Consider the following 288,358-nt stretch of genomic DNA (forward strand, 5'->3'; position numbering starts at 1 on the left):
TCATAAATTTCCCATAAATTTTGATATATTGTGTTTTTATTTTTATTTATTTCAAATATTTCTACTTTCCCTTTGATTTCTTCTGTGATCCATAGGTTATTTAGAAGTGTGTTATTTAGTTTCCAAGTATTTGAAGAGTTTCCAGATCTCTTTCTTATTGATTTCTAATTTAACTCCATCGTAGTAAGAAAACATACGACTTGAATCCTTTTAAGTTTATTGAGCTTTTCTTTAATGCTCAGAATATAGTCTATCTTGGTAAATGATGATATGCACTTGAAAAGAGTGCACAGTCTATTTTTGTTGGATAGAATGTTCTCTAAATGCCAATTAGATTAATTTGGTTGATAGAGCTTTTCAAGCTTTCTATGTCCTCTATATTTAAAATTCATTTTTATAGGCAGCATGTAGTTTGTTTGCTTTTTTAATCCAATCTGAAAATCTCTGCCATTTAATTGGGGTATTTAGACCATTCTCATTTAATGCAGTTATTGGTATGGTTAGGTTCAAAGCAACAGTCTTGATTATCTGTTTTCTATTTGTCTCATCTATTCTTCATTCATCTTTTTCCTCTTTTTGTGACTTCTATATTACAGTTGACATTTAAACAATACAGGGGTTAGGAATACGACCTCCTCAATAGTAAAAAAAAAAACCCACATATAACTTTTGACCCCCTTCCAAAAACTTAACTACTAATAGCCTCCTGTTGACCAAAAGCCTTACCAATAAACATAAACAGTTGATTAACACATTACTTTGTATGTTATATGTATTATATACTGTATTCTTATGACAAAGTACATATGAAAAAGAAAATATTATTAAGAAAATCACAAGTAAAAGAAAATGCATTTACAGGACTATACTGTATTTATATATTTTTAAAAATCTGCATATAAACAAACCATGTAGTTCAAACCCATGTTGTTCAAGAGCCAACTATACATTTGTATATTTTATGACTCTTTTTTATCTTTATTGTTGGATTAGTAGTTATAAGTGTGCTGTGTTATTTTAGTGGTTGCTTAGAGTTTATAATAAACATCTTTAACCTATCACAGTCTACACTTAAATGATATACTACTACTTTGGTATAGTATAAGAACCTTAAAACAGTGTACTTCCATTTCTGCCCTTCTGGCTTTTGTGCTCTGGGTTTTATTTATTTTATACATTGTTATTAATTTTTCCTTCAATAAGGAATTCTCCTTGCTATGTCCTTTAATAAAGCCAATTCTTATTTTCAGAGATTTAAGTAGCAATAATAAGCGTCTTCATGTTTATCTCTGTAGTTAATATTTCCAGAACACTTCAATACTTTTGTAGAGCCAGGCTTCTATCTAATACCATCATTCTTGAGCTAAAAGGACTTTCTTAAACTTTTTTTTTTTTTTTTTTTTTAGAACAGGTCTGCTGGTGATGAATTCCTCCAGCTTTTATGTATCAGAAAAAGTCTCTTTCTGCCTTCATTTTTGAGAGCTATTTTCTCTGGGTAAAAAATTTTAAGGTTTAGTTGGCTATATATTTCTCTCAGTAATTTAAAGATACTGCTTTACTATTTTCTCAGTTACATTGTTTCCAAAGAAATAATCTAGTGTCATATTTGTCTTGGTCCCTGTGTTATTTGTTAATTTTCTCTGATTGTTTTAAGATTTTCTTTATCACTAGTTTTAAACAATATTCCTTCGAGTAGTTTTTGTTTGTTTTTATGTGTCTTGTAGTAGGAGACTGCTTAGCATCTTGAATATGTGTAATTATAGTTTTTACCAATGTGGACAAAAATGACTAATATTTCTTTAAATACTTTTTCTGTGCCCTCTCACCCACCCATTTTCAAGTTCTTCAATCACTTGCAAATTATCCCACATTTCACTGATATGTTTATTTCAGTCTTTTCTCTGAGTTTCATTTTGGATAGTTTCTTTTGCTATGTCTTCAAAGTCATTAATCTTTGTTTCTAAAATGTTTATCTGCCAGTAACCTAAGATAGATATTTTTTAATCTCAGACAATTTAGTTTTTATCTCTGTAAATTCAGTTTGAGTTTTTTTTTCTCATTTTTCACATCTCTATCAAACATGATTAACCTTTCTTCTCACTTCCTGGATGTATTGAATGCAGCTATAACAACTGTTTTAATGTTTTTATCTACTAATTCTATCATCTCTGTCATTCTGAGTTTCAACTGACTGATTTTCCTCATTATGGATTGTATTTTCCTACTTTTAAAAATTCCTAGTGATTTTTTACTGGGAGAAGATATTCTGAATTTTATTCTGTTTGGAGATTCATATTTTATAATCCCATATATACTCTTAAGCTTTGTTCTGGAAAGTGGTCATGTTACTTGGATACAAGCTGATCCTTTAGAGTCTTGCTTTTGAACTTTTTAGACAGGGGGCATCTGGGTGGCTCAGTTGGTTAAGCATCTGACTATTGATTTGCGCTAAGGTCGTGATCTCACAGTTCGTGAGGTAGAGTTCCACGTTGGGCTCTGTGCTGACAGTGGAAAGCCTGCTTGAGATTCTCTCTCCTTCTCGCTCTACCTTTCCCCTGCTTTCTTTCTCTAACTCAAAATAAATAAACAAACTTTAAACTAACTAACTTTGTTAGATAGGACCAGAGCAGGGTCTTGCCTCAGTAGTAGACTAACTTTAACTTAGATTAAAAGCTACTCTGGCCCTCAGGAATTTTGAGGTGTTCAACTCTGGCTATTGAAAATAGGTACTCTGCCCAGTCTCTTGTGAGCCCTGGGCACTGTTTTCTCTAATCTTTTTTAGGTGGGTCTTTCCCCCAGGCTTTTGGTAGCTTCCTTACATGCATGCACTAATCCATATTCAGCTGAATACTCAAAGGGGACTCTGCATATTTTCAGAACCCTGTGTACAGTTCTCTCACCTCCAGTATTGCCACTTCTTGGCTTCTCTTGACATGAAGCTTCATCTTCTAAGTTCTGGCGATCAATGGAATATCTACATGGAATATCTACATGGAATATCAAGATGTAATTTCATCTTGACCAGAAGCAAAACTCCAAGGACCTCATATCACTTTAGTGTAATTCTACAATATATTTTTAGTGGGGATTTAGTGTATTCTATAACCTAACCTGTAGTCTTTTAAATGTTAATTAGTAAGTTATGAATTACTGATCATTATGCAATTATTAAGGGAACATATATGTTTTACCTGTGGCAGTTCTCAGGGCTTATATCCCAGGGGAGTCTCATTATAAGCTTTCACATTTCAACTAAAAAAAAAAGATGTACAGATGGAAATAAAGAGAAAATTTGTGACTAGAAAACAGATGAATTCCAAACTCTTGAGATTTTCACTGAGAATGTTAAAGCTTGAACAAGTTTAATTCGAATCTCAAGAAAAAGAGCAATAACTCATTTCCCTTTGGTATTAAAGGGCTTATTTCTGACAAAGTAAAGGTAGGGTGAATAGTTTTAAAATATGCTCTAAATCTCCTTTGAGGTTTTGTCTTCACTTGATTAACAGAACAGACAATTTATATTAAGACACTAAAACCAGGAAAAATCAAAATTTAGAGAAGGGAACAAGAAAGAATACAAAGCCAAGAGAGGTACTCTCTTCATGCTGCTTGTTGTTCCTTTAACCTGTTCTGTGGGAAAACACCCTAAACTACCTTCCACTACCTACGAAATCATGGCTGCCTGGATCAAAGGCAGATAACTGAATTAAGACAGCTAACTCATCTTCTGAAACAATCAGTATGCAACAGATTGAACAGTGATCACAGAAGGCAGAGCCATAAGGGTGTCATAAGGTAGAAATGGGGCATAATTACAGAGGACAGAAACCAAGAGTAAGCACAAGATGATAATTTCTAAAGAGTGAAGTTTAAGACTTCAGAACTGATCAGACTAACCAGAGAACCTTCATAACAGCAACTAATATTTATTAAAAATTTGCTATGTGAAATACACTGGGCTAATAAGTGCACTTAATTTAATCACATACAACCCTAAAAGATTGATGTTATTAAAATCTCAATGCTACATATGGGAAAACCGAGATTGATGAAGATTAATTTGACTAATACTACACAAATAAATTGTAGATTCAAGATTTGAACAGATAGTCTAAGTCCAAAGCTGGCTCTGTAGAGTAGTGATCTCTTAGTGATCTCTTCAGTTGGTTCTAAGTATTTTGAGCCCTATTTTGGGGTTGGTCTTATGCTCTACCTATTTGGTCATAATAATCTCTACTTCAAATAGACTAGGTGTCCATTATTTAAAATAAAAAGACCATGACTGGGTTTCTATAACTTAAAATCAAAACTATTACTAAGACAAATTAAAAAAAATATTTCTTTAAAATGTTGAAAAATAATGACAATTTACAGTAGCTTTCACACACAATGAGCCTCTCTAGTTCAGGATGAATCCAAATAGAAGTCAACTTAAATGACAGTCTGTTGCTCTCAATAAACACTAAGATATCTACCACAAAATGTTCATATTAAAGTGTTTTTCCAGGAAAGTATTTTTATTAATGTCACTTGCTTTTAAATGACTTAAAAGATAGAAGTCATTGCTTCGATGATATTGGATACAAAGGTCACGCTCATACCTCATAAAAGACTAAACTTAGAACTTAAAAAAAAAAATCAGCATTAAGGCTAAAACCTAATTTTGTGCTCAATTTTGTCTAATTTTATCTGTGGGGGGTTAAAGTTATCTCATTTAAAATTAGAGAATTCTTTGTTGTTGAATCCAAAATGAATAGCAAATGGAGTGTTTCTTATTTATTTATTTAATCTATTATTTTTTTAATTTTATTTAAATCCAAGTTAGTTAACATATAGTATAATAATGATTCAGGAGTAAAATTTAGTGATTCATTACTTACATATAACACCCAGTGGGAGTAAGTGTTTCAATCAGTAATATCCTTGGCCACCTCTGACGCAATGGAAAACTTCTCTTAACATGTCAGTATCCATCATAAAACATGACAGTTACTAGGGCTTTTATTTCATTCTGTTTTCATACCGATTGATTGAAACAGTAATTAGTAGATTAATTTTTAAAATTGATCCAAGTACTGAATAATGAAAATGTACCATAAACATTTTAACTTCAAATGTAATAAGCTTTTCTTGGTTAGCCTTTTGACATAGGGCCAAAGCTTTTGCTTGAGTATGTCTGTGATGGGAATTTCATGCCATCTTTTTTTGTATAAATCTCACTGACTGTTAAACGCTCTCTATAACCCCAGTTTAAGTTTCCTTAAAGCAGAATAAAACTTTAAAACATTTGTGATGAAATCTAGGTGCAGAATGTCTCCAGATTTTTGGTCTTTCTTCCAAGACTTTTATAAGTATTGCTACCATCTAAATTGACTGTGATTTTTAAGCCATCATGTTTACTGATTCTTTACAAAGCCTGACCTTAATTATCATAGAAAATGCTCTATCCACCTCCATATTTCATTAGAATTTGTAACAATTAATTACAATAACAAGCATAGCTAGGACAATCAGCTTTAGAGAGGAACACCACTGACTCCTGGAAAGCATACCATGCTGAGGCTGGAAGAAATTCAGCAGGTTATAAGAGAGTATCTACTGGTCTGAGCATTTTTCATGCTGTGGTCAAAAGTCAGTCTGTCGATAGAAGGAAGAGAGAGTGGCTCATGTAAGAGGAGGTCACTTAACAAATGTTTTACTACAAATCCAAGTCAACTTTACAGAAAGAATTTTTAGAACACTGAAAGGGTCTCCCACACCCACAAAATCTTTACCATACAAATCATAATAGCACATGAAATTCCACAAATAAGATTAGTTATTGAATTAAATATGATTGTGTTTTTGTAGTCTTTCTTCAAAAAACTGAAAGAGAAAAAATTATTAAGCCAACTGGTGCAGATTGCGAGTTGTCCTCCAATGTCCATTCTCCCATTCATCCTTAGTACAGAATCTTGAGTTTACTGGGTCACCAGGGCACCTTAAATGTGCTTGGCTTGACAAACTTTAGCCAGATTTCTTCCTCACTATAGGCCCCTGAACCCCCTTTTCTTAGAGTATTTCCTTTAAAACACTTGTAATTGCAGATTATTCCTCTGCCTCCTTTGAAATGTATGCAAGTTCTTTAAAAGCCTCTTGGGCGTTTGATGACCCAATGTCTTTCTTTCTCAAGGACCTGGGAACCATCTCTTTGCAATGTGAACATTAAAGGAAGATAGGGCCACGAATTCCCAGTATCCATGGGAGAGTAGAGGCCTAATTTCAGTGGTTACCTTGCTCCAATTTGTAAAACTACCTCCTGTCATAAAGACAGGAGGTCTACTTTTACCTCTGGGTAAGGTCAATTAGTAAACATAAGTGGCCTAAGATTACCTCCACCCAGCTTTTCAAATCTCTCCACATTTTTGGTTCAGTAAACTTCAGTTTCCCTTCTCTACTCTTATAGTCTCGAATAAAGTCTTCCTTACCTGTTTAATTTTGTCTCATGCAATTGACACTGAATATATAGCTGCAGGAACAATGTTCCCCTTGTAGCTCCATGTGGCCTTCTTTGGCCCTCATTTCCTCTAGCTGGAAGAAAGATATGGAGGCTGAATTTACGCAGCCATATTAGATCACAGGAAAGAAGCCATGGGCTGAGGATGGCAGAGAAACAAGATAAGAAGAACCTAACTCCCTCACACATGAAACACACTCCAACCCTGGACCAAGGATCTCCTGCTTCTACCACGTGAGAGAGAAGTTTGTTTGATTTAAGCCGTTGTTATTTGTGTTTTCTGTTACTTGTGCATGGACCTAATTTAACTAATTTTCTTACAAATACCTTGGTTTCATTTTTTTAGTTAACCTTTTTCCAAAGGGTAATAAGGAATGTTAAGATGGTGCCATTTGGGGTGAGGTGGGGTTGGCAGAATGAGATCCACAGTATTTTCTTACAGACTAAATCTACTGCCCACCACTCAGAATATTCTTAGAGGTTTTGTAAAAGCTAGTTTTCAGGAAGGTGAATAATGAAATTCCTTATGAATGCATAAACTTATTCCCCTCCATTAAAATTTACAATACTTGGGGCGCCTGGGTGGCGCAGTCGGTTAAGCATCTGACTTCAGCCAGGTCACGATCTCGCGGTCCGTGGGTTCGAGCCCCGCGTCGGGCTCTGGGCTGATGGCTCAGAGCCTGGAGCCTGTTTCCGATTCTGTGTCTCCCTCTCTCTCTGCCCCTCCCCCGTTCATGCTCTGTCTCTCTCTGTCCCAAAAATAAATAAACGAAAAAAAAAATTTACAATACTTTATATATGACTTTGGAAACTAAATTTGCATAGTTATAATTATTATATTCACAAATTCAGAGGAAACACAACCAAAAGAATAAAATGGTGCCTTTAGGAGATCACTTAAAAGAAAATATTCAGCAAGACTTAGAGATATCTTAAGTGAATATTAAACAACCTATTTTTAAGAAACTAACAATGAATCCCTTGGTTATTTATGCTTCATTCACTCTCTAAATCTATCAAATTGTTAAGGACAACATCTCTTGCCGTATTTTCAATTAGGCAGTTGATTTTAGTCTGACCTAATTCATTCAACCTAGCAGGCCCTGGAAGATAAGGTTCCAGCCGAGATATAAATTAAGTAGCCTGCCAAGTTCACCTCTGCTACAGGTTGGAGGAAAGGAATGGAGAAGTGGGACAGTTAGATCCTAACCAAGAGACCGGTCTGCAGTCTCTTGTTGTAGGGGACTTTGGTGGGCAATGAAACTTGCCTTTCTCACCAAGAGTGCTGCAGTGCCCGCTGCTCTCTACGTTTTAAACTTTGATTACCTTAAGAAGAAAATACCATTGTCTGTCCATTCTGCCATTCTTGCATTCACTGCGTTCAGTGAAGAATAACACATTCCTCATTTGCAAAATCAGAATGTGGGGGGATAATGCTATATGCACCTTCTTTCACTGTTAATAAATAAAATCCTATTCATCCTTTATTCCACTTCTACAAATAAAAATGAGATCTTGGGCCTGGTTTTTTCTTTCTATGCTGAGTAAGTAATGAAGTTAACAGAGCCTCACCTTAAAAAGAGTAGAAGTCTTTACAATGAACAAAAAAAGTCTAAAAGAGACAAAGAGATATCCCCTCTCCTGAAGCTACAGAGAGAAAGAGCTTTCTGCATCATAAAACATGTTCAAATAGTCTGATTTGATAAGGTATTAAATTGAGAACATTCACAAGAATATCAATCTTGTTTCCTTTGTAATAAGGAGACTTGTGTGAATATTCATAACTGTTACCAACTTGTACTGTTCTTTCTATTAACATAAATTTGTCCTTGGAAGTATCAGAAAAGGTTCTGTAACACTCTGAAGACTCTAGAGATTGTTGCCAGGCCCTGTAACAATACCAAAAGAAACTTGCAATTCTGATTGGTTATCTTGCTTGACCTGGTAATATTATTACAACTGATAACTCAGTGTTTCTAAACAACGTAAATACTTGGAAGATCATCATGTCATATCAGAAAAGAATCACTGGCATGATAGAAGTTACAGCATATGACTGCACTTTTTCTTGTTTTAACAAGATACCGAGTCTACTAACTTATCAGGAACAACATGTCACAAATATTATGAAAATGGAGGAATAATCCACCTCCGTGCTGCCTACCAGTAATATATCTAAAACATAAGGATACAAAAATTGAAAATAAGAAGATGAAAAAATACAATAAGCAAATAACGTACAAGAAAGTTGGCATAGCTATATCAACGTTAGTCAAATGGACATGAAAACAGAAAGCAATACTACATTAAAAGGGTCACTGTAATTAATGAAGCTGACATTTACTAGAAATATGTAAGAATTCTGATTTGTATGTACCTAATACCATATAAAGCAAAAATTTATAGAACTACGAGGAGAAAGTATAAAAATAATAGACTTACACAAAACTTTCTCTGTAATTATAGATTAATAGACAAAAGAATCAGTAAGGATTTGGAAGATTTGGAAAACATAGTTGACATTGACCTAATGCAAAACTTATAAGCTGCTGTGCTGTGGCAAACTGTTATAGTGTGAAAGGGTTACAAGTCAGACTAGACCTTAATTGCCTCTGTACTTGGGATAGCTGGCAGTGACCTTCACCCTCACAGATCTGTCTCATCTGTCCTCAACCAATCTCATTCATTTGCCCCAATAAGACATGATCAGAAAAGTTTGAGAAGAATGGGGATAAAGGACTTGTACAGAAGACTATATTCAGCAACTGGATGTCATTTTCAACAACACTTGGAACATTTATGGAAATTATTGACCACATTCTAAGCCATAAGTAAATCTCAATATACTCCAAAGCATCAGAATTACACAGACATATTCCTTGACAATTAAACGGAGTTAGAAATTAATTGTTAAAAAATAAGTTTAAAAATCCATAAATTTGCAAAGTATAAAAACATTTTTAAATAACCCATGGATACAAGAGGAGATCATTAAAGTCAAAACTGAAAGCTAAAACCGTACTATAATTCCACTTACTCGTGGGTTGTAGGTAAATGTAGAGCCTAGAATGCTTATGTTAGGGGAAAGATAGGATGAAAACTAAAGGGTTCAATACTAATCATAAAAAGTTGTAAAGTAAACATCAATAAGTCTAAACAGAAGGAAAACACACAAAGGTAAGTAGAGCAGCCAAAAGGAAAAATAGAATTAACAAAACCAAAGTTCATTCTTCAAAAAGGCTCAATACTGCAAAACTTCTAGATCAGTGGTTTGCATCTAAGAGTTCTGCTCCCCTCTCCCCAATCTTTCTTTCCCAGGGGACATTTGACAGTGTGCAGACTTACTGCGATTGGAAATACAACCTGGGGTGGGCAGTGTCACTGGCACATAGTGGGTGGAGGCCAGAGATGCTACCAACCATCCTACAGTGCACAGGACAAGCCCCAAAGCAAAGAGTCATCTGACCCAAAATGTCAAGGTTGAGAAGCCCTGTCTAGCTGGATAGATTAAGAATAGAGAGAAGCCTTTGATTTCCTTTTGTTGTCTGATTGCTGATGGTAGAACTTCCAACACTATGTTAAACAACAGCAGTGAGAGTGGACATCCCTGTCATGTTCCTGATCTCAGGGGGAAAGCTCTCAGTTTTTCCCCATTGAGGATGATATTAGCTGTGGGCTTTTCACAAATGGCTTTTATGATGTTTAAGTATGTTCCTTCTATCCCGACTTTCTCGAGGGTTTTTATTAAGAAAGGCTGCTGAATTTTGTCAAATGCTTTTTCTGCATCGATTGACAGGATCATACAGTTCTTATCTTTTCTTTTATTAATGTGATGTATCACATTGATTGATTTGTGAATGTTGAACCAGCCCTGCAACCCAGGAATGAATCCCATTTGATCGTGGTGAATAATTCTTTTTATAGGCTGTTGAATTTGATTTGAGAATTTTTGCATCCATATTCATCAGGGATATTGGCCTATAGTCTCTGTCTGGTTTGGGAATCAAAGTAATGCTGGCTTCATAGAATGAGTCTGGAAGATGAAGTCAAGCTTTCACTTTTTGCAGATGACATGATATTACACGTGGAAAACCCGATAGACTCCACCAAAAGTCTGCTAGAACTGATACATGAATTCAGCAAAGTTGCAGGATACAAAATCAATGTACAGAAATCAGTTGCATTCTTATACACTAACAATGAAGCAACAGAAAGACAAATAAAGAAACTGATCCCATTCACAATTGCACCAAGAATCATAAAATACCTAGGAATAAACCTAACCAAAGATGTGAAAGATCTGTATGCTGAAAACTATAGAAAGCTTATGAAGGAAATTGAAAAACATATAAAGAAATGGAAAAACATTCCATGCTCATGGATTGGAAGAATAAATATTGTTAAAATGTCAATACTACCCAAAGCAATCTACACATTCAATGCAATCCCAATCAAAATTGCCCCAGTATTCTTCTCGAAGCTAGAACAAGCAATCCTAAAATTTGTATGGAACCACAAAAGACCCCAAATAGCCAAAGTAATATTGAAGAAGAAGACCAAAGTGGAAGGCACCACAATCCCAGACTTTAGCCTCTACTATAAAGATGTAATCATCAAGACAGCATGGTATTGGCACAAAAACAGACACATAGACCAATGGAATAGAATAGAAACCCCAGAACTAGACCCACAAACGTATGGCCAACTCATCTTTGACAAAGCAGGAAAGAACATCCAATGGAAAAAAGACAGTCTCTTTAGCAAATGGTGCTGGGAGAACTAGACAGCACATGCAGAAGAATGAAACTAGACCACTTTCTTACACCATTCACAAAAATAAACTCAAAATGGATAAAGGACCTGAATGTGAGACAGGAAACCATCAAAACCCTAGAGAAGAAAGCAGGAAAAAAACCTCTCTTAGCCGCAGCAATTTACCTGCCCCTCCCCAACTTGTGCTCTGTCTCTCTCTCTCAAAAATAAATAAACATTTTAAAAAATTTAAAAACAAAGAAAAAACAGAAAAGTAAAAGATTTCATGTAACTGTTAAAGAAATTGACTCAATAGTTTACAATCTTCCTGTTGAAAGCAGGCATTCTTCCACGCTGCTGCTAAAGAGTGTGATTTGGTACACACCGGAGGGAATTTGGCAATGCTTTCAAAAATTACAAATTCCTTTGCTCTTTGACACAGTACTCTGATATTTTAGGGTTTATTCTGTGGATATGTTGGTACATACAAAATGATATTTCCACACAGCATATATATTGATTGCAGCATTATTTGTAATAGTGAAAGTTTGAAAACAATAGGAATCTTGTTAAATGAACTCAGGTACTACCACTAAATGGAACACCATGAAGGTTCCGGAGAGACACAAAGACATGTTCTGTACATTGACGTGGAAACATCTCAGGACATATGTTAGAAATTTTTAAAAAGCACTGTGTGTAAGAATGCATAACGTATACCCCTTTTTGTGTAAGAAAGTCAGGGCGAAGAAATACGAACATACATACATTTGCATTCACTTATATTTGCAGGAATATGAATATGAAAGACTCCCTCTAGGGAGGCGGAGGATCCTCCAAAAACAGAGTCAGAATTGAATTTCACACAGCCTTGACAAGCAAAGGCATAGAGCCAGGATTAATTTGATTTACACGAATAAAGCAATACACCTTTTCTTGTCCCAGAGTGTTGTAGAACACATCCATACCTTCCGTACTACAACGGCACATTAACGTCTTCAATAATTGATTGATTTTACATTATTTTATTTCAAAACCAGCCCTCCTATGGACTATGCCAATAAAAAACTTAAGAGTGAAGAGGTTCATATTTTATCCAAGATCATGTAGTTATTACCACTGCCTGCAAAGACCCATATTAAGACCATCTGATCTACTCAGAAATATTAACCCAAATGAATAGGGCTCTCATAGAAATAAATCACACCATGCACTTTCTTACAACTATTAGCCAGCAGTTCCCTATTTTCCAGCAGTGCAATTTTATACTAGAGAGTTGACATTAAGTAAGCCTTTCTTGATGGAGGAAAGCTGTCAAAAGAGAGGGCTGTGTATTATAATATGGAATGAGAAAGAGAATTTGTTCCTATGTATTCGCTTTAGCCCAAACTGAAGCACTTGCCTACAATGTGACAGGCACAGTTCTAGACACTAGGGTCACTAAGAATGAATCTCACATTCTCTGCCCTCAAGAAGCTCCAGTTCAATGCAGTACCGTCCATGGGGCGTGGCTGAATTACCTCTAAGCCTCAGATGCTTCATTAGCAGAAGTGGGAAGAGTTCCATTCTTCTGTCTGTCTTCTGGGCAACTTGGTGTGTCATTTCTCAGGAATTTATAGCCTTGAGGTATTATCAGAGCCAGAAGGAAGGAGGAGAGGCAAAAGTATGGAGCACGAACTCTGTTAAGGCTTTTGTTTAACGATTGCCCCAGATTCACCATCCCTCAGATGGCTCTGACAGCATGCTAAATAGTAACAAAGCAATATAATAAACCTGACTTTCTCAGTGTTGACATTGTTGTGGCCTGATTATTTTATTTGGCTGCTGTTTATCAGTATAAGCTATACTAAAATGATACAAATTTCTGTCTTGAAAATTTTATTGGCCTCATTTTCTATCCAGGATAATTAAAGAAATAAAGATAATTGGGCAAATAAAGATAAAAAAAAATGGTAATCACTTGTCATTCTATTCTCATCTGCAGATAATTCACCTAGCTCAGACATGCTACTATTTAATCTCCCTCCTTTCAATTTGGGTAATGTTGCACTCTAATCAGGGGAATTAAAAGCATACTCAATTATAAAGGAATGTTCCATAAGGTAGAGCAGAAAAGGCTGATCTATCTGTATGTGCATTTTGCATAACAGCACCTGCTTTCGTGTCACCAACAAAAGGCAAACTCTTCAGCTCTGCTTTTGGTGGTGTTCAGTGAAAAGTGAATAAACGTTTGTTTAATAATCGATACCTTGTGTTCAATAAGGAAAAGGACAAGATTCTGATGAAAAGTGAAAACAAAGGCTTCTGCTGAAATTTGAAATTGGTCCCATTTCTCCAAAAGTAAATGTACTTATATAAAGGCATTCCACTGGTTCTTTGGGTTTTAGTAATTGTATCACAGTTTATCCATAATAGCTTTTTCCTTTCATCTCTAGATATGGGGGAAGAAAAACCCACCAAACAACATAATAACAAACGGCTGTTAGGTGTGATAGGAATTTTCTAGGGAAGAAAATCTGCTTAATATTATTTTCTTCATCTTTTTGTTATTGTGTTTTGAAAGCTGCTTGTCACAGAACAGTTTCTTTATAACGTATTTATCATGTCATATAAAAAGTGAGAGATTATACAGTAAGCCTAATTATGCCCTGTATGTTAGAAACAGATTTTTCCCGAGTAGGGCCAGAAAAGAATTCTCACAAAAAATCTAAATCCACACCAATTCCAAACTGCCATTCCTTACCTGTCATGCTGCGCAGGAGTTGATTCTGATGTTTCTCTTTGTTTTTGTACTTTTCGAAGGGCCATAATATGTGAGCCATAGCACCCATGAACTTGCAAGGATTTCGTGGGTCCTCTCCAGGATATGCTGCAAAGCAAAGGTGTATTTTTTTTTGTCTTTTTTTCTGACAATGTATAAACCTAAAAGGAAAGCATCTCAGTCTGTCTGTGTTGAAATTCAATTTCAATTCAAAAATAAAAGTTGACTTAAATCAAACTATTTGATATTTATTGCATAGATTCTTAAGTTCTTCAAGGAGCTCAGTCCTCTACTGGACAGAAAGTCAAAAATGCCAGGGATACCTTTGATAAATGGTGAGTCATGATTTTGTTTCCATTTTTCTAAGGTGTAGGCTGAGTAGCTCGTATACGGATATAATAGTCAAAAAAACAATGGGAGGATTTTATTTTTAAATCTATAAAAATTTTGCAAATCTACAGAGTTGCCTAGCATATTAGAGAAGAATCTACTCTCTGGGCCTCTACCTGATCCATTTGCTGCTTTTTTGCTTGTTTGTGTTTGTTGTTTTTTTTTATTTTTATCGGTTTGAAGAGTAGAACTTAGTGATTCATCACTTACATGTAACACCCAGTGCTGATCACAAGTGCCCTCCTTTAATTCCCATCACCCATTTAGCCCATCCCTTGGCCTCCCCTCCCCTCCAGCAACCCTCAGATTGTTCTCCATAGTTAAGAGTCTCTTATGGTTAGCCTCCTTCTCTGTTTTTATCTTATTTTATTTTTCCTTCCCTTCCCCTATGTTCACCTGTTTTGTTTCTTAAATTCCACATATGAGTGAAATCATATGGTATTTGTCTTTCTTGAACTGACTTATTTCACTTAGCATAATACACTCTAATTCCATCCATGTTGCTGCAAATGGCAAGATTTCATTCTTAATGTCTGGGTAATATTCCATTGTGTGTGTGTGTGTGTGTGTGTGTGTGTGTGTATACTTCTTCTTTATTCATTCATTCATCAGTCTCTGGACAGTTGGGCTCTTTCCATAATTTGATTATTGTTTATAGTGCCACTATAAACATTAAGATGCATGTGCTCCTTTGAATCAGCACTCCTGTATCCTTTGGATAAATACCTAGAAGTGCAATTGCTGGGTTGTAGGGTAGTTCTGTTTTTAACCTTTTGAGGAAACTCCATACTGTTTTCCAGAGTGGCTGCACCAGTTTGCAGTCCCACCAACAGTGTAAGACGGTTCCCCTTTCTCTGCATCCTCACAACATCTGTTGTTTCCTGAGTTGTTAATTTTAGCCACTCTGACAGGTGTGAGGTGGTATCTCATCTCCACTTGTTGCTTTTGAGAAAGCTTCCCTGGGCGACTTATCCAGCAGAGGTAATCATACACTGTTCCCTGTGACCCATGGCTGACCTAAAGGTACTCCACAACTGTTGGCCTATAATGTGATCCATTATAATGTGATTTTGCCAAGACAGGATAACAATTCAATGGAGCAATCAGATTTGATCTTGTTATTTTTAAAGAAATGTTGAGAAAACCATGTAATTGGTAGTGAGTCTAGAATGAGAAAGGCAGAAAGAAGCAGAAGGGCAAAGAATATTAAAGAAATACAGTGACACAACAGAACAGAGATGGGTGTATAAATGCACCTGAAGGAACATGGGCTAGAATTTATCTTGTATCACCAGAGCTGCTGACAATCAGACCATCCAAGCTATTGCTGTGTCATGAAGCTGTTTCTGTCTCAATAAAGTCCAGATATATATGTCAGTTATTCATTCAACAAATATTTATTGAGTACTTAGTGTATGCCAGGCACTGTTCATGATATAGAAAAGAAATAGCAAACAAGACGCCATGTCCCACATGGGGCTTATATTTTAATAAAGACAGGCAAAAAATAAACAAAATAAATGAGTAAATTGTAATGGTAGAAAGAAAATCACTATAGAGAAAATAAAGCAGGAGATGATGGTATGTGGGGTTAAGGAAGTGACGGATAGTTGCACTTTTATTATCTTTTTTTGAGTATGGTTGACATGCATTGTTACATTAATTTCAGGTGTAAAACTAAGTGATTCAACAAATTTAAACATTATGCTATGTTCACAAGTATAGCTACTACCTATCCCATTATATCACTATTATAATGTCATTGACTGTATTCCTTATGCTGTGCTTTTAATTCCCGTGACTTATTCATCTCAGAATTGAAAGCCTGTATCCCCCACTCCCCTTCACCTATTTTGCCCAACCCCTCCTCCCCTCTGGAAACCATCAGTTTGTTCTCTGTATTTATAGGTCTGATTCTGGTTTTTGTTTGTTTCTTCATTTGGTGTGTTGTTGTTGTAAGATTCCATTTATGAATGAAATCGTCTGATATTTGCCTTTCTCAGCCTTACTTATTTCACGTAGCATAATACCCTCTAGTTCCATCCATGTTGGAATGATCTCGCCCCTTTTATGGCTATATTATATTCCATCATTTATATGCCACATTTCCTTATCCGTTCATCTACTGATGAACACTTAGGTTGCTTCCATAACTTGACCATTATAAATAATGCTGCAATATATATAGAGGTTCTATATCTATTAGAATTAATGTTTTCATTCTCTTTGGGTAAAGACCCAGTAGTGCAATTATTGGATCATGTGGCATTTCTATTTTTAATTTTTTGAAGAACCTCCATACTGTTTTCCACAGTAGCTGTACCAATTTATATTCCCACCAGCAGTGCATGAGGATTCCTCTTCTCCATATCCTCACCAACATGTTATTTCTTGTAATTTTGATTTTAGCTACTCTAACTTGTGTAAGGTGATATCTCATTGTGGTTTTTATTTGCATTTCTCTGTTGATTAGTGATGTTAAGAATCTTGCCATGTGTCCGTTGACCACCTGTATGCCTTCATTGGAAAAATGTCTATTCGCGTCCTCTGACCATTTTTTAATTGGATTGGTTTTTGGTATTGAGTTGTGTAGGTTATTTATATATTTTGGATATTAACTATTCATTGGATATGTCATTTTCAAATATCTTCTCCCATTCAGTAGGCTTTTTGTTCTGTTGGTGGTTTCCTTTGCTATGCAAAGCTTTTTATCTTGATGTAGTCCCAACAGTTTACTTATGCTTCTGTTTCCTTTGCCTCAGGAGACACAGCTAAAAAAAAAAAAGTGTTGCTATGGCTGATGTCCAAGAAATTACTGCCTCTGCTCTCCTCAAGGGTTTTTATGGTTTCAGTCTCACATTTAGGTCTTTAATCCATTTTCAGTTTATCTTTGCATATGATGTTACAAAGTGGTCCAATTTCATTCTCTGACATGTAGCTGTCCAGTTTTTCCAGCACCATTTATCGAAGAAACTGTCTTTTCCCCACAGTTGCAGTTTTAAATATGGTAATAAGGGAAGACCTGAGGAGGTAACATTTGAGAAAAGATTTACAGGAGGTGTAAAAGCTATCCATGAGGTTATCTTGGGCAAAAATGTTCCAGATGAAAGAAACAGCAACTGCAATAGTCCCAAGATGGGAATAGTCCTGAGATGAGAATATGCCTAGATGAGACTAGGTGAGACTAGGTGAGAACAGCACAGAGGCCACCATGGCTCCACCAGAGTGAGTGAGGGGAGAATAGGAGAAAATGAGTCAAAGAGATAAAGGGGATGTAGAATGTATAAGGTTTCGTAGGCCACTGTATGGATTTTGGTTCTAGTGATACAGAGCCCTTGAAAGATTTTGAGCACAGTAATTAACCTATAGTTTTAATAGAGCTTCTCTGGATACTGTAATTAATATAAATCGTGGGGGACCAAGGGGAGAAGCAATTATAATATTATTGCAATAATTCATATGGGAGATGGTGATAGTTTGGGCCATAATGGTAGCAGTGATGAAGATGAGAAGTGTTTGGATTCTGGGTATATATTTTGAGTGTGCCCATGTTCCTTTCTGAGTTAGTCTCTTATTTATGGAAATCAATAAGAGAGAATTTGTTAAATAAAAATGTACTAATCAAAACAATTGATTGACTTATGCTTCCAGGAAGATGGAATAGACATACTTTTCCCTATTCCTCCACTAAGTACAGTTAACCTCTGGGCCTTATACATAAAACAACCATAAGAATCTTTGAAAGGTGAAGAGAAGAAGCAGACCTGCTAGGGACTGAGAGTCCCAAGAAACAACCAAGTAGTGAGTCTTCTGGGTTTTCTTTTTACCTCATATATCCCATACTGGGAACTGAAGAAGCCAGCAACCTATAAATATCAGCAAACACACACACACACACACACACACACACACACACACACACACACACATCTGCTTTCTTTAGCCAAAAGAGCAGGAAAGGGGCACCCTTGGGGCAGAGAAAATTTTTAGACACTAACTGCTCAACTCCAGTGTAACCATAGAGAAAACTGTGGCCCATCTCCATTCATGCAATCAAACGCTGAGTGAGAGGTCTATACTTGTATACTCATGAGGCTATAAGAGATATCCTCAAATCCCCATCAAAGTGGTATCCAAAAAAAAGCCAAGTAGGGTGCTTTTGTCTCCCTACCATTCCAGATGATAATGATGTACACCCCCCCAACCCATTGTGTCAGTGAAGATTACATGGGGAACCTGGACTTCCATTTCTCACCCAGCCATCATGGGGCATTCCTTCCCCTCACCACCTGGAGGTGGCTGGGTTTCTGAAGAGGCCTGTCAGAGACTCAAGACATTCAATATCACCCTGCAATAATGAGACTAATCTCACCCTACTTTCAGTGGAGACCCCAAGGGGAGCCAAACTCTCACCTAATCCAGCAGCGACAAGGGCTCTCCACCCACTCTCAGGTGTTAATGAAGGCCAAGTTAGAACCTAGACTTCTACCTCCAGCTAGTGGTAACCAGACAATGCCCCCAATCCGCCAGAGCATGGAGAGAGAAAAACAGCTAATCTTCAGAAGGTTGAAATGAGATCCAGAGTCTCACAACATAATACAAAAATATCCAGGTTTCGTTAAAAAATCACCATCACACCAAGAGCCAGGATGATTTCAACTGAATGAAGTAAGACAAACAATAGATGCCAACACTGAGATGACAGAGATGTTACAATGATCTGAAAAAGATTTTAAAGCAATCATGATTAAAAAAAGCTTCAGTGAGCAATTATGAACATGCTTAAGGCAAATGAAAAAACAGAAATCCTCAGCAAAGAAATAAAAGATATGAAGAATCAAAGGGAAATTTTATGACTGAAAAAATACAAACCTCAAAATGAAATCCCAGTGGATGGGCTCAACAGCAGAATAGAGAGGACAGGAAAAATAATCAACAAATTGGAAGGCTGAACAATAGAAATTACCCAGATTGAAAATAAGAGAGAAGAATAGACTGAAAAAAAAATACTGAACAGATCCTCAGAGATCTATGGTATCATAACAGAAGATACAACATTAATGTCATTGGCGTCTCCAAAGGAGAGGAGGAAAAGGCTGGGGCTGAAAAAATACTTGGAAAAAATAATGCCCAGAAACTTCCCAAATTTGGTAAAAGACAGAAACCTACACATTTAAGAAGCTGGTTGAACTCCAAACAGGATAAACCCAAAGACATACGTACCATGAATGTATACTGAATTTTGTCAAATGCCTTCTCTGAATTGATTGATATGACCATATGACTTTTCTTTTGTCTGTTAATATGGTGGATTACATTGGACATTAATTTTTTTTTAATATTGGACTTTGTATATCCTTGGAATAAACCACATTTGGTCATGACTTCTAATTCCTTTAATATATTGCTGAATTCTATTTGCTAATTTTTTACTGAGTTTTTTGCATGCATAGTCATGAGGGAAATCCAGATCCCTGAAACATCTTTTTTAGATATAAACACAATTATTCTAAAATTTATGTGGAAACACATAACTAAAATAATTTTGAAAAGAGATGAATAAAATGTAATCAGGCTGCCAAAAGTAATGAAAGTTGTGTGGTTATTGTTGTGTGATGGGCACATAGCAGTGGAGCAGAATGGGGAGCCCAGAAATAGATTCACACAAATATGCCTGGCTGATTTTTGACAAAGTTGCAAAAGCAACTAAAAGGAAAGTTAGTCTTTTCAACTAAAGGTGCTGGAGCAAATAAACATCCAGAGGCAAATAAACAAACAAACCTTGACCTAAGTCTTATATCCACTATAAAAAAATAACTCCAAATAGATCACAGACTTAAATGTAACATATAAAATTATAAAACATTTAGGAAAAAAGCAGAAAATCTTTGGGATCTAAGGTTAGTCAAAGAGTTCTTAGATGACACCAAAAGCACCATTAATAAAGGAAAAATTGATAACTTAGATTTCAGCAAATTAAAAATGTAGGTTTTTGAAAGCTCCTGATAAGATGGGGAAAAATAAACTACAGACAGGGAGAAAATATTTACAAAACACATACCTGACAAAAAAAAAAAGAATTCTCAGAAGTCAACTGTTAAAATTCAGTTGGAAAATGGACTAAAGACATTTCACAAACAAGATCTACAACTAGCAAGTAAGCACATGAAAAGATATCCAATCATTAGTCATTAGGGAAATGCAAATTAAAACCATAATGAGATACTGCTACATACCTATCAGAATGGCTAAAATAAAAAAAATAGCGTCAACACCAAATGCTGATGAGGATGTGGAAAAACTGGATTGCTTACACATGGCTGTTGGCAATGTAAACTGGTACAGCTACTCTGGAAAATAGTTTTTTAAGTTCTTTAAAAATTAAATGTGTAGTTACCATATAACCCATCAATCGCTCCTGGGCATTTATCCCAGACTTATACAGGAATGTTTATAGCTAGCATCTTTATTAATAAACACCCCAGACTGGGAATAACCCAGATGCCCTTCAATGAGTGAATAGGCAAACAAACCAGGGTGTATCCATACTACTATGGAATACTACTCTGCAATAAAAAGGAACCAACTGGGGCGCCTGGGTGGCTCAGTCGGTTAAGCGTCCAACTTCGGCTCAGGTCATGATCTCACAGTCTGTGGGTTCCAGCCCCGCGTCAGGCTCTGTGCTGACAGCTCAGAGCCTGGAGCCTGTTTCGGAGTCTGTGTCTCCCTCTCTCTCTGCCCCTCCCCTGTTCACGCTCTGTCTCTCTCTGTCTCAAAAATAAATAAACGTTAAAAAAAAAAATGTTTAAAAAGGAACCAACTACTGATACACACAGCAACCTAAATGAATCTCCAGAGAATTCTGCTGAGTTTAAAAAGCCAGTTCCCAAAGGTTACATATTGAATGATTCCATTTACATAACATTTTTGTAATGGCAAAATTATAGGAATGAAAAACAGGTTAGTGGTTGCCAAGGGTTAAGGAATAGGTGGAAGCAGGTGAAAAGTGGGTGGGGCTTAAATGTGCATGATGAGAGAGCCTATGGTGGCATAAATATGCTGTAGCATAACTGTATCAATGTCAGTGTCCTGGCTGTAACATTGTATTATAGGTTTGTAAGATGTTACCATTAGGGAAACTGGCTAAAGGGTACCCAAGACCTCTATTTTTCATACAGTTGCATGTGAATCTATCATGATCTTGAAATAAAATGGTTTAATTAATAAAAAAAGCAAATACTATGTGAATATCAATATTGAAAGAGAAATGAAGTGGTGGTGGGTGGTATTCAATTTGATTGCAAGGTTTGAAAAGTTGTACTGTGGCCAACATAAGTACTCGTAATCAAGTAAAAATAAAATGTAAATATTTTCTTTCTGAAACATTTTATTTTGTTCCAGACAGTGTCAAACTTACAGAATTCCACTTCCTTTTGCACCAATCCAACCACACGGCCTTTAGATAAACAAGAAAGACAATGACATATTCCTTTCCCAAGGTCTCAAAATTATATTCTGAAAATGGACAATGTTCTTCATGTCCAGCAAACAAGTAACTAAATTACCATTGTTAATAAAACCCTGAGCTGAACTGGCCTTCCTCTCTTTCATATTCTTTGTTAAGAGTTATAGTTATATACTTGTAATTTACTTGCTTAATAACTCCCACTGGCTTGTAAACCCCAAGAGGGCATGGTCCATGTCTGTCTTACTAACTTTGACACCTTACTGTATGTCTCTGAGTCTGACAGATAATAGGTCAACAATAGATACTTAATGAATTAAAAAACAAATTAATGGATGACTCTTTCTGTCTCTGCCCACTTTATTAGTTCCACTTTTCCAACGACACAGAGCCTCATCGACTCATCTTTCTGTCCAGAGAATTCTCTGGACAGTAGGGAATGGGTATAGGGGGGACTGTGGTTAGAGAAAGGCGGATTCATCTTTCTCATTTTGTTTCATTTCATAAGTGTAAAGGATATCCATCTCTCCCTGGGGTACTGGCTGATGCCCATTCCTGCTATAACTGGTTTTAAAAAAATGAAACGAAGGGAAAAAAAATCGTATCTACTCAGTTGGAAATAATGCAATCGTGCAAAATAATTTTGTGCCCATGTAATTTAGATTTGGTTAGAGATTTCCTTTTCTTTGAGGCTACGAGGCCATTAGTCTGGTTTTCCTTAGGACTTCTTCAGTCAAAAGGTCAGCCTAACCAATCACAGAGAAAATAATTGATCTTCTACAATAGTACTTGCATTTTAATGTTTCACGATCCCAAATAAGTCACACATTCTGTTTTTCTCACTTGATATGACCTTAGCATTTTAAATTGCTATTCATTCAGTCAGTATATAAGATACTCTAGCTGTGACCAGGCCAGCTTTGTGGAAACGTGTTTCTTCCTTAAAAAATATAGTCGAAAATACTAAATAATTTTCAAAAATAGAAATCAAGCAGAGTACGTGTTTTAATGGGCAGTCTTGACCTATACAGAAAAAATGATACATTTCCTAACTTTATTCAGAACAGAGGGCAGTGCAGAGAGTTACTTCTTTTCATTTGTGTGAACACCAATTATTTTACAGAGAGGTCATTGAACTGTGATATGTTAATTATGTTAGATATTCACTGCTAATGTAAAGCTTCACTTTTTTTTTTTTCAAAACAGGAAAGGTGGGAGCAAACAACAGGAAGAAACAATAGCAATTTAGTTTTTAATGTAGGAATTGCATTTCTTTTTCTTTTATTACTTTTTTAATGTTTTTTTTTTTCAATTTTGAGAGAGAGAAACCGAGCAGGAGTGTGGAAGTGGCAGGAGACACAGAGGGAGACACAGAATCTGAAGCAGGCTCCAGGCTCTGAGCCGTCAGCACAGACCCCAATGCGGGGCTCGAACCCATGAACTGCAAGATCATGACCTGAGCCAAAGTCAGCTGCTTAGCCAATTGAGCCACTCAGGAGCTCCCAGGAATTGTATTTCTTATGCAACTGTCTTGATTATCGGTGTTTCCTCCCATCTTTCCACTGTCCTTGCCTCTAAAAGCCCACTCTCCTACCTCTGGTCTTAACCTTGATCACCTGTCCTAACTCACCTCATAATGAACTAGAGGACAGATTTTTTTTTTAAGAGGAACAGTGCATTTAGGTCCTTAGAATTCATGATTGGATCACAAACTGTCTTTACAGATTACCTCAGGAAAAACCCACATAATGGAAACAATATTTCAAAGTCAAAGTGTTTTGCTTTCAACAGTGTCCTTCTCGAATTATCACTGAACAAAATGCCATTGCTTCTTTATGTTTCATATTTTTTTTGCTTAACAAAAATAGAAACCCATCAAAACAGACTTTCCTCCAAATAAACAGTACCGGAAAAAGATTAAAGTGCCCAATTCTTCAGATGGTGATTTTATGCCTTTTCAATTTGCTTTGTGTAATTGAATTATTAGCGGACAGTTTTCCATATCCATACTTGTATGTGGGTTCTTGGTAATACAGATTGGGCTATCATAAACAACATGTCTGCATCATTAGTCTCTGCCTCATTTTTGTTTTTAAATAAACCTGTCTTTTAAACTTAAAGTCATCTTCCTGTAAACGTTTCTTACTTCTTACCTTTATCACCTTTAATTATAGCAAACAGTTCATATTCAAATTGCCACCATTTTTCAAGCTTAAATTTGTTTTCTTGTTTCATTTTTGTGACCAATATAACAAGATTAGCATTTAAAATTGTGCCAGGTGAATATCAAATCATACCTTTCTAAAGACGCAACTGATCAGAAAAAATATTTCCTGGATATTAGTTCTTAGTAGGGTTTCTAAGTGTGTGGTAAAAACAAAATTATACTGAGAAAATATCACCACTTATAAAAATACAATCAAGAATCAGTTTAAGCCTACCTTCGATGTTCAAATTACCGTATCTGATTTCCATGAAAAACAAAGATGTATTTCAGCGAGGTTTTATGTAATCTAGGGGGCTGTATCTGAAGGGAAGTTGTAAATTAAGGGATTTGAAATGACATCTAATCTGAAGTATGAACAAGAGCAGAGTTTGTTATTATAAACTTTTTGAGAACATCCTGCCATTTCCTCCCTTAATTGGTGGAATTAATGACAAGATATATTGTAAATATTGCAAAGCAATATAAATGACATTTGGAGAAAAATTGTCACTGGATTTCTTTCTTTTCCACCCCACCCCATCTTTTTTTCTGTAATGCCTCTGCTCCAACCATTGATTCAAACCCTGGGAAACAGCATTGCTCCATAGATTCCTGTTGCTCATCAGATAAGGTCTGGGTGATGTCATAGAATCATCATCACCACAGCCTGTAACTGACCTTAAGGAAAAAATACACACATTTAACCATTTATTTGATTCCAGTGCTTGCTAGAAGCAGGCACTGCAATTAAAGAGGAAAAGGAAACATGGAGATGAAAAGAGGCAGGAGAGAGTAGAGAAAGACATACCCAGTACATGGGCCCAGGTCTAACTTTACATACAGGTATGGACTTATTCATTCATTCATTCATTCATTCAAAAACTATCTGCGCAGTGACTACCATGTTCCAGCTGGATGATAGACCATAAGGAGAGGGTAGGGGTGCTTGGGTGGCTCAAATGATTAAGCGTCCAACTCTTGATTTTGGCTCAGGTCATGATCTCACAGTTTGTGAGTTCAAGCCTGGCATCAGGCTCTGTGCTGACAGTGTAGAGCCTGCTTGGGACTCTCTCTCTCCCTCTCTCTCTCTGCCCCTCCCTCTCCCACTCTCAAAATACATAAATAAACTTTAAAAAAAATAGGGAGAGAATAAAGAAGTAAATAATCATACAAAGAAGTGTAAATCAGTGACTGTAAAAAGAAAACAAACAAACAAACAAAGGATTTCATCAAAGAACTTGGGGAAGTTTTCCAAGGACATATCATAAGGACATATCATTTAAGCTAAAATCTGAAGGAGGGTAATACTGGGTATATAGGAGAAGAAAAATCTTTTCTAGGAGTGCATTCAGCAGAGCAAAGGCCTATGTCCCAAGGAAGCATGGTGGGTGAAGAGAAATTGAAAAGACAAAGTGTCCAATATGGTGAAAGCACAGGGGAAGTACAGTGTGAAAGAGGCTTGAGCCTTGGACAGAGCAGGACAACATACAGCTCACAGAGCCTTATGTTAATGACCTGGGGAGGGTCTCCAATCCCAATGACCAATGTATTACCTCTCTCCAACATGTGCCACTGGGCTTGAAATCCTTTCCCTGGAAAATAAAGCATACTGATCAAAAGCTAGTTGCCCAGACTGCTAATCAGGAATTTTAGCAGGAATTTGAATGGCAGAACAGTTACACAAAAGACTGTGTTTCCAAAAAACCAACTTTCCATTCTACATACTGGTGTGTGCTCTTGCCTTTGGGATATAAGATGATGAACAAAACACAATATCTGAAGCAAGGCCTGGAGAGAAGTGATAATACAGAAGTGACTGGTTGTTTTCCATTCTCTTTAATATTCTTAGGTAAGTTACACAGAGACAAATTTCAGACCATTATAACAAATAATTTCCTAATACTGTGATCCAAAGACTGGGTGGGCTTTCAAGAAGAAATATTGTTCTTGTGCTTGAGATGTCCATGTATAGACTTGACCGACAGATCAGATGTCTGAAGCATATATGGTGGGTAGTTAAATACACAGTAGCCAGTATGTTTGCCATTCTCGATATATAGATACAGATATATATCTATCGATCTTAACCAGAACATTTATTGTGCGACTAATCGCTGAAATCCTTAAGATGAACTCGATGCCTCAACTGCTGCCATCTTGGATTGATGTGTTGTTCCTTCATGGAGTCCAGGCCTGAATCTGCAGTGCACAACTTTTAGATGCCTCATTCAACCAGTCCCAGTGCTATTTCGTCTTTCAGCCTTGGTGCTCTGGTTACACTTTCTCTTCCACTTGATAGGACAGCCACATTTTCCACAGGCCTGCTTCTGAAGGTGGTGGGCCTTAGAGTCACAGCAGAAGCACAATGTGTGTGTCTTACTGTGACACTTTCCAAATGATGACGTCCCCTTTGTCATCTTGTTTCTGTGGCTGAGACCAAAGAGGCGAGAAGACAAGGCACCTATTCCTAATATTCTTCATTATGCTGTGAACATTCTCCTGTTTAATGGGCAACATGTGTTGTCTCAGTGGGTACAAAATGACAAAACAGTAGTAGAAAAGTGACCCCTGATTGTCAAAAACCAAGACAAAGATGCTTGAAGGACTCAGACCATAAAAATTTTGTCCTAAACAAAATTCGGGGAATATTTGGGAATGCATACGAAAAGCCAGGCTACCGTGCCCCCTATTAAATATTCTTTAGATCTTTGGTGAGGAGAAAATTTAATTTAATATAAAATAATAAAGCTGAAAGATAAAATTTCTGAAAATTATCTATTTTTCTGACCATTTCAGGTACCTGATCCCTACCCTAACCTGGTCCAAACACAACTTAAACCTTTATAATAAGTGGAAATCACGAGGAGTGCAACCCTCTGACATCAATCCCCACCCCACATCCAGCTCTGGAGTAGAATCCAGGAAGATACAAAGTTCATACTTTCCCCCATGTCCTAAGGAGCAGTAGAGAAAACATAGTTTCTGTGGGCAAAAGTGGGATGAAAATAGTATAATATATTTAACGCTCCTAGGAAGCACTTGGATGTGGCATAGAAACTTGAAGATGCCTTTCTATAGGGATAAAAAGACATAGCTGTGACTTGAGTGAACCAACAGTTGAAGACCAGAAAGACAAGGTCAACAGCATGGACTGTTCACTTGTACTAATTACCGTAGACATCCATTTTGATTGTTTGTGCCTGTGCCATTTTGATTTTTAGATATTTTTAATGTATTTTGGTGATTATCCCTGATCACTACAAAAGTAAAGTTGATATATGCCAATACACACCGGATTCCATCCTCTTCTACATTGGCACCCATTAAGTTTCTAGACAGGTGAAAAAGAGCTCATACATTGAGATTACATTTCTATGACCAGAAGAATGGCAATCTCAAATGGAATTCAAGTTCAGTTACAGAAAAATGATGTTACATTCCCTACACACCTGACAGTGTGGACCAAGAGTCATATATATGTACACACATTTTATATACACGTGTACGCACTCCCTAGAGTTTGCAGCAACATGTAGTAGTGGCCCTCTATGTAGGTTCACTTTTTGTGATACCAGTCAATATGAGACAGGAAGTACTAACTCAGAACTTTCACATCTAAAACAAGAATCTCTTGGGGCAACTGGGTGGCTCAATCGGTTGAGTGTCCATCTTCGCTTCAGGTCACGATCTCAAGGTTCATGAGGTCAAGCCCCACATTGGGCTCACTGCTGTCAGCGTGGAGCCTGCTTCAGATCCTGTGTCCCCCTCTCTCTGCCCCTCCCCTGCTTGTGCTCTCCCAAAAATAAATATTAAAAAAAATCTCTTCCCCTTGGGAGAGGAAAAATTACTTAAGTCACTTAACTGGAAGCAAAAGAAATTCAAAATATAAACCTGTAGAAGTGACAACAAAAACATACAGCCCAATCAACTTAAGAATTCTCCTGGTAAACATCATCTAGGTGTCAGGATTCAGCAAGGATGTTGTTGATTTTATACAAAGTTTCCACCAAGTCATAGCCCAATTCTCACAGGCAGCTCAAGTCTGATGAACTGCTCACTGGAGCAGAACAGCCTAAATGCACTCCTTGTAAAAATCACCTGTAGTCACTTGAAGTCACCGCACATTGGCGAGTAGTGTCCTGCCTCAGAGCCTGGCTGTTTCAACTAAAACACATCACCAAAACGGGTATACACACCTCTTTGTCCACACCTGGTTGGTCCCTGATGCATACTTCTACTGTACTTAATATTTATTCTCTTACAGTTAAGGGCTAGGGAAAGAAGTATGGGAATAAGCTGCAAAAGCTAAAATAGGAGGATATTTGGTGAGGTTGGTATTTCGGGAGTACAGGCATGTCCAGGGGGCCACAGAAAGTTGCATTCATCGGTTTTGCTAATTTCATATTTGTTATTTACTTTGCCCTTTTGAGGCCACGTGGTAGGGGGCAGGGCTAGGAATAAAACTGAAGTCTTTTGACTTCAAATCAAGGTAATTTCTACTACACCATATTGCCTTTAATCATGTTGTGGAATGTGGGATGCTGGAGCTATTTGGGAAAGCCAAATAAAATGGAACCCTCACTCTACCTGGTAGTAAGTTTTTCACCAAATGGACTGAGAATACAAGAACAATAGGTAAGACTAACTTAGAAGATGGCAGAACCATAAACCTACAAATAACTAAATGGACAGAGAGAACAATTTTAATTACAGGGATTAGTGTCCAAAGAAGGGCAGGAACTTGAAAAAAAAAATGTGCTATAACTATTATTCCAAGTTTATACCAAAGTATCGTTCTTATGCTTAGTTTCCCTTTTCTCAGCATTCCTCCTTCATATAGATGCATTTTAAAATTCAACTCAATTCTGATGCTATCTAGCTAAAGATAGCATCAGATTCCACAGGTTTCCTCCTACAAGGCCACCCCGCCCCCATTTAGATCCCAGTTGCAAGCCACCCCAGCTTTTTACTTGACTGACAACAAGTGGGACATTTCAACAATCACTCCAGAACTCAGGAAAAAACTTACATTTACCAGTTTCAACTGCCAGATGAAGAGATACACAGGGTAAACATTCGAACAAAGGAAGCTCTGTCCTCGTGGAACTTAGGGCCCAGCTTGGTGGCACGTGGGAGAATTATGGTTCCTCAAGCATGAAGGTCTCCTTAAAAGGGCCTAAACTTTGCCTTCTTGTTTTTTTATGGAGGCTTCCTTAAATAGTCATGATTGACTAAGGCACTGGCTATTGGCTGATTCAATCTCCAGCCCCTCCCCTCCCGGATGTGTGTGGGGGGAGGGACTAAAATCATATGGTTTAATCATATGGTTAATGCCCCTGGCAATGAGCTCCCCACCCCCTTGTGTGGGATCTAAAAGTTGCCTTTATTAATAGAAAGACCTCCATTTCACCTTTGTGGCTCTGAAGCATTTTCAGGAACTGTGAATGAAGACCAAATATATCTGAGAAGTATATTTGGGTCATCTGAATGGCTAAATATTTATTTTTTATAAGTCATTCTATCACAAGTCATAATAAAGTCTTCTTTACATAGCTTCTATGATAATCAAATAGCTGATAAGTGTAGAGGTTTTTTTTGTAATTGGAATGTCCTATACAAGTGCCATTACTTGTTGTTGCAGAATTACAGTGAATTGAATCAATTCGCCTTCAAGGTATTAATTTTTCCTTGGTGGAGAAGAGAAACCCTGAAATCTGTGTGTGCCCCTTTTATGGCCCTTTGATAGTCATGGGAAGACTTCTTAAAGGGGCGATGTATCTGTATCTACATCTACAAGTATATATGCATCAGCATATCTGTATCTATATGGAACCTAGCATTTCTCTGACCTATTCTGACACTCACTTGAAAGATTTCCGTGCAGGGGAAAAGCTCAGGATAGTAAACACCTTGTCAATTTGTTAATGAGTTGTTAATACTTTTTTTTTTTTTTTTACTGCAAAAGCCTTTATCCCAATGGAGACCCAATTTAATGAATTAGGCTATATTCGAAAGAGGCTTATTTTTGCCCAGGTTGCAGGGATGTTTAGCACCTAGAAGTGGCTGTAAACTCAAATGCCCAGAAAGGCTAGACAGATTGTTTCGATTAGTGAAACTGCACATATTCACCGAGTGGTGAAAACCAGGACAAACCAAAAATTGCATTTCTTGCCTAGAGGGGGCAGCTGCTATTCAACAGCAGCTGACCGAATGTTGCCTAATATTTCCCCAATGTTCCAACCTTTCAAGAGAAGATAAAAACCTAGATTTTTATAATTTTTTTCTATTTTTAAAATATACCATGAATACCATAAATAATTCAATCTAGTCCATGAACTTCTTTGGAATTCATGCCCTACAGCCAACACAGGCAGAGCTACCTTCTTGTCCGTTTTCTGTAAGGTCATGATTAAATCTTAGTTCTTTCTGTTTCAAGACCCCAGTGGTGAAGCAAGGCCTGTGTAGGAGTCAGCATGCAGCCCGTCCATCCCCTGAATCAGCTAACCTTGGCTGCACATTGGAATCACCTGGAGAGCTTTAAAAATACTGAAGCCTGTGTCCCAGTCCCAGAGATTTTAATTCACCTGGCCTTGGTTGGAGCCTGGGCGTGGGAATTTTAAACAGCTTCCCAGGAGATTCTAATTTGCAACCTGGTTGTGGTTACCAAAGTGATGAAAGGAAATTGAGGGTCTGCCCAGTGCCTAGAGCAGTGGTTATTGGTAACCCACTAGGAGTACATTCTTCAGCCAGCAATGGGAAAGTGCGTGCTGAAGTCTTATGGGGATCACATCTGCAACGGAAGTGGTCCTAAACAGTTACAGATTAAAATCCTAAATAGCAAAGAATTTCTACAGTGTTTTTAGACTATATTTAAACTTTTCTTATTTTTCAGACTGCTTAAAGTTTGCATAAATCCTGCAATTTTTTGTTTCTATAATACTAAATAAAAGGTGTTTTATCTTTTTTTAAATTTTTTTAATGTTTATTTATTTCTATGAGAGAGACAGAGACAGAGCATGAGCAGGGAAGGGGCAGAGACAGATGGAGACACAGAATCCGAAACAGGCTCCAGACTCAGCTGTCAGCACAAAGCCTGATGCGGGGCTCGAACCCTCAAGCCATGAGCTCATGACCTGAGCCGAAGTCAGATGCTTAACCGACTGAGCCACCCCGGTGCCCCAAAAGGTGTTTTATCTTACTTTGTCACTTAGGTGTCTAAAGGACAAACAGTTGGACACTGCTACAGGTGGATGAAATAAGGCCCAGTACTTTTGTAACTTCAGTGACATGTTATTCTTGTCTATCCAGCTTTTCTTCCCTACTGGAAACAGAACTCCTCTCTGCTAAGTGGAACCCATTCTTTTTTTTTTTTTTTTCAGTGCAGTTAACATACAGTGTTATATTAGTTTTAGATGTACAATATAGTGATGCAACAACTCCATATATTATTCAGTGCTCACAATAAGTGTACTCTTAATTCCCTTCACCTATTCATCCATCCCCCACCCACCTCACCTCTGGTAACCATCTGTTTTTTCTCTATAGGGAAGGATCTGTTTCTAGGTTTGTCTCTCTCTCTCTCTTTTTTTTACTTTGTTCATTTCTTTTGTTTCTTAAAGTCCACATATGAGTTAAATGACATGGTAACTGTCTTTCTCCAAGTGGCATAATTTTGCTTAACATTATACTTTCTAGATCCATCCATGTTATTACAAATGGCAAGTTTTCATTCTTTCTTATGGCTGAATTACATATATATATATATATATATATGCACACACACACCTATACCACATCTTCTTTATCCATTCATCTATCGATAGACACTTGGGCTGCTTCCATAATTTGACCATTGTAAACAACGGTGCAATAAACATAGGGATGAGTGTATCCCTTCAAATTAGTGTTTTCATATTCTCTGGGTAAATATCCAGCCAACAGACACATGAAAAGATGTTCAACATCACCCATAATTCGGGAAATGCAAATCACAACCACAGTGAGATACCACCTTATACCTGTCAGAATGGCTAAAATCAAAAACTCAAGAAACAACGTGTTGGCTAGGATGTAGAGAAAAAGGAATACTTGTGTACTATTGGTTGGAATGCAAACTGGTGCAGCCACTGTGGAAGACCATATGGCGGTTCCTCAAAAAAATAAAAATAGAACTACCCTATGACCCAGTAATCACACTGTAGGGAACCCATTCTCAAGACTCAGATGACACTGACGATGGTCCCCCCACCAACCCCACACTGCCTGTCCCTTAATATACACCAATTGAAAAAGGGTTAGCCAAGCCCTGCCATCCACCTGGCCATAGTGACTGATTCAGGAAATGACCCAAGGAAGAAAGTCAATCTTCCCTTAGATTTGATATATGGGTGCTAGGGGGGAGAAGGGGTGGGGGGAGAGAAAGACCCTCTTTCTTTGGAATGGAGAATCGGAAGAATAATTTAGCAGAGATTAATTTGTGGCCATCTATCCCAGCCTCAGGGAAAGTATGGGGGATGTACAGAGACAAGCAGAGATAAGAGATCCAGGGAGCTGATAACATCCTTTGAGCCCTGTATTTAGCTGCCTGCATGTTTATGTGAAGAGTAGATTGCCTTTTCAGCTTAAGCTATTTTGAGCTAGGTTTCTGCTATTTACTACATTGGTATTAACCCACATCCTCTACTCCTAAACTGGTATAAGCAGAGTCATCAATTTACTCTAAACCCTGATACACACACCTGCTAAAATGGGACTTGGTTTAGAAGACAGGAAGATAAGCTTTATTTTCCACACCAGATTAAAATTTTATCAGAAGGGAATACTCCAAGTGGGAAAATAGTGTGCATGCCCATCAGACAAGACAATAAATCTGGAGGGATCCAAGCTCTGATCAGGCCCAGCTTTGCCTGATATACGGGACCTGGGAGAGTTGCTGGGGGAGCATTAACGGAGGAAGATATATACACAATATGTTATTGGTACAGACCCTATTTTTCATGGTTAATTCTCCCCCAAACTGGCCTATAAATTCATTGTAATTCTAGTGGAAAATCCAAGCAGTGATTTTGCAGAAATTAACAAGCTGTTTTTACATTTCGTATGGGAATGTCGAGGGTCAGGAATAGCTGAGACAATTGCAAAGAAGGCAGATACCAATTATCAAGACTATTGTAATGCTGTAATAATGACGGGAATATGGAATCCATGCAGAAACAAACAGAGCAATTAAACACAACAAAGCATCTATTCTTTTTTTTTTAATCTTTTAAACTAATTTTAAATGTGCAGAAAAGTTACAAAAATAAAAGTTGTCTTGTATCTGTTATTCCACTTCCCCTAATATTACCATCTTATGACTGAGTTTTGAAAGAAAATTTAAATTTGATATATGGAACTGTTTCTCGGTTTTGTTTTAATTTGTGGGTTTTTTTTTTCTTTTTTTTTTTTTTTTTTCCTGTTAGCTGTGACTGAAAATTCTTTCTGGTGTTTGTTAATCAGTAATCAGTTGTACTTGAAGCTTTGCAAATTTTCTATCCTGATAACTTCCCCATCTTTGGAGTCTTAGTGTTTTTCTTGTAAATTCATCTGAACTTTTATATTTTAGAGTGTTAGTCCTTTGGCACACTTGTACAAATAAATTCAACTTATTGTTTGCCTTTAAGTTTTGATACAATAGTTTAGGGGTTTTTTTTGTTAGTTCATTTTTATTACTTGTTTTTAGATTTTTAAGTATTTATTCGTATGTTGAGAACCATTTTGCTCTCAGTGATGGCATATCATTCTACTCTTTGAGAATATATTTTGAATTCTGAAAAGAACCAGAAACCATTTGTAGTCAAGTCAAGTAACCACGGTATAGATAAACAAATATCGTTTAGGTTAAAAAAATGGACAAACCAAAAAACAAAACCATCAGCCAGCTGTGATGATAATATGATGATAACATTATGATTTTCTCGTGTGATCAAGAAACTGCTTAAAAGCCAATTTCAAAAGCATTTTTTAAATGGCAGCATCAGTTGGATTATATGAGTTCCTGTGGAAACTAATTTGAAGGATAATAACAAAAAAGATTTTCCCATTATGACTTTTATGACATAATGAAGGGATACATGGGCTGGAAGAAAGACTTGCAAAAAAGTAAGAAGAGCTCTGTTGACTCCATTACTATTGAGATGTATAATCATTGGCAAGTTTTGTAATTCTGTTCATTCAGCAAATATTTGTTGAGTTCTTGCTGTGTGCCAAGCTCTGTCTTACGTGCTGGAGATATGTTAATAAACCAAGCAGCCAAAAATCTTTGCCCTGTGGAATTTGTGTTCTAATGAAGAGAGGCAAAGCATACACAAATAAGCAATAACATAGCAGGTTAGAAGATTCTAGCATGATGGGATAAATTTAAGCAGAAAAGGAGCCTAGGGAGTGTGGGGGTGGAGGGAAGGGACATTTGCAATGTTAAATAGGTGGTGGGGAAGACCTCACTGAGAAGGTGACAATTGAGCAACAGATCCCAGGCAGTCAGAACAGCAAGAAAGTGGCAGCAGATGAAGTGAGAAAGATAAAGGGAGAGGAGAGGGACAGATTATGTAAGAATCTGAAGACCACTCCACATGGGGTTTGGAATGACATCATGCCCTCATGTGTTAGTTGGATCCCTCTGGCTGCTCTACGGAGAACAGATTGCAGAGGGACAAGTGTGGAGGCAGGGAGACTAGTGAGGAGGTTGTTGTAATCATCCAGGTGAGAGACAATGGAACCTAGAGCAGCCTGGTGGTGTGGGGGTGGTAAATTGGTAGAGAAGGAAGTCAAGTTCTGGATATGTGTGTGTGTGTGTGTGTGTGTGTATAAAATATATATATATATATATATACTTATAAAATAAGTAAACCTTAAATTGTGTATATATATATACACACTATATATATATATATATATATATATATATATATATATATATACACACACACACAATTTAAGGTTTACTTATTTTTGAGAGAGAGAGCACATGCACAAGTGGAGGAAGGGCAGAGAGAGGGGGGACAGAAAATCCAAAGCCGGCTTCCAGCTGACAGTAGTAAGCCCAATGTGGGGCCCAAATCCATGAACCGGGAAATCATGACTTGAGCCGCAGTTGGGTGTTCAACCAACTGAGCCACCCAGGTGCCCATGGATATATTTTTACTTGATATTCTCATATATATATTCTAAATACTATATATTAAATGATGATCATAATCTCTAGATTACATTAATGACTTATATTATCTATATTATATTATAGTTTTTACATTGTATTTCTTAAAATGCTCATTAAAAGTGTAAACGTTATAGAAATGTAAAGATTCTGAGCAGAAAGAATGAACATATGTGCTGGAGCAGAGACCAAGGGTACAGTCTAATTATAGGATTTTTGCCTGAAAATGGATAAGGGCTCATTGTCATGTTAAGAGCATGGGGAAAATCTTAAAGGTCTGTATAACTGACAGTTTGAGAGTCCATTCCCTGTGGGCACTTTAACGATTTCACCCATTCAGAGATAATAGTTTAGATGATTGTTTTCTCAGACCTCATTAGAAGGGCCAACTAAACGTGACTTGAGCACCGAGAGAGTGAAGTGTCTGGGATAAGAATGTAGCCTTCCTCTATGTCAGAATGGAAACTAGGCCCTAAGGAGTAACCTTAGCTCCATGTATCTAAACCTTTAAGAATTTTAAAGGTTAGAGGAACAAACACGTACTAAGTATGTAACATGCCAGGCACTGTGCTGGGTGCTCACGTGTGTTATCTCATGTCATGTCGTGTGGAAACTCAGACTTACTCGAGTAAATGATTTATCAAGGGTAGCACCGTGAGTGAGTGTTGGAGGCAGGATTTAAATTAGTGTGCAGGCATGCAAGTCTGTGATCTTTTTGCTATATCTTACAAACGAATCATGCCTGACTGTGTAACTGTAAGGAACTCAAAATGTCAATGCTAGGACAAAGGATATAGATGGACACTGGCCTTTCAGAGTGATCATGGAGAGGGGTCTCTCACAGAGGAGATGACAACAGCTATGGTTTTCATACTGGGTCATGCATTAGAATCACCAGGGGCATCAGGAATATACATTTTTTTTTTATTTTGAAAAAGACCTTCAGGTGACTTCTAGGTAGGCAGCCTATCACTAGCCTACCTAGAATAAGGTAGAACCACTCAGAATAAGGGGTAGGGACAACAAGTAACAACAGGAGACAACATAGAGCCTATAGGTAGCAACCTGAAACTCACTGGCCATGAGTAGAAAAAAAAAAAAAATCTGAGCTTCATTCAACTTGTATCAAATACAAGCAATACAAACAATTTTTTCCTTTGTTTCTAACTAGCTAATAATCTTGTTTGAGGTACTGAGGTGTTATTCCCCACATTGTGAAGGTTTTGTGGAATCATTAAAAAAACAGAGGTGGAAGGGACCTCAGAGATTGGTCCCCTCCTTGGAGAGCTGTGGAGGCCAAGACCTAGAGAGGTACATGGCTTGTTGGAGGTCCCAGGAATCCACATGTGGTCTCAGTTCATGGTCTCTCCATCAAGCAATTCTGCTTCCCTGAATATTTTTCTCAGTGTCAGTCATCCTGCTGATAAAACTTGGTATTCCCAGGTTTAATTTGAATGCCCAGTTTTGCTTACCTACAGCTGTCCCCAGAAACAAACTCTAAGTATTAAAAAAGCTATTCCCTGTCCACACAGTTCTAATGATTTTACATTTCTTCAGCCAGAATAAGGCCCTAGCTTGGTTTTAAATGTCAGGACTCTTCTGTATTTCATTTTCATGTTTAAAGGTTATTCTAATATAAATGGGGGTGGGGGGTAGGCAGAGCGGGCTGGCTATCTCCAGCACTCCTGTTGTTTCTTTAATGCACGAACCCTTCCTTTAGGCCTCTTCATTTGCCTCTCAGTCATATATTTAATTTTAAACAACACATTTTTCTCATTTATTTCCCCATTACCTTTGGGCCAACCCATTTTGGAAAGAAAAATGAAAGAAGTATTTGCCCCACTTAAACCATTCTCCTGCCCCCTCTACCTACCCTTGTGATCTACATGCAGTTCTGTGTCAGCAGACATTTCTCTAGGTGGAATATGCTGTGTCCCTGCCAGAAAGAGCCAAGGCTTAATTGAAGCAGCAGCTGGTCACCAGCCACTGACATGAGGAGAAGGGAGAGAAATCACACTAGAGCTTGTTCTTATCTTGGACCAGCTGCCATTCATCTCTTTTCGACTTTCTCTTCCTTTTTTGTCTCAAGATTTTGGACCAAAGAAGCAGGCCATCTTCCTGATGTATCTTCAAATCTACAGAGAGATGTAATATGATTTTAGTCGCTTTTTAAGGGGGGGGGGGGGAGGAATCTTTTTCATAAGGTTAAGATTATCAAATATTTTAATACCTTCCATCTTTGTCTCTTTTTAAAATAGTGCCTTTCCTTCAAAGCATCAAGGCATTGTAGGAGCAGTAGATGGTTATAATTCTGATTGGACCACTGCCCTTTGGTAAATGGGAGTGAGAGTCTCAGACATTAACTAAAGTTGTTGAGGTTCTTCACACACTAGGCCCTACTTGTCATAAAATCCCTTACTTGAAATTTTACTGTAAAATCACTGGGGAGAAACACATGGAATTCTAATTAAATACAAAAAAAAAAGTATCTGCACAATTAAAAAAAAAATCATGGGGCAGTAGGCTCTGCTTAAAGCTTATCATCTGAAGGAAGAAGAAATTTAGTTTAAAATATTCAGTTCGTTAAAATAACATGACTTCGTATGTAGATTAGGACTATTTCCTGGACCAGGCTCATGACGATAAGCTGCAGAGGAAAGCATGGAGAAGGAACATGACTTTGGGGAGACTGACCTTGAGAGATGGAGACTTGAAGGAAAGGAAGTGGTTCTGTTTTTTTGAGCTCTTTTCTTTTTTCCTATCTCACCTAACCTTGAATTAACCTAAATTCCTTTGTACCTGAAATTCAGGCTTTCCCCCTTCTTAGCACAGCCCTCAGCAAAACTATAAAGTAGATACTATTTTATCATCTGTTTTCTTATGACAAGCAACTATTATCTTCACATTCTCTGTACCCACTAACCCTTTTTCCTAAGAAGCTGACAAAGGTGTGCTATGTGGGCCGGCCTGCCCTTCTTACAGATAAAGCTATGCCTTGGAAAGGGAAGGGGGTACCACTGTCATCTCTCCACCTAAGCCCTGGGGTCCACTTGGGAGGACATAGCATGAGCATCGGGTAAAGTGCATGGAACAGAGATTCAAAATCTGAGAGGCAGCATCCAGGGAAACACTGAACCCTAACCTGGGTAAACTAGACAGACCAGTCATGATTCCAAAGGGGGTGACAGGTGGAGGAGGATCCAGGTAAGAGGCAACAGGGTGACTGGAGTCTGGGGAAGCCAGATGAGGATCACAGGGTTCAAAGCATAAAGTGCAAGGTGGGACCTGTGATGGAGCAGAGCTTGGATGCCCTGAGTATGGGACCTGTGGCTGGTGAGAAGTTCTTAAAGTGTCTACTTGGCTCTCATACCACCTATCGCAAATGTGCTGACAATTAAGCTATACACGCTTGGCTCCAACTTCATTCTTCCATATTTCACTCTGTATTCTAGGCTGGTGTCCTGCTCACTACATTGCTGGCCGTTTCCCTGTTAAGTTCAGTCCATTGGTGGCGCTAGAGGGACACTACCAGGCAGTAACTCTGGGCAAGCTAAACCCCTTCTTTGAGTCTCAGCTGCCAGACATGAAGTGGGGATAACAGCCCCAATTGCTGCCTTTTAGGATTAAATAAGCCCACGCAGCACAGTTGTAGAGCAAGTATCAGTGCCTGCAAAGAAAGGAGGGGGTGGGTTGTCCACCTGAATGAACACTGACCCTTCAGTCAGTCAGGGTGCAGAACCAGGCAAGATCCATCCAGTCAGGGAAACAGAAATCACACTGATTATTTTAACAGCATTAATACAAGGGATTAGTGGAAAAGACACTGGAGGACTGAAAAAGTGAAGTAGTAACACAGAAATGACAGGAAGCAGCCACCCTTCTAGGTTGGAAGAATAAAGGGAAGAGGCTGGAGTCATCAGAACGTAGAAGGTTGGAAGGGAAAGCTGGGGCCCAGTTTTCTGTGGAAAGGACACTAGGTAGGGGGAAGGAAGATAAAGGGAAATGCAATCAATTGCCACTGTTAGGGTAGGACTGTTGCTGGGGCAAGACTGTAATGATGCTTCCCTTTTCACTTCTATTGCCAGGAAGCTCAGAGTCCAACGGCTACCCCACTTTTGGCACATGAGTAGAACTTTGTGTCATTATGGCTAATTCCTCTTACTTTATCGACAATAATTTTATTTCAACATATTTTATATTATAGTGTGCACTTCTTTGTGAATCTCTTCAAAATCTTTTCGAAAACCACAGAATATTTCTATGTCCATCTATACCATCTTCATCTACCTGTTTGTCTGTACATTCATCTATAAATTCTCTACCTCCATTTCTTTTTCATCTCTACTGTCTCATCTATACCTCTATTGATACTTTTATCCACATCTGTAACATTGAGACAGGGACATCCAAGTCTGTCCTTGTTTTAGATGTGTGTTTTTAACTCAAATCCGAATACGAAAGCATCATTAAGAAGGTCTTGAAAAAAAGACAGCTCACATCTGGTCTTCAGCCTCCACTGTGGTTCCATGAGAAAGTCTTGCACTGACAGATGTACCAATGGGCCTGTGATATAGAACCCAAAACTTAAAAAGTTCTAATCCATCAAGAAATCTCATTCATCATTTCATTTTTTGGAAAGGATATAAAAAATGAAATGTCAGAGCTATAATGTCAGGACCGTTTAAAATGTCAAGTGCTTGTTGTTGCATAGCCTGGCTGTCTGCTGTTCTGATCAAACCCCCAACTGGCATAATAATTACAGATGATGCATTGCATTTTCATGCACAACTGGACCCAGATTTATAGCAAATCAGTGGAAACGTTCTCAATGCCCAGTCTGAAATTTTCTCCTTTTGCTACATAGCTTAAGACTTTTCTTTTGGAACAGAGCATTATTACGGATTCAAGATAGGATTCAGGGTAAGGAATAAGAAAAAAAGGCAGAAGAAAAGTTTCTCCATAGACCAGAACTTGGTCATTTATAATACACAAGTCCAACAGGAGCCAAGAGGCAGCAAACACATTTGCCAAAAGTCTGTTTAAGAAGAATGTTAAACTATGGAGACACTGCCCAAATAATCCAGTTCTATTTCAAGAAGCAGATTAATTTAGGTGTGGAAGGAAATGTACACAAGTTCTATTTTGAACTGATATGGAGACCATCCTTCAGTCTAATCATCATGTTCTAACCTTCAGAGAGAGTACTAATGTATAAACAGAAAAGCAACAATTCTTCATCTACAATCTTTATGGACATCTCCAAGGGACTTAAGTGATATATTCACAGGCTGATACCAATTATAGTATATAATTGAATATATATTCAAATATAATGAAATCAATAGCATGTACATGGGAGAATTTCATTTCTTCTCCACTGGAAGTTTTGCCTCCACTGAAAGTCAGAAAAGGCATTCTCCCAGCCACTTTATTCCCACCTTCCCTAGATCAGCCTTGTCACAAGGTTTGAAGGAAACCTCCCTTCTGTGTCTGGCTGATTCCCATTATAGATTATTTTCAGTACACTGGAAAAATCAAAGCTCTTGGAAACAATCTCCAGAAGATCCTGATCTTCTTCCGTGCCATTGATAAATTCTTCTAAAGTCAGTTCTCCTAGAAAACAATAAATGAACAATTAACAAGAGGCTTTGTCCATACCAATCACCGGTATATACAATATATTCCCTGATATTTTTATTGATATTCTTCTGATATCCTTTCACCTTGACCAGACTCTAAAGTCTTCGAATATCCTTATATAGCAAAGCATTCAATGGTAGGATTGCCATTGAAAATCAAGATGACAAATACAATCTATTTTTATTTTAAGTTGAGAATCATCAGCAATGCACCTATGTTCACATACATGCGTATGTCTCTACACGGTATTGATTATTTGACCTTTAATCGTGAAGATATGACCAAGTGATAGGAGTATGGATACTGCAGATTTCTAAGATCAGGAGGAAATGACTGTGTGCAAGGCTGTTTTCAACATTCTTCTCTCTGAGGAAATAATTGCAGGGACCGTCCACAGCTGTGAGGAAGGGTAAACATTTATTCATTCCACATACAATTATTGGTCAGCAGGTTTCTTTTCAGATTTTTGGTTCCTAATTTCATCACTTCGGCATAAGCCAAAGTCTCATGCTGGTCAGTCCAGTGTTATCAAACCATCACCATAGAACTGTGTGCCCTGGCCACCCTGTTTTGCCCCTATCCTCATCCTACAAGACAACTTTTCAACATTTTGGGGGAGATGGGAGGGGTTCTCTGTTGACTCATTTGGACTATAATTATAAATGTAATGTTACACGCTGGATAGCTAATTTATGCAAGCATAACCCTCATGCCCCTGTTAATCACTATCTTGAAATATAGAGATCCTGTCCTCCCTCTGCATTCCCATCAAGCAGAACGTGCAGTGAAAAGTGTTGTTTGGTGTTCAAGGTCAGGGGCTCTGAGGCTGGCCAACCTGGAGTGTCTCCCTTATAACAGAGTGTCTGGGTGGCAGACCTTGATTTCCTTGGAAGTGCTGTCCATGAAAGGAGGAGGGCCTCTGATAGTTCCTGGGTTGAGTTGCTAGGATATAAAGCTTGCTGCACATAGATGCCAGCAGCAGCTGCTCTGTCCAATTGGCCGCTCCTGGCCTCCCTGTATGTCAGCTCCCCCAATAAAGCAATATAGGTTACTGGTGTGGAAAAGAGAGAAAAGATGGAATTTCTTTAAAAAAATTTTTTTTTCATTGAGATATAATTGACATATAATATTGTGTCTTTGGGTCTTTCCTTTGGCCTCAGCAGAACACCACCCACCCTAGGCTTCAAGTCTGCTGGGATTTGACTACACATGAGTGCATTAAAGTTGAGGGGTAGAGGGGCGCCTGGGTGGCGCAGTCGGTTGAGCGTCCGACTTCAGCTCAGGTCATGATCTCGCAGTCCGTGAGTTCGAGCCCCGCGTCGGGCTCTGGGCTGATGGCTCAGAGCCTGGAGCCTGCTTCCGATTCTGTGTCTCCCTCTCTCTCTGCCCCTCCCCCGTTCATGCTCTGTCTCTCTCTGTCTCAAAAATAAATAAACATTAAAAAAAAATTTTTTTTTAAAAAATAAAAAATAAAGTTGAGGGGTAGAGATGTAGTTCTTGATCTCAAAGATATTGTATCAAATCAGGTTTGTGGCTAGGTAGAAGGCCAGTCAAAGACAAATCAAGAACATTTGGTAAATAGAGAATGGGTACCTGAGGCAGAAAGGCAGCAGGAACTGAAGTTAGATGTTACACTGTACCTGTACTTTTTAGTGGACAAAGTCAAATATTCAAAATACCACAATAGTGAATCAAATATAAATAAGGATGAATTATCACATTCTCATAAGATACCTTTTGGTCTCAATGGCAAAATTCTAAAACATGTCTTCTACAGGGAAATTGAATCTTTGTTCCTTAGGTTTTCCTTATGCCAAAGAAGTTTCTGCAAAATCCACAGGGTAGGAAGGGAGTCATCTATGTCTCACAGGTAAAGTATAGCCATGGAATAAGCCAAAGTTAAGTAGAGAAAACTGAAAATAAGGAGTCGTAGTGTGTGGCTGGGGAGGGTCACATGGGTGCAGAGCGGTGAGTCATGGGAACCATAAATAACAACAAAACAACCCCGTTTTTGGCAAAGGGAAATCACAGCTGCTAAATTACCAGTGCAATTTTTTTTTTTTTAATTTCTAGGGGCTTAGCAGAAGCCCCTAGAATGGGGATGGGGTAGTGAAGTGTTTTTGTTTTTGTTTTTGTTTTTTTAATGTTCATTTATTTTGAGAGGTGGGGAGGGGGCAGAGAGAGAGGAAAGACAGAATCCCAAGCAAGCTCCATGCTGTCAGAGCTCCATGCAGAGCCCAAAGCAGGACTTGATCCCAGGAACCAGGAGATCATGACCTGAGCCAAAATCAAGAGGCAGACACTTAACACACTGAGCCACCCAGGCGCCCCAAGTGAAGTGGGTTTTGATCACTCAGTTATTACACTTGCCCATTGTCACCACTGCTGGTGGAAACAGCCATGTCTGAGGATGTGGAGGGTATAGACATCATGTCAGGTGAAAAGCAACTCAGATTACTTACTGGTGTGGAAAATAAATAAAAGATGGAGTTTTTAAAAAAACTCTTTTAATTGAGATATAATTGATATATAACATTGTGTCAGTTTAGAGCGTACAACATAATGACTTGATACATATAATATTATGAAATCCTCGTCTTAAGTTTAAACATCCATCACCTCACACAGTTGCACTTTATACTTTTTTTCCCCGTGATGAGAACTTTTAAGTTCTACTCTCTTAGCAACTTAGAAGATGGAACTCTTCTGTGATGCTTTTTTTACTTTTCTCAAAACATGTGTGACCTCTGCATATTCATTTTTTTCACGTTACCTAACCATTTACCATAAAAAATTTCTTTTGGAAACGAAGCCAACTTCTACCTATAGCAACTTATGTTTACTATTTCTATCTAAAGTACTTTGAAATTTTCCTCACCCTTTCCCCCCAGTAATTAGCATTCATTCATTTTTCATCAGATATTTATTAAGCCCCAGCTACAATTGCCATTTCCTCCACCACACTGCTGGTGACTGAGCTGCTGGAATGTGGGAGGGGCTCAGAAAACATGCTGACAAACTGCTTTTCTTTATCTGATGTTCTTAAACATTGCTTCCCAATCCTCTTTAATTTGTCTGAGGATTTATGCCCAAAGAAAATAAAAGGACGGTTTCTGAATCTCTCTGGAAAGGATTGCCTATGCGGGTCCAGAAGCTTCCCCTCAAAAAATCTACCAGCAAAGAGGCAAAGCCAGTAAGAGGTGACTGAGCAGGAGATCACAGGACTCAGAAGGATCTAAAACAATTTTTTGAGTTTTTATTATTTTGTTTTATATTTAAAAATACATTTCAATATTTATAGGGCATAATTCAGAAAGTACACAATTTTATTTTTGCATGTTGAAGTATACACATACTTATATGTCTACATTACATTATTTAGTAGTTTGTTGAGTTGGGGGACACATTTTCTCCTCCTGGGGACCCTGAAGGTCAATGCTCTTCCATCACTCACTACCAATTTCAGCAGCTTCATTGATGATGAATATTTTCCTTAGTCTTGTTTTTGCAGAGTGGTTATCTTATTGATATTCCTGGGTCCTGTATTTATTTGCATGAATGTCTTATATTATCTTTCATAACAAAACAAAAAATGACCTCCTATCCCCACCCCCAAAGAAAGCCAAAACTTACAGTGCATGCACACGTTAGCATTTTTGCTCTAAAGAAGTCAGCTGATATTGAAAGAAACCAGCCCATGTAAAACCCTTTTTTTTTCAATTCTTTTAAATTAGAACTTGATGAAAAATCGTGGTGGGGCTGGGAAATTAGCCAAGATGGGAATGGGAGTCTCAGGAGATGAGAATAGCCAGATTTTCAAGGGCGGATGCTAGTGAAGACGTTAAACGACACAGTTTTGTATTCATTAGCAAGGTGGCACTAGAGGCATTTAGCAGCATTTTATAGCAGAGTTAAGTGCAGCAGTTTCTTCTTTTCTATGAGAAAACCTGATTCCCTCTTACCTCCCGGTAGTTCCGTTTCCAGTTTGAGTCGCTGTGTCTCTCATGGTTTTCCACAATGTTCCAGTCGAAAACATTGGTCCTTCTGGTTAATTGCTCAATAAGATGTCTTCCTGTTTTCTGTTACCTCAAGTATCAACCCAATAATCACCTCTTTCATTTCCTCTTTGGCCTTGTTCTGTCTCTTTTCACTTTCATGGTTGATTATTACGAACGCCTTAAAGTCTCCCCTGCCCCTGTGCTATTTGGCGCTATGTTAAACTTGCCTGGTACACTTTCTGCACTTGATGTTGTGAACAGCATCTATAAATCCTCCTAAATCATGTCAAGAACGACTCCTAAGCAGCACATGGTAGAATGCGGATTGCCATTCTTCCTGCAGGAAAGGGTGCAGAATTCCATGCTTAATCATTTATTCTGACTTAGTCTTGCTGTCCTGCCTGTTCATTCTTCAATAATGTTGAATGTTGAGCTTCAATTTTCTGTCTTTGTGATTCTTTTCAAGTTTTCCTTCCTGGTGCTTTTATTTGTAATATAAAAATAAAAACAGCTTGTTGAATTATTATAATAATACATGCTCATGATATAAATTTAAACAATACAAAAAGTTCAATGAAATGAAAGAATCCCCTGTAACCTCTTTCTGGCCCCCAGTTTCACTTTCCATTGGTAATTAACTTCTCTTAGTCAATTGCATTTATATTTTTTGAAGTAGCAACGCATATGCACATGTATGTTAATTTCCAAAATAGTCTAGACAACTCTCTTCCTGTAGGAAGATAGCAATGCATGCTGTGTTTGTTTCTTCTTTATTTCTTCCTGTGCTTTTTGCATGACATCTTCTTACCAGACATTCATTCATTTCACAACTATTCATAGGGCACCTACTGTGTGCCAGGAAGTATGAACATGCAAGACCTACCAAAGTACATAAAACAGAAATAGTTCTTGCCCTCATGGAGTTTGTAGATTCTCATCTTTTTATTTTCTTGGTATTTATCCTATGCCTCTATTTTGATTAATCTTCTGCCTCCGATTTGCTAACTACCATGATGATAATGATGTATAGAATACTTCATAGCTGTTGTGTGTTTTTCTGTCCCGATAGATTTAATGTCAGTTATTCTTTTATAATCAATTTGCAGTCAAACTGGGATTTTCATACATGTTCTTGAAGGTTTTTTTGCTTGTATCTTGGTGTGGTGTGGTCTTCAGTTTCAACATTCACTGGATTATCAGGTAACAATAGCGTACTTGCTTTTCCTTTTGAAAAATTAAAGAAAATATATGTCGGCACATAGTCAACATTATTCTGATATACTTGATTGACCCTCTTTACTTCTACCAACAATGATGTTTTGATAACGATGACAATAAACAATTTTAAAAACTCTTATTTGAGGTATATATACTTAGGTTTGTACAAACAAGAATAGATAATCTCCCCCGTGGTGCTTACTCTCCTTTTATGTGTGAATAAAACACTTTATTTTCCTCTGTCAAATACTGGCAAAATCCTTTTACGCTTCTGCAAATATCAACCTTCTATGTCTTCATTACATTCTCTTCCTTGCCTTCTGGTGCTCTGGGCTGTCTTTCTCCAACAGTACAATTTTAGCCTCCTTTTCTTGAAATAGGGAATGACCCAGCTGTCTCTTGATGAGATGATGCAACAACCTCCAATAATTTGCATATGAAAGAAAATTTTCTCAGTTTCAGTCCTGTGTATGCATTTGCCAAGAAACAGTGGTTCATTGTTCTTCCAAAATGTAGCCTGTTTATTTAATATCTTCATTGTAAAAGGCAATGATATATGTTTTTTCCCCTTAAATACAAGTTGTTATCAGAGGAAATGATTTGTGTGATTAGTTCTATAAGCTATTCCAGAAACCATAATGTATTATCTCTCTTTTGATATATTCTTCTAGGTCAAAGAGTCCATTTCCCCGACTGCAGATAACCTCAGTTATTGCCCAAGAAAACACCTCCACTCTTCCAGATTTGCATCCTTCACCTCCATCTTTCTTTTTCTAGGCTCTTGCCACAACATCCCCCATTTTACTGATAACTTATACTTTGTTTTTTAAGAAACTGCTTAGGTAATAAATAAAGAGTCCTGAATCATTTTCTTGTTTTCTGGAACACGTTATTTGTTCCCCCAAACTAATAAGAAACCAAGACCCTTCTTAAGGATACCACAACCCTCATACTTCTCCAGGAGAGGTCACCTTTCCTATTCCCTGGCTTCCACCACTAGAAGCAGGATTCAGACATATTTTCAACATTCATGACCTGCCCTTTTGAAATTTATTGTATTACTAAGTCTTAAACATTCACAGTGTCCTATCTCCTTCCAGGACCCTGGTCCTTCGGTCAACAATTTCGGCCCCAGGCTGAAATGGTTTATCATCTCTATGCCAACCCCTACTATATCCCCTCACCTCTGAGATTAAAAATTAAAACAGAACAAACCTACAGCATTTTTCCTGTTTGGTGATCAGGATGTTCAGTTGCATATTCCACATAAGGTTTTCACTGGCCTCTTAAGATCTTCCACTCTCCATTTCTCTGGTCCTTTTCTACCTTCACTTAGTTTCCTTGTCAACTCTGGTTAGTCTGAATCTGTTTTTTACAAGCTTTCACATGAACTGACTTATTTTATCCTTCATCTATATAGACCCAAATATGAGTAGTTACAACCAAATGGCTCTGATCTTGGTAAACTAGAAAATGAGCATACTGACTTGAAATTGAGGTGAGGCAGACTAGGACTGGGTCCTTATGAGGGAGATTGATGCTACTGATACATTTCCAAAGTATTTTTCTGAGAATTATACTCTCGTCCAGTTGTTGGGCTCATTCATAATGGCGATTTCATTTAAACTCCTTTCCAGCCTACTCACCGTCGCATCCTGCCAGACACAGTAGACCAGTGCAAACTGCCACACACAACATGGGTGTCTACTGCCCTCTAGTGTCCATTATAGGAAGTGACCCATGGCGGGCATGTTGGTCCTGTGGAAAAAATTACTTTGGATTGATGACAACTATGGCTAGAGTCCCAGTGCCTCATATCTATCCTCCTTTTCCCCCTTAAATCACTTAGTAACATCATATTTTCCATCATGTCAAACTCTCTGTTTTCAAGGAACATCCTTAGCTATGCCGCCTCAATCTCCAATCAATATGCTCCCCTACCAGTTTACTGAGATCAATGTCATTTGGTGTAAGCACTCTCCCTTCTCCTGGAATGCCTGTGTCTTCCATTTCACTCAGCCTCTGAAGAAGAAGTGCACCTTCTCGGAGCTGAAGAGGAACCCAGATTTTAAGGTAGCAATAGCAGATGGAGAAATGAGCAGAAACAGTGGAAATGTAGAAAAGGTACAAAGAACAGAAATGAAGGCATGTACACACAACTCTTCCCAGAAATGTGTCATCACAGGAAAGGAAAAAATCTGATAGAAGAAAATCACACAATCGAAGAAATGATTTTTGTAGTATGGGAAACGTGAGTTTGTTTGCAAGTTGATGAAACACCTCCAGTAGAAAGGAATAATTACTAGAACATATCCCAGAGTAAATAGCAGAGTCCTTCATATCATATTCTCCCACTTTTCTTTCCTTGTATCTCCCTTTACTCTTGTTCATATATCCCAAAATGCCAAGCACCATGAACTGATTATACGTAGTCAATAGACATTTAATCAGTGAATTGTACTGACTGGAGAACACTGGACTGGGCAAATTATGAAGCCCAGCTAGGGTTATCTTGAAAGGTTCGTGCTTTTGCCTAAATGGCATTCCAACTCACCCCACCACCTCCTACTTTGTAAAAAAAAAAAAAAAGTGAGCCCGAGGAGAGTAAAATTGCCTTACCATCATTGTTTTTATCGATCTTATGAAACACCAGGTTGGTAAATTCTTCAGGACTCAGAGTTTGTTGGCTATTGAGGGCTTGCACAGCCTGCAAAAAGAAATTAAATCACTGAGCTCAACTTTGCTGGAAGTAAATACATTTTGTGACATTTCTACCCCAATATGACACAATTTTGGGATATGTTCATGTCATATTTGTTGTCCAACCTGTTCTAGTTGGTAAAAATAAATAAAAATATTATGTCAGTTCTGGGTAATGAGGCTTAGAAATTTAATTAACTGAATACAAACTGAAGTTTGATATTATACAGCACAAAGGGATCTATTCAACATACTAGGTAGCAAAGGATACAAAAAGCTTATAGGGAAAAACATTGAAGTGGCCACTGTCATAAGAATTCTGGACGCAGAAAACAGTGTTCTCAACTTCAGACCAATCATCATTAATCTTATAGAAGAACATAAAAAGATATTCTGTAAGCATCTAAGGCTTCTCCTCCAGCTTCTGACACTGGCACCTCTGGTCCTTTTTGCCCTTTTCTAGAATGATTGACTGGGAAGACAGATCTGTATGCCTTGGAAGGACACTGAATTTCTCTCACACCCTGCCAGCACCTTTTCATCATAAAGGCTGTCAGGGAACCCAGGGAAAATGACATTTCCAGCTTCCCTAGAGGGAAAATTAACCACTCTTTCCCTCTCCCCCACTGCCAGGTGATTAAATTAAGCGACCAATATTTGATGTGGAAATTCATAATAAAATGGAAGAGAGATAGAGAAAGAAAAAGTTAGTTATCTGGGAATTTGAACATAACTACCTTGACTGAACATAAAGGGATCTTTAGCAGAACCACTGGCATCATATTTTAATTGAGGGCCTGGTCTGAAATAGGACCATCTCTTCTGCTGCTTTGCAAGCATTATCAATGCTTAATTTGGGATTAGTCCCAGCAAACAGCAGTACAGCACCACTCCTGGCCTCAGCTAGTGAGGTCTCACAATTAAATAGAGGGTAATGCTTAGAATAATGGTTACATACATATAGCATCCAATTAGATAAATATTTTTAGGGTTTCTCAGTGTCTTGGCAGAGGTCCCAAAAGCCTAAAAGTTTGTCTAGGCATCCAGTACTCCCACAGCAGAAGGGATACGAGACCACATGTAGAAGTCATAATAAAAGATTATGAAATATCTAGGATTTGTCTGTGACCCATCTCTGGGAAATAGAAGTGAGACTGAAGGATTGATTGGAAGGGTGATGAGGCCTGGAGGGATACTTTTGGAGGGAGTCCTCAATGTGCCCTGTGTTTTCCCTCTTCGTACAGGAGAAGCATGGTGGGGGGGGGGATGGGCAGGGAGGCATGGTTTGTTTCCTTCTTTCTTCCCTCATTTAGCATATCTGCACTTTCTCCTCCATTTTGCTCAGCCCATTTCTGACCACTCTCTGAGTGGGAGGGGAGGAGGTAGGAGAGAAGGGGGAACAGGACAGTCTGACTTGGCAGGCACCCTCACTCCCAGTTATCTGGTGTCAGAGCTCTCTGGATGACAGATGTTTAAAATCCCCTCTTTGAGACCATGCCTCCCTTTTATTACTGACACTCTCGTACACATCCCTAGACATGGATCATGCATTTTGATTCCAGCTGACCCCTCAAGGCTCCTTCTACAAGTTCTAGGTCTGCCCAACTGCTATTTCAGAGTAGACAATTCTTTCCTGTTCAGGATTGTGCTGTGCATTGTAGAATGTTTCACAGCAGTCCTGGTCACTAAACAATAGATAGCAGTAGCACCACACACGCACTCCTCCACTCCCCAGCTGACAACCAAAATGTCTCCAAACATAGCCAGGTGTCCCCTGGGGGAGGGGTGCAACGTGTTCCTGGTTGTGACTCACTCTCTGCTTCTACCTCCAGCTCCCTCCTCTTCTGAGATGCCCTCACTTCTCCAAGTGGCTCAGCTGGACAAGATCCAAGGCAACTCTGTCAGCTTCCTCCCCATGTCTGATCCATGAAAAAACCTTCGTCCCCACATATTCTGAGCATAAGATTCTTCCTCAACTTTACCCCTCTACTCTGCTGCCATGGTCTGCTTCATTAGATTTCTCAGACTCAAATATTGGAACACTGTGCTCCCCAAACGTCAGTGGTTTCCTTAAATCCCCATGCTATTTACCTGAGGGCTTTACCCAAGAAAATCCTCTCTAATAGCCCTTCTTAAACATCCTCCTGACCATTTTATGCCTTTGAAGTGAAATTAAGATGTAACTACTTCCTTTGTAAGTTTTGCCTATAATCTAGTACTTCCTTTGGATCTTTTGATGGCTGGGCTGTGTTTTATTTTAACATCCTGTTATCATGTGTCAAGAGAATTTACATTAAACAGTATGTATTCTTTACTGGATTGTTTTCACTTGCCATCATATAGGCCAATCATTTTGTATAAGTACCTATTCCATTGCATCAATTTATTTAAAATGTTTTCTCTTTTAGGTCATTCATTTTTAGTATTTTACGTGACTCTGTGATGTAAATCATAGAACCTTTATCTTTGATGATGTTAATGATTGTTTTCCTGACCAAAAATGTTGGCTCTAAAATGGAGCTACACGTTTAGCCTCTTGATGCAGATTACCAAATCTCCAGGAATGTTATCTCCATTTATACCCCCTCCACAATGTGTAAGGGCACTCTTCTTAGAGTGCCCTTGCCAGAATTCCACCTTATTGTTGTTAATCTTTATTAATTTAATTGGAGACAAATAGTGTCGATTATTAAATGAATTTCTGCTCTGTGCTTTTATGTTTCCCTCTTTTCTTTTTGTTCTCTTTCTAAACACTTCAAAGAAAACCTCAGTTCTCTGCTTAATATTTCTCTTTTCTTTACTCACTAACATAAGTTGTACATTTTAACTAATAAAAATCTGTGCAAAAATTTTCATAAGATTTGGACAAAAACATTCATATACTATTGTTCCTCCTAATTCTTTTGAGAATCCAATGACCCTTTCCCTCCCCTCAAAAGTTGATAACATACAGGAAAAACGTTGCCCTTAATGTCATAGTCTTCAAGGATTTCCGAAGGCCATAGATCCATAGATCCCAGGATACGAACCCTTGCTTTGAATACTGTTTGGATATTCCCCCAATATTTGTATGCTATATTATATATTTAATGTTTTTAAAATAAATTTGAGTATGTTTAAGAGGATGTTTTAAAATTTACATGGGGTTGGGCATTCTCTAGGGAATATTTTAGATTGCTAATTTTGTGTTGTAACATGTCATATATATGCAGAATTTCTGAATTTTAATGCTTACAAAGTTCAGTTACAAAGTGTATCTTAGTACTTTTTTGTGAATTATCTGTGAGATTAAAGTGAAAGCAATGTGAGTATTATCATACTCTTGAATTCTTTCCATATGTTCATTGACTCTACATTTGCTAAACAGTTTTAAGTATTAACAGCTTTGTCCATTTATTGAGGTGTTTGATTATAATTGTAGTTCTACCTACTTATTTTTTTTTGCATTTTTGATAATATTTATACTATGTATTATAACACAGTAACTTAACTCCTTCATCTATAAATGAAATAATTTGGACCAGATCACTTCTACGACCTCTGACTCCAATTCTGATTCTGTGTTACAAATTCCGTATATTGCATTCATAATGTGTATTTTACTTCACATTCTCATTTAGGTACAGTGTCCTTCTTAATCATCTTATACTCTAGAATCCATTTCATGTCATCCCATGATAATAAGTATTTCCACTTCCTTGGTGGAAGGGGGTGAGATTTATAAAGGGACTCATTGAACTTTACAGCTGGAAAGGGCCTGAGATCCTTGAGGTACTTTTTAGAAATACTTTAGTCCAGCCCTCAGAAAGATTAGTCCTCAGGTACCTTTGTTCTTAGCCCTTGGCTTTTGCTATATAACCGTCCGGTATTTCAGCTGCTCCTCGCACAACTTTCTGCACCGAGGCAGACAAAAAGACAAGTTGTTTTAGAACATCACGTTTATTCATTTTTCATCTCAATACTCTGCTAAAATATGTGAATTTGAACACCGACAAGATAATGCTGGTTTGCAGGTGCACACTCAGTAATCGATAGCATAGTGAAACTTACATGGCTCTAGCAGTTCCAAATGTATATCCCAAAATTCACCAACCACATAGATAGTTGTCACCAGCTCCACAGGAAGGAAAATTACATTAACTATACAATGTCCTAAGATTACTTCACCACTTCACTTACCATGAAGATATTCAGTAGTTCTTTTTTGTCAATAGAACCGTTTCCATCAGCATCATACAGCTTAAAATACCATTTTAATTTCTGCTCCATTTTTCCTCGTACAACGAGATTTATAGCAGCAATAAACTCTAAAAAGTCGATAAATCCATCCTATAGAAAGCAAGGACAGAAAGGGACGTAAATATTTAAGAGAAACAATTGTCTTTTATGTGAGAAATCATGGTTCACGAGCAGGACCATTAGCACAAATTAATACAACCCAGAAGATTTCACCATAGAACTTTTCCCTGGCATTTCGTTAACAAAAGAAACAAATAAACAAAGAAAAGCATGGGAAATGTGTATAGAAACAAGTTTAAATATATAGGCAAGTGTGTTTTTAGAGAAAATATCTACTTCTTATGCCAAAAAAGAAACAAGATTCTGGCCTGACCCTGACGGAAGGCTGTGTCCTCACCACTGGACATCCTACAGTAGCTGTCTTCTCCTGAGTATCTTCAGGTTTTGTCCCCCACTTAGAGAGAAGACCAGGTACCAATTTCTAATATAAGGGGAAAAACCAGCTAAATAAATTCTGTACTCCTTTTTAGAGAGCCTGGTTGATTTTTTTGGAATGCTAAATTCCAGGATTCCTTTTAAATAAGTCGTTTTCAGTATGAATCAAAATTTATGAGCCTCTTCTCTGTAAAGGTTTTGCCATATTAGTCGATCTTAGAAAAGACTGTTTAAGGCTTTCAAGCTTAGGCAGTTCCCTTCAGCCTGTTTTAAATTGGTAAAACACTCTCAATTGATACAGAAATAGTCCTTGTCATTCTTAAGAATCATACCCTTCAAACCTTACTCAGCCAAATGCTCAACTATCTTAAGAAAAGTGACCAGCTCTAGGGAGGTGCGTGACCCACTCTCTGCTATCTTCCCCTGGGAATTCAGATGCCAAAAGTAGTATATTCAGCCCAAGGAAACATGCTGTCAGCTGCATTCTCCTTGGAATTTTGGATTGTAGAGTCCTATTTACAAAACAGGATGTGACATAAAGTACTCCTTCCCCTTAGAAGAAAGAGCATGAGACTTAGCAGCCTATAAAATAGTATGTGTTTGCTTCGAGGAGCAAGCTTTTGTATCTAGTCTATAAGAAAAGCAATTGAAAACTCACCCGTAGTTCTGGATCTGAAACAAAACCTTCTTGCCTGATTAAAGGCTGTTTGTTGGTTGGTTGGTTGGTTGGTTGGTTTGGTTTTTTAAAGACTACTACAGCACCTCAAATACTGAAAGCCAATGTGCTAAATGACTATAGCATTGTCTTCAAAATGTATTATTTAAAAATTTTTTTCTACCCTGTGGATGTTTTACCTATATAGTCAGAAAAATACAATAAAACTATTTAAAAATGTTACTACATGTGGGTAATAGATTTTTACGTTTTACAACTTAGGTAAATTCACCCCATCAATAACTTTAATACTTCTTACAAGCAACAAGGCTTCTGCTAACAGTCTGGAGTCTGGTTGAATGGATCTCCTCAAGGAAATTTGCTCAAGGATACAAAACATAGGTGGTTTTGCCTTTTCTCTATCTGCCTTTCCTACTGCTGTTACCGCTTCACTATATTAACCCCTAACATAGTCATGGCTGAGACAAGGGAATTATGTTATCATAGAGTTGAAATTTATTTAAGAGGACATCAAGATATCTTCAGATTTGGCAGGACATGACCATTATTTTTCAGTGTCAAGACTGGCAGGGATGGAGAATATGAGTTGGGTGGACAGTATTCAACTAGGGGCACATTGGCTCCCAGGTCTTCCTCCTGTGTCTCTAGGACTGACCAGTCAATACAACTGTTCCCTGGGTAGTTCTTATGTGTGTTTGCCAAAAAGTTACAGAAACATCATCCCTGAGAAGACTGAGCTGGCTTGCTATAAATATAAAGTTGATCTTTCAGTGTTTCCATAAAAACCTTATATTCCATGATGGTTTGTTTCACTTTTTGAGTCCTGCTTCAGGATCATAGTTTTTGGCATCACTTGCGTGATGAATGGCAACAGATTAGACTGAGCAATGCTGCCTTTAGAACATTTGGTGTTTTCTGATTAGGCACAGTGGGCAGGTGACCCTAACTCCTTCCAATCCTGGTCCTGGAAGCTGTGAACAAACTCTATCAGGAGGTGAGCATAAATACTTTCATTGTATGGCTTTAAAATGGACAATCTGCTTAATCTACTGCCAAAGGTGATGATGGGTAAGGAAGCCTTTCTACTTAGACAAGTGCAGCCTATTCCAAAATCTCCTGCAAGCAATATATCTTCTGTTCTCACTTCAGCATTCCGTTATATAGTCAAATTCTTAACGAACCACTCTTTCCGAACCAGCATTCCATCATATAGTCAAATTCTTAACGAACCACAGCCAACTCTTCTTTCCAATTATTTTTCTGGTAAGATTTTGTAGAAATTCACATTGGTGAGACAACTCTGGTCAATGTGATTTAATGGCTTGTGTTAGTGTTGGAGAGGATTTTAAGTAATGCTTATTCTGTAAATTGGTATATAAAGTAATTATTGCCTTCAGTTAACCTATAGATTTTAAATACGGGAGACGGGGATAAGAGCCACAGAGGTGAGATGTTCCTGTAAATGTGACCAGGAAAAATGCAAAAGAGAATGCCCAAAGACTTTTCTTTGACATGATCCAAAGGAACATTGTTAAGTTCATATTTCTGTATTTGAGCTACTGGAGCCCTCGTGGCACACAGAACTGTCTGGAATGTTTGACACTGATTGACCTTGTGCCTGAGTAGGGTTCATAAACTCCCTGCATCAGAATCACATGAGGACAATGAAATATGCAGATTCCTAGAACCCAACCCCAAACAACAGCATCAAAACTACTTGGGATGGTGTCCAAGAGTCTGCATTTAAAATGCTCCCCAGGTGAGTCTCATGTATCCTAAGATTTGGGAACTATGGATCTAAGCTGTTTTTCTTATAGATGTCTTCCTTCGTAGGCAATGTTTTCATCTAGGTATCTGCCCAAGTGGCTGTTTTAATTATGACTTCTTCTCACTTGAGTTTCTGTAACCTTATTAAGACTGATGAGAAAAAATATGACCCACATGGTTCAGTCTCAGAATAATGACACAGTCCTACAAATACAGTCCATCAATCAAAAATTAATTGAAAATAACAGCAAGTCTTTACTTTGATTTCTGGAAAAAATACAAGTTGCAAGAAATTTATGGATTTCTTCCAACACCCTCTTCCTCTCCCTTATGCTCCCTGCACATAGCCCCTGATGCTCAACCTTCAGCAATTCCCCGCTGCCCCCCTCCTTCACAGCAGCCTGACCATGAGAATGCACCAGCCCTTCACTCCACCACCTTGTCTCCTAACTCTGTATCCCAAATCCTAAAACATTAGTTTGGTGACGGCTGGATCCTCCTTCAAGGTTGAGGGTGGGGAAGAAATTGGGCACACACAAAGCCATTTTCAGGAACCTCAGAAAAGGAGAGTTTGGGAGGATGTCTACAAAAATAATTTTAATTCCAACACATTTATAGATGTATACACTATGTTCTTAGGATGGAGTGGATTACACAGAAGAGTTAAATGGGGCCAAGATATGGAAGCATGACTGTTTCTCAGTCTCCAAAGGGAGTTTGGTCCGTTGATAGGTTACAAATCATTTTGTAGAGGTGGGTTAAAACAAGAAAGAGAAAAAAAATATATGGAGACTTCAAATTCAAGCTTTCTTATAGTCTCTAAAAATGTAGGAAACTATAAGGCATACTTTTTACATCTATAAATAAAGTATAAAAATATTTAAACATTATATAAGGCTTGTTTTCTTTGTACCATCAAAGAGATGAAACTAGAAGTCTAATATAATAAAAAAAATAAGGAAAACAAAATCTATAGTGTTCCGTCCAACAGAAAATCCACCAGTGGAATACATGGTCTCCAGCAATATTCACAACCTGCCGTAAGTCACAGTTGCTTTCAGGATATGATCAATTTGAAATGCAGATAGAAAGTTAAATTATAAAACTTACATGCATATGAAACAATTATTTTCTTATTTATTACTAAGTATAAAAGCTATAAAATCTTCTATATATATATATATACAATGTTCCAAGCACTGTGCTAGTCACTTTCCAAACATCCTCTCTAATTCTAATAGCAACCTGACAGGTAGCCCTACTATTCCTACTTTCCAGAGGAGAAAGCGGATTTTCAGACATGGTAAATAAACCACTTAAATAACAAAGTTAGGTTGTAGGTGGATCCAGGATTTAAATTCAGTCAGCCTTCCTCTAAGGCTTTTGCTCTTTGTATCACCCAGTATTTATTGCCCTCAAATGCATTACAACTGAATTCTCCTTCTGGAAGAGGTATCCATACAGATGGTACACATTCAGCGCAGTGTGTTGTTCCTGATTCACAGGTGTGAACTATTCGGTAATACGGTCATATAACGTAAGGTGACCCGAATGACTGAAAATGCAGCACCTTGGCACCTGTGCTCCCTTCATACGTGGTACTGCCCAAGGAGCAGCTGGCCTGTGTGGTCTGAGCTGCTTAGTCTCAGGGAGACTGTGAGCCCAGAGAGCTCCTGGGGCCACCACTCCCAGGCTTCCCTCGCCTCGCTTGCATAGCCATCTGGCTCAGAGGGACAAAAGGTGTTCACTCTCCTGTTGCCTCTCCTGCTCCTTGACATTTTTGATGAACATTTCTTGTATCCATTTTGGAATCCTTAGCCCCTCTCCCTGTGCAAGGGTTTAACCTCCACCACCCCATAGACCATGGCTCTCGCTGCCTGTTTCCCCAGAAAATTTCCCCAGCTGCGCCTCCAGGATCTAAAGCCTACATACCGGTCCTGCATTAGCCAACCTTGTTCTGTCTTCACCTCTGCTCTTGACTAGGGCTCTATAGCATTCCTTTGCTGTGCATCTGGTCCATGCTTTGGCTCAGCACTACCCCCTCTTTGGGGCCTTACACCTGCATTGCAGCCCCGACCAATCCCTCCATTCTCCCCACTTTGTAAAATACCCAGGTAAAAATATCACTGTAGATGTCATCTGCTAGGACAGTGTGGTCCTGCCATCACTCTGTGTGCCTGAGAGACCCCAAGAAACAGATACTGAAATGTCATCTCAATATACTTCAGAGACATCTGCTTTGGAGTTTTGTCCCAGGGATGGAGCCACAAATTTATAAACTGGGTAACATCTTAGGGGAACTTGGCTTCATTTCGTTGATTCAAATTGTAGAATTTCAGTTCTAAAAACAGTCATTTTGCAAATAAGAAATGGACTGAACTAGTAATAATAATTATAACTATAATCAAAATGAAAATGGCAACTATTGATGTTGATGTAATACTTGCTAGACACACAGGGCCAGGCATTGTGCTTCGCACATCTGAGCTCACTTAACCCAAACAAGGTCCCAAACGGCATTAACCAATAAGCACAGCATCCTGGGTTCAAGTAACACCAAGATCGCAGAAATATAAACTGTTATTACAACAACTAGGTATCAGACCCCATTTGTACCCTAGTGCACCCTCTTATTCAGGAAAACAAATGATCCAAATCAAACAAAAATCCTTCAAACCATGGTCCCAAATGAAAACTATTTCCTCTGACAGCATTAACATGCTGCTACTTTTCACAGAATCACGATCTGTGAAGAACTCCTGAATTGTCACAGCCCCTAACCTGAAGGCATTTAGATGTTTTCATTCTTTTACATGTGACACCTTCCAGTGACATTTTGCCAGCTGTGGCAAGTCAGCAGCAACATATGAATTGAAACTTCTGCCTGGAAGTGGTTACTCAGATGATCCCAGTAAGGAAACCCAGAGAGTTAGTATCAGCACATCCCGTGATTGATCAATCATTGTCACTGATATTCAGTTTGCATCTTAGGAACTGCCTATATTGCCCTAGGCAATATAAGGGCCACCTCTATTATGTCAAATACATACGAATGCTTTTAAAATACTTTCATGAATTTTTGAAATCTGTAAGAGAAATGTTGTATTCAGCATTTATGACCTAGCCCATTTTCACCTACAAACACTGACATAACAGCAAACATAGTCTCTATCAGCTACGGAATTGCTGGAATGTCCTTAAAAGAGACTCACCTCTTTAAGATGAGAAATACACTGCTGGCTTGTAGGCTGGTTCTATAACATGATCTGTATGCACATCACATGCAGTTGTCCTTGACCATGACTGTGCAAACTTCAAGGGTTCTGGGACAAAGGGCTTCTCACAATACTTACCCAACAAGCTCACAATTATTAATAGGTTTCCTGGATATCAATCAGGAAGCCCCAAGCATCTGTCCCTAGCATGCAGCCAGCTCAGTGATGTTTGGATGACTGTGAATTAGAAGCCAGTCTCAGGTGCCTTGGGGGAAGGCAAGACAATTGTCTGAGTTTGATCACTGCTGAATGAGCTAACTACGGAAGACCCAGCAGTGACTATAGCAATGGTAGCCTTTTGCAAGGAACTTCTTCAGGTAGCCAATATGGCTTTCCTCTTAAAAACACCTGTCACCCTAAGCAATAATGCCCCAGATAAATCCAATTTTAGTATATGTGCTGCCGAAGCGAGTGCAATGCCACAGATAAATCCAGCCTTACCCTAATTCAGTTAGCTTGTGTCCTAAGAGTGTTTCCTTTCTCATGGAAGACGCTGCATCCTTGTTCTTTGCTGAGTAGAAGAGGTAAACAGAGGATATAGAAAGTGGTAGCACAGACAGTAGAATATATATACCTATATTACTTGCATCAAGGCTGTGTTTCTCTATTATGGTTGTAACTACAAGAACAGAGGAACTGCTTCTGAATCAATAGTTTTGGACCCAGAGTCCCTTTTAAATAAGTATCCATGTTACAAAGCTCTTTGGTAGCAGAAATGGGCTTAGACCCCAGCTTTCTAATATTTTGACGGTGGTCTTTCTGGTAGAACAGTGGTGCTCGTGTCTGGCCGCACATTCAAACCACCTGGCAGTTTAAAACTAACACAACATTGTTTTGATTCAGTGGGACTCGGGTGGAGCCCCAACCACTGGTCATTTTGATAATACCCCCAGGTGCTTCTAATATGTAGCCAGATTTGAGAACTACAATTCCAACAGATTCTGTTCAAATGCACGAGTTACAACAGCTTAAGTTTAAATGCGTCTCAGCAGGTACAGCTGGTTGTCTTTAACAGGTAAAATTCTGTGAGAAGCTCGGCCAAAATGCTGATGACTGATGTTATATATGAAAATACTTCGTAAATTACAAAGTGCTAAACAAGTATGAGGTGTTTTATTATCAGCAACAAATGCTTCCTGAGAGTGTCTATGTTGGTAGTTCTGAAGTAGTAGCCTTGGTCTTTCCCCTTAAGAGATTGCAGCCTCATGATTTACAATCTAATAATAGATGGTCATTTGTTTCCGGTAAATGTGTCTTACGAAGAGCGGCAGTAATAGTGGTCCCCCTGCGGGTCAGACAACCTGATACAGTGTTAGAGGCTGCAGGGCAGCCTGGGGGTTAACAAACAGCAGCAAGGATTACACACGTTAAAAGCCAGGTTGCCTGCTCTAATTTTCAAGGGTTCTTACACAAAGAGAAGCTAAGGAACCAAATAACCAAAGGTCACTTCTGAATTTCCAGTAGAGCTAGGGCTCCCACGCAGGTGTCCTGGATTTAAAAGACAGTTGAAACCCTAAGGTGATTCTCATTTAATTAATTTCATTCTGTGACTGGCAATCATTAGAAGGGGCCAATGTGGCCCCAAACAGCGCAAATGATCGTCCACAGCACTTGGATCAATTAAAGAAGAGAAATGGTGAGCAGGCAACCTCTGCACCTTTAGGTACCCCCTTTCATTAGGAAATCGAATTTGAGCTTGATGCAAAGTTGAGCTACTCTTCACTGCTATCAGACCTGCAGGGGCTGACATCAGAGATACCTGCATTTAACAGATAAACATACCATTCCTCTGTGGGCTAGTCTTCATTTCTTCAACGTTTTCTCCAACGTTATTTCACATGAGCTCAGTGAGAGTGTAGGCAGGATAGGTCTTGTCTGAGTTTTAGAACTGACGACCCTGACACAGGGAGGTTATGAGCTTGGTCCAAGATGACACACAACAGTAAGGGTCAGAGTTGGGACTGGAGTCCCGCAACCCTACCTCTCCTGCAGGGCTTCCACTGCCTGTGGTGGCCTGTGACTCATCTTACAGAAATTTGTAGAAAGGCTCATTAAAATTAGCAAGGATGGGCAGCTGGGTGGCTCAGTCGGTTAAGCGTCCGACTCCTGATTTTAGCCCAGGCCATGATCTCATGGTTCATGAGTTCGAGCCCCGAGTCTGGCTCTGCACTGACAACACAGAGTCTGGGATTCTCTCTTTCTTTCTCCTTCTGCCCGCCTCCTACTCTCACTCTAGCTCTCTCAAAATTAATAAACATTTATAGCAAGGACTTCTAATACATTGAAGCAAAGATTTGATTTGTGAACATATTTACAGGTAAACCATCCCATCTATTAGATCCCACAGCTTGCTATTTACCCTCACTTTTCTTTCTGTAACGGTTTAATCACCCTGTTTCTAAGAAATCATTTACATCCCCTTCCTCTTGACTCCCAGGATTTTCTGAGGTCGTGACTTTAAGTAACTTGAAAACTTATTCTGGTATTTTGGTTTATCCTAGTGATTAAATGTGTCCTCATGCTGACAACAGTTTTTCTGGCTTAAACCATCTCTCCATTTATGGTTTGAGTTACAAACCCACGAGTTCAGAGAAATCATTTTATCTCACAAACTTCGGAGTCTCACAAGGGGCAGAGCATTTTGATGTCAGAGTGGTGCTCTGGATAACATCCGGATGCCTAGATGTGGCCCAGGGTGCCTATATCTACCTTTACACCTATTTTTTAAAATTATTTTTAATGTTTACTTTTGAGAGAGAGAGAGAGAGAGAGAGAGAGAGAGCGAGTGCACACAAGCGGGGGAGGGGCAGAGAGGGAGGGAGACACAGAATCTAAAGCAGACTCCAGGCTCTGAGCTCTCCACACAGAGCCCAACAAAGGGCTCAAACTCACGAACCACAAGATCACGAGCTGAGCCAAAGTCAGAGGCTTAAGGGACAGAGCCATCCAGGCGCCCCACCTTCACACCTATTACAGAGTAAGAATGTGGAATAGGAGCCAGAGGGGCTGAGGGCTGACTTTCTGCTTGGAGATTCTCCAGGCAAGTCAACCCTGGCATCTCAGTGCTCGGAGTGTCTCATTTCTCAGCTGTGATGCAAGAGTACAGAAAGTCACAACAACAGGCTATCTGTGTACAGCAAAGACACGTGAGGCACCTGTGTGGTCCCCGGTTATGCTCTAGCAGTAGCCCTCTGCCTTAATTAGGTCCTCACTTACGCTTCTCTCTCCTACCTTATACTTTAATTGAGCTGTTCCTTTTATTGAAATTCTCAATTCCTTTGTCAAAGGGGGAATACCATTGAAATTTAGGGTGTAGCCCTTGGAATCAGACTGCCAGCATTCCAAGTCTGCTGGTAGTTTCAGGCAAGTTACTAAACCTCTCTGTGCCTCATTCTTCTCATCAGTAAACTGGGACTGTTAAAAATAGTACATACTTACATATTATTGTTGTGAGGATTCTAATAAATATGAAGTGCTTTAACCATGACTAGTACAGAAATATTCAGTTAAGTGTTAGCATTTATTAGTAATAATTCAAGTTCTTTACCTCTTTCGAGGTCCCAAAGTGCCTCAACTTCTCCAAAAAGCCTTTCCTAACTGTGTAGTTTAGTTTTCATTTCATCTTCAGATCCCAGTAAATGTACCTTGAACAGCACAGCCCTGCTATAGTTTGTTATACTGCTCTATTTTACTCTTTGGGCATTTAGTCATAATTTTTTATCCTCAACTAGACTGTAAGCTCTTTAGGGGCACAGAACGTCATGTCTACCACCTACCTACTCACCCCCATCCCCACACCTCTCCAAAATTTGAGTGTGATTTTTCTAGATTTTTCTACCATTGTCTGTCCTGCCGGGATAGCATTGAAGAGTTCCCCAGACCTTCTATCCAGCCTGCCCATCTAGAAAGATGCTGGACCATCCGCAAATCACTGGGCAGGGTTTAGAAGCAGCCTTGTAATCTGGAGCACCATCTATAACCCTGAAACTAAATAGTATGCTTTCCCGCCTCTCAGTCTTTGATTGTTTATTTACTACCTTTTATTATTTGAGGATACATTTGTCATCCCAGTAGATTATAGACTCCTTTGAGGACGGGACCAATCCCTATTCATATTTGTGCCTACCTTCCTTCCACCATGCCTCCAGGTGCTCAGTAAATATTTGCAAATGCTGTGAGATAATAATATAGCGTATTAAGGATGTGACTCTGCTCCTGCTAATCTCTTCTATCGTCTAGCCCTCCCACATTCAGGGAGATTTTCATTGCCTAAGAGATAAGTCACTGTAGCATAAAAGCAGAAATCCAGAGTTCATTCTTGCCCTTGAGTTTCAATAATTTAAGCTGTTTAGGATTCAGAGCATAAAATTTATGCCATAAACAAAAGATTTGGAAGAATACATAATTAGAGCCAGTTTCTCTAGTTTCTCCTAAGTCTACCCAAACTAAAGAGGCTCTATGAGGGCCAAGAATGGCTGCAGGTCTGGGTGACAGATGTAAGAACAGAAGCACCCATGGTTCACTCACTGGGCTTGGGAGGAAAGGTTGCAAGGAGCATCTGTTCATACAGTCTAAGAGGCTTCCATGCCTAGGAGTACAAGGAACCTGAGAGAACCTGACCGAGGAGGCCCCGCCATGCAGACAGCAGCCTCGCGAGGCGGGCAGGAGATGATGAGAGATGTGGTCTCAGCAAATACCAATGTGTTTAGCTGCTCCTCTGCCCTGTATTAATACCTGGAGATTTAGATGCACCCATGGGCTTTACATGCAACCCCAGAAAGTAGAGAGAGAACACTCCTTGGTAAAATGGGGATGCAAAATATAAATTAACTTCATCATGGAAAACTAAAGTTACATTTCTTGAATGCTTGAGTGTGTGAGCTGAAATTCTTAACAGTTATACGGATAAAAAATAAATTTAAAATTTCCCTTGAGATAATTAATCTAACTGGGAATTAAGTTACACTGTGGAAGACACAGTGGCCATCCTTGGTATAAATATGGGGGAAAAAGGAGGGAAGGAGGGAGGAATGGAAAGGGAAAAAAGGGCATATATAAAAGTGAGGATACTCAAGTTGTCCCTTCTGTTATTTTATTTAATCACTCAGTAAATATTTGTAACATCTGCTTTATGCCACTAAGGTAGGTGGCTGGTCTGGGGACGCATGCAGGATTTGAAGGGGATGATTCATTCGTTTTTATTCTTCGTGTTTCTGCAGTGTGTTTTCATGAGATGAATTCATGCAGCACTTGTACTTAAAAAGAGAAAGGACAGGGGAAGAGCAAACTGCACATCTAGTGTGAAGAAAGCAGTGTGGCTGAAGCGCAAAGGCAGAAGAGCAGTGCTGGGTGGCTTCTTTCCTTGCCAGGCTCTGCCTGGAATTGAGCACTCGTTCGGTTTTGTCTGTGTGCATGGAGACCAGAGTGCAGGTTCATGCCTCCAACAGGAAGCTGTTTCCAGGGAACTGGGCATTTTGCATCAATCTCCAGGTGAAGGACACGATGCTAAGGTGAGAATAGTGCGGCCCCTGTCCACATTCACTGCCTTTTAGGACCCAGTAGCTGGTGACATCAACATCTTCACTGTGGTTCTGTGAAAATGGGTCTGCCCCAGACCCAGCTCTAATGACCAGCCTCGCAATCAGCTTCTGCCTCAGCAGTGTTGCACTTTCCCCAGCAAATCAAGAGCACAAATGGTAAGGAAACTATTAAAGTGGCGGCAGCACAGCCAGTGCTTGGAGCCCCCACCTACCTTCAAGTTCCGCCATCCACCCTGTGTGGGTTTAACACAGACCACAAGAACCACACGCTTACACCGTGTTGTACTTTTTCATGGAGACTTTGTTTTAGACAAGGCTACTCACTACCATGTTTGGGCCAGGCTGGACCCTCATCTTTGGAGTCCATAGGGTTTCCATAATGGAATGGACAATTCATAGTTGTAGAAAGGAAGGAATCTATGTTGTCCCTTGTGCAGACATAGACCTTAATTTTGAGAAGTATAGTTTCTTTCACTCACCTCACCTACAAAGACGTGCTAACACCTTTTGTGTTTTCTTTTTTTAAATCTGCTTTTTTATCATTAGGCTTTTTAATCAGTTTTTATTACTAATCCATAATTGACATTAAACTCAAAATTAAACTAAACTAAAACGAAACTAAACTATAATTGAAAACTTTGGACTTTCCGGTTATTTTTCCTAGCCTTTGTTTACATGCTTGTAATGATGCTTATTCTACTTATGCTGAGATTTATCAATTCTAGACATTACCTATTTATTTCCCGTTATAGCAAATGACAGGCATTTAGTTCTATGACCCTCATATATATCCACGTAGTGTGCTGGAACCTACTGGATCTGCTGGTGTGAGCAGATTGTCAAATTTTCAGGAATTTTGCAGGCCAACTATTAAATGGTTGGTAGCTCGAAATTGACCATGGTGGGAGTATTTACACCATGGAAATCAACATGTTACCAGGGCTTTTCTCCCATGGAAGAACTAGTCGTTAAACATTTCTGAGCAACCATAGTTCTTCGTCCATACTCTCACAACTGTGGGTTAATCTAAAAGTTGAGAGTTTAATTTTAATGACTAGTAAATTTTGTTCCCCGTATAACCCATTGATGCACCAAAATTACTGACTTCAGTATTTTATATGGAGTTAATAATTACCTCATCATTGTCAGGCTGACACCTCCTGAACCTAATGGACAATCCATGAAAAGTGAGACAACCAATAATTATGTGCTTATGAAGTATTTTTGCCAAGCAAATCAATCTGAATCTATTTAAGCTTCCACAGCTAAATACCAATTTACTGGTAATTTGAAGATAAGAAACCAATCAACTAAATCCAGAATGCAGAATATTCTACAGAACTAATAACTCACCTTCCCCAACAAATCAATGGCATAAATGGGGAGGGGGGGTTGGGAGGAAGGAGGTGACTAGGGATCTACTATAGAAAAAAACAGATTTAAGAGTCATAACCACCAATTTCCATGTATGGACCTTGTGTGGATCCAAACTCAAATCAAGAAACAATAAAAAGGTATGCTTAAAGGGTACATGCACCCCTATGTTTATGGTAGCATTATTTATAATAGCTAAGATATGGAAGCAACCCAAGTGTCCACTGATTGATGAATGGATAAAGATGTGGTATGTGTGTATATATACATATACAAATTCACATACACAGTGGAACATTATTCAGTCACAAAAAAAAATGAAATCTTGTCCGTTGCAACAACATGGATGAAGCTAGAGAACAATGCTAAGTGAAATAAGTCAGTCAAAGACAAATACCATATGATTTCACTTATATGTGGAATTTAAGAAACAAAACAAACAAAGGAAAAAAAAGAGAAACCAAAAGACAAACTCTTAACTATAGAGAACAAACTGATAGTTACCAGAGGGGAGTGAGTAGGGGGATGGATGAAACAGGTGATGGGGACTAAGGAGTGCACTTGTTGTGATGAGCACCGGATGGTGTATGAAACTGTTGAATCACTATATTGTACACCTGAAACTAGTATAATAACACTGTCTGTTAACTGGAATGAAAAACTTTTTCCAGAAAGTCTAAATTTAAAAAAGTAAAAAATAAAAATGTAGGAGGACAGATGAGACGAAAGTGACTAAATTTTAATAATGGTTGAAGATGGATGATTGGTCTATGAGAGTATCACTAGATTATTCTCTCTGCTTTTGTATATGTGTGAAGTTTCCATAATAAAAAAAATTAAAGTTATTTCATTTAAATTTCAATAATTTTCTTTGTATTTCACCTTGTTAATTTTTTTAAAGGGACCATCAGATTGGTTAAATATAAATTAGTAAATTTATATTGTTTTTGAAATCCTCAAGCACAATAGATAATCTATCGGTGTCATTTTTTCAGGTCTTTCTCCCAGAGTCCCCCTTCTCCCTTTACAATCTGAATTAGCAGTACACTGAGGTTTCTGTATAGCTGTTGATTTGGAGTTTTCATCTCCATGACCCAAGACTGTCCATATCTGTTTTCCTATGTTGGATTCACTCTCTCTCTCTTTGTTGACACACTCCCTCTTTTTTGCTGAAGTACCTGCTCCAGTAGCTTTCTTAGAAAAAATAAATGTGAAGGAATTTTTTTAGTCACTGCCTGTTTTTATTCTCTCCTTACATTTGATTTGGCTTTTTTTTTCACCCTCAGAATTTTGGAGGCGTTTCTCCATTTACTCTTAAGTCTTTAGTGTAGGTGTTAGGAAGTTCAATGTTATTTTGACTTTCTTTTTTTTTTTTTTTAGATTTTAGGATCGTCTCTTTATCCCTGTTTAAAAATTTTCTCAGAGGGCACCTAGGTGGCTCAGTTGGTTAAGTGTCCGACTTTGGCTCAGGTCATGATCTCATGGTTCACACGTTTGAGACCCCTGTCGGGCTCTGTGCTGGCAGACTGGAGCCTGCTTCAGATTCTGTGTCTCCCTTTCTCTCTGCCCCTCCCCGACTTACACTCTGTCTGTCTGTACTAAACATAAATTTTTTTTTTAATATTTTTTCTCAGGGTGCCTGAGTGGCTCAGTTGGTTGAGATACCCCTCTTGATTTTGGCTTAGGTCATGATCCCCAGGTTGTGGGATCAAGCCCTGCATCAGGCTCCACGTGAAGCCTGCTTGAGATTCTGTCTCTTTTGCTTTGCACCTCTCCCCCATGCATTTTCTCTCTTAAAAAAAAACAAAACAAAAAAATCTATGCAAATGCTGTCAGTCAATCTCTATTTATTGTACTGGGCCCTTGTGAAACATGTGTCTAATAGGTCTGGAAAATTTTTCTGGTTTGTTTTGTTATAACCCTACATTCTCTCTGAGCTCTTTTTCTGTGACTCTTATTCATTGGATATTAGACCTATTAATCCCAATTTAAAGATTTTATTTGGAGAAATGGTGTGTGGAAGTAAGCAGGAAAGATGTCAGGAAAGGCTGAGTGAGCTAATCCGACCCAGCTAAAGAAGAGTGTAAAAGAAGTTTGGACAGAAGTGTCCTAGGCACTCTTGAAACCTACAGCTTGACAAAGCCACCAGGGAATCCTTTAGTCAAAGCCTGCTGACAAAGGAATCCTGCATCTTAAGAATGGGTTGGCTTTATTATTCCTGCTGCACTCCAACATTGGTGATAACCTAAACCCAAGCACGGACTCTGTGCATGCGGTGAAGGATTTCAAAGCTGTGCACTGGGGCCCTGGTCAGTTACCTTCTGGGAAGGTCTGAGGTGCCAAATTTATGGCCGCTACCTTAAAGCAGGTTCTATTAATTCTGTGATGTTGAATGCGTTAGTCTATGTACTGTGCCTAAAACAGTGTCAGACACATCTCAAACACTATTGTTACCGAGCGACAAGGAGATGCTTACAAGGGTGTGTGATTAGCCAAAGGAATTGTTATAAACTTTACAGTCTAAACTTTAGGATCTATTTCCACTTTAAGCACTATTCCAGTATGTTTAGTGAACTTGAGTACAAGCCAAAGCCAGGTGAGAAATGGCAGAGTAAAAAGATTGGAAGCTCATTATTATTAGAACAATCAGAAAGCTGGGAAAGGTGTGTTTGACAGCAGGGAAAGAGAAAAACAATAAAAAGCAAAAATGACGAAAGCACATTATTTTCAGGATTTGTAACAACAGGAAACTTAGCCCCAGCAACTTCAATAGGCATGGCTGCTTCGTGGTATTCCAAAAACGTAACAACCAATGTTCATAACAATGACTCTGATATCAAAAAAGGTTTTACCGGTACTTTGAGGAGGCAGGAAAGTATGAAATGCACTCTGGAATGATTTCCATCCAGAATAGCTAACATTGCAGCAGAGCTTCAAGAAAGAGCAAATCCTCCACGGTGCTGGGCAGCTGATAGTTTTATTGATCTAATTAAATATATGGCTTTTTTGTTTTCCTGTGCATTAATTGCATATCATTTCTTACTGTCACTTGATAAAGAACCATCCTTACTCTTCTCATTTTGCAACCTGATTTTATATCAAGATCCCCACACCTTGTGTGGCATTAGTCATCACTGCCTAGATTTGTTTGCTTCCTAAGCAAACATAAAATCTCGATGATAAATCATGAATACCAGCAGACCTTCCAAGTCATTTAAATGAAGCTCCTGAGATGGGCTTGGCCGTCCCACGACTGGCCCCGAGAGGACACTCCAATGGCACACACGCCCAGATTGCTTATCTGAACACTGTCTGCCCCAGCTGCCTCGGCAGCAGGCTTCGTTTTGACAACACTCTGGTTTCTGCCCAGTGCTCCTTGTCACATGTTCCTGTTCTTGCATGTGAACCGCTGACATGCAGTGCTTCCACAAACACTGGGTTAACAACAAAATCTCTGGCATGGGATAGGTCACCAGTTACTTTGAAGAATAACTAAAAAAAAAAAACCCTGCTAATAGCTCATCTTCTAACCTCTCGGGAGTTCTGTCAGAGTCTGAGAAGCTGCAATCTAGAGTAAAAGACTTCCACTGTGAAATGGGTTGCTTACAGCAGGCAGCAGGCACAGTGGGACAGCAGCAGCCACACAAAGAGCGAAACATACAACGGCAGAGAGAAAGGCAGCGAAGGCTGCGAGATTCATACGTAGACAGAGACAGAGAGACAACATGCCAACATGCACACTTTGCCCTGTCCTGGTCACTTCAGGCTCTTATAACAAAAATACCATAGACTGGGTGGCTTCAAACACTCAGAAATTTATTTCTCACAGTTCTTTAAGTGAGGGAATTCAAGATCAAGTCTCAAGCAGATTCTGTGTCTGGTGAGAGCCCACCTACTGGTTCATCGACAATCAGCCTTCTGACTGTGTCCTCACAGGAAGGAGGAAACTCTCTGGGGTCTGTCTCTTTGTAATCCCACTAATCCCAATCATGAAGGCTCTGCCCTCATGACCTAATTACCTCCCAAAGACCCCACCTCCAAATACTATAATGTGGGTGGGGAGTGGTTTAGATTTCACCATAATCTAAGTTTGTGACAGATAAAAAAGGAAACCTCATTTAGAATGGAGTCGGGAAGCTAGCAGGGGGAGCTCACACACCCTACCACTCTTTGTCAATTGCTGACCCAACAGGAAGAGACTGCGTCTTGCTTGCTTGCTGATTCTACTTCTTTACCACCCCAGCAGGAGGAAAAAGGGCCCCACCCCTTGACCCTGGCAACAACCCAGCCAATGAGATATTGTCACAAACAACTGAGACAATAAAAAGCCACTATACCTCAAACTTCCAGTTTACTCCAACCGACTTTTTGTTTATAAAAGCCTTCCTGATTTCACCCTTTGCTCTGTACTAGAGCGTTCCTCTCCTTTGCTCTGCATACTTGCCTATGGCTTTGCCATAGCCTGCTTATCCAAAATTGCAATTTTCTATTTCCAAATAATCCCATATTTGCTGTTAAAGTAATAAGCGGTTTTAAGGTTGGGGGAGCACAAAAATTCAGCTTATAGCATATCTAGAACATGTTTCAACGTCAAGAACAAAAGCAGAATCTGCCTCATTTTCCCACTGATTTGTAAACTCCTTGGGGGCAGAACAGTTTGCATCCACACTAAGTCAAATTTATGAGGAGGAAAACACCATCATACTAAGCAGGCAGTGTTTCACTCACACTTGATGACAAAGAAGATGTCCTAAAAGACAATGTCCTGAAAGAAATCTGCTCCCAACATTATTACAAGAATTAAAATAGCTGTTAATTTTGCACACGTTCAGTTTTCCCTAGTTCTTGGCTGGTACCTCCTTTTAAGTTATCTATTGTTTTGGTTTGTTTGTTTTTATTTGGAAAAGGGCTCAAAGGGCTGTTCTAGATTCCATACATCCCAAAGGACAGTCAATTGTTTTAATTACCACTTCTGCCTCATCTATTCTCACACACAGCCTTCTAAAGTCATCTATTTTTCAGTGAGTGGTATTTCCCCTTTCCCTTTTATTCTAGATGGCATCAGCCCATTTGGAAATATACAGGTAAAAAACAACTGAAATGCACAAGGAAAAGTAGGCAGGAAGAATTCTGGCCTGGTTGGTCAGATTGTTACTTTTTTGTCTTATTTTTTTCTGTTCCCCATTTTTTTTCTCCTCATCTTTGTATTTTTTCAGGACTTGAAAATTAAATATGCTGCAACTCCTTAGGAGTGAGTAAATTCAAGACAATAGTTCAGTGACAATCTTTAGAAACTAAAATTTATCTGAATTTAAAACTGTAAATTGTTTTGTTTTTCCTCCAACTAAATTGGTCAGATATGAAAAACTATTCCAGCATTCCAACTTCTGAGTACAAACAACATGTTGGCAAATTTGTATTGATTTTACCTGCCAATCTAGATGCAATCACATTTTTTAAAGCAGATTCCTGTAATTTGCTTTTCTGTAAAATGTCACCAACGCATTAAATACTTTGAAAACAGTCTTTGTAAATCAATCTGCACTTATTAGATTTGTTTAAACGATAGCATTAGAATTCCACGCCGAGATTTAATTTGGTTTTAAAATAACTCGCTACATGCAGAACATTTCCAAGGGTGGAGAGGCTAGTTCCCAATTACTTTCATGCCGTCAGTGCTAAATGTGTTTAATGACTCACTTACCTACAAGCTGTGGGTTCTCTGAAGACCTCCCTGTTCAGTGAGATGCACACGTTTTACCTCAGGCTATTTCATATTTTTACAGAGGGGAAAATGCAGAACCATTGCCAAATAAAAAGTAAAGGACTTACCTTGTTCATGTCAAAGGTATTATAGACTTGATCAACATGTTGACTGGCTTTTTGATTCAGACCTTGCAGACCCAAGAGTGTCTTGAATTCATGCAGTGTTTGCAGGCCGGATGGATATTCCCTCATAAATTTTTTGTACCACACATAGGTCTCTTTATCAGGAACTGCTTTCTGACCACCAGCTATGGATTCATTATTTCCCATCGTGATTCACAGCCTGCAGCTTTTTCTCAGGTTGTTTTCACGTATGGTCTCTCCCAATTTAGTTCCTCACTTCTTCACTAGAACTGGAGGCTAACATATGCCTTTAGAAAGCTAGTCTAACCCTCTTACAGCTATAGGCTAAATAAGAATAGAAAGCCAGTGAGATTAACTCATCTGTACAGTTTTAAGACTAGGTCATTTATCGCTAACTGATGGGATTGTGCTGCCATTCAGAGATACAGTTTTCTGTGAAGGGCAGAGGCACTGTCCTTGCCATATTGTTAGCCATCAATTATGCCTACATTGACGAGGGGGATCTAATGGAAGGAACTCTGAGTTGCATTCAGGAAGCCTGGGACTGAAACATTACTTAGTTTCTATAGTCTCACTGTTCCCATCTGTAAAACAGTAACAAGGATATTTGCTTTTTCATACCTAAATATTGTGAAAATAAATTTAGATGTAAAAACTATTAAAACCGTGGAAAAATTATACATTGAGAATTGCTAAATTTAAAGGAAGTCTCTGTAGAGAAGAGGGAAATGGGTAGAGATAACCATATTATCAGCAGTAAAAATGTTGTTGATGTGATAGGCAGTCTGCAGATAAAGGGACATGTTGAGCTGTCCTTGGCATTGCTTTTCTCTTCTTTACTTTGAGACAGCATGTATGCAGGCATGCTCACACAGCCAGGGAGGGGCAAAGAGAGAGGGAGAGAGAGAATCCCAAGTAGGCTCCACGCTGGCAGCACAGAGTCCCATGCAGGGCTCTATCTCATGGACCGTGAGATCATGACCTGAGCCAAAATCAAGAGTCAGATGCTCAACAGACTGAGCCACCCAGGCACCTCATCTTTTTCTTTTTTTTTCCGTTTTTGTATTTTCTGTCTTTCAAATCCGCTTCTACCCAGGCCCTCTGCCTGCTAACTTTGTCCCACTCCAGTTCCCAAGCTAATCTTGTCTGAGTCAAGCCCCAGTTGCACAGGAATTGAAAACTGAGCAAATGAGCATAAGAACCGTATCCATGGTCCAGTAATGGAAAGGAAGTGCCCTGTGTGATGTGGCAAGCAAGCCATCTTGCTGCCAACCATACGTAGGAGTAACAGAATTACATTCTTTCCACCTAGGGTCATTTGGTCCCAAGCATGGTTATCCCCTCCTAACCTCACTCCATTTTTCCCCCAATTCTCATCTTGACTCAGTTCCTAAGTCCGGTTTCTCTCTTAAGTTACTATTCCTTAGTCCTAACTTATTACCTATTCAAAACCCCAGGTTCCCCAAGAACTGGAGCCTTTGGGGCCTTGACAGGAAATGGGGGTGGCTAGGGTATATATGATTAATTTTGTTTCACACATACCAAGGTAGACTTTAAGTAGAAAAAAATTTGAACCCATAATTACAGTTAAATAACATGTGTTCAGTAAGGTTATCGAAATTTGGAACACCTTCACTTATAAGTATTACTTGAAACCATTAGAGTAGGTGAGATTTCTTAGGCAGAGTAAAAAGAAAGAAGATGAGATAATAGGACTAGGTCCTGGTAGGAAATAGGAGGAGGGTCCTGCTACAATCTTCCAAAGCCAGTCTCTGGGGAAGTCCCTGTGCAGTCTCCAATGGTTTGCCAGGATGCTCAGAGACAGTGACTTCTTATCACCATTAAGTTATTAATCACCAATTTTTAGTTAAAAAAAAAAAAAAGAATGGCTACTGATGATGCAAGAGGAAGGTATGAAAGTTTTCAAGGGGCCAAGAAAATCCCCTGTGGAAGGAAAATTTTGGATAAATCAAGAATACAAGGACCTGAGATCTGGAAACTGTGTTTCTTCATGTAAATTATGCTTTTCAAAAAATCTGCATAGTGATTACTTGCTGATACAGAAAAAAACGTTTAAAACTATTACAAATAGTATAAGAATTCTTATATTGGATACAATATTGATATCCCAAACTCAGGAATCCTGCTACATAAAACATTAACTAGTTATAAGATAATGGGGAAAAGTCTTCATTTATAAAAGGTCAAAGAATAAATCTAAATTACAATAAATTTAACTAGAATTTTAAATGCTAATACAGGGTACCAATAAAGACTTGAACATACAAAAAGGCATATTTTGGTTTGGGGTAGAAAGACTTGATATTTGAAAAAGGCAATTCTACCTTAATCTATCATACCACCATACGCCAAACAAAATGCAAATAAAGTTCGAGGGGAGGGGTGGGTATTGACTAAAAAAGCTAATTCTAAGTCTGGATAAGAATTAAACATGCAAAGATACAAAAGAAAATTCTCAAATATAACATTATTGACTATCCCTACCAAAACAACTTGGGTCCAATGTGAGAAAAGATGGAACAATCAATGAAAAATAATAGACATTTTTTACAGAACTCGGCCCAAATACAAATAGGAATTTGACATGCAGTAAACGTAGCAGTGCAGATCAATGGGGAAGAGACTGATTTTTCAATTAACAGTTTGAGGACACTACTGTATCTATCTGGAAACACACACAGTTGGATTTTTAACTTACTCCTTTCACCAAAATAAATTCTAGATAAATCAAATATTTAATAATACAATGACTAAAACCACTATAACAAGGAAAAATTTCTTTCTACTTTCAGCATTTGAATGTCTTCTCTAAATAGGACTACAAAACCAGAGGGCTGGGGGGCTCTGTCAGTTGAGAGTCTGACTCTTGATTTCGGGTCAGGTCATGATCTCGCAGTTCACGGGTTTGAGGCCCATGTCAAACAGGGAGAACAGCAAGGAGCCTGCTTGGGATTCTCTCTCTCCCTCTCTCTCTCTCTCTCTGCCCCTCTCCCACTCACACTCTCTCCCTCTTCTCTCTCTCTCTCAAAAAATATAAATAAACTTAAAAAAAAAAAAGAAAGACAAGGATGGAGCGAAGACCTTCCACCATATTCCATCTCACATGGTCTGAATTTTGCAAGATGTGTATGTACATAAAATTAAAATTACACAATTCCACACATATTAAATGTTTTATTGCTTTTGTCCAAAGTTGTAGACATATCTAAATTTAAAAAAATAATCAGTTATCAAGGAAAATGTAAAAACACAATTTACACATGTATAATATATGCTCACATTATAGTTAGAAGATTTGCACTTTTACTCCAACTCAACAATAGAATTATCATATAAACAATATATTAAAGTTCCTGAGGATTTATATTTTCTGCATTACTGAGTAATGGCTGTAGTGGAGACGGGGCATGTGGTCAACACAAGTTTTAAGTTTAACTGTAGTCCTTTGTATACTGATTTTGAAAACCACTGTTTTTCTAGTTTTTATAGTCATTTAAGTGAAACAAAATGTTTAAAACAAAACAAAAACAAAGTCATTTAAGTGAAAACAAAATTTAGCCTAACTGACATTTCCATCTTTCTTACTAGCTCACATGGGAATGGGAGAACTCTAGAAATAGTTTCTGAAATAACAGGAAGAGTTACGGAACAGGGCTGCAAATATGTAAATTGTAAATCAGTCTCCATTTCTAAAGCACACAATTTTCTTACAGTTAAACAGGGCAAACCATACAATAATGAGTACAAAGGGAAATACTGTTTGAAAAGAATCTTCCTTTTTCTTACTGGCATTTTTTAAAAGGGCATATCTTTTCTCACATTTAATTTTGAGAAGTACTTTCAGTGTTTTTCTAAAGGGAGACTGTGTCCTGTATCTGTAGTCACTTTATTCAAAGCGTTCTGAAAAAGGGGATTATCTTCTTCAAGCAAAGCTTCTAAATAACTGTCAATCTGCTCCAGGTCTCCTGCTGGACCGCCCTGGAAAAGAGAATCAACAATCATGGCAGGCGAAGACGCTACAGGGATTATGCTTGTAATCTGGGTGGCCTCTGAGCAGCCTTCCCTGCGATTCATGTAGCAAGAAACCCACATCACACTGGAATAATGCTTTTAATCTCTTAAAATGTTTTTGCATTTCATCTCATTTTATGCGCACAAGTGGTTAGGAACTTGAATCATTTTTTTCTTCTTTAGTGGAGGTAAGTTCAACCGGCTTTCCTTCTATTTAATTACTTGTCATATTCCTAAAGCCACCCTGCTTCCACCTTATCTTCCTCTGTTATAGGATCTCATCTCCCGTTTTAAAAGTTCATGAATCTGAACAGATGAGTAGGTGAATTCTGACTTCTCTGTCGCTCCTCTTCCCCTCCACCATCCTTCCCCCCAGCCCCTGGCTTGTGCCCTCATGGGTCTCCTTTCTGTTCTTCCCCCACTTCTCTGTCTGGGTAATTTCACACTCTCCTTCCCTGGGCTGCTTAATCCATGAACAGCCCGACAAATGCTGCCTCTGTACTGACTTAAATCTCCCTCCGTCAAGAGCACCCATGGGTTCAACCTGCTCTCCAGCTGAGCTGGTTGGATAAGAGAATTCTTAGAAAGGACCTTTCAGAGACATTTCCAGTTTTATGACTGTTCCCAGTGAGTGTGTGGCACCACCATCCCAGCTTCTCCATCCCTCACCTGGTTCTATTAACCTGCTTGTGCATCGTTCCCTCTGCCTTAGGCCTCTGAAGAGTACTGAGGCCCAGCTTTGTGACTGGGGTCCTGTACCTACAGACAAGCATACATGATCTTCATGTTCCCCTAGATTTTCAGATATTCACTGGCCCTGAGGGATGCCCTGTGTCACCCTTCTGACACTGATGGCCCTCAGTCCATCTAATCCTTTGCTCTCTGCCTGGCAAAGCATACTTCCTTCTAGGACTTCATGTTGGTTCTGTCCCCAGCCTCTTCAAGTACCTGCTCTGTCCATCCACTTTGGATGGATGTCCATCTATCTTCTCTCTTGTCTTCGCTCTGTGCCAGTGAGGTGGCTCTGGCATTCAGAGGCCGTGAAAATAGAAATTTCAAGTCAGGGATGAGAGTAAAATATATTTGGGCAGGAGCCCTTTGAGTACCTCTCCAATGATACTAGATGAAGCATGTCATATGCTCACTCTGCAGGCTAAAGCCCTTCCCCTCCTTACCAAACTTTGTGAATCGAGCCAATTAAATTCATACAATTACTCTGGCTGCTGCGCGGTAGCCTAGGGGTTTGGCATAGAAGGAAGAGTTAATCATTATTCTTTCATTTTTTTCCCTAGCTACACATAGATTTGCTATTATGAAAACCAATAATTTTTATGAACTTTTTTTGGTAGTAGTATCGCGCTTTTATTATACAGAATTTCTTTGGTGTCTCTAGTGTTTTGTAGTAAAACAACAATCATCGCTGAAACCGTCCCATGGTGGCGGGCTCCGTACCAGACGTTTCACACATAAAAACTTCTGCCGCCTTTTGCAGCGAAAAGAACCAAAAGGAGCTGCACTCGAATCCCACTCTTCCGGCAATAAATGAACTCAAATAATGACTTTGGTAGTACCGTGGATAGAAGCACAGATAAAATTACCATATGTGGAAAGAGCATTCAGCGTCCTTTTTTATTTTAACACGGAAATATTTCAGCTGTTGCCTAGACCACCCAAGGTAGAGGGAGGGTGGTATCTTTTTTGGTTATATACTCAACTTAAGCAAAAAAGATTTTCTGAGTTTCATTTTGTATTTAATGTAAGAGAAATCCCAAATAACCCAAATGACATATATTTTGTGAAAGAGGAACAGATTCACCTTGAAATGTTCACAGCCGACTGAAACCCAGGCAGCCTGGCTTCAAAGCCCAGGCTCATCACGTATACCATACTGATGGGTGCCAGTTTCCTGGTCTCTCCCCCACCCCCTTCCTGGACGAAGTAACCCTCCACTCCTCAGTCAGGGCTCTCTCGGGGCATTCAGCTCTGGCTCTCACACCTTACGTGGCCTAGGAGGGCCCTGTCTCCTGTCCCAGACTCAGGACCTGTGTCTGAATACAAAATTCCACATGCTTCTTAGACTCTCTGTTGATTTCTCAATTTATTTCTAGCAGCTGCAGAAAGACTTTTCAACCACGGCTACATACTTTTTATTTTATGTGTTCTATCCAGCATTTCTATATGCTGTAGAAATAAGATGGGCTTTTCCTCGTTAGCTCAACCCATCATAGCAGCCCTGTTCATTATGTGTTCATATATCCAAACAAGATGCACAGCATACCCCTACAGTGTTCCCTGAACTCTCTAACCTCTCCTCAAAGATTAGAAGAGTCTATTTTTATTTATGTACCGGGATGAGAATTATAACATTTTGTTGTTTAATAAAATGAGAAAAAAATTCCTAATGGAAATATACTATTGAGGAGACGGGGTAACCAAACTATACCAACAGCACAAGCAAAGGTTCTAATTTTTGTAAGAGAAAAAATAGCAGACCTCGTATATACTTTCAAAATGCATTTATGTACAATTTCAATATCCTTACACGGAGAGTAAGGGCTGGGTTAAATGACTCGTCCAAAGCCAATAAGTGGATGACAATGTCAGAGGAGGAAGCTGGCTGAATGCTCTTTCCACAAGGTATATTCCTACTACTCAAAATTGCATTACCTACCAGCTGAAGTTTCTGCAACAATATTGCCAGTTTTACCCGAAGATTATTCAGTTTGTCTTCAGTAAGTTTTCTTTTTGCTTCACATTGTCCCAGAGATATTTCATTAACCACTCCTCTTGTATTTGCTTCGTAGATAATGGACTGTATTTTTCTCTTTAGTTCTCTTTCATATTGGACCATGTAAACATGCTGGATCTGGGAATGTTTTCAAAAACAGTTTTAGTATATTTTTAAAGTATTACTTTCCCTCCTCGTATCAGCAAGTGATTTCATATTCCAATTCTGCACATACGTACCAAGTGTCAACTCTATACCTGTGCACTACAGGTGCTCGAAATTTAAGACATGGTGATACCCTTAAGGAACCTGCAATCCGACGGAAGAGGAAGAGAGACAGTATGTGTAATACTCCAGTAACTGTAACTATAAGGATGAGAAAAGCACACCAAGGTGAGCTTGGAGATCCTTGCTTGGGAATGGAAAAAGAACCCAGTAATGGCGAACCCAGTGATACCAGATTGTGCAAGGCACAAAGGGGGCAGTTGGTGGTGCCTATGACCCTCTCTCCACAGCAGCAGTAGCTCACAGGCAATGACAGAATGGCTGGCTACTCGGGGCTTTCCTGGCAGATGATGTCGTGTTATTTATAACTCAAGTCTGTAACATCTGAAAAGCACAGAAGCTACAGTAAGAGGAATTCCTGTTCTGTCACTCTCTTCGTGTCCCTTATCTGGAAGCAGAATATGGTCATATACTTACGCATATGACCCTTGCTAATTCGAGAGTCTTGGATGCTTTCCAAGGGTTCATGCTGTGACTGAGACACTCACGGGGTAGAAAAGGTAATGGAGAGGCCAAATGCTCCAATTTCAAAATGACATTAATTGCTTGTATCAACACTTGGAGAGGGCCAGGGGATATTCTGAGAAAAGAGATACAGAGCAAATCCTGGTTCCATACACATTTCAATGTTTCTGTAATAAGGAGTGTTCTGTGTTCAGATATGACTGGGATACCAGAGTAACTGTAAGGTAGCTTCATTTGTCTTCTGGGTCTACCCTTGCCCTTCCCCTCTCCCCGACACTCACTAATACCTGCAGGCCCTTCCCAGACACTGCCCACATCAGCATCTTTAAGCACTCATTGCCCTCATGTATTTCTCCCTTTTCGATAAAATCCTTTAAACAAACAAACCATACCCCCCTAAATATTTTGAATTCCACTTAAAATTCACTAACCATCTCCTAAATTCAAGGCATGGAATTTTGTTATAGGTGATATAAAGATATATAAGGTCCAGCCTTTGCCTTCAAGAAGCTTCCAGTCTATAGAACGAGATAACACAAGTGTGCAAAAATGTGTCTTATGGGAAAAGATGCACTGTGCTGCTAGTGAGGCACAGATATTATTAGAGTTGAGAGGAGGGTACAGATTCTCCATTAAATTAAAGATCACTGAAGTCCTGACTTAAAGTGCTTGACCTGGATTAATATCAATAACTTACCCTCCAATTATTTACGCTTTGCATTTGCTATTTGGGAACAGGGACCCATTTTAGAGTCTTAAACTGCCTGGACACTTGAGTGAGGGCACCAAGAATTAAAAAGATGCTGAAATCCTTGATCTGGCTCTACCTATTCTTACCTTACTTACTGAGTTCCAGGCCTCATTCTTCCAGGAATATACCAACCTCATTCCTGCCTCTCAGGCTCTTCGCCTTTCCTGCTTTCTCTTTCCATTTGTTCAGCCCTAACCTCCACAACGCTCATTCTTTGCCCTTCAGGTCTGCGCTGGCTCAGGTATTCCTTGCTCACGGCATCTGAAATAGGCTGTCCCTTCCCCAACATGCACTGTCACTGTCTATCCCCAGGCCCTGTACAATTATTGTATGGTATATCACATGTTTATTTATTTACATGTTTAGTATCTATCATTATGTGATGCTACATTATGCTCTGTTCATTACCTGTGTTTACTCAAGAATGTAACCTCGATGTAAAAAAAAAAAAAATTTTGGTTTTATTCACCTCTGTGTTTCCCATGCCTTCCACACGTCACTAAATAGTGGGGAGTTAGGAGAGCAGATGTACAACATTCACAGCAAGAGAATTTTAAGCATGCAGACCAATCCTGTCCTGAAACCCAGGCTACATCTGAGATCTTGGAAGGGAACCTACTTTTGAACATCCTCAATTCAACCTACAGGAAGTTGATGATTTACAAGGCAACAACCACCTCCTCCAGAAAGCTTCATAGATGCTTTTTTGTGGAGGCTTTAGTCCAACCCAGGGAGTGACATCTCCCATGGCCTGAAGGTAGAGTAGGGTAAATAATTCAGCTCAGCCAGAATAAGAAGGACAGGGTCACAGATAGTTCAGATATTACCAGTCATTCAGGGCTCTTAGTGTTCAAAATTCTAGAACTTCACAGTATTTGCCATTCTGAAAAATGGCCAGGGAATACTTTTTAATAAAAGCAACAGCAGTAATAATAATAATAATTATAATAATAGGATAAAATTAAAAAGAAATCTGAAAACAACAGTATTGCTTATCAGCAACGAAAAGGAACATACTATTGATAACGTTCGATGTGAAGGGCATTATGCCAAGTGAATAAAGCCAATCAGAAAGTGACACGTGCTATACAATTCCATTTCTACAGCATTACTGAAATGACAAAATTACAGAGATGGAAAACAGATGAGTGGTTGCCTGGAGTTGAGGTGCTTATCTGTGCGCAGTGTGACTATAAAGGATGGCACACGGAGATGTGTGGTGGTGGGAGTTCTGGATCCTGATTTTGGTGGTGGTTACACAAGCTTACACATATGATAAAATGAGACACATATTTCACTAACGTAAATTTTGTAGTTTTGATATTCTACCACAATTATATAATTCCATAAGACCTAAGCATTAGGAAAAAATTGAAAGGTATATAACATCTCTCTATTATTTTATAATTTCCTATGTATCTATAATTACTTAAAAAATAAAAAGTTCATAACAACACTTTTGGTTTTTTTTAATGTTTATTTTTGAGAGAGAGACAGACACAGCATGAGCAGGGGAGGGGCAGAGAGAGAGGGAGACACAGAATCCAAAGCAGGTTCCAGGCTCTAAGTTGTCAGCACAGAGCCCCACGTGGGACTCGAACTCATGAGCTATGAGATCATGATCTGAGCTGAAGTCGGAGGCTTAACAAACTGAGCCACCCAGGCACCCCCAGACAACACTGTTAAATACAGCATGACATAAGGAATGTTTATATAGCACACTACATTCAAAGTCATATTTTGTCTCTCAAAGTTCACAATTTTGTAACCAAGCAAACTATTTCCTTCAAACACTACCAACCAGTTTTCTGATTTAGTCTTCTGCTTTTCTCAGGCTAACATCTCTAGAAGGTTTCTATAAAAGGTAGCAATTTTGAGAACTTTCAAAGTCAATGTAAAAGGACTTCTGGTTGCATTAACATTTTAATTAAGATGAGTAGAGAATTGTAACAAGATGAGAAGCTTAGTTCTGCTGGCTAAACCTACTCTCGTAGAGGTATTTGAGGAGGATCAAAAATGGAATTCTTTTCGAACTCCTTTAATTCAGAACAGAATTAGGATTTGAAAGAAAGGATATGCAACTGAGAGTTTAATTTTCTGCCTTGAACTTAAAAAGTCCGAGTTCTAGCAACTCTGGAGCCCCAGAATCCTAAGAAGTTAAGGCAGTCCTACAAGATCTACAGATTTTGTACTCTACATATAAGTATATGCATGTGAGCCTTTATGTGGTCAGGCACTACAGCAGAAACAATCAACTTTGACTCAGTGCACAAATGGTAATAAGGTCTAGATGCATTCAAAAGTACTGAGTGAATGCAACAGGATATAGAATTTGATAAGAGAGAATTGTAACTTCAAGGATTCTATAATCTACTAAAGGAGAAAATAAAATACAAGAAACAACTACAATACAAGGCAGAAAATTTAACTAATGCTAAAATGGCTTTAAGTTTCTCTCAGAATACAGAAAGTCACATGGACAGACTGAGGAAGGCTTGAAGTGGAAGGTAGCATTGACCAGACTCCACATAGGGTGGACAGGATTTCAAGAGGCCAACTGTGGACTGGGAGAGTAGTCAAGTATGTCGTGGGGGACAGCACAGGGAAAGGCTAAGAGGCAGGCCAGTCTAGTGGAATGGAGCAATTCCATTTTGTATGGGGCAGATGGTTTGTGAGAGGAAAGAATAAAAGATGGTGGCTCAGGTCAGGTCACATACGACCACCTGTGTGGTCATAAACAATCTCTTACTATTAGCAGTTATGGAAACCAGGCGATGGTGACCAAAGACATTTGTGACTTATCAAGGGTCCTCCTGTGCTTTGTTGAAGCTATCTTTACTAAAAATATGCAGCGGAAGCCAAGTTGCATAGATCTGTCCTCTACATCGATTTCAAAACATGATTTTAATAATTTTTATAACCGTCCACCTAAAACTACCAATTATTAATAAAATCCTCATGACCAAGCAGTTTCATATTGGAGAAGTCATGATTCCAATTGTGCTATATTTTGCTTGCAACATCTCTGTTTCAACAGGAAGTCATGGGGTCCTGACTGTTTAGCTTCCTTTGATCCTTTGAATTCCACTTGCCCTAAACACGAAGAGAATTCTACTCATCAGCTCTGCTAACACTGTTCCCGTGTATAAATACTTATTCAGTGTGGCCTCCAAAACCCAACAACGACCTGGCTCTATTACTGATCCTATAGACATTGGAAAAATGCCATTTTGTATTACATACATTATGTATGTAAAGGACTTACATAAGCCTGGATAAATTAAGATGTGTGACACCCTAATTCTTAGCAAATTTCTAAGTTTCATGGTGTGAAGTATTTAAATCAGAATTTCCTAACCAGCAAATTAAGATCTGTGGAAGATCCAGGAGCCTTACTGGTAACTCTTCAAGCTGGCTGCCACAGGTTTACGGTTGGGACAGTTCCTGATGGGACACTAAACAACCTGCCCACCACACCCTCCCCTTTTCATTGTCAGCAGCTCCCCCATATGTGTCTCATCATGCAATGTCAAGCTCTCTAGTAAGTAAACAATAATTCTTTTATACCAAAAGGCTGAGACACTGTGGTACGCCTATTACAAGTAACACGTGCAAACTCTGTCACAGGATGAAGTCTGGGTAAGAAGATGGAAGAAAGTGATGCAGAGAGTGAGCTTTGGGTGGGATGAATCTGGGTTCCTGAATCTGCTACTTATTTGCATCATGACATTGGAATATTGTCTTTCTGACCCTCTAGTTTCTCATTACTAACATTAAGACAGTGGCACCGACCTCCCAGTGTTGAGAGAGTTAGATGAGGGAATGGCTATTAAAGGACTACTTCAGTGCCTGGCTCTACTACTGTCTCTTGATCAACTGAAGTTTTTACCTTCACTGATGAAAATAATATTAGTGCTAGAACAGGATATCACTTATCAAGCATAAGTACTTGTACTAGGATTAATTGTTTTTATAACTACTTTTATAATGGAAAAACCATAAACTTAAAAAACTGTCAATAGGATACCAAAAAACAAAACAAAACAAAAAAACCCCAGAGATAGCAAGTTGCCCAAAATAATTAAAAACTTTAATCTACAAATGATTTCTGGTTTAGTCCAGTGTCTCGAGGATTTAATCTATTTCTTAAAGACACAGGATGTCATCATGTTTTCTGTTCAAAATATAGACCTACTCTAAGTTCATAAGTTTCATGCTGTGGAAACGTTTGCATTTTAAAATTCAAAAAGATGTTGCTTTGTGACATCTGATATGCTACACATTAATCTTATTCTTGATAAGAGAATGCAAATTTGATTTCCTTCCAAATCTAACATTTGGAAATGTATATTATTTCTCCTTTGGAATATGGGATCATTTAGAATATATATGACTACCTTGAAAAAAGCTTACCTGGCTGAAGCCCATTCTCAGCTTTTTGTTTGTCTGCTCTGGGCACTGCTCCAGCTGTTTTGTAAATGATAACAGAACAGGATATTAACTTTTGGAGGATGAGCTGTCTACAACAGAGTTATGACATGCAAGTATCTAGTACTAAAAAGCATCAAAGCCTAGAACTGGCCAACATTGGTACTGTGGGTCTTTAAAGGCTGGGTCTAATGAAATTAATTAACTAAAGTATACCTCACCTTATTCCAAAAAAAAGATTAAGGCAGTTTACATAATTAACAAACAACATGGTTAAAAAATTGCAATAGAAAAAAAAAAAGAAAGTGAAGGAAAAGTAAATGACAAATACTAAGTACTCAAGACGGATGTCAAGAAGGCAGTTGGAGTATGGGTTTCTTGAATGGGAATACCACAGAAATAGACTGGGGAGTCCCTGGTGTATGGGGCAATACTCAAAGTCACAGACTCGTTGAGGTCACCTAGAAACAGGACTTCACAGACAGAAGACAGTGGCCCAGAAACGGGCCCTCAGATGTGCCAACATTTAGAAACCAGAGAAGGAGTTGAGTTGCGAGCAGAAAAGACGGGAGGGAGAAAAGCAAGAAAATGAGAAGTGTGTTGTCATGGAAGTTACGCAAAGAAAGTGCTTCCAGAAGGAAAAAGTAGGGGCGCCTGGGTGGCTCAGTCAGTTGAGCTTCCAACTTCAGCTCAGGTCATGATCTCACGGTTCGTGAGTTCGAGCCCCATGTCAGGCTCTGTGCTGACAGCTCAGAGCTGCTTCGGATTCTGTGTCTCCCTCTCTGCCTCTCCCCCGCTCATGCTCTGTCTCTCTCAAAAAAAAAAAATAAAATTAAAAAAAATTTTTAAATAAAGGAAGAAGGAAAAAGTAGTCAACTGGGTTGAAGATCTCCAAGAGGTCAGATAAGAAGTGACTATTGCATTTGGTCACTGGTGGCCTCACAAGACAGTCCAGTGAAGTAGTAGGGGCAAGGATGAAGTGAGGAGACAGAAGGCGAGGAAGCAGAAACAATAATTACAGATTAGAAAAGTAAGGGGTTTTCCCCAGGATTAGATTAAGGCATATGGCCCCTCTGTCAAATTAATCATTTGGTGTTCTTTTCACTAATAGCCATTCTATGTACATCCATCCCTTCCACAAGCAATGCTGAGCATGAAGGTGGAGAAGCCATCCCCCACCCTCCTGTACCCCAAGGTCCCTCTCCACTCCAGTGAGCAGCTTCTGGCGGCCTCAGGCCTGCACACCTCACTCAGCTTCACCACAGCCTGCAGTGACTTAGCAGCCTGGGGACAAACTATTGTGAGCTCAGGCAGCAGAACAAAGTTTTCCTTCTAATCATAATATGGCACCGTCCCTCAAAGGAGATTTGGTAAATACAGATTTTCTTCATCTTTCCTTCTGATGTGTGACTGATTCTAATAAGACTAGTGCTCTGGACACCTGACATGACTGACCTACCCAATCCTCACTCAGCCCCTCATAAAAGGTGTCTGAGAAAAGGTATCCAAGGGATAGAAACTAGTTGTGGTGTCATGGAGGGAAGGCAGAAACCATGTCATTTCTTTTCATTTCTGCAACTTTCTCTGTTCTCAGTCTATAAGACCTTCCCAAAGTTTATCTGAACCTCGGCACACTGGTTTTAAATGCAGTTTTCATTCGGAGTCATCCATTTGGTATAAAGATCCCCATCCTCGTTCACAGAAGCCATTCTAGGTGAAGACACAATGTGTCTTCAATGAAGATTAAGTTTAGGCTATTCTGTCACTCCCTCAAAGTTCCAATAAAGCCAGTTTACCTCAAAACTTGCCATGAGTTCCTCCACAGATGTGTAGCCAAATTCTGATGGTAGCCGATGCTCAGAAAAAAAGTACAGAAGAATCTCCCTAGGAATAGGAGCACAGCAGAGATGGTGATATACCAGGAAGAGTGATATACCAGTGAAGAGCACTCACCTATCAGAACTGGGTATCTCCTGGGTGTTAAACATCTCGGCAAAGATGAACATTTGTGCCCACCAAATGGTTTTACCACTGTCATCAAAGTCTTCCTCAAAAAGCACAGACTGGGGAAAGGGAGGCGGGTGTACCTATAAAAGGGCAACAGGAGGAATCCTCATGGTGATGAACTGTTCTGTATTTGTGTCAATGCCAAGATTCTGTGATAGTGTTACCACTGAGAGAAACTAGGTAAAGGGCACAAGAGATCTCTCTGTATTATTTCTCACAACTGCATGTAAACCTACACTTATCTTAAAATTAAAAGTTAATTTAAAAAAGAAAGGTAGAGGGGCACCTGGGTGGCTCAGTCGGTTGAGCATAGGACTTCAGCGCAGGTCATGATCTCACAGTTCCTGACTTTGAGACCCACTCAGCATGGAGCCCTCTTTGGATCCTCTGACCCACCCCCTGCCCTTCCCCTGCTTTCTTGCTCTCTCTTTCTCAAAAATAAACAAACCTTTAAAATTTTTTTTAAAAATTAAAAATTACTGAAAAAGTAAGAAAGAGAAAAAGTAGAAGGAAAGAAAAAGAAGGAAGGAAAGAGAAAGGAAGGAAGAAAGGAAGGAAGGAAAGGAGGGGGGAGGGAGGGAGGGAGAGAGAGAGAGAGAAAGAGAGAGAGAGAGAGAGAGAGAGATAGACGGAGAGAGAGAGAAAGGCAGAAAACAAGCATGATCTCACAATGCCCATCCATAATCAAGCAGCCCAGGAACGCCCTGCACCTACTTGAGTGTTCTCAAGAGAACTCAAGTTCTAAGAAAACTTAGCATTGCAAAATACCTGGAGGAAAGACATTGTCTAGTGACTTTTTTTCCCTAAGAAAACCAAAGAACTTAACTCTCCAGAGTAATTCCTTTTATCCAGGGATCCACAGATACGCGGATACTCTTAGGAATCCTATGTGAACCCTGATCTTTCCAGTGATTGGCCATTGTTCTGACAGGTGCTTCATTTTGCCAAGAGGCAGTAGCACCCCGCCCTTGTAGTGTGACAGGTTTTTTAGGATTAATCACCTAGATGACACATATTTCATTCCCAGGAGAATATGAAATCTAGAAATTTATAGCTACTATATCTTAAAGGTGCATAAGAGTGTTTTTATGTTGAAGGGTTCTAAGAACCTCAGGTAAATTACCCAAGGGATTTACAAAACTTTTCAATTGTGAAATAATATGGCACACAAAAGGTAAAATAGCTGTTTCCCACATAATTTACATTCCTAGTGTTTTAAGTGTATTATTGGTTTTAATACTCATTTATAGTTTTAAAGAGATTCAATCCAAAACATTAAAAATCCTCAGCATGGCACAACATCAAATATAACACACAAACACACACTCCCCTCAGAATGATTCCAGGTATGTGAGAGGAGCAGAAATCAGACAGCATGGAAAGAAAAGCTGTAACTAGAGTCCCGAGGAAAGGGGACTTGTGGCCACTTTTATGGCTAGTTTGGTGGGGCAGAAGGGGTGAGGTCTTTTACACAAGCCACTCCTCTCTCTCCCTAAATCCAGCCTCCCATTTCTCCAACACAGGGTTCAAGCCTCTCCTGAGCAACAGTCCTTCTCACGTGGTTATACATTTTTTGGGGTTTAGATTTAGAGCAAATCAGCAATCTTCTAAGGAGGTACCTCCAGAGAAACAAATATTACGTGCTGGCGGCATGTGGTTGGGACTGAGAGAGCATTGAAGGGGCAGGTCGGGGAGACCAAACGTTCTGGATTCGTTCTGAATTATTCTCAACCTGTGGAATTTCTACATCAGAACTCACAGCAAACATCATCTATAGTCTAAATAATTTCTCACAAATACATACTATTATTTCTAAAGATAGACAGACATTATTTTAAAATAAAACACAACTTTGAAAGTTCTACAGCTTTTGCCGTGAAGTATTTTCTCAAGACACTCAAGGTCATTAACCCCATAGGTAGTCCCTGAACCCCACTACAACATAGCTTTTTCCCAGTAGCACCAGACAGAGCCTGGCATTGCGCCCCCATGCTGGGAACCCACACATTCTTATTACACGGAAGTCAGGCTGGTGGGTGGTACAGACAGCGAGAAATGCTGGCATGGGAAAGCGAATACACCACCATGGGCACTGTGACAGGGGCCCACACCATCATGGGGAGCCCTAAAGGAGGAGGAGGAGTTAGCTGGCTGTGGGGCAGGAGGGCAGCGGAATGTGAAGGAAGTATTCTAGGCCAACTGCACTACGTGCTGGGGACAAGTATTTTCTGGCAATATTGAGCCCCCTGGCCACATTCAACCACTCTTTATAAAGTGCTAGAAAGCTGTTAAGTGCTACTATATGTTTTATAGTATATATAACCTCATGTAATCTTCATGGAAACTCTTTGGTTGAGGAATTATTCTTACCTCGAGCCACTATGGTTTCCTGATTATTACGGACCCACCCCCACCACAGGCCCTAGTAGGTCCCCTGCACTTTCCTTTGTCTCTAACCCTCTAGGACCTCTGGTTTCTGCCTTTTACTCTCTCCTCCACAGAGCTGCTGATAATTAGCTTTTCCCTTGGGGATTCTGTCCCACAAAACTGATGAGACAGAGGACAAAGTATACAGGTCCTGCAGTCTCCAAGCACAAACACACAGACCTTTTCCTTTTTCTGAAGGATAAATTCGGAAAAAAACTGCCATATGCTGTTAGAAAACTGTAAGATACTAAAAATCACAGAAGAGGAGTCTGAATGCAGTTACGAACTCTTAAAAAATTCCTTCATTTATTGTCTTGAGTCCCTTTCTTCAGTGATTTTCCTTGATGATATCTTCTTTTGTATCTTATCAAACCTCTCTCCACTCACAAACTTCAGGTGTCCTTTAGGACGGTCATAGTGATTCTCTAATCCATGAAAGGTCCTTCAAGGACATATGACAGCACAAAACTCTAGGAATAAATTGGTGTCTGTTCACTAGTATCCACTTAATCAGGTAGATACTGTGCATTCTGGGAGATTCATGGGTCAAGTCCTGCCTTTTCAACAGGACTCTTGTCCCACCAGAAACAGCCCTTCTTCCCTTGGAGCATTTACTCACAATTCTACCCCCAGGCTTGACAATAAAATCAGGAAAATGTCTTTGTTTAACTCTGTCTCTCTTCTCAAGAATTTAAGAAGCAAATATCCTAAAGATCTTCTAGAACTGTTACTTGCATCCAGGACCATAGGAGGTCCTTGGCTATGATGCCCATCTCACTGAATTCCTATCAAATCCATATCCGTATCTGCAAGCTTGAATTGGAAGTTTTTAAAGAGTTCAACTAGCTGGGCTCCAACAATGGGTCAGCACCGCTTCCATCTGCGATGGCCAAGCTGTGCAAAGCTGCAGCTAAGGGCCATTTCCTTTTCACTCCACAGTCATATTCCCTTCTCAACAGAACAGCTTTTTTTCTTCAGAAAAGTCTCTTACTTGCATTAATACAGCTCCATTCTCTCTGGACATGAGCAGGGAAACACCGAGGCACCTGCTCATCCAGATGCTCTTTCTAAAAAAGTAACCTAATTTATAGAAAAAGAGCAAGCCTCTTACTTGAGGTGGTTTGAAACTCTCTTCTCCATCCCAGTGAAAGAGAAAGATGAGGATGAATAGAAATGGCACAGCTTCACTTTCTAAACCCAGGAATTAGATCACAGTTTCCGACAGACCCCAATTGCTAGTGTTATTTACTTTTGTGGGCTTTCTTTTGCATCAGTAACTGGGAGCAACCTGTAACAAGTGCCATACGTTATTTTTTTTAAGTTTATTTATTTTGAGAGCGAGTGCATGCATGCTTGTCAGCAGGGGGAAGGGCAGAGAGAAGAAGAAAGAGAATCCCAAGCAGGCTCCATGCTGATCTCAGATCTCACAAATCGCAAGATCATGACCTGAGCTGAAATCAAGAGTGGGACACTTAACCAACTGAGCCACCCAGGTGCCCCATGACTTCCTTTTTAAAATTTAATTTTTGATACTTTTAAAATGTAAGCTTACATAGGCTTTTGTGGAGTTGAAATAAATGAAGTCCGCCTGATTGTCAAGTTTACATACACAACAATAAACTGAAACAAGGTGTTATAAGGTTAGCAGTTAAAAGCAAGGACTATGAGAGCAGACCACCAGGATTCAAATTCCTGCTCTACTATCCAAGAATTATGTAAAGCTGGGCAAAGTAGTAAACCTCTACAAGCCTCAATTTTCTCATCTGTAAAAAGGGGATAATGAAAGTCTCTGTTTACAGGGCTGTTGAAAGGTTTAAGTGAGTTAACATATGCAAAGCTTATAGGACAGTGCCCAGAACACAGGAAGCACATAGTAAATATGTATTATTATTATATCACCATTATTATTGAGAGTGACTTGAGATTTGATAGTACTCTAATATTTAGGACCAACTGATACAATTTAACAGTCTGGATCTCATCTACCTCTGACTTAACACAACTCAGTCACACCCCATCATCTGAAAATATTTTAATATCCAACAATTCTCTTCACTGAATTTTACATTAGTCCCTTTCAATTTCATTAAAAGTATTCTTTGAACATCTACTAATACATGTCAGACACAATGTGGAAAATCCAATCTATTTTCAAAGATGTTATTCTATTTGGGGATTAAATAAACTAATACACATAAAAAAAAGTAATATAAGACAGGAAAACGCTAAACTGAGTATTATCAGGTAGTGAAAATGAACACTGAAAACTACTATTTTTATTAATTTTATTCCATTAACATGAACTAAACAGAAGTGGCCAGACTCCACTTTGGCAGTGTGGAAAGGGATAAGGATGGAGTCATGTACAAAGTGAACCAAGTAGAGGGAAAGGATTCTAATGACTGTCCTTATAATGGGACAAGCAAGGCAAATCCGGCGAAACATGGTACCCTCCACATTCTACGCAGCTAGCCACAATCTTCACGCCTTGAGAAATTTGAAGTCTAGTTAACACAAGGAATAACATGTGGACCAAATACAGGATAGCACAGCACAGGGTGGGGAAAAACATAACAAAGAAGACAAGAAATCTGTTTTCACCAGTGAAATGTGAGAAAACACACCGCTAAAGGCAAAAGAGGAGACTGATCAATGAGGAGCTCATTTTGTTCCAGTTAAGCTTTGTGTTCTGTACAATTCTTTTTCCACTTAATACTTCTGCAAAACAATCACCCCAAAAAAACTCAAGCTGGGACAGAAAAGAGCTGATTTATTAATATGTTTGGCTTTCAGAGTCTTTGGTTGGTAATAGTATGATGATTTCAAGCACCAAAGATTCTATGTGTTCATCAGGAAGATGGTTTCTGGGAAATTTTTATTTTCCAGTGATGCCTAACTATAGAAGTGAATGTACTTTGAAGTCTCAGTACCTTCAATCACATTATCTCCTTTTAGATCACATGTAACATTAAAATTAATAGTAATGATACACTTAAATGCATAATAAAAATTAGCCAAGGAAAAAATAAGGAAAATGATGATATATAGCAGAGTATCCAAGCTCTACTGCAACACAACCAGACAGCTCTCCAGGTCTTAGTGTGAAGAGTAGCAAAGGATGTGTGTGTGTTACAAAATGTGTGTGTACATGTATGCACACACACTTACATACATGTGTATGTTTCTGTATGTATATGTATGTAACTGCATATATATGTACAGTTATATGTATGTGTGTATGTGTGTGAATACGGGGGTTAAGAAGAGCATGAGACTCCAAATCAAGGAACCTAGGCTGAAACCCAGCCCTGTCCTAGCAGCTGTGTAACTGAGACTTTAAGTGTGTTTGTTTCTCCAAGCTTCAGTTTCATCATACATTCTTTAAAAAGTTAGAAATAATATCAACCTCCTAAGGTGGTGGCAGTAAGGAGCTAACATTTACAAGACACTTGAGTGAATGCCTAAAATATACTAACAGCTCAAACACAATAGCTATTATTACCAAGAAGGCCTGGTTCACACGAAGCAATGCCCTAATCATGAGACATGTGGTCATTTTTAGTAATATGCACACATTTTATTGACATATACAGGCACATTCACACATATAACTTATTTTTTTATTTTTTTAAATATTTTTTAATGTTTATTTATTTTTAAGAGAGAGAGAGATAGAGCACGAGTGGGAAGAAGGCAGAGAGAGAGGGAGACACAGACTCTGAAGCAGGCTCCAGGCTCTGAGCTGTCAGCACAGAGCCCAACACGGGGCTCGAACCCACAAAGTGTGAGATCATGACTTGAGCCGAAGTCGGACCCTTAACCAACTGAGCCACCCAGGCGCCCCACATATATAATTTATTGCATGTGATGCATCGTAGTGCTCATCTGACATGCATGAATCTTGGAACCAGTAAGGAATAAACCAAGATTCCAATTTATGGCTACCTAACTTCGAAACTGAGGATCTTACATATTGCTTCTGGACAAATACTGAAAAGAACTGGTTGGAGAATCCCATTCTTTAGGGACTATACTGTAGACCGTGGCAGTATGAGACTGACATCCATCCAGATCATTTGACAAGTGGCCTTTTTCAACCTCATGATATCTGTACAACACTGAGGTCTGGCCTGCTTCCTCCTCTTTCCCAGGCTAGAGCTTGCCAGCTCAGGTACTACGGCAGATTTAGTGGTCAAAACTTAAGTGTTCAGAAATGTAGCACTCTGGCTTCATTTCTTGGTCAAGAACTTGCCTCTGGATCCCTAGTATCATTAGTGAAGATGTGTCCTGATGCAAAGTCCAAGCAGATCCACCTACATAGAACCAAGAGTGCTTCCTCCCTTCTCCTGGGACAGGAGGGATACTAGTAATGTGTTCCCAAGGGAACATATATGCTCATATATGCTCACATATGCAGAGCCCCCACAGCCCTGGATGTTGCCATAGAAATTTCCACAAAGCCCAGGACAACTGCAGAACTGAGTTCGAGTATTGCAGTGGTTTGCAGTCTGTTTTCACACACAAGACCATAGCCTGGACCTGAGCAGAAAGCGTATGTATATGCCCCACCTCAACATTTCTTTTTGCCAACTCTCTAATTTCATTCTTCCCCAGCTACTTCTTCAGGAAGCTTTTGCAGTCATCACTGATCCAGAAGTCAAAGTAACTGTCTTAATGGAAAATACTATTCCGGCCAGGTCCTCTGGTGTGTTCTCCTGGGCTGAAAGCCTTCCACTTTACAACACAGGCCACTCACAGTCTGTGAACCCCAACCAAACCAATTGGCTCCATTAATTTAGAGGTGTTATTGCTCCTGCCCCTCCCTCTCCATATGTCACCTATTTTAGAGCACTCTTCTGTATACTAACTTCTTTGGCCCCCTCCTATCCTTGGTCCCTATTTGGAAAAATTCCGAATCCTGGACTTTATCCCCTCTCTTTCTCCATTCTTTGGGAACTGAGATCCAGACATCTAAATTCCTCATTTAAACCTGCCCACAAATGTTAACATTCTACACTGAACCAAAAAGTAAAACTCAATTGCCCTTGGTAAGTTTAGTATCTAAAGCTACAATAGGAGAATTTGTAGAAGGCCATACAAATGTCATGAGGGTCTTTGTCAGGCAAAAACCAAACAACTAAAAAATAAAAGAAAGAGGAAGGAAGGGAGGGAGGAAGGCAGAAATTCATAACATCCAGGACAGAACATCCACTATATTGTCAGACCATGTAACAACAGGCAGTTAGTGACAATAGTTCTATTTCAAGACAAATTTAACCCATGGTGCATCTGTATCAGTGTAGTTAGGGAACAAGTCATAAAGTCATTCTATTGAATCTTAACAACTTTAGGGCTCAGTAGGGGGAAAAAAAGAAGATCAGGAGTTGTCACTGCTTAGAAAGTTCAACAAAGCATATGGAAATATGTTAGCAAATATGTTTACCTTAAATTGGACGTCAGTTTTCTTACTGTTTCTTTGACATATGTGCTTTGAGAAGACTTTGTCAGTGAAGAAGTAACTCCGCAACCACTATACACAGAAAAGCTGGCACTGTCTCCAGAGCGTGGACTTAAATCTTCCATCAGTGCACTGCGCAAAAACAAGCTGAGGCTTATAATTTCAAAGTAGGCATCACATTAGATACTCATAAATTCAGAAACATTAATATGTGACAAATGGAACGTTAATACACCACAAATGAGAGCAAGGCCATAAATGTGCTAAAAACTACCACTTACGAATTCTCAATTAGAAAAATTACTATTTATTCCTGACAAATCTTGTTCCAAGGTTTTTGGGGAGCCACAATTAAACAGAAGTGACAGTAATGTATTCTTAGCAACAGTAGTCACATACCATTTGTCTCACTGGCTGAAAGGGGATCTTAAACTAGAGTTCTGTTTTAGCCTGGGAAAAGGTACATACAGAAATAAAACAAAAAGGGGCAAAGTCCGTTGAAAGGATAACTTAGTCAAGATCTGGAAGAAGAAGAGTGCTCCAGGTGATGTGTAATGATCCCTGGCAGAAATGAGGTAAGACTGCTGGAAGAGTTAAAGGCCAGGCTGCAGGGGTGGCGTGCAGGGGGAGAAGAAGAAAGGGGAAGAGGAGGGGGCTGGCGCTCGTGGCCATGGGGTGGAACTGGAGTTTATTCTAAGCGAAGTAGGCACTACCACTGGAGGGTTTCTTGTGTAGTGTGTTGTGTTAATGAGACCCAAAGCTTTCAGTATTGTGGTAACAAAAAAAGTCTAAGAGGTCTGGGAAAACATGCAATTTGGAAGACAAAGCTATGTAGGCAGGAAGGGGTCCAATCAAGGAGGGTTCTGCTTGTCAAGCAAGGAGGAGATTGTAATCCTTTCAATGCTAACGTTAAGACCACAGCTCTAAAATGTTTTATATATTTATACCGTATGGGCCATTTAAAAATTGGATAACAGTTTAATCAAATGGAATGTGTTTCTACTGTCAACAGACTTCTGGCATTAATTCACTAACTTCAGCTGATATTTCACTTAAGATTAAGAACATTGTAACTAATCTTGTCTATTAAAGAATACTTGCACAATATTGGAAGCCCATTGACTATAGATTCCTTTATGCTGACATTTTATTAGTCTTTTAAAAAAAATTTTTGTAAATTTTTATTTATTTTTGAGAGAGAGACAGAGCACGAGCAGGGGAGGCACAGAGGAGACACAGAATCTGAAGCAGGCTCCAAGCTCCGAGCTATCAGCACAGAGACCGACACGGGGCTCCAACTCATGAACTGAGAGATCATGACCTGAGCTAAAGCTGGAAGCTTAACTGACTGAGCCACCCAGGCACCCCTAAAGTAGTCTTCTAAGCAGTCTGTGTGCCTACCTCACAGAACTGTGCTGAGGGTTACCCCGGAAGTTAGCTCAATGCCGGGGCGCCTGGATGGCCCGGTTGGTTAAATGTCCAACTTCAGCTCAGGTCATGATCTCACAGCTTGTGAGTTCAAGCCTCGCATTGGGCTCTGTGTTGATGGTGCAAAGCCTACTTGGGATTCTCTCTCTGTCCCTCTCTGACCTTCCCCCACTTCCTCTAAGTAAATAAACTTTAAAAAACCTTAAAGAAAAGAATTTAGCCCAATGCCTACTCTTAGCAAGTGCTCAGTCAAAAGTGCTTAGCACCTAATTATTATTGTTATTATGATCTTCCTTATCATCACGACCACTATTAATGAGTTCGATAAGATTCTTCCACTAAGATTGTTTTAGGGACACCTGGGTGGTTCAGTAGGTTAAGCGTCTGACTCTTGGTTTCAGCTCAGGTAATGATCTCACTGTGAGCGGCCTCTGCACTGGCAGCCTGGGGCCTGCTTGGGATTCTCTGTCTCTCTCTCTCTCTGCCCCTCCCCCACTTGCGCTGTCTCTGTCTCTCTCAAAACAAATGAACTTAAAAAGAAAAGACTGTCTATGGTCTTAATTAGACCATAGTTCTAACATTCATGCCATAGATATAATTCCAAGATGATTCAAAACAACACACAACCTCATACAAAGCTAAAAGTAACATATCACACACACACACACACACACACACACACACACACACACACAATGTGCTTTAGTTTTTTGGATAGATTTTAAAATTTAACTCAAATTTTAATAAATAACTCTAGGTTAAACCACTATCCATAAAGTGGCCTAGCAACATCATGGGGGAAAAGCTGGACCATTTATTCAATCAACAAATGTATCATCTTTTGAGTCAGTTGCTATTCTGGAAACCAATGACACAGAGGTGAGCAAGTCAGCCCTGCTCTTATGGAGTGAGTTAGGTCCTACTGAAAAATATACCAAATCATCAAGTAGAATGTAAAATATTAAAATAAATAGATGATTCAATAAGACACTTTGCAATAGGAATAAGTGCCCTGAAAACACCCGAGCAGGATGCTACGATCTGATAGTGCACCTTGTCAGGAGTGGGGTGAGCTATTTTCGATGGAACGTGGAGATGCTTGGATGGAGACTCAGACACTTGCAGTTAAGAAGAAGAAAATATATGGCCCCGGGCCTGATGGGAAGACAGACATTCAGACAGACAATTCCACTGGTCTTGACAATGCCGTTGCTCACTGTTGTGTGTCAGAATGTGGCTGTTATTTAACAGGTAATTACTGAAGTGGAACAGATTATGACAATCTGACCCTTGCAACAGTGGCTGTCTGAAATCCTGAGTTTGCCTGCGAGAGTTGGGGTCCCCAGAGGAGAGAATACTTAAACCAGAACTTGAAGGAAAGACTAAAGGCTTGTGTACAGCTTGCAGTGGGCAAAGGAAGCAATACGGACAAAGAGATGGAAGTGTGATAAAGCTGAACTAAAAGCAATTCAGAAACTCTGGGAAGCAAAGTAAGGGCTACAGGGAGGGGCAGGACTAAAGGGGACTTGTGCCATGCTAAGGAGTTTGTCACTTATCTTGCAAGTGATGGGGCTGTGACAGGCTTTTGAGTAGAGCAGAGAAGTGAGGGGAATTGAGTATTTGAGGGATGCCTCTTGTCAGCAAGTGCGGAAAATAAAACTCCTCTCTGCTTTTTTCTGGTACTTAATCCAATGTGCTCCTATGCAAAAAGAAACCAGGATTTGGATTCGAAGCCACAGGGTCTACATGCCTGGAAAGCACCTGTGAGAAGTTTGTCTGAGGGTAAGAGATTGGTTCCTTGAAAACATTCTTTTTATTTTTTTGGGCATCCAAAATATTCAGTTGATTTTATCTTAAAAGTGACAAAAGTCTCACGTAAGAAAATTCTAGCAAGCAATGATTATTATAATTACATACACATATAACAACAAGATAATCAGCCACACACACAAAAAAATCAAGTTCATGATTTCATGTTCACACCTTATACACATGTGACACTTTCAGTTCTTTGGCTATATTTCAGTAATTTGAATTAGCTGCCTGCTGTGAGTAGGAAGTTAAGCCTGTTCCATTTCATTATCCCCAATCCTCACAAAAGAAAATGAAAAGGTTTGGGAAAAAGGTAAGAAACCCAGCCGTATTCTATTCTTTCTTGTCTCCTTTGTAAAATGAGGTTCCATTCTTAATTGCCTTTGCTTGTTGCTATTATTTTCTTTCTTCTTGTATTTAAACATTGATAATTACTTTGCAACAGTGTAATTGCACTCACTTGGAATTTGTATAATTGCAGTACACTCACCTTTCCCGATTAGGTAATGAAGAGTTTCTCTTCATTTCTGGAGTATCACTACACAGCTCCTGTTTTTCTTCAAAAGACAGACAAAATGAAGACAATTGCATTTTGATGATGACACAATACAGTGAACTGAAAGAAGTCTTGGTGGTTTATTAACTACTTGTGGATAATCTGGCTTTGTATGTCAAACATCCTCTCGTAAAACTGCACAGTGTGTTCTTAATGCAACTTATAAAAACCTCTTAATAAAGTGTATATAGTGTATATACTAATCCAAGAACCTCTGTAACTTGTTTTTTGCAAGCTCTTTTTCATGATGCTTATTATCTGCTATTGATGTGCATAGGGGGGACTGCTGGGGGCCGTCAGGATTCCCTTCTCTCACCAGCCTCTGCCCAGACCACCTCCTGTCTTCCCCCTAGGATCCCATTCTATTCCACTTTAGGTTCAGGTTCAGAAACATCCTAACAGATCCTAACCAGAAACGTGTCTCTAGTAGAGAGTCAAACTTTAAAGCAGGAAGAGACTCAGGAGTCATCTCGTGGATCTTCTCACTGAGAGAACCTCAGAATTGTAGGTTCAGGAGGGTAGTGATTCATCTACAGTCCACAGAAGAGCAGAAATGCTTTGACCCCTTGGATTGGTTTTAAGATGGGGGGCAGTATAAGCAATAAGTCAATATATCCTTCTTCCACCTGTCTCTAGAATTCATTGTGATAACTGTCCAAATATCTTGTTCCACCAAGTGAACCCTTGCCAGCAAGTTTAGGGCCATCACCAAGTGGAACAGCACAGCAACAAAGAAAGTTTTAGATTGTAGGTGAATGGCTCAGGGTCTGCCTGACTCCTTTAAATAAAAGAGGTTTTCTAAGCACATTGCAGGCACCATTGATTTTACCCACTGGCTTGCATAATAAAAAGTGAATTTTTTTTTTTAGCCCAACAGCCAACTAATCTATAATTACAGTCATTTGAAAATATTTCACAACTTGTTCTTTCCAAACCCAGGACGAGCATTTGAAATTAAATATTAATTTTAGGATCAAAATTGTATTAACAGTTTTTCCATTACTATTTGGAAATTCAACAGGCACATACTTGAAATCATGTGAATAGTTTGAAACTTCTATAAAACACCGGCTTTAAAATCAAGAGAGCCTTACAAAAGAAATCCTGATTATGGAATTGCAAATTATCCTAATTAAGATGAAACAGAAAAAAACAAAGTGTGATTTCTTAGGGATCTCACTAATGGGTTCAAACATAAAGACGTGAGTGAGTGACTGATTGGGTTACTGAAGCAACAAAGTATGAAGGAAGGGAGAGCTTACCACCAAAAGTGAACACACAATGATGGCAAGGACCCCGATACAAAAAGGACTGGGAACAATAGCCAAAATGAGCTGAGATTTACTAGAGAGACTAAGAACGGCTTTAAAACTTATTTCAGAATAAGAAGATGACAATGAAAATGACAGACTTGCTGCTTAGGCCCAATGGTATAATATTAATATAAAACAGAGAATGGTGCAATGACAACAATATAATAAAAGAGTTAGCCATAGTAGTACGCAGACACTAAGAAAACAAAACTTTGAGTCCAGGATGCTTCCAGCTTCTCTATCCTGGGACATTGTTTTGGATTGAATATTATAAGAAGGCAACTCTAAGTTTAAAAACAGTTCAAGCCTCTCACCTGAGAGAAGGCACATCCCATAGGTGTAAAGGAACCAATGAATGTGGGTGTTGAACTAGTCTTAGTGATCTCAAGGGAATCACGAAAAGCAGGAAAAGGACTAAATAACTGAAGGAGGAGGAATGTCATTATAATTTTCAAAATACAGTCTGAAAATTAAAGAGCTCATATCAACTCTTTCCAAATTTCTAGACAGAATTCAATGCAGAGGGTGATAGGAGTCTACTGTGAGGGACGTCAGGTTGTGTGGCAGTGCTGGGAGCCCCCTTCTTAGGAACAAAGTGTCCCTTGGCCCTTCAAATCACATGAGATTGGCAGCTTACTCTCTTCCCACCCCTCTTCCCACTTCTGGAACAACCAATTGTTACTTTTTAAAATCCAAACTGTTGCCAAACTTGTGACATGCCACATAAGTCATATTGAAAACAACTCAAACATGACAGCTAATAGATGTAACAGATGTAAACTGAATTCTTTTTTTTTACCTTTTTTCATAAGAGAAACTTCCTTTTTTTCTTGTTTCAATGAAAGATCAGTGCCACTTTTATCTAAAACCTGAAAAACAAACTGTTTACTTAAAGCTGCACAAAAATACAGGATATATCACAAGGTGCAAAATGACCTTGAGTACCAGTGCCCACATCAGAGAGAGAGGCCAGGAGTACAGTTCATGTGCATGTTGTGAAGGGAGACAATCATGTGAGCTGTAGAAAATTATATTGGTGTGCATCTCAAGAATGGTTACATCAAAACTGTCACACATAATTCTACCATTTCTATATAGGGGTTTTGATACTTCTATCAATACCTGTACATATATTTTAAAAAATCCATATCTTACGTGAATGTAACAATGACTCCAACAAAGAAGCCAAGTATTTGATTCACCAGGAGCAATGATGGAGCCTCTGCTGTTTTGAGGAGGCTTATCACACTTGTGGTCCATACGGAGCAGACACAGAGCATGAGGTCAATCAGTGTCACGCAATGAAATGTACATCAGTACAATCAGTGCAATGAAAACCTTGGGGAGGTTGGGGCCTGGGACCTGAGGCCCCAAAGTATGATGGGGAAGAAGACATGGATGGGGATGGGGATTACACTTGGGTGTTGACAGAAGGGTCGCCTGGTCATTTGACCGAATTCCTAGAAATCTTCCTAAAAGGGGGTGTGGAGCCTTAATGTGTTGAAGCCAGTAAAGTGGGTGGCACTTGAGAGTGAGGGTGTGTGTGTGTGGGTGTTTGCTGTCTGGGTTGTGGGGGAAGTGGGAGTTGTGAGAGCTGAGGGGAACAGTGTGCCATCCAGAAGCCGTGTCCGCCATTGCTTTGGGAATCCTGAAGACCCATTTTGCAAGGCTCACACAAGACAAACTTACATTTTGAGAATGTACTTCTTTAGATCAGAAAGAGAGAGAGTTAGTTTATGCCCTTCAGGAAAGTGGACCCAGAACGTTCCCTTTGTGTATTTTGCAAATCTGTGAGAAGGTGGGGAAACAGGCAGTAGAAGAGAAAAATGGAGAAGGCAGGGGTAAAGCAAAAGCTCCTTGATCTGAAGACCACTGAACAGGTGCTGAGACACAACTGTGTCCCCACGTCCATGACCTCATGGAAGGCACGGAGCTGTTGGCTTTCTGGAGCTTGCCCACCGTGTCTGTGTCCTGCGCCTTTCAATCCCCCTCCGCCCTGCCAAACAGACGTGGGAGGGAGAAGCTATCTCCCACCTTTTCTCTCCTCCTAGGAAACACAGGCATATATTTTACATGGCACTCTGGAAACTGTGCTCCATCAGGAAGCAGGTTAAATGGGCACACATGTAGCCTAGCAACAGAAGGCCTTTGAGGCTGTCCGTCATTGCTGTTTCTATTTCACTCAAGTCCATCAAAACAAAAGACTTGTTAGGTAAGGGCAAATAAATAAAACTGATTCTAAGCTGCTTTTGTCCATTTCAGAATAGTTTTGTACTTATACTGTAAAAAAATTTGTGCCCCAGAAGTAAATAAAGCGCACGTATTTTTTAAAGTTGATTTTGTAAAATGACCTTAAAATGTACATCTTATTTATCTCTGATGTATCATAAAACTTAAGGTTTTCTTTTAATGTGCTGATATATACAGGAAATCTACATGCTTTTTTAAGTGCCTCTAACTTTGAACTAAACATTTTTGACCAGTTTATAAGCAGCATAACAGCAACCATAAAATAAGCTGACAAGAGGAACGATGTGATGCCTCCAGTTATATAATCACTTTATTGTAATCCATGATAATCCTGCTTGGAATGTGTTCATTTTCTTTGGTACCTCTTTCTTGTGATAAAAATCAGACAAGACGGAAGCAACCAAGATTAACAAAACTGACAGCACTCCCAGTAAGGAACTTTTGTTGGTGGTGTTATCAGCATAGCCTCATGAAATTAATTGCTTTTGCATTTTATTGTTTAGTTCCCTGCTTTGAGCCCTGCCTTGTAGCGGCTGTTTCTGTGAGAGCATCAGATATGTCCCCTCCTTCCAAAAATGGCACCCAAACAAATCTTTCCCATCTGTACTGCAGGAGAGGTTTTCTTCTTTTCTTTTCCTTTCTCATATTTTCTTTATTCTTTGGCATAGAGATGCTTGAAAGATTTTGGATAAACAATTCACACCTACAGTATTTCCTTTCAAATAACACTGTGTAAATATCCGAGTTCATAGGATGCTGTCTTCTATTACAATGTACTTGTGGCTTTGAAGGTCTGAATTTTTTCAAGTTGAGACAGTAAGACAGGCAGTTGTCTTTTCAATGACACTATTTGTATATTTTGATACTACTTACAAAGCTCTTTCATATACATCATTTCATTAAAGAAGTGTTCTCCAGTCTCTTAGGCTTAACTGTGTTTCATACTCTGCAGTTTGGGGATATCTCTTTCCTAAGATTTTACCTCAGTCATGAAACTGATAACACCTCCCACATAGTAAATGAGATTATAGTCAAGTCTTAACATGGGGTTTTAGATCCCTTAATTAAAATTATGTTAACAATGAGCAGAGTGGGATTTGTCATTTCTCCAAAGGATGCAGGGGATCAGCATAATACCACATGCTCACTTTTGTGAAGTATCTATTTAAGGGGATAAATAAATCATAAATAAGTTAGAGGGGAAAAAAAAAAACATACCACAGCCAGCTGTGTAACATTTATCTAATTCAGCTGTTAAGGATGTTTAAGAACTGGTTGGTATCCCTTTTTCTGCTTTCTTTCCTTCTATTTCTTTGCTCCTCCCATGTCTACCACAAGCATTTACTATTATCAAGGACCCAAAAACGCTACCAGACCAGTAACGCTTTCCTGCCAAACTCAAAGGCCCTTTCTGGGCTCCTGGGTGGCTCAGTTGGTTAAGCATCCAACTTCAGCTCAGGCCATGGCTTGTGGGTTCGAGCCCTGCGTCGGGCTCTGTGCTGACAGCTCAGAACCTGGAGCCTGCTTCTGATTCTGTGTCTCCCCCTCTCACTGCCCCTCCCCTGCTCATGCTCTGTCTCTCTCAAGAATAAACATTAAAAAAAAAATCTAAAAATAAATTCAAAGGCCCTTTCTGTTTTCACTCTTCCATAGTAAACATTATGTTCTAGGCTCCTCTCTTTCATCCATAAATATATTCAATAAAATTGAGTTCCCAGTATGGGTCAAACACTGTTATGATAAAGAATACAAAGTCCTGCCTTATGGACTATTTTCTAGTGAGGGAAAAAAGAGATGTTAAGTAAATAAAAAGACAGCTATGTTAAGTTCTGTGAAGAAAAGAAACACGGGCAAGAGAAAGACAAGAGCCCAGGTACACCACACCTGAGCCCCGCTGCCTTTCCGGACCCTGGTGTTCTCACCCTGCATCCTCCACCTCTCCCCCTCTACCACTTTTCCATACACATGCCAGGTACCCTCTTCTCTCAATGTCTTCAGTTTGTGTGCTGTTGATTTGCTTGTGCCTCCAACTTTTTTCTAGTTTTTCCTCAAACTTCCTTCAGTCGGGCCTTTCCTGCCAAGTCTGTGTAAAACTGTACTCACCGTCGCCACGCCCGACACTGACACTTCCTACCCTTTCCTCTGTTCTCCTTAGCACTTACCACTATCTACCCTGCCACACAGTTTACTTCTTTGTCTTGTCTGTGGTCTGACTGCCCCCACTAGAATGGAAGCGCCACGAGGATGGGGAGCATGGCCCATTATCTTCCTGCTGTATCCCCAATGTCTAGGAAAGTAACTGACACTCAGTATACTCACAGAATCAAAGAAAGTCTTGACAGCACATGCGTGTTGCTGGGGGAAGTGGAGTCCAGGCATTGCAAACAGCCAAGGAAAAGTCGGGAAGCAAAAATGAGCTTAAGGTGTTGGCGGTCAAGGAAGGCCAGGGTGGCGACAGTGGAATGAATGAAGGGACAAGTGGTAAGGATGAGAATGCAAAGGAGGTCAGGCTAGGTCATCTAGGGCCTCGGAGGGCACAGCAAGAACACTGAATTCTGTTCTCAGTGTGAGCAGAAGCCACTGGAGGGTTCGGAGGAGGAGAATGACGTGATCTGACTTATCTTTTAAATGAAACAGTCGGATTTTTAGACAGTGGAGGCCAACAGAAGCAGTGAAATCATTGACAGGGCCATTGCTGTGGCCCTGACAGAGATGTTGGTGAATCAGTCAGGGTGGTGGCTATAGAGGAGGAAAGCACAGGGGGTCCATTCAAAGGCTGATTAGGCACAATTGGCTGAGAGGGTGAGCACCCCTGTGTGAAAGAAGGAGAGAATTCAGGATACCTCCCAGGCTGTGGCCTGAGTATGAATGGCGAGGCCATTCACTAAGATGGGGAAGCATAAGAAGTCCCTTGCAATTCCTTCTTCCCTTGATTTCTATAGCTTTCGGTGTCCCAAATCTCCTAGGATATGAATTTTTCTGTCTACACTTAATCCTTCAATGAACCTGTTAAAATTTCAGGGGGTTAAACTTTCACCCTTATGCAAACAATGGCCTGATCAGCATCATCAACCCTAACTTCATCTTTGCTCCAATTATTTCCAACTGACTTCAGGGTGCCTGCACTTGAACATTTTGCTGAAACTTCAAATCTTTAGTCCCACATTTGCCCACTCAGATCCCCTGGTCAGCTCTTCTCTTCCTATTTGTAATAACATGTTGTTCCAGGCTGCCATCTCAAAACTTCTGTCACTGTTTAGTCTCCCATGCTCCTCTCCAATTTCTGCTCATTTTCCTTCCAAATGGTTCCATTTTCCTTGTCATCCTTATACTACAATCTTTAGGCAGCAGATGAGACTTGATTCTTTGGTCTTTAGTTTCTCCTTTGCCCAGTAGAGTACAGCAGCTTTATCACAACCCAGTTCATTTTTTTTTTAATTTAAAAAAAAAAGTTTACTTATTTTTGAAAGAGAGAGAGAGAAAGAAAGCATACATGGGAGGGGCAGAGAGAGAAGGAGACAGAGAATCCCAGGCAGACTCCATGCTATCAGCACAGAGCCTGATGTGGGGCTCGTACTCACAAACCATGAGATCACGACCCAAGCCAAAACCAAGAATTTGGACGCTTCACCGACCGAGCCAGCCAGCCGGGCACCCCCGAATCAATTTTTCTAAGTGAAATCTCCATGGTTAAATGTTCCCTCTCAAAAAGTACCCACAGATCCTGTCTGGTTACTACCTCAAGTTCAAACTCTTTACCTGGCTTTCAAAGCCCTTCTCAATGTTATTCTAAGTTATCAAAACATAATGTCAGTACTTCTTAACAAACTCCCTCTGCTATAACCAGATGGCTGTCCTCAGAATTTTCTAGAAGCACCACATACACTTTTGCCTCCACACCTTGGCCACCTTTGCCCATGCAGTTCTATCTGGTGTGCCTTTCCCTCTTTCCCTCTTGTAAATGCTTCCCACCTTTCAAGACAAATGCAAGTCCTTCTCTTTCCTTTTTATTTACTCCAGCCCATACTGATTTCTTCCTTTCTCTGAGAAACTATGAATCATAATTACAGTTTCTATTATTATTAATAGTCAAGCATCTTATCTATGTAACCCATACAAGACTGGGATCCCGTAGCAGCCTTGATTCTTGCATGATACATCATAGCAGAACCTGGGTCCATCTCCCAAAAACAAACCCATCTCTATGAACATTAATAAACATATAGACTCTACTGAAGACTGTGTTCAGAAATGGAGGCAACGGTGATACACGGCAAAATCAATTTCAAATCACCATGAAGCACCTCTATATCTACTGCCTCAACCGTTGCCTGCCTTCTCACCTCTCTCCCCACACTTTCCCCTCCAGCCTCTCCAATTCCAATTCCACAACACCAGGTTTTCAGCTTCGGGATTACCCTCTTCCCTCCCTCAACCCCTCACGCACACCCCCTCTAGCTCTCCCTTTGCTTCCACAAAGTGATTTCACTCTCTCAATTTTCATTCTTTACTCCCATCTCCTGGCCCAACCAATTAAGGCTTGAATTTGCCCTCTTCATAAAATGGCTTTTAAAAATGTTCTTCATAACACAAATAACTATTTTCATTCTGTGCACAAATCATCACATTAATTCTCATAAAAACCTTGAAAGTAGATATTATTATTCCCATTTTATAGACAAGAAAACAGAAGACCATAAGTTGATACAACTGACAAGCGGCAAGTAAGTTTGAATTTGAATGTGGGTCTGTCATAGCACAGAGCCTGTCAACTTTCCGTAAAATAATGCTAACACGTGGTTTTGTAAAATTATCTTCCAATTTTCCTGCTCCTTTAGAGCAAGGATCATATATTTTTCATGCGTGTCTCTCAAAATCTCTAACATAGTACTGTTCAATACGTTTGTCTTAACGTACATGGTTGCGGGCAGTCACTGGCACTTGAATATTCAGATTCATAAGTTGCTTAAGAGATTTTCCTTTAGGTCCGGTGCTGGCTGTATCATATACTGACTCTGTGTCTGTTGCAAGTCTGCTGGTGAGTTGATGAATTATGCTGTGGAGAGTGAGCATAGACCATTTTTCCTCTGAAGCCCTCAGGGCAGCTCTGGTTTGTATCTCATAAAGGAGCTGGCTCCGCCTGTGAAATTTCTGATGCCGTTTGCAACAATCACAGCATTCTATAAGTTCGTATAGAAGCAATGGTAACATCATCAACCAGGAAAACTAAGAAATGGCCTGCTTTTGAAGGTAAGGCAACTTCGATCATCTGAAATCATGTTTTTGCGATACCCGAGCAGTTTCCCGTTAAAAAACAATTTCTGTTAGGAGTTGGAAAAATGATACATACTTAGGGTGAATGCAGCTGATTTAGGGACTGGCTATGCAGGTTGTTTTTCTTCTTTCTCTACTTGCTTTGCGGCTGAGTCATCTTTTCACCTCATTGTCATATAGCACTGCTGACCAAACAGAGCGCTGTTAGCTGTTATTTTTGGGGTGCCGTGGTTTGGTCTTGTTTGGCTGCCACAGAGGATAGACATAGACACTGGAAACTCATCAGCTATTCCAGGTGTCCCCCAGATTTTGTGACATACCACGGAGCCCCTATCAGTGGCCCTAGGGATTCACACCTGGTTGATGACTTTCCTGGGCTGGAATCAGCCTCTTTTGAAAGATGCCCCCAAATGCTAACCAGGTGTAATTGGTAAAGGACTTAGTTCTGAGACAGAAAGGTGCTTCCACCCACTCATTCCTTTATTCATATATCTTTCTTTAGCCCCGGAGAGTGCCACATTCTGGGCTAGACAATAGAGGTTACTTCTTTCATAGCAAATACAGAGACTCCACTGCCCAACTCTTGAAATACATCTGTCAACGACGATCTGGCCACTAAGTTTTCTAAAGTGTCTGCAGAAAATGAAATGAATCCATCTGCCAATCTGTGCTTGAGGACAGGTGCAAGCCAAAAACGACTGAAATGGCCACAGAGGACAAAAAGACTCAAGTCAGTCCGACCAAAATGGTGGTATTATTCCTGGTTATTAAATAGGCAGGTCTAGGGGGCACCAACGTGGCTCAGTTGGTTAAGTGTCGAACTCTTGATTGCAGCTCAGGTCATGATCTCACATTTTATGGGATAGAGCCCCGTGTCAGGCTCTGTGCTGACAGTGTGGAGCCTGCTTGGGATTCTCTCTCTCCATCTCTCTCTCTGCTCCTCCCCCGCTGGCACCCCCTCTCCTCTTTCAAAATAAACTTATAAAATAAAGTAAAATAAAATAAAATAAAATAAAATAAAATAAAATAAAATAAAAATAGGCAGGTCTAACCTAACCTGAAATAACCACAACAAATGTTCTTTCACTGTCTGAGCAACCTAGCTTTGCTACTGATATTCAGAGCAGACACACAAAAAAATGATTATTATAAAATTTGGAAAAACAGCAAATACCAGTATTCAGGAAGGCAGTAAATGCTGCTTCATATTAGAGTCAGAAAATATGCATAATGTCAATTTGGAACACGTACTCCACCAAGATGAATAAAAGCACAGACACGTGCAACAAAAAGTTGGTACTTTTATCACTCTGACTTGAGTGTCAGAAAATTATTCCCACTCAACTTCTCTAACTTACTGTTGGCATTTGTAATTTTATTCCCCTGGTGTTACTGAATTTTGAAACTTTCTTCAAACTGATCATTCCCTTTCCTGACAATCTGCTGGAGTTTGGCAGCCTAATTTTCCCAGTCACCTTTCAGAACAGACACCCTAGGACACCTAGTCTGTACTGTCCCTTCTTACATCTCATCTGGTATGATAACTTGAGACGGTGACCTCCTTGCTAGGATGCTTGGTAATCTAGTCCCACTGCTTTGCTTTTATTTTTACTGCTTCTGCTAAGCATAGGGTAGTGACAGCTGATCAGATGGCTTCATTTTGAAGGGCACTGGGGTGGTATGGAGTTCAGATGCCAAAATTTTGCCTGGAGTAAAGTTGAACTGCCAATATATCACATAGCAAGGCACCAGAGTTTTTAATTGAACTTAGACAAACTTTTAATTACAATAGTACCGCAGGGCAATGTTCTGGTAAAGCAAAACTGTGGTAACCTTCACTCAGACATTGATTCCCCTGACAGAGGCTAGTGCATTATAAGAGGTGACCTAAAAGAATTTCTTCTTCCTCCCATCTGGGGTTAACTGGGAGGTATTTTGAACTTTACACGTAGGATTCAAAATGCCTGAGACAGAAGGAGTTCAGAATATCCAGTATTCATCAAAAGAGAGGGCAGGGATGTATTTTGAGCATGGAAGATGAAAAATAATAGAATTCTCTGGAGGCCAAAGATCAGGCAATGCCAGCTCATGGAACGGGTTGATGGCCAAGTTAGGACCACAACCACATTACTACAAGTGATAGCCCTGGACAAGGAGAAGATTCTCCTTTCCAGGAATCATCCTTGTGATGATGATCCTGATGATTACTATGTGGCTCCGGGTTGACAGGAAAGATTAGAGTCAGGTCTTAAGCAGAAAAGATCTTTACTGGATAGGTCAGATTTAGGGCATATAAGGGGGGGAAATGTGCTAAAGGGAAGTTAGCTTAATGTGGGCAAGGAGGATGGATTGATTTTTTTGAAATGAATTCAAGACTTTTGGCTGGAGAAGGCCCATCTATGGAACTTAGGAAACCTGTATAAGCCCAAATACTGAATATTAATCAATGCAGTATTTATTTGTACCTAGAAATCCTCACCCCTGAGTAAAGTGTATTTGTGTACTCCAACCAACCTGTGTGGAATGGGCTGGGTGAACGGACATGGGGGACAGTATATGGATGACAAGTGGAGAAGTCATAAGGAGATGCAGTGAAGAAACTGAGAGTTCAAGGTGAACAGCTGGGGCTCAAGGTGATCACTTCCCAGCAGTGTAACTCTGAGCAAGTTTATTTTCCCCACCTCTAAGATGGGGATGAAAAGAGAACTTACCCCTCAGGTTAAAAAGAGAATTGGATGAGATGATATATGTGAAGCACAGGGCCTCCATTTCATCATGGCCACAGAGAAAGAGGAAAGGCTAATCCCACTAAAACTAACATATCCAGGCACACACACAGCATAATTTCAGAAGAATACAGTCTTACAGGGTCAGAGATAATAAATCTGGATCACATTTGCTACCCTGAAGTGGTGGAGGGAACTGCAGCTGAGCTGACGAGCTCATGAAAAATAACAAAAGAAATTTGCTGCGGTGCAAACAGATAGCCCAACACATATCATCCCCAAAGGTCCAATGGGGAGGCTACCTAGGGCATTTTGGAGAGGTCTGAAATGTTCTTAAAAAACCCCTCGTTATTTTCATGACACTTTTTTAATCTCTAGAAAATGCCTAGAGTTTTAACTGAATCCCAGTTGGAGACTTCCACAGTGCCAGATGACGTGCAAGGTCTTACCAAGAACACTCTCATTGCGTGGACTTTGAAAACGCATGGACTGCACTGGCTAACAGGCCAAGTATAAATTAATATCAACGTGGAAAAAAAAGGCTACAGAGACAAAACCAATGAACTACATGATCAGAAAAGCAACTGGAGATAAGGAAAACGAAACCCAAAGTGCCGCACGAATGATTTGGGAGCATGTTAAATGTGAGACACAGTGTGGAACACAGAGACAAACATTAAAAAATGACTAGAAAATGAGGATTATCTCAGTGAGAAAAGAAAACAAAAGAATATGTTTTCCTAAAAAACAGCTTCAATAGACCATAGGCCTTGAAGAGAAAGGAATATGAGGAGCATTCCATCAAGAATGAGGCAGAGGGAGTGGAGGAAGAAGTTAGGTAAAAGGGTGAAACAGTGGTAAGGCTGAGTGCCACAGATGAGACGTCTTGGGAAGATGAGGGATACCATGGCCGCAGTAACCAGCAATGTCAGATTTGACAGAGATCTGAAAAGCCATCAACATTCTCGCCATTTCAAAGTTGCACAACTGTCAGGAGGACAGCCAGAGTGAGGTGAGCCCAAAATTTGGAAGAGAGAAAAAGGAAGTACGTTAATATGAAAGCAATCCATTCAAAAGGCAGACTGACAGACACAACAAAAGAAAGAATGTGCTTATCAGCATGGACCTGTTCTCCATACATTGTGAAGATACATTCCTAGGAGCACAGGTAGACACAGGGCCTGGGTGCTGGGCTAGCGCTCTTTTAGCGTTAGTCACGTTGGTAACATTGGCCCTGTCGTGCATTTTAAGGGAGGTGGATATGGCAGCCTGTCTTAGCTGGAAGCCTTTTAAATATTCAGGCACATAACTCACCAGTAACTGTCAGCCTGTAATTGGCCAGCCCATGCAGATTGGCATAAAGGGTGAGAATGCATGGTGTAAGTCAGCATGTGCCTTCCAAGTGGACAGAGGCTGTGTTTATCTTACAAATGACCCAACTGCCATTATGCTCTTATACAACAGTCTCATGAGTTTGGATAATGAAGAATCATCCCTGTGAGATGGACCCTATTTGATGTACAGAACATACATTTCTGAGCCTATTACACTTGAAAATAAGGCCCAGGGCCCCAAACCACCTGATTGTGAGGGGGTGCAAAGTATTGTGTATGGTATCGAATTGTTCTTCCCTAAGTGATAACCTTTTGCAGCACTGTTAGCCCTCAGTGCCTTCCTTCTTTAAATGAGACAGGTACAGAGTCAGAATTAAAGCACGTGCACATATACACATACACATATAAGCACTACAAGTAGAAGATAACTAGGTATAAGCCCAGGGGTGAAGAAGAACCATTTTTTAATTTCTGAGTTTAAGAAAGTACAGATAGACAAATATTCAGAAGTAATTATGTCCTACTGAAATTCCTGCAACTACAGCCAAACAGAGAAATTAATGTGCATCTGTGGATAATGCATATTTATCCAAATTAATTAGACACACTGAGTTTGGGAACAGACTTCCTGCTAAAATCAATGGGGCACAAACAAATCCTAACACACACACACACACACACACACACACACACACACACACAAGTAACACAAAACTTGAGAAATATTACACGAAAAGACAACAACAATTTTAATATAAATGTCAGACCTAATTTATGAAAAAGTACTTGCTAAAAGCTATATGCAAAGCCTAGGGAGGTGACAAAGCAATGGCCATGTGGAAAACATGCCAACCAGATTCTGGAAAGCAGGCTTTGACTACTAGTACTGCTCACAGGTGCAGCTACATCATGGTTTGCTTCAAAGACGCGGTGTTATTTACAACACTAGTTGAGCTTTCTCTTCCTTTCTGGCTGCTGATTAAAGTTTGACCCTTTTCCTTTTGAAAACAGAGTAAAACCTTGGATTTCTATTAACTTGGTCTGAAAGTGTTCTGCAAGATGAGCAAACATTTGTAATTAATTTAACTTGATAAATGAGCAATGTCTTGCAACATGAGTAGCACGTGACACTGAACATCACATGATCACAACTGAGCCAATGGTTCTTTTCTCTCTCTCTCTTTCTCTCTCTCTCGTAGGATTATGGGTGATCATCTCCCATGCTCGGATTCTCAGTCTCAGGCCACAGTGTTTGGCAGAGATCAGTGATTTTTCAGAACGTTGGAAGGTGCCTGCAACAGGCACTAATGTATTTTTTTTGTCACTTCAAAGCACCTATGGACAGTCCTTTGCTTTTCCATACAAGAGTAAGCTTAGGAATGCTTTGCTTCAATCTAGGTCAGGCTGCCTGCAGATATAGACCCTTTCCTCTGCTGCCTTATTGCCAGTTACATTAAATACAGTATATGACACGAGTTTATTATACTGTACTGTAGTCAGCATCGTGCAAGGGTATACAATGGCCCCCCATGCATCAATAGGTTGAAAAGAAAGGCGGTAAGAAGGAGGTGATTACAGTGGAAGTTAAGAAGGAAATCATTGAGAAGTACAAATGAGGTGCAAGTGGCTGAAATTGAAAGATTTTATAAGAAGTCTACGTCTGCATCTTTTCCAGTGAGATTAGGGAAATGTGTAAAATGTGGGAAACAGTGCAAAATTTTATAGAAAAGCACTACCTGAAAAAGGCTGTAGCAGTGCAAGTGATGAATCTATTTAATGACAATGCAATGTCACATTTCCACAAAATCATCAAAAGGAGGCAAAAGCAAGTGTCATTGGATAAGTTCCTTGTTAAAGTTGCAGGAAAAGAAAAAGATTCCATTGAGCCAGTAGACAGCAGTGATTCCGTCAGTGATAGTGAAAGCTGTCCTACACAATAACCCTCCTCTCTCGTTTCCCTCACACCAGCCACAAAAATTTTCAAAGGTAAGTGCAGGTTAATTTGTTTACTTTTCTTTATATTTTGTATTTTCTTTATTATTTTGTATTATATTACAATATTGTAATCATTTTTATATGAGTATTTTTGAAGTGTGGAATGAATCAACTGAGTTTCCATTATTTCTTATGGGGAAATATGTTTTGATATGCAGGTGTTTTGGATTACAAGAATGTTTCCCGAACAAATTATGTTCACAAACCAAGGTTCTACGGTACTTTGGTGTTCCCTTTCTTCGGAACCTGGATTTAGTTGTTCCTTTTTGTCGATATAAAGGTTTTTCCTGCACCCTTTCACAAATAACATCCTTCAGATGGCTTCTTCAAACAATGATAGTTTATTGATGAAGTGATGTGATGCCTGAGAGTAAGGGGGTAGGTAAGGGATGTGGATGAGACAAGACTGGCCATGAGTGGGTCACTGCAGAGCTGGGAAATGGGCACACAGGAGCTGACTGTAGTATGTCTGAAATTTTCTGTAATGAAATTTTTTTTAAATAAAACCTCCATTATTGTTATACCATGTACTTTCTGACAATGATTTTCTGCTGATGGGCACAGAAATTAGGCTGAAGTCCGAAAACCCATGTTCCTTATTGGCTCACTGGCAAATAAAACTTAATCCACAATTCCAAATAGCATTTTGAGATATCTTACCTAAAGACAGATATGAGGCCAGGCCCCTTTCTAAATACTCTCTCTTAAATTATCATGTCAACAAATAGCAAATATCTAGGTGACTACAGTTATTCTTAAAGTTTAGCTATGAGCTTCTTGGTGATCAAGGTAAAAAGAGAACTATAGTGAGTAATAAAATTCATATTCTGATAAAAGGAAGCACTGAATGGATTTCTTCCTGACGTTAAATTCTAATGTCTAAATGAACTTTTAAATTATAGTACAAAGAACACTAGGTAACAAAAGGGATGTCTTTAACATAGCTTCACAGATGAAGTATTCCTCAAAAGGCCAGTCCTTGGGTCAATTCTTCCTAAATACCAAAGGCTTTCTTTCATTCTTGGCTCAGTAAGGCAAAGCAACTCTGCTGGGATCTACAGTATAGTCAGATCCATAGCTCTTTGATAATGATGACTGAAGTTAGAATCAGGGATACATAATCTAGGGGAATAAACAGAAATATATCTGCATTTCTTGAACAGACTTTTCTAGGGCTTTTCCCAGTGGCCTAGTGTAAGTCAGTTTAGAATTATACTTTCTGGCGAGGATCTATAATATGAATTACAAAAAGGGTCATATGCTTTGGATTTGGGCATGCAGGTTTCAGGATGACCTTCAAGTTATGTATATAATTTACATGAATTTATACACTACTAAAGCTTTTTCACCTTGACAACTAAAACGAAAAGCATCATGGACTAATGGTCTGGAGGTACGATCCCAGTTACATTTTCACGAGTTCAGGTAGCCTTGGGTTTGTAACTAACTTTTCTGAGTCTTGTTTCTTCACCTAAAAACTAGGTTATTCGAATAAATGTTCCAGCTACTTTGAGGTACTAATATAACATGCTTCTTGGATTCCTCTAACCTTCATGAATGGGAAAAAATATCAAGGTGTCACTTAGTCCGTAAAATTTATCTCACCAGGATTATATCTGGATCGCTGTCGCTGGTTTCAACTTCGGTCAAAGCCTTACATTCTGGCACAAGATTTTCGCTCTGCTTCCTACTCATCTCCCTAGAAGAGACCTATGGCAGGATATCAACAAAAAATACATGAGAGTTAGCAGCAATCACTGGTACACATTAAATCATCTTTATTCAGCTTCTGTTAACTTCCGCACAGAAGCAAACTTCTGTAGGATAAATAGGACATTCAATATCTGATATTTGCCCTCAAGAAGTATATGATGTAAGTAAGTACTTACAAAAGTTAAATGACAATATACAATAAAGTAAAACTATCATCAGGCAGATTAAGCATGAAATGAGTGCTGTAGACTATGGGGATCAACAGTGAATCAAAGGGCTTGTAGTAGTTTGCAAACAATCTCCCTGAATTATTGCCCATACACTGAATAAATAATGTCTCATATGGATAGACACATTGTTCTTAAAATTTATGTAGATGTTGCTGGGGGGACATAAGATATCATTCATTTCAAAATATCTATGATGGCTTTCTCTTATGTAGTTTTATTTTATTTTATTTTATTTTATTTTATTTTATTTTATTTTATTTTATTTTATTTTATTTTATTTTATTTGAAAGTGAGAGAGACAGAGGGAGGGCAAGTGAGAGAGCAGGGGAAGGGCATAGAGAAAGGGGGACAGAGGATGTGAAGCAGGCTCCTCACTGACAGCAGCGAGCCCTATGCAGGGCTCAGACTCACGAACTACAAGATCATGACCTGAGCCAAAGTTACACACTCAATCAACTGAACCACCCAGGTGCCCCTTTATATAGTTCTTAACCAACAGATCCTAGGCATGTCTAGTATTATGTGAGATGTCTGCGGTAATTTCTTGAAAAGATATCCTCATACTTAAAAAGGTGGGAAAACAGCTGATATGAAACATTTATGATACAGGGAAAGGTCTCCTTTGATTGGCATGGCTAAAGGTAGACTCTCAGCTTCTCGAGAGCAAGAACTGTGTCAGTCTCTGAGTCCTAAGCACCTGGCCCAGCATAAATGCTTAGTATATGTTTGCTCAGTGAATTAACAAAGGACACTGAGAGAAAATTAAAAGGAATTAAAAGATGCAGATGTAGGAAACAATAAGAGTATTATTTTTATTGGGACCCTTGCTTTCAGGAAATGGGGGACAAAGTTGTTTAGCATAAAGGAAGGGGAAACTTCTGAGAAATACAAGACTGTGATAAAAACAATTCTCTAGGAAGAACAATTAATTACCTCTGTTAATAAAGCTGAACTGTGGTACATTTAAGCTAAAACATTAGCTAATGCGAGAGCCATTGTTATCAAACTTTTGGGAAACATTACAAGATTTACATGGAGCATATCTGCCTTCCTAATTCCATTTACTTAGGCTAATGTTAAAATTAATTACACTCCCTGCACTTCCTCTGGTAGTGGTAATGCTCAGTGTATTTACTGGACAGGATGTTAGAAGTTTATTGGAAATAACCCTCAACTGATTGAAAGTTGTTTCAACTGCACTTTAAAATTCGGTTAAATTCATTTTTCAAATGTGTATAGAGAATTCCACAGTCTCCTCATCTATCTTCTTCAATTCTTAATCTAGACTTCAAATATTTTAAGAGAATGAGCTACCCAAAAATGGAATGAGAAAGGCTACCTTGGGAGGTAGTAAGTTTCTGTCACTAAAGATTTTCTAAGAGTCTATACACCATTTGCCAAAGATTTTACAAAAGAATGTGTGAGATATTTTTGCAGCACAACAATTATTCAGAATAATTCCTTTTGGAAGAACCATGCTGAAAATATCTTGTCTCCTACAGTGCTTAACACAGTATCTTTACACAGGGTGAAGTTCGGTGGATATTTGCTGATCAAATCAGTTTATTGCTTCCAGTGTCTATGGCAATTTATTTGAATATTTTCTCTGGTGGCCCATCTCTACTCTTTAAGGGTAAATTTAATTTTAGGGAAGACTAAAAAGGCATTAGAAATCAAATTTGATGAAGAAGGCAGATAACCTAGGCAATGAATTTTGGCTAACAAAAGATTTTAACCGGTAGTGAGATATTGTCTGTAACCGCTTAGCACTGAATCTGGCACAGGTAAATGCCCACTCAGTTGGAGGTATTCTTATTATTAGAAGCCGAATCTAAGAGCAAGTTCTCAAAATGGAATTAAGCTAGAGTAACATTCTAAGAATAAAAGTTAGTGAGTCTTTTAAAAGAAGCAAACTCACTTGGGAATTACGTGGTGGTTCATTTGTTAAAATCAGTCTCAACACTTAATTGTATTATCGACATTACATCCTATTTTTCAGAATCTCAACTAGAGGGGTAACTACCGATTATGAAATAAAGCTAAGCATTTTTGCTATAAAGGCATTGAATGCAAAATCCTCAAGGTTACAGGCTCATCCTATATGCATAGTCTCTCTTAAATACAGATTTTAAATCCTTTTCCCATCCAGGCAGTTTCTGGGGTCCTTCAGTTGGTTGAACTCTCCACACCCTGTGCTGATGTGCTGCTATTTGCCACCTGACTTTTCCTCCAAAAGAGAATAGAGAAGAAAAAATAGCAAATTGGGACCCTGTCCTGGAAAGTCAGATGACAATGTATATGCTATAATTAGAGAGCTTTAAAAATGTGAAATGAAGCAAAACTTTTACCCAATGCTATTTCCAGAATAAGTGAATTACTATACATTTTGTGACTAAGAAAAGAAAAACAAACACCTGGGATCTCTTGGCTAGTGTGACGTTTTCTGGCAGGGCTGCTGGATGTCTCTGCTGTTGAGGTTTTGCTTTCTTCTGCATAGACTTCTTCATAATGTTAGCTTCTGCAATGTACTCCACCTCAGAGTCTGTCCCTTCTGTGTTTTTTTTCTGGCCTCTGTGGCTGACAGAAAGCTCAAAGGATGCAAGAGACTCCTGCTTCAAGTCCTGGCCCCAAGGCCTGACTTTCTCAGTTTTTGTATTTTCCTTGAATAACAAAGAACATGTTTTCATTATTTGGTAGCCCTCTTATTTAAAATTAATTGTCATCTCCCTCAAAACCTTATGAAATGAGGTGATACTTATTACTAATAAACACTTTAAAAAGCAGAAATGTAGAAAACAGACTTTAGCACTGTTTTAGCTCATTCAGAATTTGATTCAGCAGAGCTGGGCTGAGTCCAGAAATCTTTTGATTCTAAAGATGGCAGAAAAGTACAAACTGAGAATGTGGTATGCTTCCTGACTTCCTCCCCACAGCAACTTACTTGCCTTTGGTTCCCTGGTGCATATACATCAATAATCTATTTATCTTAAAGGCTGCATGGGGTTTATCAATCCTGTATTCATCTTACCTGCCTGTTAAGAAATATGGATAACTACATAGGGGCACGTGTACCACAATGTTTATAGCAAGCAGCGCTTTCAACAATAGCCAAATTATGGAAAGAGCCCAAATGTCTATCAACTGATGAATAAAGAAGATATGGTTTATATATATAATGGAATACTACTTGGCAGTGAGAAATAATGAAATCCTGCCATTTGTAGCAATGTGGATGGAACTGGAGGGTATTATGCTAAGTGAAATAAGTCAGTCAGAGAAAGGCAGATATCATATGTTTTCACTCATATGTGGAATTTGAGAAACTTAACAGAAGACCATGGGGGAAGGGAAAGGGAAAAAATAGTTTCAAACAGAGAGGGAGCAAGCCATAAGAGACTCTTAAACACAGAGAACTGAGGGTTGATTGGGCAGGGGGGCGGGCAGGGAGGAGGGGAAAATGGGTGATGGGCATTGAGGAGGGCACTTGTTGGGATGAGCACTGGGTGTTGTATATAAGCAATGAACCACGGGAATCTACCCCCCAAGCCAAGAGCACACTGTATACGCTCTATGTTAGCTAACTTGACAATAAATTATATTAAAAAAAAGATTGGAAAATTCAAAAAATAAAATTAAATTAAAATTAAAATAAATTAAATTAAAATTAAAATTAAAATGTCAGCCCTAAACCTGGTCTAAAATAATGTACTTCTGGGGCACCTGGCTGGCTCAGTTGATAAAGCATCTGACTCTTTGATCTCAAGGTCATGGAACCTACTTAAAAAAAATAAATAAAAAATAAAAAATAAAAAATGAATAAATAAAAGCGTAGAGTTTTGCATGTGTGCATGCATGTGCGTGCTTGTGTGTAATTGGTATAACCGGAAAGCCCTAAAGTTTAAAAAATATTCCCTCTAAACTCTAAATTTTAGATAATAACAGACATTTGAAGGATATAATGTAATATGACATTTAGGAAACACAAGGAACAATGTAGGAATTAATAACATATTTTTAGGCTGATATATAGCCATAAGTTAAAGCAATCTATGTATATGATTACATATATACATATATATATATAACATATATATATGTTATATGGGAAATATATGGGAAATATATTAAAACATTTAAAATGGTCATCATCTCCAGACAGTAGGACAATGGGTATTTAAATTTTCTTATTTATATTTTATCTTCTAAGTTCTTCCTAATAAACATGTATCACTCTAATAAGAAAAAAAATGGCAATTAAAAATATGTATTAGTGCTTCACTAACTGAACCATGGTGACATTTAGCCCTTGATGAAGTCTTACCCTTCAAATGGGAAACATGACACAAATGGCTAAATCCTACTTTAATTACTCACCTTAGATGCTGAAGTTCGGCAGGTAGTAGTGAACTCCATGATTCTTCTTATTGGTATAAACTGAGGCTTTTACGAAAAAAATCATTAGATGAATGTAAGTAAAAGTAACTTTCAATATGAATATTATAATAATTAAATATTCTTCATTTCTTAAAGACATTGCAAGATTGTATACCCTCAGGGTGACTGGGTGGTTCAGTCGGTTAAGTGACTTTGGCTCAGGTCATGATCTCACAGTTTGTAAGTTCGAGTCCCGCATTAGGCTCTGTGCTGACAGCTCAGAGCCTGGATCCTGCTTCAGATTCTATGTCTCCCTGTCTCTCTGCCCCTCTCCAACTCATGCTCTGCCTCTCTCTCTCTCTCTCTCTCAAAAATAAATAAACATTAAAAAATAAAAATTAAAACAAAAAGATTGCATACCCTCACTGATAATTACTAAGGGGTCCCTTTCAGAGTAGATCTACTGCAGCAATGTTCTGATTAGGGATGACTGGATAACATAAGAGAAGGCAATGACTTGTCAAAGCATTACAGATCAGATGTCTCATGAGCAATTTCAGGGTACCACTGTATCAAACATGTCTCCACAGCCCCTGTCCCCTTTTTCTGGAGACTCTTTATTCCCTGTTTGCAGGTCCCAGCATCTGGACTAAATCCTGACCCTCAGCAATAGCTCTGTTTAGTTCAGAGCTCGAGGCCTGAGCCTCAAGGGACTTCTGAGGGTAGACCGGCCTTAACTGTGTCCCTAATAACTGGATGCTGCATTGTACTCATAGGCACAGCTAGAGAGAGAGGAAGCATCTGCTCTCCCTGAAAAATAAGTACCTTTTAAGCTAGTATTTTGATGTCATGATGGGCACGTTAAAAGGATGAGATGTTGACTAAATACACAGAGAAAAGATAAAGAGTAATACAGGCCCTGTACCCCATGCTCAGGTTCACTCCCCTTCGGAATAGACCCTGGTTAGGGGGTCTGTCTGGACCTCCTTTGTGTAGTACAGCCATTAATGTTTACTGAGCCACAAACACCAATGTGATAACCAGCTCAGTGGCCAGATTCTCTAGGACATAAAATTTACTTTCCTCTTCCAATTTCCCCTGAAATTGGGAGTCCTGAATGATTAAGGGTTGGCTCTGCTCTCTGCTGAAAAATTTTCTAATGTGGATGGTTTAGAGTTTGAAATGGTGCCTTTTCCTCTGTCTTGAGACCCGGATGCCTCTTGGAACATTCTATAAACTGCTGGTACCCTTCAAGACAACTCTTCCAAAGCTGAATTCATTATTTCCTTTTATACCTGCACCCACTTTCAACCAGTACTTCCTAATGCATTCCCTCTTTTCACTAGTGACATCACCAAACACCCAGTTACCCAAGCTAGGTTATCCTTGGTTAATCATCACCCTCAACCCTCTCCACCTAATCAGTGATAGAGTCTTGTGGATTTCTTCCCTTAAATCTTTTTTTTTTTCATTTTACACTAGCCTCAAGTCACCATATTGTTTAAAGCTTTTTATCATCTCTTGATTGAACAATTTTCTATAATCTTGTTTTTCTTGCTTCTAGTTCACTTCCCCCTCATCCACCAAGGGAGAATTAATTGCTTTATTTTCTATGCCCCTATGGCATTATTTCTTTTTAGATGTTTATGTAGAAAATATATTCACATGAAGCAATATACATTTTAAAAGTATGTATTTTTTAAAAATCTCCTGATTACTCCATTCTTCATTTGTCCAGTTCACATTCCACTGCTGTTACTTTTCTGTTTATCTTTCCAGACATCTGTTTATACCTCATACGGAAGCATATATAAGTTTTCCCCACAGATTTGAGGTATGCAAAAATGGTAGTATATTATACATACAGTCTGCATCTTGCTTTTTCACTTAAGGATACATCCTAGAGATCTTTCTCCATTAGTACTTAAAAAGCTTCTTCATTTCCTATTACAGATGTATTGTATCCCAATAAATTGTATAAAAAATTATTTAACCAGACCTGTTAATAAACATTTAAGTCTTCTTAATATTGTACTCTACAAAGTATGTTGTAATGATGTGTAAAATAGGTAATTTTGTAAATAGTTAATTTATATTTGTGTATGTATATGTAATCAGTTTCTAAAAGTCCAATTTCTGGATCAAAAGGTACATGCATTTGTAACTTTGATAAACACTGTTACATTGTCTCCACAAGGCTTTTTGGTGGCTCAGCATACAGTCATCCTTGTGACTATTTCAAGAGCACTGATAAAAAGTACAGTCTCTATTTTGAGAGTACAGAGTATATATCAATTATATATACCTTATTATTATAGATGTTGGATTGTTTTGTATTTCTAGGCTGAGAGAAAATTAAAGTTTCCTATTACTAGCACGATTGACTCTTTTTCCATGTACCATTTGTAGGTTTTTGCTTTATGGAACTAAACACTACATTAGCTGATGTGAGAGATTTGTAATTGATGCATCTTTATTGCATATTGAAGACTTTAGTTTAATTAAATGCCCTTCCTTGGACATTTAATGTTTTTTCCCCTTGATTTCCAAACTGATATTAAGCTGGGCCACTATACTTGTACATTTGTTTGAAATAACATTTTCAATTTTTCTGAATTGTCATTTTAGATGCATGTCTTGTGTATAGCACAGGATTGAACTTTGCTTTGTGATGTAACCTAAAGTTCCTTGCCCTTTATTAACATAAGGTTTAGGCCATTCATATTTGTTGATACCATATATGTGGTTGGTATTAATCGTCATATTATTTTATTTTGTTTTTATAATTTGTCTTAAGTTTTTAATGATACAGTCCATTTTCTTTGTTTTACCTGATATAATGCAGGTTGTGGGGTTTTTGTTTGTTTGTTTTTGTTTTTGTTTTTTGCCTAGTGGCTACCAACAATGATAATTTTTTTTAATTTTTATTTTATTTTTTCAATTTACATCCAAGTTAGTTAGCATATAGTGCAACAGTGATTTCAGGAGTAGATTCTTTAATGCCCCTTCCCCATTTAGCCCATTCCCCCTCCCACAACCCCTCCAGTAACCCTTTGTTTGTTCTCCATATTTAAGAGTATCTTATGTTTTGTCTCCCTCCCTGTTTTTTTATTCTTTTTGCTTCCCTTCCCTTGTGTTCATCTGTTTTGTCTCTTAAAGTCCTCATATGAGTGAAGTCATATGATATTTGTCTTTCTCTGGCTGATTTCACTAGAGGTAGTATAATACCCTCTAGTTCCATCCACGTAGTTGCAAATGGCAAGATTTCATTCTTTCTGATTGCTGAGTAATACTCCAGTGTGTGTGTGTGTGTGTGTGTGTGTGTGTGTGTGTGTGTGTATACATATATCCATTGTGTGTGTGTGTATACACACACACACACACACACACACACACACACCACATCTTCCTTATCCATTCATCCATTGATGGACATTTTGGCTCTTTCCATACTTTGGCTACTGTACATAGTGCTCCTATAAACATGGGATGCATGTGTCCCTTTGAAACAGCATACCTGTATCCCTTGGATAAACACCTGGTAGTGTAATTGCTGGGTTGTAGGGTAGTTTTATTTTTAATTTTTTGAGGAACCTCCATACTGTTTTCTAGAGTGGCTGCACCCCCAGTTTGCATTCCCACCAGCCGTGCAAAAGAGATCCTCTTTCTCCTCAACCTCTCCAACATCTATTGTTGCCTGAGTTGTTAATGTTAGTTATTCTGACAGGTGTGAGGTGGTATCTCATTGTGGCTTTGATTTGTATTTCCCTGATGATGAGCGATGTTGACCATTTTTTCATGGGTTGGTTGGCCATCTGGATGTCTTCTTTGGAGAAGTGTCTATTCATGTCTTTTGCCCATTCCTTCAATAGATTATTTGTTTTTTGGATGTTGACTTTGATAAGTTCTTTATAGATTTTGGATACTAACCCTTTATCTGTTATGTCGTTTGCATATCTTCTCCCATTCCATTGGTTGCCTTTTAGTTTTGCTGATTGTTTCCTTCACTGTGCAGAAGCTTTTTATCTTGATGAAGTCCCAATAGTTCATTTTTGCTTTTGTTTCCCTTGCCTCCAGAGATGTGTTGAGTAAGAAGTTGCTGTAGCCAAGATCAAAGAGGTTTTTGCCTACTTTCTCCTTGAGGATTTTGATGGCTTCCTGTCTTACATTTAGGTCTTTCATCCATTTTGAGTTTATTTTTGTGTATGGCATAAGAAAATGGTCCAGGTTCATTTATCTGCATGTCACTGTCCAGTTTTCCCAGCACCACTTGCTGAAGAGACTGTCTTTATTCCACTGGATATTCTTTCCTGCTTTGTCAAAAATTAGTTGGCCATACATTTGTGGGTCCATTTCTGGGTTCTCTATTCGGTTCCATTGATCCATCTGTTTTTGTGCCAGTACCATACTATCTTGATGATTACAACTTTGTAATACAGCTTCAAGTCCGGGATTGTGACGCCTCCTGCTTTGGTTTTCTTTTTCAAGATTGCTTTGGCTATTTGGGGTCTTTTCTGGTTCTATACAAATTTTAGGATTGTTTGTTCTAGCTCTGTGAAGAATGCTGGTGTTATTTTGATAGGGATTACATTGACTGTGTAGATTGCTTTGGGTAGTATAGACATTTTAACAATATTTGTTTTTCCTATCCAGGAGCATGGAATTTTTTTTCCTTTTTTTTTTTTTTTTTGTCTTCTTCAATTTCTTTCATAAGCTTTCTAAGTTTTCAGTGTATACATTTTTCACCTCTTTGGTTAGATTTATTCCTAGGTATTTTATGGGTTTTTATGCAATTGTAAATGGGACCGATTTCTTGATTTCTCTGTTGCTTCATTGTTGGTGTATAGGAATGCAAAGGATTTCTGTGCATTGATTTTATATCCTGCAACTTTGCCGAATTCATGAATCAGTTCTGGCAGGTTTTTTTGGTGGAATCTTTTGGGTTCTCCATATAGAGTATCATGTCATCTGAGAAGAGTGAGAGTTTGACCTCCTCCTGGTCGATTTGGATGCCTTTTATTTCTTTGTGTTGTCTAATGTCTGAACAATGATAATTTTGTAAAACTCTTATTCTTAGTTCTTTCCATCTTGAGACAGTATCTGTAAGTTTCCTACTCTGGACGAAGATAAAATTTGTTTATTTCATCTCCTCTCTTTTCTTCTGCTGTCTGATATTTACTGACATTCTCTTTCTCAGTATTTACATCAGTACAGAAAAGTATGCTTAAATTTCAGTGATACTTCTTGGTCTTCTATGACAGACAAATCTTCTATGGTGAACAAATCACCATTCACCTTTCATCTTTGGCTTCTTTTGTTTTGTTAGCTGAATTTCTACATTGCCAGGGCATTTACATTCAGTTTGATACCTAATGTCACATATGTTTGAGACTACGGTTTAACTAGATTTATAGCCTATATCCTATAATTAAATACAGTAAATGATTATATTCAGGTTTTTTGGTATAGAATTTTCAGATGTCTCTTGGCTGGTTGAAATTTGATCTTTACTTGTTTTTCTCAAAAAGGGATTCTTTTTTCAAAACTTTTTGTTTGTAGGCTTTTTATTTGAAGAATGGTGTGCTGAATATAAAATTCTTGGTTTACACCTCCTTTCCTTGAGAATCTTACAGTTTTTACTTCCTATCACTTGAGCTTTTTATTTTTGTAGAAAATTTGAAGCCAATCTGAACTTTTTTGTCTCTATAAGTGATTTGATCTTTATGCCTATTCATCAAAACATATTATCTTTTACTGTACAGTTGAGTAACTTTTCTAGGATATGTCTTATTGTTGACTATTCTGGGATAGTTTACCCTACCATGCAGTGTACTGTTTCAGATATGTAGCTTCAAGGTTTTTGGTTTTGTTTGAATTAAAAGTTTTCCTGACTTATATCTTTAAAAGTGTGTCCTTCCCTTACTTTTTCCCTGGGTATTCCAATTATGCTAATACTGAATCTCCTTTTTCTACTTCTATTATCATTTTCTTTGTAACTATAAGTAAGCCCTTCCTAATTTCTATTCATTTTATTTGCTTTTTCACATTTATCCTCTATACCAGGGGATAGCAAACTTTTTCTGTAAAGGGCTAGATAGTAAATATTTTAGACTTTGTAGACCACTACGGTCTCTGTTGCATGTTCTTCTTTTTTCAATCATCCAATAACATAAAAATTATTTTCAGTCTAAGGGCCATACATGAATAGGTAGTGGGCTAGATCTGGTTAATGAGTAATAGTGTGCTGACCCCCACTCTATATTTCCACTGTGTTGGGGCACCTGGGTGGCTCAGTCGGTTAAGCATCCAACTTCGGCTCAGGTCATGATCTCACGGTTCATGGGTTGAGGCCCTGCGTCAAGCTCTGTGCTGTCAGCTCAGAGCCCGGAGCCTGATTTGGATTCTGTCTCCCTCTCTCTCTGCCCCTCCCCCACTTGTGCACACTCTCTCTCTCTCTCTCAAAAATAAACGTTAAAAATGTTATATTCCCACTGTGTTTATCAGAGTGATAATCTGCCTTTGTAATTCTTTCCAATTGTATGATTTATTTTTCCTATTTCTTCCTTGAGTTCTACCAAATCATTTTTTAATTGCACTGTTTCTTCGTATTTCAACATCTCTTCCTAAATACTTATATTTCTTCTTTGATGTCTTCCTTCATAAAAATAAGTTAAAAAAATTTTTTTTACTAAGTAAAAACTTGTTTCTAAATGTGTGTGTAAAATTTCCTTCTGATCTGTGTCAACTTTTTTTACATTTCCAGCTATATTGAGATATAATTTGACATATAATTCATTGCACATAACTCAAGTGTACAATGTGATAAGATTTGACATATGTATAAAGTCATCATAATCATCAAGAAAATGAACATACTTATCATGCCCAAAAGTTTCCTTGTGCTCCTTTTGGCCCTCTCTACACCCCTTCCTACCCCCATCCAATCCATGGGCAACCACTGATCTGCTTTCTCTCAATATAGATTACCTTCGTTTTCTAGAATGATTAAGTGAAATCATAAATTATGCATTTTTTTCTGGTTCTTTCACTGGGAAGAACTATTTTGAAATTAATATGTGTTGTTGTGTGGATGAGTGGTTCATTCCTTTCTACTGATGAGTAGTATTCCACTGATTGGACAGACCATAATTTGTCTTTTGGGTGGTTTTAAATGTAAGCTTTTACATTTAAGCTTATGGCCCATTTCAAGATAATTTTAGTACTGAGGTAAGAGTCAAGGTCCATTATTTGGGGGACATAGGGCTATCCAAGTGTTTTGGTATCATTTGTTGAAAGGTTGCTCTTTCTCCCACTGAAACGTATTAGTCCCTTTATTGAAAAACAACTGAACATATATGTGTGAGTCTATTTTTGGATTCTCATTCTACTGCTCTATTTGTCTCCTTTTATATCAATACCACACTGTCATGATTACTGCAGGTTTATAAGTCTTGAAATTAGGTAATGTCAGTCCACCAACTGTTCTATTTCAATGCTATTTTGATTACTGTTGTCATTCCACATGATTGGGGAACATTTGCAATTTCTACCAAAAACAAATCTTGCATAAATTTTGACTGAGGTTGGGTTAAGTCTATAGACCAGTTGGGGAGAACTGACATCTTAACAATATTGGATCTGCAAACCCATGAACATAGGTTATCTCTCCATTTATTTGTGTCATGTAATTTTTTCAGTAATGTTTTGTAGTTTCCAGTGTACAGGCCTTGCATATTTTTTTGTTAAATCTCTCCCTAAGTATTTCACATATTTTTTAAATTTTTTATTGACTCTCCTTCCTATAGTAGTTCATATATTTTAATGTTACTGTACATAGTATTGTTTTTTATTTTAATTTTCAATTTCTTGCTGCTAGTATGTAGAAATAGTTGATTTTTATATACTAGTTTTGTGCCCTGCAACCTTGCTAAGCTCCCTTCACTAGTTTCAGTAACTTTTTTTATAGATACCATCTGACTTCGTACATAAACTGTCACAACTAAAAAGAAAAACAGTTTGCCTCTTCATCTGCAATCTGAATGCCTTTTGTTTCTTTTTCTTACTTTCTTTTTTCTTAGGTTTTTAATTATTATCTCAAGTTAGTTAACATACAGTATAGTCTTACCTTCAGGAGTAGAACCCAGTGATTCATCTCTTACATATGACACCCAGTGCTCATCCCAATAAGTGCCCTCCTTGATGCCCACCTGTTACCATTTACCCCTCTCTCCCAACCACCACCCCCATCAACGCTCAGCTTGTTCTCTGTATTTAGGAGCCTCTTATGGTTTGCCTCCCTCTCTGTTTCTGTCTTATTTTTCCTTCTCTTCCCCTGTGTTCATCTGTTAAGTTTCTCAAATTCCACACATGAGTGAAATTATATGACATCTGTTTTTCTCTGACTGACTTATTTCGCTTAGCATAATATACTCGAGTTCCAACCACATTGTTGCATCTTTTTCTTACTTTCTTGCACTGCCTAGAACTTCCTATCTAATGCTGAACTGTGGTGAGAGTAAACCTCCTTGCTTAATTCCTGATCATAGGAGAAGACAATTTAGTTTTTCACTACTAAGCACAATTTCACTACTAAGCACTACTAACCTGTCAGGTTTTTTTTGTAGATTTCCCTTTATCACATTGAGACAGTTTTCTTCTGCTCCTGATTTGATGTGAGTTTTTATCAGAAGTGGATGTAGTTGCTTCTTTTTTGTCATATCATTTATATTTTACTAGGTTTTCCTTTTTTTCTTATGGATTCTTATTTTTATGTTATATATTTATATTTTGTCTTGTTCATATTTTATTGGAATCTTTTTTTTCTTTTTGTATGACATCTTGTTTAGCTGCTATACTAGCTCATTTCTTAAACATATAAGAGTTAGGATTTCCAGGACTAGATCTTTCCCTGAGTTTTCTATAGAAAGGGAGGACAAGATTCTAGGCAAGTTTGCCCTCCACGCCAAGCCAAACTTCTTTTCTTCTCATCTCCACACATACACATACACATACACACAGCTTCTGCAAATACAGCTTTTGAGTACTTTCATGTGCATTTCACATCTACTTCTATGAATCAGAGTAAGTCCAGTAGGGTTCTTGTTGCCTCCTGGCTAAAGTAGATGATGGCTAGAGCTTTTCCATCTCCAGAAGTACCCTTTTTCACTAAGAGTATTTGTATTAATTCTTTAGATGTGCTACTGCTAGGCTGTTTCTTCCACTTCTTTCCCCTGCCTCCTGTGGATTTCCTGTAGTATCTTGGCAGCTTCAAGCAGCCCCGAGAGATACTTTAGTATATATGTCTTCTAGTATGACTGAAATTTGAGTTCACATTTTTGTTTTCTGTTTTCCTTGTTGCTCTTAGAAGGCTTCCAGAAGTAGAATCGGAAAATGCTAAGTCTGTATAGCCACATTTATAGCAGAAGTCTCCGATTATAACACTTCTACCTCCCTTTATCATGGTATGGATCACACTTAGTTGTATGCTAACATGCATGTCTCTCTCGATAGATTGGAAACTTCCAAACACATGTTTTATGTGCAACACCTAACAATGTTTAGCACTTTACAGGTACTCAATAAAATGTTGATGATTGAAAAGATAAAGAGATGCCCCCGGAGCCCATAGCTCATCTATTCCACACAGTTGAAACACTGCCACAAGCTTATTCTACATGCATAATATGACTACTTCTCACTCTTGTTGGATATTATCGCCTCTTTGAGATGCTTTGCATTAAATGCCCGTATACACTCTCTTCCAATGCTTGCATCACCCTAGGATGAGTTTTGTTCCTGATACCGCAAAATGGATTGAGCCTAGCCTAGTAATATTATATGTATGATACAGTTCAATTATTTAGGTTTGTATCATTTTGGGTACTGGCTTAAAGATCATCACTTTTTGCTATATAATTTTATTGTAATGACTTTCAACCTCTACTAATCACATCACTAAACTAAAATTGTGAGTAAACAAAAACTTTTATAAATTCTATAAACTTTCCTCTTCTATATTAATTTCAGAGTTGTGTTTCCGCAGAACTTTAGACATTACAGAAAAACACAGCAAAAATTAAAATGTCTCAACTACACTTTGAACAGAAACACATCAATAATGCTAGTCAAATAAAATATTTTAAGGTGATACAGAAGCCAATACCAGACACTGAAATGACCTCCAGATGCCAGTAGTAATGCCTCCAGATGAAGGCAAAATTCACTCATAATTGGAAGAACACAGTAGTAGTTAGGGGAAGAGGCATTCAAAGACAGCCACACTGAAGATCTTCCTTTCCCTGCATGGCTCTATACCCAGAAAGTTTCACTACAGTCAATGAGTCATTTCACTGTATCTACAGTAAACGTACACCATATCCTTAATATGGGTCCAATTCTCTTACGAGTCCTGTTTTATCTTTCTCCTTAATTTCATCACATACTTCACCATGGAATTCCAGGAACTGCTCAAATTAAGTGAACTTACACCGATCTTTCTGTCCCTTAAACGCTTTCCAGCTCTGAAATCCTTTTGCTTCCTTATAATTTACAGTTCTTCTATTTCTCTCAGGATTATTAATGTTCTTCATAGCTACTGAAACTTTTATTCCTTCAGTTCTTCTCTTTTCTCTCAATCTGCCACACCCCCTCTTGGCTTCCCTTCCATTCCCCATTCTGCCTGAGAAAAACAGTTCATCAGTTCAGCTATGCTTGGCCACACCCAACACAATAAACCCCAGCCTTAAATCAATCAGATCATTGATCATTTTCCCCGTGTGCTCAGCAATTTCAGGCTGTAAAGTTTGCATTACTGTTGAAAACACACCATAAAAAAGGCCTGGTTCTCATCCTCTCTGGACTTATTGTTTTATTCATCCTTGGTTAGCTTCTGTGCCCCTTGACAAAGGTTGTTTCAAATCTTCATCATGCTCTGCACACAAAGCTTGCCTCTTTCACCATCAGCAGATGGCCCTGACTCTTCTTTAGAAAAAAACAAAACTAGGTATTAGGTGTGTATGAACCCCCTGACATTCTCTCCCACAATCTCAGAGGGAAAAAATGTCTCTCCTCTTACCCTAACTTAAACTCTCTAACTGCGTCCAAGTAATCCTTCCTGTCTTTGCTGAAATCTTTCTGTATCAGTCAGGCCTCACGTGTGCTATGAGTCTCACTGGCTCCCTTCTTAGTCCAGAAACATTGTCAAACTTCTCCTAACTACAAATTTACCTCAACCCTACCCTCCTAACCCTCTAGCTACAACCCTTTATTTCTCTGCCCCTTCAATACAAAGTTTCTTTTAAGAGTAGCTTATTACGCATGGCTCCCACTTCTTTCCTTTCTGACCCCTCAACCTACCTGGCTTCCTCTCTGAAACTTACCTCATGTATCTGAGCAGTGGCCTTTAAATAAAAACCAATGGATCAAGACAATGAGAAGATACGCCACAGACTTGGAGAAAATATTTACACAAGAAACATCTCATAAACAACGGTTATCCAAAATATATGCAAAAAGCAAATCTCTTAAAATTCAGTCAATAAGAAAACAATCCAATTTAAACATAAGCCAAAAATCTTGAGAGTTCACCAAAGACACACAGATGGAAACTAAGTATATTAAAATAATGCTCCACATCACAGGTCATCAGGGAAATGTAAATCAAAACGACACCGCTGCGCATCTATTAGAGTGGCCAAAATCTAAAACATTGAACACCAAATGCTGGTGAAGATGTGGAGCAACAGGAGCCATCGTTCACTGTTGGGAGGAAAGCAAAATGGCACAGCCACTCTGGAAGACAGCTTGGCAGTTTCTTAGAAAGCTAAATAGACGATCCAGCAATAGCGCTTCTTGGTGTCTGCCCAAAAGAGTTGAAAATCTACATCCAAACAAAACTTCCACATGAATGTTTATAGTGGCTTTATTTAAAATTTCCCAACCTTGGAAGTAACTAGGATCTACTTTGGTAGGTGAACGGATAAACTGGTGTATCCAGACAATGAAATATCATGCAGTGATAGGAAGAAATGAGCTATAAAACCATGAAAAGATATAAGGAAACTTAAGTGCATATTACTATGTGAAAGAAGCCAATCTAAAAAGTCTACATACGATTTATGACTCCTCCTACACAACATCCTGGAAAACACAAAACTATGGCGACAGTAAAGAGATCACAGGTTGCCAGGGGTTGAGTGGAAAGAGATAAACAAAGCACAGAGTAAGTATTTTTAGGGCAATAAATATATTCTGCATGATACTATAATGACAGGTATATGTCATCATCCATTTGTTCAAACCCATAGATTGTACACCAATAGTGAACCTTAAGGATCTATGGACTTTGGGTAATTATGACATGTCAAAGTAGGTTCACCAATTATAACAAATGTACCACTCTGGTGGGGGATATGAATAATGGGGAAGGCTATGAATAACGTGTGGGGGCATGGGGTGTATGGGAAATCTCTGTATCTTCCTCTCAACTTTATTGTAAACCTAAAACTACACTGAAAAACAAAGAAAATCTTTTAAAAATGTGGATTTAGTGCAGTGCCTGGATCATAATAAATACAGAGGTAATACTTGCACACTTAATTTAATAATTCAGCAGAATTAAAGGCAAAAGACCAAAACAAAACACTAAAAACTAAGATTAGAAAAAAGTTTTCTAAAGCATTAAGACAAAAAGTAGGGTATTTCAGTTTTATCTATCAAAATATCTTCTGTGGAGACAGGGATAACATATAATTAGTGAACTAAAATAAATTGGCACATGTTAAGTGTGTTAAATGAAATTGACCTTAATGGAAAATGTTACTAGTTCCTCCAAAAGTTTTCCCTCCTTAATTAGCGACAGGTATTTCTACTGATAGATGCATTTCTACTAATAGATGGATGAAGATTACTTATGGAATTGACCTATAACTCTTTAAATATAGTTTTTAAAATCATTTATATGCTTTTTATTTTAAAAACCCATTTTTACATCTTTAATTGCATATTTTATAGAACGGAAATCTATATAACTGGTAATCTGCTTTAAATTCTGTCTCATTTACTTAAGGAGTAGCTGTTTACTAACAACAGCATTTTTTTAAATCATCACCATTATCTCCAGACTTCAAAGAATCATTATCAGCCTAGGAATCTTGCTAATATGTTATTTATTTTTATATGACACTTATAAACTCTCCCAGAAAGACTCTTAAATTTCTTTACATGTTTGGAAAGCCCTGAAAATCATAGACTGAATCAGCAAAAGCTGCATAAGATGAAGTGTCAGAAAAGCAGAAAATCTGAGGGATCCTCAACCCGAGAATGTCTGTGGTATCTAAGAATCATCTGGGGAGCTAAGTAGAAATGCAGATTCCAAGGCTTAAGTCCCCAAGAATCTTGTTCAGTCAGTCTGGCAGATCCCAGGGAATCCGTATTTTTCAAACATGTGACATTGTCATTCAGATGGCCCAGTCATCACAGACTCACAGACCTGGAAGGCTGAGGAATCTCCCTTATAATGGTATCTGTGCTTTGTGATGCTACAGAGAAAATACTTTTATGTATCCATACCATCAGGGCTTTCTGATAGAATTTTACTAAAACTTGAGACCTGGGATAGAAGAACAAACCTAGGAAATTAATTTATGCTAATTATTAGTGAGAGAGCATCTCCAAAGAGATTTACCTCCTTGGAGGTATGTGTTTACATTTTGAGGGAGGAATGGAGTTTGAGACGGTGTGGACATTGCCTGGGTTGTAAAGGCTGGAGAAGCTAGTCTTATCTTGCCCTAGAAAGACTTATTTATATTTCAAAGGGAAGAGTAAGAATTCAGGATCCCTCCCAAAGAGCAAAGGGTTACATGCGTATGGAGGGGAATAGACAGATGGCTGTTTCTCTCCTATATAAACTTCCAGATTCTCCCCCCGCCCCAACCCCCCTTTCAGAGTTCTTTACCAGTAGTACAAATTCTGGTATATGTAGGACAACATGTCATCTGACTCATCTCATCCATTGCCTCAGGGATACAAATTAGGGCAAATGGGAATCAGCACAATTATTTGCTATAATTAAATAATAATTTTCTTTGCTCCAGAAACCTCATGTTTGCATTCAGAATAAAACTAATAAATATAGATATTTAAAACTTAACGCTTGCAAACAAAGATGGCAATATTCACACGCTCTAAAATTGGATGGGTCTTTGTGAACATCCAGCTTAATCCCCTTCTTTTTACTGAGCTAGGGGATACTAAGATCAAGGACTAGAGACTTCAGGCAGGCCTGAGGTCTGCTGCTTATAAAAAAGAGCTGGGACCTGCAGTTAAAGATCCTGACACCAGGCCAGTGCTGCCTACCACATTCAGCTGCCTCCACCATCTTTAAAGAGCCCCTAAAGGGGCGCCTAGGTGGCTCACTTGGTTAAGCGTCTGACTTCGGCTCAGGTCATGATCTCACAGTCTGTGAGTTTGAGCCCCGCGTCGGGCTCTGTGCTGACAGCTCAGAGCCTGGAGCCTGCTTCAGATTCTGTGTCTCCCTCTCTCTCTGACCCTCCCCTGTTCATGCTCTGTCTCTCTCTATCTCAAAAATAAGTAAAACATTAAAAAAAATTAAAAAAAATAAAATAAAATAAAGAGCCCCTAAACATCTTCCCTCTATACCGTCTTCCAGAGAGATCACTGCCCTCCAAATCTGCCTAATAGAGACAGAGTTCCTCAAAAAGAAAAATTATGATTGCTGTTAGCTATTAATTTCTCAATTTCTCCCACGCTGAAGAGCTATCAATCCAAACTGAAAGCAAGATATCAGAGTGGTTCAAACAGCTTTGAAATAAGAATCAATCTCCTATTCTAAGTGTATCTGTATTCCTGTCTTGTTTATGTGACTTAAGCCAAGAAAGGCACATGCCTGATTAACAGTAAGGGGTCTGGAGCTTGACTGTGTCAGATTCTCTGGTTTCCTAACTCCACTTGGCAAGTTCCTTCTCTGCACCTCAGTTTTCTCTTCTATGAATGAGGAATTATAAAAGCATAGGAGTGTCATAGGGTTTAAGTGAGTCAGTACACTTACAGCACCTCTAACAGTGGTACATTATAAGCACTATTGTCATTCAATCCTTCCATTCATCCTTCTCCTTTAAACTCCTCATCTATTTAACGTGTGCAGTTAATCATTCAGAGTAGTTTTAGAATTCACCAAAATATATACGATTACGGAAATCTTGGGGAAGAAATTGAAGAGGAGAAGGGAATTGGAAACCCAAAAAATATGCAATTATCTTTTACTACAAAAACCCTGTGGCAATCAAATGGCACAGTATATGCAGAAACAAGTGGCAGATAAACCATGAAGCAAATGAGGCTTTGGCTTCAGGACCCCTCTTCAACACAGACCCCTTCCAAGGCTCTGCCCCCAACTTCATATTTATAAATTTTGTGATTTATTTGACTGGGGGGGGGCACAAAACTATACAAACCTCGAGGTCCAAAAAAACTAGATCTGCCTGTGTTCAGAAACATTTTAAGTAATAGTTATTTTCAAATGCCAGGAATAATTACCAATGGTCTTGGCTAGAAGACCTCCTTGAGGATTCTCTGAGTAGAGGAAGGATGATTCTAGACCATCAGAAAGGAAAGGTCATAGCAAATAACAATTAATTCTCTGGATCTGGATTAGAGCCCCCAGGTGTGTCAAGACACCACCCTGTGTAAGAAGGCTGGGTCTGGGGCGCCTGGGTGGCTCAGTCGGTTAAGCGTCCGACTTCGGCTCAGGTCATGATCTCGTGGGTCCATGAGTTCGAGTCCCGCGTCGGACTCTGTGCTGACCGCTCAGAGCCTGGAGCCCGTTTCGGACTCTGTGTCTCCCTCTCTCTCTGACCCTCCCCCGTTCATGCCCTGTCTCTCTCTGTCTCAAAAAATAAATAAATAAACGTTAAAAAAAAAATTAAAAAAAAAAAAAAAGACGACTGGGTCTGGGCAAGCAAGACTGACTGAAGAAGGGCAGGGTTAAAGCACTTGCTGGTTAAGGACAAGGTAGAAAATAGAGATTACATCTGAACTTCACTCAAGCCTACAGGAGTTAGGCCAGAGGAAGGAACCAGACTCAAACCAAGAATACAATCAGGTAGAAAAGGCTTAACAACGATAAATCAAGAGGCATAAGATGTGGGGTCAGACTTCAAAATCAGAACAATTGTGGAATACAGTTCCTTAAACTGAACTGAAAATGTGAAGCTGGGTCCTGAGCAAGAGGGGAGATTAGGACTAACAAGATGAGAAATGGGATTCAAGCTGAGAGGGAAAGATTCAGGAGTGGATTCAGGAGTGTTGGTGCTCAGGGGTACAGACTCAGAGATACCGGGTTCCTTTAGAAGGGACCAGTGAGTAGCCTGCTTTGGAAGGAAGCCAAATATCTGTACCTTACTCTGAGCAGTGAGGAAACAGCCTCCGCAGTGCTTCCAGGGTGCCAGGCAGCCTCTGATTATCCCTAAAGAGCATGCACACTAATTGAGAACTGGTTGTACATGCAGTTCAGGTGCCCAAGAAATTTTTATAGGGCAGAGATCTAATAGGTATACTTGCACTAAAATCCAAATTAATATTCCCTCCAGTGAAAATCATTTCACACGACACACCTGAACGTCTACTCTCTCCATCTCTGCAGATGTGAACAGGAATGACTGACATGCAGAGTGTGGGATGTAATGTGGCAAGACTGCCTGCCCTCGTCAGTAGTCAAAGCTACTTCTGTCCTTCTCAGAGCAAGAAGTTCCCTTTGGACTCACATTCCTATTGGTCCTCAGCGGCTGCACTGGGTCATGTTTGTGAAACCCAGGAGCAGACAATAGATGGTATTTCTCGGTCCCAATCTTCAGGGCATAATAGGGTGATTTATGAAGTCAGGAAGAGGGACTGTCCTGGGCCCCTCAGACGACACTGCTCCCTGAAGGGGTTCTGCTCTGGCTGTTCTGATGTGCATCTAACTACTGGCGCTGTCCCAGATTGCTTAGTAAACCACAGTGTTGTTCTGTCATGTAGTGTGACATCAGCTCCTCAGGAAAAGACGAGTTAGAAAATAATTTGGACAGGGTGTCCGGGTGACTCAGTCAGTTGAGTGTCAGACTCTTGCTTTCGGCTCAGGTCATGATCCCAGGGTCATGGGATCGAGCACCGTGTCGGACTCAATGCTCAGTGAAGCTTAAGATTCTCTCTCTCCCTCTGCCCCTCTCCTCTGCTTGTGTTCTTTCTCTATAAAATAAAATAAAATACAATACAAAAAAATAAAATAAAGATGAAATGAAATGAAATGAAATGAAATGAAATGAAATGAAATGAAATGAAATGAAATATAATTTGGACAAGCAATTCAAGTTAAGAAGGTGAACATCTTTTGTTGGACATCTATTTTACCCAATACTGAGCCAGGTGTGGTGGTGGGAGGTATACAAGAGAAATAACATGTGATATCTACCCTCAAGGAACTTCTAAACTAGTTCAACATAAACAATTCACTTAACGTCTCGTTTGCTATGCTGTGAACACAGGGCCCACAAGTGTGAATATATTATGCATTATCCCTTTCGGAAAAACAGCACATCACCACAGAGAAATGAGATCTTTGTAGCAAGAGTAATAAAGTAAAATATTTCAACTACCGTGAATATAATAGCTCCTTGTTAGACAAGGGTCTTTAGGTATCATAAATTTTAGATCATAGCAGTTTATGTAAGAAGCCTGAAAAGTACTCTTGACGAATAAATATATTTTCTAAGGCATCTGTCTCCATGGTTATAGAGATTTGAAATCTCAGCATCCTACACAATAATGACACAGTTAAAAGATTAAATTCTAAATGGGAAAATGCATTCATACTCTTCATTACAAAGCTGTGTTCAGATATGCCATTTCAATTTGGAAAAACACAGCTAAAAGTTCAGGAAGCCTTTCTTGCTCCACATTTACTGCTAAAACAACCAATGTGGGAACTGTCAGATTATACTATTTCATTTTTTTGTGTCCACGTGAGTACCACAAAAGAACAGAATGCTGTTGCTGGAATTCCTTTTTAACAGGCATGACATTTTACACAGGCTCTTCCCTTGATGCAAAGACCATGAACATGACAAATTAAATCCAAATACAGTCTCTGTATTCCCATCCAAATGCCACACCTTATTTTGACCAAGTGTAAGAACATTTTGGTCTCCAAAATGTACACAGAAAGTGTTACGTCTAACTTTTGTAGAGTGGACCAACTCAACCAAATGAAAACTAATTAGTTCTGTACCTATTTGTGAAGAGTTATGCATAAATCAGATTATTCGTTTAATCTTTCATTCATTGTTTGGTAAATATTTATTACGTGAAAGGTCCAGGCCTAGGTATTTTGGGGAACGCAAGGATGAATAAAAATGGTCCCTTCTTTCTAAAAGTTTATAGTCTAATATAGGAGACAGAACAGATACACAAATAACTATTGCACCAAGTAGAAAGTAAAACATGTTCTAAGAAAGACCCATTAAGGACAAAGAGAACTGGAAAGAAGACATTTTTATAGGGAGAGAATGAGAAAAGACTTCATACAGAGAATGATATTTTTAGATCTTGAAGAGCTAAAAAAGAGACACAGGCCACTCCAGACCAAATGGAAGGATCATAGGCACTCAGAGCAGCATGGAAATGGAGAATACACCTAAGGACTAAGGCCAGCTCAGGGCAATTCCCATAGAGGGGAAGAAACTACAGACGACCTCTGAACAACACAGGGGTTGGGCCGCCAACCCCTACAGAGCTGAGAATCTTCAACTAACTTTTGACTCCCCTAAAACTTAACCACTAATAGCATATTGTTGACTGGAAGCCTTACTGACAACAGTCAAATTAACACATGCTTTGTAGGTTAGATGTATTAAATACTGTACTCTTACAATAAGTACACTAAAGAAAAGAAAATGTTATTAATTAAATAAGGAAGAGAAAATACACTTACTGTGCTCTACTGTATTTATCAAAAAAAAAAAAAAAAAATCTGCACAAGTGGACCCGTGCAGTTCAAATCCATGTTGCTCAAGGGTCAACTGTACTGCCAGGAAGGCAAAGAGAGTCAGATTAGAGAGAGCCTAGAGTGTAGGATAAGAAATTAATATTAGTCAGAAAATACTCAGGCAGAAAGACAGGATGCACAAGTGATACAGCACACACCACAAAAACACGTATGATATAAATACAGACTCATTAACATTATTTATGTACAAAGGGGTAAATGCAGAGTAGGCTTTACTCAGGGAATCACGTTATGATCTGTGTTCTAATAACTGAAGGCATTAAGTGGATCTAAGGTGGTACCAAAAAACCCTGAATGAGATGTACCGAAAGTTATATTCCACGTGCATGATTATGATGCAATCGTCCTTATGATACAACGGGAGGTAGATAAAAATCTAATCTGAGACTTAAAGCTCATAAAGGGGCACACTTGAGGACTGGAAAGTTTCTCAAATGCAGAGACACTGATTTTGTAACTCTACCCTATGGCTTCAACAATTATTGTCTAGGTTTACTGACAAACAGAATAACAATTATCCAGATAACACACCACATAGTAGCAGAGCCATCAAGTGACACAATGAAAATGAAAATGCTTTATCGTTTGGCCAGCAGGTGGCACTTGTCACTTGGTATAGAAACAGCGGGTAATGTGGAATGAAGTTGAAACATGGAGTTAGGAACAGATTATTCATTCATCTATTCAGAAAGGAGAAAGAGTGGAATGGGCTGTTTCAGAAGCACAATTTATAAAGAGGGTTTTGGGTGCTGACGCAGCTTATGAACTGTGTACACATAGTTCATTAGGTATTTTCCTAAACAGATATTTTGCAACGTAGCAGTCTGTTGCCTTTGTAAATGTTCTTATGTCCTTTCTGTCTGTATTCAACCTTATGAGAGTGTGAGCAGATCTGTGCTGAAATTAGACAAAAAGGAAACAAACTCCAACTTCATCACTTAAAAATGTGCAATTGATTCAAATTATTGAATGTCTTTGAACTTTACTTCCCTCTTTTGCTGTAACTGATATGACTGCTATGTTGCAGGGATTACATAACATACCATCTGTGGAAACGATATCTTTGGACTTAGCTAGTTCATTTTCTCCTAGAGGACAAGATCTAACCATTGAGACACCTCTTTTACCAGAACAGTTTTCTGTCCCACTGTGAGTATCCTCTAGCTCAGGTAGGCGGTGCTCCTAGAGGTTAGTCACTCATCATACCGGTAGGGTGTGTGAGAGGTGGACATGAGCCTGTAGCTCCAGTACCATCATACTCTCTCTCCTACAATTATTTTACCACTCCTGGTTGTCAGTGATACAAAACCCAGAACCACAGAATCTAAGATCCAGAAAGGTCTTTGATTTACCTAGTGAACTTTTCATTTTCCAGATCAGGATGCCTTCAGCCATGAAAGATGAAATACAAGAGAACACGAAATGGGATGTGCAGATTTAGGTCATTTTTATATTTGCTTCCCAGTCTGATCAGCGCATAAGTAGGCACTAGTAATGGGAGGTAGGGAGGGAGAACAAGAGGCGGGCAAACCATAATTACACGGCATGTATCTTATTACTTCCTGATATTGAATGAATGGGCACCACCAGTAGACATAGTGAATCATAGTCATACACTAACCAGTTCCTGATTTTCCAGTGATATCTACCCCACACCTGAATCATGTCTGCACTTCACCTGAATGGCACTAAGGCCCTATTTTTCTGGGCACCCTTGCCCATGTTACATTCTAACAGAACTTCATCTGAAAGGTGGTCAGGAAGAGAGTAATTCACAATGACTATTGGGCAGTTTTGAGTCTTGTTTCTGGCATCTGGCAGCTATCACCAAAATACAGTTTTTTGAATACTTTCATGGGTTATTTTTGTGAAAGGGGAATTGAGGTCACCTTCCAGAGGTCTTCTGTTCAGCAATTACCATATTTTATAATGAGTTACACAGTTTTTAAAAGAGAGACATGTCACACAGATGCTGAGTCTATTTTTTAAAATACATAAGTTTAGCATGTAATTTAGAGGATTGGCACCATGAAGGAACAAGTCAGTGCTAATCTCCAAGTCTTTGTTTATAATGTTTTTCTCACCTAGAATGCCTGCCCGGTCATTTCCCTCTCTTCACCCTAAATAAACTTCAAGACACAAGTTAATTGCCATTCCTTCTTTTTTTCTTTTAATTTTTTTTAATGTTTATTTATTTTTGAGAGAGGAAGAGACAGAGTGCAAGCTGGGGAGGGGCAGAGAGAGAGAGGGAGACACAGAATCTGAAGCAGGCTCCAGGCTCCAAGCTGCCCGCACAGAGCCCGACACAGGGCTTGAACTCACGAACCCTGAGATCATGACCTGAGCCAAAGTCAGACGCTCAACCGACTGAGCCCCCCAGGTGTCCCTGCCATTCCTTCTTCGAACCTTTTTTTGACTGAAGCTGCCCCCACTCTCTCCCTGTAATAAACCTCTATCGTAGTTTCAGTTATGATCAGACAAGTACTGAACTAGTATTATGTTACAATGGTTACTAATTTTCTTTTTTTTTTAAGTTTATTTATTTTGAGAGAGAGAGAGAGAGAGAGAGAGAGAGAGAGAGAGAGAGAGAGAGAACCCCAAGCAGGCTCTGTGCCACCAGCACAGAGCGCATTGTGGGACTTGAACTAATGAACTGTTGAGATCAAGACCTAAGCTGAAACTAAGAGTTGGATACTTAACCAACTGAGCCACCCAGGCACCCCGGTCACTAATTTTCAAACAGCTGTTAGACTCGGTCTGCAAAAGAACTGTTACTATCTGAACGTGTGTTCTACTATTGATTCAACAACTATTTATTGAGTACTTACTACTTGCCAGGAACAGTTTTCGGTAAGAGATTTACAGTAAACAAAACCAAGGTTATCCCTGAGCTCACAGGGCTCACGCTGTGGTATTAGAGTTACTCTGCATTTCCCACAATGCCTAGCATGGGACAGACCCAAAGGCAAGTGTGTGCTCAATGATCACCTCAAAATTAACTGGTTGCCTACGGCTGATGAACCTTAAACAAAGCTTTCCTTGATTAGCTCCAAAACAGGGTCAGCTAAGGGCACTGAGTGTTGAAAATGAGTTGAATATGTTAAGATTATTTTCACAAAAGAGGACGAGGAGGGTGAGGATTCTTACATCCTTTGAACTGATGGCAGCAAGTCTCTATGCACGTACCGCTAAACTTCTTTGTTTAAATTTAAAACAGACTGAATCTATAAACCTGGATCAAATTCGTTATGAAAAACTCAACTACCAAGAAAGAAAGAATAAGCAGAATGGATGGCCCAAATGTTACCCCAACAGCTACCATCAAAATCTCTACCTTAGTAATGAATAAAACAGCCAATACTAAACAAACAAAAGGGTAATTTAAGTCTTTGCAACTGGCAACTATTACTATCCAAGGGTCCGCTCTGACCTCCATTGGAAAGAAAAAAAGTATCCAGAGACTGCAATAAAGATAGAATCAATTCAGGATATGCTGTCTGTCTTCACAAATCTACAGGAGTGGTAAACAAGAAATGAAAAACAAATGAAGACATTCCACATTGGAAAGATCTGACTGTACCTACTTGTTGATTAAAATAACTGCAGGCTATGATACCTTTACTTCTGACCTGTGTTATCAAACCCACGACTAGAGGCTCTAAGAACTGTAGAAATTTTCACCAGTTTCAGGGGACAGGGAATGCTTAAGAGAATATGTTTGCAAAGTGACTCTCAGTCAGGTCTTCCTGAGAGACCCAGAGACTCCAGACTAACAGGAAGGGTCAGGTTTCTTTGGTTGTGATCCCAAGTGGTGGCTGGGCTGATCTGCACAGCAGATCCCTAGCAAAGTGGGAGAGGTAAGAAGATGAAATGAGGTGGAGAAGAAAGTTTATCTTCTAAAAAGCACAGGGAGACACGTAATAATAAGGTATTAAGCCTGAGGATCATTTTTCCTGCTCCATAAGAGAATTTTCTATTCAAGTATTTTATTTCCTGACATTTACAGAGAGGTCAACACATTTGGACATATGCTGCTGACCTCCTCAGGTTCTATTTGAGGAAGTTGACAGGCTGTATTTAAAAATGCTGAATTTGGGTGTTAAATCTATAAAGTAAACAGATCTAATTCCTTTATTAGTTAAGAGATTAAAATAATATTTCTGCATGCCACTTTTTCTTTCACTTGAAATTGTCATGGTTACTTACATTTACTGATAGTAATGCCTTATTTATTGAATTTTCTTAACAATTAAGTGACATTGAGTTTCTATATTAATAGGCTAATATTTTTTAAAAGACCAATTCTTCACCTCAAAAATCGACTCTCGGGGAAGAGCACAATCTTGGGAACCATACAGACTTATGCCCCAGTCTTGACCATGTCGCCTATACCAGACTCTATGTGAATTTGTAGGTGGAAATAAATCTTCCTATTCCTCACGTGCACTGCTGTGTAGATGGGCTTAAATGTCACAGGTAGTATTTTTTTTAACAACTCACCTCCCTTTCTGAGCCCCTGGGGCACTGTGCTCCCTCCCAAACAGTCCTTAGCCCCAAAATGAAAAGCAGGTGACAAAAAAAGAAGGAAACAACCACTTTAGTTCATGTGCACACATAAAACCAACAGCTCAAAGAGTTTGGGTAGATTTTGGAAAGAATTAACAACAGCTCACCTGTGGCTGCTGTTCTGCCAGTCGATTGTGGTACCTTTGGACTGCCTCTCGAAGTTGTTTCTCTTTCTCATTTTTTGATGGTGACGCTCTGTTCATGGTGCCCAGGGGGATGGAAGGTAGGCTTTCTGCCTGATGACAACTTCACGATCAACAAGAAACAACATCAGGAGGAAATATCAAACTGTTTATTGTCTGTGAAAGATGACTTACTTCTATGAACAGATACTCCTTACGCCTTATATCCAAAACGTGAATACAAAGGAAGAGCACTGTATTGATGACTTTTGGCAATACATGACATTACGTCTCCAGCCTGCATGGAAAAGAGCTTAAGGGAAAATGTGGAGGGTGGTATATTTACAAGAATGGGAGAACCTGCATTATTTTACCAATGCTTCATTTATCCTGCATTATCATGAAATGAGGCCTTTTGCAAAGATGTCCTCAGATAATTGAAGCTTATCTCATTATTGCCAAACATTTTTTCCCCGAGAAACTTTGGAGAGAAATCTCCATGTCTCTCTTAATGACACCAAATAATTCTGCTCTGGAACACATGGATCCCTTGTTTGAGAACTCAGGAGGGCTGTGAAGCACTGTGACCACTGTGGTGCCATGTAGGCACTCAGTCACAGCCTTGGGGGCTTACAGAGCCGTGCACAGCCCTTCATCACCGATCAGCCCCACACCCTGGCTGCAGCGTGCTCCCAGCTCCCACCCTTCTCTCCCTGCTGTTGTGGTAAACACACTTGCAGGGGCTTCTGTGCTGCCCAGTCTTACTGCTGTGCTGTTTCCAATCACTAGTTGGTTAACACACGTAGTATATAATCAAGTAGAACTGTATGTAAATGAACAGTAGGCAGACTGTGGACAAGAGCCTCCCTCGTTATGGTTCCATAAAATACTAACCACCTTTGAAACATATGGCTTGGGAGGTTTGGGGCATTTTGTTTTGTTTTGTTTTGTTTTGTTATTTTCCTACTCTTGGTCACATGGCTATGTTCTGTAGACTTGAGTTAGCCAAACTATCAAAAAATTGATATATGATATTGTTTCTCTTGATAGCAAGGCTTGTCAAGGATAAGAAGTTCAACTCCCACCGGGCATGGCTTTTAGTCAGGGCATGACTGGGCATGTTCAGAAGTGGGGCAAAATGTCAAGGTGAATTCTGAGAGCCTGTTTTACACAAGGGTTTTTCTCTTATTTATACGAACCAAAAATAAGGGGGAAGGGACAAAGTTTGTATGAAATAAATGTGTTGTGAAGCTGGGACAGGGAGGAGGGGGCCAAGATTAGGAGGGCCTTCTCCCAGCTGAAACAGTGCTGGAGAAGCAGAGCAGATCAAACCCATGATTTGTGTTTTTCAGGGCTTCAGGGTATATTTTTCTTGCCCCTTAGGAGAAGGGAGTGAGGAACTGTGGTCAAATTCAAGCAGGACTGTGAAAAAGCACTTAATTCCACCCACATATGGTATTCGCTGTTATTGTGAGTTTCAAACAGAGCAGGCAACTAAACAAATCAGGGGGTACCTACTATATGTACAGCTACCTGCAGTGCTGGTTTGAAGACATCTGTGGGGTGGTACCTATAGAGGTTTCTATTTTGAGCAAAAACCCTGTGGCAACATGCAGTTTTTATTCAGAAAAGAATAACCTCAAGTATTTTAATAAAACACAATCCTGTCAATTATCTTTAGTTAAAGATTTTGGGAAGCAAATTAAATTTTAACTTGCAACACGACCCATGAATATTTTTAAATATCGTTCTCACAATGCAGACTTCTCTGGTTCAGTCAAATGATAAGCATCATTCTTACCCTGTTGGTGATCCCCATTTATAAATGCAGATAAACACAGAGCATGAATGGAATGGAAGTATACTGATACCTATTTCTCAGCTACTGTGATAAAAAATGTCTAGCCTCCCTCGGAAGAAGAAAAAAAAAAAAAAAGAAAAGAGAGAAAAAAAAAGAGGTTAGAGAGGGAGAGAGCCAAAGCATAAGAGACTCTTAAAAACTGAGAACAAACTGAGGGTTGATGGGGGGTGGGAGGGAGGGGAGGGTGGGTGATGGGTATTGAGGAGGGCACTTTTTGGGATGAGCACTGGGTGTTGTATGGAAACCAATTTGACAATAAATTTCATATTAAAAATAAAAATAAAGTGGAAACGAAAAACAGGCTCTGGTGGTCCAAAAAAGAATGGTTTCATTTTACCTGCTGGGTCAACTCTGAATACTACCATTTGTAAAATGGTATGTTTTGTCACTATAGAGTATATAACTGGCATTAGGCTTCCTGAAATATAAAAGGATGCCTTCAGAATCTAAAAAAACAAGACAAACGAATACATAAAACGCAGAATCAGACCTACAGATACAGAGAACAAACTGACGGTTGCCAGAGGGAAAGGGGTGGGGCATGGGCAAAATGGGTGAAGGGCATTGGGAGATACAGGCCTCCAGTGATGGAATGAATAAGTCTCAGGCATAAAAGGTACAGCGTAGGGAATATAGTCAACGATACTGTAACAGTGTTGTATGGTGAGGGATGGTAGCTACACCTGTGGTGAACATAGAGCAAGGTATATAGATGTTGAATCACTGTGTTGCACACTTTGAAACTAATGTAACATTGTGTGTAATGTTACTCAAATAAAAAAAATTTGAAACACACACAAAGAGGATGCCTTTGGAGACTGGATGTGATAAGGCAGAAAGAGTACAAGTTTACACCTACAGCTTTAGCTTCAAATTTTAGCTCTGGAGAGGAATCCTGGACAAGTCACGGGGCCTCTCTTAGTCTGTTTCCTCCTCTGAGAAATGGTGAAAGTTCATACAGTTATTGTAAACGGGAAATGAGATAATATATGTAATTGCTTTGTAAGAAAAAGCTGTTATTATATTTCCTGCCTAAATTCTGGTTACACAGATTGTTCATTCAAATGCTGTTCATTGCTATTAACCCTACTGACAATTGGCAATTAACTGCTGACCATAACACTATATTTTCTATAAATACAGATGATGCCACTTTTTGCCATTACTCTGGCCTTCCATTCATCAAATGTTGTCTAAAAACTATACTGAATTTCTCATCACTTTAATACACCAAAATTCTATCCAAATCGAATGGCACAGGGTGTTGCTATTTCATGGTGTATTCTCAAAGTATATAGGTCCATCCTACCATATTGAATTGGAACTATTAATGACTTTCAATAAAGTGTCAACTCTCTAGTAATTGCCCTCATAATCAGGAGTTTTTCTTTATATATCTCCTAAATCTCTTGCTGGCACATTAAGCATATTTTTTGTCCTAATCTTTTCAGTGCAAATGAAATACACATGGTCAAAATTATGTCAGCATATTTCAAGAATCAAGGACATAAATTATAAATATAAGATGACTCTCTGCATTTTAGGCTTTGAGAGACCATCAGTTTTCTGTCAATGTGGCTAAATTTATCTTGCCTGTCATCACAAGGGGCACTGTAATGCAGCTTTGAAACTAATTTTGCTATGTTCTCTGATGGCATCACCACATTTCAAGAAGAGGGTGAGAGTGTGCCAATCCAGGGACAATGGTAAGCTGGAGGTAAAGAAAGCTGTAGAGGACAGATTCCAGTTCTGTGAGTCCAAGAATGCTCAAGGCTGGGCTAAGAAGTCATAGATATATGTTAGACGTGTGGGGAGGGACCTCAATTCTTATAACTAAGAAGCCCCCAGTAACCAGAAACTTAGTAAATTGTCTTTCTAAGGGACTCAGCTGGACCCAGAGAAGATACAAAAGGTACTATGGTTACACCCCATCCTAAATGATAGAAAGTCAATTTCAAGAGAGGTTCTGTTACCTGTTCAAGGTTTCACAGCTAATGGAGCCAGGTGTCAATCCCAGGCAGCCTGGCCTCAGAGTCAGAACTCGAAACACTATCCTAATGTTGCATGAAAAGTTTTTACCTCACAGGAAGGGATCAATACTATTAACTATTCTAAATACTGAAATTGAGCCAACTCATGGTTCCTATGTGGGAGATATTTAAGTTTCAAGTTAGGGCTAGAAACTGGTGACAAGTCAGAAGACCCTGGCCAGTAGCTTTAGCAACATGTTTCTCAGCCCCCATCTGGGTTTCAGCTTTCACTTCTGTAAAATGAAGGAACGAGACCAGGTCAGTAGTGTCTAATCATGCTCGCTGCAGCTCTAAAGCTCAAAGCACTAAGCTCCCCAGAGCTTTGTACAGAGAGTATAGAACAGAAATAATAAGTGGATGTCTTTGGCCCCCAGATTTCCAGCTTCCATTTCAATCAGGAAAGTTCTGCACTTATCTTGTAAATTTGGGGTCTGAGATAAATGTTATTTGGAAAATAAACAAACAAGCAAGTTCTCCTGTAAAACAAGAAATAAGACTGAAAACCCCCAGGCCATCTAAGAGTCCTTACCACTTCTGGCATTTTCCTTTTTTTTTCCTCTTTTTTCTTTAATTTTATTTTTTTATTTTTTAAAATTTACATCCAAATGGCATTCTCCTTAGTCTCTAAATATGGCTAACCTGGGGACTCCAGGTGGAAGGGGTTTTAGCAGCAGTTTCTAAAATATTTTTTTAAATTTTCTCTCTCTTGGTTTTTTGTTTGTTTGTTTGTTTTAAGGCTAGATAAAAATAACCAAACAGGAATTATTACCCTAATGTCTGTATTTGCAATATTGATCCACTTATGCAGGCCAAAAACTTAGGACAAACTCTATGGAGAAGCAATGTTTGAATTAGGGGTGCCTTCATTAAAAGGGGGTACTCACTCTTTTCTCCCCAAGGAAAGTCACAGAAGTCTAACAGGCCAGTAATAACAGTGACATTCATCAATACTTAATCAGTCTTTTTCCTGTTTTAGTCTGAACTTCTTCCTCCAGGAGCACAAAGCAATGAAATCAATATGTGACTTAAACAGAAAAAAGCACATGGTCTAACAGGCTAGTGCCCCTGGAGACACCCTCTGGATAAGACTCCTTTATGATAAAGCCATACATTGTGTGAAAATGAACTGGAAGGCAGAACTCAAACACTGGGTCATGGTCTCCTGCTGCACACGTTGCACACAGCTGCACATCCCCAAAGTTTGCAAATAGTTACATCCAGGTCTCTTATCTTGATGGAAAAGTACATTAACAAAGTGTCTCTCCATAGGTGTCAAAGAGATAGAAACAGTTCACAGGGATGATAGCTATTAAGCTAAGACATCTATAATTGAAATTTCCTAGTCTCATACATAATTATGTTAGGAATTAAAAATGGATAAAGAATTTTAGAAAACTATCAAAAACTACCTGTTTTCCAAGATGTTAGGATTATTTGCACAAATCCAGAGATCAAAAAATTCTTTTTCCTGATAATTGATAGAAGAAGGCAAGACTCTCCATTTAAGGCAAAGATCTGAGAATGAAAACAAAATCACACACAAGAAAGACCACAATCAGAAGTGAACCTAGCACAGTTACATGGCTGATTGCACATACCAAAAGTATGAGGTATCTTTTGAAACAAAGCAAGTTAATCTATCATCACATACCTTTTATATTTGATAGCACAACTAGTCTGGGATTCTATGAGCTACACTGGGGCACCACCACCAATAAATTATTGTTATTATTATTGTTTTGTCATTGTTGTTATTGCTTAAGTTCTTTCCAGTTGGTTTCTGCTACTTTCAGCCAAAAGAATCTTAACTAATAGATTCCTCTCCACCTCTTCTTGAACAGGGGAACATTTCTAGTGACTTGACTCTTCCATTTTCTCTGATTCAGTATTTCTCTACTGCCAACACCACTTTCCATCTCCAACCACATGACTAACATAACAAGGAAAATCAAGTTCTCTGAACAGTTCACAGTTTCTTTTCCTGTGTTTGTCTCCTGCTCTTACTCTACTCTCCAGCCTACAGTTTGGTTTCTGACCTCATTTGTCTATTTCTTCCTTTCACTCCTTCATGCCTTTAGGACCAAGGGACTCCACTCTTTCCAGGATTAACGCTAATCCTGAATTCTATCCACATACACAGCTAATGGCTCTTAGGTAAACATTTTCCCTGTTCGCCTATGATGGAAACAGTTTGCACACTGGTTCAAGTCACACAGCGTTCAAGTCACAATGGTTAAGAACTGGAATAGCTCAGGAGCCTGGCTGGCTCAGTCAGTTAAGCTTCCAACTTTGGCTCAGGTCACGATCTCACAGTTCATGGGTTTGAGGTCTGTGTCGGGCTTTCTGCTGACAACTCAAAGCCTGGAGCCTGCTTTGGATTCTGTGCCCCTCTCTCTCTGCCCCTCCACAGCTTGCACTCTTTTTCTGTGTCTCTCTCTCAAAAATAAATAAAAACATTAAAAAGTTTTTTTTAAAGAGAACTGGAATAGTTCTACCACTTGCTACCTCCATGATTCTGGATGAACTACTTCTCTGTGCTTCAGTATCATTGTCTGTAACAAGATATTAATATTAGCACTTACCTAAAAGAATTGTTAAGGATTAAATGACATAACAATTTTAAGAGCCAACATTGCGAGGCACTATTTATGATGCTAAATTTTATGTGTCAATTTGACTGGGCCGTGGCATACCCAGATATTTGGTCATACATTATTCCGAGTGTGTCTGTGAGGGTGCTTGGGATGAGAACAACTCTTGCATTGGTAGACTGAGTTAAAAAGATTACCCTTCCTAATGTGGGCCTGAAGGCCTGAATAGAACTCAAAAAGGGTTACTGTCTTCTAAGAAAGAAGGAACTTTTTCTTCTTGACTGTCCTCACATTGAGCTGAGACATCAATTTTTTCCTGACTTCCGACTCAAACTAAAACATCGGCTCGTCCTGGGTAACAAGGCTGTCAACATTCAGACTCGAACCATATTACTGGGTCTCCTGGCCCTCAGGCCTTCAGCCTCAAACTGGAGTTAAATCAATGGCTCTCTTGGGTCTCCAGCTTGCTGACTGCAGGTCTTGGGACTCTTTAGTCTCCTTAATCATGTGAACCAATTCCCTATAATTAATATCTATCCATCTATTCACCTCTCCTTTTGGTTCTGGTTCTCTGGAGGACCCTAATATGCCATCCTAAGCACTTAGTAAATTTTGCATGTGTTAATTCATATTATTTTCATCAAACTGTATGATTTAGCTACAAATGCTAACCCCATTTTAAGAGTCTAAACACTGAGGCTTAAAGAAGGTAAGGAATTTGCCCAATTTCATACAGCTCTTGGGTACTAGAGGCTGGATTCTGACAGTACTCCGCAAACATCAAAAACACACAGAAATTTTCAGCTATTATTAAAACCATCTGATAGACTGTTGCATATAGTCATCAATTTCCTCAATTATACCTTCTAAATACATGCCATGTATGTTCCTCTCAAATCCCACGGCTGTGCCCTTCTTCAAACATGTACAATTTCTCCCCTGGATCCTGGATCATGCCCATGGCATAATCTGACCTCAACCTTTGCTCTAGCTCTCCTCCAAATCATCCTGCACTGAGCTGCCAGAGCAAGCTTCCTACAAGTTACAAACAACAGTCAGGTCCTCTTTGGATCATCCCAGGGATGAGGTCGGAGAAGTGTTCCCTCGACACTGTAAACAACTACGAAATTGTGCACATGGCGTGCACTTTCTTTGCCTGGCTGCCTTCTCCACTGGATGGCAGACTCCTTGCAGATAGAAGAGAGTGTCTCTGGTTCTCTAACCCTCCGTATAGTGGCTGGAAGATGTATCAGAGACATGCACTAAGTGCTGAATGCTTCAGTGATGTCTGTTGTTCTTATACTGAAACACTTCCAAAGACTCTTCATTACTTATCAGAGTAAACACTCCTTACTCTGGCCTTTAAGTCACTCTAATTAAAGTTTACTCAACCTACTCTTAGCTTTTATTATTAATTCATCATTCATTCAGTAGCTAACTTCTAAGTACTAGTTAACACAGTGCCACGTATTGAAATTTTTTGAACGACTGTATCTATTATTCTATGACAAAAATTTTAGTTGAAGTATCCACTTGATATTAACACACATGTCCCACTACATCTCTGCCTGTCAAAATTCTACCTTACACAGAGGTAGAGGAAGACAGTGGGGGAGCGGAAGGAGCCTAGGCTCACCTTGTCCCATGAACACAACCAGATAACTATCAAATCATCCTGAATGCCCCAGGAATAGACCTGACGGACCTGACGACTGGCAGAACAAACTCCACAACCAAAGGGAGAGAGGAGGCCACATCGAAGAGGGTAAAAAAAATTCTACTTTAAAGACCATAGCACAAGCTACCTCTATCACAAAGCCTGGCCTCAACTTCCTCCACCTCCCTTTTGGAATCCTCAAATAATTTTATGCCTCTTTGACATCACTTACCTAATTTTCATTTTTATTACAATTTGTTTCATGTGTATCTTAACCTGTCTCCTAGACCCTAACCCCTTTGAAAGCAAGAACCCTATCCTACCCACCTTTGTCTTTCTCACACCCCATTTTTAACACAATGACTTGCATATTGACTCACTAAGTGTTTGCTGATTGGAATGGAATTCAACACTCACCACACTGAATGATGAATGGTATGGCCATGGCTTGTCTTCTTTGATACTGAGTAGAATCTAAAGATTTCTCTACATCCTTGTTATTCTGGTATCCAAATTCATTCCAAAACCGTGTTAGATTTCTATTACCTAAAAAAAAAAAGGCAAAAATTAATGAAAGAAAATAAATCAACAAGATCAGGATTGATAAGCAAAGTTGAATACAAACACGTGTATATACAGTACGATCTCAACTATGTAAAAACTAGTACATAGACAGAAATAAGAAATAAAAGTATTAACATTAGTTTTCTCTGAGTATGAGTGAAATTTGTCTTCTTTATACTTTCTCACATTTCCCAACCTAAATACAATCAACATATCATTATATTTATTATAATGGCACAATATTTTTATAACAAAATTAAAAACAATAGCAGTTATAAAAGCATATACATACCTCTACTATTGCAATAAAATACATTGATATTTAAGGCTCTTTTCTTACATACTCCCAGAAGCAACTGTACTTGTTAAACTTAAAGGCCACCCTGAAGACTATTGGTTTAGTGCGGTGCCTGGGTGGCTTAGTCGATTGAGTATCTGACTTCGGCTCAGGTCACAGTCTCATAGTTCACGAGTTCAAGCCCTGTTTTGGCCTCTCGGCTGTCAGCACAGAGCCTGCTTTGGATCTTCTGTCCCCCACTTTCTCTGCCCCTCCTCTGCTTATACTCTCTCAAAACTGAATAAACATTAAAAAAAAAAAGACCATTGGTATAAATATTTCTCATCTGGCCTCATAGCCACAGTTTCTTCATCTTTATTTTAGCTCTGGTTCTTTTTCCTTACAGTCTTTTATGCCCTAGCCTTGGCCCAGATTCTATACTCCCTCCTTGCTTAGAAACAACACTTGTCAAGGAAGACCATTAGGAGCCCTTCTTAAGAGGTTGTGTTCTTATCCTTTGACCCAGCAACTGCACTGGTAGGACTCTTCCCTACAAACACACAAAATAAATAAACATACAATATGTATTACAACACTGTTTGGAATAGCAAGAACAACAACAAAAAGTGGAAACAACATAAAAGCCTAAAGAGGAAATGGTAAATGCTATTTCCAAACAAGGGGATACAAGGCGACCTTTAAAACAGGTAGTTAGAGCTAAATGCACAGCTGTTTCAAGACCTTTTGGATAGAACGTTAATGATATTTTTTTTAAAAAAGACATAAAATAGAATACCTAGTATAATCAATTTTTGTCATTTATTAAAAGCTTATACATATATAATTTTGATGGGCACAGCTTTCTATTCCTAAAAGAAACAACAGGAAGTTTTAATAGTAGATGCTACTGGAGAGAGGTTGAGAGAGGTTGAGAAGGCCAAGGAAGACACTTTCACTTTCCATTTTTAACTTTCTGCATGCTTTGTTGTTTTTTTAATTTTTTAAAAGTTTATTTATATTTTGAGAGAGATGGAGAAAGCATGAGTGGGGAGAGGCAGAGAGAGAGAGGGAGAGAGAGAATCCCAGACAGGTTCCACAACACCAGCACAGAGCCTGATGCCGGGCTCAAACCCATGAAACAGTGAGATCATGACCTGAGTCGAAACCGAGATTTGGACTGAGCCACCCAGGCGCCCCCTGAACACTTTGTATATTTTTACATGGCATATATTACTTTAAAAATGCTTTTAAAAAAAAAGAACCTGTGCTTACCATTCTGTCCAATATGGTAACCAGTAACCACACATGGCTACTAAACACTTGAAAAGTGGCAGATATAAAACATTTCATCAATGTACAAGGTCAAAACAGTGAGGGTCTAACATACATACCTTGGAAATAAATATATGCAACAACCTGAACACAGGACTGTATAATCTATGCAGAATACAAATAAACATCCTTACCCCTTACTGTTCCTGTTAAAATTTAGGTCCAGAATGCTGTGTGCCATTAGGAGCAGCAAGGAAAGAATGCAGACTTCCAAAGGAACTATGAAATTGGGCCAGGCTGAAAGCTGTCCTCACAAATTCCCAGGTCTCCTCCCTTGTCTCTTCATGGAACCGTTAACAGCTCTCATGTCAAATTTCCTTTGGACTGTGGTTCCTGGGCTTTTCTCAACTCAAACTCTTGGCTTTCTGCTAACTGTTCAGCAGGTAGTCTTGCCCCAGCCCCCAGACTCCACTTGTTCACTGCACACCAGATTCTGAAATGTTCTTTGGTGTCTGCACAGGGCTTGTAAGACCTTGTTCTCTGATTTCCACATGAACTACTCAGTTCTTTCTATGTCAAGGCAAGAGCTGCTGTTTAAAGTCAGGAGGCTTCAAGTGTTGTCTCTGCCACACATTAGTTGTATAATTGTGGGAAGCTACTGAATTTTCTGATCATAAAGTGAGTGTTTACAATAACTTGCTTTACAGGGTTATCATAAGGAATAAACGTGAAGGTGTGTTAAAAACTACAGCACTCTTGGGCACCTGGGTGGCTCAGTCAGTTGAGTGTCCAACTTTGGCTCAGGTCATGATCTCACCATTCGTGAGTTCAAGCCCCGCGTCAGGCTCTGTGCTGACAGCTCAGAGCCTGGACCCTGCTTCGGATTCTGTGTCTTCCTCTCTCTCTGCTCCTCCCCTGCTCACACTTTGTCTCTCTCTCAAAATAAATAAATAAATAAATAAATAAATAAATAAATAAACATTAAAAAAAATTTTTTTTAAACCTACAGCACTCTGCAAAAGTTTAAGCTGCTGCTGCATTATACTTGTCCTCTCTTTAAATATTGCTTCCCCAAGGAGGCTGTACCTTTTGAAAGGAGAAGTTGTGCTTTATAACTTTGCATGCCTTCAACACAGAGGTCAGCATCCTGCACGTAACAAGCCCTCAAAAAATGTTGCTTCTAATCTTGACAAAATATGTTATTGATATCCTGTTATGGTTTAAAATGAAGGTGAAATAATGTCTCTCCCTGAAACATTAACTGAACACAATTAACACAGCCCAACTCACTTCTATAACCAGTATCAACCACAAACCCCAACATAAATATTCTAAGGTTTGTGAAGCTACTAGGATGTTAGAAACACCGGCACACACCTCTCAAGGGTAGGATGATACTCTGTGATACACCACTCTTTTTTTTTTTTTAATTTTTAAAAATGTTTACGTATTTATTTTTAGAGAGCGAGCAAGTAGGGGAGGGGCAGAGAGAGAGGGAAACAAAATCCCAAGCAGGTTCTGCACCTTCAGCATGGAGCTCGATGTAGGGCTTGACCCCACAAACCATGAGATCACAGCCTGAGCCACAATCAAGAGTCGGACACTTAACTGACTGAGCCGTCCAGGTGCCCCTTTAAAAAAAAAAAATTGATGTTTATTTGTTTATGTGATCATACCACTCTTTAACACCTACGTATTACATTTTAGTTTCCTCTACGCCTATTTTTCCCTCTAGAGAGTGAAATCCTTAAAGACAGTGGCTATGTTAGGATCTTGTTTTCAGAGGCAGACACACAGAGCTTAATGTTTACTTATAAGACTAAATAATACTGAAGAATAACTGGCGATCAAAGCAAAACATAGAACATTCAGTAGCCCAAACATCATGACCAGGCATGATAGAAGACACACTACTAGAGTAGATATCAGGACAAAGAAAACAACTAGAGTTATTCACTCAGGGTCAGAAATGGCTTTTTCTAACTCTCAAGAGAACTTCAACTTTTCTTCAGATAGAAACTACTCAAACATGTACAACTTCCAACATGTTATTAAAACCAGTTTCCAAGGACTGGACACTGAAGACTAGGCAGATGCTTCATCAATGGGATTAAGTAAGCCAGAGATTGGCAGTATGAGGAAACCTATCACGTCAGTTTCTTTTTTTTTTTAATTTTTTTAATGTTTATTAATTTTTTTTTTTTTTTTTGAGAAAGAGAGAGACAGAGCATGAGCAGGAGAGAGGTAGAGAAAGAAGGAGACACAGAATCCCAAGCAGGCCCCAGGCTCTGAACTGTCAGCACGGAGCCCAATGTGGGCTCAAACTCACGAATAGCAAGATCATGACCTGAGCCGAAATCAGACGCTTAACCAGCTGAGCCACCCCGGTGCCCCTTATCATGTCAGTTTCTATTTTCTTTTATGTATTATTCAGTCTGTAGAGATTTATACAGATATCCCTGAAAAAAACTGCTCCCATAAAAGGGAACTTCCACCAGGCTATCAGTGAATTTTTCAGGAGAAACTCTGCAACCCAAGAGAGTGTGGGATGATATAATCAAAGTGCTGAAAAAAATGACAAGAACACCACGACCTACCAACCAAGAATAATTTACCCAGCAAAGCTGTCCTTCAGAAATTAAGGAGATGCCTAGAATTTCTGAAACACAAGCTGAGGGATTTCATTACCAGTAGACCTGCTGTAACAAGAAATGCTACAGGGAATTCTTCAAGCTAAAATGAAAGGACACTATTTTAGTAACTTGAAAACATGAAAATATAAAACTCACTGGTAAAATATGTATATAGATTCAGAATGTTCTAATACTATGATGGTGGTGTATAAATCATTTAACTCTATTATAAGAGTTAGACAAAAGTATTAAAGATAACTATAGCTATAACTTCTTAATGGATACACAATATTTAAAACATGTGAACTGTGAAATAAAAAGCAAATAATGTTTGCGGGTAAAGGGAGTAACAGGGTAGAGCTTTTGTATGCAATCAAAGTTAAGTTGTCTACTACACTTCAATTAAAAAAAAAGAACATTGACAGAATTCAATATCCGTTCATGATAAAAACTCTCAACAAATTAGGTTTAGAAGGAATGTACCTCAACACAATGAAGACCATTATGTCAAGCCAACAACTAATATAATATCATACTCAATAGCAAAAAGTTAAAATCTTTTCTTCACAATCAGGAAAAAGACAAGGATGACTACCCTCACCACTTCTAATCAACATTGTACTGGAAGTCCTAGCCAGAGCAATTAGATATGAAAAAAATAAACAGCATTCAAATCGGAAGTGAATAAGTAAAAAAAAAAAAAAAATCTGGTTTGCAGATGACATGATAGTATAAATGGAAAATCTAAATACTCCCCCCAAAAAAGTGTTAGAACTCATCAAAACAAAAATTCAGTAAATCAAAGGATACAAAACCAACATACTAAAATCAGTTGCTTTTCTGCCACTAACAATGAACTGAAAGAGGTAAGAAAGAGAAATTAAGAAAACTTTCTCATTTGCAAAGTAATGTTGAAAAAGAAAACCAAAGTGGGAGACATCACAATCCTGGACTTTACCCTCTACTACAAAGCTATCATCATCAAGACAGTATGGTATTGGCACAAAAACAGACACATAGGCCCAGAATTGGACCCAAAAACATATGACAAACTAATCTTTGACAAAGCAGGAAAGAGTATCTAATGGAAAAACGACAGTCTTTAGCAAATGGTACTGGGAGAACTGGACAGCAACATGCAGAAGAATGAAACTGGACCACTTTCTTACACCATACACAAAAATAAAATCAAAGTGGATGAAAGACCTAAATGTGAGACACAAAATCATAAAAACCCTAGAGGAGAAAGCAGGCAACAACCTCTTTGACCTCAGCCACAGCAATTTCTTGTTCAACACATCTCTGAAGGCAAGGGAAATAAAAGCAAAAATGAACTATTGGGACCTCATCAAGATAAAAAGCATCTGCACTACAAAGGAAACAATTAACAAAACTAAAAGGCAACTAATGGAATGGGAAAAGATATTTGCAAATGACATATTGGATAAAGGGTTAGTATCCAAAATCTATAAACAACTTACCAAACTCAACACCCAAAAAACAAATAACACAGTGATGAAATGGGCAGAAGACATGAATAGACACTTTTCCAAAGAAGACATCCAGATGGCCAACAGACACATAAAAATATGCTCAACGTCACTCATCATCAGGGAAATACAAATAAAAACCACAGTGAGATACCACCTCACACCAGTTAGAGTGTCTAAAATTAACAGCTCAGGAAACAACAGATGTTGGCAAGGATGTGGAGAAATGTGAACCCTCTTGCACTGTTGGTAGGAATGCAAACTGGTGCAGCTGCTCTGGAAAACAGTGTGAAGGTTCCTCAAAAAATTAAAATTAGAACCACACTATGACCCAGCAATAGCACAACTAGGAATTTATTCAAAGCATACAGGAATGCTGATTCATAGGGGCACATGTACCCCAATGTTTATAGCAGTGCTTTCAACAATAGCCAAATTATGGAAAGAGCCCAAATGTCTATCAACTGATGAATGGATAAAGAAGATGTAGTTTATATACACAATGGAATACTACTTGGCAATGAGAAAGAATGAAACTCTGCCATTTGCAACAATGTGGATGGAACTTAGGCTAAGTGAAATAAGTTAGTCAGAGAAAGACAGATATCATATGTTTTCACTCATATGTGGAACTTGAGAAACTTAACAGAAGACCATGGGGGAAAGGAAGGGGAAAAAATAGCTTCAAACAGAGAGGGAAGCAAACCATAAGAGACTCTTAAATACAGACAACAATCTGAGAGGTGATAGGCATTGAGGACAGCACTTGTTGGGATGAGCACTGGGTGCTGTAGGTAAGCGATGAATCACAGGAATCTACCCCAAAACCAAGAGCACACTGTATACGCCGTATATTAACCAACTTGACAATAAATTATATTTTTAAAAAAATAATACTTAAGATTAAATTTAACCAAGGAAGTAAATGTCCAATACACTGACAACTGTAAGACACTGATGAAAGAAATTGAAAAGATACCAAATAAAGGAAGAATAACCCATGTTGTTGGGTTGGATGAATTCATATTTTTTAAATGTTCACACTACTGAAAGCAATCTACAGAATCAATACAAAAGAAGTACAAGAAACAATCTCCAAATCTGTATGGAACCACAGAAGACTTCAAATAACCAAGACTATCTTGAAAAAGAAGAACAAAGCTGGATGCCTCAGCCTTCCTGATTTCAAAACATATTACAAAGCTGTGTATTTAAAACAGTATGGTAATGGCATAGAGGCAGACACATAGACCAATGGAACAGAACAGAAAGCCCAGAAATAAATCCCACCCATATATGATCAACTAATATTTGACAAGTGCACTGAGAACACACAATGGGGAAAGGAGAGTCTCTTCAATATAAAGCAGTGGAAAAACTAGATATCCACATGCAAAAAAACAAAACTGGGCCTGATACTAGATATAAAAATTAACTCAAAATGGATTAAAGACTTAACTTTAAGTCCTGAAACCATAAAATCCTGAAAGAAAACATAGGGAAAAAGCTTCTTGAGATTAGTCTGTTTTGGATACAACACCAAAAGCAAAGGTAACAAAAGCAAACAAATAACAAGAAAACAAAAATCAAACAAAAAACAAATGGGACTACATCAAACAGAAAAGCTTCTATACAGCAAAGAAAACAATCAACAAAACGAAAGGCAACATACAGAAAGGGGAAAATATTTGCAAACCATATATCTAATAAAGGGTTAATATCTAAAATATGCAAGGAACTCATACAATCCAACAGCAATAAACACATACATACATACCCACACTCTGATAATAAAATGGGCAAAAGACCTGAATATACAGTTTTACAACAAAGATATACAAATGGCCAAAGGTACTTGAAAAGGTGTTTATCATCAGGGAAATGCAAATCAAAAGCACAATATATAACCTCACACCTTGTAGGATGGCTATTATCAAAAAGTTAGAGAGGGAGGGAGCCCAACCATAAGAGACTCTTAAAAACTGAGAATAAACTGAAGGTTGATGGGGGGTGGGAGGGAAGGGAAAGTGGGTGATAGGAATTGAGGAGGGCACCTGTTGGGATGAGCACTGGGTGTTGTATGGAAACCAATTTGACAGTAAATTTCATATTAAAAAAAGGAAAGCTTAACTTAAAAAAAAAAAAAGAAGAGATACAAGTGTTGATGAGAAGGTGGAGAAAAGGGAACTCTCATGCACTGCTGGTGGGAATGTAAATTGGTACAACCATTATGGGAAACAGTATGGAGGTTTCTCAAAACATTAAAAATAGAACTACTATCTGACCCAGAAATCCCACTTTTGGACATATATCTGAAGGAAATGAAATCAGTGTCTTAGAGAGATCTTCAATATCATGTTCACTGCAGCATAGCCAAGATATAGAAATATGGAAACCTAGGGGCGCCTGGGTGGCTTGGTTGGTTAAGCGGCGGACTTCAGCTCAGGTCATGATCTCACGGTCTGTGAGTTCGAGCCCCGCGTAGGACTCTGTGTTGACAGCTCAGAGCCTGGAGCCTGTTTCAGATTCTGTGTTTCCCTCTCTCTCTGCTCCTCCCCTGTTCATGCTCTGTCTCTCTCTGTCTCAAAAATAAATAAACGTTAAAAAAAATTTTTTTTAATAAATATGGAAACCTATATGTCCATTGATAGATGAAAATATGATTATATAGATAGATAGAATATTATCCAGCCATAAACAGTTGGACATACTGCCATTTGCAACATGAAGGTCATTATGCTAAGTGAAATAAGCCAAAGAAAAACAAACAGTATATGGTATCTTTCATATATAGAAATCTAAAAAAAGAAAGTTGAATTCATAGAAACAGAAAGTAGAATGGTAGTTGTCAGTGGCTGTAGGGTAGGGGAAACAGGGAGATGCTGGTCAAACGGCACAAGCTTTCACTAATAAGATCAATAAGTTTTGAGGATCCAAGGTATGGCATGGTGCCTGTGGTTAGTACTGAAGGGTATACTTGAAATTCGTGAGGAGAGTAAATCTTAAGCAATCTAACTCCACACATACAAAAAAGACAACTGTGTGAGGTGAATGATGCATTAATTAACGTGATTATGGTAAATATGTCATAATGTATATGTATATCAAATCATCATATGGTACATTTTAAGTATCCACAATTTTTTGGTCAATTATACCCCAATAAAGCTGGAAAAAAATCCTTATCTATCTAGTCTGGCAAGAAATAATAAAATTAATAATAATAATAATTCATTAAATCAGGTTAGTCTTGACTAGTGGTATGGTATATATAATTATGGGCATTTGGTTACATATGTGGTTTTAATAACTGATGTTATTGTTAATGTATCTTAATGAGGATTTAATTGCCCTTTCATCCAGAAGTCAATTAAAAGAGCTGGAATTTCAAAATTTGGAAATTACTTGATTTTTAAAAATGTATCTTAAATATTTCTACCCACCTATAAAGAGTACTATGAAGAAAACTAAAAATTTATTAATTCCAAAATTATATCATTTGAACATCCTCAACGTATTCCGATCAAAAAATTCAGTTTACTTTGTAAACAGGAAATGGCTGCAAGCATACAGGTGATATTCAAAATTATAAAACAATACATATCTTGAGATTTTTGTTTGAATAATCAACAAGCTTATTAAATTGGTAAAATAATTAGGAATTAATGCACACAGAATTAAAGTCCTAATTTCTAGAACAAGTATCTGAGAAAAACTGAAAATTTAATTTACTGCTAGTTATGTATGGGGTCCTTTATTCAGAAGATTTCTAATGCTTAAATTAATCTGGTTAATTTTTCAGGAGACTTTTAAAACCCAGGAAAAATAATGGGAACTGCCGCAATAACTTACTAAACATTTGCCAAACACCAGTAACTAAAAGAGCAGTTTCACAAAGACTGTGCCTCTTAAAAAGAAATGTAACACCCTCCTAGATGTCAGTTTCATATCTATTCATAGAATGTACAAAGACATCCAGGGAATCAATTAGCCAAGAAGAGAAGTAATAAAATTCAGTAATAAGCTACCAAAGCAAAGCTTTGATGGTTTCAATCAAAATAAGGAAGGCTAAAACAGTTATGAAATCAAAGCACCAGGAAAATCATGAGATGAAGGTGCTTATCAAGTCTCTGACTTCAGGTAGTTCTGCAACTAAACAGATGATTATATTCTATTTTTAAAGATCTCCTGAGACAGAAATTACATATCTATTCTCTGGATATTGTAAATCATGCCTCCAGCTCTGCTGAACCTGTCCTGTTCATCATTACCCCTCATTCTTAGCTAAGTTAGATATCAGACCTTTTGTAAGCTGATCCATGTGTAACTGCTGATCATTTATATTCTTGATGGAATCTCTCAGGGATGGCAAACTGGTTTCAACGAAAAGGCCAACTCCAATCAGCTGGAAGTGATACCTGTACGCTCTTGTGAAGGGTCACGAAGCCAATGGCCACTTAGATGGAAGAACTGCCATTACGGCTTAGAGAATCTGTGGGGCACGTATGAGAGCTGCTACGTATCCAGTTTTCCAAGTACTCTATTTGAATTGAAGGACAGCAAAGCAAGATGTCTTCAGTGGTGGCGAAGGTGCTTACAGCCCCATTCTCTCTCAGGTCTTCTGGCTGGTGTGAAGTGGGTTGGGCAAGTCTTACTTTATGGGGACAGTCAGTGGCAGAAGTAAGTGGCAGCTACAGCAAGAATGTTTCCACTTCACTCTACTGTGAGCACAGTAGGTTCCAGGGCAAAGCTCCAGGAATCTGAGGAATTGGTCCAACTCCCTGGAAGTGTCAACTTCACTACCTTCACCTGGCAACACAGCATCATTTCCTCTCGTTGCATATCAGTGCTTTCCCATGAGGATCTCCTCAAGCTGCAAAATAATTTCAGAACACTACCCCCCAAACTGAGAAAATACACGATGAAAAAGAAAACTGAATTCAATAACACTTCTGTGTGATTCTGTATTTTACTACACACAACTACATCTATACATGTTTGAAAAACTGTAGGGGTGCCTGTGTGGCTCAGTTGGTTAAGCATCCAAAATGGGGCTCAAGTCATGATCTCATGGTTCATGGGTTCGAGCCCTGCGTCATGCTCTGTGCTGACAGCTCAGAGCCTAGAGCCTGCTTCAGATTCTGTGTCTCCCTCTCTCTGCCCCTCCCTTGCTCATGCTCTCTCCCTCTCTCTCAAAATAAATTAATATTTTAAAAATTTATAAAAAAAAAAAACAACCTGTAGCATATGGATGTGTGGGGTATAATGCCATTTTAGACAATTATTAGACAGGAATTCAAACATTCCAAATAATACTCTAAAATCCCCTAGGACTCTCTGGCTCCTAGTTTAGAAACATACCATTCTGTGCACTGGGTACTAGAAAAAAGAGGGTCAGAAGCCTTATGACAACAAGCCTTCAAAAACAAGACTGAGAAAAGTTAGGTTTCTTCTGTTTCTTCCCTCAAGAAGAAATAACTTTTACTTTCTCTTTTTAAGTTATATTTTTATTTAACTATTTTCAATGATTTTCTTTGGATATACTCAGCTTTTTTAATCACCTCTATGATGGGGAAATTAACATTAGACATAGTAATCTAACCTAAAGTATATTCCTAGAGTTATGTGTCACTATGGGCAATATAGCCCAGTCAGCCAGCTCACTCTCCTCAATATCTGGGTTTGTAAGTTTATCTTTCTACCAGGACTCACTTTAGTCAGACATATACAAAGCCCACTGACTTAATGTTCTCAAAAATCTAAAGATTCAAACTTACTTTTCTTTTTTCTCGTTTCCCCAACTTTATTTAATGGCACGTTCACAGTGGGGATGGGGGTAGACACAAGGTAGGGCCTGATCTGTCCTGGAGCCCAGGGGCACCACACACCGTGCACTACAGATGGGAGGAGGCACAGCGGGGGGCCTTGTGACCCCAGTAGAAGCCTGTGTACCAGGGAGGAGGCAGTAAGTACCTGGGTCCCTCAAGCCCATGCCCACAATGGGAGGGGCTAATACTGGACTGAGGTTGAGGAGAAAGGATAGGGGACACAAAGTGTCTGCTCCAGAGGGGCCAAGTGACCAAGCCCTTACCCAAGGCACAAGCCCACAGGGCAGGCTGGGGCCACTCTGGACATAGAGCTACGCCATTCTCCCTTTTCCTCTCTGGTGAGGGAAAGAAGGATTGGGGGCTGGGCCAAGCATCTACCCTGTCCTGCCCCATCCTGTCCTTAGCCAAACAGAATGGGTTTGATATCTATTGACAATGACCCCTTGATATGCAAGTGTCTCCATGATTTTGGCAATGTTCTTGCAGTCATCAATGCTGCCATGGGCCCTGCCTGTATGTCTATGTCTGTTTATGTCTAGAAGTCCATCGTTGGGCCAGCAGCCTATGGTGAAGGTGTAAGCCTTTTTCAGATTAACCCGCTGCTGGAAGTAATCTGCCATTGGCAAGCTCAAGTACTGGCACCGGCCCAGAAGCGTGACTTTCAAGTCCCATCCTCCACGGGTGACAAAACTGATTTGATGTTTGGATCTAAAAGGCCTTCTTTCTCCATCCACTCACCGGCCCTCTCCAGCACTTGTTGCAGGCTGGGCTGACCACCCACTATGGCTCGAATAATCCCTGGGAGCTCTCTGTACAGAAGGGAGTAAACTGTGGATGGACCATGGGCTGGACCTGGTCAATCTCCACAGTCTGACCATTTAGCTTCAGCATGAGGAATTCGATGATTCCCTCCACATACTCTGACCCTGGCCATTCAATCTACTTTTTTTTGTTAATACAACTTATGTTTTTTGTTTGTTTATTTTTAATTTTTTTTTTAACATTTAGTTATTTTGAGACAGAGAGAGACAGAGCATGAACGGGGGAGGGGCAGAGAGAGAGGGAGACACAGAATCAGAAGCAGGCTCCAGGCTCTGAGCCATCAGCCCAGAGCCCGACGCAGGGCTCGAACTCACGGACCGCGAGATCGTGACCTGAGCTGAAGTCGGACGCTCAACCGACTGAGCCACCCAGGCGCCCCAATACAACTTATGTTTAATTCTTACTGCATTGTTTTAAATTCAGTCATTAAGATGCAACCTTCTCTTCTTTACTAGGCACACATAAGCAGACTGAGGTCTTGCTTCTGGTATGGCAGGGGAAATCAGACTGTAAGAATAAGAGTGTATTTAATTCCAGAAAAAGAAGGGTACTAGACTTTTTAGTATTTTATTTGCAATATAGGTGAGATCCTCTGAGATATTTTAGCATGAAAATTCATTGTAGATGCAAAAAATGTCATTATCATGATAATAATATAAGTGCAGTCAGAAAGAAAAGGAAGCATAAGTACTGTCAATGGTGATAATTTCAATTACCAGGTGAAAGCAGTGTAAATGGATTAAATCTAAGAATGTGATTTTTTTTAAACAGAAATCAATCCAATGAACTCCTGAACCATCCTGTTATTTGCTGAGAGCTGGCATGAAGTAATGATTTTAAACAGAGTACATATTCATGCCATACAAGTCAGGCAAATGTCTATATCATTTTTTATTGTTTTAATTTTCTCTCTCATCAAGTATGGATTTCTGTTGTTCCTGTCAAATAGTAAAATTACAAACTAACTTAGGTGACCAAGTGGAAGATGAAAAAAGTTTTAGAAGTATCAGAAGTATGAGAGCTAATAAGTAATAAAAATATGATAGAACAGAAGATTCTGGAACTCCTAATGGATCTGAGCATTGATCATTAATTGCTAATGTCATTAAAAAAGAGAGAGACCCAGGCAACCTGATGGTAGAACACACTACTACCTATGAAGCATCTTGACAAAAACCAACCAAACCAAAAAACACCACATCTAAATTTGGCCAAGCTGCTAGATTCTACCAATTTGCAAAAAAATTAACAGCATGAAAGAAGCTGTTAAACCACACCCAGTAATGCAGCGAGCAAAATTTATATGTGAAGACTACAAAACAACCAGCCCAGTTTTTCTTACAAATAAATTTCAAGGAAAAACAAGAGAGAAAAAGAAATATGAGGATGGTTAAGAGGGACTATGAGTTATATTATGACAGCAGATACTTAGAAATGTAACAACAGACTGGATATTTTAGGCTATTAAGGAAGTATTGATAATTTTAAGTGTTTTTGTATTGTTATGTTTTTAAATAGAGTTCTTTCAAAAATACATGATAAATCCATTTAATATAATTATATAATGTCTGGAATTTTCTTCATAATCTAGTTGTTGAAGAGCAGGTGGGAATATAAATGAAACTTGTCTGCCCAGGAATTGATAACTGTTGAGAGTGGATGATGCATTTATGGGTTTCATTATAATATTCTCTTTAATTCTGTCCAATTTCATAATCTCCCGTATACATTAGTTTGCTAGGACTGCCACAGCAACAACAACAACAACAACAACAAAAACATACTGGGTGGCTTAAACAATGGAAACTTATTTTCTCATAGTTGTAAAGGCTAGAAGTCCAACTTCAAGACGTGGGAAAGTTTGGTTTCTTGTGAGTCTTATCTCCTTGGCTTGCAGATGGTCACCTTCTTGCTGTGTCCTCACGTCATCTTTTCTCTGCACACACCCACCCCTGGAGTCCCTCTGTCCAAATTCCCTCTTCTTATAAGAACACCAGTCAGACTGGTTTAGGGTCCTCTCTAATGGCCTCTTTTTTAACTTAATCACCTCTTCAAAGGCTCTGTCTCCAAATATAGTCACATTCTGAGATACTGGGGGTTAGGGCTAAAACATATGAATTCTGAGGAAACAATTCAGTCTGTAATACCAAAATGAGAAATTTAAAAATATAACATATGATACTGAGAATATTATATTTTTAAATGAAATAGAATACATAAAATCTGTAACTTCAAAAACTGAATAAAAAAAGAGGTATGAATTATTTCTGGATCTATATCTCCAAACAAACTTCTCTCATAGTCTCACCTTTCAATATTTTTATAGACCTCACTCAACATGTATCCCTAGCAGAAATGTTGCATTTCATTTTTCTTGTAGTGCCTTTCTGAGATCTTACAGACTGAAGTACAGCATAAGAGAAACAATATTTATCATGAGCAGCCAGCTAGATCTACCTACTAAAGTGTTAAGGACTGAATGTTTGCATCCCCTCTAAATTCATATGCTGAAATTTAATCCCAGTGTGATAGTACTTGGCAGTGGGGTCTTTGGGAGGTGATTAGGTCATGTGAGTGGATCCCTCGTGATGGGAATAGTGTCCTTACGGGAGGCCAGAGAGCTAGCTCACTCTCTTTCCACCATGTGAGAATACCAGGGGAAGTCAGCAGTCTGCAAATTGGAAGAGGGCTCTTGCCAGAATCCAACCATCCTGGGACCCTGATCTTGGGATTTCCAGCCTCCTGAACTGTGAGAAATATATTTATGCTGTTCATAAGCCACCAGTTTATAGGATTTTTGCTATAGCAACTCAAACTAAGGTGTAAGCATTGTTTTCTAAAGAAACTATTCACCTAACAAATATTATCTCTCATTTTCAGAATTATACACAAACCAAGAAATTGATATGACCTAGGTGATAGCCTAATTAGGAAGAATTTTAATTGATTAATTGCCTTTATCCAGTATCTCATTTCTACCTCAGGGGAGGTCATCAGTAGAAGGCCAAGTGTTTGATTTTCCTCTCCTTCCTGTGCAACAGGATTTAAAGGAAATCATAAAGAAAATACTGGCCAAACTTATCTGGAAAAATAGCATATTAATTAGAAGTCAACATTAGATTCCAAAAAAGGTAGTGATAACCTGAAAGGATGGGCTTAATAAGGTGACAGCATGTAATAGGACTAAATGTATGATTCTACTCTGAGGTCCAAAAACACTGGGGAAAAAATATAAGAGATGTATGTATGGCTTAATAAGAATACATATTAAAAATTTTATTGAGAATTCTCATTGGCAATAAAGACACTGAGGGTCAATAATGTGCTTACTGAGAGTTAACATATTAGGTTCATCAACAGAATTATGACTTAAAAGAAAGGGATGATGATCTCATTTTATTCAAGGCTGGGTTTCATCTGAAATTTTTGTGTCTAGGTGGCAAGCACACTTTATAGAGTATAACATGAAAATGGTGAATATATTTAACACCATATCAAGTCAAGAACAGCAACAGAACTTGGAAATGTTAGGATAAAACAAGACTGAAGAGAGACAGAAAGCTTGTCTTCAAAAGGCTGTCATTTAGAAAGGTTTTAGGCCTATCCTTCATGGCCCCAAGAGGGAAAAATGATGTTGGCCTGGCTAACTCCTTCTCATCCTTGGGGAAATATCACTTCCTCCAGGCCTTCTCTGGCTCTCGAGCAATGGTGTCTGCAGAACCTATTCTTCTCTGTTGGGCACCAATCCTTCTTCTAAGTGTCAAATCATGGTAGCCTTGCTAGACTGGAAATTCCCAGAGAGGCTGGAACATGTCTGGCTTGTCAGTCCTAGAACACTCCATGTCTACCACAGATGAGTGAATGAAACAACACGTGAGAAAGAGATTTGGCTCTGCTGTGCAGAGATTCACGGGCTGCCTCAAGAAGTAGTCATTTTTCTTTCAGAGGAAACCCCCACTCAGGCTTAAAATGGCAGTCCACTTGCCTGGGGCAGGGCTGGGTGGGGTAGAAGGGATTAAAGCATCAGGGAGGTGACTGGCTTATATGATTTTTAGCCTCCTTGCCAACCTGAGGCCTCATGGTCTGAATTCTTCTAGGAAAGGTGATGCTTATTATGTCACAGGTTTCACTTAGCACATCAGCTCTATTCTGATCCATTCTGGCAAAGTTTTGTAATAAATTTTGACGTAATTGCTTCTGTTCAAACCCAAATTTCATTTGCTGTTTCTCTCTAACTTTTCCTTCTTTTTGTTTCCCTACTCCAAACAGCTGATGGTTAACGTTTCCACGTCACTGTAAGGATGCATAACGCTTCAGAAAACACAGTAGCAGACAATGAGGTGAGGTCAGACTCAGAAAAATATTTCCGAGGTTCTCAGCACCATCTGTGCCAAACATAAATGCAGATTTGATAAATGACACAAAGTCATTTCCCTTTCTGCTGATTTGATTTTTACAAGTCCCCAATTTTCTATAGAAACAGACCAGATTTATAGCAAACACAAAGACTGTATCTTTTATTTATAGGGCAAAAATCTACCCAAGTACTTTTCATCAAATTTGTGTGCCCTCTAATACTGGCTTTTAGAGTATTAGTCAAGCATTAGATGACTTTGGTTATTCCTGTGGGAATGAATACACAAGGTCGATCTCCTCAGCACAGTTCCTGCGACTACCAATTCTGACCTTGATTACTTGGTTCAGTTCAATAAGGAAATTTGGGGATGAGATTGTCAGATAAGTGAATAAATACACATGCTCACCATCCTTTCTCTACTCCCTGACTTCCTTCTAGAGGAACGTCTTTTGTAAAAGTGCCCCAGCCCTCAATCAATTTGTAGACAGCCATGGAATTGGGAAAACAACCTGGTATTCACTAATAATAATTAAAATAGAAACATAACTTATTTTGAATCTCAGTACATCCACTGAGACATTTCTGAAAAATGAGGTTGAGATAAAGATGGGGAGTTATACAAGGGGTGGGGGAAGCAGGCAAGTGACACCCAGAAGTTGAGATTACAGTTGTTAGGAGGACACCCCCACAGCAGGAAAAGGGGCTTCGAGAGAGCCCTCCCCGAAACAGGACTCAGTACGACAGTCCTGAGGAAGTGTGGACTGGATGGAGATGATGCCTATCACCTTGAATTTCCATGCCTCTTTCTGAGGGTTTCGTTCCTTAGATTACAGAGAGCATATGAGGAGAATTGGAGGAGTTACACACTTTTCAAATGCTTAACATTTTTTTCTATTCCAAGATAGCATTTGAGGACCAGACAGTAGATCCTGGATTTATACCTCACTCTGAATATCCTTCTGTTTTCTACAGCTTTAAGCATAACCCACCAAATAAGGTACTCATTCCTACATTTAGTAGAACTTCAGACATGGCTCTGAGAGAAAAAGACACGTGGACAACGTACGTCTGTGCTGACATGTAGTTCCTGCACTCTTCAGAGCAGTGCCTCTTAAACTCTAACGTGCCTACAAATCATGGCCATGACTGCTAACACATGAATTTTCATCCAGTAGGTCTGAGATGCTGCATTTCTCACAAGCTCTCAGATGACGCTGATGCTGCACACTCAGAGAAGGTTTTAGACCATGATAAGAAAATCCAGCTTTGGCAGGAAATCTGTGCCCACACCTTTATTCACACTCCTATGTTTCTCCCCTGACTTCCTGTAGTCTTTTCTATTTCACTGCTGTAAGAAAATTTTAGGGCAAAGCGAAGTGAGTACAAAAGAAAAGAAAATATTCTAAAATCTTAACCTCAAGGAGAGCAGTAAGATTTTAAGTTGTCTCAAGGGTAGAGACATAATTTGTGATATGCATGAATTATACATACTTCATGCAAATCATGGAACAAATACACAGTAGCCTGTCTATTTTTTTCCATAAACAAAGCCCTATGTCTGCATAACTTAAAGGAAGTTTATTTCATTAATGCACAGCATACCATCTCATTTTTCAGGTATCTCTGGAGACTGAAGTGGTCTGAATAAGCCAAATTTCTCAGACAACCAAAGTTTATCTTAAGTATCCAATTGTATTTATTTAAATGATGTTTAATCGAACTCTTTTTGAATTCACATATTCAAGACTTGTTAGCTATACAAAACAAGGTTTAACACACATGCACAATTATCCAGGGTAAACAGTGATTATGCTATGGCAGGAAATAACAGCGCTATGGGAGCTACTCAGGTCTGTAAGGAACAATGTGCTCCTGTACAGTAGAGTCTTAGAATGGCCTCTGAGGCCTACCCAAAGCAAACTTCTGCTTCTTTCCTCCACGATCAGCTCTAATACTGCTCATTGCCCTCCTCTTACAAGTTTTTGATCTGCTGCTTTATTTTTCACATAATATTCTGGGAAAGATTCTGAGACCAGCTTCCTTCTCATTTCCCATATTTTTATTATTATATCATTATTATCATATTTTTTAAAACTTCTTTATTTTGAGAGAGAGGGAGTGCGCACACACACAAGCAGGAGAGGAGCAGAGAGGGAGAGACAATCCCAAGTAGGCCCCGTGCCCTCAGCTCAGAGCCTGATGAGGGGTTTGAACCCATGAACAGTGAGATCAAGACATGAGCCAAAACCATGAGTCAGACGCTTAACCGACTGAGCCACCCAGGAGCCCTATTTTATTATTATTATTTTAATAAATAAAAAGAGCTCTTTTACAGGACTTTGGGCTACTGGTTGTCTAGGTCACTGCAAGCATTCCAAATTAAAGAAATTACACAAGTTGATTCCCCACTGACCATCTCTTATTATGACTACTGAATACTCACTGATCCCGGTGTCCTTACAGTACTGCACCAAGTACTGCCCCATGACTCTCAGCAGATGATTATACTCTTGGACATTGAGAAATTCCTGCTTATTATGGGATGGCTCCATGATCTCCAGGGGTATATTAACGATTCCAACCACGCCTGCACCAAGTCTAAGAAGAATAAATACATTAAAAAATTCTGAAAAATTTAGCTAAGGAAAAAGAAAATGCAAATATGCCATGGTCTTTTGAAATCAAAATTTTTTCCACATAAATTTATTCACTGGCTCTGGACCATGTCAAAGTTTAACAACTTATGACATAATTGTATTTTGTTACATAAATCTGTAGTAATCATAGGTGTGTTTGGTCTCATAGTAAAGAAAAAATCTAATGCACTGTTACTAAATTAACATGACTTTTTTTCCAAACCTAAAGGTACAAGAGGAGGCGTTTTAGCATGAGACACCACTAACAATGCTTTGCTGAAATAAACTGACATAACCCTCTTCATGATCTGGCCAGAGTCAATTTCTCCATCCTCATTTCATGGCAGGTTGGGTTCTTCCCTGTCATTGCAGAGGTCCATGGGGTGTTCAATGAATTCTACTAAGGGAACATAAGGGCCAGATTATCCTAGAAAGTGACAGGTATCTGCCTGTTAGTCTGATGAATAAATTCAGTGTTTTTCAGATTTTTAGCAACTTACAATATATATAACCAGGATGTTTCTGCTTAGTGACAGAATATTCTGCCTGGTTTCCCTGTTTTGGGAAAGAACATCCAGTTGTCTAGTTCTTCCAAGGCTCCCAACTGCCCTTAGCAAGGCACACAAATCAAGCCTTCCTAATGTAGTGCTGCTACCTTACCATGTGTTTCACTACTTTCCCCTGCCACCCTGCCCTCCCTTAACTATTGATTCCCTAAGCCTAAATTTGGGCATCATTTCTTCCAGGAAGTGTGACTCAACTTCCCCCAGTTTGGTTTACTACTCTTCCCAAGTGCTCTTTTTGCACCTCATGCTTGCCTGTAGCACATATTCATCCATCTATCTCTCCATCCATCCATCCATCCATCCATCCATCCATCCCGGTTCAGGATGGATGCATCCTATTCCAGAAACTGGGAATACAGTACTGAATAAGAAAAATAAGGCCCCTGTCTATAAAGTTTCTCTTCTATTGAGGGGTAACAGGCAGTAAGGGTGACCAGATCATTTCAGATGGTGATAAGTGGTAGGAGGAAAACAAAGCAGGTGCTATAACTTGTGCAGAGTAACAAGGGGGAGGGGCCAATGGCAGCGGCTGACTTTATTAGACAGTGCAGGAAGACCTTCCTGTGGAGGGGACTTTAGTTAAGTGCCTAAGTAACACACTCAGGCCAGCAGTAAGGAGATCTGAGGACAGAAGATTCAAGAACCAAGGCTGTAAGACAGGAGTGAGCTTAGGATATGTGATACACTGGAAGCTGGCTGGTGTGAGGAGAATGTAGTGAAAGGGTGGGTACAGGTGGGCCATCACAGGGCCAGGCAGAGGCCAGATCACTGGAAGACCATAGTAACCAGTTCTATTCTATATCCATTGGTATTTTAAGCAAGAGAATAAACTAATTTTTTTAAAGATCATTCTTACTGTTGCCACATAATATGAAAAATATGTATTTATATACTTGTTCCTTTCACTGGACTATAAGTTCTTTGCCAAAGGGTAGGAGGTCTTCACCATCTTGTGTGCAGAGCTTAGTACAGTGCCTGGCACATGACACTGCAGTTCGAGTGTTTGTTGAGTGAACAAATGAATGAACTGCTAATTCCCAGAGAGTGAGAAATAAGATGAAAAATGGTCCCCTGAGCCATTCTATTAATCACAAGAATTCTGTTTGACCCCTGATCCATTTTACTGGTCACAATTACCCTGTCTGACTGTCTACATAATTCATGAAAGCAGCACATGGAGTTTTGGACCATCAGGAAAGCACCAGAATGTATTACTCTGGAATCCAAATAGGTTAGAGAGGGTTAGTAATACACGCTCAAGCAGGTAACTGCCAAGAACTCATATACATAAAGGTTGCACAAAATGTTAACTGGGTTGCTTTATAAGACTATGGATTTTTCTTTCCTAAAATTTCCTTATTATGCTTGTATTATTTTTACATCAGTAAAATATTAAAATCCTAACCTGAGGAGATGGTTCAAGAAATGGTAAAACATCAAGTTTCTCAGGAAATGTATTAGAAAAATTTCCCAAGTGTGCTTTTCCTTCAAGCAGGCATATAGTTGTGCCAATATTATAAATTAGGCATATTAATGCCTGTGCATTGATGGGAAGGGTGAACGGAGGACAGGACACCTGCTCCCATTATGATTAATCACTCATCTAACTCCAAAGACAGAATCTTACCGCAACCTCCCTCATCCTGCCTATGCCTCTGAAAACAAAAATATACTTACAAGGACTTCAGTTTCAACTGTGGGCCCACTTTCTCATGCATTTTGATCAGGCGGTTATTACTGTAAATGAACATCCCAGCTTGGCTTCGATTTTCTATGTTCACTCCAAAGAACAGGCAGAGAGTCCTTGCTTTTTTTAATTCTCTAGCATTATATTTAGAAAAGTTTAAAAAAAGGTTTTTATTAGATAGAAATATATAGTTTACAAACTGCTAATAATTAAACTGAGAAGGTAAACATCAAAGGAACTAAATGTAAAATACCCAGGTATTTTGCAAAACCTAGTGGGTACACTCAATATCTTTGTGTAGCCAAGTATTTTGCATAAACATGATGGCCATACCAGTCAAACACAAGCATTCCTAGATTAAAAAACAGCCTTGCCAACTTAAATTTACAAGAACTAGAAAATGCCAAAAGATTTGTGAAATGTTAAGTGGACTAATAGGAACATGCAACATTTTTAAAAAATGATGATTTGACTATTTTAAAATTTCAGTATTTTTTACCCTGGATGTGATTTCTAACTTTCAACGTGTCCTCAAGCCTCTAAATATCCTATATAGATTGGACTATGCCAAAAAATACTCTTTAGCTTTCTCTTTCTCCAAAATCAAAGTTAATAAAGCCAAGTTTACAAGGGCAACAGACATGAGCTCCTGTTTTTCTTACTCTGTCTTGCAATATTATGTTTTATGTGACTTTTCTATTAAAAGTGTAAAAGCAGAAATTGAGACATAGCAGGATATGATAGAAACAACCATAGTAACAGGAAGCTGCTTGGAGCTATGAAAAACACCTGAATATAAGAACTGGAAAGACAGGCTTGGCTTCAAAAACAAACTCATCTCTGTAACAGCTGTGTGACTATGGATGAGTCACTTCAACTTTCTGTCCCATCTGAAAAATGGGAAGAATACCTACCTAGCCATTTGGGATGTCAGGAGGACTAGAAGAAATAATGTCAAGTATAAAGCTGGAACAGATTAGTTGCCTCACCAATGTTATTTTCCTTTCCTACCAAGAATGGTACCAAATATAATTCTTCCCCTCCACCCATCTTGTAGGTCTCATTCCACAAACACAGCTTTTTCTTTTCAAATTATAACTACGTGCCACTATAACTGACATAATATGCTTACTGGACTGGCTAAATACATCTATCATTAAAGGACAAAGAAAAAGTCCTAATTAGCCCTTCTACATGGACATAATATAGGGCACATTAGACTTTATGAGGGAATTATTGACTGGGATTAACATATACATTTTAAAAGCACATACTTGCTGGGTTCAATACATACAAATCACATTTGTTCTCAAAAATGTGTACTCAATATTAAATCCTTACTCTTCAACAAAAAAGAATACTGACTATGTAAGGGACCCCAAAACAGGATGTTGCAGAATATGACAGCATCACTCTGCAACAGTAAATGGCATGCTGATTCTCTTCAAATTTGTAATAAAAGCATTTTGCTATAAAAAAAAGTTCATACCAACTAGCTGGCATTATTATTAATAAAATATAGGTCGATCACCTTTCATACATACAAATGTAACTACAAACAATTCATCAACCAGAGTTTTCTTTCTCAAGACTTTAAAGAAGGCTTTGCTATAGAAATTGCCTAAGTCAAATGGACTGATGAGTGGAGAAAGAAGTATTCCATATATATATATATATATATATATATACACACACACACACACACACACACACATATATATATATTCCTTATATATACATATATATAATGAAATATTGTCATTTACAATGACATGGATGAAGCAAGAGTATAATGTTAAGTGAAATAAGTCACTCAGAGAAAGACATATAGCATATTCTTTGATTCATATGTGGCATTTAAGAAACAAAACAAACGAGCAATGAGAAAAAGAAAGAAAGAGACCATCCAAGAAGAAACAGACTCTTAACTATAGAGAACAAACTAAGGGTTACCAGGGGTGAAGAGGGTGAGGGAATGGGTAAAATAGATTCAGGAGTGCACCTGTTGTGACGAGCACCAGGTGTTGAATGGAGCTGTTGAATCACTCTATTGTACACCTGAAACTCATGTTATACTGTACGTTAACTAACTAGAATTTAAATAAAAACTTAAAAAAAATAGAGGACCTTGTTTTTTTTTAATTTTTTTTAATGTTTATTTATTTTTGAGAGAGAGAGAGAGAGAGCATGAGTGGGGGAAGAGCAGAGAGACAGAGAGGGAGGCACAGAATCGAAAGCAGGCTCCAGGCTCTGAGCTGTCAGCACAGAGCCCAATGCGGGGCTCGAACTCACCAGCTGTGAGATCATGACCTGAGCTGAAGTCGGCCGCTCAACCGACTGAGCCACCCAGGCGCCCCAGAGGACCTTGTTTTTTAATATAGATTTCTATGGATTTGTTTAGTACTTATTTTGATAAATGCATAGTTAACACTTCAAATTTAGGTTTGAGGAAAGTTATGGTTATATAGCACTTCATAGTTCACAAACAATAATTCTGGAAACTAGTAATGCTTCCCTAAAAATTAGTTTCTCAAAGTTATCCCAGTTTTCAAAGACTGACCTTACCCAGACAACTCTGATTATTCTCAGTTTAACTTGTTTAACACCCAAGCTGGAGACCAAGTCAACCTTCCAAATGTAAATAATGGTTTTGTAATTTAGGGTTGCTATTTGTATCTTAACTATATATGTGGTACATGTATTTGAAACATTTTCTAAACATCTTAAATTTTATGCAAGTACTAGAAGAGAGAAGAAACCAGAACCAACCCTCCAGAGGGCTGTGTCTGCCAAAGGGCAAAAAAAAAGTAAAGTTGTCAGCTGATCCTCTGGGCAGAGTTCACTTCTTCAAGTGGGGGATTATGACATAATAAGATGTCATAGGCTGAGAAAGAGAAGTTATCACATTAACCACCAAATCTGCCTCCTCAGAAATCAGAATTTGCTTTATCAAAGTGCAAAGGATTCTGGCAAACAGAAAATCTTACATCATACCTCTGTTTCACTTTAAGAATCGTATGCTTTGCTTCAACATCTTCCAAAGCTTTCTGTAATACATCCTGGAGAAGTACATTTGGTTAGGAGAGAACATAATTCTATTAAATTAATGAAAGCTGAACTGATATTTATTATCCCATTACCCAAATGTTTCACAAGGGTAACAGTGATAGGTCACATTGCCTAATGCAATTGTATAATGGTAGACAATAAATACTTGCTAAATGATTCCATTCTAATAGCTAGGGGGACATACCAACTCCTGGCCCATGGTTCCCTTTTTGCACATAATCCAATGTTCTCTGTCTTTTAAAGAGCTATTTCTCCCTGTAATGTCACACTGGCTTTCACACAAAACTACACAAAAGCTTGGAAAAGTCATTCCATGTACCTAGACTCTGACTTTTGCTTGGGAGAACAACAACAACAACAACAACAACAACAAAATGCTAAATCACATGATCAAGTACTGTGGCATCTTTCAGAAAAAAAAAAGTTATTGAAAATTTTTGTCAGTCACCATAAGAAAACATCTTCTTTATTATCAAGTTCCAGATACCCTTGATACTCCCCAAGCTTTTCCCTTTATAGGATATCCCATCCCTAGGCTTTCTCCCTTTCAGAGTACCTGAATACCAATGCCCACCTGTCTTTCTTGTCTTCTCTTAATTTGATATACTGGCTCATTCACTGCCCTATCTCTAGTACACTAACTCTAACCAGGCAGAAAAGAAATAATGCATTATTATAATTTCACAAATAATAACAGATTTTTAATGTGCTCCATCTACCTGATGTAAAAGATGGGCATCTCATTTGGTGAATATACCACTGACTGAACATTATTTTCACTGACTTTAAAGTAAAAGCAAATGGTAACTGATTTGTAAGTATTTCACTTCAAATTCAACCACTCAACTGCCTAGAGGAATTTAAGAGGTCAAAAGCCAAGGTCATTCTGCTTTGCTCTCTTTGCCCAGCAACAAAGCAAGATGGTCAAAGACACCCCCCCACTCCTGTCAATGCACTTAGAGCATAAAGAAGCAATGAGAGGTAAGCCTAAGGCAAGAAGAAAGAAAGGTCCTGACCCATTAAAAAGCATCTGCTTCTCTTGTTTCTCAAATACATAAAGCCAAGGAAATTGATTTCTTTGAGACAAAATAAAAAAAAGCTTAAACCTTTCTTTAAAAATCAATAACAGTAAGATAGGTCTACATTTACTTTAAAATAATAAGTGAAAAGAAAAAAGTAAGAGAATTTTGGGAAGGCCATAGGTAGCTTTAGGACATTATCACGTGCTACTCTTTGATTTCATTCCCTATTCATGATCATTTGATATGAGAGAGCTCTTTATCAAACTCAGCCCTGGTCCTTGAAAGTTTAAGGGCGAATCACAGAAAGGATTCCTACACTGAGTCTGAAGAAGAGAATGAAGGAAAAGTGAAGTAAAGCATTTTTTTTCTCCATATACCTATTTATCCTTTTATATGCAAGTAAATAAAATGCTGCTTCATAATTTACCCTGGTAGAAAGCTTTGCACCGCATTTTTGGTAAAAACAAACCTACATGTCCTGAAGCAATATTCTTCTTCTTGGTTGCCATGCATTATAATTAATAATAATAGTTCTTTATAACCTATCTTACTCATGGGTGCATTGCAAGGAATATAGAAAATGTTTACGAACTATGTGGAGCAACTCATAAGAAAAAAGCTTTGTAAGCTGGAAGTAGTTATTAATATTCATAATTATAGCACATAATTCCTAGCACCAGAAAAAAGGATGGCTTATTAGTCTTCTCCTTGCGTTTCCCATTTATTCAGGTGCATAGGGAGCAATAATTTGAAAAGATATTTTCAAGGAAACTTGATAGGCTGCTTTTTTCTGCTAGTTTTTCATTATTTTCTCTCTTTCTCATATTACTTTTCTTTTCATTTTAAAGAAATGAGCTGCAGTGCTCTTCCCCACTGTTCCAAATTCACCCCACGTTGCTCATCTTTGCTCAGACTCAGCCTTCTCTCACTGCTGAGTACCCTCTCCTTTCTCTGCATGCCTCTGCTCTGTTTACCTGGGTTAAAATCAACTTAAGGTTCGGAGCTTGTCTGTGTTTATCAGTTTAGGAAGTAAATGATAAGAGACAACTGTGTACAGGAAAAAGCAAATGACACTTGGCCATTTAGGAAGACTATATGTCATACCTTGGCAGAAGACAAAGAAGTTCTGTCAGGCTGGTTTACTGTGATTTGTGCTTGTTTCAATACACGTTCAGCTGGAAGCAGAAGCAAGATAATTACAACATCAGAAAGTTCTTTTAATCAATTTTAAGTGAGCAGTGTGTATATACATTATGACCAGGACCAGTGGGAATGGCTTCCAAATAATAATCTCAGAAAATCCTATGTTCTTTCCACAGCTTTCACACATTCTCGGTGCAGGTAGCCACAATGGGCTTCCTCTTAGATATTATAATTGACAGGGCATAACTATATACCTACAAATTAAAGGGTTATGACTGAATGTTCGGCTGACAAACAATCAGCCAATGTAAAATGTAATGACAAAAATGTAAAAACTCTCTACAATCTGTGAAATATAGATTAAAGTTACTCCTTGCTTTTGGATCGCTGGAAAAATATGGCTTTGTCCTCTTTGGGGGGGGGCGCGGAATGAATGTGTAGAACATTCCTTCTTAAAGTGGGTATAAGGCTAGTCTCGAAAATGATCTAACTCGGCATCATGCCAACCAGAGTTTCTAATATATATCAATCTAGTTCCAAGTGTGTATTTGGAATAATAGAAATTAAATAATAATAAGTAAAAATATAATAACATACCTTTAATTAATATGTCATAATTCAACAAAGCCAGAGACAGAAAAATGTGTTATGAAGCTCCTTAGAGGCAGGAGTTCGATTAATTGTGGTCATTCCTACAACGCTATAACAGTATATATCTCAGAATAAAGGTACAATTAATGTTGGCTGAGTGAATGAACAACAATGAGATGTAGGACATAGATAATTACATACCAATCTTTACTGCTTCTTCTGCCTTTTCAACTTCATTTTTAAATGCTCCTTTAAAAGAAGACGTGACATACAGATACTTTCTGAAAAGAAAAAAAGAACTGATCAAGTCAGGTTATCATTTTAAGGTACATAATACTTAAAGAATATTCTTTAGAAAGAATATACACTCCAGATATACATAATTATGAAGAAAGCCTCACACAGTAAGTTGCATCCAACTAGTCAATCAGCAAACTGTATACCTAGGAAGAAATTCCTTGCCTTTCAATACTTGGCAATTTTGCTTTTGGAAGGGAACTTCAGGAGAGAGATAACAAAATTTCTGCCCATACAAATGTTCATTTATACATATAAAATGGGATCATTTTCTTAAAAAGAAAAATTTCTATGCAACTGCTCCATTACCAAAATTTCGAGCTAATATACATAACCCTCTTACTCAGGTCACTGACACTGGATAAACCAGTTCTCCTAGTCTCAAAACAGCTATCTCTAACTAAAATGCTCAGAAACATACATTACCATTTCAAACTACCAAAACATATTTTCCACTTTATTGCTCAAGAAGCTTGTTTTCAAAACCTCTTGTTTAGTGAGAGCTCTAGAACAATCAAGGAAAAGGAATAAACAAATAAATAGATAGGTAAATATATATTTATCTCCATAAACTCAGTCAGAGCAAAGTAGAGGTGAGGAAAGCCCTCTGGAATAGAGGTTCACTGAATGCAGATGAAACTATGTATATCTGTTACAGAGGATTCCTTAAAGTCAGGATTTTTCATAGTGGCTTAAATCATCATCCTGAGAAAAAATTCCAGAATATTGGATTTCAGAATGCTCAAAGCTCTGTACATCTCATTCTGTAACTTTTGCCTTATACCCCTGTGGACTCAGGCAGTCACCATTCTCTGATACCTTCTGTGTTTAGAAAGGCATCAAATGTTCAGCAAGAGGTGGGTAGAGAACTACAGGTATCCCTGAAAGCCAAAATATCCTCAGGCAGGCATTTTCTCAAGCAGAGGGAGAGTCTAAACCTATATGCCCCTGAGTTGATACCAGGGATAAGCAAAATATGGCCCATAGGCCAAAGTGAGCCAGCAGCTTGCTTTTGGCACAGCCTGAGACCTAAGAATGATTTTTCTATTTTTAAAGGAAAAATAAGAATATACAAAAGAGATGGAATGTGATCACATACTTACTATCAGGCCCTTTATTGAAAATGTTTACCAATCCCTGGAATCTATGCTAATAAGCAATGGCTTTTGAATGATAACTTGATCTAGAATTGCATTTATATCTTCTGACTTTCAAATAATGTGTACGATAATGCAAATTCATCACTATACAAACAGGTCACACATAGTTTAAATGTCTGTTAGCTGAAGTCTGTTTATATTTTAAGACTCTCTTCCATTATCTCCACAAATGCAGTACAAATACACTCAAGACAGAACACCATGATTAAGCATTAAGAATTGGACTACCTGGGGGCGTCTGGGTGACTCAGTTAGTTAAGCATCTGGCTCTTGATTTCGGTTCAGGTCATAATCTCACGGTTCATGGGTTCAAGCCCCACATCGGGCTCCACACTGAGCCTCCTTGGGATTCTGTCTCCCTCTCTCTCTGCCCTCCCCTGCTAGATCTCTCTCTCTCTCTCTCTCTCTCTCTCCCTCAAAATAAATAAATAAACATTAAAAAGAAAAAAAAAAAAAAGAATTGGACTACCCGGATCCCATCCTGTCTGAGTTAAAGTCCTATCTGTGTCCCTTAGTAGTGTAGCACTGGGCACATTATTTCATTTTCTGTGATTCCATTTCCTGTCTATAAGTGGGGATGGTAACAGGGGTATCTATCTCACACGGTTGTCATGAGAACTAAAAGTATCGATAGAGCTAAAGAATTTAGTCAATGCTAGTTTGGGATAAATGTTTACTACACTATTATTGTCTAATATTATCTATTAATATTATATTAAGTACTTGCTCCCTCAATGTAGGCTCTAGAGGGAAAATACATTGGGAATGAAGAAATAAGCAACTAGATAATTTTTTGTTCTCTTAAGACTCTGAAGGATTTATACAAGCTTGTCCAGTTATTTCCCTGAAAAGACTTACTGTTAAAAAATAACCAGGGGCATCTGGGTGGCTTAGTTAGTTAAGTGCCTGACTCTTGATTTCAGCTCAGGTCATGATCTTACTGTTGTGAGATGGAGCCCCACATCGGGCTCTGTGCTGACAGTGCGGAGCTTGCTTGGGGTTCTTCTCTCTCTCCCTCTCTCTCTGCCCCTTCCCTGCTCGTGCTCTCTCTCAAAATAAATAAACTTTAAAATTATTTAAAATTATTTTTAAAATATTGAAAATAACTAAAAATTATTTAAAACTTAATAATTAAAAAATTATTTAAAAATAAATGTCATCCTATATTCATCTACTTCTATGGTTTCACGAATAGTTCGTTATAATAACTAACTTTGTCTCTTTATTGCTAACTTTAATGTTCATTTTCCAATGAGATTATAGTTAGTCACAAGAAAGGAACACCCATAAAATCTAAAGTAAGGTAATTCTCAGTTTTTTCCCTTGATTTTCTTTCACAATGAACATTATTAAGTCATAACCTAGGTGTATTTCAAATCAGTCTCTAAGACATGTAGACAACAGCAAAACCTAAGTTTTAAAGCAAAAAAATTATTGGGTCTCTATATACTGGAATTGCCATTTGTTTTTTAAAAATCACATATTAATCACATACTTAATCTGGTTTGAATCATTCATTTGAAGTCACTTTTTTTAAACTAAAGTGAAATTAAGGAGAAGCTGAACAATGAAGTGATCCTTTAAAGATGATATGAATTAAACTATTTTATAGGTCATATTTTATAGCATTTCACAGACTCCATGCTTCATGCTTATACCCTAGAAAGTAAAAGTGGCACAAAAGAATGCCAACTATGCATTAGTGCTCAATTTTAAACAACAAAGACCAAAACAACATGTGCTCTGTTTGTAGTTTGTGTCACTGAGACAACCTGGTCCCAGATGATCTGAAACATCTCAGATGATCTGCATACTTTCATAGTTTAATTTTACAATTGTACATAACAATTACAAAAAGCTAACAATGAAATATATATTCTTGTGCAAGTTCAGTGTGATGAATCTGCCCATTCCTATAAAGGAAACAATTTTCAGTCAAATCCTCATCCTTAACTGGAAGTCTACCTCAGCCAGACACTTCTAATTTTTCCTACTGGTAGACTCTTGCAGATAAAAATGCCTTTAAGGGGCACCTGGGTGGCTCAGTTGGTCAAGCATCCAACTCTTGGTTTGGGCTAAGGTCATGATCTCATGATTGCGTGAGTTCAAGCCCCTGAGTCAGGCTCTGTGCTGGCAGCAAGGTGCCTGCTTGGGATTCTCTGTCTGTCTGTCTGTCTCTCTCTCTCTCTCTGTCCCTCCCCCACTCATGCTGTCTCTCTCTCAAAATAAACAAATAAACTTAAAAAAAAATTCCTTTAAAACCCAGAGTAATGTATCCCTTGGAGGATAAGGAAGAGAGCCCCTCTGGCTGTCAGCTCCTCCCTCCTTGCAACTGATGGCAGGGGCATGGTGTTCCCTCCAGGACTGGGCCTTCAGTTTCACAGTGGTTAGAATTTTTTCCAAACCCATCTCCCAAACTTTACTTTTATTTTACACTTCTGCCCACAACCCTAGCCCACAGCCTTCACCTCCACACTGTTTCTGCCTTCTCTCTATACCACCTTGTTTTGCCACATTTTAGGCCTTCACTCTTCCTCACACGCTACACTTTCTACCTCTCTGGTTTTTTCCAATGACTGCATTCAAATATTTTATGTTCACTTTCTACAAAAAACAATTTATTGAATATTTTCTTCTAAAGGAGCTAAGAAAACATAAAGTCAATGAAAAGCATTGAGAGGCGCCCGGCTGGCTCAGTCGGTAGAGCATGCAACTCTTGGTCTTGGGGTTGTAAGTTCGAGCCCCACGCTGGGTGCAAAAATTACTTACAAATAAAATCTTTCTAAAAGAAAAAAGAAAACTATTGAGGAAAATGAAAACTAAAACAGTATAAAAGTTTTGCTCCTTAGAATGGTAAAAATGAAAACAGAAAATACGATTAATAACAAGTGTAGATATGGAACCAGACAAAAGGGTGTGAAAATAAATTGGGTCTACTTCTTGGAGGGTAAATTAATGGTGTGCCCATCAAAATTAGTTGTGTACCTATCTTCTGACTCAGAAATTTACTTCTGTGTCTGTTCTACAGAAATAATGGCATATTAGCATAAATATACATCTGTCAAATAATGACCAAACATGTCCTGTAACAATAAAACTTTAGCACTGTAACAATAAAAACTCCAAAAATCTTGAATATATATATCAATAAACAGTTAAATAAAGTAATAAAGTACTGTATAAAATACTTAATGATGACAGAGAAAGATCTTCAAGAGACAATTTGTAAGTGAAAAGAGCAAGTTGTATATAAATTTTATGTTTTTTCTTTAAAGTTTATTTATTTATTTTGATAGAGACAGACAGTGCCAGTGGGGGAGGGGCAGAGAGAGAGATAGAATCCCAAGCAGGCTCCATGCTGTCAACGCAGAGCCAGACACAGGGCTTGAACTCACAAACTGTGAGATCATGACCTGAGCAGAAATCAAGAGTTGGAAATTTAACCAACTGAGCCACCCAGGCACCCCTAAATTTTATGTTTTAAAAAAGTATAAATGTGTATGTGAGCACACATGTATGTATGTGAATGCACTGTGCATAAGACAATCTGGAAGAATATTTATTGAACTTCTAGCAGAGGTTCCTATTTAGGGATATTATGTTTTGCTAGAGCACACAGTGAATGACACGTGGTAAAGGGGGGTTTTAGTTACTTGATTTTTTCCAATATCTAACTCTGTATTATTTGAATTTTTATTAGTTTTACATTTTTTTTAATTTTTTTAACGTTTTTATTTATTTTTGAGACAGAGAGAGACAGAGCATGAACGGGGGAGGGTCAGAGAGAGGTAGACACAGAATCTGAAACAGGCTTCAGGCTCTGAGCTGTCAGCACAGAGCCCGACGCGGGGCTCAAACTCACAGACTGTGAGATCATGACCTGAGCCGAAGTCGGCCGCTTAACCGACTGAGCCACCCAGGTGCCCCTAGTTTTATATTTTTAAGAGCAAAATAGAACTCCTCACCCTCAAGAGAAATAAAAATATGAAAAAACAGAGTAAATTTTAACGTTTTATGTTGCAGAAGTATAGAGCATTGCTATAAAGCATTCTGAGTGACTATTTCGATCATAACCACCTTCAGAAATTTAAACTTTCATTGGCATTTAATACTGACATGTACAATTTGTACAAAACATTTTGGCTAATATATAGTATTTTAAATTTAAGATTCAGAAAAAAAAACAGACTACAAGTAAAGAAAACTACAGTTCCAAACTTACTTATGCAGATAAAATTAGCCCCCAATTATGAACTATAACCATGTTGCAGTATCCACAAACATAATTATTCTTTTTAAATTATGAGACTTTACCTGGTTTATTCATACTATAAAATAGTTATAGTCCTTAATTATTCATCAAAACATGTAATGAGGCATGATCAAAAATTTTCTGGCCAGTATAATGTCAATAGCTAGACCTGGATGTCAGGTAGACCACTCACACTTAGTACAACCAGAATGAGTAGAAATAGCTCCATTGACCATCACTCCTAACCTCTACCCTGTATCTTCCCTATCATTCTTAAGATTTTGCTCAGGCAAAAGACTTAGAAGGCATTCATGGCTCCTAAGTTCCTCTCCACTCCACATCCAAGCCATCAGGAAGTCTTGGTGGCTCTGTCTTTATATTAGATCTATAAACTGAATGATACTCACCACTCCAGCCCAGGCCACAGTAATTTCTCACCTGGAATACAGTAATGGTATCCTAACTCATCTCCCTTCCTCATTTCTTGCCCCATATAAAATCAATTCCCCACTCAGCAGCCAGAATAATCTTTTAAAAGCATAAATCAAGTAATGCTCTTTTCTCAAAACTCTTTATATTCTCAATACAACCACTTTTTGTCACGTTGCTCAAGACCCTACAGCATCTGCCCACATCTACCTCACCTCTTCCTAATCACTGTGCTTGAGCCATGTTCGCCCTTTTAGCCTGTCTTTACACTTACTCTCCTCTCTTCCTGGAAATGTCTTCCCATAAAATTCTTTCATAACTTACTGTGGTGCCCACCCTCCAAGATGTCCTCTGACAGAGTTACTCCCCCCTGGTATCTGTGCCTTTGTGCAGTGCCCTCCCACACTGAATCCAGGCTGACCCGTGTGACCAAAAAAGCATGGCAGAAATGAGGGCATGTGACTTTTGAGACCAGGTTCTAAAAGACTGCAGTTTCTACTTTGTTTTCCTGAATTGCTCCCTCTGGTAGAAGCCATTTCCTGTGCCATGAAAGCACTCAAGATGCCCAGTGCAGTGGTCCCGATAAAGAGGAACCAAGCTGCCAGCCATGTGAAGTCAGCCACCTTGGAAGTGTAGCCTCCAGCTCCCATCAAGCCTCTAGCAACCCCAGGCAAAATCTCTTGGCAACTTCATGAGGGATCCCAAGATAAAAGCACCCCACAGAACCACTCTCCAATTTCTGACCTATAGGAACTGAGAAATAACAGATGGTTACTTTTATTAGGAAGCCACTTAGAACGTAAGCTTTATGAGGGAAGGACCCTTCTGTTGTTGCTGTGCTGAATCCCAAATGCCTACAAGACTGCCTTGCATAGGGTGGTCATTCTGTCCACTTGACATGATCCAGTTGTACAGTAACATGTACATAATGTAAATAATGTTTATTTGCGAATATGTCGAAAAGTGTGCTGAGTATTTTCATGTTTAAAACAAAACATATTATGGGGGCATCTGGGTGACTCAGTCATTAATCGTCTGCCTTTGGCTCAGGTCATGATCTCACAGTTTGTGAGTTCGAGTCCCACCATGGGCTCTCTGCTGTCAGCATAGAACCTGCTTCAGATCCTCTGTCTCCCTCTCTCTCTGCCCCTCCCATGCTTGTCTTCTCTCTCAAAAATAAAATAAAAACATTAAAAACCCTATTTAAAAACATATTTTTATTTTAATCCTCACAACAATCCTAAATGGCAGAGGAATTCTCAATGCACGGTGGTGAAGTGTCAGGCTTAAGGTACTGCCGAAGGTCCACAGCTAGTAAATGACAAAATCAAAACTCAGATCCAGGTTTGGCTGATCCAAATTTTGTTTTTGACTACCAGTGTATAACAAAAGATTAAATAATTCAGATTATACAAATTCATGAAGGGACACATAAGATGTACAGTTTACAAAAGAAATACTTTTAAAGTGTTATTAGTCTATTTAAGTGGGTGGGATACGAGAGGGTACAAAGCATTCCTAGAAAATTAAAAGACTGTCCCACAAGCATAGTATTGGAGAGTATTCAATAGCAAACCATAAACTTAGTGTCCCTAAATAACTTACAAAGAACCTGCTGCTCCAATGAGAAAGCAGGTTGACTCCAATTCCACATCATTTGGGCTCCTTTCAGTGTTAGGGGTCTATGGCAAAGAAGTTTTAATGATGAATGAAGATCTTTAAATTTTTTTAAAAACGTTTATTTATTTTTGAGAGAGAGAGAAACAGAGCATGAATGGGGGAGGGGCAGAGAGAGAGGGAGGCATAGAATCTGAAACAGGCTCCAGGCTCACAGCTGTCAGCAGTGAATTACATGACTTCTCTGAATATCCTTATACCAAATGCCAAAGGAAAAAGGTAATCTGTATGCCTCTTCCTTGCAAAAACAGCCTAACACTCCCATGCTGAGCTAGCTCTGTCTTCTACTTCTATTCAGCCATCCAAGTTCTGCCCTCTGAATTCCCAGCTATCACATGACAAGGCTATCACATTTTCATTAAGGCCTTTCTCTCCTACATAAAATGATGCTCAATTCTATCAATGACCCCCTACCAGGTCATTTTCTGTAACCTGGTAAATCCATGTCCCTCCTAAAGCATCCCCATCCAAACATCACTCTCCAGACACGGTGTAAGCAGGATATGGTTTATCAGTACCATCACCATCTTGTTAAGTTCCATAAACATCTTAGCAACTCTGTCACACTCTCAGCTTATACTAAGCTTGTGATCAATTAAGACATCTATGCTTTTTTTTTCATGTAAATCACTTTCCAGTCTATACTTACATGATAGATTTTTAAAACCTAAACTCAGGTTTAGTTACATTAGTTACACCACATTTATCGTTTGGACTTTAACTCTTTCATATATTGTTTCTGTTATGCCTACTGGGAGAGATTCCTCCTAATTCAGGGTCAAACATGAATTCAAACATGTTTGTTTTATATACAAGTTACTGATAAAAAGTAATGAACAGAATATGACCAAGGAAGGAAACCAATCACATGACACCAAAAATTCCTATCTAGTCCTCTTCTGAACCTGTTAGAGACCTTGGGATAAAATTAGCTAAAGCAACTATAATTTTACCCACAGTATTCTTTTTTCTGTTTGATATAAAAATACAGAAAATGACTAACCACAAAGTACAGTCATGTATTCTTATAAATAATACTTCAGTGTTCATTTCTAGAAGTTTAGGTCACCTCTGGGTGACCAAGAGGCCAAAGCATTTAATCACTGTTTAATACCTTTTACATGCCCCTACTTTGGTCAAATAGGGACATTCCAAGCGTTTAATTTGTTCTGATGCATCCATGAGAGCTATAATGCCTTGAAAGAAAGAAAGAAAGAAAGAAAGAAAGAAAGAAAGAAAGAAAGAAAGAAAGAAAGAAAGAAAGAAAAGGCTAACCCAAGGATGACATAACATAGAAGGAACTGTACACTTTCTTACACAAAAATTTTGCCTCCAGAGAACCTTTAAGGGAAATCATATGCAAGTAAATATGGCAAACAGAGAGAGGGGTAATCCTAAAGGATAAAGCTATGAAGGATTAAATCAGTCCATACCGTAAATACCAAGTATCAGATTTGACAGTTTATCAGAACCTCATATGAAACTTGGCAAAGGTACAAGCCTCCTTAACTACCTTTTAGGGAACAAAATAAGCATTTATATTATATCTACTTCCTGGTAACATATATCTAAGAATATCACTTTAAAAGGTGAATAAAAACGTGCTAGAATGGGAAACAGTCATCACTTAATACCAGTAATTTAGATAGATGAAATTCCATTTACTAGAATTCCCTGAGAAAATAGAGACAAATCCACATTTTCCTTTGGCTTAAAACATTTTTTTCCCAAACTCACTAAGATGGAAGCAATTTAATTTGAAAAGATCAGCTATATTGATTGATCCAGGAGACCCCTGGTACTTCCCAGAAGAATGAGACTGATGAAAAGGAAGCATCACTTTGATACAAACTGGGAAATGAACAGAAGATTTATAAAGAAAGTCTCAGGCATGTTATATTTCACTTTTCAAATATGATCTTCAGTAGAATCAGAAATCAAAAGTGAAGCAGGAAGGCAGTCTAAGATGACAGTGTAGGAAGAACCTGACCATCTTCTCCCATGATGCACTGAATGTATACCTACATATAAAGCAATTCCTCCTGAAGAAATGACACTGACTGAACAGCTTCTGCACAATAAACGATAGAGAAGGGTAGGAGAAAGGGAGAAACAGTAACAATGGCAACTGTAACCTACAGTAGAGAGGGATATCACTGGCAGGGGTGGGGGGAGGGCTATTCACAGACTCACCCACCATGGGGCAGAGTGAAAAAAGAACTGTTTAAAGGGCAACAAGATTTGAAGTGAAGGAAATCCATTCACTAACCTAGAGAATCTGCTAAATGGGTGGGAAACTGCCAGAACCCTCTCCAGGGTCAAATATACCAGTGTGCACAATTCTTCCCCCACCACCTTGATAGCACAAATGAGAACAGGGTCCAGGCACTCTAGCCAGCCTACTAGAGCCTCACCAGTGTGTCCTGGGTCCCTGTCCCACACCATCTTCAGAAGGTGGCCCCAACATAGCATGCTCTAGGACCTTCCCAGCCTGTGCTTAATCCAACCACATTGCCAAAGCAGCCCTGGTATGGCACACCCCAGCCCATATGCCATCCATCTGGCCTTCCAAAGCTACCAGGCACATGCAGTCTACTCAAAGGACACACCCCTACACAAGGTCACTACTTCAAGACCTGTTCCACGTAATTCATAGAAATGAGCACGGAAAGTCAAACAAATGAGGAGACAAAGGAGTAAATTCCAAGTGAAAGAACAAGATAAAACCCCAGGAAAAAAACTCTAATGAAACAGAGATAAGTAACTTACCTGATCAAGAGTTCAAAGTAATGATCACAAAGATAGATGCTCACTGAACTTCGAAGACTAGAGGAACCCAGTGAGAATTTCAACAGAAAGTTAGAAAATATAAGAAAGAACCAATCAGAGCTGAAAAGTATAATAACTGAAATGAAAAAATATACTTAAGGGAAGTCAACAGCTGATTAGGTGATATAGAAGAGTGCATCAACAAACTGAGAGAAAAAATAGTGGAAATTACCCAATCAGAACAACAACAATAAAAGAGTTTTAAAAAATTATGACAATTTAAGAAACCTCTGGGACAATATCAAGCATACTAACACTGACATTACTGGGGTCCCAGAAGGAAAAGAGAAAGGGACAGAATATTATTTGAATAAATAATGGCTGAAAACATCCCTAACCTGGGGAAGAAAGCCTTTACAGAGAGTCCCAAACAAGATGAACCCAAAGAGATTCATAATAAGACATATAACTAAAATGGAAAAATTTAAAGATAAAGAAAGAATATTAAAGGCCACAAGAGAAAAACAATTATCTACATACAAGGGACACCCCATAAGGCTATCAGGTGATTTTTCAGCAGAAACTTTGCAGGCCAGAAGGGGATGGCAGGATATATTTAAAGCGCTGAAAGGAAAAAAACCTACAACCAAGAATACTATACCTGGCAAGGTTATAATTCTGACTTGAAGGAGAGATAAAGAGTTTCTTAGGCAAGCAAAATTTAAAAAGTTCATCACCACTAAACTGGCCTACAAGAAATGTTAAGTGAAAAAAGTAATGACCATAACTTGAAATAAGAAAATACAATAAGAAAAAAATCTCTTTGGGGAAAAAAAAGAAAGAAAGAAAAAAATCTCATTGGTAAATGCAAAAATATAGTAAAAGCAGTGCATCAACCACTAAACAAAACATGGAGGGGAGGGGTGTAGAAATGTAGCGCTTTTAGAATACATCCAAACTTAAGTGACCATTAGCTTGAAATAGACTGCTACATATATAAGCCAAGATATATGAGCCTTAAGGTAACCATAAAACAAAACCTACCATAGATACAAAGAGAAGAAAGAGAAAAGAACCATAACACTAAAGAAAACCATCAAACCACAGGGGAAAAGAGTGAGAGAAGAAGGAAAAAACAGAGAAGAATTACAAAAGCAACCAGAACTGCAGCAACTTCTTACTAGAGATGTCTCCAGAGACAAAGGAAACAAAAGCAAAAATGAACTATTGGGACTTCATCAAGATAAAAAGCTTCTGCACAGTGAAGGAAACAATCAACAAAACTAAAAGGCAACTGACGGAATGGGAGAAGATATTTACAAATGACACACTGGATAAAAGGTTAGTATCCAAAATTTATAAAGAACTTACCAAACTCAATATCCAAAAAATAAATAATCCAATGAAGAAATGGGCAGAGGATATGAACAGACATTTTTCCAAAGACGGCATCCAGAAGGCTAACAGACACATGAAAAGATACTCAATATCACTCATCATCAGGGAAATACAAATCATAACTACAATGAGATACCACCTCACACCTGTCAGAATGGCTAAAATTAACAACTCAGGAAACAACAAATATTGGGAAGGATGTGGAAAAGAGGGAACACTTTCCACTGCTGGTGGGAATGCAAACTGGTGCAGCCAGTCTGGAAAACAGAATGGAAGTTCCTCAAAAAATTAACAATAGAACTATCTTACAACTCAGCAATTGCACTACTTGATACTTACCCAAAGGACACAAAAATGCTGATTTGAAGGGGCACGTGCACCCCTGTTTATAGCAGCACTATCAACAATAGCCACATTAAGGAAAGAGCCCAAATGTCCATCAACTGATGAGTAGATAAAGAAGATGTGGTGTATATACATACAATGGAATATTACTTGGCAATCAAATAGAATGAAATCTTGCCATTTGTAACAAATGTGGATGAAACTAGAGTGCTTTATGCTAAGCAAAATAAATCAGGCAGAGAAAGACAAGTATCATGTGATTTCACTCATATGTAGAATTTAAGAGACAAAACAGATAAACAGAGGGAAAGGGAAAAATATGATAAAAACAGAAGCAGGCAAACCATAAGAGACTCTTAACTACAGAGAACTGAGGGCTGTTGAAGGGGAGATGGGTAAGGGAATGAGCATTAAGGAGGGCACTTGTTGGGATGAGCACTGGGTGTTATATGTATGAATACGTATGATGAATTGTGAATTGTACTCCTGAAACCAATACTAGACTCTATGTTAACTTGACTTCAAATTAAAAAAAAAAAAAACAAAAAACAGAAAACAATAAAATAACAATAAGTACATGCCTATTAACAATCACTTTAAATGCAAATAGACTAAATGCTCCAACCAAAAGACACAGGGTAACTGAATAGATAAAAAAAGAAACAAAACAACAAACAAGAAACCATCTACATGCTGCCTACAAAAGACTCACTTAAGACCAAAAGACAGAAACAGACTGAGTGAAGGGATGGTAAAAGATATACCATGCAAATGGAAACAAAAAGAAAGCTGGACTAGCAGTACTCATGTCAGAAAAATAAATTTTGAAACAAAGACTGTAACACAAAACAAGAAAAGGCATTACATTATAATAAAGGGATCAATCCAACAAGAGGATATAACATTCATAAATATTTATGCAGCCAACATACCTGTACCTAAATACATAAAAGCAAATATTAATAGATAAAAGGAGAAATAGACAGTAATACAATAATAGTAGAAGACTTTAATACCCTACTTACATCAATGGATAGATCATTCATACAGAAAATCAGTAAGTAAACACTGGCCTTAAATGATATATTAGAGCAGATAGACTTAATATGCATATAACATTTCATCCCCAAACAGGAGAATACACATTCTTTTCAACTGCACGTAGAACATTCTCCATCACATGTTAGGCCACAAAACAGGTCTCAATAAATTCAAGAAGACTGAAATTATATCAAGCATCTTTTATGATCACAAGGGTATACAACCAGAAATTAATTACAAAAAGAAAACTAAAAAAACACAAACAAATGGAGACTAAACAACATGGGTCAATGAAGAAAAATATCAAAGACAACTTTTTTAAGGTTTATTTATTTTTTAGAGAGAGAGAGAGAGAGAGAGACAGAGACAGAATGTGAGCAGGGGAGGGGCAGAGAGAGAGGGAGACATAGAATCCAAAGTAGGCTCCAGGCTCTGAGCTATCTGCACAGAGCCCAATGAGGGGCTTGAGCCCACAAACCATGAGATCATGACCTGAGCTGAAGTTGGATGCTTAACCAACTGAGCCACCCAGGTGCCCTTCAAAGATGAAATTTTAAAATACCTTAGGACAAATAAAAATGAAAAGACAACTTAACAAAATCTATGGAATGCAGCATAAGCAGATCTAAGAGGGAATTTCACAGCAATACAGGCCTACCTCTAGAAAGAAAAGTATCACAAATAGATAATCCAACTATATATCTAAAGTGACTAGAAAATGAAAAACAAATGAAACCTAAGTTAGTAGAAGGAAGGAAATAATGAAGATCAGAGAGGAAATGATTGAAATGGAGATTTCAAATAGAAAAGATTAAACTGGAAAGTTTCTTTGAAAAGATAAACAAGGGGCACCTGGGTGGCTCAGTCAGTTAAGCATCCGACTTTGGCTCAGGTCATGATCTCACAGCCCATGAGTTCGAGCCCCGTGTCAGGTTCTGTGCTAACAGCTCAGAGCCTGGAGCCTGCATCTGTGTCTCCCTTTCTCTCTGCCTCTCCCCTGCTCATGATCTGTCTCTCTCTGTTTCAAAAATAAAAAAAAATAAAAAAATTAAAACACTAAAAAAAAAAAAAGATAAACAAAATCAATAAACCTCTAGCCAGACATCAAAAAAAGAGAGAGGGCCCAAATATATAAAATCAGAAATGAAAATTGGAAAGTTATAATTGACATCACAGAAATACATAAGAATTAGAAGAGACTACAACAAATAATTATATGCCAGTAAAATGGAAAACCTGGGAAAATTAAATTCCTAGAAACCCACAACCTTCCAGACTGAATCATGAAGAAGAGAAAATGTGAGATTACAAGTAATGAAATTAAATCAATAATTTCAAAACTCTACAAAACAGAAGTCCAAGACCAGATGGCTTCATGGGTGAATTCTAACAAACATTCAGTTAGTACTTATCCTTCTCAAATTATTCCAAAAAATTAGAAAGGAAGGAATGCTTCCAAACCCGTTTTGTGAGGCCAGCATTACTCTGATACCAAAAACAGACAAAGACACCACCAAAAAAGAAAACGCCACCTACTGAATGGGAGAATCTATCTGCAAATCAAACAATCAATAAGGAGGTAATATCAAAACACAAAGAACTTACACAACCTAGTGACAAAAAAAACCCAAACAATCTAACTTAAAAAAAAATGTGTGAAGGACTTCCACAGACAATTTTCCAAAGAAGACATACAGATGACCAAGAAACACATGAAAAGATGCTCAATATCACTACTCATTAGTGAAATGCAAAAATAACACCCACAATGAGATATCACCTCACACCTGTCAGACTGGCTATCATCAAAAAGACAAAAAATAACAAGTGTTGGCAAAGATGTGGAGAAAATGGAACCCTTGTACACTATTGGTGGGAATGTAAACTGGTACAGCCACTGTGGAAAATGGTATGGGGGTTCCTCAAAAAATTAAAAGAAGAACTACCATACAGCTCAGAAATTCCACTTCTGGGTATTTATCTGAAGATAACAAAAACACCAATTCAAAGAGATGTATGCAATTCTGTGTTCATTGTAGCAATATTTACTACAATATAGCCACAATATGGAAGCAACCTACATGCATGCGTGCGTGGACACACACACACACACACACACACACACACACACACACACAAATGGAACATTAGTCATAAAAATGAATGAAATCTTGACATTTGTAAAATCATGGATGGACCTATAGGGTATTATGCTTTTATGAAATAAGTCAGACAAAGAAAGACAAATGCTGTAAAATTTCACTTACATGTGAAATCTAAAAACATGAATGAACAAACAGAACAAAACAGAAACAGACTCACTGATACAGGAAACAAAACATTGATTACCAGAGAGGGGACAAGCTGGGGCAGGCAAAACAGGTGAAGGGTATTAAGAGGTACAAACTTCCAGTTATAAAATAAATAAGTCATGAACATGTAGTGTATACCACAAGGAATATGGTCATTGTAGTAAGTTTGTATGGTGACAGATGGTAACTAGACTTAGGGCATATTGATATGAGTGACTGCAAGGCCCCAGGACAGCCACTGCTTTTCCATGAAAATAAGACAACATAACAAATGTAGGTCTACTATACAGAGTTAGTGTAGTATAGGGGAAAAGAGCACAGAATTTGAATTGGTAAAGACTTCGGAGCCAGAATATTTGAGCTCTTGTTCAGTTGTGACATTTCCTTATCTCTGAAATGGTGATAATTAAACATGACCCACAGGGTCACTGTGAAAATTAAAAAAAAACAATGCATATAAAAAGGCATATATAGAGAGAGAGACAGTGTTCAAACATTAAACATTTCTCCCAGTAGATATTAAGCTCCTCAAAATCAGAACTAATTTTATCTTTCTATATTTTGTACCTAACACAATCTCAGGACTCACAGGAGACTCTGATAAATGTTTGGTGAGTAAATGAATGACCACCCAGAAACAACACACACACATACACTCTTCTGACTGCATATACAGTTGGGTAAGATAAATTTAAAATATGCAAATATCAGCTTCAAAGAAGCTTATGCTGGTACAGACTTCTGGTTACAAAATAACTAAGTCATGGTGATGTAATGTACCACATAGTTAACAATACTGTAATGCATAGTTGAAAGTTGCTAAGAGAGTAGATCTTAAAAGTTTTTATCATTAAGAAAAATGTATAACTATGTATGCTTATGCACATTAACAAGACTTATTGTGGTATAATAAAAAAAGTTCATGCTAAAATGTAAAAAACAACTAAAATATAACTGAACCACACAGTGTTTATAAATGTGTTCATTCTATACATAAAATATACATACACATGTATGTATGATTTAGTAGTTCAAATTGTGTAAACAGAAATATAAGTGAACTGTGATTTTTATAATGGAACCGATCACAATCAAAGCACCTAAGATTCAATAAGTCAAAAACAAATTCCTACTTGGAGTGGTTATCTAACTTAAGAGGGTTCCCTGCAATTTGTGGCTATTATGGCCAAATATTTGTTACACGTGATTACTGCTCAGTAAACCTTTCAGAAGCAGTCTGAATTTTATTTACCATAGTAAAAATCTTACCATCAAATTGTAAAATCTTACTATCAAATTATAAAATTCTTACTATCAAATCACTTAAACAATTTGGGGGAGGAGCCTATTGATTTTAGAAAATAAAAACTACAAAGATAATTTAAAGAAGGTGAGTTACCTGGGTCTGTAGAGGCAATAACATAGGTGTTTTGTTTGAACTCTTTTGGCCTGAATGAATATTCTCATCCAAGGTTCAAAATACAGAACAGATGTGTAGGCTCTGAATGACCATCTCTCTGGAAAACTAGAATAGAAAATACCAAAGACCACACTATAAAGGATGCAAAAATGCCATGTCTTTCAGAAGAAAAAAAATCAGACTAACAGGTTATGACGGTTACCACCAGCAGCTTCAGGAACTTTTCCTCTAAACCTAATGACAACACACTCCAGCAAATCTTGCAACACTCACATAACCTCATTAGGCAGGCCTCTAAATATAAAGGGCTACATAAATAACCTATCCTGTGATTAGAACCAGTTTTTTGTTGGCAACTGATTCTAAGTAGACTTACATCAGCAATAGAAAATACACTTTCCATTAAAGCTGTTGGATCGGAAGGACAAAACCAAGTCAAACAAACAAAACAATCCCCCTGCTCAAATGTAACAAGAAGAATCTAGGCCCACAGGAATACGAAACGTTTCCATGAAGTTAATATAAGTGGAGAAAAACAATAAAAATGCTTCATTTGCATTTAAAATTATAAACAAGAAATATAAAACTTCATTCTGCAAATGCAGTAAGCATTAAGTATTTATGGCCAGCTGAGGGGAGAAGTCTGATGTGGTAAGGGAGAGAGGAGAAAGAAAAATAAAGGACGGAAAGGCAGTAAAATGGGAGCAGACACAATGTAAACAGGCTTACGAAGAAAGCTAACCTTGTAAAACTGCACGTTGCTGGGAAATCACTCTGTTGCTGTATCCTAACTCCAGGGACCTTCTATATTAAAGTCCATTTACGAACTGTAAATCTTCGCCAATTAGACAAGAAATAAAGATCAAAAACAAACCCAGCTATGCTTAGGAAGCAGCGTTCTTTACCTACTGGGTCCCAGAAAAGGCTACTAGGTCAAGTAGAAAGCAGGGAGCCCTATGCCCATCATGACTAGAGGGAGACAAAGATGATGGAAAGGAAACATAAATCCTGTCTGAGGGGAAGTGCTCAACAGAGTCACAGACCACTGCCAGTTAGTAAGAAAGGAGAGAGCTCCAAGGAATTTACCAAAATGAACATGAAGCCCGAAAGAAAGCCAAGGATTTTCTGGTTGGTTATAAGTTCTTTTAGGATTTCTTTTGTTTAAAAGGAAATTCTTTTCAAGTAAGACTTGAGTAAAATTTCCCAATATAAATTATATAAAAAGTACCTAGTCCATGGCTATTACTCCATAAATACTAATGCATCTTTAATACGACCAGGGAGGCTGTCTGCATTATGGTGCAGCACAATAATCAGATGCTGCACAATCAAGTAAATCCTCACCTGTTAAAAGAAAAAGGAAAAAAAAGTCACCTGGAGACACTATAAGTCTTCCAAGGACTTCTGCTATTTACTCAAATCCTTTCTGGATCTGTTGATTAAAAATTGCCCTTGGGGCACCTGGGTGGCTCAGTTGGTTGAGTGTCCGACTTTGGCTCAGATCATGATCTCACCGTTCCTGAGTTCGAGCCCCGCATCGGGCTCTGTGCTGACAGCACAGAGCCTGGAGCCTGGAGCCTGTTTTGGATTCTGCGTCTCCCTCTCTGTCTCTGCCCCTCCCCCGCTCATGCTGTCTCTCTCCCTCAAAAAATAAACATTAAAAAAATATTTTTTAATAAAAAAATAAAATAAAAATTGCCCTTAAAGCCAGTAGCTTTCTCTGACTCTCCTAAAAGCTAACACATCTCTGTCGTTTGAAAGTAAAAGTCAGAAGTAATTTAAAGCCAAGTTTGATAATTTGAGAAATAATGATGAAAGATCAAACTGGGTTAGACAAATTTGGGTTAAAAAAAAAAAAAAAAATATATATATATATATATATATATATATATATATATATACACATACACACACACACACACACACACGTACACATACACAGGGACACCCAGGTGGCTCAGTTGGTTGAGTGTCCAACTTCGGCTCAGGTCATGATCTTGCAGTTTGTGAGTTCAAGCCCCGCATCGGGCTCTGTGCTGACAGCCTGCTCAGAGCCTGGAGCCTGCTCCAGATTCTGTCTCCTTTTCTCTCTGCCCCTCCCCCACTTACACTCTGTCTCTGTCTCACTCAAAAATAAAGAAACGTTAAAAAAAAAAGGAATTTCTAAAAAATATAGATATACAATATATATGGGTATATATGGGTCTAATACACACACACACACACATATACATATATATGCACACACACACACACACACACACGCACACAAAAACAAAATAAGGAAACTAGCAATTCCAGCATTTTATAACTCACTTTTTGTACTCATCCAATCAATATCTATAAGTAAATAGTCATAGCAGGTGTGTTGGTGATGCTTAAGACCTCCTTTCTGTTAGGAAATTCACTAGAAGGGCTCATGGGACTTAGCACAGAATTGCACTTATGGCTAAGTTTTATCATAGCGATGCAGTAAGGGTATAGAGTGGATCCTAATGGGGAAAGATAGGTGAGGTCTGGAGGAATCCAACTGCAGCTTTCTTGTGTTTTCCCTCTCAGTGTCAAACAGAGGGCATTCTTCCCCCACCTATGAAAATGCAGCAACACATGTGTGATGTTTCTGCCTAAGGAAGCCATCAGAGACAGCACTGAAGGGTTTTATGGGGGGTGGTCACATAAGCACCCTCTGCCAGCATGTATCAAAATTCCAGCATAACCATATTATTTGCATAGGCTAGATATAGTAAACCAACCTTAATTGTTAGGAAAAGTTTTCTATCAGTGTAGGGGCCTTTACCAGCCAAGTTCCCAGAACTTTACCAGCCAAGTTCCCAAGGCCCAACCTTGACAGCTAGACTTTCTAAGGACGAAGACTTCTATGTTAACCCTTTTCTACACACATGCCACTTTGGAAAGTTCCTATTTATTTGTAACAAACAGAATGGCAATACTTCTTATGCTATTGTGATGTCTGTGATAGAAAGAAGATGAAGAAGGCTAAATATAAAATCTACATATGAAATGGGCTACGCAGTATAACTTGTGAACTTTATATGCGGTATGAGGTCCTTCATGATCTGATGACCTCTAAACTCTCCAGCCCCGTCTCTTGCCAGCTTTAGTCTAGGCATTTAGGAACGCTCTTGGTTCTCTAGATATGGGTCATGCTTTCTTATCCCTATGCCTTAGCACATTCAATTCCTTGGCAATTTTTGGTTAGCTCCTTTTCCCCCTTCAGGATGCAACTTGAGATCTCACGGCCTCTTGAAGCTTTCCCTCACTCCCCAAGATTGGGTGAATCATGTACTTCTGGGGCTCCCCTCCTTCTTCTGTGCCTCCCCATTACAGCACTTCCCACTTAGTAGTGTCTCTGTCTTTATCTGCATCCCCATCAGGCTACAAACCCCATGAAGGTAGCACCCTCACCCATTAATATTTGTTGAATAAATAATAATTATTCAGGACTTTGTTGGCTTAATGTAGAATGAACAACAGGGTTCCCTTTACAAGAAAGACTCTTTAATGACTGATCATCTTCAATGACGATGCTCTCAATATTTATAAATAAGGCCATTGGGAAACTGAAATCCAAATGTACTAAGTAATAAAGTTATCTTCAAAAGATCTAAGAAATAAACAGTGTTATTCTCCCCCCATCAGGAACTACTTCACATATTTTTTCCAAGAAGTGCTCTTCTCTTGTGTACTCCTAAATGTCTTTCTTTTCCATCTGAAACTCTGGCAGAAGTGCCCATATCTCTATCTTTGTATCTCTCTTTCTCTCTCATTTCTATTTAACTGGCTATAATAAACTAGAGAAAGGAAGAGAGAATGCTCCCCAATACACACACACACACACACACACACACACACACACACAGTGCCACATGACAGCTATGTGGAAAGAAGACAGTGTTTTAAGGCAGTAACTGGCTTCAAAGTCTGTGGAATATAACAGCAGATGGAGCAGTCTATGTGTTTGCCCCCTGCTCAGTGTTTGGCATTCTTAAAAAGTCTCTAATTCAGCCTCCAGCTGGCCTCGGTGTGGCCTCTTTCTTCTCCCAATCTACCCACATTGTTCTGCTTTAAGTGTCGTTCTGTACACGACATATCATGGGTGGATTGGTGTAGTCACCAAACTGTTAAGGACAGGAGAAGGGCCAGAAATAGGGGTCCCATGGTCAGCATCATATCTCCTTATCTACCAATACAGATTCTCTGTGGCTGGAGTCTCAGAATATAAATTTTTTAAAGCCACCCAGGTGATTTCTTTAACCCTGCAAGTTTTGAGAACCTCTGCATGGTAGACCTAATGGACAGGGTAGTATGTAAGAAAGGTTGCTTGAAAGAGAAGAGCAGAACACTCTCTTACAGGACACCCTCTACATTTATTCACATCGGCTATGTACCAACAGACTCCCACTGAACTGCACTTGTAAGGTCCACAGTTGAGAAAAATGACTCTAGACTAAATTAGATCCCTTTTGGAATGTCTCAGAAGTGCCATATTTTTATTCATGAAAATACTGCATATTATAACAAAAACTGTTTTCTAAATTTATTGCTAAAATCTCTGAGGAGTTCCTAAAGTTGAAATTAACAAGGTCTGTATTATCTTGAATACAAAGAAGTGCATAAAGATTTTTAACTAGCTTAAATTCTGAACTATGAAGGGGCTAGCCAAATTTAATCTTAGGGTAGATTATACCTAAGAGAAATGTCAACTGAAGGAGGTAATTTAAAATAAAAGTTATAAGTGATGCAATGTAATGAAAATGTTTCTGTCATAACCACAGTATGGCAAGCAATATATTACAATGTGAAGCTGTAACTTTTGATGTGTTCCCAGCCAGCTCAGTTAAGACATAAACTATAGACATTATGAAATGCTGCCCAATGACTGTCAATTTAGGAAGACACTGGCAACGTGGCATCTAATTTCAAAATATTACTTAGCACAAAATTTCAACTCCATTATTCCATATTATATCATCACTCTCAGAGCTGTTTTGTCATATGGGCTCTCCTAACTGCCTGAGATCCTAAGCCATGATTGATTCCAGGGGTATGACAGGACACTATGATGACAGCCAATTCTACAACATGCTTTTTTTTTTTAAACTAGACTCTGTCCTTTCTTGCAAGTTCTCTTAAAGTTGAATATGTAACATATTTATAATGCTAAGAAGACAAGTCACAAAAGCAACATGGCCCAGGGAAATCACATGCATAACAGAACAGGTACAATGCTTACATGAGTTACAGGAGTGACCAAGTCTTCACCATTTGGAACCCGAAAGAGATTTCAACAAAAGCACTTTACAAAATTTCCTAAAACTAAAACTCCCTCTTTCCCTAATAAAGATCCGCAACGATCTTCAAGGATGGAGGACAGTGGAACCCACTAAGAAGAGTGCTGGTACCTTCCAATAAAAGTATCTATGTATTCTGAGAAAATTACCTAGACACTGGCATTCAATTCAGTGCTAGCTATCTATCAGACCCTAGGTTAGTTTCCACGGCATTACAATAGTAGGTGCTAGAAAGAAGTATTGTAGGGAAAAGCAGAATGGAGGGAACTAAGATGTACTCAGAACCTCTGTGTGCTAGGTACTGTGACTATTCTATTTCTACAGCATTCATATTAAGCAGATCATGTTCCATGTAGCACCATTTTATACATGACAAAACTAAATTTCAGAGACCATAGATAACTTATCACTAGAATGAAAGCTCTGTCAACAGAATTCAAGCCATTTGGGGCAAAGATATTTGTAGTTTTTTCCCTTGATATATACCCAGCTTCTAAAACAGGTCCTGACACTCAGTAAATATCTACTGAATGAGGGAATGTAAAATGAATCTAAGGAAGCCCAAGGAAGAATAGTAAGGAGGCCTGTGTACCTAGAGAAGATGGGAGAGGAAAGGAGGTTAGAGAGTAACAGAGGACTTTATCATGCAGGATGCTGCAGAACATTATAAAGACCTTTGCTTTTCCTCTGAGTGTAATGGGAAGTCATTGGGGAATTTTACACAGAGAGTTTTTAAAAGACTGCTCTGGCTGCTACAGAACAGCGAGGGTGGCACAGTTTTTACTGAACCAAGAGAGACCTGTGGCTTGGTGGGAAACCCTCCATAATAACTATGGCGAAACACAATGATGGCTTTGACCAGGATCACAGCAGTAGAGGAGGTAATAAATGGTTGGGTCTGAATCTACTTGAAGGCAGAACCAACAATAAGCAAGTTAGAAATGTCATCGAAGAATTCTCAGTACAAGAGTCCTGAGTATGAAGAATTTTAAAAAGTCAAAACCCATAGCTAGACACATTGTGGAATTTTATTTAAAGTTACAAGAATTCCTAAAAGCTATTCAAGGTGGGGAAAATGAGCAATTTATAAAAATTCAGTAATCACATCTGCATTAGGCTTCTCATAAACAACATGGATTCAAGACATCGAATAAGCAATAATTCCTGAGAGAAACTACTTTTGAATCAATGTTTCTTTATTCATTTAGACAAACACTGAGGAAGAAAAGAAAAATAAAGATACTTTTAAGGATACAAAGCTTCCAAAAGTTTACATCCAATGGACTTTGAAATAATTATTTGAGCAATAATAATCCAGCAAATGAACTAATGAGTAAATTAAGAAGATTCAGGATGGAAGATGGTGTGGTAAGCAAAGAGAAATAATAAATCCTATAATTTAGTGTAAATGATTATTTATTCAGGGTATGACATAATATTATAAAATTTTATAAATAAATCCAAATAAAATAATCAGAAAAAGGTGGAACTGGTAAGGAAGAGAAATAAAGCATACCAAAGCCTTGACTTACTTGTGAGTTAAGACAGATAACACTTTTAACTCCACACTTTGATAAGTAAACTAAGTTTGATATATTTATTTAAAATATAAAGGCAGTCCACTCTGAAAGAATAGCATGGAACAAATAATTTTCAGACTATCTGAATGGGAAAACATGAATCTTCCTTCTTGACAAAAAAATAACAACTCAACCAATCTCACAAAGGGGGAGAAAAAAAAAATAAGGCAGAACAAAATTAAACCCAAGCACAAGCAAATGGCAACAAATCAAACAAACAAACCTAACCACAAACAAATGACAACCAAAGAAGTAAATATAAAACATAAAATGAGAAGGCAGAGTAAGTCCAGCTATAGCAGATGTCCTAATAAGTGTAAACTAGATAAATTTCCTATTAAAAGATAGAAGCACTCAGAGTGAATGCTAACAAATCTAGTTACATGCCATTTATAAGAGACAAATTGAAAATTAAATAACACTGCTGAGAACAAAGCAGTGAAAAACTATGTGGTAAGAAAAGTTAACCAAAATAAAGCAAACATAGGTTAATGTTAGACAAAAACAGAAACAAAGTTATTAGAAAGTATCACCGGAACACAGAGGGATATTTTACATTAATAAAGGTTCACTTAAACAAAATGTGTGTATGCCATAAATCTGATGACTCAGAAACATATATAGCAAAAATTAGAAGAAATACAAGAAACATAGACAAAACCATAGGCACTGTAAGATTCATACTGCTCTCAGAAATTGGGGGATCAAGCTGGGGGGCAGGGAGGGGGCGAGGCAGAATGGAAGATTTAAATAATTTAATTAAAAGCTTGATGTTACAAAATCTTTTTCAGAGAGTCACAATTTTTCCAATGTTTAAAACATTATTAGGCCACAAGAAATCTCAACAAATTTCAAAGAGCCTATATGATGCAAACTACGTTCTCCGATCACTGTATAATAAAATTACAACAGTAATAAAAGGATATTTCACCCCACACACACACACACACAAAAAATTTAGGTACTTGTAGATTTTTAAAATACTTTTTGAAAGCAATTCCTGAGCTAAAGAGGAAATCAAAATGGAATCTGTAAACTATTTAGAAATAAGCAATAATGAGAGTTCTACTTTTGAAACCTGTAGAATAGAGCCATGATGCAGGGGTGGTGCTGGGAGGATGCATAAAAGCCTTAGTTGTTTAGATTAGAAAACGAGATTGAAAGTAAACAAATAAAAGATACACCTCAAGGAAGCAGGACAAGTAAAATAAAACAACGTTACAGAAAGTAGGAGAAAATAGAGAAATACAAAATAAATAAGAATCTGAAATTATTTTATTTTTAAAGACAGTTGAAACAACTAAGCCTCTCTGGCCAAGAAAAAGAGATGACATACCATGCAACAAAAGCAGTAAAAGTGGACACGACCACAAGGTTGGGGGAAACAGAAATTTTATAGGAATATTTTATGTAAAATTCCTTATCAACAAATCTGAAAATCTAAATAAAATGAATGTTTTTATAAGACATTATAAATGACAAATTTGATCCAAGAACTTAAAAATCTGAATGGATTAACAGTTATAGCACAATTCAAAAGTAATAAAAGTAGTAATAAAAACACAGTGATAAGACCACAGACATCATAAACTAGCTGGGTTTATTGTAGGAATGGAAGAATGATAGTTGAATATCACAAACTTTCATAGTATACTACTTTAACAGATTAGAAGAGAAAAACAAAACTAAATCATCTCAACAGATGTCAAAAAACCATTGACTGAAACTTAACACCAATTTTCTAATGTGAAAAATAAATAAAAATCACTCGATAAACTAGAAATAAAATGACTTACTAAGCTTGACAAAAGGCACTGATGAAAAGGAAAAATAACTAGAACAAATATCACACTTAATGATCAAAGATAAAAGAATTCCATTAAGACAAAAAAAAAAAAATGAACTATTGGGACCTCATCAAGATAAAAAGTTTCCACACAGTGAAAGAAACAATCAACAAAACTAAAAGGCGACCAACGGAATGGAGGAAGATATTTGAAAATGACAGATCAGATAAAGGGTTAATAAGCAAAATCATACTATAAGGAATTTATCAAACTCAACACCCAAAAAACAAATAATCCAGTGACGAAATGGCCAGAAAACATGAACAGACATTTTTCCAAAGAAGTAATTCAGATGGCTAACAGACACACCAAAAGATGTTTAACTTCGCGCATCATCAGGGAAATACAAGTCCAAACCACAATGAGATACCACCTCACACCTGTCAGAATGGCTAAAATGAACGACTCAGGAAACAACAAATATTGGGAAGGATGTGGAAAAGGGGAAACACTTTCCACTGCTGGTGGGAATGCAAACTGGTGCAGCCACTCTGGAAAACAGCATGGTGGTTCCTCAAAAACTTAAAAATATAACTACAATCATACAATCTAACCACCAAAATTCTTAACTACTGTGGCATATATGATGATGTAAAATTACGCTCAACTATATAAAAGAAGACTGAAATAAGAACCAAAACATAAATATGTCAGTTCTCCCTCCGTCAAGCTATAAATTCAATAGACTACTAATCAAAGTCCCAAGAGAATTTTTTATAATAAAACTTGAAAAGCTGACTTTGAAATTCATATGGAGGAGAACATGTGCAAGAACAATCATAACACTTTCAAAAAGGACAGTGAAAGAGTACTTGCCCTATCAAATATCAAAAACATTATAAAGGCTATACCAATTAAAAAGTTCTAATGAAGCAAGAACAGAAAAAATATATGAAAAGAAATAGGTCATCTAGAAAGAGATCCACAAATGATGAGAATTTAGTTTATATTCATGATGCATTTCAAGTAAGTAAGAAAGGCTGAATGATTTTAAAAATGCTACATACATTAGAAAGTATTAATCCATCCTCCCCTCTGCACACACACTTCACATCATGTGCAAAAACAAATTCCAGATAGATTCAAAAGCTATAGAAATAAACCATAAGTATTTTTAAAATGATAAGAAGATATATTTGGTTAAGGAAAACCTATCTGAGGTTAGAAATGCAAAAGAAACTCATAAAGAAAAATACTGACAGATTTGACCCCAAAATATCAAAAATTTCTCTAAGACAAAGGACAGTACTAACAATGTTAAAAGTCAAGTGGGGAGAGAGAAGGAGTTGTGTGTGGTTATAAAAGGCAATTGGAAGGAACCTTGTACTGATACACTGGAGATTTGCACCAGATGGATTACATCAGTGTCAGCATCCTGGTTGTGATATTGTTCTACAGTTTAGCAAAATGCCAGCATAGGGGAAGCTGAGGCTTTCTCTATATTATTTCTTATAACTGCTTATGAGTCTACAATTACCTAAATACAAATTTTAATTAAAAAAAAGACAAGTGCCAGATTGAAGAAAAAATGTTCCTCATATTTAACATCCAAAGTAATAATAACTAAATAAAAGTTCCTAAAAACCATTAAAACTGCATAATAGAAATATACAAATATAAACAAAAGATACAAGCAAATCATAGAAGCAAAGTAAGCATCCAAAAAACATTAAAATATACCCCATACTGTCAATAATCAGGAGAAAACAAAGTTCAGAGAAATATTTAATCTACCTGGCAAAATTTTAAAAGTTAGTTTATATCAAATCTTGATGAAAATGGGGCCATTGACAAAATTCAGATCATTGGCTGGGTGCATAGATAGTTTCAGCTTTTTGCACAGCAATTTACCACTCTCTATTTAAATTTAAAATTACTACCACTTAATCTGGCAATATTATCTCTGAGAATCAATACTAAAGAAATACTCATGCAAGTGCCCAAAAATAGAAGTATAAAGATTAGCATTAGTTAAAATAGTGAAAAAGTGACGTCGATCTAAGTATGATGTACACCAATCTATAATATCATGCAAATATTGTTTTATACCAATGTACAGTTATTTATTACTTTACAGTCACTTTTTTAAAAGTTGCTTAAAAGTGAGGTATAGGAGTATCCAATAAAAGAAAAAAGGATTCCTTGGAAAAATGGCTTATTGTCGCATTACTACAGCAGCAGAAGTATATTATGAGCCTAGAATATCTTATGATGCCAAAAAGTACAAAAATATTCAACACTGATGGTGATACATCAAAAGAACATAAGAGTCAGCCTGAATAGGCTCCCACTAGCCAAATCTAGGACAACTTTAGCCACAACGTTAATACTAATAGTGATAGATTATTACCCTTAAAAGGAATGCATGGGTCCCTACTGCGTGTAAAAAGAAGAGGGGCAGGATGAATGATAAAGTGTGGTAGATTATCAACATCTAGGGAATCGGAGGGAAAGGTGTACTACAATTCTTTGTAATATCTTTGCAACCCTGTTGGAAAGTCTAAATTATTTCAAAAGAAAAAGCTAAGAAGAAAAAAGTATGACTTCAATATAAACTGACAAGTACTGAAAAGTCTAGATGACACACTTCAATAAGCCCAAGTTGCAGAGTTATTTCTATAGTAGAAGAGAGATTGGAGGGGCAGGGGTGGAGAATGAGAAAGCACTGTTACACTGATTTAGGTATCTATGCACTTTTGAGAGGTTTTCAAGAAACTCATATTTATGTACCACTGGAGGCTCACCCCAACCTCTGCCCCAAAGATTACTGTTCCTGGACCAGGTGCTGGACCACCAGGTGGAAGAATGAGACAGGGAAGAGAGTAAAGAAAATTAACACCCGGATCCAGGATTTTTTGGTGGCATTATCTTATATGAAATTTCAAAACCTCAGTTCTGAAATTGTAATTCCATACTGGTGTCCACATAAAGAATTCTATGTCCTATGAATGAAATTTAAAACATCTAGATTAGAGAGTAATTCCATACCTGCCAAAGATAGACTCTCTGGATAAGGAATGCCGAAGGAGAATCCCAACCCTATGGATCTTGCACATTCCAGTTTACAGTAACCACCTGTGAGGCATTATAGGCACTGACATCTCAGAGCCATCTACCACCTGCCATCTTCCATTTGGTCAGTCCTACTGCATTCAGTCAATAGAGGTTCTCTGGCACCTGGGTGGCTCAGTGAGTTGAGTGTTCAACTCCTGATTTTGGCTCGGGTCATGAACTCACAGTTCGTAAGATGAAGCCCTGTGTTAGGGTCTGTGCTGACGGCGTGGAGCCTGCTTGGGATTCTCTCTCTCCCTCTCTCTCTCTGCTCCTCCCCTGCTTGCACAAGCTCGCTCTCTCTCTCTCTCTCTTTCTCAAAATAAATAGGGGCACCTGGGTGGCTCAGTCGTTTAGGCGTCCGACTTTGGCTCAGGTCATGATCTCACGGTTCGTGAATTCAAGCCCCACATCGGGCTCTATGCTGACAGCTCGGAGCCTGGAGCCTGCCTCAGATTCTGTGTCTCCTTCTATCTCTGACCCTCCCCCACTTGTGCTCTGTCTCTCCCTGTCTCTCAAAAATAAATAAAAATGTAAAAAAAAATGTTTTTAATAAATAAATAAACATTTAATAGAGGACCTCTGGAAATCACTCTGATTTTAATCATCTGTGTGATTGTGGCTAAAGGTTACTAACAGCCACCAGTAGGAAGGAGAGAACAAATTGACTTGATTTTGTTTTGACTACCTCAAAGGGGGAAGAAAAAAAAAAAACTTAGTGGGGAAAAATCTGCAAGAGTTTGAGATGCAGGACTTGGTCCAGAGTTCCCAAAATTACAACATAAAACATGAATTAACAAACAAACATTGTCTAGGCTGGCCCTAAAGAAACATCTTGTTTTCTGTTATTACTTCACTACTCTTTTCATTAATATTCAGTATTCTCAGCCCTTCCCCTGCCTCTTTGTTGCAAACTCTTAACTTCCTTTTGATTTCTTACAAAGCTATTTTTCATGTTGTCTTCTACCCTTTTAGGGCACTTTGCCTAAGTTTAACATGGCAGATTCTTTCCCTGCAGATATAACCTACTTTCTGTATATCGTTATGTATGGAACTCTGTGATTCCCTGGCACTCCCCACATGTCACATTCACAGATTCAAATTCTGATTTAATATATCACACATTAAATGCAAACTTCTGCCTCATCTGATTCTGAAATTCTGAGATGACTTTTCTGTCTACATATTCTCTTTTAATGTAAGTAAAAACAGGCTGTCTTTAGACTCATGTTGCCAAAGCACGTGCCACTGCCCATGTGCTTGAATATCACTCCTAATGAAATTTTCATGAGATTACTGTCATCTTAAAACAGGGCCCTGCTAAAGGTCGGATATACTTCTGTAGAGCCTCAGTGCAAAGCCAATAAAGGGTATTGATTGCAAAGTTTAAGACGAATATCAAATAGGGGCCTGGCTGGCTCAGTCGATTAAGTGTCTGATTTCAGCCTAGGTCATGATCTTGCCGTTCCCGAGTTCGAGCCTCCTGTCGGACTCTGTGCTGACAGCTCAGAGCCTGGAGCCTGTTTGAGATTCTGTGTTTTCCTCTCTCTCTGCCCCTCCTCCAACTGCACTCTGTCTCTGTCTCTCAAAAATAAATAAACATTAAAAAATTTAAAAAAACCCTGATATCAAATACTAACAAGAACTATATGAAAGTTCAGACACTTTGACTCAGTAGTTCCATTCCTGGGAGTTTGTCTTAAAAAAACAATTCAAAAGAATAAAAAAAAAAATCCATCTGCATGAAAATGTTTACCTCAATATTATCCATAAATAATGTGAAACACTGGGACCAATGTTACTATCCAAAAAAACAGAAATTGTTATGTAAATTATGATGAATCAATTTAATGGACTATCATAAAACCACTTATCAAGAAATTATTATGAGACTTACCCAGACTACATAATAACGTAAGTTGAGAAGCAAATCATAAATGAAAAAGAAAAATGAGAAATTACACTTAAAAACACTAGAATTGAATAAAAATTATGATATACAAATTATTTTCTTTACAATTTTTTAAAATATCATTTCACTTTTGGGCAGCCTGGGTGGCTCAACTGGGTAAGCCTCCAACTTTGGCTCAGCTCACGATCTCACAATTCACGAATTCGAGCCTCACATCGGGCTCTCTGCTGACAGCTCAGAGCCCAGAGCCTGTTATAGATTCTGTGTCTCCTCCCTCTGTGTCTCCCCTGCTCATTCTCTGTCTCTCTCTCTCAAAAATAAACATTAAAAAGAAGGAAGGAAGGAAGGAAGGAAGGAAGGAAGGAAGGAAGGAAGGAAGGAAGGAAAGAAGGAAGGAAGGAAGGAAGGAAGGAAGGAAGGAAGGAAGGAAGGAAGGAAGGAAAGAAAGAAGGAAGGAAAGACACCCAAGGCACCTGGGTAGCTCAGTCGGGTAAGCCTCCAACTTTGGCTCAGGTCACAATCTCACAATTCGTGAATTTGAGCTCCACACTGGGCTCTCTGCTGTCATCACACAGTCTGCTCTGGATCCTCTGTCTTCCCTCTCTATCGGCCCCTCTTTCCCTCATATGAGTGTGTGTGTGTGTGTGTGTGTGTGTGTGTGTTATATTATATATATTTTTACAATAAACATAATTGGAACAAAAAATAGTATCAGAGGGGCGCCTGGGTGGCGCAGTCGGTTAAGCGTCCGACTTCAGCCAGGTCACGATCTCGCGGTCCATGGGTTCGAGCCCCGCGTCGGGCTCTGGGCTGATGGCTCAGAGCCTGGAGCCTGTTTCCGATTCTGTGTCTCCCTCTCTCTCTGCCCCTCCCCCGTTCATGCTCTGTCTCTCTCTGTACCAAAAAAATAAATAAAAAACGTTGAAAAAAAAATTAAAAAAAAAAAAGTATCAGAAAAACCTCTTCTCCGAGACCAAAAAAAAAAAAAAAAAAAAGCCTGAAAGCTTGAATTTTCCTATTTCTATGTAGAAAATTAAATTATTTTCAGAATCAGCAGGACCATACCATCTAAGACCAAAGGTGGAAATTGCATAGTTCCAAGGTTTGAGACTTGTTTTGAACAGAGGAAGAATCATGCTCAGTGGCTTTAAGGGGACACAATAACCACAAGAAAAATGGCAAAGGAGTTATTATATTACAAATCACCTGTTCTCAAAACCAAGATTATGTAAACTGCACTTGTTTAGAAGTTCAAATAACAGAAGTCGTAAGTGCAAGAAGAGTCAGAAAAAGATCCATCTTTGACCAGAGTATTCTTTCAGTCACAAGAGTCCATGTTTTCCCAGTCCCTTAGTAAAGAGGATCTGGGTTAATGGTTAATGTCAGAGGCCACTGACTTTTCAGAGGGGAAACCTATACATAATTACCGCCCCCCCCCCCCCCGCCAGGAGGTGATACTGCTGTCCCTCCTTGGCACTATCATGAAACTCATATCAGAAACCATGAAATAGCGCCCCTGGTACAGAAATGACATCTCCTCTTTACAACAACCCAGCCTCATCAAAATGCCCCCACCCATCTTTAAAAAGCTTTTCTTGTGATTAAACTACGAAAAATGTTGAAAAACCAACCAAACAAACAAACCCAATGTGGTCAATGTTCCTAAATTAAACTGTACGTACCCTGGGTCTGACGCATTTTCATTTTGTGATTAATTGCTTAAATGACTTAAGAAGCTTCTGACTTCATTAAACCATCTGGAAACAGTAAGAACTTTTTCCCAAAGAATTAGCTGTCAAATTATTCCTCTAATAATTTTATTTGTTTCCTGACGCTAGTGTCGAAATGCCAAGGCACTCTGACAGATAACTGCATGAAAATTTAGTCCCAAAGCTTTTAAGTAGCATGAGATATTGGTTCTGGAACCAGCTGTTAAGCAGAAAGGTAGGGTCAGCAGGAAAGGGGGAGATGGTAATGGATGTGCCAGTAACAGTTCTGGGCCTCCTTTCTGATCTTGGCGTATTCATACTGCCAAAAGGGTTCCCAGCATTTGTATAACAATAAAGAGGCTGGATTTTTTTTTTCCAAGACAAAAACCCTTCATTTCTGTGTAAATTAAGAATTACACATTTTAGAATGAAATAAGAAAAATATAAATCATAAAAAAAACTTTAAGTAGAAAAGATCATCTAAAAGCATTATCAAACACTAAATTTTCTAACTGGGGAAGGGGTTTTCAAATTTCACCTCAAAGACAAAACAAAAATAGGTTCGTTGTTAAGTTTATGTATTTCCTTGGGTCTCAATATCTTAGTCTAAAATTGCACTGCCCAATATGGTAGCTATTGGCCATGCTAGAAAACTGCTCCAAATTGATACATGCTATGTGTACAAAACACACACTAGATTTCAAGGATTTAGCAGGAAAAAAAGTATAAAATGTCTCATTAATATTTTTCATATTAAAATTATAATTTATATATACCAGATTAAATAAAACATTATTAAAATTAATTTGACCTCTTTCTTTTTACCTTTCCTAACGTGGCTACTAGAAAATTTAAGATTTCATATTTGCTGCTCTCATTATATTTGCACCAAACATCAGTATTTAAAATGAATCAGATTGAATTTAACTCTTTCAAAATCCCTTGTAACTCTAGAGTTCTGACACTAAGAAACTGCATGTTCAAGCTTGTAAGTTTCAAATACAAAGTTCCTTTGGAGAAACTTAGGTTTGGTCACTGTTGCATTATTTCTCCACAATTTTCATTCATGCTCCCCAATCCTTCCTTATTCTGTTTCATATAGATTCCTAATAGCCAAGAAAAATGAATGTGTCAATTTATTTACTTATAAACTGCAAGCGTGAAGTTCATAAGGCCATTCTTAATTATCAGTTGGTCATATTTCTTTTTGCTCCACACCATACTGATGCCCATTTTTAATGATATGTAACGAATAATGAACTCTGTTTTCTTCAGTTTTAATATTCATAAAATAAGAGTTTCAGAATTAGAGAAGCTTAAAGGTGTTATTCCAGTGGTTCCAAAATGTGCTGCCACCTCAAAATCACCTGGGCAACATGTGAAAAATATTGACTCCTACGCCTGATATCTGGAGATTTTGACTCAGCAACGTCTGGGATAAGACAAGATCCTATACTTAAGAAGCTGTCTGGGTCACTCAGAGGGTCAGCCAGGTTTGGGAATCAATAGTCCAGCCTAACTCTCTTCATCTGTAACTGGGGTAAAATGAATTATCTCAGTGCTAAGGCCCAGTGGCCTCAGACATAGGACCAGGATACTGCCATTATTGAGAGACATTCTGTCAAACACACATACTACTCACTCCTCAAGAGCCCCAGCCATCAGCATATCTTCCTTGTCAGTCTTAACATCCAACTCTGGCTCTCCGCTAAGCAAAAGCTTCAAGTTATAAATAACCAGCAAAGTACCTAGTAGAAAAAAGGATGTTTGCCTTGTCAGTATTGTAACAACACCAAATATTAGTCATAGTGCTATTATCTCATCTATGGAATTAAGCCTACTCTAGACCAAATTTCCTTCAATACTTCAGTAAATAATATGCTTGGATAAGTTCCAAGATGTACGTCTTACAGCACATTCCACTTTTTTCCAGAGTGTTGAGTTTCTACGGGAAAGTGTTTATTCCTATTCAATTCATTGTAAGTCTCTCAACGTGGATTCTTAAACTTTGGCACTTTTTTCATAATTTGCATTATGAAAATAGTTGGAGGAGTCTGAGCTAAATTTGTATTATAGGTAAATCTCTCGTTGGTGGAACTGAAACCATTGCACATAAAAACAAAGATGAGTTTTTAAAATTTGTACAAATATGAAGAATTGCTTTTAGACCCTATAATAGGCATTGGCAAACTTTTCCTGCAAAGGGCCAGATAATAAACATTTCAGGCTTTGCAGGCTGTACGGTCTCTGTGACAACTACTCACAATTCAAGTCCACCACTGCGGCATGAAAACTGCCATAGAGAATACATAAAATGAATGAATTTAGCTGTGTCCCAATAAAACTTTATTTATAAAAACACATATGGGGCTGGATTTGACCTGCAGGCCACAGTTTTTTGACCCCTGCTCTAAAGCATAGTTAACAAAAAAAATCCCAATTCTTTACAAAGTTGATTGTGATATAAAGACAAACAAGACTGTCAGAGAAATTAAAAAAACAGCCAATTACACTTTCCCTGGTAGTACTAAGACACAAAAGAGAACAAACAGCATGGTGATGAAAATTGCCTGTGTCTAAATCCTGGATCAATCATTTATTTACCAATGCAATGACCTCAGATAAATTTCCTAACCTCTTTGAATCTAATTTTTCCAATCTACACAATGGAGCTCATAAGGCACCTAAAGCATAGAGTTGTTTTGAGAATTAAATGCATTAATATTTATAAGGTGTTTAGAAAAATATTCAAGAAATAGTATACCTTTCATTAGTATTTACATGAGTATTTCACAATTAAAAGTTGACCAACACTGGGTTCTATTCCTGAAACTAATACTACAAGGTATGCTAATGAACTTGAAGTTAAATAATTTTTTTAAAGTCAACCAACAAATCACATTAGCTCCCCTTAAAGTGTATCACGTATACATTAATAACATTAATATTTATTAAGTTGCCACTAGTTTTCCTCTAAGAGAAAAGGGAGAGAGTGACAAAAAATACCATTTTTAAACAAAATACCACAAATTCGAGAAGAAATTTTGAGGGCAATACAAGCCAACTCAGAAACAAATCTCTCAGAATTTCACTATATACATTACATAAATCAAGGAGTTGCAGAAAGGAAAATGCACACAGCTTTCTCTAGAGTAGATTCTTCTTGTTTCTAGATAGTAAAGGTGGAAGTTTGGAGAATGAGTGGCACTGGAAAATGTTAGTAGACACATAAATACAGAAATACAGAAAGCTCTGTTCATCTGGAACATGAAGCTTTTACTAACTCTCTGCCACAGAAACCTAGACTCATTGGTTTCTAAGTTGCTAACTGTCTTATAAAACTCTCCTCTAACCTTAGACGCTGCGGTAAGCACCTCCTAACTCTGCTATCTGGTGCAGGGACTATGTATTCCCTGTGGTCACACACTATGTCATCCTCTTCACATCCAGAGTTCCCCAAGCTCAGGCAAGTACAAATCTTTCTCCCAGCGTCAGGCATTTAGAGCTATTCATGTCTGGATTCACTTAAGACAAAATTCATATGGATAAAATGAATGACTGTGCCCATGAGAGATCCTGCATGGTATTATAAATAGAAAAAATACAAAAGTACATGTAAAGTATCTTTCCAAAGGCAGTAAAAGCAAATACTTCTATCAAGATTTCAGAATTTTGGTGATCTTACCACATTTCCCGTAGATCATATCAAACTGCTGCATCAATTCAGCTTCATTTCTAAATGGAGAGTACTTAAAAATTATAGACAACTCTGTTGAGAATTTTTGAGGATCATCTGTAACAGATTCTCTGGTTCTTGTTAACCATGAAGGTATTGGAACCACAACCTGTAAAAAACACACACATCAGTTTACTATGAAATATACAAATACAAACCATCATCCTTCCGTCTGTTCCTAATTCAGTCCATTCCTCATCTAGCCAAATTGGAAAACATGAAATTGAAAGTTTATTTCCCCCTTGTATTCTAGTTTTATAAAGAAGAGACACATAACAATTATGTACACTCAGAGTTGTGTTCTAAAATGCTCCATTGTAGAATGTGGGGACAGATGGAGTCTGCTTCGGCCCACTAATGAAATATGGGTAGGATGGCAGAGGGAACAACGGTACTGACACTTCAGAAGTTGAAAAGTACATGACAGCATATCCAGGAAAGCCGATCGGAGGCCCATACCAGAAGAGAAAAACAGCCTGTTTACAATTCAGAACACCGTCAAAGGCTCAGAGACTGATGGCATGAGTTAACTGTGGAGGTGAGATACAGAGGGAAGAGCCAGAAGTAGCATCCCGATCCCCATCTGCCACTAGCTCTCCCAATTCCACAGAGACTGGATGCTTATTCTCTAGAAAGAGTAGAACAAGCTATTTCTGGATTAGAGGATATGTCAGGCACAATGATCAGGGGGACCTTACTGAGATCAGAGGGGTCGAAGTACACATACTGAGTACTGAGAACCCAGGCCTCCTCTCTCATTTGGGTCCCCCAAAGATGTCAGGTAGGCCTTCAGGCAGAAGACTGTAGGAGTTTTCCTGGAGAAATCGGACTAGCCCAGAAGGAAAAACATCTAGAAAATTACATTGAGGGTTTCGCAATGATACAGCTCAGCTAGAACACCACTCTCACAGAGCTTTCAATCCACATTTTATTGGACTACTCTTTAAAGTAGTACTCCGATATGGAGTACTACTCCAATATGATAAATACGGACCAAATAAGCACAAATAAAGCAACTCAGTGGAAACAAAAACTGTATGAGGAAGATGAACATTTCAGAGAAAAAAATAAATAAATCATTGTTAATATCTTCACAATGCTAAAAGGAAAAATACTGTATCCATGAAGCAAAACTATAGATCTTTAAAAAGGAATATTAAGAGAATTTAAAACACTTGTTGGAAATGAAGAATATGATTACAGAAAAAAATTTCTATGACAAGGTTAGAAGATAAATGTTAGGAAATCTCCCAGGAAACAAAACAAAAATATAAACAACAGAAAACAGGAGAGAAAAGATAAGAAAATTAAAGAACCAGTTCAGATGCAACAGAAGTTGCAGAAGGAGAGGAAAGGGAATACGAATAGAAGAAAAATCATTAACTTTACAGAAAAATATCCCCAAATTGAACAACACGTGTTTCTAGATTGAAAATGCCCAACAAGCAACCAGCACAATGGATGCAAATAGACTGGCCCAAAAAGCAAAATACTTAAATCAGAACATTGGAGACAAACAAGATTCTACTGACTTCAAAATGTACAAGGGGAGATAAGAGTCAGAAACAAGATTCAGAAATTTAAATGGCTTCGGACTTCTCAATAATAACGCTGGAAATAAGATATTGGAGCAAGGCTTTCAAATTCCTGAGGGAAAATTCACTCCAACCTACAAATAACACCAAGCCAAATTACCACTGAATGTTCAGATAGAATAAAAATATTTTCATGCATGTAAGGTCTCAAAATACTTGACCTTTCATGTACCCTTGTTAAGAAAACTCATGGAGGGCACCTGGGTGGTTCGTTGGTTAAGTGTCAGACTTCGGCTCAGGTCATGATCTCACAGTTTGTGGGTTCAAGTTCCATGTCGGGCTCTGTGCTGACAGCTCAGAGCCTGGAGCCTGCTTCAGACCCTGTGTCTCCCTCTCTCTCTGCCCCTACCCCGCACGCTCTCTCTTTCTCAAAAATAAATAAATAGAAAAAAAAAAGAAAAGAAAACTCATGGAGGATATGGTCTCAAGGACAGATGATGGGAGCGAGCAGAGCACCAGCTGTGGAGAGCAGGAGTGAGGGTGGGTGCATCAGAAGAGTCCAGAACAGAGTCTTCAGTAGGTGGGACTAAGAAGAGTACAGGAGACGGGGGTTAAGATAGCGATAAAGACAGAAAACCAAGAAAATATTCAGTGACAGTGTTAAGAACATATAACATTAAGCAGACAATTATTAATTCCAGGAAAAATGAAAAATCTTGCAGGTAAAGGAAAAAATAGTTCATGACATGGTTACAGTTGTGAAAAGTGGTTCTGGTCTTAAAACGTAAATATCAAACATCAGCATAAGTAAAATTACGTTGAGGGTGGAGAATTGGGATGGTATGTATGTGTGATATAAACAGAGGAAAAAAAATACATAAATCCTTTTGTAATGAGCAGTTAATAGATAATACCTACATCAAACCAAGAAGTAGTAATACAAGTATGTTATATAGAGATATTAAGGAAAATATTGAAAAACTCTGCTCATACTGTTGAAAGAGACAGCCTCTGTAGTACTGGAAATGGGAAAGGGTTGCTGGTTTTAGTTTTTAAAAAAAAGGAATGGGCCATCTTAGGAAAGCTGTAACCTCAGCTTTGGTCAATTTTCCATGCCTTTACACACATAAAGTACAACATAAATGCTTAAAGCATTGCTTTTCCTCATTACCAGTCTCTCACTCAACTACTCCCTATTGCCTATAGACTGTTCCTTATCCAGCCCCACTCCACCACTGCCAGTGGGCATGCCGTGCTCCTCATATCTCCACACTGCCCTTCAAAACCCCCGTACTCATCTCCAGGTCTGAGAGTTGCTGCCATTTCTCTCCACGTATCAGCCCTTCCAGCTGCAAGTGGAAGTCTCTCCGCAAAACCCTCACTGACCAATCAAGGCTCTCTATCTATACTATTGTTTCTGACAATTTTGTTAATGGCAGAAATGCATACTCACTGAACAGCTTTCTTTTTTTTTTTTTAAGCGTTTTTTTTTATTTTTTTATTTTTGAGACAGAGAGAGACAGAGCATGAACGGGGGAGGGTCAGAGAGAGAGAGACACAGAATCTGAAACAGGCTCCGGGCTCTGAGCTGTCAGCACAGAGCCCGACACGGGGCTTGAACTCACGGACCGCGAGATCATGACCTGAGCCGAAGTCGGCCACCTAACCGACTGAGCCACCCAGGCGCCCCAGCTTTCTTTTTAAACATTCTCATTGTGTCATGTATCCAATTCGCATGTGTCTGCCTACATTTTGTGACAAGGCTATCTTATTTTGTGATCACTTTGATGAGCAGATGATCTTCTGCTGGTGTCCTACCTTCCACAGGGAAGGTATCTGTGCCAGGCAGTTCCTTAACCTGTATTTGCTGTATGGAATTACAACTGACATTCTGAACAGTAAAACCCAGACACTGCAAATTAATAAGGCATATCTAGGTCATCAAATGGAGTTGAAATTATAGTCACTAGAGTTACAGTTTCAAGTCTATTTTTCACCCAATTTCTTTAGATTTTGTATTCCAAGTCTTTTAATCCAATACTTATTTTAAAATGATCATTTATGGCACAAGTGGTGGAAATGTTTTGCAGGCTCCCAAAATCTCACTGTGCCAAAAGGAGCCTCTTACTCTGGGAGATTCAGGTACATGGATAATGAAAATTAAGTTCTGAAAACTGCCTAGGAGTTAAAAACCCACCCAAGAAAAGTCCATAGGACAGGCTTCCGATGACCCCAGATTGTTGAGCCACCCTCTATCCATTTCCCAAATATGTTCCAAAATTTCTAAATCATAATCAGAAAAGAACCATTGTAGCCTTCACCTCCTGAGATGGCAAATGAAAACAACACCGTTACCGTGGGAACCAAAAGAAAATCTAAATTCTTACCTCACTAAGACCTTCTCTTTCACAAAATGTCTGAGAAAAAAACACACAGGTCATCGTTTCTTCCTTCTTTGTAAAAAGAATAAAGTCTTTTCCAATCCTCATGGATCCACTATATAAAAAAATCAAGAATATACTGGTTTACATCTCATATACGAAAAAGAAGAAATAGGTGGGCATGAAACTATGCAGTGTAATGAATTGTTCTTTCATAGAAGTAACTCCACTGTTTTGTTGACCCATCACCAAATGGGAACAAATGCTTTTTTCTCAAAGTAGAGCAGATGCATTTGAACTAATCTAGCCCTACACCCTTGCTTGAAACATGACTGCTAGAAATAAGGTACTGTTCAGGACTCAAGAAAAGAAGAATCATCTGTCCCTGGCAGGTGCCACACAGGTGGCATATTTTCTTGTCCTCATATTCTCTTGTCCTCATCTTGCATTGAGACCGGTTAATAAAATAAGCTGTGGACACATATTCACCTACACTAACACATGCTCTGAGAACAAAAGAACACAGAAATTAAGTGAAACTCTGAAGTACAGAGCTGGTCCTTCAATAATACCTAAAAGACGATTCATCACCTATCTGAGAATTAAATTTAAAAATGTTGTAGGGGTGCCTGGGTGGCTCAGTCATTAAGGGTCCAAGCCTTGATCTCGGCTCAGGTCATGATCTCATGGTTTGTAAGTTCGAGCCCTGCATCAGGCTCTGCGCTGACAGCATGAAGCCTGCCTGAGATTCTGTCTCTCCCTCTCTCTGCTACCCCCTTCTCTCAAAATAAATAAATAAACTTTAAAAATAAAAATAAAAATCTGGTAAAGATCCAAGTCAGTTATAGGTATGGAAATCCCAAAACAAGGTAGGATTCTCAAGTTGATGTATGTATTTTTTAATTTTTATTTATATATAACATTTATATAAATATGAAATATAAATATATATATATATATATATATATATATATATATATATACACACACACATACATACATATATATTTTTTAAAGTTTGTTCCCAATATCAATAATACATGCCCTAAAGGAAAACAATTTCTGGGGCACCTGGGTGGTTCAGTCAGTTAAGCGTCCAACTTTGGCTCAGGTCATGATCTCATGGTTCATGAGTTCTAGCCCCGCATTGGGATCTCTGCTCTCAGCACAGAGCCTGCTTTGGATCCTCTGTCTCCCTCTCTCTACCGCTCCCTGCCTTGCTGTTTCTCTCTCTCTCTCTCATTCTCTCTCTCTCTCTCTCTCTCTCTCTCTCTCAAAAATAAATAAATAATTTTTTTTTTTTAAAAAGGAAAACAATTTCTCACCTTTTAAGACCATTACCATATTGTCCAATAAACTTCAAGGTTGATGACCGTTTCTTAGATGTTCCAAAGTAAATGATATCTGAAGCCTCCTCTGTAATTGAGAAAGACATTTAAGTGGTTAGGAATTATGAATCATTGACACTGGCCAGAGGTCCAGTTGTCAGGATGTCACACATATCTCAAGACATTAGAACAAATCCACATCTCTTGGGTCAGTCCAGAGACAAGGATCCTTGTCAGGCTCCATGATCCCTGCCCAGGATCTCAAGTGCAATATGTTGACGGTCAGACAGACCTAGCCATATGACTTTGGGTACACAGAGCTTAAACTCTGAGTCTTAATTTCCTCGTCTCTAAAAGGGAACTGTTAATACCTATGTTAGAGCTGTTGATGAAGATAAATATATTAAATGAGATTATCTACATGTGAAACCCTGATACAATGCATACTACCTGTTAAGTGCGAATAAAAGTGTTATAATTATTTGTACCACTACTAATTTTCCACGAATTTGACTCTTACCTGGCCCCAGGTAAGACTGAGAAGGGCAGAATGGCTTCTGGTCTGATACTACCTGAGGAAAAAGGGCTACTTGTTTCAGACTCTCATAGTTATTCTCCAGATCTCTCCAGGGCATTCTGGAATTCTAGAGAAGAATCCTCTGAACTTCAAGGAGTTTATGTAACCTGCTCAAGGTTAAACAGCTGATAAATGTTACTGTAAGGGTAATAGTACAGAGTTACCAGAGACCATATTCTGTGGTTTTCAAAGCACACTTCACAGACTCCCATGTATGGTGGGGCCAGAGTTCTGGGCACAGGTATAGAACAGTGACATGACCCCTGTCCACAGTAACTTTATGTCATGGCAGGAGAAACAGATTAAAAGAAGCAAATAAATAAGACCATTTATGAGAGTATTAGGTAAAGAAAATAAAACCAGGTTAATGTGATAGAGAATTAAAAGGAATGTGGCCCTCAGAAGGAATGATCAGGGAAGGCCTCTTTCCTAAGGTGACATCTGAGATGAGATTCAAGTGAAGAGCCAGCAGGTATAGTTGGAATGCTATAAACAAGGGAGACAGAGACGTGAGAATTGATCAAAGAGGTAGACAACGGTCAAATAATTCAAGAAACCAGAGGCATTATTGGGGAGTATAAATTTTACCCCAAAGTAACGAAAAAGCACTATGGGTTTTAAGCAAGGGAATGATATGATGTGATTTATATTAAAAGATAACAAATACCCTCAGGATTGCTATGTGAGGAATGGACTTAATGGGGCAGGACCAGAAGTGAAGGGGTGGAAGCTACTGCAGTTACTTCCATGGATCAAGGTTGATCCAGATCAGTTTGGGCCACAGAGTCTATTTTCAGTCATCAGATAAATTCTTCCTTCTAACTTACTACTTGATTTCCAATCCATGTTAACAAAGAATTGGTCTCTCAACACTAGTGGGCTTTTAAAAATACTACTGCATACGTCAACTGAAGTTTGAGTTCCTTCTAAAAATCGGAGTATTTGCCACTTCCCTGTGTTTTGATCATTTTGCTCACAGCCATATATAAAAGGAGCTGCTTCTTTTTTTTTAATGAAGGGCCTTATATAATAGGGAAAGTAGGATAAAATACACAAAGAGGGAAAGGTTAGGACCTGACTGAGGTCCCTGGGTGGGGAAAAACACACATTTTGGAACAATGCTGGGAGTGTCTGACCACAGCAAACCCTCTCAGGAGTAAAGTCCCTCTCAAGAATGTAATAAACACCACCTACTCCCCCTTGGTTTTCTCAGGAATTTGACAAAAAGACCTGACTAAAAATAAGTAGATCATAAACTATGACCCACAAGGAACGGTTTGGCCACAGACCAGCCCTCATACAATGGAAATGAGCCAATCAGTAATGGACAACCAGCACCTAGAGTTATCAGTCCAATAAGGGTAGGACTTGACAAGGAACAAGGGGGAAGGGAAGAGCGGAGATGACCAGAACCTTATAAAATAAAGACCGTTGCCTATTGTCGCGGGTATTCACTTTCAAATGTCCCCTCTCTGTAAACAGAGCTTTCCTACTATTCTTACTTTCTGATCTTATGCCTCCTGCTCATTTTGTATCTACCTTTCATTCTTTGAAGCAGTGAGACAACAAACCCTGGGTATTGAGGTAAAAAAAAAAAAAAAAAAAATCCTGTAACTCTTAGACTAGATCATATATTGTTATTTAAGAACTCAGGTAAATGAACGTAACAGTCAGCCTAGAAGCGAAAAGCAAAACTGTTTTTTCATTATGATTTTCTCACAAAATCTTTCTCTTATTTAAACACTAAGGAAACAACAATACTTTTAATCAAAATCACCTGGAAAAATCAAAGTTATCCAAAGTCAGAACAAGAACTGAGTGAGATATTTGAGCATTTTCTGAACTTGCTAATAATCTTTGACTATTCGTGCCAAGGGAGAACTTCAGAGACTAACAAGAAAACAACTTTTTTTTTTTATGTTTATTTATGTTTGAGAGGGAGAGATGGAGCGGGAGCAGCGAAGGAGCAGAGAGAGGGAGACGCAGAATCCAAAGCAGGCTCCAGGCTCTGAGAGCCCAATGTGAGGCTCGAACTCCCGGACTGCAAGATAGTGACCTGAGCCAAAGTCAGACACTTAACCGACTGAGCCACCCAGATGTCCCAAGAAAATAACGTTGTATTCTCAGTTTCCTACTAGCAGCACTGATACACATCCTCTTCTCTGGTGTAGAACTGACCAGAACTGTTCCGTAGTGTTTGAACTCCCTATTTTTTTTAACCTAGTGGTCAAAAACCCTACCTTATGGGACATGGAAAAGTGTTAAACAAGAAATCCCAGACAAGCTATCCCAAATGACTCAAAGCCTTTATCAGAGGGTATCAATTCCACAGCAAACGGGTATTGTGTACCTACTATGTGTTGCATTTTTAATGCCTCGAAGATACAAAAGAAAAAAATCATGCAACGAATTATAAATGTATTCATTATGATAAGAATAGACTGAAGCTATTAAACCCTTGAACTGTGGGCAAAAAACAAACCACGAAAAACAAGGGGAAGTAACCTCCACCTCAAGGTTAAGCAGAAAATTAAAAACAGCCCAAAGGCATTGGAAACTGCCTCAGGACTCTTGCAAGAACTACCTGAAAGGCAGGCTAAAGCAATCTCAGAACCCATCCAGTTACCCTTTCTTTTCCATTTGTTCCTAGAATTTTTTTTTCTAAGTAATCGGTATCTTCTCTTTTTTATTTTTCTTGCAATATTTATCCACATTCACTTTTTGTCTTGGTTTAGGTGATTACATTGATTACAATTTACTCTGTCAGCTGGAATAATTAAATCTAAAAAGTTCAACAATAGGGGCACCTGGGTGGCTCATTCGGTTAAGCATCTGACTTCCGCTCAGTCATGATCTCACGGTTTCTGGGTTCAAGCCCCGTGTAGGGCTCTGTGCTGACAGCTCGGAGCCTGGAGCCTGCTTCAGATTCTGTATCTCTCTCTCTTTCTGTTCTACCCCTGCTTGTGTTCTGTCTCTCTCTCTCTCTCTCTCAAAAATAAAGATTAAAATTGTTAGATAAATAAATACATAAATAAAATAAAAAGTTCAACAATATGTTAAGACTGAGATTTATTTTCCTAATAGCGCCATACCTGTTTTTGCATAGATAGCTCAATTTATTTTTATTTATTTTATGGGCTTTCAGATGGTTTCCTCTAACAGCCAGTTAGGTATCTAGATAATTAACTTACCAGGGCTCATACCACATCCATCATCCAGGAAGCACAACATGAATCCACCCTGCAGTTTTTCATTATCCACTGTAAGAGAAAGCAGTTATTACTAATAAATATTGGCCTTAATTTGTTCATAAGAAAGTCATGCTGCTTACATAATTGTTTGTCCTCCTCAAATGCAGCCACTGGGTGACAGAGTTATGGCACAATAGTGGCACTCAGAAAGGTGTCTTGGCTAGAGTTTCACAAGAAACTGCAGGGGAAAATAATCATGCAACAAAAAGGCTTTAAACTAACATAAAACACCTACACATTAATAAATTATGTATACAGCATGGCGTGCCCTGCTTTGGAATCTGGCCCTTTAAACTTCAGACATTTCCTCCCTGCGGGAGGGAATAAAAGTAGATGGTGATGTGACCCCAGGATCCCTCTATCAAATTGATCAACCTTTTTGCCCTTCCACCAAAGCACTAATTCTAAAGTCAATCTAGGCCATTTTTATTAAATTCCTCAGGCTCTCTTCTAAGTAGTTAATTCCCATAAGAACCATTTGTGTGTGCTTCTTAGTGGCAGCAAATATTTGCCTCTTGAAAATGCATTTGATTTTTGAAAATAGCTAAATTATTTGGAATCAATTTTGATGATTAAGAGATATCATTAAGATAACAAAATAATCTCCCTTAAAAAATATAAAGGTAACTAAAACTAATGAGGCTAATTTTAATGCTCAATTTATAATCTGGCTCTGAAAATAATTTCAACATTTGGATATATAAGTTCTACCACATCTCTCTCTGTCTCTCTCTAATAACTCTGTTGAGAAATAGCTTACACACAAAAAAACTGCATATGTTTAAAGTGTAAAATTGATGTATTTTGGCATATGTACATACCCATGAAACCATCATCACAATCAAGGTAGTGAATATACCTATCACCTCAAATGGTTCCTCAGGTCACTCTGTAGTCCTTCCCTTCTTGCTCCCTTCCATGCCCATCACGCCTACCCCAACCTCAGGCACCCAATGATTTGCTAACTCTATACCTATGATTCAGTTTTAGCACATCTGTTAAGTCAACTATGTGTTCAATGGTCACCCTCAATCCACATTTTAAAAATTAAATAATGTTCAAGGTAATCTATAAATAACTATCTAAAACACATACCTAAGCTTTCCAGGTTCATAATTTTAGGCTCACATACCCACTTCTAATCTCTCCCCCACTCCTGCTAATTCACTTCCAATAAACCCTCTGGATCTTCCCTCCCATCTCGTTTTCCCAGTTCCTCTCTCAGCCTGGTCTATTGGGAGTGCTGACCTCAACTTCTGTATCAGAATATTCCTCCTCCACTTTAGGTATTTGCTCTGTTCAACCCTTCTTGACTGAGGGTGACATTCTCCACAATTCAACAAGGGGAAACCCACTCTTGTTAAATTCTTTGCACAATGTAGCTGTTCTCAACGTGGCTGAACATTTTAATCATGTAGAGATACTCTGGATTAACTGGTCTTGGATGAGTCACGGGAATAAAAATTCTCCTGATTATTCTAGTGTTTATCAGCACTGGGAACCCCCTGATCCAAGCCTCAAGAGGCTCTGCATAGATGCAACAACTGATTTTGCAGCTCTTGGGATAAAGGTCTCATGTAAGGAACTTGCAGAAAGAAGGGCATTCTCTGGTGAATAGGTGGGAAAGACTTGAAATTCCCAAGAGACATACGCAGTGCTTACTTTTTCTATAAACCCCAATGAGCTGCTGCAGACCATCATAGCTTTAAAATTTAATATTCCCCTACATTCCACCCTGAAGCTTGGCCTCATTTATTTCCAATCCTTAAAACTAAGGATTCCAGATTAATTTCTATTATCTGTTAAATATGCATCTCCAAAACAAACCACAACACGTTCTCCGCCAGATTTACTTCTCCTTCTGATGTTTTCTGTTCAATAAATGGCATCACTCTGCATTAGGCTTCCGCTGCCCGAGTCAAAACCTCAGGATCTCCATATGTCTTCTCAATTCCACCTCCTCTCAACATCTCTCAAGCTCTCAAGTTTGACCACTGTCTCTATCCTCACAACACTGCCTTAGCTCAGGAAACCATCATCTCTCTTCTGGATTACAGCAACAGCTGCCTAACTCCTTGCTCCCGCTCAAAGCAGAGTGCGGACCAGCATGCATTTCACAATTAATTTTATGTGTCAACTTGGTTAAGCCCTGGTACCTGGCTGTTTGGTCAAACATTAGTCTAGATGTTGCTATGAAAACATTTGTGGATAGACTTAACATTTACAATCTGTTGACTTCAAGTAAAGCAAATAACCTCCACAGTGTGGGTGAGCCTAATCCAATCAGCTGAAGGCCTTCAGGCAAAGACAGAGGTTTCCCAAAGAAGCGATTTTCTGTGTCAAGACTGCAACATAGAAATTGCACTTGAGTCTCCAGGCTGCTGGCCTACCTGGAAGATTCGAGACTGCAATATCAGCCCTACCTGACTTTCCAACCTACCAGTTGCCCTACAGATTTCAGACGTGCTAGCCCCCACAATCATGTGAGCCAATTCCTTAAAATCCCACCCTCTCACCCTCCCCCCGCGAACTCTCTATCTATATGTATAGACGTAGATAGATACAGATATATAGAAAATTATATATAAATACACATACATATCTAGAGGGGGGAAGGGAGGCAGATCATATCTGTCCGTCTGCTTACAGTGTCTGTCTATTTAGCTATCTCCTACCGGTTCTGTTTCTCTGAAGAACCCTGACTAACACACTCTCCGAGTTCATCTCTTGTCACTCCCTCCCCTCACTCATACTGCAGCCTTCCACTTCCACACAAATATTCTCTTTAACTAATCTTGAGCATCTCAAACATTTTTGCAACTCCATCAGTGTTCTATGTTCTCTCCATATTCAAGCCCCTGCACATACTGCCCCTTTGTCCCTTTCAGTCTCTGATTCACCAGGCCAAGGCCTATTTTCCCTTTAGGTTTTTCGTTCACATAAGGTTCCTTCTAGGACACCTTCCTAATTCTCCCACATCATCAGGTGCCCATAAAGAACATTTAGTTTGTAATGTGTGCTTCCTACCATTCAAAGGACAGACAAATACCTGCTTATGTACCTATTTCTCTTTCAGATTAGTAGCTTTTTTTGGAACACAGTTGCCTCAGAGATATGGTGAAAGTTAAGGGCCCTCCACCCATAAAAGTGAAGATATACACCATATTTTCCACAGACCCCCACATTAGGATGCCAGTTCCTTAAAAGCAGGCACTGTGTATACTCAGCACTTAACCCAGTGCCTGACACTTGGTCAGCACTAAATATATAAATACAAATACACATATATATGTATATATACATATATATATAAATATATATATAAATACAAATATACAAATATATAAATACAAATACACATATATATGTATATATACATATATATACACACATATATATGTATATATACATATATATACACATATATGTGTATTTGTATTTATATATTTGTATTTATATATACATATATATGTGTGTGTATGCATATATATGTGTATATATATATATACACACACACATATATATGCATACACACACACATATTGAATGCAAAGCCAAGTTTACTAGAACCAATACGCATGAACAGATAAAATATCAATGTCTAAACATGTTGGTTTGAATTTTATAGCCCCCCCTCAAGTTACCTGAAGAAAACTTCAGATTGGAAAGTAACTTGGAGCCTCAGTAAATACTCTGAGACCTAGCCCAATGCTTAGATGAATTGTTTATCCCATATCAATTCTATCTATCGCTACATAAGCCCTGACCCTGGTTTATTATTTTTGTAAGAAAAATAAAGTTTGGTAAGTTGATAACCATATTGCAACTTGCTGCAATAAAAAATTTTAAAACATGAATAGATGCTTTTTTTATGAATACATAACTTAAAACCAAAAATCCTAAGTTCAGCTCTTCACAAAACACATACAAACTAAAGAAAGAAGTGCCATTTTCAATGCAAATGGCAAAGATTTTGTGTGTGTGTGTGTGTGTGTGAGAGAGAGAGAGAGAGAGAGAGAGAGAGAGAGAGAGGGACAGGGAGATACGGAGAGAGAGAGAATGCCAAGTGCTGGAGACAGTAGGAGAAATGAGAACTGTCGTGCCCCACTGGTGTCCTGCCACAAACCCAAAAGAACATAACATGTGAATTCCAATTATATCTGTTGTACTTTGTGGTTCTGGATAATTCTTCTCAACCCTTTGACCCTTCATCAGTAATATCTGTGCTCTGAATGAAATGCAGCTTAAATCTTGTCCTCTTCTCCTCTTGTTCAAATTCTCATGAAGTCTTGTGTAGGTCCTTGTGTAGCCCCACACCCCTGCTATCCCTCCTTTCACACTTCTACAGACCATCCTGTATGCTATGGCTCGAGTAGCTTTCTTTGAAGAGAAAAGAGCACAGGACTAATCTGCCAAATGTTATTGTTCAAAATTTTTCAATGGTCATTGTCTACAGAAAATAACCTTAGCATGGTATTGAAGGTACTCATCTATTTGGTTTTAACAATTAGCTTCAGTCAACCTAGCCTACTCGTTGTTCCCTGACTGCTTTTTCTCCAAGTGTCTACACAGCTTGGCCCCTCACCTCATTCAGATCTTTGATGGTATAGCACCTGGTTAGAGAAACTATCCCTAGTCGCCTCATGAAAAATAGTACAATCTATCACTCTCTGTTCTCTTATCCCACTTTTTTCCCCCCTTTTAGCACTTTTCGTTGCCTGGTATATTATTTGTTCATTCGTGTCTATCCCTCCCCCGTCAGAAGGCATGTTCCTTAGAACACATATTTAATCAAACATTTTGCTCAATGCTCTATCCTTAGCACCTGGAATAACTGTTCATTTCATTCATCCATAACAGACACTCAATAAACTATTACTGAATAGATGAATGAATTTCTAAACTGATCCACCTCCATTCTTTTTCTCACAGTAATTCCTCAGACAAGAATATTCTTTTCTTTTTATACTACTTGACAAAAAACCACATTCATACTTTAGCCCTAGCTCTTAAATATGAGGTATTTTCTCTGTATTCCCTCCCTACTTTGAGTCTCTCCTGGGCATGAAACACTTACTCTATGGTACACAATATAATTGGATATGAAAGGGAAGACCACTTTTTCTCTACTAGTGGTGTTTCCTTCTATGTGGAACGGAGTGCCATTAATATTAGTAAAGGGGCTCTTCTTTGTTCCTCCACTCCTACCCTGGGGCAGCAAGCTCACTCTCTTGATTGGTAATCTAAGGAAGAATCACTTAGGGAGGCTCAGTTCAGATCTCTCCTGTTCCCTCTGGGGAGTGAGCCGCTGGCAGAGTGCATGAGCTCTGTCCCGCTTGCCCCAGGCAGACCAGTTTTGAGGGGAAGCCTGACTCCACAGGTTGGTCAAGTGTCTGATTCTGGGGTTTGATCAGCAAATCTGCTGGATTTCTCATACTAAGCTCCATACACCAACCTAGCATTTATCAGTAACAGATACCAACTCTCTTGTTTTCTTTCTCAAACTTTTCAGAACCTAGAGGGTAAAAGGGAAGAAGAAAATCATTTATTCTGTTTTCTCAGATCTCTCGAGGTGTCCGTGTCTCTCTCCTTCATGAACCAGAAGCACCCATCTAGCACAGGATCTTAAACACTCAGAAAACTGAATGAACTGAGTTGGTTTTTTGTTTGTTTTGTTTTGTTTTGTTTTGTTTGTTTCAGAGAGAAGGCACAAGTGAGCAAGGGCCAGAGAGAGACAGAGAATCCCACCAGGGGCAGTGAGAGAGTTAGAGAAGTGGGACTCGCCAGAAGCAGGGCTTTACCTGAAGCGGGACTTGTATACACTCACCCGATGTGGGGCTTGAACTCACGAACCATGAGACAATGACCTGAGCCAAAGTCAGATGCTTAACAACTGAGCCACCCAGGCACCCTGAGTTGTTTTTTAAGTATGGATACAGATTGACATCACAGATCATATCCTCTCGTCTGTGACCAAGAGCCAACATTTATAGGAGAGCTGGCAGAATCGGGGTTGGAGACCAGTTTTAACACTACAGACATTTATCTGGGTAGTATCAAATACAGAACAGGATCTCATTTGCATCGTATTCTAATGAAATGAACTAGCAAGGACAATCAACATTTGGTGACTAAAAATGCAGTCAGTGAAGAAAACACACCTGGTTTGAATTTCACAGCCCTCAAACATTCATGCTTCGCATTCACTTACACATTTTAAAACTGTGATAAGTCGAGAATGAGGTATACTTAATTACGAATAGCCATTAAGTTAATGTGCTTTTTAAAATAAAACTGTTTTCTTGCAGCAGACAAACTGACGGCTCCAAATCACTCTGAAGCTTTCACAAAACCCTGGAAGATCTAATTTTGTAAATGGTTCCCCTAACAAGTGAACAGTTCTACTCGCAGAGCATACTGCTCTCAACCTGGCTCCCCATAGGGTCACTGCACTCAGAAAGCACTTAAGTTACATTAAAAATCTATAAAATGTGCTTTGATTTCATGAAATAAAAGCAAAATCACTACAGGCTTTTCCATTAGAATTAAAAAAGGGGGAGAGGAGAAAACAAATATGCTTACCTGAAAACACATCAAGTCTTGCGGCCCCTGCATCTCTGGAAACAATATAAAAATATCATTGCCTCAATAAGAAATTATGTTTTAAAAAAATTACACCTCATGTGAGGTGTAACCGATTGTCAGGTACCAAACAATAGAGAAATCCACTTAAATTGCTTCAAAACAATTACTAAAATGTTTTGCTCTACCTTTATATACCAAGACCTATGATCATTCATAATTTGAGAATATTACAAAACCTGAAACTCAGAAATTTTAAAAGAAGAGATGGAATTTAGTGGTGTAACTACACAAAATGCTCAACAAAAATGGATATTATTTTAAAAAAATTAGTTGGAAAATAATCCATAAATTGCAGAAAGATTTTCATGATATATTTTAGTGCCCAAAAAATGAAAAGAAAAAAGCAAAATACTAAGTAATATGTACTGTATGATCATATGTTTTTGTTTTTTTAAGTAGGCTTCATGCTCAGTATGGACCCCAATGCGGGGTTTGAACTCAGTCAGAGATCGAGACCTGAGCTGATGATCACATGTTTTTAAAGAACATATATGATAAACACATCCATATTTGTAAGGAAAAAATCAAAACGGTGGTTTTCTCTAGATCCGAGGTTGGCAAATTATGGTCCAACAGCCAAATGTGGCCCACCAACTGTTTTTATAAATAAAGTTTTATTGGAACACTATCATGCCCATTCATTTATATATTGCTTATAGCTGCCTTCACACAACAATGGCAGAGTTGAGTAGTTTCGACAGAGAACATATGGCCCGCAAAGGGGAAAATATTTACGATCTGAAGAAGGATGCTGACGCCCCCTGCCCCACCATGTGACAAGATTACTGACGACTCCCTGTTTTTTTTCTTGTTCTTCCAGTTTTCTACAACTCACAGATATTATTTGTGTATTTTTTTAAATTATTTTTTTAGGTGGAAATTGTAAAAGAAAAAGAGCAAGAGCCAAAAGATCCTGGTTTTACTGTGAGGGGTGTGAGAGAAAGGAGAAAGACAATGAGGAAGTGGCCTTAGCTGATGCAGCAGTGGATGTGTTGAGGGAAGGGAAGCTCAGAATAATAACAGCCACCGGGATTCTAATCGGAAAATCTGAGTCTCTCCCAACACTTCCATCAGTCCCAACCCAAAACTACGCCAAATAAATCTGAATTGCTAGGCTGACTTGTTCAAAGCCTTCAAAGTTGGGCCCTTAGCTCCTTCCTCTAGCCAATTGCTGCTTTTAAGCTCCTCCTTTATAGAAATTCTGGACTATCACTGCCATTTCTTGAGCATTTTCTGTGTGTCAAATAAGCACTGAATGAAGTACTTTTAAGCCTTCTCACCTAATCCTTACCACAGCCACATGACACAAAAGTGTTATTATCTCCATTCCACAACTGTACATTATACCAAATACCATATACACAATAGGTCCTCCATAAATGCCACTGCACTGAAATGGAAGTTTTCAAAGAAACACTTTTTTTTTCTTTTTTTTTTTTAACTTGAAAGGGTGAGGAAGGGCAGAGGGAGAGAGGGTCTCAAGTAGGCTCCACGCTCACAGCAGAAAGTAGGGCTCTGCCCTATGTGGGGCTGGATCCCACAAACCTGGGATCGTGACGTGAGCCAAAATCAAGAGTCAGATGCTCACCAACTGAGCCACCCAGGCGCCCCAAGAAACAGTTTCTTCACAGCGAAATGCCATGGGGTAAGGCACAGAAAAATCATTTACCTCTACAGCATATTAAGATATTTCATAATAAGCTTTGTACTTTAGCCCAGGTACTGATCTCTCTGATCTCCTGTTGTATCAGGAAGAAATGGTATCTAACTTAAATTTCAGTAAAATTTAAAAGTTAAACAAAAAAGAATTATTCATGTCAAAGCATACACATATGTCTCAACATATGTGTACATGTGTACCTACATTAATACATATTTGATCCATTTTTTACTGCTGGGAAAAAAAAAAAGGAAGAGTCCCCAAACCATCTCTTCACATTTTTTCTTGCTGTCCACAACACTGTTTTGATATCCTCTAGTTTTCATTTTGACAATCACAGGAAACCACCAAACTCTTAAATGATACAGAAATAATTTCTTAGAATAACACAGGGACTTTATAAAGACCCTCTTCATGAGAAAACTAAACATCTTGACTAAGTCCAGTAAACAGCTTCATTTGATATTAATTTCTAGCATCTGAGCAGCCCTGGCAAAGTCAAGTGTCTGCTGCAGAAGGACTTCAGGTTGGCCATGGGGACCACTGAGAATGGCAAGGATGAAGGCACAGCCTGGTCCCAAGAGAGCACATGCCAAGCCCCTTAGAGCCCTGAGCAACCTCGAGGCTGCTACTTAAAAAAAAAAAGGAGGGGGGGGGTAGGCAAGGGATCCAGATTTTTTTATGTGGCACCTCCTGTTTCTTAAACTTTACAAACAATCCCTTCTCTTCCTCCTTTTCCTTAGAACTACGGTGCAAACTCCCACTATGAGGCAAACAAACACAAGGCAGGCTAGACTTGCTAAGAGGGCTGCAAGTTTATAGACGCTGCTCTGAGAATTGCCTTATTGATCACATTTCTCTCACTCCCTTGGGTCTGAAGTCAATTTTTCCTTGCCAATAACCTCCTACTACATAGGGGTAGTTCACGGACGAGCCTTACCTTGCATTGTCCAGCAATTCAGCCAGCGCTCCAAAAAGGAAACTGTGCGTGGTGCTGAAGAAGAAAGAGGGAAAACCAAAAGTTAAACCAACTCTGTAATCAGTGTTAAAAGCTTCGAGGTACTTGCAGACAAATGTCCTCCAGCTCAGGACAGATAATCTATTAAGGAGTTATTTCAGAAACAACTTTCTTAGCATGGTCAAGATTCTGAAGTAGATATGGTCCATTACAAAGCCGAGCCTAAGAACACAATTGCCAAAGTAGCCCATCTGTTCCTAATAAAACAAAGACTTCAAGCAGCTTTCTGTACTTATGGCAAATTTACATGTTTTAAAATTGCTTTATAAACAATATTCAAGTGTGGTTTGTTTGGGTTTTTTTGAGAACTTGTCATTAAAATTGTCTTATTTAAGATAAAATTATTTCTGAAAAATCTTGATCAAAATCCTGGCACACTGAAAGGCCTTAAGACTCCATCAGCATGTGCAGAGACTGGCAGGGGACCCCTGTTTGCCCCATTAGTCGATAGATGATAGATAGATAGATAGATAGATAGATAGACAGACAGACAGACACATAGATAGATAGATATAATCTATGTATATTTTTTCAGTAGGCCCTTTTCTCCTCTGAATTACCTGTGGTCACTCTGCTATATCCCCTCCTGCCAAGTCCTGGGTAACAAAACACATTAGACAGGTGTCTCTATTTATGCTTTGAAGGCTGAATGTTCATCTGTGGGTGAAATCAGGCTGCCTTCAGGGCCCCACACTTGCTTTTCATTTCCTGATGTGGATATTTCAATCAGCAACTTTATCACAGCATTAAGGGAAGATCCAGTCTGCAATTTTCTTTTTATGTTTAGTAAACAGGTAGCAGAAACAAGAGAGACCCATTTATCAAAACACATCTGCTCATTTGTACAGGAAGAAAAATCATCTACAGTGTCTCAGTGATTCCAAATACCTCAGGCCATAAGACATTAGCTGAAAATTTATTTTAAAATATATCTATAGGGGTGCCTGGGTGGCTCAGTCAGTTAAGCATCCTACTCTTGACTTCAGCTCAGGTCATGATCTTAGGTTCATGAGTTCAAGCCCCAAGTCGGGCTCTGTGCTGACAGTGCGAGGCCTGCTTAGGATTCTCTCTCTCTTCTCGCTGCCCTTCCCTCTCTCTCCCTCTCAAAATAAATAAATAAACTTAAAATACACACACCCACACATGCACATATCCCTTTTTTGGAAATTTGAAACTTTAAATACATGCTGATATGGGGTCTCTTGAGTCAGCTTTCAAGTTTATAATTAAAAAAAAAAAACTACTAAATACTATTGCTGCAAAAAGATGTCCTTCACTCAAAAGAAATTCAGTGTATAAAAATCTAAAACAGAGCAAATGAGAAGTATAGGTTATATGCTTTCCAAAAGCAGCATTTGGAACCGCAAACCTTTCTAGTGAATTTAAAACACAGGGTTCAATACACAAAAATGCAACATATAAATAATACTTCAGGAAAGTAACTGCAGTCATTCTGACAAAGAAATTCCGTAGAAGTTTCTGGACTATTTCACTGAAGAGATTTTTACAGACTGCCTGCCATATGCCAATGTGGTCAGACATGGCCTTCACCCTCATGGGGCTCAAACTAGTGGGAGGATATAGGAAATACACAAGTAAACAAACACACAAAGATGATATGGCAAATCTTGGTTAGATGTTATAAAGGAAGGGTGATGGGGAAGAGGACATGGTGATCAAGGAGAGCCTCTCTTTGTAGAAGACATTTAAATTGAGCCCTGAAGGATGAGGAGAAGCCAGTCCCTTGCAGAGACAGAGTGGAAACACTCCAGCAAGAGAAGCAGTTGCAAAAAGACACTGAAGCAGAAAGGAGCCAAGGCCAGTATGCTCTGGCTATGGTAAAAAGGGGAGATCATGCTGAGACACAAGACAGCGGGGTCATGCCGTGCTACCTACTCCATGGTCAGGAGCTTGTACTTAGCCTACATGTAACTGGAAACCACTGTCATGTTTTAAGAAGAGTGACATGACATAGCTGGTTTACTTTTTAAAAATATCACTTTTGGGGGGTGGGGGTGCCTGGGTGGCTCAGTTGGTTAAGCATCTGACTCTGGGTTTCAGCTCAGGTCATGATATCACAGTTCATGGGTTTGAGCCCCATGTCGGGTTCCCCACTGAGCATGGGGCCTGCTTGGGATTCTCTCTCTCTAAAATAAATAAATAAACTTAAAAAAAAAATCTCACTCTGGGAGCTCTCAGGTAAATGGACCATCAGGGAGCAAGAATGGGAAGCAGAGAACCCAATTTAGAGGCTATGTGGAGTAACTCACAGGGGAGATGGTGGCTGTTTGGAACTAAAGGAATGGCAGTCCAGAGGAAGGAATGAATCTGAGACATAATTAGTGATAGCGAGAAGAGGACTTCAAGTTGAATGGACCACGGGAGAGAAGCAAAAGAGAATTTTTTAAAAATCAATCCTGTTTTTACTGAGAGAATTCTCAAAGGAAAATCTACCTGGAGAAGCCGAGGAGATGCCAATTTGTATCTAATTTTGTTATTGTTGCTTCCTGCTGCTGTCACTTTTGTTATTAAGTTATCTGACCACCAGCTGATAATGGGATACAGGCCAGGGGAAACCACTGTGGGAGGAGGGGGCTGGGGAACAGCTGGGGTAACTACACAAAACTGAAGCTGAGGAAATTTCTCAAGATAAAATTCACAGTCCTTCCAGCATTTTTCTTAAACTAAAAATTGCTATTTTGTCATTCATCTTCTGCTTCAGTTAACTTTTAACTAGGTGTTCCATCCTTTCCAACTTGCAATTCTTCTCCAGGGAGATTTAAACACACACACACACACACACACACACACACACACACACACACAAAACTAAACACCTGCCAAAAATTTCCCTGTTTTACTTTTTTTTTTTTTTTTTTAATTACATGTTTGTCCCAAGCAGCTAGGCTATCCTTGCCTGGCATTCTTTACACTTCCATTTCTGTGGTTTCAAACCTGGTACATCACTTGCATCAGATGGTACTTTTGGTAAATCCAAAATTACTATAAGATTCCCCAAAACTGACCTACCACTATGAATCACACAGCAGTCACTGCTACGCTGTGCTGGGTTAGAAATGATGGAACAGAAAACCTCTGTCATCTGCCTCTGCAATCTTGAGTATGTGAAATAACACCCGATGAGTACCAGAAAGGCATCTGGGCCCGACAGAGAAGCAGGGTGCTCTAAGCAATAACTAGAATGTGAGGATTCCATCCTGGGAGAGGTTACATTTTTGGAAGGACTCAGGCCACAGAGGCTGGAATCAATAAATACAAATTCCTCTCTGGAGAGCAACTTTAATCTTTAAAATGTCAGTGTGCTGGGCAGAGAATTCAGAAGAGATAGGCCAGGTTGGTAGGACTGTGGTTCTGCTAACCCACAATTAAATACTTGGTTAAATGCTGGGCCTTCTTACCACTTGGTGTTATTTTAGAACAACAAAAAGATTTATAATCTAGGGGGTCCTGGGTGGCTCAGTGGGTTAAGCCCCGGACTCCTGATTTCGACTCAGGTCATGATCTCACAGTTGGTGAGATACAGCCTCAGGTCTCTGTGCTGACAGCACGGAGCTTGCTTGGTATTCTTTCTCTTTCTGCCCCTCCCCTGTGCATGCACGCACTCGCTGTCTCTCAAAATAAAAAAATAATTAAAAAATTTAAAAAAGTTTTAGTCTAGCTCAGAATATGTACCGTTACCACCTTTTTATTTTTATGCAAACAAGTTTAAATAAATGATATCTCCATAAAGCAGATACCCAAGTTCTTTTTTTTTTTTTTTTTTTTCCAAATTGGGTATTTCGCTAGAAGGACCAAATTCTTCTTCACTGTATGGGGACCCTCCCTTGTTCAGGCTCCACTGCGCACTCACGAGTTGGCGTGGATGAAATCCAGATGCAGCTGGGCCCGCTGGAGAGTAGCATACTTGTCGCCCATGTCCTCCAACGCGTCCCGCGCGGCCTTTGGAGACAGGGACCCCAGACCCTCAGCTGTTGGCTCAAGCCCTCCTCCACGCCTTCGTCCGCGCCAACGCCCACGCTCAAGGCCACGGACAAGCACCAGTTCTGCAAGCACGCGCTCCCCCTGCTGGTCGGAGGGCGAAGCTCACCCTGCGCTGTCAGGCAAGAAAAGTCTTTGCTCCTCCTGGTCTTGGATCCACACTTTAAGCATGAGGCATCTTTGCTAGGCTCCTCTATCCACGCTGAGATTTATTTAACCTTCCTGCACAGTTGTTCCTATCATTCCCCATATGGTAAATGGAGCCCAAGGTTCGGATCAGAATTTGATCAGAAATGATTGCATGCACACACACACACACACAAAGAACATGAAGAATCTGAGTCAGGAGGTCGGGAGTACAGGGAAGGAAAGTAGGTAGTTTTCCTTCACTTGCATAGTTTATTACACAGCACCAGAGATGAAGGCATTTTGTGTTCTAAGCCCAGCACTGACTTCCTGTGTTTCTTGGGTTGATAATGTTTTCTCCGATTGAAGAGAAGAAAGAAGAAAAGAGATCAGCCAGAAAGAAAAAGGAAGGAGGAACTAAAGGCAGTCAGAACAGAATTTGGACTTCACTGTAATGTTAGGCTTGTGTTCCAGGGGAAACTTTTTCACCTGCCAGCCATCAGTCAACTATTTGCTATGCTGGCCCAGCTCAAGAAATACACATTCTGTTCTGTTCCAAAAGACAGAACTGGGCAGGTACAGGTTCAGGGAAAAGGGAGGTTGAGGGTAAATGTAAGGAAGGACCGTGAACACCAGCTTTGCAACTGCTGTCGCTCACAAAGCACTGAGTGCCAAGTCACTAAAACGTAAGGTGAAACAGGAGTTGTCCAAGAGGCTGTATGGAAAGGTCCTGGTGGTGATGAGAAATTAGTTGACCTAGTTACCTCTAAAAAGTGTTCAAACTCATTCAACCTAAGGGCTATAGGACTTACAGACTAAGGTAGTTCAATAACACTCAGCAAAGATTTTACATGATAGTTTTAAAATCAGAAATGAGGTCACCCAGGCTCAGTCTGTTAAGAATCTGACTTCAGCTCAGGTCATGATCTCACAGTTTGTGAGTTCAAGCCCCGCATTGGGCTCTGTGCTGACAGCTCAGAGCCTGGAGCCTGCTTGGTATTCTGTGTCTCCCTCTCTCTCTGCCCCTCCCCTGTTCATGCTCTGTCTCTCTCTCTCAAAAATAAATAAGCATAAAAAAAAAAAAATGAGGACACCAAAGGGCACCTGGGTGGCTCAGTCAGTTACACATCCAACTTTGGCTCAGGTCATCATCTCATGTTTCGGGGGTTCAAACCCCTTGTCAGGGTCTGTGCTGACAGCTTGGAGCCTAGAGGCTGCTTCAGATTGTGTTCTCCCTCTCTCTCTGCCCCTTCCCTCTTGCTCATGCTCTGTCTCTCAAAAATAAAAATAAAAACATTAAAAAATTGTTTAATAAAAAATGAGGGGTGCTTGGGTGGCTCAGTCAGTTGAGTGTCCAACTCTGGGTTTCAGCTCAGGTCATGATCTCACAGATCATGAGTGAGAGCCCTGCATCAGGCTCTGCACTGACAGTGTGGGGCCAGCTTGGGATTCTCTCTCTCTCTCTGTCCCTCCCCAACTCACATTGTCTCTGTCTCTCTCAAAATAAACAAATAAACTTAAAAAAAATTTAAATTAAAAATGAGTGTCTACTGAATAAAAATCTTGAACTGGATGTGTTTGTGATTTCTGGGCATCATGCAAGCAATGAGGCTCTCAGAAAAAAAAAAATTGTCAGTTTTGAGATAGTCATTTTACTTCTAAAAAAAAGTAGTTTATCCGCTACTACATTTATAGGAATCAGGAGAGGAAGAGAGAAGTTGAATGACAACCCAAAGGAACATGATGCTGTACTTTAATTTGAAAACTGGAAGTAAACATAAACAATTCAAGTAATTTTCCTGATTGCATTTTTGTTTTAACAGTGGCTGATGTGGTGGTGTTTTGATCGCAAAATTCTCTTTACTAAGCAACTTGAGCTATCTTTCCAATTTTTCCTTCCATAGAACTTCAGAAATATGATATTTATTTTGATTTTATGGGCAAGAAAAGCTTGACAAGCCTCTTCTGGATTTATTTTACTACCTCAATTTCCGGCTGCCATCTCAAAGCAATCTACCATTGGGAGGGCACCAGGGCCACTCGCCTGTAATTAGTAAACGCTGTAATATCTAATTTCTACAGGGGGGAAGAGCGTGATTATCATAGAAGCAGGTCTTCTAATAATCTGAGCGGAGCCCTCCTGCATTAAGTGGCCAGCCTCAAAGCACCAGACGGTACTGGTTGGCCTGGATAACAGGCGCTCAGGAGGCTCCATTAGCTACGCTAAAACAGAGGCCTGAGAGTCATCGCACACAACCCCCAAAAGTCTTTCCCCTTCCCCATGTCAACCCCACTTAGCCACGCTCTGGTCTGAAAGGTAAATCTTGTTCCTTTTCAAAGTATACCTTCAGGATTCTTTGTCTTAGCCACCTCCCTGGACCCTGCCTCAAGATTCATTTTAACATTACTGTAGTTTATGATACAAAAACACTGGAGAAATAATAGGGAGGGGACATTTAAAAATGAGAACATCGTCTACTCATCTTATGATTGATCCTGATTTTAAGGAGAGTCAAAATACATTTTTTTTAAAAATGGGGTGGGGCACCTGAGTGGCTCAGTGGTTTAGCGTCCAACTTCGGCTCAGGTCATGATCTCACAGTTTGTGGGTTGGAGCCCCGCGTCGGGCTCTGTACTGACAGCTCACAGCCTGGAACCTGCTTCAGATTCTGTGTCTCCTTCTGTTCCTCCCGTGCTCGTGCTCTGTCTCCCTCTCTCTCAAAAATAAAGATTAAAAAAAAATTTTTTTTTTAATGGGGCTCCTGGGTTGCTCAGTTGGTTGAGCATCTGACTCTTGGTTTTGGCTCAGGTCATAATCGCAGAGTTCATGAGTTCAAACCCCACATCAGACTCTGCACTGACAGTGTGGAGCCTGCTGGAAATTTTCTCTCCCTCTCTCTGCCTCTCCCTTGCTCTCTCTCTCTCTCTCTCTCTCTCCCTTTCTCTCAAAAAAAAAAAAAAAACTTTAAAAAAGAATTCATTTAAGAAGAGTCAATTTGGGATAAGAGACTCTTCAGCTCTTCCTAAGTAGACATTTCAGCATTACAACATTCATTTGCTAGTCACAAACAACGGCTCAAATCTTTCAAACTACACTCTCCCCCTTTCATTTAAATAACTTTGTATGAATCAACATCTTATTACTCTTCACAAACGTGACAATTTGTAAACATAAAAATAAGATGCTTATACCTACCAACCATGCACAATGGTATGCAATTTCTAAGAATTATAATTAAGAAGTGACATTGACATATTATAATAAATACAGAAGGCAAATACTATTGAGGTAATAATGTTGAAAGATGCCAGTAACCCTCTATGGATAATAGTGAAATATCTCTGAAAGGAACTCACACCCTACTTACTTATTTTCTTGCTTTTGTGCAATTCTGAACCTGGCTGGTATATTTTCATCTCAGTCAACTCCATGTTAGACAATGGTAGGGTTTTCATTACATTGATTTTCAGTTACCCATATAACTGACAGTCTTTATACTCCATGTGTGCAACACTGTGGTAAGCATCTCTGGAAACTGTTGAAGGTATGAGACCGACAACTTGCCCCCAAAACAATGATGGTTACATATGAGTTAGAAAATATAGTAGTCATCTTGGGTTGGCTAACTCATTAGCCATTTCCCCAACTTTCCTCTTCCCACCTTATTCTAAAATTATTTTTAACGTTTATTCATCTTTGAGAGACAGAGCATGAGTGGGGGAGGGTCAGAGGAAGGGAGACATGGAATCCGAAGCAGGCTCCAGGGTCTGAGCCGTCAGCACACAGCCCGACACCAAGCTCGAACTCACAACCCATGCGATCGTGACTTGAGCGGAAGTCGGACGTTTAACCGACTGAGCCACCCAGGCGCCCTACCTCTTTCCACTTTTAAAACTGAAAACTTGCTTTCCCAGACTCTTCTGTAGCAAGGGGTGGCCATTTGACCAAGTCCTCATAACTGGGACAGAAGCAGAAGTCGGCTTAGTGGCTCTAGGAAGGCTTTTGCTCTCCTGATAAAAGGCAGAGGCAGGGCTGGCTCCGTTTCCTGTCTTCCTCATCTCTGTCTTAAATACAAGCACAATGCCTGGATGTGGGGTGTCATTTGCTTCCTTGAGGGAAAAGTTAAGAGAATACATAAAGCTGTCCCAAAGCCAGCAGTCATTCATCTTCAGATTTCCTGGTGAAACGAAACTTAACATTAATCTTTATTAATTTAAGTAATTGTAATTGGTTTTCCTTTTACTTAGTAGCCAAAACTGTTCCTAACCAAGAGACAAAAAGTAATACCAGAAAGCCCCAGAAACATACTTTCTTTCCATCATTGAGCATCAGCAGAGAATTGTTCATTATGCGCTGTGATTTATAAGTCTTTTCCTGCCGGGGATGGTAAACGTGAGCTGATAGGAAGGAAGACACTCTAGACAGACACAGCCATCAGAACACAGAGACGGGAAAGGGGCAAGACATACATAGGTGTACGGAATATAATAACTGAAATCATCAGGCTACAGTTCAGGAAGCAACAAGGTTGGCCAGATAAGGAAGGAGAGCACCAAAGAAGAGTGTCAGCTGAGGTTTAAATGTTTGGTGTGACACATGATTTCGGGCCATTATTAGCTCATCCAGTGCATCAGACATCTGTTTGGTGAGAGCCAGCTCTGCGGTGGGTTCCAAGAATGTAAGCATATTCTGCCTTCAAGGGGTTACAGTTTAATACAGGCCAACAGTATCAGGTTTCAATGCAGGAAACAGAGACCATTCCAGGTATGTCAGACCCAGAGGAATATAACATGGGAAAATGAGTAGGTATAAAACCTCTGGAAGAGACAGAAGGGCCAAAATCAGGGGCCTGCCACCGACAATTGAATTCCGGCTCCCACCCTGAAGCTGCGGAGGAGAGGGCATCAGTCTGATGACAGCACTGCCACCACAACTGCCCCCAATCACCACAAGGACGGCTTCCATGTGCAGGAATGCTGAGTTGGCCACCGCCTCTGTGCACTCACACCCCATGGCCTGCACGGTAGCAGCAAAGCAAAGGAAAGCAACGTTTTTCATACCCAGAGCCTGGGCTGCTAAGGTGTCTCAGTGTGGTGTCTAGTTTTCCAACGTCTCTAACTAGAGAGTGAGGAGAGAAGGCACATGGAGACAACGAGAGACAATATACAGTTTCTACCACCTTAATGGACTTTAAAGCACCAATCAGTGCATTAAGGTGCTACAGTGCTTTGAGAGAAGTCAGGCTCCAGAGAGGTGGGTTAGGAAAGATACCAAAGAAGCGATGGCACTTGAAAGATGAGGCTACATTTGCCAGGTGGACAGAGTCAGGACTGACATTCTAGGTGGAGTGCTGAGTTGAACCTGCGTGGACATTCAGTTAAGTAGCTCATCGTGTCTAGAGTGTGGCAAGCAAAGTGGGGCAGAGGGGTGGGGGTGCAAGTTTAGGCAGGCAAATCCCTGAATGCTATGCTGAAGAATTTGGAATGTATCTCATAAGGAGTGGGAAGCCAGGGTTAGGTCTTAAATGGAATCCCATGAATAAATTCATGCTTCATAAAGATCACTCTGGATGCATGTGAATACTAGACTAGGGGGGTTCAAGACCAGAAGCAGGGAGTGCAGTTGGAATAGCATTGCAATAGAAAGTGAGGAATAGATTCTTGAGCAGGGGAGTCTTGCTGTTAAGGGGAAAGAGATACACTGGATGATCTGCTGGCTTACTTGGCAGGAAAGGTCATCTTCAGAAGACTTGCAGTAAAGTGGAGAGGAGACAATGGAGATGAGGACTGGAGTGGTGCCAATGGAGAGAAAGGTGAACATAAAAAGTCTTGATTAGGAAAACTTGGGAGTAGGTATTTCTAAATGGAATCAACAGGTAATAGTAAAAGCAGGGGGGAAATACAAGTGTGGGTGGCTTCATTTAGTTCTTCAAGGGTCTGAGGGAGGTAGAAAAGAAAGAGAGAGCAAAAGTTGCTCCATGCGTTTAAGCTTGAAGTCCTGGAGAAATGACATTGCCATTAATAGTATGGGCAAGTCACAAAAAATGACCAGTCTGGAAGGCAGAAGACAGTGAGTTCATTGTTGTCACGCTAAGATGTAGAATTAGGGGCCCTTAGTGGCTCAGTGGGTTAAGCCTCCAACTCATGATTTTAGCTCAGGTCATGATCTCATGGTCATCAGGCTGACAGCACAGAACCTGCTTAGGATCCTCTCTCACCTTCTCTCTCTCTCTGCCCCTCCCCTGCTTGCCCTCTGTCTTTCTCTGTCTCTCTCTCTCAAAAATAAATAAACATTAAAAAAAACTTTTAATAAAATAAAATAAAAAGATTTAGCATATCCTAGCAGAGAACTGTTAATATGCTTTAAATAAATATGTGGTTTCCCTAAAAAAAAATAAACACACACACACACACACACACACACACACACACACACACACACGGTTTTTCTGTCTTCGGTGGAGTTAGCTACCAACAGGTTGTCATTTTCCAATAAAATATATTTTTGTGTTATGGAAAATATTAGTGAACTTACTGAGTATTGCATGCCTCTGAAATCAGAGGCTGAGGAACCCATGGGAACAGAAGAAGCCAGTTAGAGGTACCAGGAAAGAAAGATACACACATAGGTAACCGTAATGGGAAGTGTACGTTTTGTGGATATAAGTTAATATTGTCAAGACTGACCAGAAAACAAAAATCTGCAAAGAAAACTTTCTCTACAAAAATTGCATTTAGATACTAATATCTAATTTCTGATTTGAAGCTATATATCCACTCAATAGGCTGCTGAAAATTATTATACGCCAGCCTTGACCTGAGAAGACCAGACAGCGTTTTCTGTATTTGTATTTTCTGCGATTCATTCATAGAAAATGAAAGGAAGATAATGCATCCAGATTCCTCTCATGCTGGTTCCATTTTCTTTCAACAAAACCCCTTTAAAAACCATTGCAAATAGCCCAGTTTAGCACGTTATTAGAATGCAAAGTAATGAAACAAGACATTTTGATCTTCAGGGCACTCTGTAATAAAAGCCTTTTTAAAAGTTCAAAGGTGGAAAAAACCTCACACATGTAAGGAAGGCTCGTACCTTGACCTTTGCTCATAGTACTTACAGACGTGCAATGAATAACTGGCAATTCAAAGAAAGAGGTAAGCATATTTTTCCTCCTCTGGGGGAAAAAAACAACCTCTTAAAATTACTTAGCTAACTCAAACTGCAGACCTTTGAAATGGAACAGATTGTCCTAGATATTCTCTGACAATTTTCAATTTTCAGTCTAGGGATCTTTCTTGCACATAATTGCATTGTCTTTCCCTTATATCATAACACAACAACATCCAGAGGATGCCTGATATGTTTTAGACACTCAAATAAACTTTTGTTTCTAATGTAAAATTTGCTGACTACATATATATGTATATATATTGGGAGATATATATATATATATATATATATATATATATATATATATATATATGGAGAACGCAAGCAGGGGAGGAGCAGAAGGAGGGGAACAGAGGATTTGAAGAGGGCTCTGTGCTGACAGGCTGACATCAGCAAGCCCAATGTGGGGCTCAAACTCACCAATCATGAGATCATGATCTGAGCCAAAGTTGGACACTCAACACACTGAGCCACCCAGGTTCCCTATATATATATATATATATATATATATATATTCTTTTTTTTTTACTATTACCATACCCCTCCTATATCAAATTGCCACAAGTCTATTATTTGAGGTAAGCTCCAAGAATCTTGTAAAAAAATTTTTTTAGAGCAGGCACGGTTTTGTCTATAACCAAAGCCACACAACAGTTTTAAAATAGTTTTTGGTTTCATTTTATTGCTGAGTGTGAATTATCTTCATTGCACCATAAGTGCAATATAACAATAAAGGAATAAAAAAGTCCAACATGTAAAAGAAACGAGCCTGTGATGTGATGTCAGGGATCTTCCACCATCGGCTCAACGCTCCACCTTCTTTTTATTCGTAGCCTGAAATTTCTTCAATGAGGCATAAAGACTTTCATTTCATGAATCCTGCTGGAAGAAATAATAGGGTGTGGTGGAAAATTACTGTGAGCTGAAGGGAGAAGAAGCTACTTGCAAGGTTCCATGTTGAAACACTGATGTTATCCTGCTCTTCTGGGTCAGAGGCATCTGCTATATGTTTCTACCTTGGATGGGGACCGAACAGTGTCCAGAGTAGACGGCTTGCTCTTAGACCTTATCCTGGTGGTGTGGTAAATGATGGCGTATCCTCCTGGGTCTGGTGAGTGATAATGTATAATGCTGTTGGAAAACAACTAATCAACAAAAAATGCCAACAGGCTTTGATGTAAAATGTGCATATGGGGATTGAGAATCCACATCATTCAGGCTTCCAAATTCCTTTGGAATTCCTGAATACCTTTTTCAACCAAATCATTCAGTTTTGGTGTGGCACAGGGAGGTTGGAGGTGAATTGTTCCTTTAGAGCCTGAGTCTTTTCCACAGTAGCCTCCTGACTTTGTATTAGTCTCTGTAACACATTTCTCTCAGTCTTTCTTTTGAGGGCAATCTCTTCCTCCTTCATTCTCCCACTTGTCCCTCTCCATTCCTAGAAGAAGCACTCTCTACCCCGTGACCAGTAGCCACTGAATTGGTAAATTTGGTTGTTGCCTTATTCAGAACATCATTTCCTGACAAAGCTAATCACTCCATCTTTTAAGGGACCCCCATAACTACGTAGCCTCTCACCACTGAACAGTGGTATTTAGAGTGGATATCACCACTCCATAGTGACGTCTCCTTTCCTCCTGTATCTAACTCTTCTAAATAAAATTCCCCATAAATACCAGAGGGGATGAATAACTAATATGCATAATTATTATTATCAACGTCCCACTAGCAGGACTTTTCCCTAGAAAGGGGCATGTCATCATATGCTAAGGAGTTCAGGCAACCAGGCTCATTAGACCTGACTGGATTTACTAATTTTCTTCCCATTATTTTATCAATTTAGGAGTTCAGAACTATTTTTCAAGAGAACTGGGTGCATGATAGAATACTATATAGTTGGTCATATATCTACCGTTTCTTTTGTGTTTCACCTTCTCCTGGTACAGAAACGTACCCCCAATCTCTATCATGGTCTCATCTTTGTAACTATATCTCAATCAGAACATGAAATATCTTTGTTTAATTATCTTGGGCTGAATCCTAATGCTGCTTATTGTTTCTGGGTTTGTAGTCTCTTCTTTTTCTCATCTTCCTTTTTAGGACTACCCCTCCATTCTTGCCCCCACCTAAAGTTCTCTTCTTTCTAGCATTAAATTCTCATCTAGAGGGGCGCTGGGTGGCTCAGTTGGTTGGGTGTCCGACTTCGGCTCAGGTCATGATCTCACAGTTCACGAGTTCAAGTCCCGCGTGGGGCTCTGTGCTGACAGCTCAGAGCCTGGAGCCTGCTTCGGATTCTGTGTCTCCCTCTGTCCTGCCGCTCCCCCACTTACACTCTGTCCCTCTCTCAAAAATAAATAAACATTAAAATAAAAATATAAATAAATAAATAAATAAATACTCATCTAGAATAACCCAAAGAGTATCCATCCTGAGCAGAAAGTCTGATGGTGATTGTGGAGAATACAGCATTTCTCTAACATAAAGAGAACAGGGGCATCAAAAGAGGCTGAGATTCAGGAACCATTACACCTCTATTAAAAGTTAAATGTCGGGGCGCCTGGGTGGCTCAGTCGGTTAGGCGGCTGACTTCGGCTCGGGTCATGATCTCGCGGTCCGTGAGTTCGAGCCCCGCGTCGGACTCTGTGCTGACAGCTCAGAGCCTGAAGCCTGTTTCAGATTCTGTGTCTCCCTCCCTCTGACCCTCCCCCGTTCATGCTCTGTCTCTCTCTGTCTCAAAAATAAATAAACGTTAAAAAAATTTTTTTTTAAGTTAAATGTCTATTCCTCATAAGAACCCTCTGTATGAGGATAATCAGAATTTCAAGAGCCTTGAAAACATGCACTAAGCTTGATTTTCTAGTTTCAAAGGATAATAGTCTCAGGTTTCCTTGAGAAAATGGATAACAAAGAAAAAGAGACCATAATAATACATTTAATGTCTACTATGTAACCTGGAATAAACCAAATAATCTAGTTTTTGGGCTCATGAGAAATTTGTGAATTCTATCTGAATAGACTCCTAAAAATGAAACCAATGTTGCTGCAGTATAGAAGTCCTCCTGTCAAGCTCCCTTCTGCCAAGTTACGCTTGCCCATACATACCTGCCCTGAGAGATCTTCCTTCCATGAGAAAAAAAAAAAAAAATGAATCCATCAATTTGTTGGTCACTGTCAGTAGGAAGGAGAACTAACATTTTACATTGGCCTCAACACATGAGCCAGAGATGCAAATCATTTAACAATATTGGAATTTCCCAGGATGGAAACTGGCTCAGTGGAGATGGAGAGAGGGAATGTAGAGGAGCGGTCCTTATCTTGCTCAGAACTTTCCTCCATCCAAGAGAGAAAGGCAGTCTCCCCAAGGAAAGACATCACCAGCTGATAAATCCTCATGGAGCCTCTTTTCCTCCCTTGGATATCTTCTACTGACCTTCCAAACACTCCTATTCCTTAAGCAGAAACAAGGATTAGAAGAAGCAGAACTACACACATTTGAAGGGTTTTTCTCTTTGCTACTTGTTAGTGGCTGAATTGTGTCCCTCCCAAATTCATACGTTGAATCTTTAACAGCCCTCCCCTTCACACACACACACACACACACACACACACACACACACCCATACTTCAGAATGCGACTGAATTTGAAGATACGGTCTTTGAAGGGATAATTAAGTTCAAACGCGGCTGTTAGTGCTCTCATCTGAGCTGACTACTGTATTTATAAGAAGAGGAATTAGGACATACAGAGATACGGGGAATGTATGCATGCACAGAGGGATGTCCTTGTGAAGAGGCAGCAGAAGGACAGCAGTAAACAACCCAAAAGAGAGGCCTCGGGAAACCAAAACTGCCAACACCCTCTCTTGGATTTCTAGTCTCCAGGACAGTGGGAAATTTTTATTGTTTAAGCCACCCAACCTGTGGTATTTGCTCTGGCGGCCCTAGCAAACTAACACAGCAACCCAAAAACAATCAATGGGATGCCATTTCTGCCATTCTTATCCAGCCTCTTTGGACTCTTGCCACATCCAACCCAGAACACAAAATTCTCAGTTTACTCTCCCTAGTCCCCCTACATACCCACGGTATTTCATTTTTATTTTCCATATTCCTCTCCTTTATCTTAAGTCCCCTCCTTTTTCCCCAAGGAAGCAAGAATTTCAAGCAATACTTTAAATCTCTTAATGCTACACCAATGTTGTTTTTATATGTACCAGACTAAAACACATGCACTTAGATTTTGAGCCTGAGAAAGTCACACTGCTGAGAGCTCAACTGTAGGTTATAGCAGAAAAAGCATCATGAAAGCATCATGATCATGATAGAACAGGCTACTTCAAATCTATACTAGGTCATCAAATTTATCTTTTGAGATTACCAGAACCATGGGAAAAGACTGCTTCCCTGTGGAACTAATAATAATGCCCACAGAGCTACCTGTAGAGAAAATACGGCCCCACTTACTTCTGCAGTGAGTCCCTAGAAATGCTTTCTTTGCTTTTAGTTTAGTGAAGCATGGAAGACTCTGCAAGTGACAGACTGAGTTTTGATAGTGAGCTGATTGGGCAGGGTCCCTTGATGATTCTGTGCTCTGTAAACTAGCTAGTGAATTGCAGATGTTCAATAAATGTCACATATTGTCAACTATCAATTATTCAGTGTATAATGAGGAAAATGCCTTGGCATGCATTACCTCAAAGCTTCATCAAGAAGTCTGTGATTCCAACACCGTATCATAAAACAGATTGACATCTTTAAACTGCTAGACTGTATACATTTGTATTAATGGCATATCTTTCAGTTACTCTGATTTGTCTATAGTGATAACCAATAGAAATTATTAAACATCAATAATACAGAGAATTTTTAGAGAAGGCCAGTACAGTATGCTATTGTGATAGCCTCAAATGTGACTGATTAATGCCTCCTCTCCACTCAAGCCTCATGGTCTTTAGCCATGCTCTTTCCTTTCCTGGAATTTTTCTCCTCCCGCAATTAAATTTGTCTTCATGGAAAACTGCAACTCATCTCACTGGAAACTTCCCCTGAAGTTGTCTTCTCCCACACAAGAAACAATGGTTGAGGGGCGCCTGAGTGGCTCAGTCGGTTAAGCGTCTGACTTCAGCTCAGGTCGTGATCTCACAGTGCGTGATTTCGAGCCCCATGACAGCTGACAGCTCAGAGCCTGGAGCCTGCTTCGGACTCTGTATCCCTTTCTCTCTCTGTCCCTCCCCTGCTCACACTCTGTCTCTCTTTCCCTCAAAAGTAAATAAATTTTAAAAAATTTTTAAAAAAACATTAATAAAATGGTTGATATAGCTTTGTAACTCTAGTACTGGGAACAATGTTTATGAAATGTGCTTAAAATAGATTTTGAAAAGTGCCTAGAACGTATGAAGTACCCACTAAAATAGTTGTTGAATGAATGAATAATACCTGAAGGATAAGTCTATAAACCCCTCATGGTCTGTCTTTATATACCACTCCTTGGTGGATGTTTCAATCAGCAAATTAATGGGAAAGAGGGAGCAGAAGAGAAGCCTGGGGAATACAAATGGCCTAGATCTCAAGATGATAATAAGCCCCCATATAATTGGAAGACCCCTTCACCTCAAACCAGATAGGATCAGTTTTACTACATCTAGTAAAAGAAAAGTCTATTATATAAGTTTTCAAGCTACATTTCCAAGCCACATTAAACCTAAGGTGTCTCAAGTGGTAGCAAGTTTTTAAACCTGCAATGGTCACACTAAAAATGAATACAAAAACAGAATGTGTTTCTCCAACATTTTAGCTAATTTCTCCAGGTTAATCCAGCTCCTACTGTTAACATATGATAAGTACATTCTCCTACGACCTGGTGACGGAAGCCCTAAGGGCTCAATAGTCATGATGGTAAGAGGGAGGACAATGTACTTAAGTGGAGGGGACAGGATAAGGAGAGATGAGACCATATTCTGTGTGCTCTCAGCAAGGCTTTATTTTATTCACAAATTGAGACAATAATAAAACCGAAAGCTCTAGCTTTCAAGGCAAAACAATATTCTATGAAGTAGTTTAAAAGTAGTTTCTGCCTTAGAGCAACTGAGTCATGTTGAGCTTCATTAAAGAGCTACTTTCTGCATGTAGCACAAGACTTTATGGAAACCCTTACTCCTTCTTGGAATGTAGTTGCTGTGCCATTCTCTGCCTAAATAGTCACTACCCCAGGGGTGATGGGATATTCCATCAGTCCTAGGAGGGAAAGTGCACTCGTAAATTGAGGTTCGACTTGATAATGATGGCATGTTACACTCTATCTTAAGCTGTCAAGGACAACAAACCCATCTGTGGTCAAATCAGTAGAAAACTGACTCCTTTACCGCGTGTTATGGTCAAATTTTGTTCCCACATAGCAATTCTGCAAATTCTCAAGTAACTGCGTAAAAATAGGTGCTATATTGCAGCACCTGGGTGGCTCAGTTAAGCATCCCACTCTTGATTTTGACTCAGGTAGTGATCTCACGGTCGTGAGACTCACACTGGGCATAGAGTTTGCTTCAGATTCTCTCTCTTCCTCTCTCTCTGTCCCTTCCTGCTTGCATGTGTGTGCACGTGCGCCCTCTAAACAAACAAACAAACAAATAAATAAATAAATAAATACTGTCACCAGCTTATTTTCAATAGGTCGAATGCAGTTGAAACTTTAGTACAATGTTTATGAGGGCTAGTATCCTCTCCTCCAACATGTTGGCTGACTCTTCATCTTTTACTGATGCTGATGATGTCATTAAATCATGCCCGGCTACACCATGCCCTTCATCACTTCTTATCAGAATTTTCTAAATGAACATTGCATTTTCCAGACCTTTGCAGTTTATTGGGTCTGATTGCATTGCTGGGATGACAGAGCAGTAAGTAAATTCAGCTTGCTTCTTGGTAGAATAAAGTTTTCTTTCTTTTCTTTTTTCTTCTGTAAATTGTTTTTATAATATTAGATCTGATCTCTCATTTTTTTAACATTTATATTTCATTGATATGAAAGAGACCATGGGAGCTTACCAAGGTCCATCATATTAAAGTAATAATTTCTAAGTACAAAGCATCAAAGTTGTAAACAGACTTCCTTGATGAGCTTCATTAATCCATGCCACTTGATCTTTGTATTTTTCAAAGATAGATATTCCAATTTTATTTCAAAGAGCATTTCTATGTCTTTATAATTAAATATTGCCAATATTCATGCCTCCAACTTTTTTTCTCTTAGAGATCATAAGAAGAGAAAAGCTCTGGGAAACACTGTTTAAAACCCAAGCCCTAATATAAAAACAAAGCTGCTACATTATACTTGGATTTTGTAGCCAGTAGGATAAGGCTGTAATGCTGATAGACCAGTACAGGAAAGTACTGATTCAACTTTATGTAGTTCAGTTTAATATGAATCAGCTGATTCCATGAGATTAATTGTGTTTATTGAGGGCTGTTACATGGTAAGCATGCTGCTAGGTATTGAAAGCATACAAATAGGAGTAAGATGCAGAACCAGCCTTCAGAAAGCTTGTAATACACTTGGGAACACTGAAATGTACATATGAAACCATACATAATACAGGGAGACAGGGCCTAAGTGCCAAAGCTATGCAGATGTGAGAAAGAGAAGCCAGATTCGATTTGGGGGATCAGAGGAGGCTTCATTCACCAGGAAGGACAACAATTTTTGGCCCATAAAGGATCTTGGATTATACATACACCACCCCTGCGGAATTGAGTTGCCAAGGCCACCTTTACCTGTGGACCAAATTGGGGTCACATTCACCTAATCCGTTTCATCTCACTGGCTGTGCCTCTCAGCACAGCGGTCGCTCTTCTTCTGCTACAAAGTTTCACCTTGACACGCTCCTTGGACAAGTTATGAAATCTCTCTGAGCCTCAGCTTACTCACCTATAAAATGATAATAATATCTTCGCCATTGAGTTGCCATGAGAATTAAATGAGACAACATATAGAAAATTCACAGAGAGGCACCTGGGTGCCTCAGTCGGTTAAGTGTCTGACTTTGGCTCAGGTCATGATTTCGTGGACTATGGCTTTGAGCCCCACGTCAGGCTCTGTGCTGACAGCTCAGAGCCTGGAGCTTTCTTCAGATTCTGTGTCTCCCTCTATCTCTGCCCCTCCCCTGCTTACACTCTGTCTCTCGCTCTCTCAAAAATAAACATTAAAAAAATTTTTTTAATTCACAGAATGACTATTATTATTTCATATTTGCATTCTATATCACAACCCAAATCACCAACTAATGAGCCATTCTGTGAGAAGACAATGAAAGAGTGAAAGAGATGGGAGACAGCCGTGCCTACAGCCCCACACCAGGCAAGCCTGACTTTAGGTTCAAAAGTTGAAGAATGATGAAGGGAAGAAAAGAGAGGAAGATGAATTTCTCCTTTGATTGTGTGTGCTTCTCATAACAAAAAGTATTTTCTTTTGATTTTTCTAGTCCATCCCATAATTACACATTTATACCTCTCCATCAAATAAAAGACAAGGAAGAATCACAGAAATGAGCAACTGCTGGACACATAGATGGATACATGGGATAGGCTGCCAAGATTTTACTGTGCCGATTCCCAAACATCTGTCTTTGCCAGGCTTCCATCAGCAATTAGAGGCATAACTGCACTAGGTAGATCCAGGTCTCTAAACACTCTTTACAATTCAAAGATAGACAAGAAAGTTATTTTCTACCACTGTTATGTCTCTGTATCTGCTTGTTTCAGGTTGCATAATTTTGATGAGACTAGCTAACAGATGCGTGATTTGCTTTTAAGAATAAATTGTATTAAAAAAAAGAATAAATTGCATAATGATGAGTTTATTTAATTAGCTATTAATCATGCCACAGAGAAGGGTAATTGCCTAAAAAAATAAAAAGTAAAGAAATGTCCTGGTTTTATTCGTTGTGTACTTTCGTTGGAAACAAACACATTTTATAATGCAGTTAAACATTCCTTTGTCTTTAAATGTTTTGTTTTGAGATAGAACCGCACACACTTGTAACACGATCTTGTGTGCTCCTCACCCAGTTTCCCCCAGTGGTAACATCTTGCAAAACTACAGTGCAATATCATAGCCAAGATATTAATGTTGCTGTAATCTACTGATCTGTTCAGATTTCCCCAGTTTTAAGTGTGTTCATGGGTGTGTCTGTGTATGAGATATCTGTATTTAGTTCTGTGCAGTTTTAGCACATGTTTATGTTCACATGTCTACCACAGTCAAAATACAAACCAGTTCTATCACTATAGAGGATTCTCATATTGCCCTTTTATTACCACATCCACCTCACCCTTCCATAGCTAGTCCCTTGCAACTACTAATGTGTTTATTTCTACCATTTCATCTTTTCAAGGTTACATACATGGAATCATGCAGTACTTGACCACTTGCGACTGGCCACTCATCATAATTCCTTTGAGATTCCTTTAGGCTGTTGTGTCTATCAATAACGTTTACAGTATTGCTATTGCTAAGTAGTAACTCATAAACATACTTCAATATGTTTAATGTTCGGCTCTTGAAGGATACCTGGGTTGTTTCCAGTTCTTGCCTATTACAATAAAGCTGCTATGGAACATTCTTATACAGGTTTTTGTATGAGCATAAGTTTTCATTTCTCAGAGACAAATGTCCAATAGTACAATTGTTGGGTTGTATGGTAATTGCATGCTCAGATTTATAAGCAACTGCCGAATTGTTTTCCAAAGTGGCTGTACCCTTTTATGCTCCTACCAGCAATGTATGAGTGATTCAGTTTTCCCAACCTTTTTTTTTTAACATCTTATTACATTAGTCTGTACAGATGATAAAATTAGTAAATAAATACGTGGCTCATATAAGAACAGCTTGTAAAAAGTCAGTCCAAAAAGTCCAAAGGGTAAAAAGGCAGGAGTCATATAAATAAGCCACATCTTAGGCAACGGCCTCTCTGACTTGTGTCAGCTCCACAGGGCTGCCAGGTATGCAGCAAATGCTTCACGCTCCTGGAAAGTAAACGGTGTGACCTACAGCTTTGCTGGGTCTCAATTAAAGTAAATAAATCTTTTCTTTCCAAAACAGGATTATGGCATATAAGATGCTTCAAGTAGCCCTGTGTTCAACATTGCTTATAGGTAAGAATCTATTTCTTCTTTATTTATTATGCCTTTTACAAAATCATGCTGATAGATAACCACTTTCGACTTTTTTTAAAGAAATGAACAAATATGTTTTATCCACAGATCAATTCTAGAGCATTGGGAAAACCAAACTATCATGTCATGCCATGGTTTTGAACATGTTAGTGTTAATTGTGTGTGATCATTCTGTTCCTAGTTATGTATTAACATATTAGCATGTCACAAATGCTAAGAAGTCCTTTTAAGTGCTGCTTCCAAAGAAATGCTCTTGTGTCCTTGAACAAAGAAAAATTTTAAATGGCTTTTAGAAACTGTAATACTTACATGGTACCATTATGTGGAGACCTCAAGGTACTGTGAGAGTGTGAATTCATTAACCTTTAGAGCAAGCTGTAGCTCAGAGAAGTAGTGTTTTAAAGACAGATCAAGGAAGGCACTGAAGGTCAGATGATTTGCTGCCAAATTGACCCAATAATTCAGTGGCTGATATCTGAATGGAACTGAGAGGTCATTTGTTTCTCTTGTAACCAAAACTGAAAATACCTACAAAGGTATACATTATTTTCGCAGTTAAATCTTTACAACTTACAAACACTTTTAGTGAAATGCTTAAATAAGAATAAATTTCTACTTTTATGATAAACCTAAGACCCACAAAAACAATTACATATTTTTCTTGAGGCGCACACACACATACACACACACATATACACACACAGATAAAAGGATATACTTAGAATATGATTCTGAGTATATGTGTACTTAGAATCATACTTAGAATATGATTCATACTTAGAAGTACTTAGAATCATACTTAGAATATGATTCTAGATATATGTGCACAGTATATAAATAGCCTTTCATTCTTAAGCATATAAATAATTTTAATAAAGAGTTTTAATCATCAAAGTTATATTTATGTTTGGGACATGTTTAAATAACTGATTAAAACATTTTTAGCCAAGTTATTATTAGGCAATTATCATCAAGGCATGTATAATCATAGTGGTTACAGCCCACTTCTCCAGATGAAGAAAGTGAGGCTGGCTCAGTTTAAGTGAGTGTTTCGGGAGCACACTGCAAATTGAAGTCATGGGCTAGTTACAATCCATCAGTGTACTGCTTTGCTTTGACTGCTGATCCATGCAGTTGGCTTTAGAGTGGGTGACGGTGGATTAGAGCAAGGCTAAAAGCACTACTGCTAGTCAACATTCACCTATGAACAGGCAGGGTCAAAAATATCTGGCAAAAGGAAAATGGTCCTGCAAAATGACTTTTACAGACTTTCTCAGGAAACCAGTTGGAATTCACTTTAACTCCAGCTGAGATACGAATGTGTCTACCTAGAAAGACAACTGGTTTGACTGATTTCACTTCATAAATAAATAAATAAAATTATGTGGCTAAAGTTCGTGAAATAACAAGTTGAGAATTGGAAACCAAGGAGAGAGAAATGTTGACAGAGCTGGGTTCAGCCCTTCAGATCTCAGGAAAGAAGACTTTACCACCTCTAGGCTGAGTACACATAAGTCTTTGGGACCAGATTCATTTCTTACACAAATGATTCGTTTAACTGACATTTTCTAAATCATTCAGCTCTCAAGTAGGAGATCGTAGCTTGAATCAACTTCAGTCACTTCTTCCCTCTCTCCTCCCATCTTTCATTTAAGAATGCAGCTTAAAAAAAAAAAAATAAGAATGCAGCTTATTTATCTGCACTTCCTTGGAGCCCTCTACTCATAAGAAAACAACCATCTTAAAAAAGTGTGTGTTTATTATTTAAAAAAAAAAGTTTTCTCTGTTACAGATTAGTTGTCTAACAAATTGCTTTTGTCTAGAACTTAATTTGAAGTCAATAGGGAAAAGATGTCATTATCCATTTTCCAAATGGGAATGCAGAAGCTAAAAATGATGAAGAAGCTTCCCCAAGTAATTACATTCATGAGCACAGTCCTCAAATCATTTTATTGACTTTCTTAAAATAGTAATTTATGCACATTGGAACTGGTTCCCTGGTCAGAGAATTAGAAGTCCAAGTGTCATGATTTGATCAAAAAACAAAAGAAAAACCCTCTCTTCAGCATTTAGGTCAAGAATTGCCTTCTCCTATAATAAAAGCAGCAAATATTAATATTACTACCTGAAGTCTTTATTCTGTGGCAGGGGCCTTCCATAGGTTACCTTAAGTCCACTCTCATAATCACTCTGAAAATAAGTGTTACGACTTTCCTTCTACAAAGGGAATTTAGGCTTAGAGAAGTTAAATGACTAAACTACACAGTTCATCAATGGTGATGCTGGATTCACACGCAAATCCTCCATTTAGGTCTTCTGAGAACAAAACCCTTCTTTCTGCTACACAAACTGTCTCCTCTGGCCCTGTTGCTAGACATGGGATATGCAGCTACAGGACAGGCAACAGAGCACACAGCAAGCCCACCTGCTAAAAGAGGAATAAATCCACTATTGTGGCCAGTGGTTCTCCAAGAACAGGCCTGGAGTGAGGGAGCTGGATGACTTTATGGGAACAGATAGAGCCAACTAAGATATAACCGGAAGCTTTCTCCAGCTGTGGCTAGTTGTAGTGAGGGTAAAGAGAAGTCCTAACTCAGTATGTTCCACCTCAAGAGGGCACTTGTTAAAATCCAACAGCCCCATTTCACACAAAGGAGAAATATGGAAAATACGCATATGTGGAAAGTGTTTCACAGAGTAAGTAAGCCAGTCCTTGAGGTTGACCCATATGTGAAACAAGCTGGAGATTCTTGCTGCCCGTATTGTCAACCTGTGATAAGCTCACATGAAGTGCAAGTATGTCTTCTGGTTTTAGACAGTAGAAGCAAACTGCCTTTAGCCTGTTTCTCTAGCAGACATCCAGGTCCTATTTTTACTCCATGGCTAGCAACCAACAGCAGTTTGTCTTGAAGGTTTTTGTTTGGTTGGTTGGGTTGGGTTGGGTTGGGTTTTTCTGATAGGAGCTTTTAAGCTCACATTCTTCCCTTTGACCCAGTCAGTCCCTCCCCCCCACCCCCCCACCCCCACACTCCAGTGGCTCCGTTTTTTGCCTTCCTTTGTGCCATCGTAGAAGGAACGAGGAACGGCCCTTCTCAGTCATCCAGCTGCCCTCCCTACCCTCCCATTCCTTGGGAGTCTATTTTCTATATATAGTTTTAGTGTGTTTTATAAGAATTTGCTCTTAATTTTATCTACTCACTTTGGCTTAAGGTTGATCAATGCTCTCAAGAAAGTGAGTAGTGAGAATAAACTGGGAAATAACTCAGTTAGAGAAAAATATCATTGCCTGTGACTGGATTCTTTGAGCACTCTGGTTGTTACAGAAAAACCATCTATTTTCCTGTCCATGTGGCACCATTTGTCAGGGCCCTAGAGTTGGAAATCCCATCAATTCACACAGGCAATGACCCAGAAGGGTTACTATTGAATCATATTAAATGCTGCCTTTTGTGAGTTACAAATTTCTCTGTCCACAAAATTAAAAGCAAATAAAAGATCTGCCAGGTCCAAAACATGAGCCCAGGAATTACATGGCCATGCATGTGAGCATGTATGTTTGTGTATGTTAATGTGTTCAGAGCAGGTTAGAACAGACTGAGCTTAAACTCAAGTAATACTAGTCTCTATTTACTTTGCAACAAAGTCAACACACTAGCAATTGTAACATCAGTAAAGCCGAAGCTCCCAAGTTAAAAGTTCATTTATGAAAGCATTTCCTTAACAGGTTAGTAAAATGATGGAATTTAAGAGCTAGTCCTGAAGTTCAGTGTCTTTTTTTTTTCCTAACTAATTTCCATTGACTCTTTTGCCCTCTGTCTTTTTACTTCCCTATTTGTCCTGTTCCTTTTTTCTACGACTTTTCACCTCTTGAACCTTTCATTTTTATAACCTCCCTTATTTTGTCTCTATTTCCTTTCATTTCTTTTCTTGATTTCTCCCTTCTCCTTCTTTTTCTTCTTCATATTTTTCCTCCAAAACCCAAAATTTTTTCTCTCTCATTCTCTCTCTCATTAACTTTTATCTGAATTGTAGCAAAGTGACAGTCTATTACATGAAATACAACTCTTCTCTTTTCTACCATAAATTTTTGGATCAGTGATCAAAATTTAGAGTGGGAATCAAAAAATAACTATTTCATAATTTCTAACAAAAATTATTAACACCGAGAATAAAATATTCAACTTTATTTTTTAAATATTCAATTTTTTTAATATTCAACTTTAAATATATGAACCTAAACATGAGTATTTAGAAAATTAGAAAATTAGAAAAGTAGAAAATTTCTCCTACACTTAGATCTTTGAAAATTTTACCATATGGCCAAGATGTCTGTATATCCTTTTCTCCTGATCCTCTTTTGTACTTAATTCCAAGTGACTATTTATACTTTATTTCAATACTTAATTTATGTGCCTGGGCATTTCTTTCTTTCTTTTTTTTTTTTTTAAGACAAACATTTTAAGGGATGAGACTAGGACTCAATCCAATAAAAATACTAAATAATAAATGTAATTCTTTAATTGCTTATACTGAATGCTAAGTGCTTTGCTTTCAGCATCCGGTACCTGAGCATTTTTGAACTTGTGCCAGGACTGTAGTGCTTATTCTCCATCTCCAGCACCAGGCATCATGTAACACTTCAAATAGCAGTATCACCCAGCCCTTAAGGGAAATAGCTAGCTGTGGCCCATCCTGTGGATTTGTCAGACATTGTTGTGTCTTCTGCCCCCACTAAATTCCACCATCTTTATTCACAGACAAAGAATTCCTTCCCTCATTGTAACTGTTTATGAATATTCACAGAATTCACAGCCCTGGCTTTCCAGGGATGATAAGTTCCTGCTGGTTGGAGGGCCCTGGTCTATTCTGTTTTTATTTTTGGTGGGTTTTTTTTATTTGTTTGTTTGTTTCTTTTCTTTTTAATGTTTATTTATTTTTGAGAGAGAGAGACACAGAGTGTGAGCAGGGGAGGGGCAGAGAGAGAGAGGGAGACTCAGAATCTGAAACGGTCTCCAGGCTCCGAGCTGTCAGCACAGACAGAGCCTGACTCGGGGCTCAAACTCACAAACCATGAGATCATGACCTGAGCGGAAGTCAGACGCTCAACCGACTGAGCCACCCAGGTGCCCCTGTTTGTTTCTTTTTTTTCTCTGTTTCTTAGTGAGGCTTAGAGACAACAGACATGTTGGGTTCTCTGTACCACCTTCTGACACATAGAACTCCCCACTTCCCTTCTTTGCCTGCTTATTTGATCAAGAGGAGAGATAAACCAAAGATGATCATGGAAGGCAATCAATTCCCTTTAATCCTGAGAGTGGCTAATTTGGAAGACATAACATAGTATAAGATATAAAGGACCTGATGACTGGACCCCAGAATTTGGTAAATTTCATATCTAGTTGCAGGTTGCAGAACCAGAAGAGAAAGTATGATCTCTGAGGGCAGCTAACTCTCAAGAGAAAGAAGGAAGAGCTAGCTGAACATGCCAAGTTATGCCTTTTGGACAGTTAAATGGGGCACCACCCCTTCCGAGGGGCAGAGTCTATCTACAAAGGGGAAAAGGGTGAGCTGAGGTTTCTAAATGAGTTTCTTCTACAGGAAAGAAAATAGGACTCTGCCACCAGACTCTGTCCTTTGATTCTATATCTTATATTTCACATCAGGCTTTCTGGTCTTTTTTCGTGTATAGGTTCCTCTTCTTGCATAGGTACAAGGAATCATCTTCACAGTCAGGTGCATAGTATAAAGACTATTCAGTTATTTCTCCAATATCACATTTAAAGGCTCTTTTTCAACCTTCCCTGGGTGATAACAAAATAGGGAATCATTCCATTTCCAATTGTACAGTTTTCATTACCAACATACTGCTCCGCAGCCCATGATGGGCACTCTTCTCTGTGCATAATGTGAATACATTTTTATTTGTATTCTTTTAATTATTGGCTAGGACTATTTTGACTTCTTCACTTATTTCTATCTATCTCAGTGCTGAATTTCTCAGCAGGTGAACTCCTTGATGGTAGTAGGAGCGGTACCCATTTAGTATATTCTATATGTTTTTGATGCCCTAACACCATGCAGAGAAAGTAATTTTCAGTTAATGACTTATTTGTTATGAATATATTCCAATTAAAAATACTAGAGCTAGAAGAGACCTTAGTTAGCTTCATATGATCTAGCTTCATTATACTTTTTTTTTTTTAATTTTTATTTATTTATTTTTGAGAGAGAGAAAGTGAGAGTGCAAGTGTGCACACATACGAGCAGGGGAGGGGCAAAGAAAGAGACAGACAGAATCCTAAGCAGTCTCCACGCTGTCAGCGCAGAGCCCCACATGGGCTTCTAAAGCACAAACCATGAGATCATGACCTGAGCCGAAATCGAGAGCTGGACGGATGCCTAACCAACTGAGTCAAGGATCAGGCGCCCTTGATCCAGCCTCCTTTTAAAGAACAGGAAATGGAAAGGCAGGAGTAACCAGCTAATGACCCAACAAATCACTGGCAGGGCCAGGATAAGACTCTCAATCTCTGATCCTTCTTGGCTTGTGTGGCAAGAGCTGTGATCTTGAATATCTCCATACTCTGAAGTGGCTGCCTTACTTGAACTGTACAGAATTTTCTGCAGACTATATTCAAGATATGTTTAGATAGCAGAACTAAGCTTGACAGATCCTATTAAAACTACTATGATACAGGATGAAAGGAAGGAGGGTGTGTAGGGAGTTGGGAAGAAAAAAAAAGGAAGATTTTTTTTTATAGCTTATGATTTTAAAGTTTAAAAAAGGCATTAATCTGGCTGATACTGCCTACATTAAAAAAAATTAAAAACCAACAAAGTAATAAAACTCAGGGTTCAGTTTTCAAACCCCAGCAGTATTATATAGGCTTACAAACACAAACTCTGATCTTGCTCTCACTAACTTTCAAGGTTGATCAGGCAGAATGAAAAAGGGAGGAGAAATTTCTCAAGCAGAGAGGATAATAGCATGCCCTTCTGTATAACTTGCATTTTATTTCCAGCCCTGCCAATGACTTACTATGTGACCTTGAGTGAGTCATTTCATCTCCGTGTGTCAATTTTCTCATTTGTAAAGTAGGATAATAAATACTACTTTCTGTCTCTCTCCTGGGTGATGTTATTATCACCACCAATTAATATTTATTGGATGCCTGTTGGGCACATAATGCTGAAATAGGTGCTTTGAATGTTCAGGGGCGAGGGTGGGGGATGAGGGGGAGATTGCATCAGTGAAATATTTTCCATGAGCAAAAAGATAGAAGATTTTCAAAAGACAGAATTATTAGAGCCTAAAATAGCTATGGTTTATATTTTAAACCATGCTTCTCTGCTAAGATTTATGTAATACTTTTTTTTTCCCTTAGCAATTGTACAATACACCATGACAATTATAGTGCAGATATTGGTTTTACTTTTGGATGATTCCAAGTAACACTATCTTAAGTGGTTACTGTATTTTCTTTATCTAGCTGTAAATTATATCCTGAGCCTAATGTATGTACAAACATTTATTAGATATTGATATTGAATCTTCTTTGCCTAGATACTCTATTTTGAAAACCTCCCCCTCTCATTTTTTTTAACAGAATAACACATTAAATGTCTAATACTGTAACACCTTTTCTTCAAAGAGAATGAAGAGAAATCTGAGAAGTGGTCTATGAACACATCTCAGTTAAAACTAGAACTTCAATGCTGGGCAGTCCTCACTAGTGAGCCCAAACGAGTGAGTTCCCTGCTCTGTTCCAGTCAGTCCTGTCTTCCCATCCATGGTGTCAGTCACCTGATTCAGGTCCCACTTATCTCTCCTCTGGGCCATTAGAAGAGGCCCCAACCTGTTCCTCTCACTCTCTCTTCCTTTTACCATCTGCCTTTCACACTGACAAAGGAGTTTCCAAAAGTATCTGTGAATGGATAAGCAAAATGTTGGCATATACATACAAAATATTATTCAGTCTTAAAAAGGAATGAGTAACTGGGACACCTGGGTGACTCAGTCAGTTAAGTATCTGGCTCTCGATTTCGGCTCAGGTCATGATCTCACAGTTCATGAATTTGAGCCCCACATTGGGCTCTGTGCTGACAGTGCAGAGCCTGCTTGGGATTCTTTCTCTCTCCCTCTCTCTCTGTCCCTCACCCACTCGTGCTCAGCCATGCTCTCCCGCTCTCTCTCAAAATAAATAAAAATTAAAATAAATAAAATAAAAAGGAATGAAATGCTGATCTATGTTACAACATGTAAACCTTGAAGATACTCAACTGAGATAAATCAGACACAAAGGGACAAATAGTGCATGATTCCTCTTACAATGAGGTACCTACAATTAGCAAATTCATAGAGACAGAAAGCTAATGATGGTTGCCAGGGGCTGGAGGAGAGAGTGATGAGAATTGTTAAAGGATACTGAGTTTCTATTTGAGGGGATAAAAAAGTTCTTGAGATAGTGGTGATGGTTTTAGAACATTGTGAATGTGGTTGATGCCACTGAATCGTACAAATAAAAATGGTTAAAATGGTAATTTTTCTGTTAGCATATTTTATCACAATCAAACAAAAAAGTTTTAAGCAAACGTGGTCCTATCATTTTCTTGTTCAGAAATAATAATTGTTTGAAGAATAAAGTCCAAACTCCTTGGTATGAGAGTAATTATCCCTCAGAATCAGGCCCCGGCTTTTCTTTCCAATGTTCATTTTGACCACATCTACACCTCAACCCTACCCTGCAGTCACACTGGCAAAGTGATGGTCACCGAACCTGAGCCTTCTTTGTTCCTCTGTTCCTTGGCTCTCAAATCTTCTTCAGCCTGGAATACATGTGCTTTGTTTCCACTCCCTTCTTCCTAACTGTGGAAACATTCCATAACCTTTGAAGCCCAACTCAAAACCGATTTCTCTGTGATGCCTCCATGCCAATATCAGAATTAATCATTCCCCCTTCAATTGGTCTGGCCACAATATGTTTCCTTGTAATTATTTATGAGCTCTGAATATAATGTGAATTCCTTAGGGGCAGAGTTATTCTTTGTTTATCTTTCTCTGCAATGATGATCAGAGCAGAGACTAGGATGAGGCAAGTGGAGATCTCATGGCACAAAATCTGTGAGCTTGAGAGCAAGTTTCTTCTTCTGTTTTATGCCCTAGTGGCCTCACTTGTTTCATCTGGGTCTCAGCTCCGGTGATTAGCAGTTTATCTTGATATCAGTAGGCACTTATAAAGCACTGTATTAGTTATCTACTATGACATAACTATTTTCCCCAAACTATAGCAGCTTAAAACAATAAACATTTATTATTGTACACTTTCTGAAGGTCAGGAATTTGGGAATGGATTAAGTCAGTGATTCTGACTCAGGATCTCTCGTGAGGGTACAGTAAAGATGTCAGTGAGGGCTACTGTGATCTGAGGACTGTTGTGATCTGAAGGCTTGACTGGAGCAAAAATATCAGGTTCCCAGGTGCTCCGTTTGTATGGCTGTTGGTGGGAGGCTTCAATTCCTTGACACATGGGTCTCTCTTCAGGGCTGTTTGAGTGTCCTCACAACATGGCAGCTGTCTTCCATTAGAGCAAGTGATTCAAGAATGGGACAAGGCAGAAACTATAACATCTTTTATGTGCTAGCCATAGAAATCACACACAGTCACTTCTGCACTATCCTGTGGTTACACAGGGCCACTCTACTAAATGAAAGAAGACCACAGAGGATATGAGTACCAAGGAGGCAGTGATCTTTGGGGGACATTTTGGAGGATGGCTTCCACAGGCATGCTGGTTTGATTGTATTGAATTTGATTACCTACCAGCAGGCTAGTATTACTTCTATCGTCTGTTGCTAATATCTTCTAAAAATTTGACTTTTACCTTTTCTTTTTAAATTACTGAATAACATAAATTGCTAACTTTCTATTAATAAAGAATGTGTCTGAGTCATTTTTCTATTTTCCATCACTAGTAGTGTTTTGAACCCACAGACAGCCTGATCTATGCATAATATCCACATCATTTTCAATAGGTAGGCATTTAGAACGAGAGCTTAGTGGGTTAACAAATTAATCTAGAGGTAATAGAACTAATAAGTAGAACCCTGCTTAGTGCTCAGGTCAAGCTTGGAAAAGCAGATCATACAGAATGTTTAAGTAAAGATTGGTTCCTTTTTTTCTACAAATGCAAAAGACTATTATTATTACTATCATTATCATTATTATTACTTTCCTTTGACCCCAAGAATTCCTGTTTCTTAGTCATAATATTGTACAGTGGCTTTAAAGGGAGAATTCTAGGGGCGCCTGGGTGGCGCAGTCGATTAAGCGTCCGACTTCAGCCAGGTCACGATCTCGTGGTCCGTGAGTTCGAGCCCCGCGTCAGGCTCTGGGCTGATGGCTCAGAGCCTGGAGCCTGTTTCCGATTCTGTGTCTCCCTCTCTCTCTGCCCCTCCCCCGTTCATGCTCTGTCTCTCTCTGTCCCAAAAATAAATAACTGTTGAAAAATAAATAAATAAAAAAAAATAAAGGGAGAATTCTATCTCCCCTTCCTACTAGCCATGAATATATTATTTAAGTTTTCTGTGATGTAGTTTCCTTGTCCGTAAAATGAAATGATTGATAGTGCTGCTTCTTAGGTTTGTTGTATTAAATAAGGTAATTCAGGTAAAGTACTTAGCACAATGCTTAATAAATGTCAACTATCATTATTTGTTTGTGTGTGTGTGTGTGTATATATATATACACATATATAAATGACATTGATACATACACATACATTCATGCACAAATAATCTAGCCACCCCTAACCATTGTCTTCAGACATCCATTTTACAGATTCCCAATGCCACACATTTTTGCTCACATCATTCTTCTAGCTTAAAATTTAAAGTCTTGCTCCTTCTCCCATCCTACTAAATTTAATCTTTTCTTCAAGGAAGAGTTTCAGCAATTTTCCTGATCACGAAAATTTCTGCTTGTGCCCCACAGCCCCAAAGCTTAATAACACTGCCTTCTCCTAAACTCCCTTAGTGCAATCAAATCCTATGTTTCCTTGTTTTATTTTGAATCTTGGACCCTTCCTTCCCCTCCCTTACAGAGGGGAGGTTTTGTATCTTATAGTCCACTGTAATCCTGGTCGGTAGAATCCTGTTAATGATGAAGCTATAGACTACCTAATGTAACATTCGTAATAAATGACTCTTTATCACAAGCAATGAACAGATTGTATTGTTACCACAAATAGGTGGGCAGTGTGCTCTTCCTTTATACGGATTCAAATTAGAACTCTGAACACAATTGTGTTTTATTTGGGAATAAAAACACAATATAGAGTGTTAAAATTTCAAGATATAAAAAAGTCTGGATTTTAAAAAGAGTCATCTTTTTTTTTTTTCTCTTAATCCTGGAATGGAAAAGAATCTAAAATACAAACCTCTTCAATTCAGTGATAGATCTATCAATACTAACAATTGAAACCACAGTGCCAGATTTGGAAGCAGTCTACTTCAAACTGAAAGAAAAGGCTTGGAAGGGAAGAATAAAAGATTGTTGACTGCCTGGCTTGAGCCAGGTGGTTTACAGTCATGAATATATCCAATCCTTACGGCAATCCTATATTATTGTGTTACTGTGTTATTATTCTATGTCTTTACATACAAGAAAACTACAGCTTGGAGGAATAAAGAAACTTGTCTAAAAAAGTGATAGAGCTGGAATTTGAATTCAGATCTGTGGGCTCCCATGCATGTAAAGAAGGTTCTAAAAGTCTTTTCCGCTCATCACATGGCACTGGCTTTCATGCTGTACTATATTCAGGACACAGGGTGATGATAGTGCAGTCATGGCAAAAGGCTGAGGAGCAGTCATCTCCCACGAAGCATAGCTTTTTCGGGATCTCCTTGTCAGGCACCCAGACTCCCAAAGGCCACAGCTATGTCTCTTTAAGAGGATAAACAGTGAGATGTAAACTATTGCCCTAAAAGATGCTGTGCTCTTGGACTCTAAATTACAGGAGCGTTGGGAGCACCATTTTTGTTGGAGGACTCTGCAAACCAGTTCCTACATCTCAAAAGACACATATATTTGCAGGATTACTGGGACCCAGATGGCAATCCAAATATGTGGGGAAACACGCTGGCTGATAAGGTATTTGCATTAGAAACAAATGGCTTCCCACCATCTATCTTGTTAAATAGGCATTGCATCAGCAGGCGTTAACACACCATCAGCCCTGATTTTTTCTATCTGCCCTGAGCTGTAACTGCTCCTTCCTTCCCATAAAATGGCTTTTGTCCAGTAAACTTCACCTTTTCCTTCAAGACTAAAATCAAATGTCCCCTTCTTTCTGAAGACTTTCCCTTCTTTCCTGAGTAACATTCTTTCTTTTCTCCCCATTGCGTGCCGTTCACACGTGAATGGCACACTGGAATTGTTTCTTTGTGCACCCAACCTCCCTTACCTAGGCTACAGAGGTAAGGTGCATGTCATGTCTTATCCATCAAGGTCATTTTTCTCAGAACCTATCAAAATGATTGTTACTCAGTCAAATCTCAGTAGATTATTGCATATTTGAGTAGGTGGATAAATGGACCGCAGTCACATTTAGTTCCCTTTTAGTTGTTCAGCAGCTTATTTTCCAAACCTTTAATAATCATCCAAGCATTTAGTGTCATTCCTTCATTTGCTTGCCTTCCATACACTTTTTACTCATTTGGAAGTCTCACTCCAAGAGAAATAAAGAAGAAACGTGCTTTAGCCTGTTTTATTCCATGTTTACTCTTTTGATGGAAAAAAAAAACAAAAAAAACACTGCAACTCCAGGCCAAATGAAATTGTTGAATTGTCTGAGAATTTCAATTATTCATGATTTCTCTCTTAAAATTTAGCAATTTAGCAAACAAAAATGTATAACAAATTAATTAATCCCTTCATTTGTTTGTTCTTTTTCTCTTTACATGTGTATCAAGCTCTATTACCAGGCTAAAGGGTTGTATAAAGTCATAAAAAATTTGAATGTCCTTGTTTTTCTGGGGCCTTGGTCCTATCCTTACTCTGCATAGTTGAGTTTTAACTGGTCTACCAGGAATGGCTCATTTCTGGTTAGCATTTGCTGATGAAAACCACCAGCTTGAATAATGCATCTAGTTTTGTGCCTGTTTTTCTCCAACAGGCATCATTTAGAGGTATTAAAGCCAGACATTTGTTTATTTGGCAAATTAAATATTACATAAGCGAGTAGACTGTGTCTTCTTTATGGAATACTGAAATTTTCAAGTACACTCCTGCCTATAATTGTAGACTAGCACTGTGATCAACTGACAGATACTATAATGCAACAAGACTCTGCCACACTGGTTCATGCGGTAGTCCCAGAAATACTGTAAAACATTTAAGCATTGAAGAATATAGGTCACTAAAAGTATGCTCACCAAACCTTTTTTTGTATTATTCTTCCACTCTATTTCTCTCAATCTTTTAGGATTATCTGTATGATTACCTGAATAATTGATGTAACATGTGTTCTCCATACTCAGAGATCATGACTTAAAGTTTCTTTTGTTACAGGCTCATGAAACATGGACTGCTTTGAAAACAATAGCACAATATTATCTGAATGTGAATACCTTCACTTTTGACATGTCCACTTACCAGTAAATGTGCTTTGATGGTTAAACCAGGAGAGTAAAAAACGATGGGAGTCAACATGGCAATGCAACCAAACTGTGGGCTTTGGAGACATGGAGGCAAATCTCTGCCACTTACAAGATTACTTAATATGTCTGTCTCATGGAACTGTCGAAAGGAGTAAATATAAAAATCCATCTAGAGATCTAGAATTAGAAGTTCTCAGTAAATTCTAGATCTTAAGATGAGAACTAAAATAAAGACAATAGTACTAACATTGATTAAAAAAGGGCTCTTCTGGAAAAGGAAACCAAAAGCAAAAAAGTAGTGCCATTAAAACTCACTGTTGATAGCTTACTTTCTTTTGCTTCCTTTTTGAGAGAGTTAATTCGCTCTTTAATTAAAAGAAGAGGAGGGGTGCCTGGGTGGCTCAGTTGGTTGAGCATCCAACTCTTGATTTTGGCTCAGGTCATGATCCCATGGTTTGTGTTGGGCTCTGCACTGAGAGCACAGAGCCTGCTTGGGATTCTCTCTGCCCACCTCCTGCTCCTGTGTATGTGCATGTGCTCTCTCTCTAAATAAATAAATAAATCAGCTTTATAAAAAAAAAAAGGAATAGGGATCTCTCAAATGGAGTTGGTCCTATCTTTTCAGTACTTTTCACTTTCTAAAGCCAGTCTATTTTAAGATCGTGCTTTTGAAACTTTTTCCATCAAAGGTGTGCTGCTGAAGGCAGTAGAGAATACAATCTTAACTCTTATCTGGGGGCAGATGAACCCACTGGAAATGTTCACCTGTAAGTGCAAACCTCCTTAGGAATTTTGCAAAATTTGTGCAAGCTTTGCATTTAAGTCCATAATATGTTGATATTTATTTCAATTTGAAACATTTTTAACTTACCGACCAAAAATACTTACTACTGCTTTTCAATAAAACTGAAAAATTGACTCTAAAGAAAAGTGGACTACATTCATGCTATAGTTTTCCATATACCCACAAAATACCATTTCAGTACCCTACTTTGAGAAGTAGTGAGGACATGATAGAACCAATCACCTGGATTGCCCCACTCCCCAAAATCACAGATAAGTGGAAATTTTGTTTCCCAGAGTCTATTTCTGTCTACATACCTAGGTCAGTTGTTCTCTGGGGGATTTCATTTGGTAAATGGAAGCATCCCCTCAAGACCAGAGTGGGTCTTATGTGGTCTTACAGTAGTCCTCAGCACTTTTTCAATAGCGGGTATGTCGGGAAAATCAAATGTCAAGAAGCTACAATAGGAAGACTTTGGCCCAACACTTGGTATTTCCCATTTCCTATCCAATATCCTAGAGGCATTTTCAGTGAGAAATTTGAAGCTTATGCATAATTTATCCATTTAACTGCTTTCTATTTTCTATATATAAACATGTATTTTTTTAATTTTTAATGTTTTTTATTTATTTTTGGGAGAGAGAGAGAGACAGAGAGTGAGTGGGGGAGGTGCAGAGAGAAAGAGAGAGGGGGACACAGAATCTGAACCAGGCTCCAGGTTCTGAGCTGTCAGCACAGAGCCTGACTTGGGACTCTAACCCATGAACCCTGAGATCATGACCTGACCTGAAGTCGGTCCCTTAACCAACTGAACCACACAGGCCCACTACAAACATATATTTTTAAATCAAAACACAACTGAATGGACAAAAGAAAGGAGATATATCATTTGGGGTTGCAGTAAGAAATGAAGTTGAGATTGTACATGAATACATCTCAGAGTTTCAACAATAATACAGATTTTTTGCTACCACAAAGTTCCATTCTTTGATCATTTAATATAAAATTAGAGAACATCTGTGTATTGATCAGGGTTCTCCAGAGAATCAGAATCAATAAAATGTGTATACACAGAGAAGAAGATTTATTTTAACGAATTGGCTCATGTGATTATGGAGGCTGGCAAGAATAAAACCCACAGGGCAGGCTAACTGGTTGGAAACCAGAGAAGAACCAATGTTGCAGCTCAAGGCTGAAGGTCATCAGGCCAGAACACCAAGAAAGAGCTGATCTTGCAGTATGAATCCTAAGGCCATCTGTTGGCGGAATTCCCTCTTGTTCATGGAAGGTTAGTTCTTTATTCTATTTAGGCCTTCAACTAATTGGACAGGGCCCATTCACAACATGGAGGACAATACACGTAAAGCCCACCAATTTAAATGTTAATCTCATCCAACAACAACATCACAGAGACATCCAGAACAATGTTTGACCTCATATTGGGCACAGTAGCTCAACCAAGTTGACACATAAGTTAACCATTACAACCCATTTGAAGTTATTTAGATTGTATACACGTGCGCACACACACACACACACACACACACACACACACTCACGCAGCTGTGATGGAAGCAACATATGGAGTAAAAAAAGAAAAGGATTTCAATTCATTTCTTCTGTTCGGTATAATACAAGGAAGAAGCTGGGTGAATTGTGGGCCATCAATAATGTGAAATTGTAAGTCAGCTGCCAACTTAATTTTGATTTAGGGAGCACTAAAAGGCAGTTCTCCAGGTAGGTTGTTATCTGATCAAACAAGCATGAAAAGGAGGTTTCTTCTACAAGAAATAATTTTCATGAGAAATTATCAGAAATTTATAGGATATCAGAAAACCAATGAAAACAACCGGGTCTATGTAAAATAATGTTTCTGGAAATCCAGCAGTTAACTTCTACACAGCTGAGCAGGAAGTGGTGAGTATTCAGTTTTTCAGAGTATTTAGGTTTTTTTTTTAGGATTTAAGAAAACCTAAGTACCACATATTTGGTGTCTACATGCAAAATTAGTTTAGATCAGAAGAACTCTTAATTCAGCATTGAAAGAAATTGATTGTATTGAGGGACCAATTATGGGGCTGGCTCAATTTAACTGAATTTTTTCAAAATGGTAAGTGGTTTGTGTGTGTATGTGGTGGGGGAGGGTGTCCTCTGATTTAAGTCTGTATCTAATTTATAAACCCTGTGTAAAATCTACTTGTTTGAAGACAAAAGTCTTATTCAACATTTTTAAGAGTCCAGAACAAAGGACATGAATTGCACAATAGTATGAAAAATAGAAAGGATCAGAAACTACCCTTTTCTGAGGTGCCTGAGTGGCTCAATTAGTTAAGTGTCTATTGATTTCCGATCAGGTCATGATCTCCTGGTTCATGAGTTTAAGCTCTGAGTTGGGCTCTGAGCTGAGGGTGCAGAGCCTGCTTGGGATTCTCTCTCTCCCTCTCTCTGCCCCTCCCCACTCACATGCATACATGTGTTTTCCGTCTCTCTCTCCCTCTGTCTCTCAAAGTATATAAATAAACTTTAACAAAGGAAACAACCCTTTTCCTCACTTCCTGAGACTCTATGTATCCTCTGTAGTTGGGGTATTCATGGGTTCCACTGCAGCAGTAAGAACATAAATGCTCTGATGGCTCTCAGTTCTTCTTTTTAAAAAAAATTTTTAACATGTATTTATTTTTGAGAGACATAGGAGACAGAGCATGAGTAGGGGAGGGGCAGAGAGAGGGGTGTACACAGAATCCAAAGCAGGCTCCAGGCTCTGAGCTATCAGCAAAGAGCCCAACGCAGGGTTCGAACTCATGGACCGCGAGATAATGACCTGAGCTGAAGTTGGCCGCTTAACCAACTGAGCCACCCAGGCGCCCCCTCAATTCTTCTGAAGTTTCCATTCTAAGGTCCAAAGGAAAGCAAGCTAAGGCAGGTCTTACAGATCCCATTTTAGAGATAAAAATTAAAAACCTGGAGAATTCTCTAGCCCCTTCCACAATGTGAGGACACAGCAAAAAGACATCGATAAACCAGAAAGCTGGCTCTCACCAGACATCAAATCTCCTGGAACTTTGATTTTGGACTTCCCAGCCTACAGACTGAACAGACTAAGATACTTTCTTATATCAGTATCAGGAAAAACAAATAAGATGCAATATAATTTATCCACATGCTGTCCAGTGAATCGATAAGAGAACTGAATAAGAACTCAATAATATTTTTCATTTCTGGGCTTCAGTTTCACCAATACATCAGACCCAATCTCAAAAGACAGCCATCCTCCTGTGCCAATTCATTGTAATTTAAATAGAATAACTAATGGAGGGAGTACTGTACATACAGAACAAATTAAACATGAAGGTATTTATTTTCATGTGTTGATTTTACTTATTCCATTTGTTTTCCTCGAATTGACTTAAAACATCCAGGCAACTGAACCAGACAAAGAATATATATATCTCATAGTGTTATCTTCAATGATAGTGACAGTCTGAATTAATTTTATTGAAAGTAATTTAGCATTGACTGGTTAAAACTACAGACTACCAGTCTGAACCAGAGACATTGGCAGACTCCTTCAAATTAGAGACCAAAAAGATAAATGTTTGGAGATTACATCACAAACTGGAACTGTCTTGAAAGACAGTTCAAATGTAAAAAAAAAAAAAAAAAAAAAGAAATAAAGAAATTATCTAAATTCAAAATATCCTATCCATCAGTGACAAAAGCAGCTGCATTTCTTCTTCTGATCATAATGTTAGAAACCAAGCTAATTATTTTTTTAACCTTTTCAGGAAAGGTATGACTTCATAGCCCTACCCACTTTTGCTCTATCAAAAGTATGTCTTAAAAGGGGTTCTTTGATTAGCTTTAATCAGGCAGTAACTACAGACAGAAAAAAATTAACAGGACTTATAGAGTTGAAATTTGAAATACCTTTCAGTACACGGACTCTCCAACATTTTCCTGAGAGACTTTATGTTTAATTCCTGGCTCTACCCCTTCCTTGGGGAAGGGAGGGATGTAACCTGGTGTTTAAGAATGTAGCCTCTGGAGCCAGAGGCCTGGGGTCATACTCCCCTCCTTTGGCTCAGTTTCCTATCTGTGAAATGGAAATGATAAAAACACAACCTCAGCCAGGTGGAGTGGGGCTTTTGCAGGAGATAAGCCTCTAGCACATAAGCCCTCCACAAGCTGTTGCTTGTGGTAATAGAATGCACATTATCTCCACTTTGGTTTTCAAAATAGTTTTAACTATTAGGAAAAATTTTCACCCAATAAACACCCAAGGGCTACTGTTTTGTGTGGGATTTTTTTTTTGTTTTTTGTTTTTTTTAAGCTAGAAATAAACCTGATTATGATAGCAGTGTTAAAGAAAATCCCACTAAGGATCCCAGACAACAATTTTGTTTTATCATCTAAATTGCTGCTTTTTGATTAACATACTACCACAAATCATTTTCCCTTAATTCCATAAAACAGTTATCCAAATGATGACAAGCAAGAAATTAAAATTCAGGGAGCTCTCAGTAGTTGGTATTTCCAAGCAGATTAATCTTACTATTGTTCTGCATTTCTAAAGAATCTCAAACATCTATACTGCAGCTACACATTTGTGAGCTTGTATGTTTGAGGCACTACAACTACTTTGTGCTAGGAGGCCCAAGATGAGCGGGATCAGTCCCTGCTCTTCAGGCTGCCAAGGGACTCACAGGGAAATAGGAGTCTCCATATGCGTACGCTCTAATGATGGCAGGGCCATGATGGAAGTTAAAACAGCAAAAGGCTCTGGCTGGCCTGGCACCTGCCTGGAGCTCTGATCTCATCCTGGACCACTCTCCCTCTCACTAACATGTGCCAGTCATCGTGGGCTTCACATAGTTGTAAGGCTTGCCAAGTTTACTCCAACCTCAGCAACTTATGCTTCCCTCTGAATGCACTACGCTTCCTGTGAAGTTCATGAACTGGCTTCTTGTGATCATTCAGGTCTCAGCTCAGGAGTTCCTCCTCAGAGAATGCATCCCTGACTAACTAGTTTTATGTAGTTTAATTTAGTGGCTTTAGCAACTTGCCTTTATAATCTTACATTCCTGTTGGCGAGAGGCTGGCCCTGGTCTTACAGCTGCAAGATGTCAACAGCGCTGCTGTCCTCGCAGGATTTTCTTGGACAGAATCTGTTTCTTTGCCTTTTCCAGCACTAGGACAGTTCATTCTGTGGCCATGGTCCCTTTCCTTCATCTTCAAACCCAGAAATGTTGCATCTTCTGCCCCTTCCATCATTTTCTTTTCTTTCTTTTCTTTCTTTCTCTTTCTTTCTTTCTTTCTTTCTTTCCTTCTTTCTTTCTTTCTTCTTTCTTCCTCTCTCTCTCTTTCTTTCTTTCTCCTTCCTTCCTCTCTTCCTTTCATCTCTTTCTTTCTTTCTTTCTTTCTTTCTTTCTTTCTTTCTTTCTTTCTTTCTCCTTCCTTCCTTCCTTCCTTCCTTCCTTCCTTCCTTCCTTCCATCTCTCTTTCTCTCTCTCTTTCTCTCTCTCCCTATCTGATCAGGGCTGGGAAAGCTTCTCCTCATTTAAGAACTTATGATTTGATTGAAACCACCTTCTCTCCCCATCTCAGGGTCCTTAACCTTAGTAACATCTGCAAAATCCTTTTTGCCATGTAAGATAAGATACCCATAACCCAGGATTAGGAGACGGACATCTTTGGGGGTTCATTATTCTGCCTACCATACATAAACCTCTATCAGTCTATCTGTTACGTTGCATTTTTCTTTCTTGTTATTTTTTATACCACTACATGAAATTCTCATTTATTTACCTGTAACTTATTTATTATCATGTATTTCTTTAATACGTGAAAATCCCCCTCCACCCACTTCCTCTATACTATTGTATGATCTTAAGAGTAAGAATTTGATCTACCTTGATCACAGCAGCATCCCCAAACCCTGGAGTGGTAGCTGGCATGGTGTAGGCACTCAGTGAATTCTTGTTAAGTGAATAAATAAACTCAGCCTTGATAATTGGTGTAAGCTTTAGAAAGGACATGCTGCCTAATTTAAGTCCTGAAGATAAGTAAGGAGATTATCAAGTGAAAATCAGGGAGTGGACTTTACAGCAAAAGCAGGAGAGAGCAGAATCACCACGGAATGACAACACTGCTCTTGAAGGAGTGGCCAAGGATGAGAGGCTGGAAAAAATGAGTCAGAGGCAAATCACCAAAATCTTTTCAGACTTCATCTTGCATGTAATGAGAGCCATTGAAGGATTTTATATGGAGGAGTAATTTCATTAGCTCTGCATTTAGAAAGATACTCTGCCACAGGTGTCATTGTCAAAGAGGATTATTTGGAGGAAGGCCAAATGGGAAGCTGGGAAGGGAATTTTGTCCTATCTTCCAAGGTTTTCGTTGATTAATCTGATAAATGAATGATGCCTAAGGGCTAACAGAAAATCATTAGTAGAAAACACATCTCTTCTTCTAGGTAATGTGTGTTATAACCATTGAGCATTATAGTTGACCATTAGAGATCATTTCCTTCTTTCCCATAGCAAGTAGGCAAGGTTTTGAGAAGCATATTGGGCTGCCTTCCTAAGGTTTTCTTGAAATCTTAAAGAGAACAGGTTATATAAGAGCCCACTACTATAATAAAATAAAATAAAATAAATAAAATAAAATAAAATAAAATAAAGTAAAATAATAAAATAACTAAAAGATTCAGTTTTATATGTTCCTGTCTAGCAGTATCATCCAAAGTTACATTTGGCAAGATGTTCCAGCTGTCTTTTTCTCATTTGCTTAACTATTCAATGGTATAACAAAACAAAACAACACTGCCATATACAGATGGTTTCTAACTAAGTAGTAAGGGAGAGAGAAGAGAGTCAAAGATGACATCACAGTTTCAAATGTGGATGACATGGGTAATGAGATTTTCAAAAACAGAACAGAGAGATGAGAGCAGGAAAGTCTGATAGGTTTGTGAAGTCAGGAGACAAGGTGTCTGGTTTTAACATTTGATTTCATCCTCCATTCTTACTTGATGCTACTATCTGTTCAAATCATATTAGGCACAAACACAGGTGTTAGATTTGGGAAGGTACAGACTACTTTTCTAATTGAATATTTTTATATGAAAAACACAATTGGCTAGTGCTACTCTGGGAAAAGCAAAACAGGCAAGATATCAAATGAGTAAATAAATTTAAAAACCCATGGTATTTGATAAGTAGCGGAATCTTTTCCTCACTTTTCTCCTTTTGTCTCTCATTTCTCCAGTGATTAATTTTGAAAATTTAACAACATATGTGAAAATTCAAATATCAATAATTTTGGATTCTATTACTTTCCAGTTTAAAGGAAAAATATTGTTGGGGCACCTGGCTGGCTCAGTCATAAGAGCATGCAACTCTTGATCTCGGGGTTGTGAGTTTGAGCCCCAGGTTGGGTGTAGACACTACTTAAATAATAGAAAACACTAAATTTGTATGCAAATCTTTATCTGAACAAAAATAATCATGACCTTCCTTATTGTTGATGTTTAAATCTGGCTCTTTAGATTAATCATGATTGATTCATTTCAGGGGGCCAGGGTTAGGGAAGAGGATTCAACTACTTAAGCACAAAATTATTTCTATAATTAAAGAATTGCTAGTTGTACATTGAGGACTATATGAATTAATGAGAGAAACAAAAAGAATGAAAGGACTGCCCAAATTGAGTTCTGGCGAGGATGTGGAACAACAGATTCATTCATTGCTGATGGGAAGACAAAATGGTACAACCACATTGGAAGACAGTTTGGCAGTTTCTTACAAAGTTTACACATAGTCTTATTATGTGATCCAGCAATCACACTTCTCAGTATTTTCCCAAATTAAAAACTTACATCCACATGAAAATCTGCATATGAACGTTTGCAGCAGCACTATTCATAATATCCCCGAACTGGAAGCAACCAAGATGTCTTTAAAGGGTAAATGGATAAACTAACTGTGACACATCCATAAAGTAGAATATTATTCAGCAATAAGAAGATATGAGCTAGCAAGCCATGAAAAGACACGGACAGATTTTAAGTGCATATAGCTGAGTTAAAGAATGGGGTGTGAAAGGACTACATGCTGCATAATTCTAACTATATGACATGAAAGATCCATAGTGATCAGAGGTTTGGGGAAAGTATGGGATAAATAGGTGATGCACAGGAGATTTTTAGACATTGGAACCATTCTGTATAATATTGTAATATTAGATACACACATGACACTGTGCATTTGTCAAAACCTATAGAACTATTCAACAGAGTGAACTTTAGTGTAAACCATGTACTTTAGTGAACAATAACATATCACCATTGGCTCAGTACTTGTAACAAATATACTACACTGTTGCAAGATATTAATAGGGAAATTGTGTGTGTAGGGGGTGGTGTATGGGAACTAACTATGTACGATCTCCTTAATTTTCTGTAAATATACAACTATTCTAAAAAGAGTCTATTAATTTTTTATTAACGAAAGAGGAAAAAAAGCACTACTCTGACTTTACAAAACTATGTCAGTACCAATGCCCCCCTGCCTTCCAGAATATTTTACATGAAGAAAGGGTGATCATGCACCTGGATTGCCCAGGATGTTCCTGAGACTCTCTTTGTTCTCAGAAACATTTCATTTGGAATGATAAATGACATGGTCACTGTACACGGAAGGAAAACGGGAAGTAATGTCTTTTTAACATCTGTCTTTGAATGTGAGGAACTGGGCTATGCCCTTTCCTTAGTGTCTCATTTAAGCCTCACAATATTCCCAGGAGGATGATTTTTGTCTTCCCCAATTTGCAGATGGAAAAGCTGAAGCTCAGAAGCTCATTTACCCAAGACCATACAATTCATCATTGGCAGATCCTGTAATTACCCCTTCATTTCTATGACCCCAAAGCTCATGCTTTGAATTCTGGGGTTTTTTTCGGGATGATCGTTGAACATTCTTTCCAGACCTTGTGATTCTTGAAAGAATTCTGTGGCAACTATACCTAACGAGCATAATAATAGTACTAAGGTAGTAGAAAGTAGAGATTATATGTAAAGAGAGCTTTATTTATAAAACTCCTGAGAATTTTTCCCCAAAGACTATGAGGATGTCAGAGTTATTGTCTATTCCATCCCTGGGTCATCTGACAATAATGACATCTGTAATCCATTTTTTCCCATAACTATGGTGATAATTAGTACCCAGGTCTATTGTCTGGTCTCAGTAAAGAAAAGCTATTAACTTGTGCCACCACACCTCTGCAGTCAGGAAGGAATCCTTGGGGAATAGAGAACCCTGTGGGCCATGGCATCTCACTATTCTGACTGACTGGAAACACCAAACGAACCTTTCCCTTCTTTAATTTGAATATAGCAAAGCTCATTTCAAAGACTGCAGTTTCCTGGTCAGTTTCCCTGCACATTCTTCTTCCTCACTTCCAAATTCTCAGAGTACATCAACCATCCCAGCCACTTGCCATCCTTAAAACAAAACAAAACAAAACAAAACAAAACAAAACAAAACGGCCTGCCCTGGGATAATATTTTCAATTGTGACAAAATGATAATACCAGCTACTGGATTAGAAGCTGTTTTACAAAGGATCTCTTCACAAATGATTGAACTTTCTTATCTAGCTCAAACTTTTTAGAAGTAGGTAATGAATTTTGCTCTTTGTGTGATACTTTAGGAAGCAGGTTGTATAATGGATCCAAGCATCATCTCCGGAACCAGCCACACCTAGACTGAGTACTAGCTCTGCCACTTTTAATGCTGCCAATAATACCTCAATATTATGTATTTTTCTGTTCCTCAGTTTCCTCATGTTGGAAATGGAGACAATAGAAGTAGCTTTCTTATAGGGTTGTTGTGGGCTTAAATGAAGTATATGAGCCTTAAAATGTAAAGGTCCATAAGGTTAAATACCCAATTTAGTACAGCATTTTTTAAAGTGTGGTCTGGGGACTCCTGGGGGTCCCTAAACTATGAAAGGGGGACCATGAGGTCAAAACCCTTTTTAGTAAGAACATTAGCACATTATTTGCCTTTCCCGCTCTCATTCTCACAAGTGTAAAATGGAGTTTTCCAGAAGCTGCATGTGAGAGATACTGCAACTGATAGACTGCAGAAGCAGATATGAGAAAATCCAGCTGCCTTCAATTAAACCAGACATTATAGAGATTTGCAAAATTATAAAACAGTGCCACTCTTCTCAGAACTTTTTTTCTTTTGGAAAATATAGTTCTTTTCCTACAAAATATGTTATTAATACATATTTTTAAATATCCCACTTTTAACTTTGAATACAGTACATATCGATGGCTGTAACTCACATAATCAAAGCCCTTTGAGGCCTTAAACAATTTTTTAAGAGTGGAAAGGGATCCTGGGACCCAGAAAACTGAGAACCATTCATCTAGCACAAGCCTGGCACATAGTAACCACTTAATAAATAATGATTGAATGACTAGCACAGGACTTGGCTTAGGGTAACTGCTCAATAAATAACAGTGTTGCTGCTGCTGCTGCTGGCGATGTGTTGATGGTAATAATGAAAATCATGAAATGAAGTACACTGAGAGCCTTCTACCCAATTGAAGCCAATAGAACAGGAATTTTTGATGGAAATCTTACCTTGCATTAGGCGTGGGAGATGCGAGGTAGAGTTCAATGTAATACAAAATTATTTTCAGTGTTTAGACTCTCTTTCTCTTAGCTTATTCTTTTCCTGATGGGGATCCTCATTCTCTTCCCAGCTGAAGCTCTTTGGAATTGAGCCAAGGTCTGAAAAATTCAGAATGTTATGTATAGCATCAGACCAAGTGATCTGGAAGTTAGGATCTCTGGGTTCTAAAATTAAGGGACTATGGACCTATATTTACTATTTACTGTGAGAGTCAGATGGGAGAACTTGCCTGGAAATTTTCTCAATAGATTGGATGGTACTGTAGGCTCCTATCCCTCCAACCCTCCTCTCAATTTCTCCTTCTTCCTGCATGCTCCAGTCTAGCTACTGGAGCCTAGATTTTCATTTTGTCTAGATATGCTGGTACACTGGTTCTCTAGGAACAAAACGAATTCCTGGCTAGTAGGGCTTGCTGATTTCCATGGTGTAAATACTCCTGTCATGGCCAGGTTCAAGCTGCTGATGTACTGTTACTAAGCTCCAAGTCGGGAGAAGGAGCTCTCACAGCTGGTTTTAGCTGGTTCCCAGGACATGGCTCGTGCTGAGGCACTAGGACATTGAGTCAACAACTTTCTGGCTTTTCTAGTTTTGTTTTTGGGGTTTTTTTTTTTTTTTTTGCTTTTTTTGTTTTATTGCTGGCCTCACCTTCTTACCCAGTTTTGCTGCCCAATCCCTCTGGCTGCTCACTGTCCTCAGGTCCCAGGATTATCTCCTGCGACTTCTGCCCTTCATGCTTTAGCTGACATTGCCATCTCTGTATCCTGACACCCCAACTTCATCCTTCCGCTTATTCATTTGCTACCCAAATTTTTAAGGGGAAACTAAAGGCCTTCTTTCCCCCATAAAATCTTTTCCAAACACATACAGATATCACTCATGTCTCTCCTCAAATGAGAGGGCATATTTAGGGACAATATTTCAGCTTAGTAATGGTGATATCACTGGTTATCCGAAAGAGAGCCATATGGTATCATGGAAACAGCTCTTTTACTGCAGAGAGAACTGCACTCTTAATTCTGGTACTAATATACTGAGTGGTCATGGGCAAATCACTGCAGGGCTCTGAGCCTTGATATCCTCATTTGTAAAATGAAAATCATGAAATACATGATTTTAAAGAATATTTTCCATTCCCTAAATGCCATTATTCTGTAGTTAAGTTGCCTCATATAAACGAAAATCACAGGAATTACCACTATTGTTGAAATTCAATGTCCTTTTGGGGTGCCTGAGTGGCTCAGTTATTTGTGTCCGGCTTTGGCTCAGGTCATGATCCTGCAGTCTGTGAATTCAAGCCCCACGTCAGGCTCTGAGCTGAGAGCTCGGAGCCCGGAGCTTGTTTCACATTCTGTGTCTCCCTCTCTCTCTCTGCCCCTCCCCCACTCACACTCTGTCTCTCTCTGTCTCTCAAAAATGAATAAATGCTAATTTCTTTAATTCTATGTTCTTTTGATTTTGAAACAAGTCAGCTTCACCATGTTCTATTTTATAATCATCCTTTCATAATATTTCATGTTAAAAATAATTGTTTATCATCAGCCTTCATCTCAATTCCTCTGTAAGATCCACTTTACCCCTTTCCCACAGATACAATGATGGATAGGTACTTTTGAAAAGTGGTTAAAGCAAATATTAAGGCAACAATTTTTAACTAACTTTATAAAAGTCATCATGCAGAAAAATTAAAAATTCAAAAGTATGTAGGCAGAAAACTCCCTAAAGGTGAAAGTTTGTGATTCTTAAATATTTTTCACATGCCACTGATGAAATATTTTCTGTGGAACTACACCTTCAAGGACTAAAAGGAGCTATTAGGAAAAAATTATTTGAGAAAAATATTTTGTTCACATACAGCTTTATGGGGATTATATGATGATATAGTGAGATAAAGTTTTATATTCAGTGAGAAAGCCAAACTATACACATTTTTTTTTTAATTTCAGCTTCGTTGAGGTATAATTGACAAATAGATTTGTAAGATATACAAAGTGTGCATCATGATGATTGGATATAAATATACATTGTGGAAGTATTCTCCCTGTTGAGTTAATTAACACATTCATCACCTTACATATGTATTTTTTTTTCCTTTGGTGAGAACATTTAAGTTCTATTCTTTAAGCAAATTTCAATTGTCCATATGGTGTTATCAACTACAGTTGACGTGTTATTATCAGGTCCTCAGGCTTTATTCATTTTATAGCCGCTGAAAGTTTGTGCCTTTTACCAACCTCACCCTATTTTCTCCACTCTAGCAAGCACTTTTCTACTCTTTTTCTATGATTTTGGGTTTTTCTTTAGATTCCACATAGTCGAACTATATTCTTTTTTTTTTTTTTAGTTTATTCATTTATTTTGAAAGAGATAGGGAGAGTGAGTGGAGGAGGGGCAGAGAGAAAGGGCGACAGAGGATCCGAAGCAGGCTCTATGCTGATAGCATAGAGTCGTAAGCAGGGCTCGAACTCATGAACCATGAGATCACAACCTGAGCTGAAGTCGGACGTTTAACCGACTAAGCCACCCAGGCACCCCAGTCAAACTACATTCTTAAACGAAACAAAACTAATCCATCATTAAGTTCCACAATTATTCCCTTTATATCTTTCTTCTTGGAGATTCCAAAGTTTCTTTTATCATTACATTCAAATCTAGTTCCAGTCCTTTCAAAACCTAGGGCTTATTTTCTCCTTGCTCCTTAACTCACAGCTTGTGGTGTGGTCTTTGCAAGGCAAGATGTGTACAATGTTTTTGTTTTTGTTTTTGTTTTTGCAAGGTTTGACTTGGCATTCTGGAATACACAATTTCATCACTAGGGATGAGCAGAATGACTCAAGCTGATACTGAATGCAAGTTTTCAGCCAGTTTTCTCAGCATGATACGTAGTAAAATCAAGGGACTACAAGTATATTTAGAGGTTGTCCGTTTCCTTGCAACTTACAGTGTGGTTAGGGACCAGCAAGATCATCATCATCATCAGTTTGTTCAAAATGTAGAACTTCAGGCCTCATCTCAGACCTACTGAATCAGAATCTACATTTTAACAAGATCCTCAGGTGATTTGCTTCCCTCCAATATACAACTCCCCAATAAGTGGCAAACCTGACTGTATTGACTATGTGCCATCACAGGAACTCATGCCAATTCCTTCTTTCTCCCAAACATCCTAAAAGGTACCTACAATTTACTGAATGCTTTTATGATAACTTTCTATTGCTCAAATGAACCACTTGATGTCCAAATTTACTAGTCCAGAATTTGTAGCCAAATGCAGACTGAACCTTTCCATTCCCATTTTCCAGCTGCTTTATATGGTGCCTCTTCTCCAACAAAATTAATCTGTGTCACATTAACAGTCTAACAGTGGATTCTGTTGGCAACCTGCTCACTACTATGCTTCCTCTCTGGTACCCTCTTTTCTCATCTCTCAACTTGGGTGGATTCTATTCACTCATGAAACCCCATATCTGTGTTCTCCAGAGAACAATCTAACTCACCTGTACTTTCAGAGACATTTGCTAGAGCAGGGCCAAAGGACCAGTATCCTGTAGATGTGTTCTGTTTAGCCTGTATGGGGGCTTTAGAAGATTAGATTTCAGTGTCTTTAAATAGGATGCATACTGTCTGATTGACCACAGTCCTCACTATTCTTTTGTATCATCCTTGAGCAGGTTCACATATTTACAATATCAGCTTTTCATTTGGCATCGCTTGAGCTACTAATTCTCCCTCTACTGTTTTTAATCCAGTTCCCAAATTAGACGTAGATTTTTCTTTCTACACTAATACTCGGACCACAGTCTTTATTATCTGCATTAATCTGCCCAGACTGCCAGAACAAAATATCACAGACTAAGTGGGCTAAACAACAGAAATTTTATTTTTTCAGTTTTGGAGGCCAGAATTCCAAGACTGAGGTGCTGTCAGGATTGGTTTCTGGTGAGGACTCTCTTCCTGACTTGCAGACAGCCCACTTTCTGCTTTGTCTTCACATGGCCTCTTCTCTGTATGTGCATAGAGAGATCTCTGGTGCCTCTTCCTCTTCTTATTAAAAAAAAAAAATTAACGTTTATTTGTTATCAAGAGACAGAATGTGAGCAGGGGAGGAGCAGAGAGAGAGGGAGATGCAGAATCCGAAGCAGCTCCAGGCTCTGAGCTGTCGGCACAGAGCCTGATGCGGAGCTCAAGCTCACAAACCGCGAGATATGACCTGAGCCGAAGTCGGTCGCTTAACCAACTGAGCCATTCAGCCACCCCATCTCTTCCTTTTCTTATAAGGGGACCAGTTCAATCATATTAGGGTCCCAACCTTATGACCTCATTTAATCTTAGGTACCTCCTTAATGACCCTAACTGCAAATAGAGTCACACTGGGGGTTAGGGTTTCAACATGAACTGGGAGGGGGGTGGATATAATGCAGTCCAACAATCACCATGTTTGTATCTTGAACAATCACCATGTTATTGTGCAAACCCCCTCTAGAACTTTATCTTCTAGGACATTTATGCAGACATGTAGGCTGAACTGAAGGCAGTATTAGGGTTGCTTTCTATACCAGTGGCAATTCACAGGAAAGAGAATCAAGCTGACCTCAATTTAGGTGCCACTGGCATGGAGGCAACAGCAGTACCTGCTCATATTACAGAGGGCTTGCTATGTGCTAGACACTATTGTAAGCATTTAAAAATACATGCACTGATTTTCAGCTTCATGACACCCTATGATAAAAGTAATGTTTTTATTGTATTATTTTACTGGTGAGGAAACTGAGACATATGAGGCAGATGGAGTCTCTAAACTTACACAGGTGGAGAGTGGCATGACTGGGATTTGACCCCAGGCTGTCTGGCTCCTAAGTCTGTGCTTTTAGCCACTATACCATATTCTGCTTCTCAACAATGGAGACGAATGGATGGGGGGGGGGACTATATTGGGTTTTTTTCTCTTAAATTTTTTTAATATTTATTTATTTCTGAGACAGAGAGAGAGAGCATGAGTGGGGGAGGGGCAGAGAGAGAGGGAGACACAGAATCAGAAGCAGGCTCCAGGCTCTGAGCTGTCAGCACAGAGCCTGATGCAGGGCTCGAATTCACAAATCGTGAGATCATGACCTGAGCCGAAGTTGGTCACTCAATGGTCTGAGCCACCCAGGCGCCCCAAGGGGTGGACTACATTGTAAAGGATGACATGACAACGCAGCCCCAACATAATTGTGTATTCATTCACAGGTATATATTCTTTTCACATATATTTAAGTAGAGATCAGCATAAAACATTTAAAAGTACATTTATTAACAGGACAATTTATTTTCCAAACTTCAAACTTTAGGAGGAAAAAAAAGTGTGCTGTTAACAATTACGTTAGCAAACAGGAATAAATAGCATTCCAAGCAAAGCAAGATGTACAATCATACTGCTTACTGAATATCTACCATATACCAGTACTATGCTAATAACTTTGCATGTGTAATCCTTATCAAATCCCTCTAGGATAGGTATTATTATCCCTGTTTTATAGGTAAAGGAGCTGAAGACCTAAAATATCAAGTAACTTGACCAAAGACATAACTAATAAATAGGAGAGCTAATATTTCAGCTAGGTCTGTCTGGATCAAAAACAGTCCTATTTACCAGCACACAATATTGCTTTCCTATTCCTACAGAGGGCAAACAAGCTAGGGATGCTTAACAATCATGTTATTATAAATATAGAGAAATTGTTATGGAAGCAGGCTGGAACGCTGGCTGAAAAACAAAGTGGCACTCGGAGATCTGGGTGGTTTGGAGATTTATTTAACACCAGCGGGCTCAGAGGAGACCATTTCTCCAAAGATCTGAGCACTGAATGCAAGTGGGAAAGGTAATTTATAGTTGTCAGCTTCTATATCTGTGGGGTTTTTGTGCAGCAAACAGGGCAAGAAGAACCCGGAAGAGGGATCTCTAAGCTAAAGACCAGAGCTTGTTTTAGTCCTGTCGGCCATCTTTGGCACAGTACTTTATTCATTTCTCCAACAAAATAATTCAGTATTTATTAGGCTTATATATTTATTGATTTGAAGAAAACACTTAGCCAGGTTTGCAATTTTGAACTTGTCACAAGTCATACAAAGTGATCTGCAAAGAGAAAGTTCAGAAAGGAAAAAAAAAAGTAAGATCTTTGTGAGTTTTGGGTCAAATTTAGTAAGCTACATTTGTTCATGCATTCATTAGTTCATTAGTTATTTCTGGAAGATAGTGAAAATTATATACCTGAGAAATTATGTCTTAAGGAAATTTATATTTCAGTTGGAAGAACAAGATCATACACAAGAAATTTAAACAACAGACATATGTTATTTTGAAGTAGCACAAGTCTAAATGTCTGTATGTCTCTAAATGAGAGTCATAGGCAGTGATACCATATGTTCATAACAGTATAAGTTCATTGCAAATTGATGAGATCAGAGAAAGTCTCATGGAAGAACCATACTTCAAGAGATAGTTTCTTGTAATTTGCCACTCAATACAGCATGCTTTCCCTCTTTCAATTGGTATTATTAGTATTTAAGAATGGTTAGGCCAACCAATCAGGAGACTATTGCCATTAAAATGACAGTTACTCATAATTCCCAAGAGGATGAGCATGCTATATCATGGAGGGCCATAAGGAGAAGCACCAGACTCAGTCAGGAAGTAGACAGAGTGGAGGAAAACCTGGTACAGAGTTTTTATTCTGGTTTCCACGGGAAGGAACACAAGAGGCAGAGTAAGTAATCTTAGAATTGGCTAGGTTGAATAATTTCAATGGGCTCTCCCTGGTTATCTGATATCTGGCCATGAGGTGATTAGTAGATAATAGCCCATAATTTGAGAGGCTGATAAAGGAAGTGATTGGGAACATGGGCTCTGAATTGGTTGGTTTGCATTTGAAAGGCATCTTCCCAGGCAAGTTGCTTACTTTGCCTAAATTGGCTAGCCCTGGAAGGGGCATTCCTCCAAGGCCAGCAAAGCCTCAAATGTCAAGGCCTCAGAATACAGAATATAAAAAGTATGGTTAATGTACTTCCTAAGAAACTCAGCAGTGTTTTTGTCTTCGTCAGCAGCAGGAACATTTGTCTTCATACGTTCCATAGGAAGGTAAGAGAGGGAAATTTGAACAGTTGAACTCATCTTGCAGGAGTGAGTACTTCCAGCTTACACTCTTAAAGGCAACAGTGCACAAGGGCATCATGGGCAGAAAGGAAGATTAATGGGAAAGCCAAAACTATGATAAGAAAGTCCTTCTCCAAGCATTTCTTTGTCTCTCTCTTTCTTTTTTACTATAGTAAAGCTAGAGATACTCTCTAGAGATTGTATCCAGGCCTTAATTCATCAGCCACGACATTCACTGGTGACAAAACTGGCAGAGTCCTGCTGGATGGTCACATGGATAGCTCTGAGTTCAGCAAACAGGGCATCTCCTCTGGGGTTTTGACTATTTTGCCAAATTACTGATTTTTCAGGGAGAAAAGCCAAGGTGTACCAGCAGCCTGGTATATTTCCTTTCAAAAAGCTTCACTCACCGGTTTGCAATAGTGCATATTGATGTGTGCATAATTGGGTAAGGGGTAAATACACATATACACTCACAAGCACACATGTACACATGTATGTACAACTCAAAACAGCAGATGACAAAATGCTCTGACCTTGATTCCAATCAAAATGTGTCTGAACCCAATGCAATT

At 38.7% G+C, this 288,358-nt stretch overlaps 3 protein-coding genes and 2 pseudogenes across 5 annotated transcripts; 1 reads left to right on the plus strand and 4 right to left on the minus strand.

Annotated features, from left to right (window-relative positions):
* Positions 1-26,147: 26,147 nt before the first annotated feature.
* On the minus strand, positions 26,148-27,958 carry LOC113604771 (60S ribosomal protein L37-like; annotated as a pseudogene).
* Positions 27,959-38,923: 10,965 nt separating this feature from the next.
* Positions 38,924-72,513, minus strand: GUCA1C (guanylate cyclase activator 1C). Its single transcript, XM_015069180.3, has 4 exons — positions 71,959-72,513; positions 53,000-53,149; positions 48,740-48,827; positions 38,924-40,877 (listed from the first exon to the last, which is right to left on the minus strand). The coding sequence occupies exons 1-4, from the start codon at positions 72,160-72,162 to the stop codon at positions 40,708-40,710; spliced, it is 612 nt and encodes a 203-aa protein (XP_014924666.2). The 5' UTR covers positions 72,163-72,513; the 3' UTR covers positions 38,924-40,707.
* Positions 72,514-75,207: 2,694 nt separating this feature from the next.
* MORC1 (MORC family CW-type zinc finger 1) lies at positions 75,208-238,133 on the minus strand. Of its 3 annotated transcripts, XM_053220815.1 has the most exons (27): positions 237,920-238,133; positions 233,971-234,024; positions 231,308-231,342; positions 224,666-224,734; positions 220,895-220,985; positions 219,576-219,684; positions 215,603-215,762; positions 213,560-213,665; positions 196,486-196,611; positions 179,608-179,687; positions 178,777-178,847; positions 176,576-176,640; positions 173,572-173,715; positions 171,136-171,290; positions 151,867-151,995; positions 148,611-148,716; positions 143,296-143,434; positions 119,563-119,628; positions 117,603-117,848; positions 114,851-114,955; positions 100,466-100,535; positions 98,288-98,354; positions 94,543-94,689; positions 86,462-86,549; positions 84,651-84,704; positions 78,680-78,874; positions 75,208-75,975 (listed from the first exon to the last, which is right to left on the minus strand). In XM_053220815.1, exons 1-27 carry the CDS (start codon positions 237,982-237,984, stop codon positions 75,838-75,840), a joined length of 2,880 nt encoding a protein of 959 aa, XP_053076790.1. In that variant the 5' UTR covers positions 237,985-238,133; the 3' UTR covers positions 75,208-75,837. The 3 variants fall into 3 exon arrangements, with proteins under 3 accessions (XP_053076790.1, XP_053076791.1, XP_053076789.1); XM_053220814.1 differs by lacking the exon at positions 75,208-75,975 and having other exon boundaries at positions 78,469-78,874; positions 237,920-238,123; XM_053220816.1 differs by lacking the exons at positions 75,208-75,975; positions 84,651-84,704 and having other exon boundaries at positions 78,466-78,874.
* LOC106972206 (ERI1 exoribonuclease 3-like) lies at positions 163,888-168,493 on the minus strand (annotated as a pseudogene).
* Positions 238,134-255,249: 17,116 nt separating the features above from the next.
* CC2H3orf85 (chromosome C2 C3orf85 homolog) lies at positions 255,250-269,750 on the plus strand. The gene is made up of 4 exons (XM_027077510.2): positions 255,250-255,337; positions 255,438-255,490; positions 267,526-267,659; positions 269,079-269,750. The coding sequence occupies exons 2-4, from the start codon at positions 255,442-255,444 to the stop codon at positions 269,166-269,168; spliced, it is 273 nt and encodes a 90-aa protein (XP_026933311.1). The 5' UTR covers positions 255,250-255,337; positions 255,438-255,441; the 3' UTR covers positions 269,169-269,750.
* The last annotated feature ends 18,608 nt before the right edge of the window (positions 269,751-288,358 follow it).

This window comes from Acinonyx jubatus, chromosome C2 (assembly GCF_027475565.1).
Source record: "Acinonyx jubatus isolate Ajub_Pintada_27869175 chromosome C2, VMU_Ajub_asm_v1.0, whole genome shotgun sequence".
In the NCBI taxonomy this organism is placed as follows: domain Eukaryota; kingdom Metazoa; phylum Chordata; class Mammalia; order Carnivora; family Felidae; genus Acinonyx; species Acinonyx jubatus.

Bases quoted from the DNA above. Each gene is read 5' to 3' on its own strand.
- GUCA1C (XM_015069180.3), bottom strand. From the start codon at position 72,162: ATGGGAAATAATGAATCCATAGCTGGTGGTCAGAAAGCAGTTCCTGAT. The intron at 53,150-71,958 runs GTAAGTCCTTTA...TGCTTTCTATAG, and splicing joins ATACCTTTGACATGAACAAG to GATGGATTTATCGACTTTTT. The intron at 40,878-48,739 runs GTAAGGCAATTT...ATTGTTTTCTAG, and splicing joins GATCGATAAAAACAATGATG to GAGAACTGACTTTAGAAGAA.
- MORC1 (XM_053220814.1), bottom strand. From the start codon at position 237,984: ATGGGCGACAAGTATGCTACTCTCCAGCGGGCCCAGCTGCATCTGGAT. The intron at 231,343-233,970 runs GTAAGGCTCGTC...TATTGTTTCCAG, and splicing joins GAATTGCTGGACAATGCAAG to AGATGCAGGGGCCGCAAGAC. The intron at 84,705-86,461 runs GTAAACTGGCTT...TTTACAAAACAG, and splicing joins AACTCATGGCAAGTTTTGAG to CTGGAGCAGTGCCCAGAGCA.
- CC2H3orf85 (XM_027077510.2), top strand. From the start codon at position 255,442: ATGGCATATAAGATGCTTCAAGTAGCCCTGTGTTCAACATTGCTTATA. The intron at 255,491-267,525 runs GTAAGAATCTAT...TCTAAATTACAG, and splicing joins GTGTTCAACATTGCTTATAG to GAGCGTTGGGAGCACCATTT. The intron at 267,660-269,078 runs GTATTTGCATTA...CTTTTGTTACAG, and splicing joins GAAACACGCTGGCTGATAAG to GCTCATGAAACATGGACTGC.